Consider the following 260,862-nt stretch of genomic DNA (forward strand, 5'->3'; position numbering starts at 1 on the left):
ACACTATATAAAAGAATTGTAAAAGACGGAGAGAGAGATCTAGAGAGAGAGAGAGAGAGAGAGAGAGAGAGAGAATTGACAAGTACTGATGCTTATAGGATGGCATTTACTTATATATATATATATATATATATATATATGTATAAACACCACAGTGGTGGCGATGCGAGCTGGTTAGAAGCTGAGAATCTACTTGGTGGGTAGGCTTCAATATCATACATGGGTTCATCTCCGACAACAACTATAATATATATATACCATGCATGCATGCATCATGAATATCAATTATATATTGATCATGACAATTGTTGGATCACAAAGATTAAATTGTGTTCTTCGTGATTTGAGTTCATCATGCTAACGTTCCTTGTCATTTATCATTAAACGGTACTACTTAATTATGTTCTGATCATGATCATCATAAGTACTCATGTTAGTTGCATGCATGGGTACTCGCCGATCAGTTGTTGGAAATGACTTTCGTTTAGTAAAACTATCTCTATAAGTTGTTGCTTGCATGTATATTAAGTCTTGAAGAAAAAACGGTGGCTGTGCATATTGAGGTGCCCGTGCATGGACCGATCAAGGAATTACTCACTTGGATTAATTGCGACAGCACATGACCAAATTATATATGGGTGGTTATATGATCAAAAAGCAAATATTATAACTTGCAATATTAATTTAATGTATAATTTGTATCTATAGTGGTTGCCAAAACAAAACGCCATGGTCACGAATAGTCTTTCTTCTTCGTATTGTTGTTGTCAGATGATAGAATTTTGTGTTGAGGTCCGTAGAGGTGAGCCAAGTGATCCGAGATTTTTGACACCATAGAATTTCTTCATTTTCTCTTTGCTTGTGGAGTCTATGTTGCAAAAATCTTTCTTTTTCTTGGTTATATGGAGTCATCTAGTTGCTTTGTACTTCTAGAAGTTTCCTTTCAATTTGTTGGATGTTGTTCTAGATTCGCTCAAAATGATTTTTATTCCAAACTTTGAGTGCATCTTTGGTTGATCTGATTTTCTTGTAGAGTATGAAAGTCGGGTTGCCTTGATAGTGCTTGCTCCATGCTTCTTCTATTATTTGATGGCTTAAAGGTTCTCGAGTCTAGAATTCTTCGAACTTGAAAGATGGTGGATAACGATGCATTGCTGTAGTTTGCAACAAGAGAGGATGATGGTCTGATGCTGGTGATGCTAAGTGTTGAAGTGTGGCATCTGAGAATAGTAGTCTCCATTCTTGGTTTGCTATTACTCGATCTGATCTTTCTCTTATAAAGGCTTTTCCATGTCTGTTATTAGTCCATGTGAATTTTGGACCCATGTAACCAATATCGATGAGACCATTTCTATTCATAAGTGCTTTGAGGCCCTTATTTGGATTGTAAGAGATGGGTCGTCCGCCTTGCTTTTCAGTTTGACCAATGAGGTCGTTAAAATCTCTCATACATACCCAAGGCCCCTAGAAAGCTTGATGTACTGAGTCCAGGTGACTCCAGAAGTTTACTTTGTTGTTCCATTAAGCCGGTGCATATACATAGGTAATTAACCAAGGATGATGTGGAGGATCCAAGTAGACTAAAACTGATATTGCATTAATATTAATATGGATAGGTTCTATTTCTACACTCAAACGCCACAAAAGTAAAAGTCCCCCTTTTTTTACAATCAGCAGGATAATGAACAAAATGATGAAAACCTACGCTAATTACAATAGATAAGGTACGGTTGTCCGTCACCAAGGTTTCTGACAAAAAAACTACATCATGGTTATAAGTCCTAATATTAGTCCTTAGGTTTTTAATTGCCTTGGGTCGGGCTAGATCCCTGCAATTCTATACTAGTGTCTTCATTTAGCAGAAGGAGGCATTTTGAAACTTGTCTCACTTGCTTGTTTGGACTTTTCTGGAGATTGCTGTGATGGTCGACTATAGGGTGTCATCTTGGCTTTTCCCTTGAATTTTTTTTTCTTTTCCCACTGAGCCTGATTGCATTTCCAAAAGTGTAAGGGTCAATGCTAATTCCTCTGTTTGTGAAGCTTTGGTTTTGCACACTTTAGTTTCCATCTTTTCTATTTTACTAAGACGTTGTGATTTCCTCTTTTGATATTGTGGTAACTCTGCACTCTAATGTCTCTTAACTGGAAGAATATCATGGTACAATTGTAGAGTCTGAGAAATATGTACATTTGAGGCCTTATCAATTGACACGCATTCTGTCGAAGGTGAATCTGCTGGCTGGGAATCTGGAATTACATTGTAAACTTTTGTATTCTCATGAATTAATTTCGTCTAAGTGGCTATGGGATATTTTTCTTCTGTGGTCGATATATGCTTTGCTGACTCTGTCAAGATTGAAGGTGGTGGGCTCGGGACATGCATAGTACTACTCTGGGCCATTGCAATATGCTTGGGGCTGGGACATGATGTTTTCTTGGGCCAGCCGAGAGATGTTTGCAAGATAAGGCTTTTTAATAATTGAAGATGAAAGTTGAGTAGTGGGCTCACCTAGATGGGCCCAAGAAGACCCAATCCCATGTTTGATTTGCTGTGTTTTATAGCCTTGCAATTGCATGGCAGAGTAAATTTGTTTCCACTGAGACTTCCAACTTGGACATGTTTCCTGGCTGACACCAAAACAACCATTGATGTGAAATCTGATAAAAGTTTTTTCTGCTTCCATAATTCATTCGGTAGCCTTCAAGATCGGATTGGAAGTTATGAGGGAGATTTGGCTATTGATTGAGGTTAAGTGATTCGATATGGTTGTTGGCTTAACAGTGAATATATTGACTCTTACAGGTGGAGAATTGAATGAGTTTTGTTCACTATAGTTGTACAGTGTCTTGGAGCTGGAGGGCGTCGCACGCTTGGGGTTTACATCTTGTTGCTAGGAAATTGAGAAGGGTGGGAAGAATTCTAGGAGTTCCGGTTTTTCCACTGAAAATGGATTGAATTCTCTATCAGATTGTGGAAATCAAGTCACCTTTTTCATATACATTTGCAGCAGTTAAATACATATACGGGATAACAAACATTTTTTTGAGATCCTAAGTCCAAGGAACAACTATTTTGAATAAATCTAAATTAGAGAAACTGACGAGCTTGTTACAATCTGTACAACTGTTTTGAAATGAATTCAAAAAATAGATAACTCAGAGGCTGTTATAGTCCGTTGCAATCCTATGACTCATGATATGCCCCCTCAAGAAGGAGCTCGAGATAGAAGTCCAATCTTGGATTTGAGATCAAGAAAGCAGGCACGGTGAAGAGGCTTGGTGAGTGCATCGGCAAGTTGATCTGCTGAAGAAACATGAGCAACCCGAAGGACACCATTTTGTACTTGATCCCTGATGAAGTGAAAATCGATGGCAACATATTTCATTTTGGAGTGAAATACAAGATTGGAGCAGAGTTGGGTTGCACCAACATTGTCACAATATAGAACGGGACAACCAGGTAGTTGAATACCAAGGTCAGTTAGGAGATAACAAAGCCAGTTGAGCTCAGCAGTTGCATTAGCTACAGACCTGTATTCAGCTTCAGCGGAAGATCTTGCAATAGTTTTCTGCTTCTTAGAACTCCAGGAGACTGGATTGTGACCAAGATAGATGACATAAGCACTGGTGGATGAAAAATCATCCTTGTCACCTGCCCAATCTACGCCTGAATAGGGGTGTAAGTTGAGTGTTGAGTCATGATGAAGATGATATGAAAAAGGCATGTAGATTTAATAGTGACTGGCGATGTATTTGGATGCCTTCATTAATGGTTCCACATAGATAGCGTAATAAACGTTTAACAAAGCTCCAATGGTCGGTTGTTGGGGTGTGCATGTACTGCGAGAGCTTGTTAACTGCAAACGCAAGGTCTGGTCTTGTAATAAAGAGGTATTGAAGGCTGCCAACAACTGTTTTGTACTCTGTAGGATCAGATAGAGGAGAGCCCGATTTTAACACCAAAGGTGGGCTAGTTGGAATGGGAGTGAGCACTGGTTTCGCATCAGTCATATGAGTTCGAGCCAAAATATCCAGAATATAACGCCTTTAAGATAATAAAATACCTTACTGATTTGGGACTACCTCCACACACAATAAATAAGATAGTTGCTCAAGATCTTTAATTGAAAACCGATGAGCAAGAACATCAACAAAGGAGTCAATCATCTTAGTGTTGTCACCAGTGATTATTAAGTCATCCACATAGACAAGTAGATACATAATATGTCCAATAGTGGAGAGAACAAATAGTGAGGTATCTGCATGAGAATTCTTGAAGTCAGAGTGAAGAAGGAAAGTGTGAAGTTCATGATAACATGCTTTAGGTGCTTGTCTGAGGTCGTAGATTGCCTTTCGAAGTTTGCAAACATAGGATGGATGATCTTGATCAACAAAACCTGGTGGTTGTTGCATGTAGACATTTTCGGAGAGGTGACCTTGGAGAAAGGCGTTGTTGACATCAAGTTGGCGTAGGGACCAACCCCGAGATACAGCAAGGCTGAGGACAACACGAAATGTGGTTGGTTTTACAACAAGACTGAAAGTGTCCAGGTAATCGACTCCTAGTCTTTGATGAAATCCTTTTGCGACCAAACGTGCTTTGAACCTGTCAATAGAGCCATTAGAGTTACGTTTAATTCGGAAAATCCATTTACACCTAACTATATTTTGTGTAGAATCAGGTGGAACAAGTTCCCATGTTCCATTTCTAACTAAAGCATTACACTCATCAAACATGGCTTCACGCCACTTTGGATCTAGAAGGGCTTTAGTCACTGTTGTTGGTTCAAGGTCGTTGGATTTAGAGAGTTGGGTGTGAAGGTTCATTTTGGTTATTGGTTTATGAATGTGGTTCTTGGCTCGGGTGGTCATTGAGTGAGTTAGAAAGGGATTAGTTTCGGGTTGGTTAGGAGGAGATGACGTTGAAATATGTAGTGGTAGGGTTATATTGGTTGAGGATGTCAAGGAAGTTGAGGTGGGATGGGTGGTTTGGGTTGTGTTGGTGGATGGATTATGTACTGGAGGGTGTGTTGGAGCTGCACTTAGAGGTTGCTGAGGGATGATAACTTCAAATGGTATAGTGAGTGGCTGCTGGGAAGAGTTGGAGATAAATTTAATTGGTGTAGGAATCCAAGTGGCGATGGTGTTCGGAGTAGTAGTAGAGGACAGACCAATTAATGAGGAGTAGGGAAACTGAGATTCAACAAATTTGACATGTCTGGAGACATAGATTTTGGATGTTGAAGGGTCAAGGCAGTAGTATGCACTTTGAGTGAGAGAGTACCCAAGGAAAACACACGGCTTGGATCATGATTCAAGTTTGTGTGATGTGTAAGGTCTGAGCCAAGGGTAGCATAAGCAGCCAAAGACCCTTAATTTCGAGTAATTTGGTGCTGTTAGAAATATCTTGTGGTAGGGTGAGAACAGATTTAGAGTGGGAGTGGGCATTCTATTGATGAGGTAGACTGTTGTGGCAAAGGCATATGTCTAGTAGGAAAGGGGTAAAGAAGCATGAGTGAGGAAAGCAAGGCTTGTTTCGACTATGTGAAGGTGCCTTCTTTCAGAATAACCATTGTGTTCAGGTGTGTGAGGTGGAGTGGTGAGATGAGAGATACCATTGGTTGAAAGAAAGTTAGCTAGGGAGATGTACTCACCACCATTGTCAGAGTAGAGGGTTTTGATGGTTAAATTGAAGTGTTTTTCTACAACGGCTTTGAACCTTTTAAAGACTTCTTTGACATCAGGTTTGTGTTTGAGTGGGTAAAACCAGATATATTTAGTGAAGTGATCAATGAAGAGGACATAATATTTAAAGCCATTATGTGAGAAAATTGGAGAGGTCCTGACATCTGAAAATATGATTTCAAGAGGTTTAGTAGAGACAATTGTAGAATTGGAGAAAGACAATTTATGGCTTTTATTGCAAAGACAAGCATTACATGAGAAATCAGGAGATAAAGAGGAAGATAAGCCTAAATGATTGCTAGATACAATATGCTTGAGAATTGGAAAAGCAGGATGTCCTAATCTATGGTGCCAGTCAAAGGAAGTGGTCTTTATTGTGGATAAGGCAATTAAAGGGGAGGAGGTTGGCCACTCATAGACACCATCTTTAGTTTGTCCTTTCAGCAGTGTTGCCCTGGTTTGAAGGTCCTTCACAAGAAAAGTGGATGGTAAGAATTCTATGGAAACATTGTTAGAATGACAAAATTGTGATATAGAGATGAGGTTCTTTTTCATAGATGGAACACAGAGAACATTATTTAATGTAAAGGTATTGTGAGAAGTTTTGAGAGAGGTGAAACCAGTGTGGGTGATGGGAAGATTGGAGCCATCTCTGATCATGATATCATCAGTTCCAATGTATGGAGCATGCAGGGAGAGGTTGCTCAGATCATATGTAACATGGTGTGATGCACCGCTATCCAAAAGCCAGGATGGCGTGGTGGTGGGGTTGGTGGCAAGATGAGCTTGTGGTTGCCATGGTGTTCCTTGTTGAGAATAGCTGGATGTGGGGGAAGTTTGAACTGGTATGAGGCGAAATGAAGGACACCTTTTGGTAGTGTGACCCTGAATCCTGCAAATTTGGCAGTGACCAAGGTATGGTCTGGGAGGTGGACGTGGGCCCTATGATGAAGTGGGTCCTGTATTGGTTGCAGCAGGTGGGCGGTTGGTTGAGTTGAAGGATGGGCGCCAGTTGGAGGTGGTAGTGCCTTGTGGTGGAGAAGGACGCCAATGTTTATTATTGGTTCGGTATGTGGGATTTGTAGTAGCTGGAAAATGGTGTGGCTCGGGTGGGATTGTTTGAAGAGAGGCTTCAAAGTTGAGGAGTTTTTCATGAAGTTCTTCAAAGGTGATAGAGGTATCTCTTGCTTGGATAGCGCGGACTAATTCTTTGTAATCATCACCGAGACCATCTAGGATTTTGTCTGTTATTTCCTCTTCATCAATTGAGGTTCCAAGAAGAGCAAGATCATCTGCTCGAGTTTTGATGGTTTGCATAAATTCAGTGATGCTAAGGGTGCCTTTGGTGGTGTTTTTGAGTTGGTTTTTGATTTGTTTGATGCGGCCATGAGAGGGCTTAGCATAGGTGTTGGCTAGAATTGTCCAGGCTTGTCTAGAGGTTTTGGCTTGAGCTATGAAGGGAATAATGGTGGGTGAGATGGAGCCAATGACAACGTTGAGGATCAGCTGGTCCTGTCTGGTCCATAGAATGTAACTGAGATTGGGTTTGGTTGTATTGGATTGGGTCAAGGTGGTTGGCGGACATGGTTTGGAGCCATCAATATAGCCAAGAAGGTCATAGCCAATGAAGAGTGTTTGGAACTGCAGTTTCCAGGAGAGATAATTGGAAGAAGTGAGTTTGAGAGGAGCTTGAGCAGCAACGTTGATGCTGATAAGAGTTTGGTGTGGCTCATTGGTGTTGAGAATGGTTGCATGGTCAGATTCGATAGCCATGAGTGCCGAAGAGCAAGGTAAGAGAGAAAAAAAAAATTGGATCGGCTTATACTACTTGTGGTTTCTCTGATACCATATCAGATTGTGGAAATCAAGTCACCTTTTTCATATACATTTGCAGCAGTTAAATACACATACGGGATAACAAACATTTGTTTGAGATCCTAAGTCCAAGGAACAACTATTTTGAATGAATCTAAACTAGAGAAACTGACGGGCTTGTTACAATCTGTACAACTGTTGTGAAATGAATTCAAAAAATAGATAACTCAGAGGTTGTTACAATTTGTTGCAATCTTATGACTCATGATATTCTCTTCTGTTTGGTGTATGTTGTCCCATTAGAGTAATCTGATTCTCTTCCCCTCTTTTCTTTGCTGAAAATGATGCTCTTTTATTGTTGAAATTGTACATTGCTATAGTTGGAGGTTTGTGTTGATTTTTACAAATGATCTACCTCTGCATGTTGTCCTCCATCCATTTGTTGAAATGCATGAGTGTTACCTTGGTTGCTGTTATACTCTGCTCTAAGCCATGGACCGAAAGTAAGCTTTGCTGGGGTAGATTGCTGGTAGCTACAGAAAATCTGAGAATGTCCAAGTCTTAAACATGCATAGCAAAAATCATACATTCTTTCATATTTAATGGAGACCCATATTTCATGATTCCCAAGCCTTGGCATCTTGAAACCTTGTTGTAGTGGTTTCGTGACATCTATTTCCACTTTGATCCTTATGAACTTTCTGTAGGCTATCCTATAGATAGGGTCTTCTTCCACTTTGATCAGTTTTCCTAAAGCCTTCCCAATGTTGATTGCATTTTTTTGGTTCATATGATCAAGGGGTAACCTGTGCACTTGTACATTGAACATTGCATGGTTTAAGCAAATTTCTTGGAGAGTTGCACTAGGTGACCACGGCTTTAATATTAACAGATGTCCTTTAAAGTTCCACGGGGCTTGGTTTAGAACTCTAAGTTTATCTTGAGGGGACCGAAAAGTGAATATGAACTTGTTTGTGTCCATGTCTTCCGATAAGGAAATTCTGTATAAAATTCCAAGTTGCTTTGATATATACTAGAGTGAATGGCAAACTTGTTCAAGGGTCTGTCCGCTACTAACCTTCCTACCAAGACTTGGTCTGATGTTGCCTTTGCTGACTCTGGTGAAGGTTGAAGATTGAGATAATGCCATGACAAAGCTTCTGTTTTGGTGATGAGGGAGTCCATATCCATTGCTGATGTCGACTGCAGCTCCTTACAAGTTCTTGTTTTGTGTTGTAGCATAAGGAAAAAAACAAAAAACAAAACTGACTGGTTTATTTTGGTGGGAAGAGAAGAACCGTGGTGTGCGGAGAGCGAGCAGTTAAACAGATGGCCTCTCTCTAGATCCAAATCAAGTAGAAATTAAAATACCATTCCATAAATACTTCTCTTTTAGACGTGGCTATTTTACTTATTTTTCCAAGAAATCTAAGTGAATAATTAGCTAGGACTGGATATATGATCCAATAAGAAAAGTCATTCTCCTTTGAAGTTGTTCTTAATTAATCATGTGCCAGCTGATGATTCGGCCACTTTTGCGATAGAATAAGCGCCTACAGCTAATTAGACTGGGGACCAGTAGTACTAGTAGTAGTCATGAAGTCTTAGCTAGCTCGATCTAGATTCATAAAGCAAGAAATACAATTTATTCATACTCCTACCATGCATGCAATTACAATGAAACATTCATCAAAATCTAGATATGGTCCCCTCCCATTCTCATCGATCGATATATATTTATATATATATATATACACACAAGCTAGTAGTACTAAAACATTCCTTACGTTATACTCCGCCCTAAAACTGGTTGCATGGTTTTTTATTCTTCTTTCAAGGATCAAAAGGCCGTTCTCTAAGCCCGAAAACATCATCATGATCACCTATATATATATATATATAATTAAGTCACATTTTGGCCCTTGTCTTCATGTGGGACTGATGATCATCATTGCTTTCTTGTGCAACTAGCTAGCACCTCGATCATGCAATTGTGCTAATTAAAAGTAGTAGTACTGGAATCATCTAATTAATTTGTTTCATTTTTTTTTTCTTCTCACCAACTACTTATTGTATCTTTTTTAATTTCCTATATATATATATAAAATTTCCCTCGATTGTATGTGGCATTGCGTTCCACGTACAGGCCGGCCAGCATTATCAATGGTGAAATTAAGCATGCATCTTTTAATTTGTTTTGGGGGTATAAGAGTACTAGATCGATCAAGCACGCACTACTACTTATCATGATGACTGGCCTTTATGTTAAAAGCTAGCAGCTTATAATTGCTTGAAGCCATCATTAATAGTGCCCCAACCATCCCTGAAATTAGCAAAATACCATTATCGCGACGTCTAAACTTTTATCCCTCACATTAGCTCCTAATTAAAGCCCGACCCATCCCGAAAGCATTATTTTCATAATCATGTCAACAACATCCCATCTTATGATATATATTAATTCCATTCCATCAAACTAAAAGGACAATTATAAATTATATATATATATATATATATGTATCATGTTATCATTCAACGTCCATTAATTAATTTCCTATATATATATATATATATATATTATGATCATGATGAGAATTAAAGCGTCCCCGCGGCCAAAAGATGGCCACAGAAACCAGTTTTTTTTTTTATATATAACAGGTTGAGATCGATTAATATAGGTGTTTCTTTTCTTCTAGTAGTCCATCATGTGGTTGAGGGCCGGCCGTCTGATTACCGACTTTTTTTTTCTTCTCTTCGTATGTAACGCCCGGCCGGCCATGCAAAAGATTAAAAAAGTAGTTCATATGTACGTGCATGGGTGTATGAGTAGTACTGTAGGAACTAGCTAGAATGTAATTTTAAAAGTAAATTCAAAGCATTAATATTCCTTAATTTGTTCGCTTTTATCAGTTGAATATATAGCTAGCTCTTGTTTCGTTTCTATCTTTATTTTTTCAAGCAATTACTATTATAAACAATGTTAAAATTTAATTTACTTGTTTTGACCAGTTGTATGGTTTGCTTTGGCTATTGTAATAGTACACTTTGATTGGAATATCAAACAACTTGACCTCTCCAATATATATGGTACGTACACTGGAGGAGGAAGTATTGTATATATATATATATATATATATATTTATATCAATAATCATCCATAATATTATGTTTGCCGCCTTGATCGCAAGACATTGTATGAGCTTAAACAAACCTTAATTAGGACTCTGTTCACTCGATTATGTCAATGCGAGTACGTACACCCAAGTTGATATATATATAGTTCATTGTTGACAATTCATTACAATGATCACATTCGTATCATGTGTTTGTCTTAATCTGTGTTGATTATGCATGATAGATCTTCTAATCACACGGGTGTTTATGATTATATCACGTTATAAGATCACTGCTTATCTAAAAAACATGATTTAAGCTAGCTGAAGGGAAATATAGATTTAATTCTTTAAATTATATTCTAAGGTAAAATTCATATAAAGTAAGAAGTGGGAAAAAGTTAAAACTTCACTTGCTTCGAAGGACTTGGTCTATGACATTGTTAAAAAAAATTTAAAGACTTCGATCGATACAAATTTCAGATGATTGTATTACACTTCGATGTCATTGTAGCAAAGTTCTTGAATTTGCTAAAGGCCGCTTCTTCTGCGCCTGAGGTACCAAGGATGGTACGGCACATAAATGCTTGAAAGCAATTTTGTTTCTGCACAAAATAGCTCTTTTTTTGGTCAATCAGATGAGTCGTTTGAATACAAGAATTTTTCTATAAATGGATGTTATTGCTTGGGTGATGTACTCATCCATCGTTGACGAAGCTTCTGGTATAGTTTTGAGAAGAGTATTCTTGGAGGTGCAGAGAAATAGAAAAGTAACGGAGTTTCTTTTTTCTTTTTCTTTCCCTTGAACAGAACTTTTCTGCATGTTTTCACTTTCTTTTGTCCCTTATTTAACTTGTTGCATAGAAATTGGAGGGGAGTGCCATGTGGTGAGCTCAGATATGTGCACATGGCTTTCCCATTCCCAAGCTCTTAGACTGTGAATCAGTAGTGGGGAACCTGCTGTTTTGGGTTTTTCAAGAGAATCAGTTGCAAAGGAACCACCTGATTGGTTTTAGGAAACGAAAACCCAATATTTTAGGAGCAATGGTGCCTGGAGAACTGTGAGTATGAGATATGAGAACAAGCCCGTAACTTTTTCAGCGCAAGTGCAATTTTAAAGAAACCAAATAGAAGGACAGTGTTTTCTTGTGCATGCCAGTGCAGGTACATCTGTAGTTCAAATCTCTAAGAACAGTGCAGTTGGTTTCGTTCTGGTTTCTTCCTTATTCATTCCTTTTTCATCTGCCTATTAATATGATCTGCAGATTCTGTTTCAATCCCACGTACAAAATCTTTCCTTTTTAGCTATGTGTCGCTTCTACTAGTTGAGTAAGAAAAGCAGGGGAGCTTAAATCGTCATTCGATTATTGTTTCTACAAAAGCACGCTATTCTCACTTGCAGTACTGTAATTGCCTTTTCCACCGTACCTTATATACTACTAGATCCATCATCTAGTTTAATATATGGTATCTTTAGCTAGTATGCGTTTTCAACTGCTATTTCTCTTCTTCCCCATGCCCTTGATCCATATCATAGCTTGATCCTTTTAATGTCTCAGTAAAAGTTTTATCTTTTCCATCCATTTTTATCTTCCGTTGATCTCATCTACTGTTCTTCCAGTTCGATAAAAGGAAAAGTTATTTCCTTTTTTGTTGCATCATTACTTTTCTCGGGATAGCAGATTAGTAGGCTACGCTTTTTCTAATTCATGAACCTAAAAAACAAAGTTAAAGATCAAATGGCTTCTCCTTTATGTGTCTTTAGAAACCCACTACCATGGTTTGCTAGTACTCTTGCTCCATTGCTGATTTCTGCTGGTTTTTTGGGGTTTGGGTTCTCTTCTTTGCTCCTTATATCTACAGTATGGGTCCTACCTTTCGTTTACCTCACATTCTCAAAGCACAGACCAGTGGTGGAAGCTGAGAGCCAAGAAGAAGTTTTCGGGTCCGACCAAGCAAGCTCAACGCAAATGGAAGATGTTGTGTCGGAACTTGAGCCAGCTGAGAGTGAAACTCAAACACAAAAGAGAGAAGCCCATGAAAGTGCGAGTGAGATTTATGAACAGTACGCGCTATCAGAGAGTGAATGCCTCTATCACTTATCGACTAGTGAGGAATCGGAAGTTGAGTGGCCGTTCCGAGAAGATGTGGATCAGATCAGCTTAGATTACTCCGACGGTTCAATTTCTGACGAGGAAAGCCTCATTGAAATTGCTCTTCCAAGTGGGCAGTATGTTGGTCATAACGAAGAGAAGACAAAGGATAACAAGAAGCAGATCAAGGTGTCAGATTTCTCTCAGGAATCCATTTTTCAGCCACATACATATTGTCTGATGGAGCTCCTATCAGAGATAAATAATGAGATGAACGAGGAAGATAATATGATCGAGATCGACATATCCATGGGCTCCATAAAGTGTTCAAGGTTTGAGATTGAAGCTTGATGATGATCAGTAAGATCTTTTTGTTTTTGGGGGGGTTACCAAAATTAATAACTACACTGCTGAAGTTTTTGATCCTCTTGCGTGGATTTTGTTGGATTTAGGATGTCATACAGCTTGTATCTTCCTTTACTTCAATTTGTTATAATGTTGTCGTGACTGTGACTGTGACTGTGACTGTGAGAAGCTTGCTTGTGCTCCCTCCCAAACTTTGGATGCCCATCAATGCACTTGTACTATGGCCCTTTGTTTTATGTTAATGCATGCACATGAAAGTAATAAAAAAAAAAGTGGGAAGGCCATGGCCAATCGATGGAATAAATTAATTATTCCACTTGCTATCTCCTTTTTCACTCGTGATCCTTCTTTTTAAATTTGTTCATTTGGCATTATCCAATGTTTTAGAAATATTCTAATAAATTCACTCTTATGTATATATGTCTTTAGAAGCTAGCTAGCAAGCAAGCATAATGATCAATTACCAACGAATTTAATCATGTCGTAATTAAGGTCAGTTTTTAGTGATGGTAATTAGTTGTTAACTATGAAAATTTTGCTTTAATTTGCTTTCGGAAAGACCACCTTTGATCAGCTTCAGTTTCATAAACGCATAACGTCGTAAGAGTCTAAGGTGGCAGTATGTGACACAATTCTTGAATCTAATATGAACACGATACGCAATTAGTGAGTTTGTGTTTGATGTTAACGGATCAGGTCAAAACGGGTTGACCTGTTAAGACACGATTTATAAACAGGTCAATAACGGGTCAACTCGTTTAACACAAAATCAATCCGTTTTGACACGTTTAGAATTTATGTCAAAATTAAAATTTTATTATTGTTAAATTGTAATATTGGTATTTCTCAATATACTTATGTTTTCATTGTTTTATTGTTGGAATTGTAATTTTAAACCTATGCTCATATTTGTGGTTTGTAATATTGGTTTTATTATATGTTAAAATTTGAAAAGTATTTATATATATATTTTTTAAGATATTGTGGTTATTAATAAATATAAATTTTAACTTTTATGTAAAATTATGTTAATCAGATTATCTTTTAATTGGATTATCTTTTATTAGATTTGAAATTATGTTGATTGGATTAGCTAGGAGAAAATGTGAGCCTAAAGCTAAAGGTGGCCTTGGTTTTCAAAGATTTGAGATCTTTCAATCTAGCCTTACTTGCTAAATAGGGATGGAGAATTCTTAATGCTGAAAACTCATTGCTTTACAAAATCTATAAAGCTAGATACTTTCTTAAGGAAAATTTCTTTGACTCAAAATTGGAGGGCAAACCTTCATACACTTGGAGAGAAATTTGGCAAGCAAAATCTTGGCTGCTTGAAGGTTGTAGATGAAGAATTAGTGATGGGAAAACTGCTAAGCTTTGGACTGAGCCTTGAATTCCAAGTTTCAGTAATGTTGCTTTGGCCAATCCTGATAGAGTTGTAATAAATGTGATGGAAACAGTGGATAGTTTATTGGACAGTAATACTAATTGGTGGAATGTAGCAAAAGTGAGAACTCTATTCAATCTAAATGTTGCCTTTGAGATTCTGAAAATACAAATCTGCCCAGGTATTCAGCCAAATAGGTGGACCTGGATCCAAGAGAAGAATGACATGTTCAGTGTGAGAAATGCTTATAGGTTGATAAGGTAGGGGTCATAGAGAATCTCAAGTGAATGTTCGAATGCCAGCACACAACAGGCTCTGTGAAAGACTATTTGGCAGATGTAAGTTCCAAAAAAAATTAAGGTCTTTGCATGGAGAGCTTGTTACGATGGTTTACTAACACAAAATAATCTGAAAAGAAAAGAGATTATTAATAAGGAGGTTTGTTTTTGTAATGCTGGAAATAAAGACTTGACTCATGTTTTGCTTAATTGTCCATCCATAAAAGATCAGTGGGGTAATTTTCTACCTGTTATGCAAGAAGTGGAAAGAAATATCCCAATTTTGGAGGCTGTTATGCAAGTTAAAGCTTATGGTAAAACAAAGTCTTTGACTACTCTTTTCTTAATAGCTTGGGGATTTTGGTATAGGAAGAATAAGACGATGCATAAATAGGCGATACTTCAACCAAGGAAGGTTGTTGAACATGCTTTATCTCTTCATAGGATGTACATAAGGCCGAAGTCTCTTGCAGAGGTTAAGAAGTAATGTGGTTGGAAACCACCTCCTTCTAATTTTCTAAAGCTTAATGTGGATGGGGCTACGTTCAGAAATCAACACAAAGCAGGGATTGGAGCTATACTTAGAGATGCTAAAGGTGAAACTGTTTTGGCTGCTAGCAAAGCTGAATTTTAGGTTGCTGCTCCTGAGGATATAGAGCTCCTTGCTGTCTTCCGAGGTCTACAGTTATGTGCTCATAGGGGTATTAAAAAGCTAATAATAGAGAGTGATTTTCTACTGATTATAAGAGAATTCCAAGCTACAATAGATTCTTCTTCAACATTGGGGATCTTATTGCAAGAAACAAAGAAGTTATTGGCTATTTTTTAGGACTATTAGATTCAACATGTTACTAGGTTAGGAAATGAGGCTGCTCATGGACAGCCTCATTTCCTAACCTGATATGCTTGGTCTGTTGAGTCTATTGAGATGTGGTGGACTAGTTTTCCAGACTTTATCTCTCAAGCAATTTGGTTTGATAGTTTTCTATAATGTCTCTTTCATTAATATAATCAGGGGGAACCAAAAAATCTAGTTTGGGGGGGCCAAGTTAAGAAAAAATAATTTTGGGGTTTTATATAGTCTACTTTATAAAAGCACATTCTAAAACTTAATTTTTATCAAATTTTAAAGATTTTTGGGGGGGGGCGCCCTCCAAGCCTTAAGGTCATTCCGCTCCTGAATATAATGTTCTTGTTATCGAAAATAAAAAAAGTAAAAAAGACATTAGCTATGCTAATTGCATTCAATGTTCTTTCGACAAATAAATGTTATCGATTATATATCTAAAAAAATGTTAATCAGGTTAAATGAATTATGCGTTTTAGTTCAACCCATTTTACATGACAAAAAAGAGTTTACATGAGTCGTGTTGTATTAACATATTTCTAATTAATTATTAAACGGGTCAACATGGGTGACATGACAATGTTGTCAACATAGATGACAATGTAGTTCACCAAGGCATTTTATTCGAAAATGAGAGCTGAGAAATGATTGAAGAGCGGCAATGAAGTCCAAGTTAGAGCTAGCCACGACAATGTCGTCGACATAGACGAGAAGAGCCATGAAGGAGCCATTGTGCAGTTGAGTGAAAAGGCTGTGATCAGCCTTAGATTGCTGAAAACCGAATGTAAGTAAAGCAATAGAGAATTTGGAATACCATTGTCGCGGAGCTTGTTTCAAGCCATAAAGACTCTTGTGGAGGTGACAAACTTGAGTGGGAGACCCTTTTAAATATCCAAGAGGTTTGCACATGAAAACTTCCTCTTCTAAGTCACCGTGGAGGAAAGAATTTTGAACATCAAATTGCCTAAGAAATCAGCCTTTATGGAGGCAACTACCAATAGAGTGCGAACAATGACAAGTTTTGCCACAAGGGCAAAAGTCTCATTGTAGTCGAGGCCTTCTTGCTGTGTAAAACCTTTGGCGACAAGGCGTGCCTTGCAGCGCTCAATACTACCATTGGAATGATGCTTTATTTTGAAAACCCATTTAGAAACGATGGTATGTTTGCCAGGAGGTAAATCAACTAGAGACCAAGTGTTGTTGAGTTCAAGGGCTGATATTTCAAAATCCATAGCCTTGCACTAATGAGGATACTTAACAGCTTCACCATAAGAGATGGGTTCAAAAGAAGCAGACAAAGTGGAAACAAAGGCATGATAAGATGGAGAGAGTTTATGAAATGAACTAGATGCAGAGAGTGGAAAGGATTTACCTGATTTGCAGGGCCCTACCGTGGACAAGGATGAAGAAGGAGTAGCATTGGTACAGGTCTCCTGCAGGGGGCTGCATGGTTTGAGGAGGTGGAGGAACAAGTTGTGAAGGGCATATGTAGTCAGTTAAATTAGAAGGAGGTCGATGAGAGCGAGTGAACCTTCGAGCTAAAGGGGAAAAGGAGATTGGTGAGATGTCGATGGTAGGTGAGGGAGGTGGGTTTTCAGCTGAAGGTGATGGTGATGGTGATAGGTGTGAGGAGACAGGTAGAGAATCAGGGTCAAGTAACTGAAAATTAGGAGAAGGAGAAGGAATAGATGAAATGGGAAGTAAAGAGGGTGTGAAAATGAAAGAGTTTCTCATGAAAGATAACATCTCTTGAAAGAAAAATTTTATGAGTGTCAAGATCAAGTAAGCAATATCCTTTAACATCAAAATCATAACCAATGAATGCATAACTACGTAGATCAAATTTGTGGCAATATTAAGTAGTGGTGGAAGCAAAAGCAAGGCACTCAAAGACACGAAGATGAGAGTAGGAGGGAGGTTTATGAAAGAGGACTTCATATGGAGTTTTGTTGTGGAGAAGTGGGGTGGGTTTACGATTTATTAAGTAAGTGGCAGTAAGAATGCAAGCTGACCATAATTGTAATGGAATGCCCGATTGAAAACGTAAAGCTCTAGCAACATGAAGAAGATGTCTATGTTTCTGTTTACTAAACCATTTTGCTGGGGGGTTCTCAACACAAGATTTTTTATGAATTATGCTGTGTTCGGAATAGAATTCATTCATGAAAAATTCAAGACTATTGTCACTGCGTAAGATTTTAACATGAGTGTTGAACTGAGTTATTGCTAGATGGCAAAAAGATTTTAGACAAGCACGCGCATCAGATTTATTTTTCAGAATATAAACCCAAGTGTAGCTGGAGAAGTCGCCAACAATTGTAAGAAATAAATGTGAGCCATCGTGGGCTGGAATGGAGTGTGGCCCCCATAAATCACAATGCATGATCAAAGCAATTAATAGTAGAATGAGTGCTAGAAGAAAATGGAAGTCTCGTTTGTTTTGTTAGAAGACAAATAAGACAAGGTAAATTTTCATTAATATTCGTATGAGTAGTTACAAGAGGATCTTGTATGAGTAAAATGCGAGAATGGGAGGGATGAGAGGTTGTACAGAGGCTGAAATAAAATTCTGAGATGAGGTATCAACCAAAGCTTGAGGTGAGACATTGTCTGTGTGTAAATGGTAGAGGTCGTGCATCATGCTACCCTTCCCAATCGTTGTCCAAGGAGTAAGGCCCTGGATAAAACACAAGTCAGAGACAAATATAAGACAATAATTCATTCTTTGGCAAGCTTCCCAACAGATAAATTAAAAGTGAAAGTAGGAACACATAAAACATTATGAAGGAGAATAGTTGCTCTCACTTGCACAGTACCAATGTGAGTGACAGTAGCTAATTCTCCATTAGGAAGTTTGACAAAATAGGAAGCTGTGGAAGTGATTTTAGCGAAGAAGGAGCGGCTACAGATCATATGATCAGTAGCTCCTATGTCTATGATCCATGGGGTTGTAGTAGTGGAGGTAGATGACAAACAAAATGAGGTACCAACAGCGGAAGATGTATGAGGATGAGTGGAGAGAACGGTTTGAAGCTGATTTGTAAATAGAGAAGCAGTCGAGTTCTTATTGTGCAACAAGGCTATGAGCTCATGATATTGTTCTTTAGTCAACACAATGTTGAGCTTATTACTGATTTTGGATGTAGGAGTCTCTAGAGAAACAACATTGAGGTGTGGCTTGTGAAACTTGTGACCAGGAGGATACCCATGGAGCTTGTAACAACGTTCAACGGTGTGCCCAGTTATTTCACAGTGAGTACAAACAGGGGTTGTGGCATTTCTAGATTTGAAGCACTGAGCCAAAGTATGACCTGTGATTTTGCAATGGGAGCAATACTGCTTGTCGTGCTTGGGAGAGAAATTATATGGTGCAACTGAGGTGATGAGCTGATGAAGCTCTTGTTGTTGAATGTAAGAAAATACTTTGTTGATTGGTGGGAGGGGGTCAATTAACATAATTTGGTCACGCACATTTGTGAAGGAGTCATGAAGACCCATAAGGAATTGAATCACACAATCCCGTTGGTATCGGTCAGAGATGACCTTTGTTGAGGCACAAGAACAAACAGGTAGTCGGTCGTAAATGGAGAGTTCATCCCAAAGGAATTTGAGTTTACCATAATAGATGCTAACCGTATCATTTTCTTGAGACAAATTTGTAAGAGTTTTCTTTAATTCATAGATCCCAGGACCATTTTGAGGGGAGAACCTTTCCTGTAATTCAAGCCATAACTCACGAGCATCATCAACAAATGCAACGGAGGGATGAAGGGGGAACTGATTGAGTTTTGAAGCCAAGACACAAGCATATCATTGCATCGTTCCTAAAGAGCAAAAAGAGGGTCAGTGATAGAAGGAGGTCTGGAGAGGGTTCCAATGAGAAAGCCAAGTTTATTCTTAGCGCGAAGAGAGCGTTGGATTGATCTGAACCAGGTTGCGTAATTCTCGGTTGTAAAGAGGTCAATGATGAGCAGAGTGTCAAGGTTATCAGAGGTTTCTAGTTGGTAAGGATTGGTTGGTTTACTAAGATCAGTAAAATCGAGTTTGGGAGGCTCTGATGCCATGTAAGATTTGTTGAAGCTCTGGTTTGTTGGAATAAAAGAGAAGCAGAGTAACAAAGCAGAGCAATGAAGAAGATGAAGAAAAAGTTGCATTATAATATTCAATGTAATTCCAAAGAGTATTCTATACAGTAACTATTTATAAGAAGAATAAAAATAATCTATACTAAAGAATGAATATACTATATTGCCCCTAAACATCTATTCATAACAGAATATTGAGAACAAGTCTATTGTGCATTCGTTGGGCATGTAGTGGCGTTGTAAGAGCAGGTCTGCTGTGAATCCATTGGGCATGTAGTGGTGCTAGTAGTACGGATTTGCTCCTTATGTGTGGTAGCTGACTTATCATATGGTAATAACCGGACCACCCCCACACAGCCCAGCAATTTGGGTCCTCCTTCGTAACTATAACCACAGTGCCCATAAGACCATAATAGAAATAAACGATGATCGTAGTCGTCCATGTACGTGTGCCAGTGCTCCTCCTCCTTCTCTTACACTCTTATCAACCTCCAGCTTCCACAAACAAAACCATGAGCCATTTCACGTCTACCCATAGTCATGACCAACCCTCTTCCTATTGGTGAAGCTCCTACTCTTCCTATTCCTGTGACCGGGTAGTGAGTATGTGTTTTGTTTTGTAAGTACGTGAGAATGTGCTTAGGATAAAATAGAAAGGGTGCAAGTGATAAAAGGTCCATATAAAGTTTTATAGACATGTTGTGGGTGGAAGACTTAAGAATAAGTGGGGTTATATTTCATGGGTTAAGTGTTTTGGGTGTATGGTAAATAGTGGATTATGGGTTTGTTTTGAACCCTTGGTTGAATAAGTAAATTCGACGTTTTGGATGATTGGAAATTGAAGATTGGAAAGTGACGATTGGAAAGTGATGCAAGTTACGTGCTTATTTATAGGTGACAATTGATATTCGCTTGGTATTATTATGAGAAAATTTAGAGAAGTTAAAAAGTTCAGGTAAGCATAACTCCTATGCTAAATTTTGTATAAAAAGAAATTGACTAAGGTTGATTTTATAAAAAACATGCATATTTTGCTATGAAAAGAAACTTGAAAAAAACTTCGATCATTTTATCTACATTACTCATGAAATCTGTATAAAAATAGATAAATATTTTTTATCATAATTACTATAGACATGAGCTATTTTTTACATTATGTTCTCAGTTGTATAAAACGAGCGAATATGAAAACTTGTGTATGATTATATGAAGATGATCTGAATCTTTTGTGATATGAATCTATTTAGTACTCTGCTATGATATGATACAACATAAGATAATCTCTAGCATGACATTCTATTTCTGTTCTGTTTTGAACTTATCACGGATGTAAAATTATGATCTCTATTTAGATATTATTTTTATTTTGAGAGTGAAAAGAGTTGAATTATTTTGTATTTTTATCGAAATATTAAGAAATTATAATAATTAGGTAAAAAAATTAAAAATTAAAATTAAAATTTTTTATATTTGAGTGAGCTGAGAAAGAAATTAGTTGAGATAACTATAGACCTCGTAGCTACTGACTTTTCTCACTACGTGTAGTATCCACAACCGCACGTGTATTATCCACAACCAACAGATCGCACTAACCCCACTAGACAATCCAACGCTACTGAACCACCTGCGTGACCCAATTCTTATCGACAAATAGACGGTCCATAGAGATCCACGTGTTGCGCTCGATGCAATTATTACCCTAACGATCCAACGGACCCCAACACCTCTCCACCTCCAGCTCTGCAACTCCCACCAACATTCCCGGAGCTCCTCCTTTCCCGGCCGTTTTCCCTATCCTGTCATTCACCTTTCCAACCAATACGCTCCAAATCCCTCCCCCTCGAGCCGTATTATCCGATTCCGTGTATAAAAAACTTTTCCCTTCCATTTGGTCCAATTTCCTTCGAGTTTGTAATTCTTTTTCTTTGCTTTCTGTTATTAAATTTGTTGAGCCTCGAAAAATTGTTGACTTGGTTCTTTTCAGCTGAAAGTTTTTTTATTTTGGTCCATAATTTGTATACTTAAGTTGCATCTGCTCGGGCCTTAAATCTTTTTCAGAATTCAGTCTATATTTTCTAGGTTCGAAGTTTTGGATTTGGTCTATTTCGATTTTATAGAACTAGAGAGTTTATTACTGTAATTTGGGGAATTTTCAGTATATCCATATAATTTCACAGCTTGAAAAATTTTAGACGTGGATCATTTTTTTCCCTGAAACTTAGTTAGAACTATATGACTTTCTTGCTTAAAATCTGTTGAATTGGGTCTATTTCGTGTAAATTTATCAGAGATCCAATACTTGATGGCTGAAAGTTGGTGAATTTGATCCATTTTGTGGAGTTGCATCAGACCCAGAAAAGTTTCAAGCTCAAAGTTGTTGAATTGGGTCTAGTTTGTGAAGCTCAACCAGACATATACAAGGCGAAAAGGTCGATGGCTGATTCGGACAACGAATCAGGGGGGCACAACAACAGCAACAGCGCGAACGGCGACTTCGCTTCTCGAGAGCAAGACAGGTTCCTCCCAATCGCTAACGTGAGCAGAATCATGAAGAAGGCATTGCCCGCAAACGCCAAAATTTCAAAGGACGCTAAGGAAACCGTGCAGGAATGTGTGTCGGAGTTTATCAGCTTTATAACTGGCGAGGCCTCGGATAAATGTCAAAGGGAGAAGAGGAAGACGATCAATGGGGATGATTTGCTGTGGGCGATGACTACTCTGGGGTTTGAGGAGTATGTGGAGCCGCTGAAGATATATCTGCAGAAGTATAGGGAGATGGAGGGGGAGAAGAGCACGGTGGGGTCCCGACCAGGGGAAAAGGATGGTGGCGGTGGGTCCGGTGGTGGTGGAGCCGCCGCGGGAGGTGGAGGGAGTGGTGGGGCGGTGAACTCGGCGAGTAGTGGTGGTGCTGGTGGGTTTAATGGGGTTGGGGGAGTCTATGGTGGGATGTATGGGGGGGTCATGGGTGGTCATCATCATGGACACATGTACGGCTCTGGTGGGTTTCATCATGTGGGTGGTATTGGTGGTGGTGTTGTCGGGAAAGATGGTTCAGGCGGCGGCGGCGGTGTTGGAGGGTCCATCGTGAGATCAAGGTAGATGTGCTTTCATTGTTTAAAGAAGAAGGGTGGATATATAAAATGACTGCGTTGATTTAGGGGTATTTAGTTTGCTCTTAATTCCTACCGCTAATTATAGCCCAAAACCTTGTGAAGTTTAGAGATCAGATGATCTTATCTGGACCGGGGATGGACCCTATTGGGTTTTTCGTTAATTTTCTTTCTTTGGACTTTTTGGTGGGGATGTGGTACTTGTTTATGGAATTGTATGTGTAATATGGAGTAGTATATGTGTAATTGTGGATCAGAAGATACATGATATGATGCATGGTATTAAAAACTGTAACCTCTAATGATAAAGCAGTAGTTCTGAGGAAAGAGGAAGCTGCATGGAAAATACTTTGTTGTAGTATATGGATTCATTCACTTGTAGAGTTGTTTGTTGTCCGTGTTGTTCTTAAAAAGGGTTTGGATAAATGATTTGGAGGTTTCCTATGTTTATAGTTTCATGGCATATTGAAAATTTGGGAATGTTTTGAACTGACAGTTTTATTTTGAAGTTTCGACAGCTTCTTTCTTTCAGAAAGGGAGGGTTTGCATGCATGCATGCATGCATATTTCTTTTGGGGAACGCGGCATGTGTCCAGAGTTTCAGCCATTTGTCTCGATGGTTACGTGTCTACTAAATAGGGAGCTCTTTAGATTGGCTTCTATATGTCATGAAATCTGTCGTTGCTTACCATATATTTCTATTTTATGTTTTTCGTGCGGTGGGAGTACTGTAAGTTGGTTAGTACCGCTGTGATTCATTCATTGTCTTGCATGCTGATACATACATTTATGGAATGGAAGGATTTTGGGAAGTCAGATTTTGTGGTTCTAATCTTCTTCTGGTTTCTGAGCAATAATAGAGCTACTTACATGCATAGCTAGGAAACATATAAACAAAAAAAAAAAAAACAACAGGAATTTCGTATCTGGTTGGTATTGAAGGGATCATTGCAAAGTAAGCAAGATTTCAAGTCTTCTTCTTCCTGACTTCATCCATTAATTAGAGTCTCTCGGGTAGTGAAACAGGAGAAGCCTATATAGCTAGATTATCAACTTGTGAAAACTACCTTTAATTATCAATGTTCTGTAAAATTTATCAACTATATATGGCAGTTGATGCTTAGGAATGGAGAATAAGATTCAAAGAAAGGTACTGTAGGTTGAAATCCTTGATCTCAGAGCGTGTTCTGCCATTTTGAGACTGCTAATTTACAATGCATCATGTACGTATTTTTATATTCAAGATATATATATATATATAGATCCAATATCATCATGCATTCATATATATTCTCAGATGTAGAAAGTGGTGCGGTCTTTTGCTATCAATATCACGCAAGCACCTTTTCATCTTTTTCCTGTTAATTTGTATTATATGCCACTCAAAACTCTGGACGAAAGTGCGTAAAATGTCTCTCGCTCCTCCCTCTTGACATACTAGAAAAAATTGAAAGCTTCGGGCCTGGTCGATCGTTACGCGACTTTGGAGGGACTCCCATTCTGTACGTACAGTAACTACTACTCTTTAATAAGCAAACCATGCATGCACCTTTTCTTTTTTGTTGTTGTTGTTTACTCTTGGTCCACCGTGCATGAACTCTAATTCTTAAAAAAAAAATAATAAATATGAGATCTATATTAAAAAAATTATTATTTTTTAATAACAAATCTCATGGCCACCTGTACAACTTATGACTATATCTAAACATTACTTAAAAAATATATTATATGATATGTGTATGCATGACCGAAATATTTCATTCTTTGGTTGATCTGCATTAAAGATATATATAATTAATATATATATAGCATGCATGAAAGTTTCTTTTCTTTTCTGGCCGGGATGGGAAAATTAAAACACCAAATACCTTGAGTACTTCCAACTCTCCAAGGCTATTAACGTCTCGATCATTTTATTGGAAACATACATACATGAGTCACTCCCAGCTATATATATATATATATATAATATATATATAGGACACGTAATTAAATTACACACCGCACATAACCACCATGATACCCGGCCCCGGCCCCGGCACCACCATGATCGAAATAGTGAAATTATCCAGCCCATTACATATATATAATGATTACCATTTTTTCTTTAATCATGATCTCATGATGACTATCAAGGAGTGAAAAAGAAAAGGTCACCAAGCCTATCATTACTTGGTGAATTGCCACCATACACCAAAAGTCCCTCTTTTCCATCCCGGTGACCAGCTGCGAACGCACACCAACCGCGAGGTCCGGGATGATCACCCGATTCCGGTCCATCATCCCATCGTTTCCACACTAATGTCTCTGTGTCCAATGCATAAACCTCGCCAGCAAATTTACCGGCACCTAAGTGACCTTGGTCACTAGGATCTACTTCCCCACCATATATAAATACGTATTTTCCAATCCCAAGTGTAGAAAATACACTTCGAGCTGTAGGTTTTTCACCAGTTGTCTCGACTTGGGCCCATTCTCCACGGACTGGATCAAAGTAGTGTACGTCATCCATTTCCACTCCAGCAAAACCATACACAACCCATATTTTTCCTTGGGCCACTGCCAGCCCAGGCCCACCTCTCCCCTTGCATCCGTCTCCTGGGGCCGGATATTTGACCCACTTTTGATCAACAGTATTATAGGCCCATAGGTCATTTAGTCGACCAGCCACTCCACAGCCACCAAAGATGTATACATGTCGATCATCGGCCGTCGTAGAGTGGTAGCTTCGGTGAGTGGGGCCGATGTCTCCGCTAGAGAGTAGGGTCCACTTATTTGTGCATGTGTCAAAGGAGTAGAGCTCATTCAGCTCGTTATGTTCACTGTCCCTACCACCAAACACATAGATAGTTTTTCTAACAGCTGCCATTGTGACACCTACACGTGGTGGCGGGACATCCCCGGTGCCCTCTGCAACAGACCATGTTAGGGTTTCCAGATCAAAGACGTGGAGCTCGTTATCGACCGGGACACGTGGCTTGAATTCACCACCAAAAACATAGGCCTTTTGTCCAACTATGGCAGTGGCATGTGAGCTTCGGGCTCCAGGCGCAGTACCATGTTGATCAAGCTGGTAAAAAGTTAAACAAGTTTGATCGATTAAAATATAGATCATGATATATATATATACATATATGTTGCCAAGTGGGTATAACACAATCATTAAATTAAAAGCAAAAGCAAAAGAAAACAATCTTCCACTGAAAATGAAAATGACAAAGCGCATGAGGATACATGCATGTGACCGACATCCATCAGCAGTGACGACAACTGAGGCCCATTAGCGATAACAGATCTATAATTTACATTAATTTAATGTGGGGAGAAAGAACAATTAATAGATGTACCCAACCTGAAAAAACCGGCCGATGTAGGAACAAGACGATGTGAATTAATATGAAGAGAAGATCCAGATCATCAAAGAAACTATGTACATACATACATATATATATATATATATATATATAGATGTATACTAGAATTTAGATTAGACGGAAAAGTACTAGAGAGTCTAGGCATCGGGAATAAAGAAACATCAAACATGACCAAGAAAGATCGAAGTTGCGGAAATTAGAAACAACAAATTAACATCGGCATATATGCAACTGGCCTCTTTCTTCTAATTATTTCTCCAAAAATTCACACACGGGGGGAGAGAGAGTAGAATATATGGAAGATCGATGATGCACGTTTAGTATCGAATAGGAAATTTATAAGGTAGTGATCAGGCGGAACAAACCTTGAGCCATTTGCCTTGAGCCACGGCCATGGATGGATCGGAGAGAGTAGTATGCGATGGATGGAAGGAAGTAGTGCCTTCAACTTTTCAGGACTAGTCCGCTTTGAAACTGCAAACTGACTTTTGAGTTTTGGGTTGTGAATATTAATGCGTATGCATGCTTAAATATATATATATATATATAGAGAGAGAGAGAGAGAGAGAGAGAGAGAGAAGGCCTCATGCATGCATGGATAGTGCTGGGTTTTGCATGCATGCCTCGCCCATATATACCTATAGAGGTTTGGTTATAAATATATATGTTGAATATTGTACCCACCCGGCCAGTCCTTAACCCCCCCCCAGTCCTCTATGTTCTTAAACCCAAAACAATTCCGCGGGTGTCTTATTCTTTAATATCTATTACTTGTATAGATATTAGGATAAGATAACGACACACATGAAAAGAATCCAAATAATATTTAAAGCCAAAACTCGACGGATTCTAATTTCTATGGGCGGGATGGATGGATGTCATGATCTGATGTTATAATAATTAAAGGTACGTACGACGTAGGGGTATTCATGATATACTTTTATATTATTTCACAAGCAAATGGTAAGAGAATTAGGTAGTTGGTCGTGGTATATATTTATATTTATATATATATATATATATATCTATATTTATAAATCGTTTGGCTTAAATTGGTTTATTTAAGGAATTTGCTAGCTAGCTAGCTTTCCAAATTCAATAAAACTTACCACTCCATTAATTATTACAAAATTATAACAGTGAAACAGTAGCTAAAATAATTAAAAAAAAATGGGATTCTGAACATTCATTAAACCAAAAAAACAATGAAAACCACTTGTGTAATCCCCGATCCTAGATGGGATCGAAGAGTTACTCTCTGTCTGTGATATCTCATATGATAAAGATAATAGTAGGTAGTGTATGAGATCTCACATTGCTTGAAAATGAAAATCTTTTACTCTTTATAATACGGTTCTAATGGGAGTCCAATTGTATTATTGACTAGTCCTTTTAGAGTATAGGTCATGTGGTTTAGGTATTCTATTAAAGCGTTACACTGTCACTTAAACTCACATTCCAACAATATATTTATAGACTCCAAATTCTCAATGCCATATAAAAATTGCTTATTTCAAATTAATTACCTATATATAATCAACTTATCAAAATATCAAGTTATTAGGACACAACAAAATTACTAAATAGAATTCGCCAATACTCAAAGAAACCTTCTATACTTAATCTACATTACTTAAATCGTCTCACACATGCTCCATAATCTTGATCCTCAACTGAAACATTCAAATTATTTGAAAAATATTATGGAGATAAGGGGTGAGTTATCAATAATTTAGAAAGAACATGTACTAATATGTAAACACGAGCATTTACAGAATTCAGAATGCTTAACAAAATATTTACTTTCAGAATGTAAAATCAGAACATGTTATCAAAATATCAGAGTGAAACTTTAAAAAACATTATTATTCAAAAATCCTTTGGCATATCATAATCTGAGACATCAATTTCATATCATATCATATCATAGCATCACATCAAGACATAGATCATGTTTAACTCTTGTGGTAGGACTATAAACTACCATTATACCTGTGGCGAGGTTGTATGCCACTATTATACATGTGTCTGGGCCGTATACCATGTTTAACTCTCGTGATAAGGTTATAAACCACTATTATAATACCCATAGCAGGGCCGTATGCCATTATTATACCCGTGACGAGACCGTATACTATTATTATACCTGTGGAAGGGTCGTATACCACTATTATACCCGTGACAGGATTTTAACGAAACATAATAGAATTAGATACAGATATAAAAACAGAAAGTCATGCCAAATGTTTTCATATGCCCCATCATATCAAAACAAAGTAATGAACAGATTCAGATCATTTCATGTATTCAAAAACAGATTCAAAACATCTTCTCATCGCATACAAAAATTTTCATAAATTCTATATTCGCTCTTTTTGCATAGTTTAGAAACAGAATGCCAAAAATTTGCTTATATCTACACCATCATGACAAAAAAATACTCATATCTTTCATACAGATTTCATGAGTAATGCGGAACAAATAACTGAGGTTGTTTCAAATTTCTTTTCAAAACATATAATGCACATGTTCATAAAAATTCCATTTTATTTCATGACTAGAGGTGGCACGTACGATGGTTTCCGTGACTCTTCTTAGTGTTTCACGTTTGATCCGTCGTGGGTCTCGAGCCTGAACTAGCTGGGCGGCAGTGGATGAGTTTTCTCTGTTTCAGTAGTGTAAAAACAGAGGTTGTTTTCCTGGTTTTCCGTCAATTATTCTCATGGTGGTTCACGGTGGAATCGATGTGAAGGAGCAAGCGGTTGGAATGGGTGCGTGGTGGTGCAAGGCAGTGAATGGGTGGCTTGGGTGGAATTGTCGTGCATGGTGAGGAAGAGAAATCATGCTCTGTTTTAGGTGCTTGAAACGAGGGACGTGGAGGCTTGCTGGGCGGTTGGGACACGGCAACTGGGCTATTTTCATGGTGGTTCAAGGCTGGCTACAGAGGTTAGACATGAGGCTTCGCGGTGCACTTTCCTTGCAGTGCCATGGAGTGTTTGATTATCTCATGGTGTAGTGATTTTTCGTGGGAAGGGTTGGTGACGCATGGTGAGGCTTTGAGTTTTGATGATAGTGGTTGTTGCTGGGTGGGTTAACGGAGGCTAAGCGTAGTACTGCATAGGTCTCTCTCTCTATATGTATGTGTGTCTGCAATGGCTTGCAGTTTTGGGATTGAAGCGGAGGAGCTATTGTGTGTTCTATCCTGGAGGATGAAGCTCACGGTGTGGAGGATGGCAGTGGAGGAGTAGAGATTGAGGGCTATAAATGGTGTGAGCGATGTGCATGGTGGTTGACAGTAGAGACAAAAGGCAAATCACCAAAAGAGAAAATAAAAGAGAAAGTGGTGAGAGAAAGAGAAACTAGAGAATCTGAGGGGATATGTGTGAGTTTGGTCGTAGAAATGAGAGAGAGAGAGAGCAGTTGTAGAGGTTGAGAAAATTTGTGAGTAGGAAAAATGGGCAGAAAAAGTAACGAAGAGGGAGAGGGAATCGGGAGGGAGAGGGACGAGGAGGAGAGAGGAATTGAGAGAGGAATGACTCTCACAAATATGGTGTCGTTTACTTCAACAGGCTGGATTTTCTGCCACTTGAGCTTGGGTTGTGCTCGGGGGTTACAACTTAAATGATTGAGACCCAGTTTGGTTAGCCAATACAGATGAAAACATTTCATCTAGAGTTGTACCGTACAGTAATTTTGACTATCTAAACACAATATTTCATCCCTTAAGTTTAGAAAATATCAACTTAAATGAACGGCAACTAAACAGTATAAAACAATGAAAACTGATATAAACAATGTGTGAACAATTCCAAAACTAACGTAAACAGTATATGAATAGTACATAAACAGTACATGAACAGTATACAATTCGAGTACTCTATAAAATAGTAAGACCCACACATTTTTTAAATCTTAAAAATTAAAAATTATATCATTTCATTTCACTATTCAAATACACGTATATTTTTTTTACAAATTATTTCATCTTATCTTAACTAAAAAAATTTCATTATTATTTAAAATATTTTATCTCATCTCATATGAACTGTTTAACTAAACCGGTACTGAATAAATAACATTTTTTGCTTTATTCTGAATTTAATAGATATAAATTCCTATATATCCAAATTATTTCCGCCGCTATTTTTTCTTATTAAAATATTTCTGCCTTGGATTTTTCTTTTCTTATTCGGTGTGAAGTTTTTGCAGGTGCCCATGACTTCCAGGTACGTGACAGTACTATGAAATGGTACGTGTTCATTACAGGAAGAACGATCAGCCTTCCTGACGTTGCTGACTATCACAAGTCACCAGGTGTTTCAGATCCCTACTAAAGTACAGATAGCTTTTTTTGCCAGAAGCCGTAGTAGTAGACAGCGGAGAAAAACCAGCAACGTCATCATCATTCTCTGATTTTGCCATGCATATTTTGGCAACGTAATTGAACATCTCGTGTTCTCGGACAAAAGGCTGAGCTGCATAGTCCTCAAATGGCATCCACTAAAGAAGAGAAAATGAAAATGAAAATTAAATAATAATAATAATAATAATAATAATTAATGTTAGCAATGCTCAAGTTAAATTTTAGTCACAAATTCCATCATTTTCCATTTCTTCCGTAGTGATCAGTGATGTCCATAGCATACCAAAGATGGGGATTCAAGAGAGATAAGCCACTTTCTTTCAGCTATCCCAACAAGGGCATTAATAAAGCAGCAAGAATAGGCTTTTTTTTAAGTGATTTGCCACGACTTGCTCATGAAAAGTGGGTAAATTCCACTTTCAGGTTCTGCATGATTAGCTCCTGATGAGTTTTGAATTTAAATTTAAAAGGCATATTGTCACAAAGATACAACCATATGAGAGGATTTCAAAAATTGGAGATGCTAAGTACTTCGTGCTTGTCAGGGCCATAAATATGCAGAGTTCACCAGGTATCTTTGAATTCAGATTGAGCAGAATTGCAACAATTGTATATGCACTAAACATTAGCCACTGCTACTCATGGTTTAAAGGTCCAGTACGATTAGACTTACCATCCAGATCCTGATTACAGCTAATGCTGGAGAAGAAGAAAAAAAAAAATACTGAGGGGCTCTAATCCTGCCACCAGCTTTGGAGATCTTACTCATGACCTTTTCCTTAAATGAAAAGGTAATCTAAAGAGTACTAGCAGCTAGTATGATTGACAGAATTTTGAAGTATTTTACGCCTTTTTTTCCAGTGTGGCTTGTTCAACGACATTTTGATTATCAAATAATTCAACTTTACTGAAACTTCTAATCCAACTTGATGCAATTTTATTGAAATCCACACATTATTTGCAGTATTATTGTCATGAAAATTTACCTGTGCTGCTTCAATCTCCAAAGTCTGCTTCTGGATGTCAAAGGAGCGTGGTTGTAACATGCAGACAAAGAACAAGTCTGATTTTCTGAAGAATGATTTGTGGCTTTGCCTGTATTGAGGGAACATGCAACTTATATTAAAAGCTATGATCAATAGTATAACATAAGCTTTTACAGTAACAGACAGATATAAATTTGTAGAACGCAACACTAAAATTGAATTTATTGACACATCTAAAACTACTGTATCAGCAAATGCATGTTAAAATGGATCCTACCAGGCAATGTTCTTACCTGAATGCTAAGACATCCACGAATTCTGTCTCAATCTGAAACAAAATGAAAGCAATGGTCTTAGATTTACATCGGCATGTGTAAAACTACATGTATGTGAATGTCAGAATTATTCGAGCCCGCCAATGCACATTTATCACTTACCCCTGTCTCTTCTTTAACTTCCCTAATTGCAGCTGTACAAATATCCTCGCCCTGTGAATGGTAGAATTCAATCCAAGGTAAAAAGTTCTCCTAAGATTTTCAAAAGAATTTAATTAAGGAACTGCACTCATTTCATACTCACTTCCTCAACAACACCAGTGGGAAATTTCCACAGACCTTTTCCTTTGAATTTCCCATTTTTCTCCTGAACTACAAGCACCTGTCATATGATAGTCTCAATCGGCAATTCAATATATTAAGCTGTCACAGCAAGGTCATTCATTTGTTCCTCAACAAAGCAATTATTGAGAAACAAATAAAGAATAACCATTTTATTCCTAGAGCATTCCTTTTCAATACCATATAACATTATTCTTCTGATTCTTTGGACTAGAAGGCAGGGACAGAGCGAGGAATCAATCTTTGGGATGGAACAAAAATTATCACAATAAATACTTTTTGTAGTCTACGTATTTATGCTATAGATAGTATGAAAACTTAGTTCAATACTTATGAAAACTTTGGGAAATTTTAAGAAAATAAATAAATAAAACTTTGGTAAATACGGAAAGAAAAACAATAACACCCTAATCCTTTCTTCTCCTTGGATGTATGGTTAGTGAAAGCCATAAATCAATACAAAATAAATACCTCTCCTTGACTGTTCATGACAAAAGCACCAATTCCCACTCGATGTGAAGCATTTGCAGGAAGCATACCAGTAGTTTCAGGGATCCAATATACAAGCATTAAGTAATCTGGTTCAGCGTGGTGATACCTGAATCCTTCCTGGAAGATTTCCGGAACAACATTATGGAGCAGATTCAGAAAAACTATACACCAATAGCCATAATTTTACATTCAAAATTAAGCTTTTGAGAAGCTTATATCCCAATACATAGTTACCTTAACTGCAGCTTCAACAAGATTAGCATGTTGGATCGGCAATTTGATCCAAACACCCCTCTTCCCCTGCAAATTACATTCCATGAAAATTCGTAACATACTACATGGGAGAAAACCATCAACTTCCACATCGACTGTGTATAACTTTGAAAGCGTTAGCATATAGTGAGCTTTGCTCCTGTTCATCCATGCCATCTATCTCTTCCACAATAATGGAAACTTTCTTATCTTCCCAAATTCTAATAGTCTTTTCGTTTTTCTAACGCATGTATTTTGGTCTTTCAAACTCACGTCTCTTTGAGAATTTAAAAGAACTTGAGTAAAGTTTACGAGATTTCTCATCATTATATTAAAAACAGGAAGAGAATAGGACGGAAAAAGATGGAACCTGTTGCGTCCAGTGTGATATTGAAACTTTAAGCATTGGAGCAAAGACCATAGAATCCAGAGGCTGCTCCACGTTTACAATAACTCCTCCATGTAAATCATCAACTGAACTTAGTAAAACCTCCTCCTGTTGAACAGTATTTTCAGACGGGACAAATTCCTTCGCGCCTGAAGTACTTACTGAAATCGACACGTTTCTAATAAAGGCCGGAAATCTATCACCTGAACGATCAAGATCAAAGAAAAGCAACCATGCAAAAGAATTATATCACCTGAATGAATAAGAAAGAAAGCAATCACCCAGGTGTAACAAGTATTTTAAATAATCAAATGTCTGCCTAATATTCTGAAAACGAACACCATTGAAAATTTTACACAAATAATAAGTAGGCAATACTTGGTTACCACCCAATCCAACAAAACCACAAACATGCAACAGCTTAAAAAAGACATAATTTAGGAGGAGGGTGATAGAACATACAAAGACGAGGCCTCTTTGAAAGTGGAGGGACTGCAAATAAAGAAGCCAGAAGGGTCTTTTTACCCAAATGATACGGAGAGAGTCTGATGGCTGTGGCTCTTAACCTCTGCATTTTATACTAAAGAAGTTTTAAACGCACAGGCACAGGTCTTGAGTTATAAACCAAACCGATTTTTCTTATTTATATTGGCAAAGGAGGGAGGGCGCAACTTTTGTTACTCCGTCAGGACTCAGAATCAGAAACCCCAAGAACACTTTCCGTGTAGTCTTCGTTTGGGACTTTGAACGGGTCCTCCCGATTTTTGAGCATACGAATTTATTGAGGCTCTGCATACCAAATTTCGAAGAACGGTCCAAAAGTTCAGATTTTTATACACAGTCTGCAAAGTCAGAATGCTGAAGATTTCAGAAGAAGAAAAAAAAAAAGAAGGAAATAGGAATGATGAAAGTGGCAAGCAACCACGTGTTTTGCTGCTTGTATTCTTTTCAACCTTTTTATTCTATTATTTCAAGCAAAATTCCCATTTTTTTCTTTCAAGTTTCTCTGTAATTCCTTAAAACAAAGTTGATCCTGAAATCTCTCTGGAAATTGTGGCTATCAATGGAAAGATCAAATAAATTGTGTTGATGCCGACATATGGATCCAACCCCCAATAGTTGATCAAATGACGTAAAGATAATGCCAATGGAGAAGATACATAATCATAAACATAAATAAAAATGATTTTTATTTTTTTATTTTTTTACTGATTGATGGATATATGACCTATTTTGCAAGTTAAAGAATAAAAGTGGATTCCATGCCTAACAAAACGATGCAAGCCCAGGGTTGCTGTTGTAGAACCCATTATTCCGTCCTCAATTCATAGGCTTTTGTATTTCAGAAGTGTGACAAAAGCCCACAAATTCATTTTATTTTACAGATGAATAAGCAAGCCCTTTTCAAAGGAAAATTCATATTATCTGCTTCTGTCTAGGTAGGTAGGTGCACTCACCACTCTGTAACCACACCACTTTAACGCGGATTTGTGGCCGAACCTTCCTTGCCAATGCCATGGGAAACGCTGACTTTTACCATTTTATCGTGTTTCTGAGACGCCAAACTTCGGCCATGGGCCCATGAGTCATGACTGAAAGACAGAAACCAATAAGGAAAATCTCATATTACAGCTGACACGGACCAACTCAGAAAAATGTTTTTATTTTCTTATCCATAAAAAGATCATTTCCTTTTCTTTTTTTTTTTTCTTTTTTTCAATAGAAGGCAGCACCTCATTTTTGTTTATTAATCCTCACTTGGGACAGATCTTATAGAAAAGATAAAAGCTTTTTTTTTTCCTTTTTCGCCTACTTATCATAGATAGAAAATAAAATATTACAGACTACTTGAGACAGGGTCCTTCCCATTGTCAATATATAAAATACAAGTAGGTAACTTTTCTACGGGTATGCGGCAAAAAACAAAGTTAGTCGCTGCCCATTGCGTCATTGAGTGCGCATATCGATTTTGATATCCATCAATTTTTTTAACATTATAGCCTATTTGATTTTCCCGCATTCGAGCAATATCATAAAAAATGGAGCGTTGTTTCTTCTTGGTCTTCACATAATAAATAGCTGGTGGAAGGCAGACTTGGAATATAGCTCTTCAGCCAATTCCTTATTGGTAGTATATTCCAAATGATTTTCCATAGAAGGAGCTTGTGGTGATCATGGATCTTTAACTTCCAAATGTCCCCCATCAATCTGCTTAGGAAGTTTGGCAGTGAGAGATTTGTAGTTCCAGCTGTAATATGGTAGGCTATTTTCACAAAGAAATTTCCATTTTGGTCTTTTATCCAAGTTAGACAATCTGTTCGTTGACTAGATTGGGGCAATGAGATTTTTTGAATTTATTTTACGCTTTCTTTCTCAAAAAGGGTGTGCGATTTTTTTACATCCCATGTATGGGATATTTGGTTAATCAGATCAGAAACTTTTAGAGTGGGAGTGGCTTCTATATTTTGGTTCCGTGATTTTGGCCTGAAATTTTCTAGTGTTGGTATCCACAGATCTGACCAAACTTTGACTGTTCTTCCATTAAAATTTTGAAAGCGCGTACCTTTTTTCCAGTAGATCCCTTGTCTTAAGAATTCCTTTCCAAAAAATCGAGTCACAGATTTTTTGTTTAGCCTTCCAGAAGAAACTAGAGTTTAGGTACTTCTTCGATAGGAGTGAGTGCCACATACCTTGGTTCGCTTGGCTTATTTCCCATCTTGTTTTAGCCAAAAGAGCTACGTTCATATCCTTCATTAGTCTTAAGTCTAGACCTCCTGCTTTTTTTGGTTGGTATATCGACTTCCATGATTTAAGATACGGTATGTGCTTTTGGTAGAAGGTGTCTAGCGATTTGCAAACTGATTTTGGTAGAAGGTGTGTTGACATTTGATATAAGGGAATTGTGCTTTCCACTGTTCTGATGAGCATTGTTCTACCTACCTGTGATAGAAGTTTTGATTTCCAGCCTTTCTGTTTTTTGTTGATATTGTCCATTGGCTCTTTGTAATTTTCTTTCTTTGATCACCCAAATAATGTCGGTATTTCTAGATATTTCATTCTTAATATTGATTCTTTGTATTGCATCTGGGAGACTATCGTTGATCAGATGGCTTGGCAGGTGTTTCTTGTGATATAGATCGACGATTTTTCCTTGTTGACTCTCTAGCCTAACCACTCCTGATATTTTTCCAAGTTATGGCTAATGGTTTGGGCATTGCTCTCCTTTACTTTTCCAAAAATAATTAAATCATCTGCAAAAAGGAAATGAAAAATTGGGGAACAATTTCAACTTAACTTGATGCCTTCCATGATCTTGGTGCTTTTGGATCTGGTTGTTAATCTTGAGAGCACCTCTGTGCACATTATAAAGAGGAATGGTGAGATGGGGTCGCCTTATTTGAATCATCTTTCAACTTTAAAAAATCGTTGGGGAAAGCCATTGCTAAGGATTGAAAAGGATGTTGTTGTGACACATTCCTTGATTAAATTGATCCAAGTGCTACTGTATCTCAGTGCCTTCATCACCACAAACAAAAAATTTCATTCAATATAGTCGAAAGCTTTCTCCATGTCTATTTTGATTGCCATTTGACCAATTCTTCCCCCATTTTTCTTAAGTTTATGAAACAGCTCATGGGCAATTATGGTGTTTTCTTTGATATTACACCCCATAACAAAAGTTGTTTGGAATGGTGAGATGATATTGGGTAGTGTTTACTTAAGTCGATTTGCTAATATTTTTGTGATGATTTTGTAAATGACGTTTGTCAGGCTAATTGGGCGAAATGTTTTTTGGAGAGCATGGATTGGCTATTTTTGGAATGAGTGTAATATTGGTGTGGTTGATTTGTTTCAAAAGTTTCCCTCTTCGGAAGAAATTTTGGACTGCTGCTATAACTTCTTTTTTGATAATCAGCCAGTAGTGTTTGTAGAATAGAGTCTTCATTCCATCGGGTCCAGGTGCTTTGTGATTTAGTATCTGCTTTAATGCCCTATATATTTCTGCTTCATTTGGTAGAGTTGTTAAAGAGATGTTTTCCTCATCCGTGATCTGTTTTTCAAAAAATTCTCCAATTCTTCTGGAATGATTAGTCTGGTGGAAGTGAATATGGACCTGAAATGGTTAATGAAACATGATTCAATAACATCTGGATCCACTGACCAGTTACCTTAGCTTAATTTGATGGAGTCGATTGCGTTGCTCCTTCTTCGGATCGTTGTGGAAAGATGGTAGAATTTTGTGTTCAGGTCCAAAGTAGTGAGCCAGTTGATTCAGGATTTTTGGCGCCATTGAGTTTCTTCATTTTTTAGTTGGTCTTGTAGGTTCACTTGAAGTTGCCTCTCTCGTAATAAATTTTGTGGGTTCGGAGATTTACACTGTAGTTAGTTAAGCTCGTTTTCAATTTCTTGAATATTGGTATGGATTTGAACCGGACCACATTCACCCCACTGAAGAGTTTTGGACGATGGTGGGCGGCGGGCCGCTGTAAAACCATCCTAATGCAACCTGTGGTACATATTCCCCTCTGCATTCCTATAAACTCTTTTTAAGTCTTCATTGACTTGCTCGAACAACTAAATAATAAATATTGCAAAATTGACTAGCTCCTCTCCTCTTTCTGCTCCATGCCTGCTACCTTCCTCTCTTTTTCTCCCTCGGAAAAAAAACGGAGGAAAGACAATAGAAGAACACGAGGCAAAAAAACAAAGAGATATAGGGAGGTAAGGTAGAGATTTGGAGCAAATATGGCAGATGGTGCTGTAAACTTCCTACTTGATAAACTAACAACTATCCTACAGGAAAAGGTATCACTGCTAGGAGATGCTCATGATGAAATTGAAGAGATCAAGCTTGAATTAGAGAGCATGAGATCATTCTTAAGAGATGCAGAAAGAAGAATGGAGAGAAGTGAATCAGTGGGAACTTGGGTGAAGCAAGTAAGAGAAGTTGCGTATGAAGTTGAGGATATTATAGATGAGTTCATACATCTCAAAGAGAGGGACAAGCATAAAAGTGGTTTCAAGGGTATTGCGGAAGACATTGTCAACTTCCACAAGAACATCACTTCAAGATATCAGATTTCTTCAAAGCTTCCAAAGATCAAAGCTAAGGTGCAGGAGATCTCGGAGAGAAGCAAGAGGTATGATTTTGATAAGCTTGATGAATTAACGAGTAATAATATGGCCTGCGAAAACTGGCAGCACTATGGAGAATCTTCACTCTTTATTGATGAAGATGAGATAGTAGGAATGGAAGAAAACACAGGACAAATGCTAGGATGGTTACTGGAGGATGAAGAACGCCGGGCAATTATTTCAGTTGTGGGAATGGGAGGTCTAGGCAAGACCACTCTAGTTACAAGAATGTACAATGACCAAAGAATAAAGGGACACTTTGATTGCTGTGCATGGATATCTGTGTCCCAAACATATGGCATCAACGAGCTACTAAGAAGCATGGTCAGAGAATTTTTTGAGGCAAAGCAAGTACAGCTACCAAGTAACTTCGGATCGATGAACACAATGAATCTCATGGCAGTGCTCATTGACTACTTGCATCAGAAGAGATATGTTGTTGTTTTGGATGATGTATGGACCATAGATCTCTGGAGTATCATAAGAGGTGCTTTTCCAAACAATAAACTTGGTAGCAGAATTATCCTCACAACGAGAGATGAGAATGTAGCTACATCTGTAGGAGTCGGTTTCCGGGTTCATCGTCTTAAGCCCCTGGGAGAGAATGATGCTTGGACCCTCTTCTGTAAGAAGGCATTTTGGAATGAACCAGGTTGCTGCTGTCCCGCAGAACTGCAACCAATGGCTCAAGACATTATGAAGAAATGTGAAGGCTTGCCACTAGCTATAGTGGCGATTGGAGGACTTATGTGTTCAAGAAGCAAGACGGTTGGGGAATGGAAGAAAGTTAAAGAAAGTCTCAATTGGCAACTTAGCAACAATCCAGTGCTGGAAAAAGTGAAGCGAATCTTGTTATTGAGTTTCAAAGATTTACCCTTCTATCTAAAGCACTGTTTCTTGTATTGCTGCGTATTTCATTATGGTTACCAGATCAAGAGGAAGAAGCTGATTCGGCTCTGGGTAGCCGAAGGGTTCATCAAAGAAAGAAAAGGGATGACTATGGAGGAGGTAGCAGAGGAGTACCTAACTGATCTAATTTTTCGAAGCATGATTCAGGTCATAGAGACAAACGCTGCTGGGAGGGTGAAGACATGCCGAGTGCATGATGTTATGCGCGAACTGGCTATGGCGACATCGGAGAAACAGAATTTCTGTATAGCATATGATGGGCGTGAATCAAGACTAGAAGGAAAATTCCATCACTTATCAGTATATGATAGAGGTGAAAGCATCCGACTGAGCAGTAACATGTCACACCATCTTCGTTCTTTCTTTGTCTTTAAGACAGATATGTGCACCTCATTCTCTTTGGATGCAGTATCATCCAAATTCAAATTGCTAAGGGTCCTTGAACTGCAAGGAGTTCCGATTGAAACAATACCAGGCACATTGGTCTGGTTGTTCAATTTGAGGTACTTGAACTTGAGAGATACCAAGATTAGCGAGCTTCCCAAGTCAATGGAAAGGCTGCAGAATCTACAAACCTTGGATGTTCGGAATACTAATGTGAGAAGGCTCCCAAGTGGAATATCAAAGCTACTAAGATTGAGACATCTATACATGTGTTGCAACAATGGTCAGAATTCTGAAAAACCCAATCATCTTAACAGCAGACAGGGTCCAGCGGGAATATGGAATATTGAATGCCTACAAACTCTAGCATGCATTGAAGCAGAGGAAGAATTGATCCTGAAAGTTGGAAACTTGACTGAACTTAGAAGACTGGAGATCACAAGGCTTAGAACTGTCGATGGACCAAAGTTGTGCACTTCCATTCAAAAGATTAAGAGCCTCCTCCGTTTAAGTGTCGTGGCAAGTACTGAGGAAGAACTTCAGTTGGAAGCTTTATCTCTGCCACCCCCGTTTCTTCAGAAGTTGGAATTGGTTGGGAAGTTAAATAGGTTGCCCCACTGGATTAGGTCCTTAACAAACCTCACTCATCTGTATTTAAGTCTGTCTTGTCTCCAAGATGATATAATTTCTGATCTCCGTCTACTGTCTGCTCTAGTTTTTCTTGAACTCAAGAAGGCCTACAGAGGGAAGCTCTTGCACTTTAAGGTGGGATGGTTTCTTAAACTAAACAAACTAAGTTTTGTGGAGCTTGCACAATTAGATAGTCTAATACTGGAAGAGGGAGCATTGCCCACCATTCGAGAGTTAAAACTAATTTGTTGTCCAAAGCTAAAAACGTTGCCTCGGGGCATTGAATATCAGACCAGCCTCAAGAAGCTGCATTTGGAGGAAATGCCAGAAGAATTCATGCGGCTGTGGAGTGAATACGAACAAGATCAAGCAAAGGTACCACACATATTGCCTTTTATATTTAACAGGACAAAATCGAGTAGTTCAAGTTGAAACCGTTGGCTGGTCGAATGTGAGATATTCCAAATACCATTCATACCACTACCCTTCATTCTTGTTCCTAAGGTAATCAAATGAAGGAAGATTATCTTCATTCACATCGAGGCCAGGACAGGCAAATCGATCTGTATAGGATTCATATTGTAATCTTGGCAGGCACACGTCCTTGCCCTTATATACGATTCATATTCTGCCATCCTTACAATTTAGATCTGTGTATGGGAATGCTTAAAAGCTATTGGCCTGTTTTGTTGAGTTGCTGCCGCTTGGCCTATTTCCCATTAGTATTCCTTTGTCCAGAAGCTTCAGGTCAGGTTATACAAATTGGACTACTGCCACGCATCCGATGAATTGAAAGCATATGTGCTTTATCTAGCAGAAAATATCAAACATCCTGGTTTTCTGTATAAAATTGCCATTTCTGAAACTTGCAATTTAAGAACTGCTAATATATAATAAAAAAATGAGATGGACCATCTTTTTTAAAGCAAGGAGGTTTAAAAAAGCCAATATCTAGGAGCAGGCATTGCTATAATGGTCTTCTAGTGGTCCACAGAAGGCCTTCTTCCCTAACCATGTATCTACCCAAGTTAGCCTATCAATGCTCAGGGGAAAAAAACTAAGAAAAACCCGTTCCATTAAAATGACTGTTTGTTTCCTAAGCTGGCCACGATGTACTAAGAATGAGTGGCCTACGTTTTCACCAACTGGTGGTCCATAATTGAGTACAAAACCAAATTCAGATCGCTTTATATATGCGTGTATTTTGTTTAAATTTAGAGGAAAAGGGTCTTGTTTGTTTCCATGCGAACCTTGACAAAAATGCTACCTACTTATCCATTCAAAGAAACGTAAAATATTGTGCTTTGGCACAAAAGTCCAATATTTTCAGAGCTTGCTTGCTAATACACGTAATTCGACGACTACCTCCATCTCAACTGAAAAATAATATGAATCTAATTTCAATCTATACAATTTGTAAAAATTTCCAAATGATAAGTAATTATATCTATTATATGGTATTGAATAATTTTAGTTATACTTGGCTCGTTGTGAGGTTGTAATAGTAAGAGCATCTGCATCACTCGAGTCAAGCGGGAGGGACCAGGACAAACGACGAAAGTAGGGGAACCACTCAGAACAGAAGTGTCACCAAAGAGCTAAACTGCCGCAATCTGTCAGTGAGGGGGATACAATTACTTGCACCAATGTTTGAGTGCCCCAACAAGCATGGGAGGCAACTGATTAACGGTGTAAGTTTTTACTTTGAACATACCTTTCCACTGTTTTGTCGTTGAACTGAAGACTGAGCCACACGCCATTAGTTCCTTGTACGATTGGACTAGGGACTCCCCGGTAGTTACTCCTTGTTGCACCTTTTTCTGGCTTTAGACTATAGACCCCATTAAAGCCCTTCTTCCACCCAAAGTTGTTCACCACTCCTAAGTCAGATACAAGGTCTTACATTTACTTGTTTATTTGGTTGCAAGTGCTGAAGATTTGGTGCCGAATCCTACTAAGGGGGTGAGTTTTTCTATTTGGTCCATGTAAAAACTTATTAGAGATGACATGAATGAATGAAATAGAGAAAATTATATTTCAGTTTTCCTTTACTGTTGTGTTCTTTTCTGCTCTGTTCGTTTTCTGTTGAATCTGAAACAACACAGTGAGCGTCAGAGATCTTTGTTTGTTTGCTTGCAATTACTATGTACGATTGGTGGGATTTTACATGAATTATTAGGATTCAAATTGGGAATATATTTTCACAATTGACGTGGAAATTTAGTGCAGTGAACACCGCGGGCCCGAGTTGGGAGAAAGATATTATCATATGATTCGATTGTTTAAGATTTTATAATTGCTATCATCTTAAGATTGCAGTTGGGTCTTCAAGCTTCCAACTTTTGTACAAATAATCAAGTTTGGTTCCTTTTTGCTGATTTTTTGCTAGGCTTCGTAGCCATACTTGGATCTCTTACTGCGAAATTTCTCTATATAGCTTACCGCTTCTGCATTCAAATTATCCAACAGGTATCTGGTTCTTCTATGGCGGCAATATTGGCTTCAAATAGCTGTTATTGCCTCGATATGCAGTCAATAAATCAAGGACGGACCCTAGACAACCTTAGTTTCTCGAGCACGATTTCAGTTCATAAATTCTTGAAGTATGGAGGACCATCGAGGAATTCGCCTGGGACAGACAAGTTTCAAGTGGAAATGAAACAGACTGAATATCCCTCAAGATTAGTTAACAATGGACGAGCCGTTAAAATGGTACCAGCAAGCGAAGTAGTGAAAAGGAAAACCCCATCCAAAAATAAAGTAGACATTGTAAATGGTTCAAGGCAGATAGTAGAGGGAGCGAAAGTAGTCAGAAGACAACCTACAGCTGCCCTGGTGAAAACCCCAAAGGTTAGGAAATCTAAAGAACTTCCACCCGTGGAGGAGCTGAAGGTTTTGCCTTCGGATGAAGGTTTCAGTTGGGCCAATGAAAATTATAACTCCTTGCAAAGGACTATAGACGTCTGGTCTTTTGTTATCTCTCTGCGTTTTCGTGTTCTGTTCAGCAATGAAAAATGGGCATATTTGGGAGGCTTCACAGTTGATAAGCAGGTGGGTTGTGGCACAATACTGTGGCTGCCAATGGTTTCTACTTTGTTGAATCCTGATCCTGATTACATTGTGCAAAATGGTTTTTGTCCGCTAAATATCACATTCTGGACCTGGTCTCGATTTAGTTTCTTGGTTTATGGGCATTTTATTGTGTTTCACATCAGGTTTTTATAAATTCTCTCTAAATCAGAAAAACAGAAGGCAAAAAACAGCTTCATGGCTCCGGGAGTGTGTGTTGCAGCTTGGTCCAACATTTATTAAACTTGGGCAGTTGTCTTCAACAAGGTCAGATCTATTTCCGCGTGAATTTGTAGATGAGCTCGCAAAGTTGCAGGCAAGTTTTCTGTAGCACTAAATATAAATAAGCTATGTTGTCTCTCATATTTATGCCTTTAAACGCACAGAAAGTACTATTTTGTATTACTAAATGTATGTGATTCTTATGCATGATGATTCAGGACAGGGTCCCTGCCTTCTCACCAGAGAAAGCAAAAGGCTTCATTGAGAGTGAACTCGGAGCTCCTATAGATATAGTGTTTAAGGAGTTTGAGGACCGTCCAATTGCTGCTGCTAGTCTTGGTCAGGTGTTTGATCTATGTATTTTCTTCTACCTTATAAGTCAACCCTTGCAATTTGTTTGAAGTTTCTCAACAGTTTCACTTTACGTAGTTGGAAGTATAACATAATAAAATTATGAACCTTGTTTGCAAGAACATTAAGACCATCCTGACACAAATATGGAAGAATAAGACAATTTTAGTGAAGGCGGTAGAGAAAATGTTGATTGCAGCCGTATGCTTATGCCGATGGATGCTCATACCAATTTTTTGGGATCTTGATGCTTCTACTTCTATGCTCATATAGTTAAAAAAATTTGTGAAGTTACGATCTTCTACGATTTACTTTTGATAGGTTCTCCTTATTTTACTTAGTTCTTCTTTGATTTAAAAATATGAGAGTCCTGTGGTTTTAGGTCCACCGGGCTATCCTGCATAATGGGGAGAAAGTAGTGGTGAAAGTTCAGAGACCTGGTCTCAAGAAGCTTTTCGACATCGACTTACGTAAGTAATGTACATTTTTCCATTCATATCATGCTAATGTGAGTTACTTGTCCTTACAAAATGCTTGTGTTTTTGCTGGGGTTAACCAGTTCCCCTTTTCGTTTCTTCTCATGCTTCCATCAATCTTTTTTAAACTTATTCTTTGACACACAGCACGTAGACCAGTGATAGTTCATGTATATTCATTAAAGAAAGCATCTGTTCAGAATTGTATGTGAAAGTTCAATTATCACTTGTAGATTGTGAGATTTTATATTACGAGATTGAGGTGTGAATCCTTATTGAGACTAGACTGCATGGAGATAATTGTGATTAGAGTTACAGAAGGCGTGTCTTTTGACATGCATGAATAATGGGGTTATGTTTTTTGTTGACAATCTCTATTATTGTATATATAAACATTACACGATAGGAAACTCCTTTAGTACTTATCCATGATTAATCTAGTGAATAGTGTTCTACGAAAACTTCAATTGACTGGCTGCTTTATAGGTATTGTGAAATTATAGATCTGACCAAGTGATGTACTTTTTGTATTTGCTGCATGTAATTTTGGGTGCCTCATTGGAATTCAGCAGTCTTAAGGCTTTTCTCATAATCTTTGCTGCTTCCATTCAGGAAATCTAAAGCTAATTGCAGAGTATTTTCAGAGAAGTGAAACTTTTGGTGGTCCAACAAGAGATTGGATTGGCATATATGAAGAATGTGCCACGTAAGTAACAAGGCTTTACTAGTGTATATACTAATTTCTTGAAGTATATATTGTAGAATACTAAGTAATCATAACCATAGACATATGGACTTATCTCCACGTTATCATGCCTGAACGCCTGAGATTCATGTTCATGGTCAACACTTCCTGGTCTTAATGAATCTTATTTTAAAATAATACGTTGTGTTGGATTGGACCATTTGAACACATTTATAAACAAACGGGAAAGTTGCTTCGTTGCCTTTTAGTTTGAACTTTATTAGAACTGTAATGAAACATTTTCTCTCCCACTGTAAGGTTGGATGCTCACAATATGTTCTTGGGCTTGCGTTGCTTTCAGGATTTTGTATCAAGAAATTGATTATATTAATGAAGGGAAGAATGCAGATAGATTCCGCCGAGATTTTCGAAATATAAAATGGGTCCGAGTACCTGTATGTTTCTTGCATCATGATGACAAAACAACTAATGCATATTCATTTAGATTTTATATTTCCATCAGGCATGTATGAGTATATAACTTTAAAACGTTTTCAATTTGTAGAGATCATAAGTTTTTTGTTTAAAATATATTACTGATTCTTTGAGAACATTTTCCCCCTTCTAGCTGGTTTACTGGGATTATACAGCCTCAAAGGTGTTGACATTAGAGTATGTTCCAGGTTTGCATCTGAAGCTCATGTTTATTTTGGTTCAAGATGATAAATTATGTTCTACATTAAGCCACCTCATTGATTTTATGTTGGCTGTAAATGATCTTGTATTGTGACTCCTATGACAGGGATTAAGATAAATCGGTTGGATATGCTTGATTCACGGGGTTATAACAGGTCTCGAATATCATCACGTGCTATTGAGTCATACTTAATTCAGGTCCGGACTTTCTTCCAATTAGAACCAACTAAAATTATTTATTTACTCCTGATTTCAAGTACAATGTCTCGGTTGGTGCTTGAAGCAGTGTGTAAATTCCTCAGCGACTCTGTTTTAGTTGGACTACAATTGATGGATGATCAGTTGCCTGTCTCATATTAGTGTTTTAGTCATTTTCCTTCTCTCTTTTCAGATACTAAAAACTGGTTTCTTTCATGCCGATCCGCATCCTGGAAATCTTGCTATTGATGTTGATGAAACACTCATCTACTATGATTTTGGTATGATGGGAGAAATCAAATCTTTCACTCGGGAGAGATTGCTTGAACTTTTCTATGCTATTTATGAGCAAGATGCAAAGAAGGTATGCTTTCCATCTTTTAACATCATCATCTAAAGTAAACTGGATAATGTTCTTTTAATATAGGTTCACATGTAAATTTATGAAATATGCCCTGAACAAGCACTGCTTGATTTGTATTTCCTTTCAATTGCATTATGTCTTTCTGGGATTCAAAGACACTCAGGAATGCCTCAACCTGGATGGAGTGCCGTATTATGTATGCTGTACATGGAGAATGGCTAGGATTTTATATAGAAAAAATCTAGTATCATTCTTACATTATTTGAACGATTGGTTTTGCTTTCTGCAAGTATAAACCATGTAGAATATGTAGTTACTCTCAACCGGACATCTATAGGACATTTCATGGAATTTGACGCATAAAAATTGATATTTCAACTTGAAGTGTTTCATTTTGAAAGCTAATTTAAGCCTTTCTTACATAGGTCGTTTGTGCTCTAAAATTCTTCAAAAGCATGCAATAAATGTCATTAGAAGCACTTAATTACAACCTTTCAGGTCTCGCTGCATTGGCTTAAACTGACAGGCACCAACCGTGCAGGTTATTCAAAGCCTTGTAGATCTTGAAGCACTTCAGCCCACAGGAGACATGTCATCTGTAAGTGCCACATCATCCCTATAAACAATTAAAGTGTAATTGATTTAGCATATTGCTTCAAAGAAATTGTTATGATCCATCTTAGAATTTAACTTGTTTTTTCTATTCCTAGGTTAGGAGATCTGTGCAGTTTTTCTTGGATAATTCGTTAAGTCAGACACCAGATCAGCAGCAGACTTTGGCTACAATTGGGGAGGTAAGCAAGGATTTGATTACCGACTGTACAACCATATAACCCTTATCATCAGAGATAAGAATGGGATTATGGATGTCTTAATATGTTGCAACTAGTTTATTTTCATTCTGAGCAAGAAAATGTTCAGTTACAAAAAGGGGTAAAAAAAAAAAAACCAAAAACCTTGTACTCGGTTGAATAGAATGGTATTTGGTTGTGTAGATCATTAGGTTTAATGAAAAACTGTTTGGTTTTGAATTAATTCTAATTAATATTGCTCCAGTAGTGACTCGTTCTTTTCCATTGTCCTTGCAAATGACCCTTACATGTCCTACAGTTGAAGTATATGGATTTTTCTTTTTGTCTCACAGGATTTATTTGCCATAGCACAAGATCAGCCTTTCCGGTTTCCATCCACCTTTACCTTTGTCTTAAGAGCATTTTCAACCCTTGAAGGTGCTTCTCTCTCTCTCTCGCTTGCGTAAATGTTAATGCACATTCAGTTAGAATGAGGCTGGTGTAAGTGAAGCTCTCTCTGCTCAACCAAAACTTTATAATGCTTCTTTCAAGCAAAGAAATCTCACAACTAACTTGAGGTCTCTGCTCTTTCCTGATTATAAAAGACTTTGCTTACAGGTATAGGATACATCCTTGATCCAAAATTTTCCTTTGTAAAGATCGCTGCTCCTTATGCACAGGTTCCATACCTTTGGCAAACAAATATAGTTCACACCTTTATTCATATATAAAAGCCTTTTTTAGTCTTTTAGCCATGCATTTGAAGTATAGCACTGATGCGTCACACTACATGTACAGGAGCTTTTAGATCTAAAACAGAAGCAGCAGTCTGGGACACAACTTGTGCAGGAAATAAGGAAACAGGCTGATGATGTACTGTAACTTAAACGTTTCTCCCCTTCTTTCAGTTCCTTAATGTTCTTGTTGGTAGCAATAAAATAGATGCTAGTGCTTCTTTTCATTTCCAGACTATCAAGTGCAGCCATTTAAAAATATATTATACTGTTAAATGCTCTGATATATGGGTATCAAGAGCATCTACATATGTATTTTCAGGCCAGAACATCTACCATGTCCATGCCATCTAGAGTTCAGCGGATAGAAGAATTTGTGAAACAGCTCGAGTCAGGAGAATTGAAGCTTCGAGTCCGAGTGCTTGAGGTACCTCTTAAGATTTTGAGATGATTTTTGTTGGATACTAGTACTTTCTATAGTGGTAATCAATTCATCTAAATAGATCAAACTGCACTTCAGATTTTTTTTTGTTTTTTTTTTTTTGTCTTTCGTTCAATAGTTCCAATAATAATTTCTTTTTGAAATGACAAAAATGCATTTGGCAGTCAGAAAGAGCCGCTCGGAAAGCAACAATTATACAAATGGCAACTATGTATACAGTATTAGGAGGTACCCTGCTAAACCTTGGGGTCACGTTCAGCTCTCAAGGCAGTCAAGTGATTGCAAATGGATCGTTCATTGGTTCAGGTGAGCTTTTGTTTATACAGAAACTCCCAACATGAAAATTACTTTTCCTCTCTGCATCCATCATTTCTTGTGCTGAAAAGTCATTTATCTGTCAAAATGCAGGAATTTTTATGGCACTGTTTATTAGGTCCATGCAAAGGGTGAAGAAGCTTGATAAATTTGAGAAGATGATGTAAAATTTCTTTCGCAAGCAAGCATATCAATTCTTCCTCGCATGTTGGATAAATCTTGGTCTAAATTTTTCTGTCTAGTGTCTTTTTTTTTCTTTTTTTTTTTTTCCCAAAACACGGCAGTATTCTGTCTATATATAGAACGTGATTAAATGGGGACCGGAGTTGCCTCCCGAATTGTATAAAAGGTGCAATTCCTCAAGCAAAAAATAAGAAAAATTAGGAATTCAATTTGGTTAATTAACGTAAACCAGCAACTTTGTTTTTCTTGTTATATATCAACTTCTAACTGCACCTCTTGATCAGCAAACGTATCAAGTGGAACAATTTAACAGTGGCGGTTCTACAAGCATGAATGCAACTTGCTGCATTATTTGCTGAAATTATCGTACGTAGATTAAGGAGGTACAATTGGCAAGGCAATACTTGGGGGGCAAAAATGATCATCTGAAAATATGAACAAGAAGAAGCTTAGTAAGAATATGAAATCGAAATTTCCCATCCTATGTTTTTATTTTTCCATTTAGGAAAAAAACATTTGCCTGAAACATGGGCATTCTATGCAGTCACGATTCACACCTCCCCTCAACTGTACAAGACAGTAATGCAGGAAATAATTTCCCAATAACACCACATGCATATTTTCTTCAAAACAAGCAAGCGGTGCTGATTTTTACAAAGCAACTACTATCCAAACCAGGTAAAATTTGGGATAGGAGGAGCAGACCAAAAAAAAGATTGAGAAGGCAATTGATTTGTTTCTCATATATACATCACATACATTATTTATAAAACTACACACAAAATATAAAATTATTGTTTTGGTTGTGTTAATGTCGTGTTTCGCATGACTTTGGGCCAAGTTTCAATAGCTCAGGTCTTCCGAATTGGGCCTCAATCAGTGAGGTACGGAGCCCCCGGCAGTGGTCCGGTGCGGCTATACACTGTTAGTGCGTACATTCATAGCAGCGAGCAGTATTTAAATGCAGATAAAATAAGAAAAGTTGAACACACACACAGACTTACGTGGTTCGATACTAGGCCTACATCCATGAGGGTTTGGAGGGAGAGATTCCACTATAATATACTTGTTTATAGTCTCTCGTAACCTCTCATTTCTCACTATACAATGGGAGCTGAAAATCTATCTGCTGGATAAGATATTCTCTCTGGAACTCTCAGGTTGAAGAAGAAGTTGAAGAAGAACTAAAATTCAGAAATTCCCAGTCCCTAAAACCATAGGCTCCCTGCCGCTTTTATCTGACCCCTTCATGCGTGCCTCTCGATAGTTATGAGGGATGTCTGCTTTGCATGTCTGACCGTCTCTTCCTTTTCCACTTTCTCCTGCCACCTCCACTTTCTCTTAACACCCTCACCCCCATAGTCTCTTTTTGTCCCTCTCCTCCTCTCATATTTTGTCCCAGACGAGGAGGCTGAGCCACCTACTCACGTATCCTTTGTGGGGACGTAGGTTGTTCGGACAGTTTGTTCTGGACCCACTTTCGCTCGTTGACATCACAGGGAAGGGTAAGTTTAGGTCAGGCTGGCGCTGATCCCACACTTTGTCACAACGAAGGCCGGGGTAATTCATTCGGGTAGTTGCGGGCCGGTTCCGCTCACTGCTGCAAGAAGGATAAGACAACATTTAGGCCTGACTTTCCTTATGGTATCCCTTAGGGAGGTAAGTCGTTCAGGCAGTCTATTACTGGACACACTCCCACCTGTTGACACTTAACAAGGAAGGTAAGTTTTTGTATTCGGGTGGTCAAGGACCGACCCGTACTCCTTTGCGAGAGGAAAAATGCAACTTTTTAAGCCTACCTTTCACTTTTTGTCTCTCAGGGAGGTAAGTTGTTGATGGAGATTTCGCTGATGTAGAGTCTATTGGTGGAGATTCTGTCTTCGGGTGGCCAAAAGCCAACCTGCACTCCTCCGCTAGAGGGATAAGGCAACCTTTTAGGCCTACATTTCCCTTTTGCCTCATAGAAAGGTAAGTTGCTATAGGGATCAATCATGTTAGTGAAACAAAATCCACGTAAGTTTTGAAAGAGACAAACCGGAATATTTTGCTGCTATGACTAGTTTTTTCCTTCTTCTCTCTTTTTTTTTTCGCTGCTATTTGGCTGCTGCTTGACCGAAGTTTCTCGTTGTTGTTTTCCATTTCCTTTCTTCCTCGCTCCTCATTTTATTTTCATTTTTTTCGTTGTTGTTTTTCCTTTCTTCCTTGCTCCTTATTGATGTTTGTCATTTCTCTCTTCTTCTTCTTCTTCTTTTTTTCGCAACTCGTACAGATGAGGTTAGTCCGAGCAGATGAGGAGCAGGCGGTTGATGAGTTGTTGGTGACAAGTGTTCTGGTCGTGGGGTCTGGATGTCTTTTGTCGATGAGTTGTTGGCGACAAACACACGGGCCATGGAGTGTAGTGTACGTGGCCGCTGTCCGTGATGCACATGGTCGAGGAGTACATCCACTGGCCGTGGTGCACATGGTCGAGGAGAGGAGGTCGTGGAGTCATACCCATTGCTGCATGGTCGTGGGCGAAGAGGCCATGGAGTGCTTGGGTGCAATGCATGGCCGACGAGTGGAGGACGCGGAGCTCTGCCCACTGTGCATGACCATGGGCGAGGTGGCTATGGAGTCCTTGGCCGCAGTGCATGGCCGACGAGTGGAGGTCGTGGAGCTCTGCCTGCTGTGCATGACCGTGGGCGAGGTGGTCATGGAGTCCTTGGCCGCTATCCCTAGACCGTGGAGTCTAGTGTATGCTCCATGCATTGGTGCATGGCTTCAAGCCGCCGCTAGCCACCATGTGACGGGGCGCGAAGGAGGCATTCAGGCGGGGACAGAAAATACCGACAGTCCACTGGGTGGCTGCTTGTAGCTCTGCCGTGTCGTGGCGGGACTAGGCCGAGGAGAATATCTGCCCTTGCAGTCTCATGCACATGGTCACACGACAAGGTCTCCGTTGTGGGGCGGTTTGCTGCGGATCGTCTCTAAGGAGACAGCCAATGCTGATGATTCGCTTGGTGACCACCGGCGCAGCCCTCTGGCTTCACCATGGCGGGGTCGTGGCTCATCCGGGTGCATGCTTCCGTGCGCCTTCGTGCACGGCTTAGACACGAGGTATGGCCCGCAGGTGGGGGCCACTGGCGCCAGACAGAAATCGCGATCCACGTGGTGGTTGCCAGCGAATCAACAAGCCCCACAACGAGGTGGCGCAGAGCCTCTTAGGTACACAACGAAGTGCACTTGTGTGCACTGTGTGTACCATGCACAGTTTGAATACCCTTGTATGCTCCCAGTTTTTTCCAAATGTACTGTGTACTTAAAGTAGACGAAACAATGACATTTACAACTAAGTGATCGGGAAGTTTGGTTCTCAGCCCTACAAGCTAAATATATAAAAAGTGCAGTGCACTTTTAATCGCCCCTTTCCTTCAATAGTGCTTTTCATAAAAATAAAAGTGGAAATACTAAAGATACTTATTTAGAAGAGTTTCATCTGCTCCTTTGGAGATTATTTAACGCGCTGAGAAATCATTCTTCTTTCGCTTCCGATACAAAAACAATCTGGATCCCACGTTTTTACATTACTTTTCATATGCTCACTATTCTTGGGCATTGCTTCCTTGTCCTGCACTCATTGAAGCTTTTTGAGCTCCTTGTTTTCTTTGCGAAACGTTTGCACCTCGTCGGTCAGTTTCGTCACCTATTCCTCTATGGTTTTCAGCCTTGCTCCCATGGCTTCCTCTGTGTCTCTTCTGAACTGTCCAGAACGGGTTGTTGCAGGCAACGAAGTACACGTAAAATTTATAATGATCACACAGACGGTGCCACTGTTAACGTCCTGTTTCACATGCCTTTAGGCCAGGTTCCAGCAATTCAGGTCTTCTGAACTGGGTCTCGATTGATGAGGTACGAAGCCCCCGGTGCGTTGTGGTTCGTTGTGGCTGTACGGTGTCGATGCATACATTCATGGAAGTGAACAATATTTAAATGCGAAGAAAATAAGAAGAGACAAACACATAGATTTACGTGGTTCGGCACTAGACCTTCTTTCACTGGGGTTTGGAGGGAGAGATTCTACTATAATATGATTGTTTACAGTCTCTTGTCGCCTCTCATTTCTCACTGTACAATAGGAGCTAGAAATCTACCTGCTGAAAAAGATATTCTCTCTGGAACTCTCAAGTTGAAGAAGAAGTAAAAAAAGAACTGAAAATTCGAAAGTCCCCAGTCCTTGAAATTGTAGGCTTCATTCTTCTTTTATCTGACTCTCTTCATGCATGCCCCTCAATAATTGTGAGGGATATCTGTTTTGCACATCTGACCGTTTCTTCCTTTTTCATTTTTTCCTATCACCTTAATTTTCTCCTAACACTCTTACCCTGTAGTCCCTTTTTATCTCTCTCATTCTTTCATATTTTATCTTCAAGCGGTGTCCCTCTTGATAGGTTCGGCTTTAAAAACTATTTTGGGTCCGTTACATTTTACCCCTCCGCAGGGGGTATGAACAAATTGAAAAGAGAGAAAGAGCTCCTAGTCCTAGCTAGTATTGTAGGTAGCGTACTAGGACCGGCGATGCGTTAAAATCAGAAACCAGTCCCTCATTAACAATGAATGCAAGCCATTCTTTGGGAAATATATAGACACACAAAGTGTGGTTGGTAGTTGGTAGAAGTGAGAATTGGGCATTCCAAAGTCAGCCATATATCAACAGTACCATTTTACGTGCGTGCAGCTTGCATTTATTTTCTGCCTATCAGTCGTTACTCACCAATAAATTGCATCCACGCCACGGAGGTTTTGCAACTTTGATTCAAAATGGACGTTGATATATATATATATATGTATGGTTTATGTAGGCTGTTCACACTTGGGGATCGAGTTTCCATTCGTTTTTCAAAGTCATCAAAAGCTGTTTGATTAGTATATTGTATGTATTATGTATTAGTCAATGTGTGGTTCCTGACTTCATTTGCATTTACTTGTTAGTTTGAAACATCTCACTTACTGTTGGTGACTAATATTTATCATATTTAAAATTGAAACTTATATTGAAAAAGAGTCGTACTATACAGAAACTTCACACTCTACACATCACTTAAAAATATATAATTTTACTATTTTATCCTCATATTTCAGATTTCATGAAATCTGAAGATAAAATAATAAAATCATATATTTTTAAGTTGTATGCAGGAGTATGAGACTTATGTCTAAAATTTTTCATTAAAAAATACCCTTTTAAAGATGTGATGGGAAGAGAACATGTCCAATAGTTGTCACCTATCTTATATGGAACTTGTAATTTCTATATACATCATAGTTAGGATCGAATGGTCCTCATATTTGTCAGCATTATGTGACAAAGGATACTACCCTCTGTATTTAGTTCGTGAGATCCAATGTAATGATATTTTTGTTTCAATGCAACTATAATTACTAGCAATTGGGAGAGGAAAAGGACTTTCACGAGAAAGTAACGATAATGAGTGATAAACGGACAATTGAAGTCAACAAAGGCTCCCATAATTTGTTTTTAGTAAATCCAGTATTGTTAGCAAAATAATATCTTTGACTAATTAAGAGTTGGTGCAAAGTCCATTTCCTTTCCATTTCGGTAATATCTATGTGCATGTTAGGGATGAGTAATATTATATGCTACATTTTCGTCACATTGTATTAATACATACATACCATCAACAGTTAAAATAACATATAATTTTTTAAAACAATAAATTTAAAAAATTGATAAATAATGTCTCTTCAACACAATACAATAAAAATAATATTAATAATGAGACATAGAAAATCAACACCTCCAAATTATAATCATTTATATTTACAGTCTATCTTAATTTATCTAAACTTATCTCACTACTATTTACTATTATTCAGTAATTTTAATTCATAAATCTAACTATTATTTATAATTTATCTCATTAATATTTACAACTTATTTCAAATCATTTTTAAATCCAAACAACATCTTATCATAAAGTGGCGTGTGTGGGGTTGTATGTGTGAATCACATGAAAACTAATAGTCTAGTACAGCTCAAAGTTGTGTAGTTGGTTGGCCACTTCAACTTGCATGCCCTTGTTGACCAAAGAATTTTTATATATATATATATATAACCATCAATTTGAATTTTGATTGATAAGATTACGATCTTGTTTGAGTAGTAAAAATATTTTATTTTATATTATTTTATTATTATAATTTTTTTAAATTTTTATATAAAATATAATAAATTAATTAATTTTTTTAAAATTTAAAATAATAATAATATTTTATTCAACTTTTTAATTTTTTTCTAAAATCATCTCATATCACCTCATCTCACTATTTAATCCGTACATGCATGTGTAGTGTATTAAACTTCAACTATTGAATATTTTCACCACAATTATGATTGTTTGATGGCTTTGGTGAATTCAAATAAAACTTCAAACATTTTGCATTGAAATTAAGACCAAATCTCTATTAAGGAATATTTATTTCAAATAATAATAGGAAATAATAAGAAAGCCAAGTTCATTGGATCCGTTTGTATTTTCATTTTTCAACACACAACACTCCATTCTACCAAACTCCAAAAATTCGCATCTGTTTTGAATTTTGGACTCACAATTAATTTTCTTTTTTTTTCTCAAGGACACAATAGTCAATAAACTGGTCCTCACTGGCTTTTCAGTAAATCCATCACCCTGCTTGTCCCCTTCCGGCTCTACCTTAGTCTTATATATAAAACCAAACTCGGACACCATTTCTAGCTGACCACCTCTACTCTTCTTTGCGATCCTTCTTGTAAAACACCCTAACTCACAGGTATGGATCTCTCTCCTTCTGATTTTTCCTAATCTCTAAAAAGCTTAATTCTTTCACTGCTAATTTTCTTCCCTCACTTTCTCTCCGATTTTCCCGTCTTTTCTCTATATTTTTCTTTTGTCCCTTTGCGCTCTTATCTCCATCCTAATTCTTGACATTTTTTCTCATCTTTATGATTCATACTGTGTTATATAAGATCTGTTACTAATTAAGGAGACACAATTTATGTGGTATTGGACGCATGCATGTGCGATTGAAGTGGAATAATCGCTTTCCGTTTGGTTGCTGAGAAAACTGTTATGAGATAAAAAAGAGAAACTTTTTTTAAAAGCTTGGAATATTGTGTTTACTTTTGATTTGGTTCACATCTACCAAACGAATGAAAAAAAACAAACAAAAGAAGAAAGAAGCCAGAAGAGAGAGAAAAAAAAAAAAAGAGTCTAATTTCAAATTTACTCGGCAATATGTAAAAGACATCAGTTATCCCAACTACGAATTCTTTTTATCCCATCTGACGTTAAATGAGGAAATCGGGTGGTTGGATTTCGTATATTTGTAAGTTGAAAAATATGCATCCCAATATGAAGATAGGAGGAGAGTATAGAAGAATGTTTTGGCTTTGCGAAGTGATATGTTTTGCTCTTCTCTAAGTACGTTTAAGTTCAACACGATTTGTTATTTTCAGGACATGCCAAAATTTTGCAACTGAAGAATGGCGTTCAAAAAAAAAAACTCTCCTGTTTATCTATCATTTCCCCCTGAAATCAGCAACATAATTGAAAGCAATAAAATACGTTTCTAATTTGTTTACAAGAACTTCATGATTTGGCTATGCATTGAAGTGTTTAGTTTGGAGGCCATTCGTAAAGTTCACGCTTAATTTTTTTTTATGAGTTTGTGTATGCTGTTGTGTTCCGCCAATGCTAATTAAATCTGTGAATTTTCAGATTTTCTGTTTACATATATCAATGGCTCCAGCAGCATTGGCACCATCTTCGGATTCGATTAAGCCTAGAGGTCTTGTATCTACTCTATCCTATGTCTCTTTAAAACTTTAAGTTATTGGCTTGGTTTGTGCCTGATATGCACGCCATCATTGCTGTAGTAATGATACTATAATTACTTGAAAGCAAAAATTCAGTGATGTCTTTGTGCTTCATGTCTTTTTAATTATTTACTTTTACTTTTTTATATGTATGGAAATTGGAAATTTTGAACTTTCTTTTTACGAAGAGGGACGGTACCCGCAATTTTATTATTAATCATCTCTTATGGCGGAAGAATACCTTTTACAAGCAGTGTAAGAGCTTTGGGGGTTACATAAATCCCAAAAGCAAAGCTCTTGTAAAATCATGCATTCTAAGAAAAAAACTACCACTTACATTAACTGTTCCTAAGTATCTATTACAAAAACAGAAATTAAGCAAATACTCAAAAGTACCATCTCCATCTAAAATGTGGTAAACTAGATTTATCAATAACAAAAAGTCCGTACAAATGCCTAGGTAATTGAAAAATAGAGTAGAAAGACAAAGTAATACCTGAAGCTCCAAGATTAGCTAATTGTAATTAATTGAACTTAGCAGAAAACTTAAATTTCAGGTGCTTGCTGGTTCATTCAATCCGACTTTTTTCTTTTGTGCAGATGTATGCATTGTTGGTGTTGCACGTACGCCAATGGGTGCACTTCTTGGATCTCTTTCATCTTTATCTGCCACCAAGCTTGGCTCTATTGCTATTGAAGGTAAGAGTATAACCTTTGGTTCTGCTTCAATCTATGTTTTTAGCAATGTTTCTTGAATTACTTTTCATGTCTTTTGTAGCTGCTCTTAAAAGAGCAAACGTTGATCCATCAACTGTTCAAGAAGTTATCTTTGGCAATGTCCTTAGTGCAAATTTAGGGCAGGCTCCTGCCAGGCAAGCTGCACTAGGTGCAGGAATACCTAATTCAGTAGTCTGCACCACCGTTAACAAAGTTTGTGCATCAGGGATGAAAGGTGGACGCTCTATTGTCATGAAATTTTTATTTATTTATTTTTATTTAATGAAGTTTGATTGAAATTTCTTTTTATATAAGAAATGATAATTTTTTTTTTTAATATACTAGTCTAATCATTTTGGTAACTGCAGCAACAATGCTTGCCGCACAGAGTATCCAGCTGGGCATCAATGATGTTGTTGTGGCTGGTGGCATGGAAAGCATGTCCAATGCACCTAAGTATATTGCAGAAGCAAGGTTGGCATCCACTACCATTTATGTTTCTCTTAGCTTTGAACTCAATTGCAAATTCTCTGATCAGATACTAAAATACAGGAAGGGATCTCGCTTTGGACATGATTCTCTTGTTGATGGCATGCTGAAAGATGGTTTATGGGATGTCTATGGTGATTGTGCCATGGGATCATGTGCTGAACTATGTGCAGATAAACATACAATTACAAGGGAGGAGCAGGTGTTCTTCAGAACTGATGTTCTCATTACGTAAAGTTCTATTGAATTTTCCATAATAGAATTTCATGTTTCTTTGTGAGTCCTGCAGGATGCCTTTGCCATCCAGAGCTTTGAGCGAGGAATTGCTGCCAAAGACTCTGGTGCCTTTGCATGGGAAATTGTTCCGGTTGGTCATTTCTCAATAAGTTTGATAAAGTGAGTGTAGCATTTTGTTATATTTACCCCAATATGGTAACATGCAGGTTGAAGTTTCTGGTGGAAGGGGAAAGCCATCAACAATTGTTGACAAGGATGAAGGCCTAGGAAAGGTAAGGGAATTTATCCTTCTGAAACGATAGTTGTATGACTTATTCTTCTTGGCTGCTCTCTGGTAAGTAGATTTCCCTATTCATAGTAAGAATAGCTTTACAGAAGGGAAAGGGGGTGTAATCACAATTTTTCTTCAATAATTGACTACTCAGATCTTGTTTCCCATGGCTGCAAACATTTCATGTATTTTAACTCTTATCGTCAAAAAAAATTTCAATAACTGTTTGTTAACATATATATATCTGGTAGCAGAGAGAGTCTGCCACTTCCCTTTTTTGTTTTTGATAAGTAAAATTAACAGTCCGCGCCACTCCCCTGTTACAAATATCCTTAAATGTTTCTTTTTTGCAATGTCAGTTTGATGCTGCCAAATTAAGGAAGCTCCGTCCTAGTTTCAAGGAGAGCGGAGGTTCTGTTACTGCTGGCAATGCTTCAAGTATAAGGTTTATTGATTTATATTTGTTCTCTTCTGTTTTTACATGATCGTCTTCATCTACTTATTTGTTTGGGCCAGGGCATCACATCCTTATCAGGTGACTTTTACTGTTTTCACGTGGTGTTTGAATCACCAATCTTATGGTAAAATACTATATACTGAAAGTACTAGGTTGACCTCCAATTCGACAAGGAAAACTCAGGGATCACTCTACTAGAACCCAACTGCCAAGCGAGGAAAAAAAAAAAAAAAACTAGTATCTTCTTCGCACGTCGTCATGTTTTAAGCCACTGGTCAATGGCATTCATAGCGCTTGCTTCTATCTATGTATAGTGCTCCCTATAGTTTTACAGCCTTGCATTTTGTGTGCTTATGGGGTATTCGACTTTAGAATGCTGAAAGTGAATCAATAATTGGTTAAACACTCTATATGTTAATGAATGAAGCGTTATTCATTTTTTATTTATGCAATTCTTACAAAGACATGGGCAGAAGCTTTTCTCCATTGAAGGATGAATTGCTCCATTTCTGATGATGCAAGTCTTAAAAAGACATGAACTGAGAGCTTTTTCCTGAAAAGAGAAATTCTTCTCCTTGACAGTGATGGTGCTGCTGCTTTAGTTTTAGTGAGCGGAGAGACAGCAGTAAAACTTGGGCTGCAGGTGATTGCAAAGATCACAGGGTATGCTGATGCTGCACAGGTAAGACACAACTTTTAGTATCTGTTTGCTAGCTTTCAGAGCCGTTGAAAATATCAGTAGAGGACTCTAGCGTTTTGTTCTTAACATTATTCGTTGTTAATATCAAGTTTTGGGTGTCATGATTGATGTTAGTTTAAATTGACTGTGCAGGCGCCAGAGTTCTTTACTACTGCTCCAGCTCTTGCAATTCCTAAAGCTATATCAAATGCTGGTTTGGAGGCATCTCAAATTGATTTTTATGAAATAAATGAAGCCTTTGCTGTAAGCTGTTATACCACACTTTTAGCATATTAGCTTATCAGTCTTCGAGGTTACCCACCATATTATGTCATCTGTATAGGTTGTGGCTCTTGCGAATCAGAAACTGCTTGGACTTAATCCTGTGAGTCTCTCTCTCTCTCTCTCTCTCTCCCTCTCCCTCTCTCCCCCAGGCTTTACATTATTTATCATGTACCCTTCTTATTTTATTTGCAGGAAAAAGTGAATGTGCATGGTGGAGCTGTAGCCTTGGGACATCCTCTAGGTTGTAGTGGAGCACGCATCTTGGTCACACTGTTGGGGGTATAACTATGCCTGATTATCGTTTTGCTCTATAAGATTTTCTGGACAGATACTTTTTATGTCAAATTATTTTGAGTTGCTCTGAAAGGGTATTCTCTATCTGTTCTCTAAATTAAGTCATCATGGTGTTGTAGGTACTGAAGCAGAAAAATGGGAAATGCGGTGTTGGTGGTGTTTGCAACGGAGGAGGCGGTGCATCTGCCCTTGTTGTAGAGCTTGTATGAGTCTTTTCAGGTTGGGTAAGTCTTAACGGATGAGAATGTGAAAATTGTAATACTTCGTTTAATCTTTGCTTTAAATGTAATACTTCGATCAAGTTTGTGATTGTTAGCTTTATGTACTTCAGGCCTTTGATATGAAGTTGGGAGCTTCGCTTTGAAGATGAAAATCGGTTTTGAGGCATCTAAGCTCAATGTTTTGCAAAATTACCCATATTTCTACTTTTTACTAGAATAAACCATGAGTGTATTTAGCTTTTAAGAGGAATGTATTTATTAAAATAATGTTGTACACCCAAAATCTGTGTCTCTTTAATTTCCTCTATTTGTACTACCGAATTCATACTGTGTACTATTTTTTTTTTTTTTTAAACCAATGGAAAGAAGACGTGAAAATAGAAATAAAAAAGACTTGCTAGCAATGTTTTGGTGAAGCTGGTTGTAACTTGTGCACTGACTAGAGAGCCAGATTGTGAGTTGATTCTTGAATTCTAATTGCTCCAACATCAGGCCAATTACTCAGGTCCTATCTCTCTATTCAAGTCGCACGTAAATTGTAATGGAATAGAAACAGACCTGGGTTAGAAGAATTCCTCAACGTCTTCTAACCCATGCTTTACGTCGGGTTTCTAACCCAAGAGGCTGTAAATTCTCAAACAAGGATACTTGAGTGAAAATGAGGAAGTGGAAGCTGGGTGAGAGTTAGGATCAAAAGAATAAAGGTTGGGTTGATTTTCAGTGTCTAAGCGGTTGTATTAACAACTGAATCCATGCATCAATAGCGAGGATGTATTGAGTCAATTCTTAAAAGATCTGTGTCTAGAACAATAACAGAGATGTTTGAGGCTTGAGGCTTGAGGCTTGAGCGTCACACGTTACTCTTCTTAGTTGTATTTGTAGATTGGCAACATGTGAATGCCATAATAGGGGATCATGTGTTGATTCTCAGTGCGGTTGTACTGACAACTGAACCCATGGATCGATACATCTATACAATACATGTAAGTGTCGAATGCCATGAACAACAAAGATGTGCGACTGTGAGACTTAATAAGCGTAGCTTGGACGATACTTGAGCGTCACACGTTAGTCTGATTGCAACTCTACATAGTTATATTTATAGGTTGATGCCGTGGTAAGGCATGTGTTGACTCAAGAAGCCCGAAAAGAAAACTCTATGAACAAGAGCTGATTTAAAGCCGTGTGATGGGAAAGCAGAGAGATAGGGAGAGGGATGAGTCCAGTGGGCAGATTGGAAAGAGAGAAAAGATCACTGTTGAGAAAGGAGAAAAGCTTATAATTGTGTGTATCTATCTAACACATGGCCTCATCTAATCTCATGAGCTCAGTGTTGCCTGTTGGTGAGCTTCGCTGGAAGTACCAAACAGCGTCAGTGGTCCCCACCAACAATTGAACTCTCCCTACATGATATAGTAAGACACGTTGTCCGCTCCATTGGCGTGGCCCACACCTAGTCTCTCTCTCTCTCTCTCAGGAAAGGGGTAGGTAAAGGAAAAAGGAAAAGCAAAGGAATCATCCATCAAGCAAAAGACCAGGACGGTAGAAAGAGGAGGCCACAGAATTCTCTCCATCCCATTCATGGCGGTACGATCATCCAACAGACATATATACTTCAAGAATTATGTGTACATGACTACACTTCTACCATATAGCTATACGTCTTGTATGTCTGTTTGTCTCTTTATGTTTAATATGTTTCTGTTCTTGCAAATGACCTTTTTTTATCCCCCGTATGCTGTTTTCTTTCCTCTTCCATTTCAATTTCGTTTCGTTATATGTATGTTTGTCCAACGATTACTCTGTCACATGGTGCTGGTTGCAGTTTGCTGATTAAGGACAGAGAGAGGTATTCGCGATGTTACCTCTGATTCATGTTCATTGTTAAAATATGTTGGCATCTATCTGTTAAGTTGTTTCTATACGTATTGATATGTTGGTAGCCTTGGTCCTTGCGTTAATGGGGTTCTTGCGTGCCTCTTTTCATTCATGGTATTGCATCCTTATTATTAAGCTTTGAATTTGAACTTACAAGTTCATCGTTGGGTTTCAGTGCTAGAAGTTCATCCGCCCAGCGTTTGCTTGTGGTTTGATCACTCTGACACAACTATTCCATAAGATTTTTACGTTTTTTTCTTGATATGATTTCATGGATTTCCCCAGACCTGTGTGATACTAGCTTTCCGTCTCTGAGGCATGTTTGTCGTGTTAGTTTGCAAACCAACCCATATCAATATGTAGCAATTACCACATTATGCAATATCAAGGACCTGCATTCCGGGATTGGTATGAAAATTTTCGATCTTTTTACCAATGACAGACAATCTATTGATTTTATATGTTTATCTTACCTATCTCGTTTCATTCTTACAAATCTTTTTGGAATTGTTTCTGCATTGCCGTATGTTTTAAAGAATATGGTTAGCTTGATTAGAATTTGCGTTAAGACATGTGAAGCACCCATCTTCTGACATCTCAATCATATTGTTGGATTCATTTTGTCTTCCTTTATTTGATATGTAAGCAGCAACTGTCGTTTTCATTTTCTTAATAGAATTTAAGAAGCAAGAGTTGGTTGAGCGTTAAGCTGATTGCATTATTCACGCATATCATATGAAATCTTCAATTTCCACAGGAAAAGGATGGACCATTGCCAAAGTTTGGGGAATGGGATGTCAATGACCCAGCCTCGGCTGAGGGATTCACAGTAATCTTCAACAAGGCTCGAAATGAGAAAAAGACAGGTGGCAAGGTTGACTCACCACCAAAGGATGACTCAAAATATAAGCATGGAGCAGTTCTTGGGAAACCTCATTCCGTAAGTTGCAATCCTGAACATTCCTTCATTTTTTTAACTTTGAGCCTGCCCTTTCATGCAACCATTCCATTTCTTAGTTCCCAATAAAAGCGGGATAATTCTGTCAGGTTGGCAACTAAATATTCATTTGAACCTTCATTATCATATGATAAAGGCCAAGATATGCCATATATCTGTAAAATTTACTCCATATAAACCCCTAGGGGTTGCCTCAAGTGATAAGGGCCTTGATCTTGGTAGTATGCTCTCTCCAGGTCTAAGGTTCGACCCTTGGGTGCAAACAATTTCTATAAGCCACACCCCATTGGTGAAAAGCCAATGATTTATCTTATCCGTGTGACGAAGACACGTTACACTAGTCTGGTATTTAACCCTGTTGAAGACATGTTACGTTCGCACAATCTCTGAGATTCATTGTCATGAAAAAATTTACACCATATATTTCACTATTTCTTGGATCAAGGCCAAGATATAGTTGATATTTCTGAAAACATGTGTCGAATTATTGAAGAATGCTACTCACACATCACATCTAAGAATGACCTCTTTCTCTTCCAAATTCTTGTTAGAATGCTCAATATTAGGGTAGTTACATAACTAAACTTCAGAGTTTAGTGATTGTTTAAAACTAAGACCTAAAGTTTTAACTACATCAATATTAGACCTATGGTTTACTTCCTATGTACTTTGTGTAGCACCCTTCTGTTGTTTAATAAAATTTCAAGTACTAATAACTCTGTGTGTGTGTGTGTGTGTCTTAAATTTGTTGCAATCTGATCCCCTAGTGTGACTAAATACAATGGAAACCCTACAACATTCAATCAAGACATAACCGGGCACCATGAATTCCTCTGTCTGAATTAAAACCCACAAAATGAATTGCATATGCATAAAAGTTCAAACATATAGAAATACTTCTATGAGCATAACATCGTTTCTGGGTCTTTAGTATTCAGATAGCATTCTTGAGTTTTTCTTGCTTTTAATTAATGAGATACTTTAGTCACAAAGAGATTCCACAAAAGTAAACCCACAAACTGATAGGTTCCAGACTCCCAAGTTCACCATAATGATCCAATCAATCTTGGACTTTTATGTCAGTTTACTTTCAGTTTCCTATTGCTTTTTCATACATACAATTCAAATCCACCAGATTTTAGTGCAGTACTCGAAACATTTTTTTTTTTTTTATCAGTAATCAAGAAAGTTTATTCATAAGAATAGGCAAAGCCGAAATACAGGCAGTATACATGAGAAGTATCTAACTAGTGTGCAGTACTCAAAACATATAGACTGCTGCCACGTTTTATTGATAGTTATGTAGACTGCTGCCACGTTACTCTTACTTTTCGCATATGCTCTTTCTTCCTTCAAACACCATCATTTAGGTATGGTACTTGTTGCCAATTTACTAATGTCCCTGCTAATTGATTTTTATGGATTTCTTCCACGGCTGGTTATGAATGGCAATGATATATTCATGCATCTGAATGGATGTCAGAATGTATGGATGGTACTAGCATGTTGCCATATAATGACCTTATGGGTTAACATATTGCTTTCAATTTGATTTTTACAGCAGAAAAAATGGTGTTGCTGCATACAGTCCGCTCATGCAGAATCATGAGGCTGCTTTTACCTCATGATAGCTTGAACAGGAAAACATTGGCTTTGAATATCCGAGCTCATAATATGTTACAGAAAGAATGGAGCCGTATCATATACTATGATGGATCATTGTATCCTGGCTGGAATCTGTTTATCGTGTCTAAATTGGTGATAACGTACAATTAGAGAAGTTTAAAGAATAATGTTGTAGTATGTTCAGTATACTGGCCGGTTATTATTGGGTGCTACTTCTCTCCTTTACTGATATCCTATGAACTGACACTACTATTTGTTATTATATTCTTTGGAGTGGATTTGATTTACTTCTGGATAATTGCGGACTTATACCGAATGAGGCCGTCCTACTTCTCTTAAACAATATGATTGTTAATCATGGAATGAATGAATGTCTGTTCCCTTGGTCACCGCCCAAGCTCTCCCGAGTCGTCTGCTATATTCTATGCTACTCAATCAGCCGAGCGAAATTTTTTATTGGCTTTACAAAGAATTGATGATAGAACCTGTAAAATAATCAAGCAGATATTTTATTCATTATTTTATAAATGCAGACATTGGTTATCAGTGTCATTCATAATGCTCGAGAAAATATTATCAATGCCATTCATAATGTCATTCATCTTATCTAATTATTATAATTTTTTCAAATTTCAACACAAAATATAATAAATAATTTAACTTTTTTAAATTTCAAAACAATAATAATATTAAAAAATAATATTTTATTCAACTTTTAACTTTCATATAAACTCATCTTACTATCTAAACCTTCTCTTAGCCTATGATTGATTCGGAAGGTTTCCAAGCGTTTTACTGGTAGGGGCATGTTGTGTAGGACAAAGGAACCCAAAAACAATGGCAAAATGCTGTTGAACCGTGGAAGTGTTATGGAACCAAACCCAAACCGTGGAAGATTTTGGCGGCTGATAAGAGAAACGGAGTCCATAATCCCTGTACCGACCAGAAAGTGGTGATGCGCGCACGGGGTGTAATCATCCCTGTTCTGTCACAAGCAGCCAATTACGAGAATATATTGAAAACTTTGAAGGCTTGAAACAAACACGAGAGCTCAAAAAATAAATCATATATCAGGGGCAAATATCTTTAATTAAGCATAGACGAGTCATCTCCACAGTAGCTTCAGGGGTGCAGGGTAACTCAAGACTGATAAGCTACAAAACTATTAATGGGGTGTAACGGCAATTGATACATAAAGATCTCCATCCTCCAATAATACATTTCATTCAACAGAAACAAATCTAAACTCTGGATGTCCCAAGCTTCCGTTCAAACAAGCGTTGCAAAAGGTAGACTTGAAGGACGCTAGCTCCAATGAGTGCTGCTGATTCAAACATTGCCTTATGGACTGCTCTACGACTCATTCCATCATTCACTGAAATGTTGTAAGAAAAAATATTACGAGATTGATGGCACCCCAATTTATTCTCTACTTTATTATTAACATATAATTTACATAATAAAAATCTATCTCTCCCTATCAATTTAAGTTTTTTGGACAAGTGATAATTTTATATGTTATCAGAGCTAGGAGTCATGAACTCGAACCCTGACTTTATACTATGTTGGGAAACCTCTCCAAGGCAGAACTCTTTGGACCCATCCGAGTAAACCATGGTCCCGTGCACCACACCCTTAGAAGTTTCCCTATACGGAACTGGTTAAATCGCTGACTTTTCACCAGGAGGTGTGGCCCCAAAGGATTGTTTGCACCCATGAGGTGTTGAACCTTAGATCTTGAAAGGATTGATATTTCAAGACCAAGGCCTTCACCACTTGGGCCAACCCATTGGGGTTAAACCCTGACTTTATACTCCACGCATTTAACTAAAAATTTTACATGTTGGGCCCATTTATTAAGGAAAAGTCTGGCTCACATATGAAAGAGAATATTAAAATATAATTTAAATAATACTTGTCAAAAAATATATATATAATTTAAATAATAAAATCTAGCTTCCCTATTAGTTTAAACTTTTGAAATAAGTAGTAATTTCACCTTGAGACGAAAGGTAGTGGGGCAAAAGCAAAAAGAAAAAAAGTTGTGCCTATAAGATCAGCAATGTGCAGTCACTTTTACATACTCTTTGCGTACTCCACTAATGTGATTGATTGCGTCATTTTTTTTTAATATAAAATAATTGCTTCGGCCAATCACATTAGTAGAGTGCGTAAGGAGTATGCAAAAGTGATTGTATGTAGCAAAACTCTTCGAATATAGAAAAAGAAACCCAGTTCTTTAGATAGTACCTATTGCTTGGCGGTCCGTCTGAGCCTCTAACCAATGCTGTTCAAACTGGATGTTGTAAAGGGCTTCCTCCAACTTTGCTATCTGGTCCAACATGGGGTTGAAATGCTCTGCAGAGGTCAACGACAATTTCAGTAAATTATTCTTCACTGGAGTCTGATAAAAGATCAAATAAAATGGGAGAGAGGCCACGCAATAGAAAGTAACGTCACTGCTCACCATCTTTTGCATGCTGATCATAGTATGCAAAATGACCAACATGGACATCAAAGTCGAGAGTTTCATGGTAGGGAGACTTGTTGGTGAAACAGAACCGATAAAGCCCTTTTGTTTGAGCCACAAACTCAAATTTCCCGCTTACCTTCTCACGGAGATCTTGAATCTGCTCGCCAGTAGGCCCCTTCACCTGATTATATCCGAAAAGATAGTGAGACTACCATAGATTCAATGGAGCACAATGGAATAAGCAGAGAGAAGTTAAAGGTGAAGATAGTGCAAAAGATTCATTTAAATTTGAATTTCCCAAGTGACCAAGCAATATCCATTTTTGTCCATTCAAAAGGGTGCCAGCATATAGTACAACTCGATCGATCTATGTATGTATACACCTATATTCCTATATAGGTGTATACATACTAGTTGATTTAGTAATTAACAATTTCCCTCAAAGTTTTTCCATATTTCTGCTGACACAATGAATTGAACCAAGATAGAGAATACTGATGCAGTTAATCTGTGGAAAATTTGGTTCTCAGAATTTCAAAACTGACTTAGACCGATTTGGTTCCAAAGTATGTCCAAAATTGGACCAAACCAAACCAATTACACTCCTACCTTCAAGTACATCCAAAGAACGCATTGTGGTTCTACGTTATCTCAATGTAAACACATGCTTGTTAATGTAAAAGTTTGTTGACTAGGATTAGATAACTAGGACCTATTTGAATTATTTGATAAATGTAATTTGTCTTCGTCTTTATCTTTATCTATGAATATTTAAATTCAAAGATAAATAGATTAATAGATAAAGATTTGTCTTTATCTTTATCTATGAATATTTGAATTCTAAGATAAGTGGTTACATAGATAAAGTTTCAAAAGACTATAGATCAAGATTGAATGTTCAAAAAGATAGGAGATATCAAGTGATCTGGATAGAAGTTTCCAAAAGAATATATCAAGCAGAAAGAATTTCGAACTATCAAGAAGTTATCAAGAACAGAAGCTGAACAAAAATCAGTTACTGTAGAGAAAAGTTATCGCGACATGTCAACAATCCGTCAGGAGACGTCTTCGCGACAGATTCTATCCGTCAGCAGAATCCTACTGAAACTGGAACTCTTTCCAGATAGTTTATTTAAGAGATTCTACTAGTTAAGATTTTTAGAGATTCATATCTTTATATTTTCTAGAGTACTTTTCAAAGCATATTTTAGTGAGAAAATTCCTTAGAGAATTTTCATACTGTTTCTCTCAGAGAGTGGTACTTGAGTGTGAGAAAATAGTATTTTATCTCTCTTTTTTGAGTGCGTGCATACTCTATGTTAGAAAATTAATTAGCCGAGATTCAGCCACTGAAGTTCTAGAAGAAAAACCAATGTTTGAATATCGTCAGAGGTTCTACCTGCTATTGCGGTAGAAGACAAATGGGTCATTTGTCTGGTCAAGTAAAAGTGTCAATTGATAAAGGTTTTGTAATTGAGTTTTACTTGTAATTGATTTTCAAATAATAAAATTGACTTTTCTGAGTTTGGCTACTCCGTAAGGTTTTGCCTTTAAAGAGTTCTTTAAAGGGTTTCTCTTCGATACCAATCTTGGTGTTACGCACTTCGTTTATTTTATGTATTTGATTGTTTATCAATTAATTGCATACTTGACGACTAATCAATTTGTTAAGTGAATTGATAGATATTCTAGCTACGTTACAGGAGTACTTGGATAATTTCAATACTAATAGTCCAATGGCCACCAAGATTTGGTCAAACAAACTCCCAAGATTACACATCATTCGCCCCTAACTTGAAGTTGAAGTGGAAGCAAAAATAATGCCAAAGATTTTTTTTCCTTCTAATTCCAAGTCATAAAGCACACAATCAAGAAAATCTAAAGCATTCTTGTACAGAGAGCACCAAACTCTCCATTGCATCCCAAGCTCCTTTCTTAATGAGTGTGACGTAAGTAAAAAACATTAGGATCCTATCATTTTTTTCCACCAAGTACCCCAAGCTTTCGCATCCCTACCTATTCATCTCTGTTGTAGATTCCACTCCGCACCGAAACCCCTCTCAAACCCATCAATAATTTCGTCACTTCACCATGTGTCATGTCAAGCACAATCCTTAATTCCATGCAAATTAACTGGACTCGACATATATAACAAGGCAATGTTCATCTCCCTTTGGATAGGCCAATAATTCGCAGCAGCTGTTGACACTGACTAAAAAAGGTTGCAACTTCTCATATTTGATGAATAAAAAATTATTCTTTTTTCTTAATTTAGGTCGATATTTAATATCGCAGATAGTGCACACTTCAAAATGTCAACGAATGGATCACCCTAAGATCAGGCATAGAATGAAACAATGGTAACATTTTTTAGGAAAAAAAAGAAAAGAAACAATCAGCCATGACATGGAACTTGGCAGAAAAGGATGGAAAAAGAGAAGGCAAGAAAACATTTGGGTGAAGAAAAAAGAAGGAAAAGAAAGGGTGAAGAAGAAGAGAGAAGAAATACCACAAGATCGACGCCGTCGTCGAAGTAATGCCATTGAGAATCGGTCTTGATGACAACGAACGAGGCATGAACGGTGTCACCCTCATACTGTACATCGTGGGACAAGCACTCTTCTCTGTCTATCGAAAATCTTATCCCTTCCGTTTCTTTGGTTGCGAATAGTAAACACAGCGCCGCCACCACCACCGCAACCCTCAAATCCCAGTACAATTTCATCTTTCAAAATCGATAACCCTACGCAATAATATCAATCAGAACAGAAGCTTCGGAAAAAAAGTAGACCACTTTATATACCTCTACGAAGTTTTCTATTTTTGGGTCTGACAGTGACGGAGACAGAGAGACAGACACGGAGCCTCCGAACTCGCAACTTCGAACTCCAAACTCCAGATCGGTGGTCTTTCTGACCATGCTCGGAATCCGTCTCTTGTTTCTTAATCTGACGTCTCAGTTTTTGATTGGGTAAGCCGACAGCGTTTACCAATGGAAATCTCCCACGTGGAATTGGACACGTCATGTTAAGCACCTCCCGTTAAAAATTAAAAAAATTAAAAATTAAAAATTAAAATATTATTTTTTAATATTATTATTATTTTAAAATTTAAAAAAAATAATAATTTATTATATTTTATGTAAAAATTATAATAATAAAATTAGATGAATTAGATTCATAAATGAATTAAGATAATTTGTAAATAGTAGAGATGGGTTGAGATATTTGTGTAAAAATTTAAAAAAATTGTAATAATAAAATGAGATAAATTTTAAATGTAAACGAGAGAGCAACAGTACATATGCATCATTTGCCGTGTAAATTCTGATGGCCAATGAGGTTGGATGGCTGGCTGCTAAAGCATCATTTTTCCATGTTTGATGCCAAAAATCTTATAATTATGATGTCTTGGATCAATTTTCTACAATTAAGAAATAGATCGACACAATATCAATATGTGAACTCCAAACAGTTTGAACATTATATATTATTTTAAAAGAAAATATGGCATTTTTTAGAGCTACACAACATGTCAACAACACTACTTATTTTTCAGCTACTTAAAAGTCCACCGCAAATAAGAAAACTGCATGGGCATACGCCGGAAAACAAAGGGTGCAGAAACATATTTTTGTTAATAACATTGCAACCCCAGAATCTTCATGAGCATGAAATATCTTTGCCAAAAAGTCCGGTTATCCCCTTCCCAGGATCACTTTGTTTCACAATCGACTCTCCAACCAAAACCTGCAACCCAAGAATACGAGATTTTTCAGCTAATTTATTAAAATATTCCAGCATCAATGAGGCATATCACATTAAATTGGTGCATGAACAATGGCCTATCACATATAATCTGCGTGCAATGTGGTCGAACATGTACCATTTCACTTCTACTACGTCCCCTTTTTCTTTTTTTTTTTTATCAATTTCTCGGGTTGAAAAGCTTACCGCTCTAACACCAGCTTCTTGTACAAAAGCAATATCATCGGGAGTAAACAACCCAGATTCCCCAACTACCTGAATAATCCAAAAAACAAGAAGGGAAAAACATGTAAGATTCAATACAATAAATAAATAAAAGAAATACTTGACATAATAATTACAATTATGTCTTTTTCATGAATCCTTCGACCCCGCTCTCCTTCGAGAAGCTTCTTTGTGTTACTTATATCAACCTCAAATGTTTCTGCAGAAAAAAGGCAAAAGTGAAATTGTTGTCATAATCAGTTACATTTGGATGTTGCGGTGATCTTAGATGATGTGAATAGTAGTGAAAAAATAGTAAATAGTAGTAAAAAAGTAGTGAATAGTTTGTAAATAGTAGTGAATAGTAATGAGGTAATTTAAAGTGATCTCAGATCACCTCACTAACCAAATACAACTGAATGGCTGAACCTATAGAATATTAATCCTGTCCATGATTCCAGTCTGAACCCAAAACCAATTCCCCATGCTAATAGAGATATAGTGTGTATAGTGGCACAGCCCAAGGTAGTCAATGCAAATTACATTTTCGTTTTTTGGGTGTCAAGACACGTCGTGACTGCATTTGATGAACATACATGTTTCTGAAGCAAAGAAGAAAGAGATGTTGATACATAAAATGGGAATTGATCCAACTAAAAGTTCAGGTTCACGAGTTCGAAGGAAAGTTCCTCCAAAACTTTGAGAAGCTAAAATTCATACTAAAACTTCAAAGTAGTGGCAATGAATTGACTTCCATTAAAGAAGAGTTACATACTGATATATATATCAACAATCACACTACAAAGTTCGAAGATCAGAAGAAAAATGGGTTTAGATAATTTGCAAAGTTGGAAAAAATTTACCAAGATTGCGGTTGTTGATGCCAATAAGCTCAACCCCTTCTATTCCAAGAACTCGATCCATCTCTCTCTCATCATGCACCTAAGGATAAACAACAGAGGCAACAATAGCATATTTCAAAATCCAAATTGAGAGTAAACAAATAAACCTGTAATATAGCTAGGTAGGCAAAAAGATAAGAAAACTGAAGAACATTCAAACTCATAACATTTGTATTCAACACAACAGTGATAACGATAAAGACAATAATAACAACAATCACTGATAACAAAAGAGAATCTTTTGAATCCAGAACTATATTACTGTATAGAATTTAAATTGAGGGTGAAACCTATGCAATACTTCAGCAACTCTGGTTCATATGAAAACTTGTCTGGCATAGGTGTAAGTTTTCAAATCAAGCATTAGTCATAAAGTAACCTGGTAAGAACGAAGTTGTTGTGACTACATCCTTCTCATAAGTTAAAAAAAATGTACATAAATAAAACATTAATAGGATATATAAGCTCAAAATATTACGTAAACTAGTTGTAGACTTGTGAGATGTGCAGAAAAAACTTTATTGTATTAAATAAAAATTATTATGTTACTAAAGTTACATGGTTAAATCATTATTCAACAATAGAACTGATAAAAGAGTGTCAATGTTAGCACTTTGATTTCCAAGATTTGGTTGAGCACCTTGATCTTAGTCTCCTTTGGTTCGAAATTAAGAATGAAAATTACACGAACTTTGAAGGCATGACTGAGAAAACCAAATAGACGTGTTAGGAAAACTAAAAAACTAGACTAACTTCAAATGGAAATTAGTAACTTAATTAGATATATTATTTTTCATTAACTTTTACTTAATTGCATATGTTTTCTAATTTTCATGTAACAACATAACGGGGGAGTGGATCTCTACCTCAAACCATTTCAGTTACAAGAGAAACTTGTGGAAATATAACAAAGAAGCACTATCTGTACCTCGACAAGTGCTGCCAAACCAAGCATCTTGCAGATCTTAATCATGTATTTGATGTCAAGATCAGGCAAAACAGCAGCAATTAAAAGAATGGCATCTGCACCTTTTATTCGAGCATTGTAGATCTGCCATGCATCTATGACAAATTCTTTGCACAGTAGAGGGCACTGCATATTTTGCTAGCATTAGATGCATAACTCATACCTATCACAACATAGACTAAGTAACAATGCAATTCAAGGAGCCAGACCTTGACTCCAGCATTCTTTATCAACTGCAGATTTTCAAAGCTTCCCTGCGTTGGAATACACAAGCAACAATAAGCTTAATTTATTCCGATTACGAAGCTTCAACAACCCAAACGTACACCAAACTGAATTAAATCCAGCAACATTGAAGCCATAAGAATGCCCAGAAAGATTAAAACTGATTTATTTACCTTAAAATACTTCTCATCTGTCAAAACACTGAGACAAGCTGCTCCACCTCGCTCATAAGCTCTGCCAATTTCAACCTATCATGAGAAACCTTCAGACCGATTGACGTAAAATATACAATTTGAAAAAGAAATAAATACAACCTCAAATTCTGGAAATTCAGAAAAGGTCCCAAGTTTCAGAGAACTCATTCTGCCCTTATACTAATCATTTTATATAGGCTTGCAATTACAATCAAAGAGTAGAGGGGTGAGAATCAATAACGAGGAAAAATGCATGTAACTATATTCCTTTAAAATTTCATTCATTTCCTGTAAAATCCACACAAAAAAACTGAGCTTTAGCAGCACTTGTGTCATTTCAAACAACTTGAGCCGAAGCAGATGATAGTGCCAACCATAAGAATATGTATGAACAAGAAATAGGGACTCATATTCTTGTAAACATGACATATTATTAATAAAGCTGTAACAGATACAACCAAGGACATCAGATGTAATACCCCAGACTGAGTATGGAAAGATGGTGAATGGAATCTCATATTACCTAGAAAGGAGAAATTCTTGACTTTTATAATAATTCGAAGGGGCTCCAATTGTAATGTTGACTAGTCTTTTGGGACTATAGGCCCAGATTAAGTATGAGAAAGTGAATGGGATCCCACATTTCAAACGGCTCCAATAGTAATATTGACTTGTCTTTTTGAGATATGGGCCAAATGTGGCCTGAGCCTTCCTTGGGTCGTTACATAACAGACAACTAATTGGGAATCAATTTAGCCTAGCAATAAAATTTGAGGAAAAAAATTTGAAGGAAGTAGACTCACTGGATCAAAATCCTCTCTCAGAACTCCTCTACTTGGAGAAGCCTTTTTCACTTCAGCAATCAATCCGGGAAGTCCAGTTCGTATATTTGCTGCCTTAAGAGCTCCAATAAAGTCCCTAGTGGGAGAAGCATTGTCGAGGTATTTCTTCAGTGACGAAAGAGGCCTTCTCTCTTTAGACTGACAATATTAAAAATTAGAATTAAAGGAAAATAATTAAAATAATAGAACATACAAAAAAAAAATGCTGCTTAGTTTATAAACCAAGTCAAATAGATTACTTGTGAGACTTCCTTGTCCTTGTTCCAAATGATTTCCTCTAAAATATTCCGAGGAGTATTGCCCTCATTCTGCAACCGAAACTCAAAAGGTCCCACATAGTGCAAAGGAGGTCCAGTCGGAGGCCTCCTCCTAATTTTTATACCCTGGCTAGCAGCTACCTCATTGTGGAACATTCCCACTTCCCACTCCTTGATTTTGAGAGCATTTTCTGCGGATACAGCTGCTTGTGAAACTGTAGCAGAGCCATCCTTGGACTCTAGCTAAACAAAATCCAGAACATAATTCAGTCCCATAGCAATTGTAGACTCAAAGACTTGCAGACTCAGAGCCATCTTATCAGTTACAAACTTAATGCACAAAAAATTGTAACTCTAAGACATTGTCCATCGAAACAGATAAATGCTAACATATTCTATAGAAACCAGCATATTGTATAATCCGGGCACAGTCTAAAGAGCATAAATATTCTACATTATTGTCGTGAAAAACCAATTCATTTTTTCTTGAACACGGAAATAGATAAAACCCCACCATAAAGATTGTAAGTTTAGAGAACCATTAATGAAAACTAAATGGCCCAAATGCAAATACGCATATATTCCAAGTGCCTCTGAGTATAAATATGTAATTACTCTGCAACCCATAAAAAAGAAGCTCGGAATTGGGCGAAAACATAAAGATAACGATAAAAGGCATAAATATTACAGAGTTAAGCAAAATATGACAGAAAGATAGCGCAAAATGAGTATCATTTTGAAAAACCTGTTGAGCTCTGATTGATGAAGAAGCAAAAGGACCGGAATTTCTTATATGGAAGTCCATCGGAGTTCCTGGAATGGACCTCCTCCTAGAGAATTGGTTGGGTCTGTGAGTGAGAGATGGAAGCGCGGGTCGCAGAAAAACCAAACCCTCCATTTTGTCGATGGAATTATGCAGGTTGATAGACACTCTCAAAGGGGTGATTTTTTTGTTGGAGGGAGAAAGGTAGTGGGTAATCGTGTGGTGCTATCAGATGTAGGATAGCAAAGATAAGTTTTCCTAATAGTCAAAATATTGATCTAATAAAAAACATTTATTAAAAAAATAAATGAAATTTAAGTAATTTAATTATATGGGTCAGATTATAAAATTCTTTTTGATATAAATTGTCATAATATTAAACCCAATCCGTGTATTATTATTATTATTATTATTATTATTATTTGTATAAAATTTATTTACAAATCCAGCCTTTCTCATGGCATCATCATCACATTAATATTATGACAATGTCCATAACGTGAAGTTAAAATACACAGATATTGAAAAATATCAATTTACAACTTTATTATCATATAAAATAAAATGAATAGCAGTTTTATAAAATTAAAACTTATTTCAATAAAATTGCATGATTTCATTAGATTATTTTAAAATGAATTGTAAAATAAAATATCATTTTCATCATAACCATTACAAACCAATCAATGATTGGATCTTGGTTAGGTGAGTCAATATTTCTTTATGCTATATTGGATTAAAGGAAATGAATACTGCTACTGCCTAAAATCTGCAACCCACATGTTTTTGTTTCTTCTAGACAAATGCTACCCACGTGTTTCATATTGTTATTAAAGAAATAATAGTAATAGTTGTGAGTATACAAATATTCTATAATTATTTTTAAAAAAATAAATATATATAAAATTCACATGAAAAAAAAAAATTAATTTTTTAATAAGAAAACTCACTTTTTTTCAAACCAATTATACGATATTTGCATATTATACGACTACATATAACATTAGCATGATGCACATTTACTGATTCTTCGGTCAAAAGGGACGAATCTTCTTGATTTATAATTTAGTCTTATTTTTATTTTTTATTTTTAATAAATATATAATATAGGACTGTCGAATAGAATTATTCATTTATTCATAAGTCTTTCCTAAAAAATAATTTATGTCATTTGTACTTTTTTTTTTAATATTGTTTCCACTTTCCAAACAAATGTAACATGCACTGTCTTCGCTCAGCAACTCCAACAACGTCAAACACACACCAAGCTCGATGCTCCATGAGATCAACTTTGAACAATGGAAGTTGTTTATGCAACATCAAATACCACGAGAAATTGACTTAAATAGTTTTGGGGGGGTGTATTTTTTAAGCAGTAGGTATTAATAACATGACAACATCTAAACTTAAACTGGGCAAAAAAACTCCTGGAGAGTCGCAGCCAGCCACCCTGAAGCTCCATTCTCTTGCTTGAGGTCGCATAAGATGATAAGAATCCCACCATTTTCACTAGTAATATAGTCTAGGTATATTCATCTGAACACCCAACTACACACTGCATTCAGAGATACCCTCAATTGAATAGCTTCCTCAACCCATCAAAGAGTCTCAGAGCTCTCAATTCACCGCTCCTTATATCCCTCAATCTCCTTCTCAGTATCTGGAATAAGCCATATATGTCAAACAGAAATTTCAGACAAGTGATACACCAAATATTGAATTATTTTGCATCGTACCTATACTCGTATGAAATCACATCAATTTACTCCGGGATTTTGTCCCTTTTTTTGGCAAAGGTGTTACACAACATGCAAATGCACATCATCCAACCTATCAAAAGACTCTAGTGCTTACAAACAACAACCCTAAAATGGACAGTGCGGGTGAAGTGCCTATAAATTCACACCTTTTTGTTGAGACGTAGTGGCGTTATAATCATAGTTCAGACACAAGTGAGCATTAATAAGCAAGTAAAATATGTATTGAGAGAGCTTCAAATCAGCATCATGAGTAACTGAGTATTGAACAAAGATCTTTAGGTTCGATTGTTGGAATTGTAGTGAAAGAAGAAACTCAACGGTATAAGTTAAAGGAGATTTTCACTTACGTATTGTGTACGGAATAGAATTCTCCGTTCACTAGTACACAAGTCTACTGCTAGCTGTTTCAGAAACAGTCTTCGATTCAGTTGCTTTGGCGATGTCACATCCAAATCCATTGATCCACTTGACTGTCAGGATAATATATTAAGGCTGGTTTCATGAGAAATAAAAACAAATTTCACTAAGCCTATCAAAGATTTTGCAGACCAAAAATTTGCTCACTTGCAAGAATTTGTTGTACTTTGATAGGCTAGATTCGCAAGCATCCAATATGAATTGCAGTGCTTGTTCCTCTATTTCAGGGTATCTTAAATCCTTCTTGGTGGTATTTTTATTTGATGCCGCAGCAGACATCTGAAATAAAGATGAATGAGAAATGTTATAGACTATCAAAACATTGATTCATAATTTAAAAGGTTAAACTGTCGAACCTCTTTAAACTGTCTGCTCATGCTTGGAGGGCTGACTGCTAAATAAGCGTATGCCATTAACTCCACTGGCCAACCAGTGATTTGTATGGGAAAACACTGAGATCTGCTAAAACATTGACGCCTTGGTACTTGATAAACATGTCTTTTGTTGATTGAAGTAAGAATAGTAACACAACATAAAAGGAGGAGGCAAAATATTTATAATAATGCCCAAGGAATAACAGCTGAATATCATGAATTTTCAGTTGTAAGCAAAGAATGCCAAAACAATGCTCCCCCTGGAACCGAGGGAGCAAGGCCCAGAACTGTCTGAGAAACCTAGTACTTCAGCCTACAATAATATATCATTTTCAATAGTTGCCTCAAAATGCAACGATATCTATAATTGATGGATATAACAAAAGCTTAATAACAAACGAAAAAAGAAATAAAAGAAAAGATCAATGAGGTACATACGTCGACAATTCGTACTTCCTCAGAGCTTCCAACTTCTCCTTATAACATTTGTCAGATTTCTTAAGTGACAGTGACAACTCAACTGAATCGCTAGGGTTGGTACCCTCTTTCGGAACAAATCCATATGACAGCAATAGCTCTCCATTAGACTTTTTGCCATAAGAAATGTAAACCTGAAGAAAGTGAGAGAAGGAATCTGGCATGAGAATCCTGATTTAATTGGGATACTGTCAAGTATGTTACACACATATTCAATATGTCTTGAATCCATAACTTCACACTCCATCCCCAATCAAGCAAATTGGGGATAGCAAAAATTAGTGCCGACACTAACTCAATCAAATTGTAGTGTCGAATAGAAAAAATTAGAAAAAAATTGTGAAACTTTCACCAAGTCCATAAAGATCTAAACCAAAAAACATTTGGGATTTTTTCCTTTAACCTCTCACCATAGATTTTTTTTAGTAAATTTATTGATACGAATGAAATAGGCATAGCCCGTGTACACATGAAGTATACAAAAGAACAAAGACTCTCACCATAGATATAATTATTTTAGAGAAAATGCTTAACTTATATAACTATATTTGAATTTTTTTTTTTTCAATGATGAGATTAATGAAACCTGGTTTACCTGCTCACCTGGCTCATATGGTCGGTCTGTGGTAAAGACTACTCCCTTTGATGGCCTATCATAATCCAAAAAAGTATCCACCTAGACAAGTCAATAATAGATGTGCCTAATTAGATACTGATTCATAAAGATTTTATTTCTAACCACATTGTATAACAGAGTTTAGTCAACATACCTCACAACTGTGATTCATCATGTCAGCCCACGGAACCAAGGCAACTCTTCCATCCATCGAGGGTAATCGAACCTGTGCTTGATAGAGTAGTGGAGTCATAAGTAATTCACTTTTATAAACCTATGTGCTTTTAAAGATTGATAAGGATCAGTATTCAATCTTACGAAATCTATTTATCATGACTAAATAAAGATGTGACGTATGGTTAGAAGGCATTTAGAAAACACTTGCAAAAGGTTGAAATTTTCGGCTTTATATGCCCATTTATTTTTCTCAACAGTAACCCAGTTTGAGAATTGTAGACCCATTGCTTGTTAGTCTTGGTATGGTTAAATTCTTGAGTAATGATCAAGGACAAGGGTTAAGCATTGGTAGATATAGAAGCAAGGAAAGAAATAGATAAATTCATAGAATGTCCATCTATAATTCCTTTTTTTTTTCAGAAATCATATTGGCCACATCTTCATAGTACATTACAAATCTGTGTACTGTAATGCTATGAACAGCCAAATTATTTTCAGCAGAAAACACCTTACTATATTTAGACTGCTTTTGAGTTGTACGCAGTGTTGTTAACTAAATTTCTTTTTATGTGGATTAGGCAGCAAATCTCATCAATATTGTTAACTAAATTTCCTTACCAAGCGTGAGAAAAGAATGCCGAATGACCATTTGAAGGTTTCAATATTGAATACCTGTAAATCATTCATTGTTCAAAGTTAAACAATTGTACATTATGCAAAGTCGGATAAGGCACAGAATTATTATCCGACAATAACAATAACTATGCACGTAAGGAATTCCAGATCTATCTTGTACTCAGGTATGTTCATATCTTCAATGCCCAACGCAGCACTATAATCAAATTCCAAATTGAAGTTTAAGTAAACTAAGGCATCATAGGAGCTGTAAGAAAGCCAAGGCAGCATAGAGTCCAAAGATGAATAATCTTCCGGCAGATAACCAAATCATCAGGTCATTAAAATCACCATCCTATTCCACATAAAGAATAGCACTTGAGAAAGCTTGAACCAATACCTCTTCAGGGAATAAATGAGGATAATTGGAAAATATCCTGAGCCGTAAGTCATTGTATCTGCACAAGAAATGGAAATAAATATTCAATTTCCTTAAGAAAAAATTTATATCCTAAGAAAAATATAAACACTAGACTGGGAATGTACGGCAACAAAGGCCATTCGAAACAATGAACCATGCTTCAAAGAAAGACAACATTGCAAAAGCATCATACGTTCCAATAACATCAGTAATCCTCTCAATTGCACGCTCTCTTATCTGTGATGCTTCCAAATACCGATCAAGTTCTGCTCGCGTCCTGAAATGATACAGAGAGGCTATAGTGGAAAAAACTGAGAGTAGTCCATATAAAAAGAAAGACTCGTAAAGAGTCCACATTTAGAACAAGTAATTAAGAATAAGAACTTGCCAGTACAGTAGTGAATAGGGCTGTCGAGGTAAGGCTGAAATATAATTTCTCCACCTTGAAGATTTCATTTGACTTGCTTCACTAATCAGGTAAGTTGCAAGTAGTGGCCAGTCTGGTACAGAATTCTGTTTTAACACTTTGCCAGCCTCCGCACAGCTCCACTCCTAACATCGACAACACATATATCCATTAAAAAATTATTGCAGCTCCATAAACTAAGTACAACATTTAAATCAACGTAAAGATTTTATATTAAGAAAGAATTACATAAGGTCTCACAGAAGAACAAGAATATTGACACTGTACAAGTGGCATTCCAAATACTGCAATCTACAATGGCACAGAAAGCATTTAGTAAATTATTTTTATCTTTATTAACTTTTTGTGATATTTGTAAGCCTGGAGTATCTTTTGGGACTATACTTGAGATTCTTTCTCCCGGTAGTAATCAACGAATTCTATTCACTCACCCAACCTTTAAAGGTGGATTGGAGCGTCAGTAACTTTTTGTGGCCTTATATGATGAAGCACACATTTTGATAATCAGAAAAATGTAGCACGTACAGTCGTATTCATATCAATGACTATATGTTCCAACTAAAACTTAAAATTCTGCAAGCAGTCTTTTCACTCGACTTACTACAATACGCGTTGAAAATTACGCTTATACAACCCAAAAAAACTTATAGAACGCTTGGCAACCTTCCACAAACTTCGTCAAGAAAATCTTACTGAGTCTGCGGTGATAACTAGTGATGGAGGCACAAAGAGCAACTTCTCGCCTTTCCTTATATTCTTCGAAGCAACAAGTCCTCTTTCTCCCACTTCCACTCTTTCTATGGCCATTTTCTGGGGCGGAAGACCCGACTCTGACAACCATTTCTGCAATGCCGAAGCGTTTTCCAAGGAATCAATATCACAACCCCAGGGGACAGTCTGGGTCGCTGTGGATTTGGCGGTGTCACTTGTGGAGAGTGAGCAATGAATCGGGCGCTTACGAAAGATTATTGGTTGAGACTGAGACTGAGACTGAAAGTGTGAGAAAGGTATAGTTTTGTTGAGTGAATTGAAACATGGAGTGAGTGTAGCGCTAAAGAGTCCCGAAGCTTCAGCCATGGATGTGCGCTCAGAGAGAGAGAGAGAGAGAGAGAGAGAGGTACCTTATCTGATGTATTTCTAAGGTTATGGATGGGTCTTTGTCGTTGTCGAAGGCTTGGTTACTTTTCTTTTGTCTTGGGGGTGGAAAGGCCTTTTGTCAAAGTGCCTTTGAGGCTAATAAACGACTTCGTATTTATAGCCCACTCTAACAGCTACAACCAGTCCGTTGAGTGGAATATCAATGAAAATCAGCATGTTTGCTAATTCCAACATTATCTCCTGCAACTCCGCTGCCTTTCCATCTCTTAATTTCCATGACCCCAAACTCAAAACCTCACTTCAAAGCCAACAGCTTAGACCTGGAATCTCATCTCGCAAAACAGGCTCAAATTTCTCTGCTTTTTGCCAACCCCATAACCATACAAGTTCAATCTTAGCATCTCAGAAAAAAGGTCTAACTCAGATTTGTCATTGTACCTTAACCAGTCAGAACTCAGAGGATGCAGTAGTGGAAAAAAGAGATTCCTCGGATGGAGGGCTTGGCGGGGGTGGAAATGACGGAGAGGGGAGGGACTGGACAACCTCGATTTTGCTCTTGGTGTTTTGGGGAGCACTCATGTATTATGTTTTCAATCTTACTCCGAACCAGACTCCGGTATTATAGAACCACGATTTTTGTCATATTTATGTAGAGCATTTTTTTTTTTTTTTTGGCTATTTACATCCTTATTGCAATTTGGTTTGCCTTATTTTAATATCTTTGTTGCTTGTGGAACAAGAGGCTTCATTGATTTAAATTTTAGATTTATGTTAATAGTTCTCGTCTTCTACATGGTGTTGAAGACGGTGCCTCAAATGCTTTTTTTTTTTTTGGACTAATTAAGTGTAAATGTAAATGCACACATGTAACAAGTGTATCAATCATATCTTCTCTTTCTAGAGAAGACAAAGAAAAACAGGTTAAAGAGATGGGAATCTAATTTGGGGGAAGGCTCATTTCAACTGCAGCAGAGCGAACTCCTTGTTTTTTTTTTATCTATCAGTCCTTGAACAATTTTCTTCAAAATTCTATTTATTTATATTGATTGTATAAGTTAAGTAGCCATTTTTGTTTTTCGCTGTCATTTCAATTGTTACGACATTGTCTTTTAACTTTTCAGTCAAGGGACATGTATTTCTTGAAAAAGCTCCTGAATTTGAAGGGAGATGATGGTTTCACGATGAATGAAGTGCTTGTGTCTTTGTGGTACATAATGGGTTTGTGGCCCCTGGTGTATAGCATGCTGCTGCTCCCAACAGGTAGAAGGTACCTTTCTTATCCCTTAGCTTGGTTATCAATGATTATACATGCCTCTTCTCCAGCACCTTTTCTTGTGCCATTGTTGTGTATTAATGGAAACACTAAGGTCTGATAGAATGGGTCAATTTCTGGGCATGCAATTTCTAGGTTATTGGAAAAATAAGAAATCAAGGTATGCCGGCTCTCTCTCATGAGCCAAGAAGTCCATCAATGCTTAATTCCCAAACCGATATTGCTTATTCTTCACTAGAATAAAGTTTCCAACTGTAGAACAGGGTGACTCATAAGTCATAGCGATTCATTTTGGTTGCTTTCAGTCATATGTTTTTTATTGGGCAAATAATGTAATGAAATGGAGTAATAGAAGTTCAAACACTGAGTATTTTCTCCCTGAAAGTCTCTAGTTATAATACATATGATTAACCCCAAGGGGTTGGCCCAAGTGGTGAAGGCATTGGTCTTGGGATATCACTCCCTTCAAGTTCAAAGTTCAACACCTCTTGGTGCAAACAATCCTTTAGGGCCACACCCCCTAGTGAAAAGCCTGCGATTTAACCAGTTCCGTGTAGGAAAACTTCCGAGGGTGCGGTGCACGAGAAGGACTCTGCCTTGGAGAGGTTCCATGACATAAAATAAAATAAAACAAAAAAATTATAATACATCTGATGACATATGTAAGCTACCTTTTAGGTGGCCTGAATGCTAGTCTCTGTTTCATCTGCACAGAAGGGGTCGAGATGAAGGGAGATCTCAAGTATCTTGCAGCATTCTTAAATTCCTTACCTATTAGTGTTTTGGAGCTGAATAAATCTGGTTTATTCTTTTTCTGCATCCACAGCTCAAAAAGCAACATTCCTGTCTGGCCCTTCATAATATCTTCATTTTTTGGCGGTGCATATGCTCTTCTTCCCTATTTTGTACTTTGGAGACCCCCACCACCTCCTGTTGAAGAAACTGAAATCAGAAGATGGCCTCTGAATTTTCTGGAATCAAAATTAACAGCTGCGGTGAGAATTGTTTGTCTGTACAAACTCTATTGCTCTTGATTAAGTATGTCACAATGTTCATATACTCTTCAGTGAAATTTGGAAATAGTTTATAAGTAGCTAACAGGAGGACTCCAAATGATGTATATTAGACACATAACGATGCACATGATTCATCAAAACCACAGCCCTGTTATCTACAACATGATAGAAAAATTTTTAACACTCGAGTAACCAAAAAAGCAGTGGATGGTGCGTCAAACCTGTACATTACCTTATCATTATCAGTACTATTTGACTAGGATTAGCCATAGATATTTACCTTTATGCAGATTGAGAAACAATTGAGCCATTATGCAGGTTGAAAGAAAAACAGTGTCGAATTTAAATATACTGTCATTTCATTATAATGTTTAAGTAGGAACGGCATTCCTTCTATTCAGTTTTGTGAAATCTTGCCCTTGCCCCCCCCGCCCCGTCCTCTCCACACATGCGCCCATGCGGAGAGAATAGAAGTTGAAATCATTGCAAATGCATTAATTTCTTTGTTTATATTGGAATTGCAAGTTAACTCCATTACACATCAGATATCACTTGCTGCAGGACTAGGGATACTTGTTTATGCAGGTTTGGCTAATTGGGAAACCTGGAAGGAATTTTACCAGTACTTCAGAGAAAGCAAATTTGTAAGTGTTGTGAACTATTCATTTACATATGTTATAGATTTTTCTCCAATAGTCCATTATACACCTGAAAGAATGGCAAACATTATTTAGCCATTTGGTAATAGTACACAAACTCATATTGACAATGAGTTACAACCTCTTTTTGTCTGATGACACATTTTAGCAAAACTTTCGAACCTTCATTAGCAGTCCCAAAATTTAGAATCATATAGTTTTACCCATTTGGAAATTTATTCAGTTGTGGGATGCAAGTCTGATCTCATGTGGGCTTTATGAACGATATATTAGGTCAATTATCTATTTCTTTTTTCTTTTATTTTTTTGTCATTTCTTCATTGGTAATTTAGTATGGTTGTATAGATCATTTTCAATTGCAGAATAAAAAACATACTAATAGCATTGGACCTTGATGCTGCAGATCCATATCACATGTCTTGATTTTACTCTGCTATCTGCGTTTGCACCCTTTTGGGTTTACAACGATATGACTGCCAGAAAGTGGTGAGTTTTTGGAAATCTCTGGAGTGCCTTCTTATTATAAAGTTTAGATTCCACTGTTTAAGAGAGTTTATGTAGCATAACATTCAGGTGCTTATCCCAGGTTTGACAAAGGTTCTTGGCTGCTTCCCCTATCCCTGGTGCCATTCTTGGGTCCTGCTTTGTACATTGTCCTACGGCCATCGCTATCATCGCTGTCCATATCACTCGGTCCTACTACATCAGAGCCCAAATGAAAATTCACAATTTTTATTTTTTGTGCTGATATCATCTGAATGGGGGGGATTTTATCACTTTATGGTAAAGAAGCATAGCCAGTACGGCTAGCTAGGATGGATAAAATAAACATGTTGCAGCCTGCTAGATGTGATAATGAATGAATGTCACTAAAAACAAAAGCTTGCTGAATGATATTCTCCTAAAATGTATTTCCTGTTCTCTATCTTTGTATTTTGCATTGCTCGATTGGTTTCATGAGCAAAATAAATGTCTGTACCTATGTTTTGGCCATGACAATGCTATGCATAAGAAGGTACATTGCGATAATTAGATGTTCTGGGAGACTACAGCAAACTTTTGACTAATTCTATAACGTTAATTATGCTTTAAGAGACCAGATACCTATACATCTGGCTCCCTTGAATTTTTTCCTAGGTTCTTTTAGTTTGGGTAAGAAAGTTCTAGTTCAAAAAACTCCTCAAACGCATTGCCAAAGCTAGGGCTGATATCGGTCCGGTCCGGTCCGGTCTTGGGCCATAATGTGGACCGGACCGGACCTATTCGGTCTACATTTTCTCCACCCTGGACCGGACCGACTCACATATAGGTCCGGTCCGGTCCGGTCCATTTCGGTCCGGTCCGGTCCAGGGTCGGTCCAGTCGGTCTGGACATGCCTAAAATGGGCCATTCAGCCCATCTAAATGTGATTTTTTTTTTTGTCCAATTTCAATTATTTTCGGCCCATTTCAAATTTGGTATATTTTTTTAACTAAAACTATTTAAAAAACTTGATTTTGAAAAATACAATGATAAAAAAAAAGTTAAAAGTTAAAACTAATCTATATAAAATAAAAAAAACCCAAAAAAAAAAAAAATAATAATACAGATTTTGCCAAGGATTGCTACCCACTGATTTTGTATGTTAATATATATGGAGTATCAACAAAAAATAATAATAATACAGATTTTGCCAAGGATTACTATACTAATACTATATATTATATAATAATACATTAGTAATTTAGTACTAGACTATTAGTATATTTTTTTCTAATACCATATTAGAGTCTATTACTATACTAATACTATATATTATATAATAATACATTAGTAATTTAGTACTAGACTATTAGTATATTTTTTTCTAATACCATATTAGAGTCTATTACTATACTAATACTATATATTATATAATAATACATTAGTAATTTAGTACTAGACTATTAGTATATTTTTTTCTAATACCATATTAGAGTCTATTACTATACTAATACTATTATATATATATATATAATACATTAGTAATTTAGTACTAGACTATTAGTATATTTTTTTCTAATACCATATTAGAGTCTATTACTATACTAATACTATATATTATATAATAATACATTAATACTATAAACTTATAGTGATTAGTTATTATCAATCATGATCAATATAAGTTATAACTTATAACTATATAATAGATTAATAGTATTAGTATTGGACTATTAGTAATATAGTATAGGCTATAGCTATATGTTAGTAATATACTAATATTAGTTATAGTGATTTAGTATAAGTTATAACTATATTACTATAACTATAAGTCTATAAGTCTATAACTATTAACTATTGTCTTAGACTCTTACTCTATGTTAGACTATTACTAATTTACTAATATACTATTAGTATATATTTTTATTAATACCATATTAGACTTTAGAGTCTAGAAGTAGACTCTAGACTATTAATATAATACTTGTATTAGTATAAATATTAATAATTTAGTATTACTATAAAATTATAAATATTACTATTAGTATAAACTTATAAATGTGTATTAGTTAATAATTACTTAATGATGAATTAGTGATAGGATTAGGTTAATTAGTCAAATGAAAATTATATACTTAATATATATAAATTATTAAATTATATATATATATTTAATTCGGTCCGGTCCGGTCCGGTCCGGTCCGAAAACCAGCCGGACCGTGGACCGGACCGAATTAATTCGGTCCTCTTATTTTTGGACCGGACCGGACCGGAACAACTCTCGGTCCGGTCCGGTCCGGACCGAACTGGCCGGTCCGGTCGGTTTTCTCGGTCCGGACCGCCCGATTATCACCCCTAGCCAAAGCCCCTTTCAGTCTATAAACTGGCAGGCACGCATGCATAGCTCAATGAAAACCAATGATACAGCATGAGTCGCGTGAACCAAATTATAGTTCTCCAAGCATCACAGTCCCGACCCCCATGTCAACTTCACAATAAATCAACCAGGATAACAAATATGTTGCCGCAACTATCTAGGGCATGTTTGATTTGGCAGAGCAACATGGCCTGCTTTGTTTTTTTTTTTTTTTTTTTTTTCTAATATGTCCTGCTTTTTGCCAGGTAGAGCACATAGATTTAAATTTTAACCAAAGCAACCGGCATTAACTCAAAAAGTCCGAAACCATGATAATAATAACTTGTTAAGAGTATATCATCACACTGGAAATTTAGAAAATAAGGTATAGAAATATGACTGCATTCGTGGAAAAACTCGGAGGAAAACATAAACCAATACATATTTCACTCGTATAATTTTTTAAGCTCGTCCTTAAACTTGGCCTTCAGTTGTTCCCTCTTGATTTTGAGAGCAGCAGTAACTAATCCAGACTCGGGGGTCCATGCTTCGGGCAGCAATTTAATCTTTGCAGGAATTTCAAACTTGTCCAATTTTGCAGTTTTCGCTACCTGTAGACATTAAGAAAAAAATCTCTGATTTCTGCATTGAGTTTTTTAGATTTAAAAAAAAAATAAACAAAGCAAAGCAAAAGTGCTTTTGCCATTGAACTTTCAGCATACTCAGAGTTCATCACATTATGAACAAAATTAAAACACGCTCCCGAGTAGAATGGAAGCAAATTCACAGAGATCTGTGGTTTGATGGTCAACATAGTTTCAAACAAGTCTACACAAGAAAAGCAAAACCCACACAAACCTTCGTAAGGGATTGCTGAACCTCGCTGGCAATTTCAGCTTTATCACACAGCTCAGAAAAATCTTTATAGTTGATGCCAGCTTGTTGGGCCCACTTTTCGAGGACCTGACGTGAAGGAACAACCAGTGCTACACAATAGTTGTGGAAGGGATCTGCATATAACATGATATTATCCACATAACTACTTGACATAAGAGCCGCCTCAACCTGCAACAAGATGGTACTAATTCGATGAGCACCTCAGAGACATTCTCTGCAAATAAATATGAGGTAACAATAACATTTTAGATGCACCTTGCCAAGGGAGATATATTCTCCATGTTGAAGTTTCACAATATCCTTCTTCCTATCAATAATTTCAAGGCATCCATCAGGGTGAAATTGTCCAATGTCACCAGTATAAAACCAGCGCATGCCCCTATCATCAACCTGTAGCATGCAACTGATCATGAGTACATGTCCATACAGGCTACAAGATCAAAACAATAGAGTGAAATAGATGACAGCACGGAAATTACTACCTTGTAGACCTCATTAGTTTTTTCTTGGTTTTTAAAGTAACCAGCAGTTACACTGAACCCCCCTACGACAATCTCTCCTCGAGGCATTGGTTTGTCTGTGGTCATATACCTACCTTCTTCCCAGGAAACAAGCTACAATTTCAAATTAAAGAAGTTAAGTCCCGATTAGAAGTATGCTACCCAGTACAACTCAAAGGCCTACACTAATGAAATCTGAATGAAATGTCCAAGGCATTTCTTGTGCAATGAACTAGCAAATATCTGTAATTCCAAAGAAAAACGAAATTTTGATGGTTATTGTCACTTAAAAGAGCTAACCAGATACACTAGAATGAGTTCAAATATGCCAATTGCAGTGTGATTTACATAACCCTCTTCACAAATAACAAGTATAGTCTCTGATCAGATTCTAATAAATGTTATCATTAACAAATAGAGGAAATACCTTAAGGTAGCAGCAAGGGAGAGGTGGCCCAACACGTCCCACTGTTAAGTCATCCCAGTCAGAAAAAGAAGCTCCAGCAAATGTTTCAGTCAAGCCATATGCTTGACCAATAGGAGCCCTGACAAAGGCAATACATTCAGAAGATCATCTTAGATGTAAATACACACAGGAAAGAAAATTCTACATGCAATTTACAGACATAGACCAATTGTAAGCGGTGGAGCATAATCTAGCCTGGAATTTTTTTTGAGCTTCTTAGGTGGCTTATACAACATTGACCTACCAATTTCGAAATTTAAAGAGGCCAGTAATTTATTATTCGAAATCCAATTACCCCATGCAGATGTTGATAAACCGCTGTGAATCCCCAGATAAAGGAGCTCCACCACAGAGCACAAATCGGAGTTTTCCTCCAAGTATAGTGCGTATTCTTTTAAAGACAATGATATCCCACAAGAGTCCCTCCAGCCCCCAAGCCCCAAGCCAGCTTCCTTCTATGGCAGCTAGTCGTCGCTTATATCCAATGTTAAATAGATGTTTCACTAACCCTTCATTCTCTCCAACCTAGATTTCATCAAAATAGATAGTGAAGAAGAGATTTGACTATAAACCTGAATATGCTCACCATATAGATGAGCACCATAAAATTTTGTGCACAGAGACAAGTGAATAGCTTAAATCCAATTCTGACCTTTTTCAGAACTCCATCTCGAACTCGATCTAAAATAGCTGGAACTGCTGTCAAGACGGTTGGCTTTAACACAGAAGCATCTCCCTTGGTTCCTTTCTTAATTTTACTAGAAGTGTCTGTCAAAGTCAAGGCTGAACCATAACCCATTGCACAACCTGCAGCCAACATTACAGACTGGACAACCACAATGATACAAGATCATCTCAACCATTTAATGTTGAAACTAAGAATACAAAAAAGAAGGTACCTCAGCTGCCAGTTCAAAAACGTGAGCTAGGGGCAAGTATGCCAAGTATACATCATTTCTACCAAGTCTTGGGATTACTTTCATAACAGCTGCAGTAGTGGCTACCATGTTGCCATGAGTAATCATGACTCCCTACATTGTTACAGACTACACTGTGTTAAATAAAAGAAATCTACTTTGGGTGAAATCTACTTTGGGTGCAAGTATACTAAGCTTTCAACAAAACCAGACAAATAAGGGATAAACATAAATGTGCTTATCAGGATTTGAGCATTTAGACACAAAATCTCTGGGTTCTGGAGTACGACTTGTCTCAGGAGGAACTTTCAAAGATAACTTAATGTCATGGAACAAAGTTATATATAAAGACACAGGACACAGGTTTCTGACCACATCCAAATTGAGCATCTGTAACCTAGAAAGCGAAACTAAAAAGGAATACCTTCCAGGTGATGGGCAATTGGCTAAGATATACTAAGCATGATTCTGGAGCCACCCTCTTCCTTGCACATGCAGCAAAGAACAAGTGCACAACATAAGGAACTAAAATCAGGAACAAACCTTTGGTAGACCTGTACTGCCACTAGTATACATGACGACAGCAATACTATTTTTGGAAGGCAGGCTTGCATCCACAGGACTTTTGCTCCCTAGTTTCTCGACTTCAGAAAAAGATGTGATTGTCCACTTGCTCATACTTTCAGGAATAGTTTCATTTTCAGTTCCATCATCTTCAAATAATATAACATTTTCAATACAATCTAGGCTTGAGCTTACTGCAGCCAACTTCTTCAACTGCTTGGAATCGCAAATAAGAGTTGATATTTGGGTCTGTTCAAATTTTAAAGCTCCAAGTTAGGACGGTTCACAAGTATCTTATTATCTATAAAATATTGTAAGGATTTGCATATCATTAGTCATCCATATCTAAAGACCACCAATTTCCTGACCTCATTAAGCGAGTGGATTAGGGCATCCTCGCCTAGAGAGGCATAAACAGTAACAACAGTGATACTTTGCCGAAAGCATCCCTGGAATGAAAAAAGGGAAACTCTTTTAGCATCACCTGCATTCATAAATCTAAACCAAAGGGAAAGAACAAGATAAGAATAAAAAGAAACAAAAAAAATGATATCAACAAAATTGAGTATGAGGACGAGGCTACCTGAAGGGCAATGAACCATTCTGCTCGGGTTTCAGAAAAAATCGCAGCACGGCTGTCCAAATTATGACCCAATCTGACAAGCCCGGATGCAAAGTTGCGAGCACGATCAAATATCTCTCCATAAGTTTGCCACTCATAATCCCCTAAATGTACCTTGTCAAACTTCCTACCATCAGTAGCTGTGACAACTTCTTTGCTAATTAGCTTTCTTGATCCAAGAAAGCGATTCTGTGAATTCTTTTTACAAGATTGCTCAAATAGAGCTGCCATGGTTGTGGCTCCTTTCCAAGGAACTTCAACCAATTCAGTTACTCGAGTATTTTGAACTGCATAACCAGCCTCACCACCAACTTGTACCGGAAACCCTCTTTGTTTTCCCCTTTTCTTTCCCATGAACACAGTGGACAGAAACATAGGTACGAGTATACCAATAATAATAGCACCCACAATTCCATATGTCCCATAGCTTTTCCAAACTGACAAGTAGTCACCGGTGCCCAAATTTTTCAGCAATTGTGATTGCGCCCAACCTCCATCTGAATCCACCATTTTTATTGCAGAAGTTCCTTTCCAGAACAGATTAAGCGGTTACCTATTATGTATGCAAGTATTAGTGACAAAATCAACTTTTCAAATTATAATGAACTAACAACTAACTGTCAACCATGATCTATCTGACGAAATGAAGAGGGTATAATAAGTCTAATAAATACGATTACAGCCGAAATATTAGGATCGGACACGGTAGTGTGGCTCCCCTTCATAACTAATCGATCATCCAAATATTTTAAGGGAAAAACTAATTCAAAACCAAAACGCAGATGCAAATAGATTTGGTATATTATCAAACGCCGACTGCATAAAACTGACGACAAAGGTAACTATCGAAGAAAGATTAGGAACAGAACTCTGTAATATGAAACCGAGAACACGAGAGATAATCACAGTCCAAAAATCTGAAAACAAAGCCCACTAAATTTTATACCATAAAGTAAGAACATATAAAAGCCACAATAAAGCGGATTTTGATAAGAATTAAACCTTAAAGAAGAAAAAATCAGAAAAAAGGAAATAACTACAGGAAAAGAGCGAGATATAAATAGAGGAAAGAGAAAAAGAACATGGGGAAAAGTAAGAAAAGTTACGATGACCTTGTGAATTTGGGATGAAGCTGAAGCAAAACACTCGAGAGGTTTTTGCTATTCATCGATCACTATATACCGACAGATTTTTTTTTTTTTATTATTAACCGACATTTTTTTTTTTCATATAAGATATGGAATGTGAGTAGTAAATAATGAACGATTAATTCTATATATATATATATATAATATTAAAATCCTGAAAAAGACTTCTTGGATTTTAACGTACTTGGGAAAGGCGGCCGAAGTCGTGCTGCTGGTAGTTTCGACCGACGTGACAAGTGGCAAAAGATTTGATAAGTGACGTAACTCACAAGGAAGAATAATTTTATTTTAGAAATAATTGTTACGACGAATTAGTTATTCAACATTCTACACAACCTCCACCACACTTTACATTCTACACTTTTTTAAATTTTTTAAATTTTTAATATTTTTTTTAAAGGTTTTTTGTTAATTATTTGTATATAAAATAACTGTTTCATTTATCTATGATTGTATGAGAGAGAAGATCCAAGGAAAGGTCGTATGCTGATCTGGCATAACTCACTCACTCCCAATATAACACGTAGCGTACTCGTTGACGTAGTATTGGGGGGAGGGGGGGGGGACCGGGGTGTGACTTCCTGCGGTGTCGTTTTTTGTACTACAAGTACGAGAAAATCTACTCAGCCTCCTTTTATCCCTTCAACACCGCACGAATACACGTGTCATTTTTTTCTTCTTTTTAGACTTCCGTGCTGTCCCCTCTCTTTTTCAATTTTCTTTTGCCACCCACCCCCTTTCAATCTGCTCTCTCTCTCTCTCTCTCTCAAATCTCTCTTACGATGTACTCTCTCCCCTTTCGATCTGCTGTTTCCCATCTCCTCTTTTCCCTCCTCTCCCTACCAATGATTCTTCCTTCAAAGTCGGTAAGCATGCTTCCATTCGGTATCTTATTTTTACTCTCATTTTTATTTTACTATTTTTTTAGGCAGTGGTAGCACGATTTGTCTGGAGTCATTCCTGATTTTTGTGTGTCATTTGAACACTGATTTTGTAATTTGATATGAAAATTAGTATCTGGCAGCGCATTATTTTTTGGATTTTTTTTTAATATTATGATCTGTAAAATTTATGTGGTTTGTGATTTATTGGGGTTAAGTGTTTGGACAAATAAACAACTAGGATTTTTTCTTGAAAATAATTTTTTCTTGAGTTTAGGGCGACAAACAGCAAACCATTGGACTAGTTTCTTTTGAAAAAAATCTTCAAGTAATCTTGGGTGATGGATGAATTGGTACGCATTTTAACACAAAATGTCATAACATATGTCTAACAAGGTGCTGTAATTTGTGCTTGTTACTTGCTATCTGACGAAGTGCTGTAATTTTACATGTTAAAACAAATGAGTTCACTTTAAGTAGGCAAAATATTTTTTGGGCAAGTGAGCAAGTGAACCCATTTTGTAACCATTCGACTTCTGATATAAAAAAACTTATTTATATACTTGGTCCCAGTTTCAGTTGTTTTAACCTTACCAACTTATGCCTAAGGATTATTTGGGTCCATGCTTTTGCACCTGTGATTCATTAGGCTATAAGGGTGTTTTAAAAGGGCATGGCAATGGAATACAAAATTTTGATTTCTCTACTGTGTTCAAATGGCCATTAAAATTCTCTATAAATTTCAGAAAAAGCTAAGGGAGTTACATAGGTCCTTATCTCTTTTACCTAAATTGCCTCAGTTTGTTGTGATCTTTTGACATGTAACGAGGCCAAATCAGTTTGCAATGCTAATCACAACCTTCAATATTTGCCACAGATATTATAGTGCTGGAATTTAACCATTACACCCCTGGTTCGCGGTGGAGACCTACAATTATCAACAGGAAAGACTACAGGGAAGAGGGGAATGAGGTAGATGGGCTTTATGGAGGAATCAGAAAGCTTAAGAATGAGAATGAGATTTTCACATGGAAGCAACTTTGGCTAGCTGAAGTCTTGGAATAGCATGCATTGTATGAAAAAAGGGGCTTTGTAAAATGGTCTCCCCATTTATGCCAAATTAATGTACAAAAGTTACCCCAACAATATGTAATTAGCAGAAAATCTCTTCAGGTTTTGGTTGATATTATGTTAGAAGAATGATAGCTTTCAAGTCATACGACATCCAATCCATTTCTTCAGATTTCAGATTATCTATTTTTTGCCTGTCTTATTGACAATCAAATGGACATGAAATTTCGAAGTCAGAGATGTAGACCTTTCAGACAAGTTTCTTCTACATAGATGAATTTAATTTAAGTATCTTTTGAAAGAGAGATAAGAGAATATCAAAATATCACAAACAAGTGATAGAACTTTAAAACTGGTGACATCCAATCATGCCCAATTTCAACGCCCACAATAGATAAGCATAATTTGAAAGCCATCAAATCTGAAAAGGGATTAAAAGGAGGACATAAACTATGCACTAACAAATTATACAAAGTTCAGTCCCTTCCATTCACAACAAAAAATCATCTACACAATATGGAGTTTGAGGCTTTTTTTTTTCCCACAACACTCCAAATATTCACAACCAAACCATCATCTACACAATGGTACCAACTCCCCCAGAAATGCACAACCAAAACATTGGTACAAACTTCCCAACAAAAAAATACTCAAAAACCAGTACATCCTCCATGTAATGACACATCAAACTTGCATTCATATCTTCGGTTATACATGATCAGTACCAGCACATTTCTGTAAACAACACAATATAATCATCAATTAATAACACAATATAATAGCACCCCAAGGGGATCAATATTATAACTAGATCTTTTTATTTAAATAAAGAACAAATAGTTGACTTTTGTTATGATTCATGTTAAATAGACAAAGAAGAAATCCAAGGGGATTAATATTATAACCAAATTGTTAGATTTATCTAATATTCCAATTTGTCCTGTTATTCTAATTTTTAAGGATATTTCAACATGTTCTTTTATTTTAGATTTTTTTTTTTTAAAGATGACTATAATTCCAATCTAATCAAGTCCAAATTAAGTAATTATACTTCTTCCTTTGTGAATTATATGTATATGCTCCATAATTGCACAAATTTGCAAGTATACTCGTGCTTGCATATTTAAAAGCTCTAGTACAGCGACTGCCATTACAATATATGTATGAATTAAACTTAAGAATAAGATCATTGTGTTAGGTAAGAATAGGATCTTACCTCCTCATTGCCCGATGGTGTTGGCTGTATGACATCACTATATTGGGTTCCAACAACAAAATTGTCTACAATAGCAACTCCTGCAGATTCTAGGCCCGCATGCAATTGTTCTCCGTCATTGAATATTTTCCTGCATGTCTAAATTTCATGACAAAAACATAAACAACAATTACAAAAGTGGCATCTCATACCAGTCCAATAAGCATAATATTAATACAAAAAAAAAAAAAACTATTAATGCAAAAAACTTACTACTTGTTTCTTCTTTCTCTTCATAATAGCGTTCTCCACAGCCCCTACCTTTCTCTTCATTGGGGGTCTCCCTTTCCCTCTGACAACATGGGGGCTTAATACTTTCTTACCCTTTTCTGGGATCATGTTCTTTCTCAACTTGGTTAAACCGTCGTCGGTTGTTAAGCCTGTACATTGCAACTCAAACTCATCTAACAACCGCAAAAATGCATTTACATGCTCATCACTGGGGGATACACGCGTGGCAAATTTCAAACATCTCTTAACCACGAGCTCATACCTCTGTGCGTCTGCATTGTTCCGCAAGTCATCATAACTACTTTTGACCAGTGTATATCTTCTCTTTAAGTCCTTTCGCCATCGATCCAAGACATACTTGTCAGGCAACACATTAATATTTTTTGTTTGACAGACTTTAAATACATGCCTACAAATAATCCCCCTCATCTCAAACAAGGCACACGTGCATTTAACGTCGCATTCTTCATCATTATAATAAACTGAGTACGTCACTTTTTTTACATAGTCATCCGTGGAAATTTCGTCGAAAACATCGAAGTTAGAAATGCAACCTTGTGTGCTAACAAGTATGCAATTACATAAAATCATTCCCAACACCTCTCTTTGGACTTCCTTAAACTTAGCATTTGTATACAATGCTTGAAACTGCTTTTCAATGCGGAGTGGTGATACGCATGGGATTATTTGGTTGCAGGAATTGAAATCAGCAGTCGCTTCGACCTCCACCTTCTTCTTCAGAGCATTATCAAATTGATCTACAAACTCCTTCAAAGTAGTACCAGAATGTACAAACCCGTCAAAAAATGCATTCATGCTTTCAGACCGTTGTGTAGTGCTCATACCTGCCCAAAATACACCCTTCAAATATACTGGTACCCAGAACTCTCTCTCATTGTACAACCCTTGCAACCATGCATTCTCCCCAAGGTCATACTTTTGAAGTAATTTCCCCCACTTGTCCTCAAATTCTGTGCAACTCTGTGAATCATATAAAGCACTCTGAATGGCAGACTTCAACCCTGCATTGAATTGGGAGTGAGATCCCAATTTCTCTGGCAATTTCCGCATGATATGCCAGAGACAATATCTATGGCGACTGTCTGGGAATACAATCGCAATAGCACTCTTCATTGCTCGGTCTTGGTCTGTTATAATTGCTTTGGGAGCCTGACCATTCATGCACTTCAACCATGCTCGGAACAACCAAACAAAAGTATTTGTGTCTTCATTGGAAATCAAGCCAGCCCCTAACAATATGGACTGCCCATGATGGTTTACACCAACAAAGGGAGCGAAAGGCATATTGTACCTATTTGTTAAATACGTCGTATCAAATGTGATAACATCTCCGAAGTACTCATATGCCGCTCGACTTCGTGTGTCAGCCCAGAACACATTTCTGACTCTGAACTCGTCATCCAAGTCCATGACTGAAACAAAGCCATCATTCATCATACTCATTCTCTCAAAATAGTCACTAAGTGCTTCACCCCCTCCTTTACCTAACCTTAAGTGTCTGGCTTTATTAATAAAATTCCGAGCATCTTTCTCTTGAAATTCAAGGTTCTCAAAACCACCGGCATCAACAACAAGTGCTTGGAAATTTTTGTTCATTCTAATACCTGCTCTGTCATTCAAGTCAAGCATCCTCTGACTGTATTCATCTAAACACTTATGAGATCTAAAAAATCTGGATTTCTGTGGGCTGACAGTATTATGATTGTGAGTAATCTGAATCGTCGTCAAAACCCATACCCCATTCACCAATTTCGCATTTACCTTCGCTTTACAATTCGTTTTGGTTGTTGGTCGTGGTCTCGAGACATTACTATGGCTAGGATGGTAGGTGCCGCCACGTGCACACCCAATGGTCAAATACTTTGCACTCCCATCTGCCTCTCTCTTCGTCCTAAACGTCTTTACACCAAAACCCGACTGTTTCGCATATCGTTTGTAATAGGCGAGAAGGTCTTTCTCAGTGGCAAACTCCATACCAGATTTCGGCTCTTCAACTCGTTCATCATCATCATCCGATACTTCATTAGTCCCCTTCGCCTCTAATACTTCATTAGTCTCATCTGCGTTCGATACTTCATTACTCCCTTCCACCTCCAAAGCATTCATGTGTGATATACTTGCAACATTCTTTTCACTTTCATCAGGCACAATTGATGATTGAACTGGGTGTTGGGGGGTCTCTTGGAATCGCTCTGGATTACTAGACGGAGGGTAGGACATAGTTGGAGGATGCTGCAATTAAGTACAACGTTAGAAAAAATGAATTTCACATACAGGAAAGACTTTTTGAATGAATCGAAAATGTATGTACCTGGATAGTCTCTTGAAATCGTCTAAAGTCTTCCGGATTACTCAACGGAGGGTAGGGAATAGTTGGCAGATGCTGCAATAAGGCACGACGTTAGGAAAAAAAAAAATTGTACGTACAGGAAAGAGTTTTACAAAAATAAAACGCATCTACCTGGCTACCCCAATGATATGAATATTGATTTGGATACGTATTTGGAGGCATCATATACACCGGGTGGTATGGATTTTCGGGACTAACATATCCCTATCATAAACAAATAAACAATATATTAAGTACTTGGAAATATTGATCACAATGACAGACACAACAATATATCCAAATGACGAACGTTTATCATACTTGGATGGGTGAAATCACTGTAGATGGCCTGGGCGAAATTCTATCTTCCTCTGTGCCTTCCATCTTGTAATATTCTTCTCTAACCTTACAATATTTACAACTAACCAATGCCATAGCACCATTGCTCAGAAGTGAATCAATGACATCCACATAGAGAAAATTTGATATCAAAATAGCATGGCCAAACATTTAAGAAAGAGAAAAGCCCAAGGCAATGAACAACTATCAAGTGGCTTACCATATTTGCCATCATCAAGAGCATAAAAGTACAGGACGTTGGCCCTTTATCTTTATCTCTCTACACAAGTCACTTCTACCTAAAAGATAGATTTTACATCATCAAATTATGGGCTAGTGAATTGTTTAGTGTTGTTATTGCCTTCTAGCTATATAGCAAAGCTTCAAACATGTGATTCAACCATAATGAATTTGATAGGGATGAGAACGCATTCTATATAGGATATTGCAGTCACTAGACATATTAGTACTCAAACACTCTTGTTTCTTGTGGTTGATGTCTTCTATAAACAGCACCACATTTTCAAGCTTAAAAGGTTTCTATTAGGATTTTTTTGACAAATGTGGGCAGTGAACAAAATACTACTTTCTAATTAAAACTGAACAAAAAGTTGTTGAAAATTACTACTTAATTGCAAAGCCACTAAATCTTCTTCTACTTTGTTTTTTTTAATCTTTTAAAACATCTTTTTTCCCTTTTCCTTTAGAAGAAATGAAATAAATTAAGGAAAAAAAAAAGAGAAGCTTAAAAAGAAAGAAAGGAGAAGCTTAAAAGCCAATAACTGGAAAGGCAACAACTTGTTGAGCCATAAATTCAGACATGCATAGAAAATGTGTTATTAAATTAAGCACAATACATCAAACTTACCGGTGGGGGAGGAGCTCGCACGGACTAGTATAAGCGAGAGCTTCCGACTGAATGCAGGGGAGGGGGAAAATGAGAGGGAGAAGGTATGGGCTTCCGTCTGATGCAGGGGAGGGGGCCTTCTGTACGACGCAGGGGATGGGAGAAATGACAAGGTGGGACGATGGGTTAGGGACGTGGGGGGCTGGGAGGGAACGGGGGAGAGGGAAAATGAGTGGGGTGGGAAATGTAAACTTCGAATAGGACTAAGAAATATTAAAATAAAAAAAAGTCAGAAATTCGTGCGGTGTAGTTAAAATGAGGAGGCTGTATAGTACTCCTCCTACAAGTACAACCGGTCCTTTCTTTGAACTTTACACTCTGAGTCCTCTCTTGCGGCTCTGAGATATAAATAATTTAAGGAAGCGTTAGCAATATTACGGTTACGGTTGTAGGACATGACATCTTTATCATCAGAAGTGGCTCTTCGTGACTTGGTTTGATGTACAGAAGGCACTAAATGCCTATGGTTTGTCTTTATGGGCTGGATTTAGGTACACTACCATTTTCCAATGTACTCATCTCATTCAAACACAAAGGTGTTTCTAGACAATTATCAGACAAGATCCCGGGAAAACTTCTGTGCATTGTCCAGCATTCAGCCTCCTTCATTTTAGTCCACCTGAGATATTAGCATAGCATTTGATGTCACCAACCACAAATTTAAAACAATTTGACGTATAAGGGGGAATTTTGTTGATATTTTTCAGCTTATAATTTTATGTCATTAAATCCATCTGCTCTTGGACCACAATCAGCCTAGTAAAACATTATATGCTTGGATTGGAAACTCAACTCATCTCATCTCATCATTACAATTTTCTCAAATTTTCACATAAAATATAATAAATAATTCAACTTTTTCAAATCTCCAAAAAATAATAATATTAAAAAATAATATTTTAACAGTATTTTATTCAACTCATCTAAAACTAACTCAACTCATCTCTAAATCTAAACGGAACTGCATTGTAATCAAAGGCAAAAAAAAAAAAAATCCCTCAATCTACAGTCCTCAACTAGCCAAAAACGACAATCAACTTATAGAAGGGGTCCAAACACATGGCACCATCTAAGGGTGTTACCCGCATGGTACGAGACGGGAGCACCCCTCCCCACCCCCAGTCCCGCACCATACGAGACTTCAGTAAGTCTCACATTACTTAAGAATGACTATTATATTGTTTTGACTTCCTACATAAATGTTGGCCTAGGAGGCCAAGGCAATTCATTAACTTGAATTTTAAGTTTTTAACAAATTGTATATATATATATATATATACAATATATATTTATATAAATTATTTATATATAAATATAAAAAATAATATTTTTTTATTATAAATTTGGAAGGGTGCAGTGCAAGGCCTTGTTGGGGTCAGCATGCCCCCCACCCCTGCAAGGGGTCCTTCATGCGAGGCGGGGGCGGGGGCGGGCCCCCGCTGCCCACCCTTAGCACCATCTTTCAAGATGCTGAGTGATTTGAGAGAGTCACAATCTCCTTGAAGTTGGAAGTCATTTTCATTCCAGCATTCTTAATTTTCAAATTGTAGCACTTAAGTCTCTCTTTATCAGACCACAACTGTGAAAATTAACAGCAAAATAGTCATAAATCACCGACACAACCGATGGTCTTTCTGACGTTGACTATACAGGAGTTGGCTCCCCAATCAGTCATATATAAGCTACATTTTTTCAGCCATTTTCCTAATGATAGGTTAATGGAGGTGGACAGAGTATAACTTCTAGAAGCCCCAATAAGTTTTTCTAAAAGATTAAAGAAAAATAAAAATCCCAGACCTTGATGTTTTCCAAAATAATCCATAGTTGTTATTACGAATTTACGTGGGCAATCAAAAAAATAGTTCTAGATCATTGTAACTACAATCTATTAATGGTAGTTACATCTTAGTAACTAGCATACCAAACTAAAAAGTAATAAGATAAGCATGGGAAGTAGTCTGTCGAATAAGCATCCAGTATACTTACCTATAATGCATTCTCAACTCCACATTGATTCTAACCAATTAATATCTCATAACAAGGACGAAAGTCTAACTCAACAAATTGGCAACAGCAGATATAGACCACAAGCTAGATGCCTATCTATAATCACATTTCAATCATTGGCAGAAAGCTCTAGATATGCCAATCTAACTTCACTTGTCTAAGCCAAAGCATGAACACGAACAAACTAGTTGTTCATCTAATCTTATAGATGGTGGCTCTTGCAGTAAGTGCCTTGTGTCTATGAAATCACAAAAAAGCATTTGCTGAAGATAAGGAAACCTGCAAGCAACTCCTATTTAAGCAAGATCTACCTTGCATAAGGATGGTAACGACTACTGCCACCATAACTTGCCCTACCACCATACAAGCCTCCTGATCCTCCATAACCAGGAACAGGGGAGCCTGAACCACCATAGCTGCCACAGCCCCCACCTCCACGTCCATATGCACCTAACTCACTCCCAGCATACCCCCCACCAAGGGCTCCCATATAGGAACCAAAGTGACTAGAATAGCCATATGATGACTCTCCTCGATAACCAACAAAACCACCATTGCCAAAACCCCCATAACCGCCACCATAATCATTGCCGCCACCATATCCACCATAATCACCAAATCTACCACCAAAACTGCCAAGTGACCTATAAGAAGCAAGGGCAAAACCACCACTTCCAAAACCACTATAGGAGTTGCCAAATCCACCAAAATCGTCATTGAATGAATGAACCCTAGATTCACTACCAAAAGCAGGAACAGGAGCTGGGTTTGAGGCTTTCTTTGGTTCAGCCTTCTTGATCTCAACCTACAATAAAGAAGTGAGTTAACCTACCTTTTCCACCATCAAGTTATTTTTGAGAGCCCGTCTTGAGAGAAACAAAAAAACCTGTAACGAACTCCACTTAAATCGGAAGACAAAAAAATATTACACCCTAAAGCTTGAAAGAAAATGCATAATATCAGAGAGTGATAACTGATAAGAGGAACCAACTGATAGTTATTTCTACTGAGAACCTTTTAAAAGTGCAACATGGTGTGGCTGTTTTATAAATGACAAAAATATGATTGTTTATATCAGATATCACAGAGAACCATTGCACAAAACTCACCGTTGTACCCGCCATATCAATCATATTGCCACTTGCCAGCAAATTATCAACAACTTTTTCACCGTCAAATACAATAAATCCAAATCCTCAAGAGCGTTTAGTCACATGATCACATATAATCTCATATTCCACCACATTTTCGTACTTTGAGAAGAAATTCTTGAACTCATCTAATGTAAGAAAAAATAGGACACAAAAAGAAGAAACGAGAAAATGACTGTCTCAGTATGGTTACAACAACAATAACAAGTTAATCCAAATTTTAAGTTCAAACATCAGACCTTCAGTGACCGTAGTTGGAATCCCGCCAACAAAAATTTTCTTTGTTTAAAATCATGAACTTCTGCAGAACCTTTAGGAATGGTTCTCTTTATCTCGACCTGGTCGAAATTCATAAGGCATATCATAATCATACACCTCAAGACATTATCCTTGAAACGAAAAAATAACAAACAAAAAAAACCAAGCAACAACACCGCACAACTGTACTTTAAAGATGCAATGAAAAAACCACGATGGATCAAAGTATCTAAGAGAATAAGAAACAGGTGCACACATGTATACAGTTGGGTAGAAAGAAGAAAACGAGTTACATTGAACTATTTCAGAGAAAAAAGAGTAACGTGCTTGCCATTGATTATATGATCATCTTGGATAACCTGGTCGACAATAGAAGGATCATCATAGGTTATGAAACCGAATCCCCTGGGTCGATGTGTGTGCCGGTCTTTCATGATCACTGAGTCGGTTATTGTCCCATACTTTTCAAAGTAGCTCACAAAGGTTTCTGAACTCAGGCACACAATAAAAATAACAACATCAACACCATTCATTCATACCCATCACCAGCAACACCCAGAATCATAAGTTATCACTCACTAACCCATTCAAACACGAGCACACACATCTAAACTGAATCACACGATAAGAATAGCTACCACTATTACAAGATTCTTTTTTTCTTAAAAGAACAAAAAAAATTCCGATGCATATCACATATTTAAAAATACCCATCATTGCATCAAGAGAACATTGGTTAACTCATCCGAAAAACGACGAGAAAGAAGAGAAAAAACTTGCGTATAGACACAGAGAGACTCGTAGATGATGATAACTGATAAGTTATGTTAAATGCAAAGAGATCATCAAAAGCCATCTCTTACCTTAGCTAGTGTCCTTGGCTAGGCCTCCAATGAAGATTTTACTGCATCAAAAGAGACAAAAAAAATGAGAGAAATCACACTAAAGTTCTAAACCACAAACCCTAGAAAAAACCCGATGAATCATGTACGAAAGATGGTGAGAGAGAGAGAGAGAGAGAGAGGACGGACCCAGGGTTGGCACCGTCACCGTAGTCGATCCTCTTGGAGCCCATGGGAGTGTTGGAAGTAGATTCAGAAATCTATCAGCGAAAGATTTGGTCCTAACAATCATTTGCGTGAGGGAGGAACCGTGAAATCGGAAAGCAATATGCGAAATCGGGTTAAATTGTTTAATTCGGGCAGATTCCAGACTATCTCACGTATCTTTACAATTTTTTTAAATTTTAATATAAAATATAATAAATAATTTAATTTTTTCAAATCTTAAAATAATAATAATATTAAAAAAAATTCTAATAATATTTTATTAACTTTAATCTTTCATCTCAACTCAATTCAACTCAATTCAATTACACATCTAATGTAACTAAAACTTCCATAAGCTAGAAGTACTAAGTTTCTAGACTCTTTTTTTTTTTTTCTTTTTTAAATTTTGACACAAATCAAAATAAGCTCGGCCCAAGCTTAGCCAAAGAATGAGAGGCTTAGATAACGAGATGAAATAAAAATTGAATAAAATATTATTAGAATATTAATTTTTTAATATTATTATTATTTTGATATTTAAAAAAGTTAAATTATTTATTGTATTTTGTGTGAAAATTTTTAAAAATTTATAATAATTAGATGAGATGAAATAAGATGAGTTTAAAAGTTTTTTTTGTATCCAAGATTCCAAACCTTATTTTTCTCGTTTACCAACATTTAGTTTTGGGCCAACTTAGCCCCATTGATTCTTTTAGAGCACTTTCAATAGCTTTTTCATCTTATCTTTTAAAGTATATCATCAAAATCTAATTTTTTTATTTTACATGCTGGCTTTTACAATATATCATACATCAGCTTATCTATTTTTTCTTTATATCATTTAAAAATTATATTTTATAATATTTTTTATTCATTTCCAATATTTTTGCTAACTATCAATAATATACTCATATCTTTTAATATTTACAATATCTCTTCATATTTATTTATCTTCCTCCTAACTTCTCTCTCCAAAAATCAGAAATCACTACCTCCTAAACAAAAGCTAAAAAAATATAGAACTCAACATCAACTAGCTTCCAATTTGAACCCAACCCCACCACTTCACATTCCTCCAATCCACCAAAATCACATTCAAATTCATACCCAATCCAACTCACCAAACACCATCACCCACTCTGTTTCCAACCAAAGCAAACCCCACCCTCATCTCACACTCCAAAATGCATAAAAACCAGTTGCATTGCAAACCCATTTCCAACAATTCCTCAACTTCACAAACCCTTCATTTTGCGCCTCATAAGTGAACTTTGGATGCGGAGGAAAGATTACCCAGATGCTAGAACCCACTCAGACAAGGAAGAGCAACTGGACTTGCAAATTTGAACTGGACGACGGGATTCTTGAACTGAAATTTGAAGCAAACTGAATGCGTGATTGTTGGAATCGACGAGAACTGATGAAGGAAAGATGGCACCAAACACACAGAGGGGCTTTTGTGAAATAAGATGAACTTTGATATAGATGAAAGAGTACAAGAAGACAGAGAAATTAATTAAAAAATGTTTACATTCGTGAATAGTGTCACGCTACATGTAGCAGTAACACAGTACCAGACTATAAAATAGGAATGAAGCAGAGAATCGGTTGGATGTGCATTTTAAGCTAAATCCTTTAAATTTTACAGATAGATGGATTTTACATAATCCATTAGGAGTGTTTTTAACCTAGTTGATCAAAGAGGAACATTATAAACATTTCATGTGAAAGGCTCTTAATAATTTACTACCTACTCAAACTAGTTTATCTAGGAGGAACATATTGCATAATTTCATCTGTTCAATATGCAATTCAGCTGAGGAAACAACTATGCATCTCATATGGGAATGTCCATCATCTTCATTTGTTTAGAGTGTTTTATAGAGATATTTACAGAAGTATTTCATTGTTGGAGGAAGTTTTTCTCTTCTGTCAAGGAAGCTTAGTAAGACAAGTCTGGATCTAATATCAATTATAGCAAGATTTTATTTGGCTCTATAGGAGGGGCGAAGAAACTCGATCAACTACTAGAGATGGGCAAGGGCCAAGGACGCACTTGATGAGCAGATAAGTGGTATGAGTCGACAAATAGTAGTTATGGTTCAGTGGAAGTAAAGACTATGTCTATAATAATTTATGAAGGCAAGTTCCAACATCCTAATAATTTGGTCACAACAACAAAGATATCATTAAAGGAATTTCATGATTCTATAGGTGAAGATTAGCACAACATTGGTCATAGACCAACTTTCATCTATACTTGGCAATTTCCAAAAGATTTTTCAGTCAAAACCAATTGGGATATAGCTTTAGATCTGTCTAAACAGATGATGGGTATTGCAATTATTATAAGGGATTATAGAGGTCAAGTTCTTGCATCAAGAATGTTACTGAGGTTTTTCTATCCTTTGCCTAAAATAGCATAAGCTTGGGGGCCATATATCCAACAATATGTTTTACTTTGGAGTTGGGCTTCTGTGACATGGAATTGGAAGGTGGTGCTAAGCAAATAATAGATGCTCTGAAGGATGTATCAAGAGAACTAAGTAATTGGGTTCAGCTGATGAAAGACATTAGAAAATTTTTGTCATCTATGCTAGCTTGGAAAGTGAGTCACGTATAGAGAGAAGGAAACCAGGTTGCTCACTACCTTGCAAAGGAAGCTCTAAGTCTAAGCATTGATACTATCCTTATTGACGAAGTCCTTGAATTTATTTGGCCACTTGTAGATGTTAATTGTAATTTTGGTTGATTAATGAAAGTTTCTATTTACAAAAAATGCATTTATCTTATTATTATTTTACTCTTAAGATTTAATTGTTGTTAGAAAATATGTATGAAAGTATTAGGGTTATTAAAAATGATCACGTGAGATAATTATGGGGATGGTTATATAGTTTTTATCATCACTCTTACAAAATGTATCAAATTTACTAACTTTTAGCTGGTTTTTGAAAAAAAAGTTAAAGTTATATTTACAAGTTGGTGTATATAATACACCATCCACATTATTTACATGAAAATAATAAAATTCAACAATTTCAATCAGTCCGATAGATTGCTCCACCTGAAACTATGTGGAGAATATACGATTTTGTCATTAATGAAATGTATCCAGCAGTATATAACTTGCATTTACATCTTGAGGATCAACACCAAGTGGTTTTTCGAGCATATGAAAGCTTAATCAATGTTCTCAGCTCTGATCTATCTGCAAAATTGATGTTAACAATTTTTTGCAACAAATCAAGTGGATGAGAATGCCAGAATATTGTTATACAAAGAACTTCCAGAATTTTATATTTGAAGCCAACAATACAAAATGTGGATTCCTAAGGAAAAAAAAATTGTTATAGGTCGAATTGTTACAACAAGTCCCTTTGAAGGTAAGAGGTATTATTTGCGTATGTTGCTAAATCATGTAAGAGGCCCTTTGTCGTTTGAAGATCTAAGGACAGCTGATAATGTTGTGGCTCCAACATTTCGTGAAGTAACGACTATGCATGGTTTGTTAGAAAGAGATAGTAGCTTAGAAGCTTGTTTATACGAAGCATCCTCTCTATCAAATGTCATTCAACTTGAGACAGTTATTTACAACTATATTGGTTTATTGTAATCCAACAAATCCAATAGAGCTTTGAGAATATTTTGAACAAGATATGTCAGTTGATTTTAAGTCAACTAAAGATTCTTCAATGGATGTAAGAATGCAAGTTTTACGCTCTATCTCTTCTATACTTGAATCAATAGAAAAAGACATTAATTCGTTCCATCTTGTTGATCATGACATTTCTTTTAATGAAGACCGATTTCATTCTAGGGAGATTGATGATGAATTGACTTTTCAAATTCCAGAAGAAGATATTGCTACATCACAAGCTCTATATAGTGAATATTGACATGTCTATGATTCGGTGTTAAAAAAGGTTTTTTCAAATGAAACTGCTACATTTTTTGTTGATGGCCCTGGTAGGACAGGGAAGATATTTTTGTATAAGGCGCTTCTCGCTACTGTAAGATCAAAAAAATTAATTGCACTTGCAATTGTTTCGTCTGGTGTTACTGCATCTATTCTGCCTAGAGGTCAAACAGCACACTCGTGTTTTAAAATTCTATTAGATACTGACAAAAATAGCACATGTTGTGTCAATAAACAAAGTGTCATTGTAAAGCTACTACGTGTAACATGGTTAATTATATGGGATGAAACTCCTATGTCAAGAAACGAAGCCAAATCATTAAATAAAACGCTTCGAGACATCAATGATTCAGAATTAACATTCGGTGGAAAAGTTAGTTTTTGTGGAGATTTTCGCCTGATTTTACCTGTGATTCGTAAAGGGATAAGATAAAAACAAATTGATCTCAATTTGGTATCTTCCTACTTATGGCCTACATTGATCAATGTTCGTTTGACTGAAAATATGTGAGCAAGATTAGATCCAGTTTTTTCAGAGTATGTGTTAGACTTAGGCAACGAGATAGTACCAATCATAGTTGATGAAACTATAAAAATCCTTAGTGGCATGCTTATTCCCTATGAAGATGACTATACTTCTTTGGATTATTTAATAGATGTTGTTTTTCATGATATTCATGATTATTCAATAAATATTTCAGCTATAATGAATCGAGCTATATTAACACGAAAGAACAGTTATGTTAATGCAATAAATGCATTACTAATTCAGTGATTTCCTGGTGAGTTTAGGCGATATTATAATTTTGATGAAACAATATATGCATATAAACAAGTAGTTATGAAAGATTTTTTAAATATTTAAAACTCAAATGAACTTCCTCCTCATGAATTGTTACTCAAGAAAAACTGTATCATCATGCTGCTTAGAAACATTGATCTTTCAGAAGGGCTATGCAACAGAACACATTTAATATGTCGGAGTTTTGATCGAAATGTCATTGATGCCAAAATTGCAGTTGGACACCATAGTGAAAAAATGGTTTTTATTCCAAAGATCTAATTCTTACCAAATGTTGATGAAAGTAGTAGCTTTCCATTCAAGCGAACTCAAATTAAGCTTTGCAATGAGTATAAATAAATCATAAGGGCAAACATTGGATTTTGTTAGGATATATTTGCTCAACCTATTTTTTCGTATCGTCAATTATATGTGATTTTATCAAGAGCCAAGACTTCATCTACAGTAAAGATTTTAATACAGCCAATATTGATTGAACGATAAAAGAACTCCACAAAAAATATTATATATAGAGAATTATTAAGATTAGCATGTTCAAATTAATGTTATACAGGTAACTAGATTTAATTTTATAATTTGAATTTAATTACTTAACCACAATTGCATATTTAGTTTAATTCTCTTTTATGTATGTTTAATATTGTATTCTTTAATTTCTTGTATTATTTAATTGTCTTTGCAATTCTTTACTTTAGCTAGAAGATTTATTATACTTATACATTTAATGTCTTTGTATATGAGCAACTTTAAATATGCAGATAGTTTATACATCAATAAAATATATCACTCCAAGTACAAGGAATTTGAAAATGAAAATGATTGTGACAAACAAATCAACCAAACGAACAGACCAATGCTCACCAATGAAGTACCAAAGTCTAATATTGATTGATCCAGAGGTATAATATTTATTTGTATCTATTATCTTTTTTTTTTTTTTTTAGTTTCTCATAAACTGGGAAGGAATTGAGTTAGGGCAGGTTTGAGAGGTGAGATGAGAATTTTGTGTTTTGTTTTGAAGTTTAAAATATTATGTTTTAATATTATTATTATTTTGGGATTTGAAAAAATTGAATTGTTTATTATATTTTGTATGAAGATTTGAAAAATGTGTAATGATGGGATGAGATGAGATGAGAATTTTGTGTTTTATTTTGGTTACCAAACCTGCCCTTATTCTTTTAATACCTAAAAATAATTTAAAATAAACAAAATTATTATAGTAAATTATTCATTACAATTTTTAATAGTAAATTATTTGTTACAATTTTTTATACTATACAGGGAAATCGACTTGCAAACTATGATGTTTGATAAAATATTGACTCGCGAGATGACACTTTACACATTTTTCGATCATATTATATTAGCAATGCATATGTGAGGCGATTCGATCCGAAGCACAAAATTGAAACACATCAATATTAATGGATCTTAAATTTTAGAATGATAATTGAGGAAGTTCCAGACGATGAAAAACAATTGTAGCCACCAAAGTACCACCTCATCCCGTTCAATGAGTTAGAAGCTTACAAAGACTCAATTGCAGAAATAGGTAATTTACTCTTTATTTTGCAATCTTTAATTATCAATACATTAAAATTTTAAATCTTATTTATCAGATTTTTTAGCTGATGCAATCCATATCAAACCATGTAAAGAGATAACCTCAGTATATGGATCAACAACTATTCAAGAAATATATGTTATTAATCAAAGGTAAAATATTTTTGGGGTTCTTGGCTCTTTTACAATTGCGTTTCAAGTTTCAACCTTAATTTCTTGCATATTCTATTAATTCTTTTTTCTCCCAATTTTGTAGCTTAAATTCCATATGTTTAGCTATATGGGGTCGATTTGTGTGCAAGATGAATGCCAAAAAAAATCTCGAAAATAATTACGGCTAAGCCAATCATACTTGGAACAAGGATAAAAGTTGGTTCTTATAATGGTATTTTTAATAATTAACAATCTTATATATATTTTTTTTGTATCATATATGCTTGCATTAATCGTAATCTATATTTCCAATGAAGGATTATCTCTTTCATCACGTTCAACAAGTGTATTTACGATCAATCCTCTTGTTCCTGAGACAACTTCATTACAAGAGTGGTAATTCTCGCAAATCAATCATTATTTCTTGATTCATTTATATTATATATATACTTCAAATGTAGGTTTTGTACTGCTTGCATATTGACATCTCCATATTTTTCTTTCTTATTTTGCATTTTCTTTATGAATTTTAATGGCGGTGATTAATGATTCATTACCTGAAAATATTATTGCAAAATGTTGAAATCTCCATCTACATCTTTATCTTCTGTTGGTATTCGAGAAATAATCAAGAATTGCGATGTTGGTGAGTTGATCAAAAGTTTGTAACCCATGGCAGTAAAATCTTATTCTTAGTAACAAATTAAGATATTTATACAATCATTTTATCTAAAATATTATTTCTAATATAATGTAGAAAACAAAATTTTAGATAATTGTGATTAACTTGCGCCAGTTATTTTTTTACATGTTATGTATTGGTTATAACAAATGAACTGAGTATGAATACAATGAAACATTCATTTGTTACTATTGCAAAAACCAAAACATTTCTCAACTACGGTATGTATCTTTCAAATTTTTTGTTTGATAATTTATATCACAAATTTAATGTATTATTCTTATTAATTCTAACAAATTTTTAACTTTATAAATATGTTTATTTAGCGTTTTCTCTCTTATTTTCCAAAACCCAATATAATATTTTAACTCAAACCATTTAGCTATTATTTACATAATTCTCGCTCTAAATTGAATATATGAATGTGGTGAATATGATCCTATATTTATTGAAATGGAGGTTTTTTCTTTTATGAATGATCGATTTTATTTGGGCTCTAACCACTTCATGTCCTTTTGAAGTATGGATTCAATTATATATGATTTGAACTTCTTATATATACAAATATTATAAGAGGCAGCGCCCCAAATATATTATATAAATGTAGGACTTGAGTCCACCTATAATAAAATGATTATAATATATATATATATATATATGCTTGAAATGATTGATCTAAGGGACAACTGTAACATTAACTAGTTATATTAATATTGGAGTATATATATATATATATATATATATATAAATATATAGGCTGCATGCATGGCTTTGGATATTCTAATTGAATCATTACATGATATATATATATATATATATATATAGCGACCTAGGGAAAAATGCATAAGCTATAACCTATGGGGGGAAATGAAGACTAGCCAATCCCCCATAATCATTTTCAAAAGGCTAATAATTAATTTGTAGCCAATGTGGGTCTTAACATGACCCGGCACGACTACCTTCTTAACCTATCCAGTACTCTACGTGGGTTACACGCCAAGCTAGCCTTCCTTATTATGCATGTGGCTCTGACATCATGTGAATTAGTTCAAGTTGACTAGGTTAAAAGTAGCTAGCAGGCCAATATATATATTAATTATTAGCACCCATGAGTACAATCTTTATAACTTACGTACCCATGATTTGCATATACATATAAATATCGACTCAACGTGCGAGCATGGGACTAATTAATTAGATGTTACATTGGATATATACGCACGTACGTACGCCATTTGAGATGAGATTATCACTAGATCAGTATATATACTGGCTAGCTAGCTAATTTGCGACCTGATCATGAATCGATCGGCTCCACTAGACTAGTACATACGCAACTTGCATTGGCTACCTAGCTAGGAAATGTTTTAAGTTCAGAGATCAATCCATAACATGATGAGTATGATCACAGATGCAGCAAGCATATATGCATGCACCCTGATAAGAACGGTCAAACAGGCGCGCGCTAGCTAGCTATATATCAGCTTTAAACTTACAAAATTAGGAGTTGGCGTAGTTTCAGAGTTTTGTACGTTCGCGCGTATAAGATCATTATAAATTGTAAGTTACGTACTTATATAATTAAGCTCCCATTAAAACATGATGAGCTACGGATTATTGTTAATCACGTACAGATCGAACAACGAATTCATGTCAATTATAAATTAGAAGTACTACTTGATCGATCACGTACGTACGTTCCCCTAATATTGTTTAGTTTAGTAGAGATCATGATCGTCATGATCATAACATATAATATTTCATTAATTAACAAATTCCAATGAGTCTTACAATTAATTAACGATTATGAAAGGCCAGACGGCTCATGATGATCAGTGTCGAGTCATAAACCAATATAATTAAGCAGGCGGCTGGGTCAAACCAAATTAAGATCGATCATATCTATCTCTATCCAACACATATATAATATATGATCAATACTTACTGCAAGTTTTTCTATAAGATCACATATATTTATATATATATATATATGTAGTTATTAATATATATATATATAAGTTGCATATATATATATATATAAGTTATGCTTGTGGCGCTCTCAAAACCTATGTGTGATTTGGAGAGAGTCACGACGCCAAGGCGTGGATCACATAGATCACACATCCCAAGTGCAATGTGAAAGTAAGTGTGTGCAAGCATACAACTTAAAAGTATACATGTATAGACATAGCAGAGAAGTAAAAAGGAGCAGTTGGAACTGCTAAAACTACCAGAATTTCAAATTTACAAACTCCAACAAAAATAATCCATAAACTAATACAGTCATCCGACTAAATAAGAAAATGCAACAACACAGTAACAACATAAGGAAGAAGTCTCCAGGTCTTTACTCCTCTAGTGGGGTCGGTCCCTCCTGTTCATACCCATCCTCTGCATCAAAATCTACAGTTTCAGAAACGGAACCGTAGGTAGGAAAACCACAATGAGATTTTGCAATCTCAATAAGTAATCAACTTGCAATAACTAAGAGTTTAAAACATGCACTTATACAACCAACAAAGTAAGACAACCATACAAACCAAAGACCACAAATCCATTTCTTCCACATTTTTCCAAAAATATCACATTTAAACAGAACACTCAAGCCAAAAACCTATTTGGCCAAAAACCCAACCATTTATTACGCATGCACCATGGTCTCCCCTATGGACCATGCACACACCCCTTGGCTCTCTTCGTCACACCACGGGTAATGACCGTGCATGTGACTTCGTAATGAGTGATGCCCAGCTCCGCGCCCAACGCATACGTGACTAGGCATCCTCTAGCCCTCGCCAGTAGAGAGGTCACGGAGTCGGCATGAGAGCGTTACCATCTCGTCCGAGCCCGTTGTCGCCCAATGACAACTCATGTGACGTCACTCAGTTTATTATGCTCCCGAGTGACCAGAGGAGCTCTACCAAGATAATAACCCATCTCGACTTGGGGTCACGATCCACATAAAGTTCATACAATCATTTTGGTTACGCATGCACCATGGTCTCCCTTAGGGATCATCTGCACATCCTGGCTCTCTTCGTCACACCACGGGTAACAACCGTGCGTATGACTTTGTAACAAGCGATGCCCAGCTCCGCGCCCGGAGCGTACGTGACCAAACATCCTCTAGCCCTTGCCAGCAAAGAGGTCACGAAGTCGGCATGAGAGCGTTACCATCTCGTCCGAGCCCGTTGTTGCCTGACGACAACTCATGGGACGTCACTCAGTTTATTACGCTCCTATGTGACCAGTGGAGCTCCACCGAGATAATGTCTCATCTCGGCTTAGGGTCATGATCCACATAAAAGTCCATACAATCATTTTAGTTACGCATGCACCATGGTCTCCCCTAGGGATCATCTGCACACCCTGGCTCCCTTCGTCACACCACAAGTAACAATAGTGCGTATGACTTCGTAACGAGCAATGTCCAGCTCTGTGCCCAGTGTATACGTGACAAAGCATCCTCTAGCTCCTGCCAGCAGAGAAGCCATGAAGTTAGCATGAGAGCGTTACCGTCTTGTTCGAGCCCGTTGTCGCTTGGCGACAACTAAGGGGACGTCACTCAGTTTATTACGCTCCCAAGTGACCAAATGAGCTCCATCAAGATAATTCCCCATCTCGACTTTGGAGTCGCGATACGCATGAACCCACACTATATCACCAGTACACCAAAATCCAATTTTCAATTCACACAATATGACATAACACAACACAGTTAAATAATCATAACAAATAGTAATTACGATAAAGATGTAGATGCATGACAGACACTATATTAGATGACATGGTATAACACACATCAGACAAGTGATTCTGGCTACACTCTGCTACTGAAGAATATGATTCTCTTAATATTACTATTGGCTGTAAAGATTCTTGCTACAAAACTATTAATGTTCTCACTAAAGTTCGGTTTGGATTAGAAATTCATCTCATCTCATTATTACAACTTTATCATATTCTCACATAAAATATAATAAACAATTCAACTTTTTTAAATCTCAAAATAATAATAATATTAAAAAATAATATTTTAACAATATTTTATTCAACTCATCTAAAATCATCTCAACTCATCTATGAATCCAAACGGGACCTAAGGGTGAATAACAAGAGAATCATTTGATTACTTTGATTAGCCAAATTACCAACCCTAAGCTTAAGGAAGAATAACTCTAAAAGCACAAGAAAACCATGGTGAAAGAGCACCATGAGAAAACTGCTAAACCCAAAATTAGCCTTAATGAAACTTTAGAAAGATTCAACAAGAAGAAATCCAAAGAAATTTCTATAAATGATCTAGTACAATATTGTTTTTATTAAAAAAGAAATTGTTGAACTCAAGACTGAGTTGAACAATATCAAAGTTGATAATAACTCTCTTAAACAAGAGTTATTACTTTTAAAAATTGAAAAACAGTTTGATCAACAAAATGCTTTCAATACTGATGAGCAACAAGATGATGGTGATGACCCTAGTCATCAAGAACCTCTTTCTAATACTAATAAAGTACGTTTAATTGACCGTTTTAGTCATATAAAATGGTTTTTCAAAGTAAAGATTATTGTTTGCCATGAATTTGAGTTCAAAGTTGTTGCTTTGATTGATTCAAGAGCTTATATGAATTGTATCCAAGATGATAAAATTCACAGCAAATACTATGAAAAGTGTACTAAAAAATTATTTTATGCCAATGGTAGGGGTGGGTAGCGGGCCTCGCCCCCGCTTTCGCTCTGCCCCCGTTCAAAGGGGAAGAGCACCTCGTCCGTCAGATGCAGGGGGCGGGTGGCCCTGCCCTCATTCGACCTCTAAGGCGGGGGCGAGGGCAGGATAGGGGCGACCCCCGCCCCGTATTATAAATATATATAAGTATATATATATATATATATATATATATATATATATATATATAACCCATGCATGAAACGACGTCGTTTCATGCTTGGGGTTTTTTTTTAAATATACCCATAATGAAACTACGTTGTTTCGTCAATGGCAAAACATTGTCATTTCATTTTTTGTTTAGGATCCCCCCTGGTGAGATCACTCTCTCACTCACCTAGAATCTCTCTCTCTCTCTGTGTGTCTCGCTCCGTCACTCGCCGGAGAGAGACACAAAGTCGGCCTTTAGCACCGGAGGGCGTGTATTAGATTCATTTCAGAGTTCATTAGCTCCTACCACTGTGGATGCTTTGATTTGCATGAAGAATTGGATCAAGGGAACTCCAATTCATGTTCCGGATGTTCTTGAGTATGAGGAGACCGACGTCGAGGAGGAGGGTGGTGATCAGCCTGGATCTAATATTTATTTGAATTTTATTTTCTAATTTCTTATTAATTAATTTATTTTCATTTAATTGATATTCATTAATTTCATTTCAAATTTTATTATTATAGTGATACATGAGACGGCGTCTACGGCTACCTCCGATGCAGTATAACTTTGTATTAGACCCACCATTGCCATAGTTTGCACAATTTGTCATTTATTTGTTTTTTGCATTTATAACTTTATATCATATTTTAGTATCTAATTATTTTGCTTGTATGTATTTTAGTTTTTATATTCTCAATATACATATGCCAAATCCTAATGACCGATCTATGCTCATCTGCCTCATCTTCATCTTAAATTCCAATTGCCCAACCCCAATCTCATCTTGGTTAGTACTTTTAATATTTTGTATTTTAATTTTTTAAATTTTGGTTTCATTTTATAACTTTATAATTCTAATTTGTTTTCTTTTTAACTTATTAATATTTCAGGTTTTATAACTTATTAACGTTTATGATCTTGATTTTAAGTCTCATAGCAGTAGACACAACTCACCACTCAGTGAACTCACTACCACAGTGCGCACCCCAAACTGATCAAATTGAAAAGTTATGAGTTATAATTGTTAATTTACAATTAAGTGTAACGTTGATATAATAGTTAATAGTACAATTTGTAATATTTAATATTTTTAGAGGAGTTTGTAATATTGTAATAGTTTAAGTTTATTAGTTTTCTTAGAGTCTTAATTTGTATAATTGTAAATTGTAATTTGTAATAACTTAGTGCCTTAGTGATGATTATTACTTAATTAGTTAATAGTTGAAATTTAGTATATAATTAATAGTTTTATCTATATATATGTATATATTTTTTCAATTTTTAAATATAATTATGTTTTAGTTAAATTGTGGGCCCAAAAATGGATTATGGGCCCAAAGTGGTCCAAAATAAATTTTCGGCCATTTAGGGTCCAGAAAAATGAGATGGGCTGAAGGCCCAATAGGGGGCGGACGGATGGGGTCCACCCTCGCACCTCGGCGAATGGATGGGGTATGGGAAAAATTTTGACACCCACGCCCATGTAGGGGCGGGGGTGGGTGGAGCACCCGTAGCCAATGGTTCTCAAATGAAGATTAAATATGAATTGAATAATGCGCATGTTTGCCAAAACAATGTTTGTTTTAAAATTCCTTAATTTCTTGTTAAAAATATGACTGAAAAGGTGATTCTAGGTATGCTTGTTATATCGTTTTTATATCATTTTCTTACTGAACGTGATGGCATTACTACTGACCCTTTTGGGTAGAAAGTAAAGTTCGACTTTGCTTCAAAATTTGATATCGATACTAATAAAGGTTTGAATGCTTTGATTTATGCTAAGACTAAACATTTAAATTTCCTACAACAGAAAATTAGATACAAAAAAAAATTGCTGAATAATTATGTGGTAAATTGTTACAGTAAAAAATTGATAGTTTTAATAGCAAAAAACTTCTTGTTGATGTTTGTTCTGACTTTCCTACTGTTTCTGGCATAAAAAGAAACATATTGTTGATTTACGTTATGTTAAAGATTTTTTTTTAAAAGAATATTCCTACTAAAGCTAAACTTATTCAAATGAATAATGAAAATTTAGAATTTTGTAAAAATGAAATCCATGACTTGATTCCTAAGAAAATCATTAGGCATAGTAAGTCACCATGGTCATATGCTACTTTCTATGTACAGAAAAAAAATACTTAAAATAAAATCAAAACAAATTTATATGAGATAAAAAAAAAATAACAAAAATAGATAGATGATATGAGATAAAACATTTTCACTATTCAAACAAGGCCACCCCTGCACTTGCATCTTCGATGACTAGGTGATCATGTAACCAAATCATAGTATTTTAAAAAAAATACTTAAAATAAAATCAAAACAAAAAGAATAAAAAATTTATAACTAACGGTATGTCCGTCAGTAAACGCGGGGTGGCCCACTAGCATAACCCACATATATATATATATCTTATATTATAAAAGCCGCTATAGGTAAATGAACAGGAATGAACAGTGTCTTTGTTGGACACTTCCTTCTTCCACTTCTATCCCTTTATGTCCGGTCGTATTACAGTTTTGCCTTCTGTTTTGTTTGTTTTCCCTTTTTATTCCTCGATTTGTAACTGCTAGGTTGATTTTTGTCCCATTTTATCCCCATATTTTTGGCACATTTTCCATTTTCTCCCCATGTTGTGACCCATGGTTTCTTTTTCTTTTTAGGTTTGATTTGGGATCATGAGTCTCAGTTACATTTTTACTCTTTTGTGGTTCGCTGGTTGGTTTGTTCGGTTCATTAATGGCCTTTGCATGATTGTTTTTTGTGTATAGTGATTTTGTGTATTTTTTATGAGCGTGAGGAGATGTTTAATTGGTTGATGGGAGCGTTGGAGGCCAAAACTCTCGGTTGTTGTTCTTGGCTATCATATTTTGGAGGTGAGATGCAAAATAAGAATTTCAGACCACACACACACACACACACAAATCCTTTCTCACATTCTCGGCTCCCTTTCCCTCCCAAGTTCTTTTTCTCAACTCAGACATCCTCTTTTTTTTGTCTCCTTGCCTCACGTCCCTTGCCGTCGTCAGCAGCTGTGGAGCAAGCCGGACAACATCCCTCCTTTAAGCAACAATAGCTCTCTCTCTCAATCTCTCATACGTTTCCCTCTCGTAGCCGTCACCATTGAGCTGCCAACCACCATCTGCAGCAAATCCAGCCTCCGGTTCAGCCTCGGACCACCATAGACAGTGCCGGCGTCACCCACACAGCAAGCTCCACCATGAGATCCAACCTTCAACGCCTTTCTCTCTCCTTCTTTGTTTCTCCGTTCTCCCATCTCTCGGCCGCCACCCATGCCCCCAGCCACCAATGACAGTCCAAACCTTATTGCCAGCCACCAACTGATAGTCATGGGACTACCTTGAACCACCTAGGGCTTCTTAATTGGTTTTTAATCGAGAGCAAGAGTGAGAGAATCTGCAACAATGGCGACGTAAAGGAACCCTACCAGAAGCTATAGCCCTCGTCAGCAGAGCAGAACCCCGCCACTCGGTCGCAAGTGATACGAAGATGAGCATCGCGAAGGCAGGTCTTTCAGAGATTGTCGCTCCCCTGTTCCTTTTGGTTTGCTGGTCCGCAATCTCTCCCTTGACACAAGGTCTCTTCCTTGCTTTGTCAAGTCTTTTTCTTAAGAGAAAATCTTGTATTATTATCCCTGTTTGTGTTGTCTGATTATCGTAATATTATTTCTCTTTAAATCTTCACTTTAATTATTTTTTAAACTGTTAATATAATCAGTAAATGCTCTCCTGTTAAGGAATGAAATGTTTGAGATCTTGGACTACGATGTGCAGGATAGAAGACCTTAGGATTCCATTTGAGTGATATGGTCCAGTGAAAGATGTTTATCTGCCAAAGAACTACTATACCATGTATGTTTTTCATTTGTAATATATTTGTGCTGGCTATTGGTTGCTTATTGTGTGTATTGTATTGGTTGCTTTGATTTTTTTCTTTATAAGTGATAAATGGTCAATTATGTTGTATTAATACTCTTAAATATCTTGAGTTAAAAGAGTTTTATGTGTTAAAATAAGAATATTAATCAGATAATGTGAATTAACTTTGTTTGGCAATTGAAATAATATTTTACATCTAATTAACTTTCATTTCCTATAGAACCACTTATCATATCTCCAAAATATTGCAGAACATTTCAGAAAATGAGTGGATCATCCACCTTGGTGCAGAAGTAGATCAACTTCGACAACAACATCATAAGAGATTCCCACCAAACTACGCAGCTTCTATTTAAATAACTTAATGAAACATTGGCATGACATCTATTGTTGGCTAAAAAAACTGTAATATAAATTTTCATGCGTTGCTTATTCACTAAATTTGCATGAATTTATGATATGTTTTAACTTTGTACTATTTCACTTGGTACTTTATGAACATATTCTAATTACTTTTGTATGTCTACTTTGCCATCCTATGTACTTTATCCGATTTATGCATCCACATATTTCTCACCTCTCGATGAATTTGAATGAATGCCTACCAATATCAAGATTTATGTTTCTGTCCATTGCATAGTCAATCAGTCAGTTTATGTCTATTTCTAGCTAAGAAAATGATTTACACACAATGTTTTTCACAACACTTTACACAATTGTATTTTAAATGAATAGTATTTTTGTAAAACATATTATAAAAGTAACATCATTTTACAAAAATTCTCTCATTTTATAATATCATCATGCAATGTGTTGTGCAATGTATTGTATGTATATCATTACTCTTCCAGCTATAATTTGTTTTTACAAGAAAGTTTTATTTTAAGGAAGAACTTTCCTATTCTTCCAACTCGTTTACCCCTTACTAGTATATATATATATACGTGCGTGTGTGTGGGCATTTGGAATATGAAAGTAGAACCTTGAAATATATAATTTATTATTTTTTTCCTTTTGCCCTTTTAAATCATATTACATTAACAAGTAGACCATGCTAGCTAGTAAGAAGAAACTCCTAATTTAGACCTACACAATTTGCTTAACTTTGATGAAAAATCATGTATTAATTAATAGAGTTATAAATTGAAATTATCATGCTAAATAGTAATCGTATATAGTAAAAAGTTGATCTCCAATGTATCATAATCAGACTATTGCTCATTTCATGGACTTGTCACAACTCTTTCTATGCCGACAATCTTAAACATTTCCTCAATAAACTAACGAAAGAATTTAAGGATAAACTCAACTAACAAAAAAGCTACAAGAACTTAGGCAACAAGTCGAATGAAAAGAGAAAATAAAAGAAGAACAAAAAGAAAGGTTAAGAAAAAAATAAATAAATAAAAAAAAGAAAGAAGAACGAAAGGAATGAAAAAGCCCTACACTCCAAAAACACTCTTCATTTTGCTCCCCTCTTCCCCCCACCCCCTCTCTCTTTCTTTTTCTTCCTCTTATATTCTCACATAGATCATCAAATTCAAAAACCCACAAAATTATTCTCTATTCTTCCAAATTTCTCCTTACTCGCTCTTCTCCAAGTACCACCTACAACAATCCCTTCATTTTCCCCTTCTCTGCTGTTCTCTGGTTTTCTCTGTTTCTCGTGCTCCAATTGTACCAATACAGACTCATAATATAGCACATATAGATATTCATATATTCTCTGCGGGTTTTTTTTTTTTTTTGTTTGTTCTCTGAGGTTGCCAAGATGAGCGGTGGTGGGTCCAATGTTCCAATCCCAAGCAGTGTGAGGAAAATGATCCTGAACATCAAGGAGATCACGGACAATCACAGTGAGGAGGAGATTCACGCAATGCTCAGAGAATGTTCTATGGATCCCAACGAGACAGCTCAGAAGCTCCTTCTTCAGGGTACGATTGCTTCTATTTTCAGCTTGCATGGATTTTTGATCCTGGTCGTGTTTTGATGTTTCTTTTGCGATCCATGTGTGGGGGCTCCGTGTTTTCTCTTCTGGGTTGTGTTGGTTTAGTGTTGTTTTGTAGTGGGTTCGATTTGATTCTGGGCTTGATTAAGGTTTGGTTGTGGATGAAGTGGGAATCTTTTGGGTTTGCTCTGATGGGTTTTCACTGTTCGTTTACTTTTTGTAAGGCTAAGTTGGAGATTCTGATATCGTCTTTATGTTTTCGACACCTTTCTATATCAGGAAGGAAAACACTTTTTTTGTTTCGTTGGATGTAGAAATCATATTTTGGACTTTTTAAGGGTTTATATCGATAGTTTGATTGGTGTGTTTGATTTTTATAAAGCAAGGACTAAGTTATGAAATGGCGTTTTATTTTACAGTCATTGTTGGGTTTCTGATGAATTGCTTCCAAATACATGTTCTTCTAGAAACACGTTATTGCTAGAAATCATGTAAGTAAATTTACATGCTTTTGCTCAGAATCCCAAGGAAGAAAGTAAAACAAATCTAAAAACTTCGTAATCTATTGTTCTAGTGAAGTGGTGATTTCAGCCTAACCAGTTCACTGAAGATGAAAAATCTATGTTCAATGTTTTACCAAATAAACTCATGATCATTTTCTAGCAACCAAATTGATTGTTGTCATGATGACTGAATTTTTGTTAGAAGCCACACTGAATTGCAGTCTTTAGTGTTCTTAGTGATACATGTCATGGTTCTGGTTGCGAAACATATCTAGTTCAAAAGAATTCTTTTTTATTGGTGGCTTTTCAGTTTTTATCAATCAGTATATTGATTGCTTTATTTATTTTTATAAGTAATAATTATTTATCAAAAAGGCAAAATGCGCAATCCAAGCACACAGGCCAATTACACAAGAAGTATAAAAGGGAGAGAATATATTGATTACTTCGCGCAAGATTCTGTATTGTAGTTATTCAGAGAAAGCACTTTTTTGATGGTTGATTTAAACATTCCATTGGAGACTGCTAGTTTTACATGTGGTTTGTGTTGTATATAATTACGAAGTGGTCCACCATTAAGTTTTCAATTTGTTGCGGGTTTGTTATAGTGATATATCAAGACCCATTATTTTTTTTATAAGTATCAAGATCCATTTTTGTATTAGTAACTTACTAAAATTGTTTTCATCTGGTAAAAACATTTGTTAATCTCTTATGGATTCTTAATTCAAGCGAGCATTTGGCAGATTATGGTTTCTTGTTTGCGTCACTTTATGTTTACCTAATTTTCATCTGATATGCCCTTCATAATTTGAATGGTTAATAAATTATGTTTACAGTGTTGGCCATATAACATGTTCTTTTTTCTTGCTTTTTTTTATTTTCTTTTCCTTCTTGACCAAGTTGGGACGTGTATGTGATGTCCCTCCCATTTGGCCAAGTGTACCAAACAGGAGGAGAGACAAGATTGGATAGATTCCTTATCTCTCCTTTGTGGGAAGCCCACTATCCGGAAGTAAGCCAGAAATGGTTAGCTCGAGTCAGCTCATATCACTTCCTTATTCTTTTAGATTGTGGGGGTATTCACATGGGTCGCCGGTATTTCAAGTTCAAAAACATGTGGCTATCAGCGGATGAGTTTGTAGAGATGGTGAGTGCTTGGTGGTCATTATATCAGTTCATTGGTACTCCAAGTTTCATTCTTGCAGGCAAGGTAAAGGCGTTGAAACAAGACTTGAAGAAGTGGAACTTGGAAGTTTTTGGTCACATTGACAATCAGAAGTCTACACTGTTGGAGGAATTGCAAGAGATAGAGGGGCAAAGAATTATTGGGAGATATCTCGGAGGAGGTGGTTTTGAGGAAGGGCATGATTATGGCAAACTTAGAAAGAGTTCTGTTGTTAGAGGAGACTTCATGGCGTCAAAAATCCAGGGCCTTTTGGTTGAAAGAAGTTGATAGGTGCATTAAGTTCTTTCACAAAGTGGCTAATTCACATCGGCGTAACAATGCTATTGAATCGCTTCAATTAGGCTCTCAGGTGATTTCTTCTCCTCTCGAGCTAGAAAACCATATAGTACACTATTATGAGACCCTTCTCACAGAATCGGCTTCTTGGAGGCCGAAGCTTGATGCCTTGGCTTTTGAGGCAATTGACTAGTAGAGTGTGAGTGTTCTAGAGAGACTTTTTACTGAAGAAGAGATTTACAAGGTCATCTCTGGTATGGCTAAGGATAAAGCACCGGGTCCGGATGGTTTTTAATGGGTTTCTTTCAAACTTGTTGGGACATTGTGAAAGGTGATGTAATGCAGGTTTTTAGTGAATTTCACTCTTTCCAAAAGTTTGAAAAATCCCTTAATGCAACATTCATTGCTCTCATTCCTAAGAAACACGGGGCTTCGACTATTGAGGACTTTCATCCAGTAAGTCTGGTTAGTAGTGTGTATAAGATTATTGCGAAGGTCCTTGCCAACTGGCTTAGCCCGGTGTTGGAGCATATTATTTCCAAGTCTCAAAACGCATTTATTCGGGGGAGACAAATTCTTGATTCGGTACTCATTGCAAATGAGTGCTTGGACCACAGACTTCGGGAGGGAGGCACATGTGTTCTTTGCAAGCTTGACATGGAGAAAGTGTATGATCATGTGAGCTGGGAATTGCCCTTATACTTGCTTGAAAGGTGTGGCTTTGGGGTTAGATGGATTTCATGGATGTGTCATTATATTTCACGGGGATTGCGGCAGGGAGATCCTCTATCTCCATTTTTATCTGTTATAGTTATGGAGGCTCTAAGTAGGATGGTGCAGGCTGCTGTTGGGGGAGGGTTTTTAGCTGGTTTTCAGGTGGGCAATGGCTTTGGGGGCCCTACTATCATCTCACATCTTTTTGTAGATGATACTTTAGTCTTTTGCGAAGCGGATAATAGCCAAATCTAAACTCTACGAGCATTGTTACTTTACTTTGAAGCAGTGTCAGGGCTCAAGGTGAACCTTGGCAAGTCTGAGATGGTTCTTGTGGGTGCGGTCCCTAATATCTTCAGTTTAGCAAGCCTTCTGGAATGTAAGGTGTTTTCTTTTCCAATGAAATATTTGGGCCTTCCGTTGGGAGCAACTTTTAAGAATAAAGCTATTTGGGATGGGGTGGTGGAGAAGATAGATAAAATGTTGGTTGGTTGGAAACGAGTGTATTTATCAAAAGGGGGCTGTCTCACTCTTATTAAGAGTACTCTCTCTAACCTCCCCACATACTTTTTATCTTTGTTTCCTATGCCTGCAGGGGTGGTGAACAGGATGGAGAAACTATTTAGGGCATTCTTATGGGGAGGCATGGGGGAGGAGAATAAACTTCATCTGGTTAGATGGAAAACAATTTGTGCCTCAGTTATGAATGGGGGATTGAGAGTGTGTAACTTGAGAACTTTTAATAAAGCTCTATTGGAAAAATGGCTTTGGAGATATCACTTGGAGGAGGGATTATTGTTGAAGGAAATTATTGACATTAGATATGGTGTCGCTAGGAGTGGTTGGTGTTCCAATGAAGTGAGAGGGGAGGTATGGTGTGGGTTTATGGAAGTTTATAAGGAAGGGGTGGCTATGCTTTGCAAATCAAATCCGTTTTGTAGTTGGCGAGGACAATCAAATAAGTTTTTGCCGGGACATGTGTGGAGATCAAGCTTTGGAAAGGGCTTTTCCGGCCCTACATCTTATTGCAATTAACAGGGAGGCGTCAGTGGCGGATGTGTAATTATTTTCTCATGGCTCGTATCAGTGAAACATTCTCTTTAGTAGGGACTTTCATGACTGGGAATTATCTACCGTTGCAGAATTTTTCAGCTCACTATATTCTATGGGGACTCCTATAGCACAGCGAGATAGATTGAAGTGGAGGTCTAATACTCACAAGTTATGCACAATGAAGGTGCATTATAACATCTTGACAACACAAGATCATTCTCCGTTTCCCTGGAAGAATATTTGGAGGTCTCGTGTGCCTTCTAAAGTAGTATTTTTTGTTTGGAGTGCCACCCTTGGGAAGATCTTGACCATGGACAACTTGAGGAAGAGAGGATGTGTAGTCATGGATTGGTGCTATATGTGTGAAAACTGAAAAGAATGGAGAATCGGTGGACCATCTCTTACTACACTGTGAGGTAACAAGGGTGTTGTGGGATGAGATCTTTCAAAGGGTTGATGTTGCTTGGGTTATGCCTACGAGGGTGGTGGATCTGTTGGGTTGTTGGAGGAAAGATGCAAGGTTGTCATCAAGTGGCAGCAGTATGGAAGATGATTCCGTTGTGCATCATGTGGTGTATTTGGATGGAAAGGAATGCGTGCTACCTTGAAGATAAGGAACACACATTGGCTGAGTTGAAGAATTTTTTGTTCCACACTTTATTGTCTTGGCTTTCCGCTATTGTATTGCAGGGGGGCAATGTTCATGATTTTTTGTCTTTAATTTATCGCATGTAGAATGTATTTAGGTGTTCTTCTGTATACTTCTTGTGTATATGGGCTATGCATATTTCATTCATTTATATAATATTTATCTCTTACTTATCAAAAAAGTATATGATGTCCCACAGATACATTTCATGAGGTCAAACGGAAACGTGACAGGAGAAAAGAGGTAAGAGATTTCTATTGTAAGTTCACAATGGAACAAGGTACTTTTGAGTTTGCATATTTGAAGGTTTGGTTTTATAGGTTTGTGACATGGGCTATCAAACCTACCTGAGTTATCACTTTTATCAGATTGGTGCAAACATATGTTGGCCATTAACCTTTGATTGAAAATGCCCATCCACTTTATCTAATGATAGTGCCTGTAATAAAAAACAATGGCTCGCCAACCAACCCCACAGACAAGCAGACACAGCAGAATTCTGTGGATTTAATTGCATGCCCTTGTACCCAGTTGTTGTGATCTATACCATGCATCACTTTAGTGGAATACTGGTGGAAGTACTTGTTAAACGTTAGTTAATAAAAGTTGTGATCAGATTTTATTTTATTTTTTATTTGGTAAACAAAATTGTTATTAATACTCGGAGTAGGCTAGAGCCCAAGTACCCAGGACGTATACAAGGGAAACAATAAAGTCATGAAAGTTCATGCATTTAGGTGCCGTTTGGATAATGAGATGAGATGAAATGGTTTTAGATGAGTTGAATAAAATATTGTTAGAATATTCTTTTTTGATATTATTATTGTTTTGAGATTTGAAAAAGTTGAATTGTTTATTATATTTTGTGTGGGGATTTGAGAAAGTTGTAATGATGAGATGAGTTGAGATCACTCTGCAATCCAAATGGGGCCTTATTGATAATCTAGTGATACAAAAAATTTATGAAAGTTCATGCCGTTAAAATCAGTTACAATCAACCAATGGAGTAAAGTATTAAAAAAGAAAGTACCATAACAATTGATCAGAAAAATTAAAAGTGTAATCTATACAGGTGGAATATCTATGCAATGAAAAGGGCTACAAAGAAGTTTGTGCATGATTTGATTTTTTTGTTTTTTATATCCAATTCATTTTGTTTTACCCGGTAAGGGTATCTGAAGAGAAGGTGATGAAAAGTGTTGTCTTCCAACATAGTTGTGGATTTAGTTTTTTGGGAAAAGAGAAGTGAGCAGGAACTTTTTTTCCTTTTAGGTTCTATAATTTTGTGACTAAAAGCAGCTGCTTGTATATTTCTTTTTTTTTTTTTATAAGTAGCTGCTTGTATATTTCTATGATATTGTTTGCTTACAAGTGCTTGGATAGTGATGAGTATTTGTTATGTTTTTCTTCAGATACTAGCTCTAACTAAGGTTTCTACTTTCAATCTTATATTTTGGCAGAATCCATACAACAAAGAGTCTGCAGAATCACGATGGAAGCCAGACATGCAGGGGCGAGGGGGTAGGAGTGGTCGAGTGAATGTTGCACCTCGTCACGTGTCACATGGTGAAAATTCTTTCAAACCAAGACTGACTTTAGGATTATTGGGTGGAATACTTATTGGCTTACTCCTTTTTAATAAGTTCGGGTTTACTTTGTTGCAATTAGCTGTCTTTGTTTGTTAAGTATCTCTTTTACTTACTTTTTGGGTGCTCGGGCTGTACCTTTTGAATTATCTTTAACATAACCTCTGATTACTTTAAAAAAAGTATCTACAAATATACTCTTCCTTTGAGTATTACTAGCTTACTTTTGTGCGAAAGATATTTCTGTGCTATTGGCCTCACTGTGGGGCTGAGGAGTTTGCCTCCCTGCTGGTTCAGATTATTGTATCATTGGGTTCAGTCATATGTCAGAACAGCTAAGCTAACTTGCTTCTTTCTGCCTCTTTCCAGATACTGGTGATGGTAGGAATTCTGGTCCTGGAAAGGAGAATGGAATCAATCAAGCTGCAGAGAAGGCTGCCATTCAATCTTTACCAACTTCTCAGGACTCAAAAACTAAAGATAAAAGTCTGGTAACAAGGTGGTTACGGTTTACGAAGTCCAGCTCTCTTTATTCTTGTTAGGTTAACGGCATTGTAGTTTATAGTTCATGTTAAATATCCCTTGCAGCTCTGCACCTGTGATTGCCAATGGCCCCTCTGGTGGTACTGAAGAAGGCTTATCTTCTGTTCCTATTACTAATTTGGGGACTGCACTGCCTCCTGCTTATGCAAACAAAAACTCTACCATTACCTTTGCAACCGGGGACTCGCACGGGCAGCCCTCACCAAGTTCCAGTAACTGCTCAGTGTCAACAACACCATCCTCTTCATCTGCAATCTGTTTCTCATCCTTGGACCCTGTACTGGTTCCATCTAATGATTCACGGCTCCCAGGTGCTGCGGGTGCAATTAAACGTGAAGTAGGCAGCAATCGACCTCCTGGTGAACCAAATGAAATTATCCTTGCTGAGAACAAGTTAAATGCTGGTCAGGACTCTGAAAAAAATTGTACTCAATGCAATATTTTGATTTCTTAAGGATTAGATTAACACCATTAGGTTTTGTTAATGACTGACATAGCAGCCTCTGAGTCCGAGATTGGTAGCTCTTCCATACAAGGTAAGGTGCTGAGCAAGTCCCGAGGAGCAGCGAAAAATCAGCTTGCCGAGTCTTCACAACCTTCATCTACATTAAATTATAGCAGCTCATTGGTTACTCGACCTTCATCTAATTACAACAGCCGGTCACATCAAATAATTGGCCCTCAGAAAGGTATATAATTTGGAAACTTTCTTTTGTCTCAATCTTTCTATGAGATTTCTAAGGATTTTAGTTTAAAACCAGAACCCTTCAACCCCAAAAAAAAAAAAAATGTAAGGATTAATGAAAACAAGTGTATTTTACTATTGCATGTGTTCTGTGTTAAAAGGGTTTGTTTGTATCAAAGCTTAGTTGTGATGAGAATAATAACGGATGTTCTTTCTTGATTGCCTAGAAAGAACATCTGTTATTTTGTCATCTGTTTTCTGTCTCATTGTCTAGATCTTTTGAATGAATTGATTCCATTTCTTAGGAATATGCTTATCAATTTTCTCAGCTATAAATTAGGAAGTTAGATATGTTTCAATCTTTGGGCTAATTACTCTTTCCATATTCAATACTATTTAATTATCAGTCCGAATTTTTTGTAATGTGATTTGACTTTCTCAAGACTTTATGATTTCTGTCTTCAACAGTTGGTTCTAATAAGGAATGGAAGCCAAAGCCAACAAATTTTAATGTTGTTCAAGGTTCCGGAACAGCTGGTGCAGCTGCTGCATCTGAGGCTCCTATTGTTTCCGTTGAAGCTACTGATCAGACACTGCCTGAAACTTGTGTCCTTGATGTGGAAGAAGCAACTTCAAAGCTGCAGAAGAATCTGAAGGAGTTACATCTTCCACAGCGTCAACTTGTTATACTTCCAAATCATATCCATGTCCCTGAATCTGAAAGGACCAAGTTGAATTTTGGAAGTTTTGGTAGCTTTGGAGTAACTACAAGTTATGTCAGTGGTCCTGAGACTGACAAGAGCTCTACATCTCTTTCTGAAGCTTCAGAGGATGTTGGAGAAACTGTGGAGGAACAGGCCTCAAGGTTTGAATTTAAATACTTTGTTTTAATGTACTCCTTAGCAGTTCAGATTTCCTTGGGATAAGCTTTGACTTGTTTTCTCATTGATATAACCATCTTAGAAGTGGCTGTAGTAGTGAGGTACTGTAGTAGTTTGATTATTCAGTATTTTAATGAATCCATTGATAATTTGTTAATAAGGACCTAAGGTTTTCTGGGTTATGGATGAATGCGGGCATGCGTGAGAAATAATAATACTAACTTTTAATAGTTGCATCTTCTAGCTTTTAAAAGTTTTGGGAGTTTTTGAGTTTTTTTTTTTTCCTTCTGTTTTAAAAGTCGGGGGTAGATTTTGTTAAGGTATTTAGAAGAAAAAACAAGATACCTTTTGTTATTCTTTTTTCAGATTTTTGTAGATACCCAAGTATTTAGATTGATGGAGTCATTTTTTTTTTGTAAGTAATTTTAGATAGATAGAGTTAGAAGACGCTTTTCACATTTTTGAGGAAGATCAAGAATTTTTTTTCAAATATTTTAGGAGGGCCGAAGATATTTTTTTTTTCCAATTTTTCTTTGAAGCCATGTGGTGGAGTTTATTTTTTAGGGGTCTTGTGGTTGCATCCTTAGCACTTTTTAGGATTTTGTAATGAAGGGAAATTATAAAGAGCCCAATTTACTCTGCATTTGAATAGTGTACCATTTGTAACTGAGAGAACCAAACTCACTTTTGGTCCTTGCATTTCGACCTCTAATGTACTCTGCATGCATATTCTGCTATATTGAGTTTCATCTTTCACGTTTTACTTAATTATGTCACTGGATCCAGCAATCAAAATGCCTTGGCAACTGCTGAGGAGGGAGATTATCCTGATCACCCGCAATCACCTACAAATGTACGAGAAAGTTTATCACCTGGTAATGATGTCTCATCCAATGCAATCCAGGAGTATGATGAATCCAAGCAGAAGACTGCATTGCCGCCTGAAGGCCATCAATACCCAGGGGTTCATACTTCCCCAAACTACAGTTTTGGTTTTGTGCCTCCAATGTTAGGGACTCAGCTTGCACCGTTCGAAAACTCTGAGTCTCAAGCACGTGATGTTCCCCGTCTTCCAAGCTTTGTTGTGAGTCCTCAAACCTCTGTTCACCTTTGTTATATGATCATCTAGCCATACAAAGTTTACATTCAAATTTTTTTCTAGCCACATTTAAATTCCCAGTAAGCTCAAAATTGAACATGTTGATAAATGTGCCACATATTCTGATTTATTTGGCTTATCATTTAAACTTGATGCAATGATGGTCATTTTAATACTGATTTCACCTATAAGAAAAGTGTTAGCACTGTTTTCCGAAGTTCTGTACTACTTTGGTTGACCCTAGGTTAGGCTCTAAAAGTAATTACCAGTGGTTATAGTTGCCTTTCTTTTTTTTTGATAAGTAATTTTATTTTTTATTTTTTTGATGAGTACCTTTCTGTCTATTGGTCCTACAACTGTTTGATCTGATCTATTTTGCGCAATCTTATTGCTTCGGGTGTTGGTAGTGATGGTCATCTTTCTCCTTTCCCTTCTCCTGGGGTTGCCACCAAGTACACCGGGGATGTTGTAGTATTGCCTCTGCCAAGTTCGAGTCTCCTCAATAAGTTTACATTGATAAAGCACCTTAGTTTATAATTTACATTGAAAAAACTACTGATTTTTATCAGTATCTTGCTGGAGAATATCAATTTGTTGAGTTTGCATAAAGCTTTGCATCTCGATTTAGTTATTTATGATTTCTGTGTGTATTACGTACTTCCAAGAATATATTTCTATGCTCCTTTTAATCAGTTTTTACTTTCGATGATAGAATAAGGCATGGTATATATATTCATAAACGAAAAGGCATGATATACTTGATTATGGTTTAATAGCACCATAATCATAGGATTGGCGATTAGCGCAAGTTTGCTGCTCAATTCTTCAAGAGACCATAGATAGGCCCAATCAATAATATTTAGGAACGATCTCAGCCAATTTGATCATAGCAAATAGCACCTTGAAGTCACGGCAAAAGGAAAAATTATCTACATCGGTGTGGTTTATGTAAGCCCTTTATGTGGTGGAGACAACCACCTTCAATGATAACAGAAATGCATGCCTTGAACAAGTTGTGGCAATGTACGCATGACATTCCCTTGCACCTACAGGTGTGATTGTGATAACGGTACTGGGATCAACCGCAACCTTTCCTTTAAGAACATTATTGTATTGCTGAAAATAATGCTGATCGCTAATATTACTGGAAATAAATTTTGAACTGGAATAACCATTCAAATTCTTTTTTTTTTTTTATCGGTGAATAACCATTCAAATTCTTGATGTTTTGAGGAAGAGATTTGCTTCAAAACATGCACTGGAACATATTTTGATATTTGTGTACCTTTAAATATTTTTTTCTATTGTATTTTTATTTGCAGGGCGGTGTCTTATCTACAGCAAGTCCAACACCGCTGGTTACTCAGGCTGCGGGGCTCATGCAAAGCTCAATGGCTGTGACTCAGCAGCCAGTTCCCGTCTTTCGACCACCTGCTGGGGTTCATATATCCCATTATCCTCCAAACTATATTCCATATACCCACTATTTTTCTCCATTCTATGGTCCACCACAAGCCATCCACCAATATTTGGGCAATGGCGCATTTCCTCAGCAGCCTCCTGCTGGCAGTGTATATCCAGCTCCACCAGCTGCAGCTGCCACCGGGATCAAATATTCACTTCCACAATACAAACCGGGACCTAACACGGGAAATCCAGCACACATTGGAATGCCAAGTGGTTATGGCCCTTATGGCTCCTCCCCAGCGGGCTATAATCCCAATTCTGCTGCAACTGCTGGAAACTCGACCAGTAATGAGGATCTTACTGCGTCCCAGTTCAAGGAGAGTAATGTATACATTAGTGGGCAGCAGGTTAGCTTTTATTTCCTGTTTCTTTTTTGTTCTTGTCACTCATCGATTATGTTTTTTTTTTCTACATAAATAGGTATTTTAGAATACCTAATGCTATTTAAACACTCATTTATCATGTTACATTTTAATACGCTTAGTGTTTGGGGGCAGTTTTCCCGACACATCATAGATGGGGTGGGAGATGGGTCCAAGATAAAGTTTTGGCATGATGTGTGGTGTGGAGAAAGTCATCTTAACATTGCTTGGGTTAAGAATGTATCGTGTTATAGCTATGGTTCTCTTTGGGAAGTGGAGTTTAGAGTGGCACAAGGCTGAGAGTTGGACCTTTTCAATTCTTTTTAGGCTCAGTTGCATACCACTTGTTGGCGTATCATTTTTGTATACTTCCTAGGTAGTTGGGTTGTGCCCCTCTGCAGTTCTAATTAAATTTCTGCATTATTTATTTAACAAAGTTGCATTCCGCTTGTTTGAGATAGGGGGTGAAGACAAGATGCATTGTGCCTTTTCAAAAAGAGATGTGTTTGAAGTTAAAGTGTTCTATGGTGCATTGATCCCTCATAACAATATTACCTATCCATGAAAGCCCATCTGGAGGAGTAAGGCCCCCTTGAGAGCGGCTTTCTTTATATGGATGGCTCACTAGGGAATATACTAACCTTGGAAAATTAAAGGAGACGTTGTGGTAATGGAATGGTGCTGCAAGTGCAAGAGGAACGGGAAATTACTCACACTGCTAGATATCTAGCACTTTGTGGCAAGTTGTTTTTGGTTTATTTGGGTTAGAATGGGTGATGCCTAAGCATGTGCTAGGCCTTTTAGTGTGCGGAAAAGGACAATTCGATAGTCACCATAGTGAAACCTTATGAAAAATGATTCCAATCTGTTTAATGTGATGCATATGGGAGAGCTTGAAGATAGCTTAAGGAAAATAGAGAACCTCAATGCTTACATTTTTAGTACACTTTATTCCTGGATGGCTGCTCACCTATGTTTCTCTAGCTTTATATTTCATCATTGTCTTGATCTCTTACTTTTTCTACTTAGTGGTATCTGATGTATACTCCCTTTTTACCTGGATAGTGCCATTTTCTAATTAATAAAGCTTAGCTTATCTTATAAAAAAGGGCTTAGTTTCATTAGAAAAAATTGTTTTAAAATGAGAAAGTAATATGATAGTGGAAGCAATATCGGAAAGCTGGACCTCCTTGCACCTTTATATGTCAAATTAAAATTTAAAAAATAATGGCAAATGCTCACGAACTCTGTGTTGATGCTGAAATGAGGAGTTGGTAGCAGCACTTGAGATTGGGGCACTGTGATGTGGAGTGGTAACCATGAACAGTTGATATGGAAATGGTTGAAATGTAAAGTTGAGAAAAACACAGGAATTTGAAAAAGAAGTTAGCTTAAATTCCGTCTGCACACATGTTTTTATACTAGGGTAGCTGCAACATAATTACAAAAATACCCTTAAGCTATAAGAGTAACAAGTCCTTGTTCAAAATATGACAACTCTAATGGTGGTCATGTTAAAATTGTGTTTTGGGGTGGGGGAGTTTTACATGGTGCATAGATGTGGCGGTTGCTGTGGTAGTGTTGGATTCTATTTTTGGGTGACAGTTTAGATCAAACATGCAAGTGTATGATCCATGCTTAATATAAAAAGTTAAAATGCATAAAATCTTTGTTCATTTATGAGAGTTTGTAGCGAGAATGTAGTGCCCAAGTATGCTCATTGATGTCTTGTGGTGGTCTGTTGGTTTGCCAGTGCTATGGTTATGCAGGATTAATATCCGATTTTTTTTTTGTTTTCTTTTTTCATTACAACACAAATGTATTTTTTGTTTTTTTCAGAGTGAAGGCTCGGCTGTATGGGTTTCTGCACCCGGACGAGACATGTCCAGCATACCTACCAGTTCATTTTACAACCTTCCACCTCAGGGACAGCATGTGACTTTCACCCCAACACAGGCTGGCCATGGCACCTTTCCTGGTGTCTATCACCCAGCTCAAGCAGTAACGGCAGCAATGGTTCACCCACTTCTGCAACAGTCCCAGTCCATGGCTGGAGCTGTTGATATGGCGGGACCCGGCGGTAGTGTTTATCAGCAGCCTCAACAAGCACAGATCAATTGGCCAAGTAACTACTGAAACATGGGCCAAGTTTTCTTTTTCTTTTTTATAAACATAAAAAACAAGAAATTCAAGTCCAATCTTAGGATTTTATGGGGGAAATCCAACAAGTTTGGATGGAGGGACACATCCAGAAGATACGATGTTGACTGGATTTGAGTATGAAATCCAGTAAAGGAGGCTGCAAAGTTATAGCAGTAGTATCTTCTGATTGCTTGGGTTGAGGACATAAAGGTGCTGTCCACATGTAACCGATATTGACTATTTTTAAGTTAGTCAAGTTAGTCATGTGTAGGTCTTCTCTTCTAGCTGCTGCTATATGGTTTCACCGTTTCCCCATATTGAATAGTTCCTTTTCCCCTCATGTTTTAAGTTTTCAAGTCTTTCAACTATAGAGTTTACTGTTGAGTGGTGGGAATCTCTTTCATTCTTTCTCTCTTTGATGTTTGAGGTTTTAAAAGGTTCTTGGAAGGTAAGATACAGGTTGTTGGAGAAACTTTTCCATTCCTTTCTTTTGTCCTTTGCTGTCGTATCTGTAAAAGTGAATTTTGATGGCAAGCAAAGGATTTATGATGACTGTTGTATTGTTGAAAGCGAAAGCTAACAAGTCAATTGTTTTACTTGATTGATATATCATGGATGCTTGCTTAATATATATATAGGATTTTGAGAGAAAGTGTAGAAGCGCAAAACTTGACAATCAAGTGCTTTCTGGCCCATTTGTATTTGAATTGCTCTCTCTCAAAGGTGTTATTTTGGTTTTTATTATTACTCTGAAAACGTGCTAAGCTTCTCTCAAGGACAAAAGTGCGAGAGATAGTGCGAGTTCTTTTGCAAATTATGTCTGAGGAATTTGATTACTTAAAAAAGCATATAAAATTGCAATAGATTGGACATGAAGCTGTAAATGTTTGGATCCTGACGATCGCACAAAGTATATGTTGTTTGGTTGGCAACTAATCATTGAGGGATGACTTGTGCTGTGCCTTCCGTTGTGGGTATTGAAAGTATTGGCTGCCAGACTCCCCCTTTTAGCTTTAGCTTTAATCTTCTAATGATATCTCAGCTGAAACAATATCCCCACACGGGTATTGGAAGTAGCACCTCTATTAATAGTACTGCTAATAGGAGGAGAAGTTCACGTAAAAAGCTGCATGTGTCGTTCACTGGCATTGATCCCTCTGTGGTAGAAAAAAAAAGTTAAGGAAGCTGGGGACAGCTCTAGGAAGAGTTGGAATCCCAAGTCTAATGGAGGGAAGAGGAGAGTACGGAAAGATGTGGCATGGCAACCATCGCTTACGGTTATCAGTGAGAGAGTCTGATCAGGAACGATGACTGATGGAGATGTTCCTTTCTTTTTTTTCTTTGAACAAATTAACATGAACATTATTTCTCTTAAGTCTCAAATAAAGATACAGTCTGTTTGGGGGTGGCGGCCTTTAGATTTGGTAGCTTCTTGGGAAGTCATTGTGGTTGTTTATCGATCGGTACGTAGCCAGGCAAGGCATCCTCCTTTTTGTTTTTATTATTTGATACAAAAAATGCCACATGTTTGCCGTTATCCATCGATCTCTTGTATTACTATTATATATAATTAATTAATAAATAAATAAATCGTTTTGTATTGCTTCGTGTGCGTTTCTTTCATTAGTGTAGGTGAGGATATATATCATGTCATGTCTACATCCATGCATGAGTTTAGAAGAAGAAAGCACGCCTGTGAAAATCCTTGTTGTTTCCGTTGAAGATTAATGAACGGTCAACGACCTTAAGCTGTCTGTCAGACTGTCAGTGATGCTAATGGTTGCAGTACTACTACTACCTACCTTGTAAAAACAAAGAAAATAAACCCTAGCTGGTGAGTTTGTTTTTGGGTCTTCACAGAAACCATATTTATCAAAGTGTGTGCAGAGGAATATAGTGGTTAAACCCTAAAAGCCAAATGGGACGAGTTCATTTTTTTTTTTGTTGGTTTTCTTGACCTTTAGTGCTTGGAGTTTGGCTTCCCCACCCATTCATCATTTTTTTTTTTGATAGGGCCCAACTTTTGAGTAGTCCTTCTCATGACCTCTAGTTATACAAACGACAACAAGAAAGAAAAAAGCATCCTTATTCCTTATTGTGGTCGATGTTAACTGCGATTTATTTTGCAATTTCTAATTGTTAAAAAGAAACAAATTTGCCGAGGTAACCAATTGATAACGTCTTAATTTTTCGTCAAGAGAATCAAGAATCGAATCCCATTTTTCATATATATATATATATATTAATATATAATATATATATAGTTGGAAGAAAATAAAAATCAATTAGTTATAATAAGATGCATAGTCATTGAAGTTATAAATGTGGAGATGGGTGACGGTGCAAAATTAAGTTGCAGTACATAAAACCATTCATCAAAATTAATGTTTTTGGTAAACAAGAATTCGGTAAAGATTTCATGTCCATATACGGTGTTGAAAGGGCAAATTTTTATTTTGATAGTATCAGTTATTTTACAAGGCAAAAAACAGCATCACTGGAAGATCCGATAGTTAAGAACCCTGTTTTTGAGTAACATTATGATAATAATAATGGTGTCGGAAAAAAATAAAAATCAAAAGAAGAAGAAAACCGATAGCTGATAAAAGAACCCAACCCCAAAGGATATAACGGAGAGAAAATACTCAGTTCCAATCTTTCGCGAGAGAGAGAGAGAGAGAGAGAGAAAGAAGGCGACCGTGCGAATGGAACTGGAAGACACTGTAGCAGTAGAAGTGAGAAAGCAAGAGGAGGTGGTGGAGACATGGAACCAGAGAAAGCAAACCCAGATAATGCAACTCTCCGAGAAGCTCATCCATGGGGATCTTGATTCCCAGATAGAAGCAGCAAGAGATATCAGAAAGCTGGTCAGAAAATCTTCTTCGTCGTCTTCGTCTTCTTCGATGAAAACCCGCTCAAAGTTGGCAGCGGCGGGCGTGATTCAGCCCCTAGTTTTAATGCTTGTCTCTCCCAGTCTGGATGCCCGGGAAGCCTCTCTCCTCGCTCTCCTCAACCTCGCTGTACGCAACGAACGGTAACGTCTCTCAACCTCTCTCTCTCTCTCTTCTTCTTCTTCTCTATCTATTTCTATTGGTATTTCCTGAAAGCTTTAAACTTGACATGTGGGTTTTGGTGTTTATCCTTGGGTGTGCGTATTTTTGGGTGTTGCCGAGGAATGGTTAAGAATGAAAAAATTACGGAAACTTGGTATTTTTTAGGGGTTTCAATTTGGCAGGATTCCGAATGTTTTATAATGTGACATGTTGGAAGTCGAATCGGCATGCTATATGGAGGGTTCGTTGGTATATGCTGGAATTCGTTGAAAATGTTTGTGGATGCTTATTGGATCTTAGGAATTGAATTTTTAGGGTGAGCGTCCGTTTGAGGCATTTCTTTCTTAAGATTTCTGAGAAATGGTAAGAAAGAAAAAGAGTGTGGAATTTTGTGTTACATAGGGTGTTTTCTTATTATAGCTGTAGACTCAGAAATTTGGGTTCGATTCCCTTTAGGAGTTTCTCTAGATTATCTGATATATGATTCTGGTAGATGGAGTCGTTTAGCTGGGCTTTACTTCCCACGGGTGGAATCCGAAGGACCTTGTCTTAGTGGGGTTCCGTGTAATCAAAAAGAAGATTTGAGTTTCTGTTTAACTTGGAAATCAACGTGTAGATGGGTTTTTTCATTTTTGTATTCTGATGTTTTTTCTATTTAATCTTCGGTCGAGAGCAACAGTTATGGTGATGTCTTACTCATATTGGGTGTCCCAGCTGAAGCCTCTAAATTGAATTTATTTATGTGTGTTCACATTTGGTATAATAATTTGTTTATATCTCACTTCATGAGAGCTTCATGAGAATCTGGACAATCTTGAATTCTTTGTCTGGTTGGTTGCTGATAAAATTGAGAAAAGAGGGTTAAGAAGGAAATTTCTATGTACGTGATTTCGATTTTTTACGGGGTTCGGACATTAAGAAAATCTATTCAATCAATCTACTTATTTGTGTTTGGCTGAGTTTGGGGGAACACCATGCTTCTTTTTCACATAAATGCCGAAAATACTAATACTCAGTCTCATTTGGTTTTGCATGAAAAATGAACAGACGGAAAGAAAAATTCTTGAACGTTGAAAGCTGAGCTGATTTCCTATCATTTTGTCAGAAGCCAAAAGGCTTTATAGGGTTTTATGAACTTTTTTTTTGAAGGCCATAGTTCAATGCTGAGAATTTGGATGGAGAAATTTGCAGTTGATTGATTCTTTGTGTGAGACTAAACAACTTTGTGGGATTACTCTCTTTGTCGGCATTGTGTTGGAAGTATGCAGTTGGGGATTTTTAATATCATAATGAATGGTTATATGATAATTTTGATTCAGGAAATAGGTTTAAAATGTTTTTGTTAGTTTCAAGGGGCCGAAGTGGGGCCAAATGCGGACTTGTTTGTGGTGTTCAAATATACAGCCTTGTCTTTGCTGACCTTGTTTTGTATTCTTTACCACCGTCTAGTATAGCCCCACCACCATCAAGAAAGCAACCTTTCTCATCCTTTTTCCGGGAGTGGATCCTTTTCAGTTGTAGAAAAATAGATTTTGCCTGATGAATGTTTCACCACAGTGATGCATTCTCATTATCAGAAGTGTATCTGCTTGAAAGAAATCCTTTGCTACATTTTATTTTCAATTTTCTGAATGTCGGATAATATTTATTTGTTTGTTTGAATTTGTTGATTGTTTGATATGCTGTTGATTTTTGGTATAGGGTCATTTATATTTTTGTATTTATCAGAAACAAGGTCAAGATAGTCACAGCAGGCGCTGTCCCTCCTCTAGTGGAGCTCCTCAAGTTCCAAAACGGCAGTCTGAGGGAATTAGCCACTGCAGCAATCTTAACACTCTCAGCTGCAGCACCAAACAAGCCCGCTATTGTAGCTGCTGGAGCTACACCACTCTTGGTCCAGATCCTCTGTTCTGGAAGCGTTCAAGGAAAAGTTGATTCTGTTACGGCTCTACACAATCTCTCCACTAGCACAGAGAATTCTGCAATTCTTGATGCAAAAGCAGCTCTCCCTCTCATTAACCTCCTTAAAGAATGCAAGAAGTATTCCAAATTTGCTGAAAAAACTACAGCCCTACTTGAAATCCTTTCCAACTCCGAAGAAGGACGAATTGCGATTTCAAAATCTGATGGCGGGATTTTAACCCTTGTGGAGACGGTTGAAGATGGATCTCTAGTCAGCACAGAACATGCAGTTGGAGCTTTGCTCTCTTTGTGCCAGAGCTGCAGAGATAAGTACCGGGAACTCATTCTTAATGAAGGTGCAATCCCAGGCCTTTTGCGACTGACCGTAGAGGGCACAGCTGAAGGTCGGGAGAGAGCTCGTACACTTTTGGATTTGCTTAGAGATTCTCCTCGAGAAAAGAGACTAGCCTCCTCAGTTTTGGAGAGAATTGTTTATGACATTGCTGCCCGGGTTGATGGAGCAGATAAAGCTGCTGAAACTGCCAAGAGGTTACTGCAAGACATGGTTCAAAGAAGTATGGAGCATAGCTTGAGTCGCATCCAGCATAGTGCTGCATCTTGTACACCCTCGGATATTCGATCTACATAATTTAACCCAATCTATTATTATTATTTTTTTTTTTGTGTGCTTAAGAAGGTAGTTGACTAGAAAGTGGGTTAAGAGTTTTAATCTGAATCTCTTTTGTTTGGCAAAGCTCCTGTACTTGGCTAGTTTTAGTTTATTATTGAAGGTGGAAATAGCTAAAGCAAAAACGAATCAGATTTTAGTGGAGGGTGGTGCAATGTAACCTCTTGGGTATGTTGTATATCTTGATTTTGGTCCTGTATATAGATTTATATGTGCCGTACTGGACATATATAGCTTTGAATCACGAACGTAGGCGATGGATGGTGCATCACCATGAGACTCTAGTCGGGTTTGTTCAAAATTGTGTGGATGGAATTACTTTGGTTCTCCCTTGTCATGGTAGAAACGATGGATCCCCCCATACTTGTTTTTATTTCTCACTTGTGGTGGCGAGGAAGAAAACAGTGAGTATAAAACTTTAAGTAGCTTGAAACATTCAAGGTGCACCTAACCTATATATCCTTTACACCTTCTTCTTCTTCTTTCTTCTATATATATAAATATATATATATATATATATATATATTTCTTTCAAACTATGAGATCTTCATTAAAAAAATTGTAAATTGAGTTCAGTTACAGGAAAATAATCTAGACTTTTACAACTATTCAAAGCAAAATCAGAAAATTAAACTTAGACTATTACAGAAGTTGCTGGTGGGTCTTTCCCACTATGAAAGTCCAGCATGCACTTTGGCAACTTGATGAGGGGTATATCTCCAAAAATAGCATTTGAAGAAATCCATTGTGCCATTATATGCGCACATTGGTTTTGAGCCCAATATGTTTTAACAGTATTTCAACTCTCAAATTTGTTTAGCATTAATCTGGTATCCCTTATCCAACCTTCAATAAGCCAATCAGAGTTTTGATGAAGATGGTGTAGAGTAGAAATTATTACATGTGAATCACCTTCCAAAATGATATTTTTCTATTGATTTCTTATTGCCATTTTGACGCCTATGAAAGCTGCTAGTGCTTCTCCACAATTTGGATTATAGCTAGATGATCTCTTCCTACTGTTGAGGCTGTGCTACCTACCTGTCTTACCTCTACATCGAAGGTTACTGAAATCTTTCTTATTTCAGGGGGGTTGCCATGTATGGGTTTAAAAGTCCAAGCCTTCCTATGCTTCTGGTATAGCTTTGAGACTTGCACTACAAATTCTTCTTCTATAAATATATATATATATATATCGTCTGTGTAAGCTCAAAGACTAAAGACATACATTGATATTCATTTACTTGTGTCTCGGTAGATCGCAAAGGGACGTGGGATCTCCTAACTCAGGCCAAATGAAATTTCCAACTGTTTTTATCTTTTGTTTTTCAAAAAATGATTAATTAATAAGTCAAATGGGTTTCTTTTACCTATATATAATATATATAGATAGGTGATCAATCAAATAACTGCAAATGGGATATTATTATGCAGCATGTACTGTGCTTTTTTAAGAAATTAATAATCTTTCAAGGATATTAATTTATTTACAAATCTATTTATTAACACACACTAAACATACAATTAAATTAAACCATTTTAGATTAAGAGGTTCATCTTAACTCATCTCAATATTATTTATTATTATTTATAAATCTCTTTATTATTTATAAATAGTATTAACACATCTCATTTCATCTTCAGCTTCATCAAATTTTATAAAAAGTATTTGCCTTTTTTAATTATTTTATACAATTATGACGAGTCGATCTGATCTGAAGGTAATTACATATTTTGCCACTGTCGGTGTGACCGTAATTAAACTCTGTGATGCAGCTGTAGGCTTCCTCCTTCCTTCCACGTGATCAAAGTAAAAAATTTAATTAATTTATGAAAAATAAAATAAAAAAACAGTTAAAAGTTTTTAAAAAATGAAAAATAATAAAAATAAATATAGTGAATAGTATGTAAAAATAAGAAATAATAAAATTAAAAAATTTATAATATCCTCGTCTCTCTTCTCGCTCTCTCTCATCTCTCATCTCTCATCTCTTTTTTTTTTTTTTCTTACTGGTTTAATAAATCATTGCCCCCCACACTTTTGTAGAAATCTTAGCAATAGCTCTCACTCCTCACCTGCTCTCGCACGCACAGTCCTTGACTTTGTAGACACCCCAGAGAGTAGAGAGGAGAGAATTATCGTGCTGTATTTGCTTCATCTTCAGCTAGGAAAGGTAAGATATCCAAATACCCTTTATATTTCATTGTCTCTTCAAAGACTAATATTTTTCTATTATCTTCCCGCATTCAGTCGTAGATCTCCTATATTTATATCATTACCATCTTCCACGCATTACTTTCAAGATCTGATATTTCACCATCCCCAATATTTCTAAACTAAATTTTATTTCTCAATTACTTCATTCTTCCACTGTTGCTCGTATTTTTAGTTTTCTGGTGTTCTTGTTTCTTTGTTTTGTAGGAGATTTGGACGATCCTAGAAGCTTCTGGTGTTGAAATTTTAGCTGGGTATTTTATGTTTGCCGTTATATAGTAGATTGGGCGATTGCAGAAGTAGCTTCTGATCCTTAGAAATGCTGGATCGGTACTCGGCATCGAGGTACGGAGGCTTCCGGCCGGAGAATCTGGGCCAGAATGCCCTGGGAATGATTGGTAATCTTTGCTTCACCATGTTTGTGCTTGGTGTCTTAATCTTTACAATTATTGCCGCCACTTATGAACCCGAAGACCCTTTGTTTCACCCATCAACCAAAATCACCACATTTCTCACATCCACCTCCAATGCCACTTTTAAATCTGATAACACCGTTGTCAAGACCGGTGAGGATTTCATGGCCTCGAACCAAACCGCATTCGCCGCGTTTATTAACATAACAGATGTCGACAATATGAGTCTGCCCCTAGTTTCAGACCATGGTACTAGTAGTACCCTTGAAGAAACCCATTGCGAGGGCAGTATGGATACCCCAATTGATTGTAGGGATCCTGAAGTATTCCATATGATGATGAGGGCTGCTATAGAACGGTTTAAGGATATCCACTTTTACCGGTTTGGGAAACCGGTTCCTGGGTCTAATGATAGCACCTGTGATATGGCATGGCGATTTAGGCCCAAGGAAGGGAAGACAGCCTCCTTTTATAAGGATTACAGGAGGTTTGTGATTTCAAGGTCTATTAATTGTACCCTTAGTGTGGTTGAGATTGGTGATTACCACACAGGGGTGAATGCGAGGAAGAGGAAGAAGAATCAGAAACCTGGGTTTGAGAAGAAACCAGAGAAGCAAGACCAGGTTACTACGTTGCCTGTTGTTGGGGAGGTTGTGAATGATACCCTTCCCGTGGTTGAGTCTGAAGGTTCATTTGGCCGAGGGAAATACTTGATTTACGAAGGTGGTGGTGATAGATGCAAGAGCATGAACCATTACTTGTGGAGTTTCTTGTGTGCTTTAGGTGAAGCTCAGTACTTGAACCGAACATTGGTTATGGATCTGCGTATGTGTTTGTCTTCAATTTACAGTTCATCGAATCAGGATGAGGAAGGCAAAGATTTCAGGTTTTATTTTGACTTTGAGCATTTAAAAGATGCAGCATCTGTGTTGGACCATGGTCAGTTTTGGTCAGATTGGAATAAATGGCAGAAGAAAGATGGGTTGAGTCTCTATCTCGTGGAGGATTTTAGGGTCACGCCAATGAAACTTGCCGAAGTGAAGGATGCTTTGATTATGAGAAAATTTGGGTCTGTGGAGCCAGACAATTACTGGTACAGGGTCTGTGAAGGGGAGACAGAGTCTGTAATTCAACGACCATGGCATCTGATATGGAAATCAAGACGGTTGCTGGAAATAGTGTCAGCGATTGCATCAAGGTTGAATTGGGATTATGACTCTGTCCATATTGTGAGAGGGGAGAAGGCAAGGAACAGGGAGCTCTGGCCTAATCTTGATACAGATACTTCACCTGATTCACTTCTATCAACCTTGAGGGACAAGGTTGAAGATGGGAGGAGCCTGTATATTGCAACAAATGAACCTCATACATCGTTCTTTGACCCTTTGAAGGATAAGTATTCTACTCATTTCCTTGACGAGTACAAGGATCTTTGGGATGAGAAAAGTGAGTGGTACTCAGAGATGACAAATCTGAACCAGGGGAATCCAGTTGAATTTGACGGTTACATGAGGGTATCAGTGGATACAGAAGTGTTCTTGAGAGGGAAAAAGCAGATTGAAACCTTCAATGATCTCACGAACGATTGCAAGGATGGCATTAACACCTGCACTGCTTCGGCCAGCTAATTACCACGTATGAGGTTCCAAAAGTTGGTTCTTCCCCACGTTTGGGAATATCCAGGTGTACCTTTTAGTTATTCTGTGTTGCATCTGAGAACTTGTAAGCTTTTTTAAATCTATTGTTTTAATGAGTTTTGTACCTGTAAACCCAATTATGGATGTTTCAATACTAGTTTTCTTTTGAGATCCTAATTGAACTTATGTTTCTTGAATTTAATTTCTGAATCCAGTCGTATGGAAATGCTTCTTAGATTGTGTCTAAAAGATTATTTTTCTGTTGATGGTCATATGAATATATACAACTCAATGCTTTTCATTTTTGCACTGAGGTATTTTATGCACGAAATCGATCAGGGCTCATCTTTAGGGTGACAAACAGTACCTCAGTTATGGCTGTGAAAAGGGAGTCATTTCAAGATGCTTCAGAGACTGTAGAGCAGAACCAAATCATCCTATTCCTATTAAGGGCATACATTTATCTTGATCCTACAATGTTGTTCATTATGAATATCATTCGTGCTCTTACTATATAGTTTACTTTAATTTTTTAAAAGCTTGGGGCCATTGTATTGCATGTTTATCTCTGTGTAGTATAAACTTCACTTCTTTCTTTCATTCTTTCTGTTAATTTTTTTTCTCTGTTTATTTATTAATTTATTTTCCTCTGGGGTTCCTCTGCCAACACTTTTTCTTCTCGGGAGATTAAGGTTGTATTTGGTTGTTGAATAAAACTCAACTCATCTCAAATCAATTATTGATGAGATTCACTACTTTTTCAACTTCTCATAAAAATGTTAAACTCATTTCAATTTACTTCATACATTTCAACCTAAAAAGTTAAATTCATCTCAACTTAAAAAAGTTAAATTCATCTCAATTGAATTCACAAAATATTACTATTCACAACTTAACTTAACTCGTCTCAATATCTAAACGCAATATCTAAACGGCTGCAGGGTTTTGGAATTATTATATTTCTAGTGGACACACACACATATAAGTTGCGAATATGTGACAAAAAGGATAAAAAAAGAAATTTAGAAAGAGATTCATTTATTATCATCTTCCTTATGAAAATCAAGTAAAATAACCATGAAACCCATTTTTATGAACACTATTTTCTGCAAATGTCATCAAGTAACGAGTTATTCATGTTTCCATACTCTTTCTCATATTCAATTATCTCCCATATATTCTTTTAAAATTCAGTAAGATTCCTGAATCATTTGGCTACAGAATTAAAAATGCACAAGCTGATAAATAAATCATGAAAATTAAAAGGCTGCTAATTTTGAATAAAAATTAGTAATTAACTAAATATGTTATTTTCGTTTAGTCAGTTTAGTTTTAGACAATAATGAGACATTTAATAGTAAGTCAATGAAGAGTAGAGAATGTATTTTTATAGGAATAGCCTTCATTTACTAAATAATATAAAAGAATAATATTAGTTAACCCACTCAAATATACTGCTCAAAGTTACTGCTAGTACATTTGTTTATTATTATTATTATTAAGAAAATTACCACTAATACATTTACATATTTTTTATAACACTTAAAAAAAACCACACAAAAAACCAAATTGAAGTAGTGAGGGAACTGAGTATAAGCACCTCATATAAAAACATTGTTGATGATGTGATGTTAGGGGACAAAACTCCAACTTCAAAAATTATATAACATACAGATTTTATCTTTTTGAGCACGCTATCAAATTAGCTACTCAAGTATCAAAGTTTGTGTTTCTCATTTTGAGTAAACCAGTGAAATTATCCATTCGCTAGCGTGAGTAAACCAATTAGGCTATATTTGGTTGTTTAATCAAATTCAACTCATCTCAAATCAATAATTGATAGACCCATTACTTTTTCAATTTCTCATAAAAAAAAAAAATTAAACTCATTTCAGTCTACTTCGTACATTTTAACCTAAAAAGTAAAACTCATCTCAACTTAAAAAAAGTTAAACCCATCTTAATGAGATCCACAAAATACTACTATTCATAACATAATTCAACTCAATTCAACTCAACTCAACATCCAAACGCAGCCTAAGTCAGTTTTAGTTAGCCAACTAGGAAAAATGTGGCAAATAACTTCTTGAATTGCTAATTGAAGCCACCATTGATCACTTGAAACATTCTGCTCTCAAGAACAAAACTCCTCAGCCTAGCAATATTGCATTATGAATGTTCCCAATTTTGAAAGTGGGTGGGCACTGTCGGCCCAAACAAATTACAGAAATGAAAATCATCCTTGTCCCTCCTAATTTCGCAACAAAATGATAATATTATGCCTATTTGTATAGATAACAGCAAGTGAATCCGGTAAAATTTCATTTCCGACCGGTCTTCCATCTTTTGACCGGAATGAGGGTCACCTTTTTCCCAGAGCTGTTAGTTGTAATCTCTGTTGGTCGTAACATGGAAATGGCGGCTTGATGCCGATTCTTGTTTTCCTTTTCATCTGTTAGAGGTTTCACTTCAAATGCACCCCTGGTCAAACCTCTAGCAACCTGACAGATTAGAGCTTTGTTAATTAATTATTAGCATTGCAGATTATAAACATGAATCGATTTATCTAAAGAACAGCTGTTGAGCAACTCCCCACTCTCATTTCTCCCGATGTTGTTCTCGTAGCATTAACAAAGAGAACGAGGGATGGTTAACTCATCAGGGTGTTTTACAAAAATCATGCCTACCCTTCCAGTAATGAACTTGATGCTAACCACTGTCATGATATGGAATTTCCAGGATCTAAATGGAAAAATAAACTCGCTAATCAAGCATACCTTTAGGAGAATCCAAACTTTGAGTGAGCTACTTAAGATGGCAAGCCTAGTCCTTTTCCCGGAAGTTAAATAGTTGCACATGTGGTGGTCAACCCTCAAAATAAATTTTGGCCAGGACTTTGGTTTCTCGGAATCTGCTTTATGGTCCATCATTGCCTGAAAAAGGAATAGATAAAACCAAACAGGTATAGTGATAACGGCACAGTATGTCAGTGGAACCCTAACGTTATTATTTGTAGAGGTGCATCAGAGATATATAGACCAAATTATGACGAATTCACAAGTTAATGAAGATTATAAAGCCCACTTTATACAAAACTTTAACTAGAAAACTAACTGCCTTCTAATTTCTCGTTTCATCATTATTTTTTTTAGTACTTCTAGAAGGAAATTCATGGTAGGAATGTGTTGTTTTATCCCCACTAGCATGTTGCAAATCTTCACAAGTTTTCTGGTGTTTCACCTTTTAAAGTAGATAAAGTAGAAAACTAAAACACTTTGACACTGTAAAACTTACTAGCAACCGACAAATTTCTTGTTCAATTTTTGAAAAGGAGGTCTCTAAAGCTTCAACTCTCCCGGTAGCATGACAGCATGTGCATGGCTCACTAATCATAAATGTCACACTAGGCCGAACCTGTCAAACATTGTGCCACAATTCATTAGATGAAAAAAAAATAGTTGAACTCCTCTATTACCATGTCAAACTTATGAAATGAATATTCTTCCTGCAAATTAGATCATGATAATGTATTTTCATTCCATTTTATGATTAAGCCAATCTCAATAGTTGGGACGAGGCCATGTTGGTTTTGGAAGATTCCTGGAAATTGAAAGAAAATAAAATAGTGAATTTAAAATCAAGGAACATACCCTCTTTCTTGTTATTTCCATAAGTCCATGCCTAGATAATTCAGATACTTTCACCATTGACCTGTCTCTCTCCACAGCCTTCTTAACCTCTTCATAGACCAATCTCTTATTTGCTGAAAAGTAAGATAATGGATGATAATTGAATAAGAATAAGTCATACCCTTTTAATGATAATCACAGAAACCTAGTACGTCTTTTGCAAGTGCTGATTCTTAAATAAAAAATGATAATTACTTCATATGATCGTTAACTACAAAAGTTCTCCCAATTCTTAACATATCAAGCTCTCCCTCACGCATTGCTGTAATATGATTTTAATACAAAACGTTCTCTATTTATGTTGGCAAAACCTTTCTTTTTTTTTATAAGTAAGAAAAACTTTATTTAATGAAACTAGGCAAAGCACATGTACACAGGAAGTATACAAAAGAAGCACCTAATTACATTCTAGAAACTTGAAAAAAAACAAAAACTCGTGAGCTTTTCCTCCCTTAAGGACAATAGCCGCGAACCACTGCAGCAAAGAAGACAAACAATTTCCAAATATCCTCAACAGTTTGCTCTTTGCTGTTGAGGCACCGCTTATTCCTTTCTATCCATAAACACCACATAATACACAAAGGAATTATCCTCCATGCTGCTGCCAACTGAGTGCTTCAGTGCCGCCTATTCTAGCATGCTAGTAAATCCACCACTCTCATTGGCATAAACCAGCTCTATTAAGAGACCCCAACCCATAACTCCCTAGCCACCTCACAATGTAAGAGTGAATGATCAATCGATTTATCATTTTTCTTACACATGAAACACCACTCCACAACAACCATGCCATGTTTCCTTAAATTGTCAATCGTTAAAATCTTCCCAAGTGCAGCTGTCCAAGTGAAAAAAGCAACTTCAGACGGCACAAATGCCCTCCAAATACTCTTCCACGGAAAAGGGAATTGCTGCTGGCCATACAACACCTTATAATAAGATTTATCAGAGATTGTTTGCTCCCCGTGTGTTTCCATAACATTCGATCTCTCTTATTTCCTCCTAAATTCAGAGAATACAAGAAACTGAAAAAATCTGCAATCTCATTAAGCTCCTAATCCTGTACATTTTTAATGAAAGTAACATTCCACTGCACAAACCCATTAGCACGGCGCAACAACTCTGAAACAGCGGCTTGCTGATTTCCAGCCAAGCTGAAAACAACCGGGAAATTAGAATGAAGGGCTCTCTCACCACACCATCCATCAAACCAAAATCGAATTCATGCACCCTCTCCAACCTCAAACTTAGTATGTTTTACAAAACAGTCCCACCCCTTTCTAATATATTTCCATAAACACACACCATAAGATCCCCTACCTCCTTAGAGCACCATCCCCCCAATCACCGCCGTAATTTCGATCAATAACCTCTCTCCACAATGAGTCCCCTTCCATTTGATATCTCCATAGCCACTTCCCTAACAGTGCCTTATTAAAATTACTTAAGTTTCGCACCCCCAGGCCTCCATTCACAATTGGGCAGCACACCCTATGCCAACTCACAAGGTGGAATTTATTCCCCTCTCCCATGCCACCCCATAAGAATGCTCTAAACAACTTCTCAATCCGGTTTGCCACTCCAATCGGTAAAAGGAATAAGGAAAAATAATAAGTGGGAAGGTTGGAAATGGTGCTTTTAATGAGGGTTAGTCTTCCTCTTTTTGATAAATATAGACGCTTCCAACCTGATAGTCTTTTCTCAACCTTTTCTACAACACAATCCCATATATTCTTTACTTTGAACGATGCCCCCAACGGAAGCCCAAGATATTTCATTGGAAGAGAAGCAACTTTGCAGCCCAACAAATCCACTAAAAGGTTAATATTCCTCACATCTCCCACCGATACCAATTCCGACTTGCCCAAATTCACCTTGAGGCCCAAGACAGCTTCAATGCACAATAAAATAGCCCTTAAAGCTTGAATTTGTCCATTGTCAGCATCACAAAAAATGAAAGGATCATCCGCAAATAACAAATAAGAGACTGAAGTAGTACCGTTGTTAATATTACCCACCGAAAAACCTGAGAGAACCCCCTACAGCAGCCTCCACCATACGACTCAATGCTTCCATCACTAAAAAAAAAAGGAAAAGGGATAACATATCCCCTTGTCTCAGACCCCTCGAACTCTGAAAAAAACCACAAGAGTTGTCATTAACTAATACAGAGAACCGAGCAGTCGAAACACAATGTCTAACCCATCCACATCACCTATCCCCAAAACCACATCTTCTTAGCATATAAAAGAGAAAACCCCAGCACACGTGGTCGTATGCCTTTTCCATATCAAGCTTGCAAAGAAACCCCGGAATACCAATCCTTATACGGCTGTCCAAACACGCATTAGCAATAAGAACTGAGTCCAAAATTTGACGTCCCTTAACGAAAGCGTTTCAAGGTTTAGAAATGATTTATCCATCACCATACTCATACGATTAGCTAACACCTTCGATATAATTTTATAGATCCCACCTATTAAACTAATAGGACAGAAATCCTTCAACTCACGAGCACCGGCTATCTTAGGGATGAGTGCAATGAATGTAGCCTTTAGGGACTTCTCAAACTTCTGACAAGAATGGAAATCTTGGAATACTCACATAACTTCTACTTTCACTATATCCCAACACTTTTGAAAAAAAGCCATGGATAGGACTGTAAATGAACCAGTCTGTTTGATAGTCCGCTCGGTACTCGCTCGGTTAAGCTCGAATCGAACTTAGCTCGTAAAAAAAAAAGCATGTTTGTGAAAGCACATACCCGCTCGATTTGTAAATGACACATCCGACAAAACTCAACTCGACTCAGCTAAGACTCGTTAAGACCCGCTCGTTTATACTCGAGTCGACTCGTTAGCTTGACTCGATTAAAACTTATACATATATATGTATTAGCTAATAATATAAGCATACCACTTTTATAATTAAATATATAATATGTAATCTAATTAGTTATGTCAATATAGTGAATATACTTCATAGGTATATTTTATAATTTGTATAATAATTAGTCGATAAAATTTGATAATTTCATATACTAGTATGTGGAAACCATATATGAAATAGATATATGCTATTATATTATGTGTATGTATTAATAATATATGTAGGCATATAATATATTGTTATTTTGGATAAATATCAAATAGTTAGATATTAATTATTTATAATTTTTTTAAAATTTTATAATTCAATAGAGGTTCTACTTGTTAGTTGTATAAATTCAATATTAGATTATTTATTTATTTATTTATTTAATTTATTAATTATTAAATCTTATTCAAAAAATAAAAAAATAAACAATTCGAGTTCGAGCTCGGCTCGACTTGAACTCGTTTGTGAGACGAGCTCGAGCTCGAGCTTGAGTTGAGAGTTAAGCTTATCGAATCGAGCTCGAACAAAGAATAAAAAAAAATCTCGAGCTCGGGTTCTAGTATTTTGAGTTGAGCCGAGCTCGGTAAACCAAAGCCCGGCTCGGCTCGATTATAGCCCTAGCCATGGAGAAGCCATCCGGGCGCGGAGCTTTATCTTTACAAATTCCACTCACCACCTGATGCACCTCATTTTCTTCCAAAGGCCTCTCCAACCAGCTAACTGCGCAGAAATCCAACTGGTCAAAATTTAGACCATCCAACTTAGGACGCCACTCCTCTGTCTCGGTTAGAAGATCTTCATAATACTGCACAATGTGATCTTGAATCTCGTCAGGGGTGTGAAGCACATTGGTACCGTAAGGAAGTACCTCAATAGCGTTATTACGCATATGTGAATTAGTCATCTTGTGAAAAAACTTTGTACAACTATCCCCCTCTTTCCACCAAAGCACCCTTGATTTTTGCCTCCAAAAAACTTCTTCCATCAACAAAACCTTCTCAATTTCAGTCACTACCTCATTCTTCCTTCCTTGACAATGACTCCTCATTTACCTCCCTCTCCTCCAAAGCATGCAACTCATCCCAATGCAGATTTTTCTGCACTTCAGTGTGCCTAAAGACTTCATTATTCCACAACTTTAAATCAAACTTTAGAGATTTAAGTTTACCTGCTAAAATAAAGCTAGGCATTCCAGAAAAAGGAGTAAGATACCCACCAATTCCTAACCTTCTCCACAAATCCATCAACTGCAAGCCACATATTCTCGAATTTAAAATAACGCCTACCCCCAAGTAAGGCACCGCAATCAAGCAAAATGGAATAATGATCAAAACAAACACGGGGCAACCTCTTCTGACATAAATCCGGATAGTGAACTCCCAAGAAGGAGAGACTAGAAATCTATCCAACCTTGACCCCCCTACTGTTAGACCAAGTATAAACCCCCCTGCCAATGGAAGATCCACGAGATTCAGATAAAAAATCAGATTTGAAAACTCTTCCATAGCCACAGATAAAGTAGTTGCACCCACCCTCTCACTGGGAAACCAAACAATATTAAAGTCTCCACACAAACACCAAGGCACATCCCACAAGTAAAACAAACCCACCAACTCCTCCAAAAACCTTCTCTCCCTATCCACATTAGGCCCATACACACCCACAAAAGCCCATCGCCACCCATCCTCAATGGTTTTAAAAGAACCAGCCATAGAATAATTTCCAATCCAATCCTCTACTAACTCGACCACCCTCTTATCCCACATCAACAACATACCTCCTGAAGAACCCAATGAAGCAAGATAATTCCACCCGACAAAAGCACAACACCACAAACTACGAATGATGCTTCTATCAATAAAACTCAGCTTAGTTTCTTGAAGACGTACAATATTAATTTTCCAGCTACGGAGGAGGGATCTAATATGAAGACACTTGTTGACATCATTAATCCCCCTTACATTCCAAGAGAGGATTTTAGGCTTCATTTGATGGCAAAACCTTTATAAAGAAGGAATGTGGTGCAAACCCAAATTGATATGAGGTATCAATTATTTTCCCCCAAATCACTTCAGAATAATATCAGTTATTTTACCCCAAATCATATATATTTACAATATTAGTTATTTTTCCCCAAATCATATATTTATGCTCATTCTTGCCGTATTAGTAAATATTTAGTTTCAAGTTTGGAGGTGATTCTGATTTCGATTTTGACCAAATTTTTTGTAGGATTCTTGTTTATTTATGTATTTCTTTCTCATACAATCATTTAGATTTTTTCATTTTTGGAAAAATCTTTATAATTTCGAATTTTGCAACTATTTAAGTCTAGCTTGTGGGCTTCATAAAATAATTTCGAATTTTACTACTTATAAAAAAAAAAAATCAAAGTTTTCTCTATGTTTTGGGCGAATCTTGTCTTCTCTGTGTTGATCATCTGTTGAAACTAGCCATTAGAATTAATCTAAATTCTATCCGGCATCTGTTGGCATAAGAGCTTAAGCATCTTTCCTGGGGTTATATCTCATCAGTTTTCATGGCTGGTGGTCGTAGTCATGGTCGTTGTGGGCAGGTTCCATACGAGGAAGTCCCGCACCGTGACCGTAGCGTTCAAGATGTGATGATTGAGGATTTGCAGAGACAGGTTGCAGAGTTAACCCAGCGTCTAATGGCACAAGATATCAGTGATCGTGAGATGGAAGATCACGATTCCAATTCCAGTTTTGAGAACCTGTATCACAATTGTGCTTTATTCTAGGAGCACCGTGGTTGGGAGGCGTCATGGGGACCTCGGTTTTAGATTTGATTTACTAGAATTTCCTGGTACTCTTCAAGCTGAAGGTTTCGTTGATTTATTGCATGAGGGTGAGTGGATTTACTACTGAGAAAGAGGAATTTGAGGATGGACACTCTTCCATAGGGTGGAACTCTATACCTATCTACGATACCTATCCTGATGAAGATAACCTAGTAGACGAGGTAACTATATTTACTAAAAACATAAAAAAATAATGGTGGTGAGGTTTTGAAGTTTGAAGATCATGAAACAACTTTTGAGACAATTAACTATGTTGATTTTATTGGAGTTGAGGATTTTTTTCCAAATTCTCCTATACAAAATATTTTTTTTGGATTTGAGATGTGAGAAAGAAACTTAATTTTGGAGTATATGATGTTCAATATTATTTTATTTCGAGCAGATCAAATCAATTTTAATTTTTCCATGATCATCGGGACGATACAACAAAAGGAAAAAAATATTGGTCTAATTGGACATCCAAAAGATCGAAGTAAGAAAGTTTAGAATTCGAGGGTGACTTCTCTCCAACCCGGTGAGAATGGTGCAAACTCAAATTGATATGGGGTATCAATTATTTTCCCCCAAATCACTTCAGAATAATATCAGTTATTTTCCCCCAAATATATATATATATATATATATATATACGATATTAGTTATTTTCTCCCAAATTATATATTTATGCTCATTCTTGCATTGTTAGTAAATATTTGGTTTCAAGTTTGGAGATGATTCTGATTTCGATTTTGACCAAAGTTTTGGTAGGATTCTTGTTTATTTATGTATTTATTTCTCATACAATAATTTAGATTTTTCCATTTTTGGAAAAATCTTCATAATTTCGAATGTGTAGCTATTTAAGTCTACCTTGTGGGCTTCATAAAATAATTTCGAATCTCGTCTTTGTGTTTTGGGCGAATCTCTTGTCAGAATTAATCTAAATTCTGTCTGGCGTCAGAATGTACGGCCACATAACAAGTCTTAGGGTGAGTTTGGTTACCAAACTCATCTCAACTCATAATTACAACTTTTTCAAATTCCAATACAAAATATAATAAACAATTCAACTTTTTCAAATCCCAAAATAATAATAATATTAAAAAATAATATTTTAACAATATTTTATCATCTCAACTCAACTCAGCTCAACTCACTTTAACATCCAAACACAACCTTAAGTTTGCTACAAAGGTGGTTAGGCAAGTGAACCTCTCCTTTGTTCCTATGTCTACTTAGAAAGAAGCTCCTAGAACACACGTGGTGCAGGTGCCAAGCTCGAGCGAATCCTTCACTGCATATCTGAGTTAAAATCCCAACAAATTTACTAGCACACAACATGGTCCATTGATTGGATATCCTTAGTTTTTGATACAGCCGAAGGTTAACTCAGTTTACGAAGCATGACATATAAAGATTATACAGTTAGAAGGTGGTAATTTTCTTCTCTCTCCTAAAAATTTTCTCTCCGTACACTCTTTTCTTTTCTTGGTTTTCTTGTGTATTGCTGCTGTGTTGGTATTTTCTTGTGGTGATTAACATGTAGCCCAGTGGTGATTAGCATGTAGTCTAGTGTAGAATTTAGATTGGTATCATCTGGAAAAAGGCATATCATCTGGAGAAAAGTATGGGAAGTTTTTGGGAACTTGTCATTGAAGCAAAAATCTTCTCCATCATGAGAGAAGGAGGTCTCATACATATCACTGAGAGAGGTAGGAGGTTTAAACAGGAGGTATTGATGGGCTTGAGCACTGCACAGTGGCTTGAGAGAGTTTTGGAGGAGAGTGAGACGGGTGTTAAAAAGGATTATTATTCATCAACAAGGGAGGGGTACCGGAGTTTCATAGCGCAGAGATGTTCCAATAAACGTGGCAGATTCTTGGAGATTGCTGTGTATGCTGAAGGGGGTCGCCGTAGTCTCATTTTGATTCCTGAAGAAGAGGGAGGAAGGGGATGGAGAAGATTGAGGGAGGTGCTAAGGAAGGCCACTCTGCTGGGTAGAAAGTCCGCTGGGTATGGTGATGATATTCAGAGGAGGCAGTGGGGGAAGGAGACTCAATTTAAATCATATAAAGAAGCTTTAACATCGACAGAGACATGCGTTGAGCCAAGGAAAGGGGCTGGCGGAGGAGAAGGGTCTCGAGGTCACCAGGGCTACTTTCGGGAAGGAGATTACGAGAGAGACATGCGGGAGGTACACTGCATGGTGAGGGACGTGCAGTGGCAGATGAGGAACTTGCAGAAGGAAGTCGAAAATGTGTTGCGTGTTGTCGGGGATGGAATGGGTCTTGTTGAAACGGGGCGTTTAAGGGATGATAAGGGGAAGGGGCAGACAACGGGAGGGCCATCTCATATGGGCCCTTATGGGCCAAAACAGGCCCGAGACCCGCGCGGAAGATGGAGGCCCATCTTCAAGACCCGAAACCTCTGGAGGCCTAGGGCAACTTCTGCGAAGGGAGGAGAGCAGCCGTCATCGATGTCGCAGCGCCATAAACAGGCTGAAGACTTGCCGGAATCATCGTCGCGACGAACTCAGAAGTCGCCGACGAAGACACTGATCCAGCAGGAAGGTGAGAAGCACACGTCGGCGATAGAAACAAACCGAGAAGTGGTTCTTCCACCACCACCGAGCGTAGTTCTTCCTCCTCCGAGTGCACAGAACGTGCCGATGGGGAGTGGGGGAGGTACTGAAGGTGCACAGAACGTGCCGATGGGGAGTGGGGGGGTGATGAAGGTCCGACGTGCACTTCTGAGCCATACAATGAAGACGTATTAAGGAGGGACAGTGAAATGGGAGATTCGGCAAGTGAAGATTTATTCCTTTCGGATGAGGAAAATTCCCAGAGGCTTATTCAGGTGTCAAATAACTCTATGGATGAAGTAGGTCTGGAGGAACTACAGGAATTTCAAATTCAAAATCCTTTCCCGTTGAGTTGTCTCTTCCCAGATCAGTCGAATGCTTCAGATTGGGTTTTTAAAACAGTAAAAGATATTCAGGAAATTGTGGGATTGAAATGTGAAGGGTATGAGGAGCAATTCATGGCACTCCTCACGGCCATTGAAGCAGGCCATCAACAACAAAAGAAAATAGGATCCAAAAAACAGCACGAGCTTAGGAGGTTGACATGGTCAATGAACTCTAAAGGTAGTTCTAGTAGGGAAAGGACTAAAGGAAAGGGGCTGGCCCTTCCCAAATGAAACCAAAAATAGTTTCATGGAATGTCCGTGGCCTAAATGTGTTGAGTAAGAGACTTCAAGTGAGAAACTTGTTGAGAGAATGGAAGGCGGACATTGTTTGTTTACAGGAGACGAAGTTGAAAGCTATCACCACAAGTATTGTAAGAAGTGTATGGAGCTGCACACATGTGGAGTGGGTATACTTGGCAGCTAATGGGGCCTCAGGAGGTGTTTTGGTGATGTGGGATCATAGGGTAGTGGAGAAAAAGGAGGAGTTTATTGGGGCTTTTACGGTAGCATGCTCGTTTATGAGCGTCTCGGATGGATTTTTGTGGGCATTTGCAGGGGTTTATGGTCCAAATTCAGACATGGATCGTAGACTTTTGTGGGATGAATTAGCTGGAGTATACAGTTGGTGGGATCTTCCATGGTGTATTGGAGGAGATTTTAACGTAACAAGATTCCCTAGTGAGAGCTTTGGTAATAGAAGACTACGGCCAGCTATGACTGATTTTTCGGAATGTATTTTTGAGTTGAATCTTGTGGATCTACCTATGGCGGGAGGCTTAGGTACGTGGGCTAATAATCAGACGTGGTCTCGAATAGATAGATTCTTAATTTCCCCTGAGTGGGAAAGTCATTTCCCTGAGGTTTGGCAAAAAAGAATGCCTAGATTATGTCGGATCATTGGCCAATTATGTTGGATTCTGGTGGGATTCAAAGAAGACGTAGGTATTTTAAGTTTGAAAATATGTGGCTGGAAACAGAAGGTTTTGTTGATAGGGTCAAACAGTGGTGGTCATCTTATCATTTTCAGGGCACTCCAAGTTTTATTCTGGCGGGGAAATTGAAAGCTTTAAAACAAGATTTAAAATTATGGAATAGACAGTCTTTTGGAGACATTGGGGAACAAAAGAAAACCAAGACAAGGGAGATCGCTGAAATGGACAGGATTCAAGAGTCCAGGTCTTTATCACAGGACGAAATGATTAAAAAATTAGAGCTGGTTGCAGATCTTGAGAGGATCATTCTACTAGAAGAGATTTCGTGGCGGCAAAAGTCGAGAGCACTATGGTTGAAGGAAGGTGATAGATGCACTAAGTTTTTCCATAGGGTGGCCAATTCTCACAGAAGATCTAATAATATTGAGATGCTGAAGATAGATGGGGCAGAGTGCAAGGATGAACAGAGAATTAATGATCATGTAGTTGGGTTCTTTGAACAACTACTTACTGAACAGGAGGTTTGGCGACCAAAGCTTGATGGATTAGCTTTCGACTCTATTGGGCCTAGGGATGGTATTCACTTGGAGAGGCCGTTTGAGGAGGGTGAGGTTTTCGAAGTGGTGAGGAAGATGGCCAAAGACAAGGCTCCGGGTCCTGACGGGTTTTCTATGGGTTTTTTTCAAACTTGCTGGGAAATACTAAAAGATGATCTCATGTTGGTGTTCCAGGAGTTTCATGAAGCTGGACATTTCGAGAAAAGCCTAAATGCCACATTTCTTGTTTTGATTCCAAAGAGAGTTGGGGCTGAAGAAATCAGGGAGTTCCGACCCATTAGCCTAATAAATGGGGTTTACAAGATCATTTCTAAGGTTCTTGCAAAACGCCTTAGTGAGGTAGTGGGAAAGATAATTTCAAAGTCTCAAAATGCTTTTGTCAAGGATAGACAGATCCTAGATGCTGTCCTTATCGCAAATGAATGTTTGGATAGCAGACTAAAAGATGGTAGTAATGGGGTCTTATGCAAACTAGACATGGAAAAAGCATATGATCATGTAAATTGAGAATTTTTACTAGACCTTCTAAAGAGATGTGGATTTGGAGAAAGATGGAGATCTTGGATCCGTTGGTGTATATCTACAACAAAATTTTCAGTGCTGATAAATGAAAGTCCAACAGATTTTTTTAATAGTACACGAGGCCTTAGACAAGGAGATCCGTTGTCACCATTACTTTTTGTCATTGTAATGGAGGCTTTGAGCAGAATGATTTCATCTCTGGTTGCAAATGGGTGTCTGAATGGGTATTCAATAGGATCCCCGGGGGGAGGATCAATTAATATTTCACATTTATTGTTTGCAGATGATACTCTTATTTTTTGCGAGGCAGACAACAATCAGATTCGTGTCTTAAAGGCCCTTCTCCTTTGTTTTGAAGCAGCTTCAGGGTTGAAAGTGAACTTGGATAAATCAGAGATGGTGCTTATTGGAGGTGTGCAACGGATAAGACAGTTGGCTAATACTCTGGGGTGTAAGATTGCTTCACTCCCTATGACATACCTTGGTCTTCCATTGGGGTCTGTCTCACGAGCGATTCCTATATGGGATATAGTGATTGAGAAAGTAGAGCGTCGATTAGCAGGATGGAAGAGAATGCATTTGTCAAAAGGCGGTAGGATTACCTTGATAAAGAGTACGTTATCTAACTTACCGACATATTTTCTATCCTTGTTCCCTATCCCAGCAAGTGTGGCAGTTCGCATTGAGAAACTACATCGAGATTTCCTATGGGGAGGAATGGGGGAAGAATTTAAATTTCACCTAGTCAGGTGGGAAAATGTTTGTAGACCTATCTCTTCTGGCGGGTTGGTTGAGAATCTTTAATCGGGCATTACTTGGGAAATGGTTGTGGAGATACCATAAAGAACCTGAGGCATTATGGAAACTGGTGATCGAGAGTAAATATGGAGAATTATGGGGGGGATGGTGTACCAATGAAATGAGTGGGACATATGGTGTGAGTTTGTGGAAACATATAAGAAGAGGTTGGGGGGTCTTTTCCAGGCACATAAGATTTTGTCTTGGAAATGGGACTAGGATCAAATTTTGGTATGATAATTGGAGTGGTAATGGAGTTTTAAAGGATCTATTTCCTATTCTTTTTAGGGTGGCAAGTGATAATGATGTATCCGTGGCGGAAGTTATGGTAATAGTGGGGGAACAAATTCAATGGAACATTAATTTTAGCCGGGCAGCACATGATTGGGAAGTTGATATTTTTGCAGCCTTCTTCAGCCTCTTATATTCTCTCAAACGCAGCAATCATCAAGCTGATAGGTTGTGGTGGTTACACACGGGGAAAGGCTTATTCTCGGTTCGCTCGTATTATAAATCTTTATCACAAGAACAGCCAACCCAATTCCCTTGGAAAAGGATTTGGAGACACAAGGCGCCCCTCAAAGCAGCGTTTTTTGTGTGGACTGCTTCTTTGGGTAAGATACTCACAACAGATAATTTGAGAAGACGAGGAGTGATCATCGTTGATTGGTGCTGCATGTGCAAGAACGAGGGTCAATCGGTGGATCATCTTCTACTACATTGTGATATAGCTAGAGGGATATAGAATGAAGTATTCAGAAGATTAGGCTTGGGATGGGTTATGCCCGAGTCCGTGGTGGAGATGTTGGCTAGTTGGACAGATTTAAGAGGTAACAAACAGATCAAGGCTATATGGAAGATGGTGCCTATTTGTGTCATGTGGTGTATATGGCAGGAGCGTAACGAACGGACTTTTGAAGACAAAGAAAGATCAATAGAGGAACAAAAGGCTTTCTTGTTTAGAACCCTTTGTACTTGGGCTAATTCCGTTAACTTTAATGGCCAAGATTTCCATGCTTTCCTTATTTCCAATGTTCCTACTTAGCTAGGACATTCTTTGTACTGAACATGGCTTTTGCCTATTCTTTTATTAATATACTTACAATTATAAAAAAAAAAAGATTATACAGTTGGGTTTGGGTAACAGAAAAATGATATAGAGATAGATGACAGGAATGATGCAAACTACAGATATTGTTGAACCTCTCCTCCATTCTAAATCCATTCTAAAAGAAAAGCAAGTAGTAGTCTCTCTTTGAATCTGGGAAATCCCCTAATAAATAGACGAAAATCTCAGTGACTCTGGCCTTATTATGATACTGTGATGGCAGAGAACAAAGGAAGAATTATTCTCAAGTAATTGCTGCTAATCTGTAGAAACTTTAAGGGACAAGATCAAACCTGATTTGTTGATCCTGTAACTTTCTACAAATAAATATTTGTAAATCAACCAACAAGGACTCCCAAGGAAGACATGCACAGGAGGGGGAGAGATTTTGTAACTTACAGTCATCTGTCATATCAATGAAATCTACAACTATAATGCCACCAATATCTCTCAGCCGTAACTCCCTCGCAATCTGAAAAACATGTTATTTTCTTTCAAACAAAAAAATTCGTGTAAAGCTCTGGTGGGTTAGATGGCATAATCACATACTCCATTAAAAACTTCCAATTTATGAACATAATATTTTTATATCAATCGAACATTTTATTAACAATTGTAGAAGGCATACCAAGTAAATAGGTTATACAAGAGGAACACCTAATTATAAATAGGAAAAGAGACAAGAAAGCATAGAAACTTGGCCCATTACTATATATAAAAGCTACCCAAAGGAACATAGGATGAAGAAATCAAGTTTAAACTCCTCTAGCATCCACTTGCAATTCTCAAAAAGTCTATCATTCACTTGTCTCCAAATCCTCCACACTAGACAAATAGGGACCATCCTCTATACTTTTGCAATTTGTGGGCTACCACATAACCCTCTCCGATTGCAAAGAGATCTATTACGTTTCTGAGCATAACCCAAGTCAACCCAACTTGGTGGAAAATGGCATTCCACAATGTACTAGTCGTCTCACCATGGGGCAAAAGAGGGTCTATAGACCCTTTTGCATATGTAGCACCGATCTAAAGAATGAAGCTATAATGATGTACTACTCTTACGCAAACATGACCAAGACTACAACATGGCAAATACAGCAGAAAGGAGTCCTTGCTTTTCAAATTCAAATCTTACAGTTAGCTGTGGTTTTGCCATTGTATTTCCCATTTCTTATAATTATTAACCGCAAAATTCACTTTTATAAACTAATTATCGAGTTGCTTGATTGGGTGTGTATCAGGGTAATTAACATAAGAATTACAAGAAGTCTAGAGTTATAGCAAAGTGACAAGCTATAACCACTATGGAAAAAGCAACGGCCAAGATAGTTGGAATTTATAAACTTATTACAAGTTAGAATGGAAGAAAAATACAGAAGTATAAGGGATTCATGTACTCTCTAGCTAGCTGGAAACATAAACTTTAGGATCCAAGATCCAGTGGCTCATTTGGCAAGTGGAATAATGCCATTGAACTTGGCTCACTAACTACATGGTGTGCATACAAAGTGTTAATAAGAGTTAAGCATCAAACATACTTGTTTTGCAGCTGCAAGATTGACATCTAGAATGGCTTTCTCTTGTGAGGTCCCTCGACCAAAAACGCCATGTCCCCCATTAACATCAATAGAGACCAATGCCTCAGTTTGTTCAATAATGAGTGAGCCTCCATTAGCAAGGGGAACCCTAACATCCAAAAAATTATATGAACACAAAATATGAAAACAATTCCAACGTTAAAGTTCATCAGCAACAATTGGCATTGCAAACATAAATATCCAAGAAAAAAGTAAAAATTTCAAGAAACATTTTATAGTTTGAGGGTAAAAGTGAGTACATTAATTCAAAAGAGCCATGACTAGTTGATGTTCTCTTTGGTGATATAAATATGTCAGATGCCATGTTTTATTAGAAAAGTGCTAAGGGTGCAACCCAAGTACACTGGGAGTATACAAAGGGGATGCCAATTTTAGGGAATGGTAGTGTCACGTATCCCTTAAATTTTATGCTGATTCTTCAACCATGCTTCCAAACACTAAGGAGCTAGTGTTAAAATTAAATACCAACCCTTTCTTAGTTTAACCAACATATTCATCATCGGATGTGCCAACATCACGTGTGAAACAAACTGAAAAATCAGTTAATTAGATTGTCTTTTGTTCGGCAGGAATACCCCAAGTGTGGCATTCCCTTGCCCTTGACCGCTAAAGATTGGTTCTGTCTTAAGCCTCTCTTCAAAATGCTTTATTCTGTGCTTGGAGGCTTTATCTTGATGATTGATGCATGTTAAAAATTCATTTAAAAAACCCAAGTCAATTCAGCATAAACTTGTATCGAGAGTAGGAGATGGTATTTTTTTGTTTTTTATAGATATGAGATGGTATTTGCATGATCAACATTGTTGGCCCACTTCCTAAACAGCTTAAGATTTTGAATTGATGGTTCACCAATATAGCAAACACATACATTAATGAATAAACAGCTTCATATGCCGCTTCAGTGCTAGATAATGCAAAAACTGACAACCTAAGCAATATAAACTGACCCTCACCTTTTACTTAGGATATTATTGATCTCTTCTTCAATGTTAAATTCACTGAAAAGAGGAATTCTTTTATTGTATAACTCAACTCGATCACAAAGATCAGGAGCAATTTCCTGAAGGTAATTGGTAACCTGAAAAATGACATGGCAAGGTTGACCTAGTTACGCTTCATATTGAAGAAGTAAAGACAAGATGAACAGAATTGCAAATTAGATCTGCATAAACCCATGGACCATACCACAGCAGTTACAAATTACTCTATGTATGACTAATTGTTTTACTGAATAAACATGTCTAATAACCTGCAGCAGTCATACACCAATATATGATCGTCATAAATATATAGTTGTAAGGACCCAAGGCCCAAGCCATATCTAGGCTTATACATCATAAGGACTCAATATTACAATTGAAGTCCCTTGGAATCATTATAAATCGCATGAACTTCTCTCTTTCAGGCAATGTAAGATCTCATTCATTACCCTCATACTAAATCCGAGGTGTTACAACCTCCCTCCTACATCCCCAATATCCTCATTAGGCTATTCCATTATAAGCGGCATGGCTGAAGTCTCAAACTTTTGTCTAGTATTCAGTAGGCTCTAATACTATTTGTAAGACTTAGGAAAAGCTCAAGCCACATCTAGACTTACTCTTCAAAGGACTAGTCAATGTTACAATTAGACTCTTGAAATTATTATCAATCACAAGAACTTCTTCCTTTCAGATAAATCCGAGGTATTATGATGGTTAAATTGATTAATTCTATGGTACATAGTAGTTCATTTTTCCGACAAGTCTATTAATCACTAAAAGCAACACCACCACTCCTCACTCAATACTTCCTGGATAGGAAAAAAATAAAAAAAACTAAAAGTTGAACACAGATGCACATCATGACTCCTGATCCAGAAACATAGCCCTCTCTGGTATTCAACTGATGCCATACCTCATGATATGTCCTTGGTGAGTCAACGACCATTCTTTTAACCTGAATGTAAGTCATAATTAAAAAAGAAAATTAGGGAATGGGATTGTGAGATTGTTTAGTTCACACGAAGCATTCAAAATAGCATAGATAAGGGGATAATCGAAAGTTAGGTCATGATAAGTAAAGACAAGTAGCCACCTTATCATTAAAATAATCCTGAACAACTGAGAGTGTTTGGCCCATTGCCCGATGGAGAATAATGGGAATGGCCCCTTCAACACCTTCATCCGCAGCCAAAGCTGCAGATTTTGCATGCTCTATTATATCTTTCCAAGTTGAAAGCAAACCGTCCAAGTCCTTCTGCAATTCCTCTAAAGAATGACCAGCAGCAACAGTCCTTACTGTCAGACCAAAACCCTGAGGCTGCAAAGTTTTTGCAATAACTTTCAAGCGTGTGCGCTCAACACCAGCAATTTTTTTTGAAACTCCGATTCTACTGCAACGAGTGATCAGTATCTGCAAGCGGCAATATAGTGAGAAACCAAAAACTAACAGTTGAATAAACCACAAAGATACAGATTTAGAGAGAATCATACCCAGAATCTGCTTCTTAATTTAGGATAAGCAGTTAGAGTGGGACCTTTTGTACCCAACCCCTCTTTAACAACTTGTACAACAATTTTTGTTCCTTTCCAAACATGGGACCATTTGTTTTCATTGCTGAGCATATGCCTAGAGTCCTTCACATGTTGGGAATGAGACATTTGAGAATCATTTGAGCCATTTACGCCTACAGGAAGGGAACTGTTAATGGTTTCACCTTCTAGATGATGTTCAATTCGATCTAAGTGGTCCTCAAAATCAGCTTCTGCTTCATCAAAATCAACTATAGTACCATTTACATTCTCGTTAAGAACTTCTGAAACATCAAGATCATCCTCAACTTCATCTTCCTGGTAGTCATTGTGCATAGGTTGTACGAAGTCATCTTGAGAGTTGACCTCGGTATTATCATAATTTAACACAATATCATGAAATGTACATGCATTATCATGTGCATCTGGATGCTCTTCCAGGGCTCCAATAACAGAACCATTGACTTCTTGTTTCTTTGTCCTACGACGAAATGGAGGAAATATAAATGGTTCCCTGTTCTGCTTGATGTCCATAAGAGAGTGTCTAGAATTTCCAATATTTACAAAAGCACCTCCCATATGTGGAACAAGTTTCATGATCACCCCTAGATACACACTATCACACTGAACGTTAGTTTTAACCGGTTCCAGTAATAACTCGACCAATTTCCCACATTCTAGTACAGCAATCCTTTGCATGGTACATATTGAAGAATTAATCAGAATAACAGTAGATATGGGTTCCTCTGATGTAAGATTGCTCCCTTCTTCAGGTAACAACTTACCTGTATCTTCCATCTTGGTTGCCTCATCTTCCACACAGACAGTACTTTTGGACTCATCATACCCCATCTTATCCTTAACAATGGGAAAAAGGAGTGCTGACCAGAATAACCAGGGTTCCTCAACAGGCTGATCTCTTTCGGTGAAAACTCTCTCAGAACCATTATCTGCAGCCCTAATGGTATCCTCACTTTTAAAGTACAATATATCATTGACCATGTCATCATTTAATAGGGGCCTTGGCTCTGTTGAATCAATTTCAAGGCTATTCACTATCTCATATTCATCTGTCAAACCACTGGAAGCATTTGAGTGTTCAGAAACATTTTAGGGGAAGAAGTTGCATATACAATCGTATACAGATGGATACTTTACCTCTGGCTGGAGCCGGTATTAAAGATTGTATGGGAAGATATGTCTCCTCTATCCAGGAATCCCATACTTGTGCAGAAGGCCTTTTGGCATCAAGCCTCATCCATGAGTCTCTCACTATAATTTTTTTGTCTTTCTCTATATGTAGAGGTACTGATATAGAAAATTCAGGTCCAGGTCTCCAAATGATGTCATGTGAAAGCCATGTTTCTCCCTTTATGAAATAATTATACTTGAAATTTACACCACAAGCCATCTGCCAAGCACAAAAGGGTGACTAGGGGAATTTGTAATACATATAATTCTGTAATGTAACCAGGAGCCAATAAGTTCATTCAAGTGCCTTCCATTAGTTCATGTGAAGGGTAATATTTAGTATTCAACGACTTATTCTTCATAATATTAAGGTTCTGGCACAATGTATGGCATGGAGATTAGTCTCTTTAGTAACTTTCCCAGAATAATACAGCATTGTGTGGCCAAGGATGCTTGCATAGCAGAGCACCTTGGTTTGCTAATGACTTCTGACTGGTGGGATGGAGAATTTATTTAAGCTGCACAAGATTGAGAGGTGGAACTTTTTGACTAAGTTTCAACCAATTGTATGCTATCTATTTGAGATGGGGTGGTGAAGACAAGCAACGTTGGTTCCCCTCCAAGAGAGGGATGTTTGAAGTTAGATTATTCTTAATGCTTCATTTACCCATATTGGCTCTTATTTTCCATGGAAGATTATATGCCAAACTAAAGCTCCTTTGAGAGTGGTTTCCTTGTGTGGACGGCTGCCTTAGTGAAGATCTTCACTCAAGACAAATTAAGAAAACGATATGTAATTGTGGATGCTGTATTTGTAAGATGAATGGGGACTTGGTCAATCATCATTTGCTCTATTGTGAAGTAATTAGTGCCCTTAAAAATTTTACTGTCGGTCTTTTCAGACTACTTTTGGTCATTCTCGTAGTGCGATGGAAACCTTCAAGTGTTGGAACGAGTGGTTTACAGTCGTCAAAGTGAAACTTTGTGGAAAATCATTTTGTTATGCTTGATAGTTGTGCATTTAGGGAGGAAGAAACTATTGTAACTTTGAATCTTTTGCGAAGACTTTGGTAGACCTTAAGGCTTTCTTCTTTAGTACTCTTTATGCTCAGATGGCTACTCACTCTTGTATTCCCAGTCTTAGTTTTCAGATCTTTATGGATCTTTTCAAGTTTGATAGTTAAGTGTATCTCTTGTACACTTCTTGTGTACTAGGGTATCATCCTTTTCACATATTAATAATTCTCTAACTAAACAAAAAAAAAAAAATTGTCCTTTTAAGGCAATTCTCTGTAGAAACAAAAAGAAAATAATTTGCAGATTACATTGTTCTTTCTCATTTCAACGGAAACTAATAGAAAAATTTACCAATCCCAGATAGCACCATGGAGAGAAAGAGAGATATAGAGAGAGATATGAGTAAAAGGGTGTTAAACTGATGGCACATTAACAGAGCTCTCCTAGATCTGTAAATGTAAATTTAAATTCCTTGCTGTATTTAAACTGGTTGAATCAAAAGTGACAACAACTGTCAGAAACAACCAATCAAGCAGATATTACAGTACCAATCTCTCGTTATGATATGTATTTACCAACAAAAATTGCAACCAATCATCGCAGCTAGGTGAAATTACCTTGACTTCAGCCTTCCATAAGTTCGCATGTTCAGTCGGAGACAGTAGTACTGCCATCTCCGGTTTCCAGCAGCCTAATACAACAGGATCCCCAGTTAAGTACAGAAGCTGACCAGCTGTCACATCGGCTTCTATAGTCCAAACCACATTGCATGATCCTTTCAGATTAGTGTTTGAATTTCCTGAGAAATCAGAATGTGTGAGATCCATCAGCCATTCAAAACTATGGGAAAGTACTTCCTGAAAGTGTGATCCGAAACATTAATACCTGTTAAGAAAAACATATCTTCCTGTCAAAATCAAGTAAGAGGAGATACAGAGAGAAGGCTTTCTCTCATAATGGGTAAACTATACTTCAAAAGTTACAAGACTGAGCAATGATGCTCTGCTGATGAGAATTCCATTCAGACCTCTGACACATCACAACAAAATGGGGGAACTAATGGCTTTGATCTTTTTGGGCACAGAATAAATTATATGTTCACCACATTTTCCTTGCCCCATGTGATTATAGGCAACCCTTTTTTAGTCAGTACATAGAAGCAACAATACTAAGTTCATATTATCAAACATATAAAAGCCCTCCATTTGAAACACCAACACAAAAAAAAGCTACAGTCAGCAGATTTTTCTTGATCAGTAAATAAGAATCTTATTTAAATAGGTGAAGCCACGTACACCGTACATACAGTCAACAAATACCAGTAATCAAAATGTACATGAAATCTACTTTTGCAAGACTTAATTCATATACGAAAAGTTAAATAATCACAGAACACTAAATAGAACAGTTAGATAACTTGAAATAATAGGCTGAATACAATGAGACAGCTAAGACTGAAGTCGCAATCGAAAAACAAGATATCACTGAAATAAGTTTAGGTCTCCACCATAAAAGAGTGGCAGCAAACAGATAACACAAATATTGCACAAAGTATTCAGAGTCTCACCAGCAAGAGGTTCAGAATGGGAATCTTAATTTACATTTCTTAATTGCCATTGAAGGAGATCTTCCGAAAGAATTACAATTTGCTACACAAAGGGCGAATCTGACCATGTTTATGGTCTCTACCATAAAAGAGTGGCAGAAAACAGATAACACCCAATACCGCCCAAAGTATTCAGAGTCTCACCAGCAAGAGGTTCAGAAAGGGAATTTTAATTTACCTTTCTTAATCGCCATTGTAGGAGATCTTCTGAAAGAATTACAACTCGCTACACAAAGAGCGAATCTGACCATGTTTCCAAAGGGTATGTGATGGCATATATACCTGATTGAAACTAGAATGTATTAGTCATTTTGAGAGAGCAACTCTAGTCAAGGCCTTAAGTTGATATGAAGAAAAATAACAGTTTAGTTCAGTTACATGCTTGAACTGTGCGCCAGCAGTGATTAACAAGATTGTGACATGAGATGCGAATTTGAAGATGATTTAGAGTGAGAACAGGAGTATAAAGACCATAGCTCGTTATATTATCATAAATATCACATCTTTCTGGTCAAAAACCAGGGCTAATAGCCTAACACTATTTGTTATAAGATTTGAGGACTAGATTTAATTGTCTATGTGCCACAAGTTTCATATAAATTGTTGACTTCTCTATGGAACAATAAAAAGATTATTTCATGAATTTGAATGTAAGGATAATAAATCACACCCAAGCGAAGGCACTATTAATGCCAATCTGTTGCTTCTAAGACTGCAATACGTTTTCCTTCATTGGGTGGGTGAAGTTGAGGATTTCTGGAAAGATAAATGAGCAACCCTAGAAAATAATGATTTGAACACCAGTGAACTAATATGCCGATCCAAAGACTCAATCGCTTATGAGTGCTTTCCCTCATTTCCCCACGTAGAGGCAGCATTGCTTTTAACATGCAATAACAGCCATAGTCTGCCATATAGTCGAATGCTTGGTCTCTGATGCAGATTATAGATTACCAACATCCCAATAAAATGGGAAATATTTGGTATAAGCAATGTCAATTATATATGATAAAAAATATCCGGTTGAATCTAGCAAACCGCCACCAGAAAGCCTACACAGCAAATACCGCTTTGACATTGCAATATAACAGAAGGATTGAAAAAAAAGGAAACTGCTCACCGAAAGATAAAAATTATATATTTTGTTGGAATATATGGAAGACTTTACTACCCGTACATAAATTAGGGTAAAGTGATGAGAGGCCTTTTGGGTTTTATAAACTCAGACCAACGATAAAACCATGCACACTCTGTCTTTGGGCGCGCATTGCAATTGACACCGAATTGAAATCAGACTAAGTAAAAGCAAATCCAAGAAAGGCCATACATACATACTACACAAACTTACACACATAAGCATACATGGAGTGCAATATGCTATACATGCATATATGATGAATATATAAAGACGGGGAGAGTGTGAACTCACGGAGATAGAGAACGTTCGGAGCGGAGAATCGAAGAAGAGAAGGGAGCGGTAACGGTGCGCCTATGGAGGTGATGGAGGTCCATGAACCTGAAACACTCGGCAGGAACTTGAACTTCAGTGGAGGAGTAGGGACAGATAGCCATGAGAGCCGGCTCTTGGCTGGTAAATTAGGACCGGTTGCAGGTTTAATTTCGTCATTTGAGGTCAGCTTGAACCTGGTGACTCACTACAAAGGGAGTGGATAGCTTAGGCAAGTGGAGATGGAGATAAAATAGGATGAGCTTGGCGCCTTGTATGGCATTCGCACGTGTGGATAATTTCCACGTGTAAACATTTTTTCTCAGCCCAAAAAAAAGAATAATTCTACTTTTAAGCCCTTAAAAGTCTTCAACACCACACACTAGTGAGCTGGGCTATTTTATTTTATTTTCTATAGTAAAATGATTTGTTTTCTCTACTCCCCATGTTTTTCACATTTTCACCAAATCACTGATTCGAATTTCTCCTTCCTATTTCTCCCTCCACGATTCGCCCCTTCGCCCATGTTGCAATACGTTTGCCATAGCCTTTGACCGCCGACAACTCCGATCGACCAAAGAAACTCAGATTCAACAGGTTGTTATGTTGCTCTAGTATAAATGTTCTCTTCTATACCCAACTTCTCTCTCTATGGCAATCTCTCTCTCTCTAATTTTTTTTTTGTAAAATACAATAAACACCCACATTTCTCTACAATCTGAGTCAAAGAAAGTTGATGCTTGAGTCTCATCAACACAAATACACACATGCAAATGCAATGCACAGGAGCAGTGCAATGCAGCGCAGAACTTGATAAGTGAAAAAAGGATAATGGAGATGATGGGTTAGGTAGCCACTACTAACTCTTAAAAAAGAGTTTCGATGATAGTGTTGCTAAAAAAAATAGAGAAAAGCTTTCGCTGAGGCAACTTCAATAGAGAGAAATCGACATTTTTGACTTGATATTGCTTGTTTACTGAAATTTGTTGCTTTTTGATATTGCAGTCTTGTGCAGTGTCTCCAAGATCCAAGTTTTTTTGTTGTTATCATTTACTTTAAAGTTTTAAGTCTATGAGAAATTGAGAATGTTACCATGCAGAGGGAGGGGGGAGAAGAAGGATTCGGTAGGGAGGGGGAGAGCAAAGGAGGGAGGGGGGAGGGCAGAGAGGGAACTTGATTCTCAAGCATTAGACTGTTTTCCAATAAACTGATTTGTCACATCATCATTAGTGTGTGGTGTATGCATCTAGACCGACCTAAGAGTAGAATTACTCCAAAAAAAAAAAGGCATGGCACTTCTAATTTGATATTTTTGAAATTAAGGGAATAAAAAGTTTAATTGAAAAATATGGACAGTAATTTAATTTCAAGATGACTAATTTAGAATTTACAAAAAAAAAAATTATTTAGAATCATGTACGCAATGTATTTCTTCTATTTTCTCAATTTTGCTATGATAAGGTTCTTGTTAAAGTTGTATTTCGTATGTATTTGGGCCAGGTTTCAGTAACTCAGATATTCAAAACTTAAGCCTGCAAAAATAGAGAATAATGCAATTGAGAGAGGGCGGCCTTAGGGTCATGGAGTCTTCAATGCCAAAATCAGTAAATTATCTTAGAAATTTGTAAATAAGTGAAAGAGTCTATGAATCAAATAATATTTCTAGTACTTGGGAGTTGCTATTTATACCAGGGTCTAGGAAGAGGCAGATCGTGTCTGTCACAATGGAGTCTGTGTCATTCGTGTTGTTCCTTTTATCAGAGTCATTTAATGCGGCGTGACTCTACGACGGCGTCATTAATATGGTATGTAGCTCAGGTAGTGGCGCAATTAATGTAGCGTGGTTCCCTGACCTTGATTTATCTTTGATAGTCCATTGATGTTCCCATGTCAGAGGATCGAGGGCTCTCCGTATTTCCCACTCTGCCCTGTACAAGTTCCCATACCCAGAGTGTGGCCAAGCGATGTCAGGCATATCTGTTCCATCAGCCATTTGATTACTTTTCCTTGTAGGCATCTTCCTTCATGGGTGATCTTGAACCCTGGGGCCGGGTATTGGGCCAAGGCCAAGTGGGCTTGTAAAGTGGGAAAAATCCCTTTACAGTTACCCCACCAATTCCTCTCAGACGGGTTTGAAAGGAATTCTTCATTTGCTCCCCTGATTAACTAGCTTTTGCACTCAAGACTACGAGGTATTTTCTTTCCTAGGGTGGGGTTTGCGGACCTCTTGGCACTCGCATGTTGCCTTCCTGTTCCCCAGCTATGTCCGAGTAGCCTTTTTGTCTTTACTCTATACTTTGCAACGGTTCATTTTCAACTTTCATGGCTATATTTTGACGGTTATATTCTGCATTAAATGGCGCCCCTTCAGTCCATTCATCATTACTTTGCGTCAGGCGGTGTCGCATCATTGGATACACTTTGTTGGAATCACAACGATCCTAGGATTCTGGTGCCCAGTGGGGCCCACGAGCTTCTATTGCCTCAGGAGATCAACCGTCAATCTTGCCTATATAAAGCCATTTTCCCTCTCAGCAATAGGTTACTTTGCTCATTCCCTCTTCTACTGGTGTTCTATGTTCTTTTTTTGCTTTCCAATTCCTCTCTCTGCACCGTTCCCCTCTAATTTTTCTTCTTTCTCTCAAATTACCAATGGCTCTCAAGAAATCCTCACATCCTTCTAGATTGGTTGGAGCTTTTGACACTGCACATGTCGCCGATGGTCAGGATGGCACCGTTCCCCGATTTCTCGTGGCGTTCGAGGGTGACTTTCGCTAAACTTGAGTCGTTGAAGAAGACCTATAGGGTTCCTCAAACGGTGGAATTCATAGTGCCTCCTCCTACCGAAGGAGCGGTAGATTCTGAGGGTTACGCCAGCAAGGTTGCGGTGTACCCTACCATGTTCTCATGTGGCCTTAGGCTGCCCTTTTGTCGACTAGTTTGAGAAGTGTTGGGCTTCTTCAAGTTGGCTCTTGCTCAGCTCCCTCCTAGCGCGTGGAGGATTCTTGTGTCGTGCTGCGTCATCTGGCGTGGCGGGTTGGAGGAGGCCGATTTTGACTACACAGATCTTACAGCGCACGAGTTTTTCCTCACCCACAATATTCTAAGGAAGGGTCGTCACATCTACGACTTCCAACCAGTCCAGACGTTGGCTCAGCCGGAGTCGCAGTATACTATTGTGAAGGGGTGGAATCGTTAGTTCTTCTAACGACCTCCCCATTCCTTCCGGGGGTCCTTCTGTGGTGGAGCTCGTTATCCAGCCTGGGCCGTTGTCGCCCAAAAAGATGACAACGATAGCGAACTTTCCTCACTCCATACTGTTGGCTCGAAGAATTGTCATCGACGCTCAACCTGAGCCGCCGTTCCTCGAGCATGCTGCTAAAATTGTTCCCGCGGTCGAGGTTGTCTCAACTGGTGACGAAGTTCGGGTCGAGGAGGAGATGGGGGGCACTCCTTTGCCAGAAGTAGCCACAGCGCATGCGGCCCCTGAAGAGGACGAGGAGGTTGTCAATGAGGTCCTAATGGACTTTCAGCCGACGGCTTCGGCGAGTCGTGCATACCGCATCTGCAAGATGGACAGTAGGCTCAAGAGGCTATTCGCTGGGGTAAGATCTTCACTTGCAAACTCACCGGACTTCTTGTTTATTGTAGATGGCCGAGAGGAGTTGGCGAGTGAAAACAAAGCGCTCCGTTTGTAGAAGCCGAGTGGGCCTTCGTTGACTTGTCGAGGTTTGCACACTTCGCCTAAAGGTTGTGCTTGCTTCCGATGCGAGGGAGGTGCTACATAAGTCTTTGACAACTGTCAGCAAGAGTTTGAGCAGCTGCAGGCTAAGATCCGGGAACTGCATAGGTGGTAGGAGTCTAACAATCGGACGAAAAAGTTTATAACGGAGCGATTCGATGAGGTTTCCAAGTCTCTTTTGGACAAGAGAAAGGCCCTGAAGGAGGAAAGGAAGCGGAGGAAGGGTTTGGAGGCCAACCAAGTTGAGGCAAGGCGTGTTTTGGAAGCTCATGATGCTACCATCCGAGGTCAGCGGGAGGAGTTATCATATGTTGGTGGTGTTCGCGATGATGCCTGGTACCTCGGTTATACCGATAGCTTGGAGCAGATGAAGACTCACGTCCTCTAGAATCCTTAATGAGACCTGAAAGCTCTGTGTGTGCGGGAGCTTTCTCCGCATAAGGTGTCCGTGGAGCTGGTTGCTCTCCTCGAGAAGGATTTAATCCCGAGGGCCCTTAGTGGTAGCTTTGATGGGAATGATCCCACCCACTGAAGGCTGACTCTCCTCGACAGCACACCATGCGACTCCTCTAACATGTCTTCTTGCTCTTATCTGCTGTTGTGGCTTCAAACCTCCCCTTCCAAAGCTCACCCTCTCCTTGCTCATACATAAATTCATTCTCTCTCTTCATATCCTGCATTTGAGCTCGTTTTCAAGGTGATTCTTGTCGTGCTTCCCAACTTGCCTCCACCTCCTCCGAAAGTTCCTCATGCCTCTCCTCGGTAAACGAGCAGTTCCTAGCAGCATTTTGGCTGTTGTTGTCATCGTATGACTCGATTAATTGTCTCATTACATCCTTGTTGATTTTTTTAGAGATAATCTCGGGCGTTATTTGCACGTCATAGTGAATGAGATCTCTATCTGCCACTTCTACTTAAATATGATCAGATCAAGCTTTGGTCCGCTGCGCCTTACAACTTTCTGTCGTACTTAGCTGCCTTTTGTTGTATGCTATTGTAATTAGCCGCTTTACGTCGTAACTTGTTTTTTGTAACTTTAGGGCTTCATGTTACCACTTGTCCTTTGTAACTCTACAGCTTCATATTGTAACTTGCTCTTCGTAACTCTGCAGTTTCATGTTGTAACTTGTTTTTTGTAACTTTGCGACTTCATGTTGTAACTTGTGATGAATAATGATATTATCTTATATTTTGTTGTGTTTGGCTATTTGTTTTTATGCGTTTTTCTTTGTTGTTTCCTTCTTCCTTTTCTTTTTATGGCCGGCTTGGGGGTTTTGTCATTGGAAATTGTGGGCTCGGCGTTAGGCGGAGGGTGTTGTGGGCTCTTTGTAACTCTGAAGTTGATTTTCTGTTAAATTTGGTTACTTTTCTGTAGCTACTATTTTGTTGAACTAGCTACTATTCTGTTGAATTTTGTTCTTGAAGTTGAATGTTGCTTATTGTGCGTCTGATGGTGTTATGGACATGTGGTTGACATGAAAATTATAATTTTTGAGTCAATTTGTAGTTTTTAAGTCACTTTTAGGTCGACTAGATTTTTTTACTCACTTTCAGGTCGACTAGATTGTAAGAACATTGGCAATGACCTAGTCAAATGCTAATGCAAGTCTAAATTTTAGCTATATGTGAGAAAAACCTCCACATTGGACTAGCCAAAGGTCTAAACGTCAACACTTGAGTTACAATAATTCTTGGGTACTCTCCAAACCTAGCAAGTTACTGTTCACACCGGAAATGTATATTTTATTATTTCATCTACCTCCCGCTCTCTCTTTCCTCTCGTTCTTTTATCTTTCTTCATCCCGAAGTTGCCCATTTCCCTCTTCTTTCCTTTCTTCATCCCGAAAGCTCCCCAGCACAATATACCCCACAGGCTTTTCTTCAACCCGCAAGCCCCTTCTCTCCACCGATCGTCCATGTTGTCGTCCTCTTCCAGCCCAAACGGTTATCTTTCTTCCTCGTTCTTCTCTCCCTCTTCTCTGTGTAGGATTTCCTCTCCTTCTTCTCTTTCTATTTTCTCCCATTTTATATTTTCTCTCAATTTACTCTATGAGTCACACAGAGACTACAAAGCCAATCAACAAATATATCTTCATCTCTGTCTCTCTTCCTTTCTCCGTCTCATTTGGCCAATTTTTTTAGGGGGGGCCAACATGTCATTCCTCATATGCTTATCCCTAATCTAATTCGAATCACAGTTTCTTGATCTAAGAATCCCATATTTCAACCTCAGATCATAGTTTTTGCAGTTCAAAATCCTCATTATTCTCAGCTGTTCTTCGTGGAAATCCATTAGAAGATGAAAACCCATCTGTGTTTTGCTCTCTTTTAAGCTTATTTGGGTGCTTTAACAGATTCAAACTATTTGTTTTAATGTTGAAGATGCAAATAATCTGTTTTTCATATCTGGTTAGTATCATTTTCTCTCTCTATCCATTGATTTTTTTATTGTTACATATATTGCTTTTATTCTTGGTATTTCTGGGCTATGAAAGTTGAAACTCGTTGTATTATGTTTGAATTGTTTTAGTTCTATCAAGTTCATGCTTTGTTTTAAATCTTAATTTTCTATTCTTGGAGATTGTGCTTTTTATAAAAGCTAAATTTCTGTTGCTTTGATATTCAAGATTTGATAATCTCATGAGTTCATTTTACCCTTTATGTTGATTGAGGTTTATGTGGATGTTACTTTCTAAATATTTTAGTTTCAAAATTTCTGTGGCGCTTTGATGTATTGAGAGTAACTAATACAAATTTTTTTAGTTAGTGGCTAAAGTAGAAGTTTGGTTAGTTGTTCATCTTCTAATTGACTCTTGTAAAGCAAATCTTCTGTAAGTTGTTGCTTGTTTGTTTGAAAATACAGATGAAAAACAAGTTAAAATTGATTGTCAAATATTGAATTTTCAATTTTGTCCTAAGGTTTGCTTTCACCTTTGTATATTATTGGTGGACTGTATATTATCTTTTGTACTAGAAACTGAACTAAAACTTTTAGTTTTATGGAATGTGTTGGTATCTTGTGGTAATTTGTGGACTGTGTTAGTATTTTTATGAATTATGTTGGTATTTATATGGACTGTTTTGGTAATTTGTGGACTGTTATCGCACTTTTATGTACAAAAGCATGAATAAAACATGCATGAAACTAATATAGAATTATAGGAAAATTAACTTATCCTGCCAAAAAGAAAAAAGATTGGAAAAAAAAAACAAGGTAAGAATGTCACTCTCTGTTTCTTTTAGTTATTTTAGTTGATTTATTTTCACTTCATCACAATCTTTAGCAGCTCTATTTTCCTTTGTTTGGAGATGCTGCTAATCTTTTAATGAGTTGGGTTCAACTTATCATGCTTAATTATCTGGTTATTTTCAATGTTCAGAAAACAAGGAATTATAAGAAAGAGTGAATAGCCATGAGCAGTTGGTCTCATTCACAGGTTATAAATCATCAATGTCTTCATAACAATATGTATCTAGAGAATATATTGATTAATTGAAAAAGAAAATTCAGTCTCAATTGATCATTTGGACTATTTTAGATCAGATTGATGTATAGTCTGGAACCTTTTAATTATCCTGCTACAATTGAAGTCACATTAATGTATAGTTTTTTTTTTTTCTATCTACATATTTGCAAGGGCTTACATTTATAGAATTCATCCTGCCTTTATTTGTCTGGATAGGAAATTGAGAATGAGAAACTTCAACTGGAACAGGCCTTTGCATTTGTAGAATTCATTTCGCCTTTATAGCAAGCTTGCAGAATGGTGTTATTTGTCTAAACTCACTAATATTCCAATGTCCTATTTCTAAACTGTCATTTTGAATGAACTATGCAGTGACTAAGGTGGAGAAGAATGCATATTGTAATGGGATTGTGGCAAGGGTGGTTGTGTCTGTAGAGTCTATTTCCAGTGGCAATGGTTGTTGTTCTGATTCATATACCAAAGAGTATATGTTGTTCTATTTCATATATAAAAAATGTTTAGAATTTGAACAAAAGAAGAAGAAGTTGGAAGATGTGCATTTTATGTATGATCTAGTGCTCGGACTCTTAATTTTTCATTATTATGTATAGGGTTTCATTCGCTCAAATGAAAGTTATTGTGCATGAAGTACTACTGCATTTAGATTATAAAGTTGTAATATGTAGGAAAAATGAGTAAGGAGATAATTATTATACGTTTTTTTTTTTTGGTTTTGATTTATATTCATTATATTTATTAATCAATATATGAAGTGTATTTATAAAATATAAAAAAAATGTAAAATATATATTATTATATTATTATTTTGACTTTAATATAGCTAGTCCAATGTGGATTCACCTAGCCAAAGTTTAATCCTATAGCCAAAACTTGAAATTCTAGCCAGACTTTGGATTGCCAATACTTTAAGAGTATTGGCATTAGACTAGCCAAATGTCAATGCAAGTTCAAAATTTGGCTATATATGAAAAAAAACATCTATATTGGACTAGCCAATACTCTATAGCTTAAGATTTGAGCTACAGTAAAATAAGGGGACTAGCTAACATTGGCGAGTTACTGTTCACAGACCAAAGGATTATTTTAATTATTTTAGTCCAACTCTCCCGCTTTCTTTCCGTTGCATTTCTCTTCCTTCCGTTAGAGTTTGTTAGTCCCTTCCTTCTATGGTTATCGATTGTCTGCGACCCAAAAAGCTCTCTCTACCTTTGTATTCCGCGGGCCAGTGATCGTAGAGTTTCGATCGTCTCTTCAAACATGCTTCAAACAGGTATCAATTCCATTCAACCTAGCAAGCTCAAGATGCTTGTGAGGGGAGGCCCACCCCAGAAGGGCCTGAGCCTAGGAAAGCCCAACCGCGAAGCCAGGGCTAGAGTAGGGGAGCTAAAAATCCAGGGCCACAAGATCGAAAACCAAGTGCACAACACCGTGCAGAAGGACCGAGATATGAAATTATACCTCGGAGGGAATGGGGAACCCAGGGCAAGAGGATCGGGAAGTAAGTGCAGACCCGGTCAAGATTGGCCTGTCGACTCAAGGCCCGGGAGGATTGAGAGGAATGCTTCGGGGGTCTACAAATTAGCAAGTCTAATCACCAGGCCGGACGAGCACGCCATCAACATGCACCCAGTCCCAGAGTCACGGATCCAAGGCAGGAGCCAACCCAGGCCAATGTGTTAGGGACCCCGGTCAAGTCCCTAAACACTAAGACCTCCATGCCTAGGATCTCCTTGTGATGACCGAGGACATGTTCCTCTCTTTCTTGGTTCGAATCAAAGGTTACCAAGGTGGCAATTCTGGTAGAGTGAGGTTAGGTGTTTAGGCTTGGCTGGGCGTGTGAGGATTGCAATGGGTGATGGAGGCACACGGCAATAGATGAAACTAGGGTTGGTGCCACTTAGGGTTTAGGATTAGGGTTGGAAGAATGAAGATGGAATTAGGGTTGTCGAACTCTCTAGGGAAAATTAGGGTTGGCGCTAATGTGCATGGAGGCTAGGGTTTCGGATGGCTAAGGAAACTAGGGTTGCCGAAAATGGTGTTGTGAAGGGATTATGGAAAGATTCCTAAGGGATAGGAATCTTGGAGGATTCGGTGGAGCTAGTTGGGATAGTCAAAGTTGACTTGAGTGATTTAAGGGAGTTGATTGGGGTGGACAAGATTCCTAAAAGGAAAGTGTTTCCTTTTGGAGGATGGAGGGTCTCGGCTAAGGCAACTTGTGATGGAAGAAGGGCAATTAGGAAATGCCGAACATGGGAGTAAGAATATGGCTAGGGTTTTGTGGGAGTGGTGGCAAGACTATTTATGGAAGTTGGATTAGGGCAAACACTATAGTTGGGCGGCACCAAGTGTTTGCATGGATCAAATGAGGCAATTGATGGATTTTGGCAATGAACAATTCGAAGAACACAAAGTACTCTAAAAAATAATTCAAAGAACAAACAATGAACAATGCACATAAATTGATTGTATCAATGGAGAAATAATGAAAAACAAAAGAGTGAATGTAAATTACTCATAAGATTGATAGATTGAATCACACTTCTTCACGAATTGCAAAGTGTGATTCTCTCCTTAAGGATTCATGAATTGCACCCCAAAGAGCCCAAGTGCTAAGCACCGAAATATATGATCTCAAGAACAAAGCAGTCCAAAAGGAATTTTGTCAAAAGATGTAAAAGAAAATACTAAGGGTCATATTTATAAGAGTTACAACTTGGAAACCCCCAATAGGTTCCTTGCAAATAAATAATAATTAAATAAAATAAGAAAGAAATAAGATAATGACATGGACCTATCTTGGCCGTGACATGCATGGCCTATGGTGGGCTAGAATGGTGCATGGTGGTTTTCGGGTTAGACCATGGTTAGGTGGCACAACATGGCTTGCTGATGGTCATGGCATAGTGCCATGCACGGGCTTGCTGATGGGCATGGTCTGGTGCCATGCAAGTCTTGATGATGATGAACCATGTGTGAGTGGTGCATGGCTCAGGCTGGTGGCCTGGGCGCTGGACTGCAAGGCATGGGCTGGAGCAATGCGCTTGATGGCATGCCCACCATGGCCTGCTCCGCAAGGCACGGGCTGGAGTCGTGCGCTGGATGGCATGCCGTGAGGCATGCCACTAGCCTTGCTGGTGTGCGGTGTGGGGCGCACGCAAGAGCTTGCGTGTGGCTGCGCGCAGGCGTGCGTAGTGGGGCACACAGGCTCATGCGCATGGGGGCGCGTAGTGCCGTGCACATGTGCGTGCACTGGGGCGCGCGCGGGGTCCTGGGATTGTGCGAGGGCATGCGCAGGGGCGTGCGCTGGTGCGTGCGCATGGGCGTGCGGCCATTAACCTTGCTGGCTTGCATGCTGGGCACCCCATGCGTGTCAACATGCGGGCCAAGGCATGCAGGCATGCTGGGTGCCCCTTGTGTGTCACGGCACGGGCCAAGGCATGCGTGTAGGCTAGCCGTGGTGCTGTCCTTGCTTTCCAATGGCAGTGTCGAGGCTTGTCCCAAGGCCATTTTCCTAGGGTTTTAACACAGTGTCAGGGAATCCAGTGCACGACGGAGCGTCCCACAAACCAAGGATGGCTTGTCCGTGATATGACACCTCCTGGCATGACAGAGAAGTGGCAGCCAGACAGACGTAATACAACATGCACGGTGCGATCTCCCGCTAGACCACAAACTAACACCCATTAAGGCGATAGAAAATGAGTGGTGGCAGGCCTGACGGCTGAGACGCCACAATCTCCCTCAACTGAAGGACCTGAATCAGGTATAAATAAGGGATAACCCTCCTACGGGAGACTCTCGATTCAACCTGCATAACTATTTTACTTTGCTCTGCATTTCTTTCTCTGTCACCAGGGAACTATCCACTAACTTAGGCATCAGAGTGACCTCGGAGGAGGCCACGGGAGCCTCTCTTTCTTCTTAGTTGCAGGCACCAAGGAGCTTGGGCTTTATGGAACTGTTCGGGCTGCGAAACACGACATCAACAATGCTAATCAGCTATGTCGACAACCTCCCCACTGGGTAACAAAAAAAAAACTACTTTCTATTCATTTCAAAGTTAAATTGATTCGATTATTTTGGGCTCTTCAATTCGTTATTGCTTTGTGTTGATCGTGATTGCTAGTTACTGTGAGTCACTGTATTTTAGGTCAGATTTCGAAGGTTAAAAATGGTTTTTCTAGATAAGATTTTGAAGGGTTAAAAATGATCTTGATTGAAGAAATGATATTTTAGGCTAGGTTGTTAGAAATGATTTTTTTGTGGCTTTTTTTTACGAGTGTATGTTTAATTGTTTATTTGGTAGGAGTTTGTTATGATCCTTGTTACGAGTCACTGTATTGTACTATGGAAGTGAATGAAAATGGAATGATGGATATGGCTGTGAAAACAGAGAATGCAACTGAAGTGTTTGTGAAAATGCAAAGGATAACCACAAGTTTTTATTGACCACGGGAATGCTTGATAAACTTCCAGATGTTCCCTTTCTTCCTTATTTTTTCCTGTGTTGCAAACTTGCAACAGTACTCTTGCATTGTCCAATGTGTTTTCTATGGTTTTGAAGAGCTGCCAGAAAAAAAAAAAAAAAAGTTAGATTTTTCTTGAAGGCAATGACATTTCCATCAGCATGGACACAAACAGTACGTTGCATTCCTAATTAATAAACTTGAGTATGCACGTGAAATTAATTGACTTCTATTTTAAGGGGTGAGAATATTGATGAATAAATTGCATTCATTCTACAAAGGCAAATGCAAATCATGCAGGTCTAGGAAATATATGAAAGAGAGAGTTTATGGCAAAATGTCTTTGTTGAATAATTAGGTTGAGGAAAAAAATAGTTAAAAAATGATATTTTAAGTAAAAATAACATTATTAATTAATATATAAAGTGTATTCGTAAAATGTAAAAAAACAAATTTGTAAAAAATTATTAAAATATAAAATATTATATTATTATTTTAACTTTAAAATGATTAGTTCAATATAAATTTATCTAGTCAAAATTTAATGCTATAATCAAAAGTTGAAATTCTAACAACTTGGCTAGGCATGTAGGTTCCGAGTAGTTTATCCCGTGTAGTAAAAACGTGTTTTGATCATTGACATTTGGCTAGTGCCTAATCAAATTTTGATTAATTTTTACTAAGGTGGTATGTATTGGAATGGTGATCCATTTTTAAATTACAGTAAAGTCAAACAATTTTTCAAATTTATCCAATTACTATTCATTTCTAAAATAATATTTTACGTTAAAAATATTTCCAACAATATTTTCTTCATTCCCTCTTTTTTCAGTTCTCTTCCTTCCTCTCTCGCCAAAAGATTTCTCGCACCCGTTGCCCCCATTTTCATCTTCCTTCTCTCCTTCGTCGCACCCTCTCCTTTCTCCCTCCCCTTCTCTTTATCTCCCTTTCTCTTTTCCCTTGCCCCCGCCCACTAATTCATCGTTATTGCCAGACTCCTCATCGAATGGTATATCTACCGGGGTTGTGGTGGGGATAGCGATCGGTGGCGTGGTGATTCTGGTCGTGCTGAGTATATTGTGTGTGTTGCACCAAGAAGAAGAGGAGGCGCCGTGACAAGGAGGCCTACTATCTGCCTCCACCTCCTGGACCCAAAAGTAAAAGTTCTTTTTTTTTTTTTTTAAACCTAGAATAATATTTCTTGTTAATTGCATATTTGAAAATGAGATCTGATTTCATTCTTGGTTTTCTGAGTTTTGACTGAACTCCATCAATTCTAAGTTTTTGTGTATATGTTTTCTCGTTGTTCCGGTAGGTAAGGGTGTTTTTTCAGTTCGCTCATTCTATAAGTCCTTTACTAAGCTTCCAAACACGCATTTTCCTTGGAAAGGTTTGTGGAGGAATAAGGCACCTCCAAAAGCACTATTTTTCACTTGGACAACGGCTCTGGGTAAGATTTTGACCACTGATAATCTGTGGAAGCGCCGAGTTATTATTCTAGAATGGTGTTGTATGTGCAAGAAAGCTGGCGAGACAGTGGATCATCTTATGCTACATTGCGAGACAGCTAGAGCACTGTGGAGCAATGTGTTCATTCGAATAGGTCTGATTTGGGTCATGCCTGCTACAGTGGTAGAGTTATTGGCTTGTTGGGTAATGCCAGGTGGTGCTCCACAAATCAAAGCTGTGTGGAAGATGGTTCCTATTTGTATTATGTGGTGCATATGGCGGGAGCGTAATGAGCGGACATTTGATGATAAGGAGCGGACAATAGAGGATCTTAGAATTTTATTTTACCGCACCTTAGTTCTGTGGACTAGTGCTGTAGATTTTAATGGCCTAAATGTACATGATTTTCTTTTTTTTTTTTAGCAACTAGATAGGTCCTATCTCTTGTATTCCACCTTGTATACCTGGGCTTGGCCTATTCTTATTTATAATACCGTTTACTTATAAAATATATATATATATATATATATGTTTTCTCGTTATGATTTCGTTGGGTAGTCGGAGAAAGGATTTTTTTGCTGTGAATTGTTTTAGTTTTGACCAAGTATTCTTGATTTCTTCTGCGATTCGAGTTTATAGGTTTTCACCTCACATTTAAGTTTTTTTTGGTAAATTATTAGGTTTTTGTTTATTTTTTAGTTTTTGTTGACTGTGAGATATTGGATCTGGCCACGTGCCTGGAAAATGTTTTTATTGAAAAATAAGAGGATCTAATTTAGTGTGTTTTTCCATTCCAGGTAGTCATAGGTTGGCGTGCATAAGTGTTATTAATGTTGGTTTGGATAAAGATCTGTTAATGTTTGTTTGTTGTCTAGTTGATCATTTTTCAGCAATGACATTCCAAACTGTTTTATTATGTTTCTCATCCAAATGATAGCTTCTAATCGATCGCGTAGCAAAATGATTTTGCGTTGTTGCATTTCTTGTTGTCATTTTTCAGTTTTTTATTTTATTTTTGTTTATTGCTTTCCATGACAATAGCTAACTATTTGAAGCAATACCAAATTACCAATGTCTTTCTGCTACTGTTGTTTTCTATTGCCATATCTCAGTTGTGGAGCTTCTGGAAATGGAAATGGCAAAAGATCTTCAATAATGCTTCACTTCATTCATATTATAGGCTGAAAACAGTAATCATTTACTCTTTATCTTGCTGGCATGTCACATGTGATATATTCTCGTTCATTTCAAGGTAAATTATCACTAATTAGCACTCGATAGGCTATGTTTGTACTTGATAGGCATACCAAGTCCTTTCCTTTTTAGCATAAAGCTAGCCATGTTGCATATTGATGGATTCTTTAGACTTGTTAGAAGCTTTATCAAAGCATATTACTGCGTACCAATAGGAACACTGCAGAACTTTTACCTTCTTCTTTTTTGTCGATTATGTTTCTTTATGTGTGTGTTCTGATTGGCACGACAATAAATGGATACTTAAAAATCTGTTTTTCTTTATAATCTATGTGTTTGCATAATCTGTGAGTTTGCAAAATGTTTGTGTGCTAGCATATTTGAAATAGCCTTTTTAATTGCTATCTTTCACTGTGGTTGCATAGCTACTCCAATTGTTCATAGATTATGAAATATGTTCATGGCTGGCTGGACATATTATTTTTGTGGTTGCCCAGTCACATGTAGGCTAGAGAAACATGTGGCAGGGTAGCAACTAAGGTGTCATATTTTTATTGATGAGATCTCTGGTATATGCACGGTTGAAGTGACTTGTTTTTCTTTTGCTATATGAGACATGGACAGTTTATTTTGGTTGAAATGGATAATTTGGTTTTTGTGTTTGACATGGATGATACACAACTTATAAATGGATGAATAGGTTGTGGTTGCTTATGTTGTAAATTTTTGTGGACTGGTGGGTTTGACTGCATTGCTGAAATTATTTGTATTTTGATTCAGCAAAGTGTAGGTGTTGGTATAGACTGCATTGCTGAAAGTGTTGTTATTTTGAAATTATTGACAATGGATATATATCTTTCTTACTGTGTGTGTTATAGACTGTGTTTTTATCTTGGACAGATTACTCCACAATAGAAGTCATGGCTTTATTCAATTCTTTTTAAAACTTTCATTAGTAAACAAAATTATATCATGTCCAGATTTTTCGGGAAATGTTTTTTGTGGAAACAAGGCTATGTTATGTCCATTAGTAAACAATGCTACATTAATAATAAACAAGGCTATGCATAATATAGTACTTTTAATCCGATTTTTCAGACTAATGTGAATTTCAGATACATTAATATCATAGCAAATCATAGAAGTACTACAAGTTACCACATTTAAATAATAGAAGTATTACAAATTATCACATTTAAATAAATCATAGAAAAGTTGGCAAAAATGTGTTTGTTGATGCAAAAATTGTATACGTGATTGTGGGGTGTGAGATGGGTTGACAAAATGTGTTTGTTGGATAATTAGGTTGACGAAAAAAATATTTGTAAAATAATAATTTTAAGTAAAAATTAAATTATTTATTAATATATAGTGTATTTGCAAAATATTAAAAAAATTTAAAAAAATTATTATTAAAAAATATAATATTATTTTATTATTTTGACTTTAGGATAGATAGTCCAATGTTGTTTAATATATTCAATGGCTTTGGCTTTAGCCAAAACTTCAAATTTTAGCCAAACTTTGGACTTGACAATGACTACTGCAAACGCATTAGCTTGATCACTCAGTCTACTGCAAATGCATTAGCTTGAGAAGTCTCAGAACAAATGATATATTTATTTGTAGCCGATATTTATTTTTGCAAACCTTACCTATGCAAATATTAACATTGGCATTTGCATTTTAGTTTTACAAATAGAATTTCTAAATGCCTATTTTAGGCGTGTAATAAAAAATTTGTGAAAGATGTACTCTTGAGTATCTTGTATAGGATAAAAAAGAGGTCATGGCTTGGGGATCAATTAATCCTCAAACTTTTAGGAACTATTTGGATAGTGAGATGAGATGAGATGATATTAGATGAAAGTTGAAAGTTGAATAAATTAGAATATTATTTTTTAATATTATTATTATTTTGGGATTTAAAAAAGTTGAATTATTTATTATATTTTGTGCGAGAATTTGAAAAAATTATAATGATGAGATGAGATGGATTGAGAGTGTTTCTCAACTCCTTAGTTTCTTCCCATTCTTTCGATCTACCTGACCTTTAATATGCCAATCTACTTTTCATTTCTCTAAATGCCGGTTGCGATTAAGGTCCACATCAACCAAGCCATCTCCGGATGCTTTTGTATGTTCTTTGTTTACTTTTGCCACTCCAGGAAACTGTAGCAAGTATTGTATACCTTCTTCTTCGTTAGCAAACCTTGCTGCAGTATTTCAGCAAGTTGCTTAATGCAAATCATTGCTCCACTAGATGATTTCTGTACATTTAGGGAGCACAACTCAACCAAGGAGTTTCTCAGAAACTGAAAATGTATTAAGCAGGACTGAATCCAAAAATTGACAGTGACCAATAAATACTTTGTATGTTTTAACCAAAAGAGTGTCAAAGCAACTGGAGCTAAATGCATAAGCCACATCTTTATTTTTTCGATAAGTTAAGCCACATCTTTTATGATGAGAAAGGAGTGTGAGGAGAGAACATCCACTAGTTGCCCATAGATGAACTGAGATCGACATCAATTTTCGAAAAAGATAGTGAGTGAAACTTTACCATAGTATGAGACGTGCAAATAACAAAGAAAGCATAAACCAATAATACAGTAACATGGATAACACTACCCATCGTATAGACATTCGGATTTGAAGGACCCCATAAGTTCAAGGTATAGTTTAATTTTCTCTGTGTGACCCCCTGTAGTATATTCAAACAATGTAAAGCAATATAATTGTCACAATAATTTAAGAGAAATTCTATTTACAATCCTCAAGTGAGAACTGCTTGTGCAAACTCATTGATATATTTTATTAAATGGAAATTATTGTAATTTGAAAAAAATATTATTGTTATTTTAAAAAGTTTTTAAAGATAAAATTATCCAGGTTTGTATGTGCAGTCTCCAAATAGGGACTATACGTAGGATTACTCATAATTTAATAGTCATCCCATCATAATGTCCACTGATAAATATTCATATTTATGTTATGTAACACACATCCCCACACCCCATGGGTTTTAAGTAATAACAATAGCTTATCAGTTAAACTAAAGTACCTTAACCGATCTGTGTAGTAAAAAAGGAAAAGTAGCAAAATATATCATCGATACTATAGATCTAGGAAAGAAGTATAGTATTTGATATCTTTCAGATCTCGGAAAGAAGTAAAGTATTTCACTTTATCCATTATTTCAAAGAGTATTTCATGAAGAATGAAAGAAGTAAAATCATGGGCTTCTGGAAAAGTGAAACTCATAGAGTCTCTTTAGGTTACGTTTAGATGTTAAACTAAGTTGAGTTGAATTGAGATGATAAAATATTGTTAGAATATTATTTTTTAATATTATTATTATTTTAGAATTTGAAAAAGTTGAATTGTTTATTATATTTTGTATTGAAATTTGAAAAATTTGTAATGATGAATTGAGATGAGTTTAGATGGGTTTAGGAAGCAAACGAAGTACTTAATCATGGGCTTTGGAAGGTTCGGGAGGGCAATGTCAACTTTTGGTTTGAACCTTGGCTTCCATCTGGTGTCCTAACTAGTCGGGCTCAAGCGATGTCCCATTTTCTACAAATTTGTGATTTATTATCTCTAGTCGGTTGGGATATTCCTCGTCTTTCTACTTTGGTTGGGGCTGATTTATGCAATGAAATCCTACAATCTAATATTCGACTGAAACAAGGTTCATATATTTTCATATGAGTTCCTTCATCAAATGGTAAATTTTTGAGTAAAGGGGCATGAAATATTTTCTGACTTCATTCAGACCCTCCCCATTGGGCAAAATGCACCTGACTTAGAGGTATTCTAAGAAAAATCTCTTATATTGCTTGGAAATTCTGGAATCATGCGCTGCCTGTTGATGCAAATGTTAAAAAATTTGGTATTCATTAACCATCCCGCTGCCATTGTTGTGTGGATAAAGGTGCTATTGAAACGGAAGAACATTTGTTTGGGATGGTTTTCTAGCTGAAAAAATATTGGAATTCTTCACCAAGAGGTTAGAGGTGAGATATAGGAGAGGTCAAAGTATTTTTGATCAAGTTTTTTTTTTTGTGGTTGAAAGCCAAATGCTCTTCTCAGCTGGGGATAATGCGTGGTCTTATTCCAACTATAATTATTTGGGGACTTTGGTTTTTTCTGTTGTAAGATTCGTATGGAGGTAAATTCACCTGGGAGCATATTGTGTCGGCTATTCTTTTACGGATTCAAAATGTGTTTGTCGTGTCTATGAAGTTCATGTCTTGTTCTACTCGAGACCAAGAGATATTGCGGAGCATTAAATGTCCTATCATTGTGCCGCGGGTTACTGTAGCTAAAGCTTTTGCTTGGCAACCTTTTGATTGTGGTTATTGGAAATTAAATATAAATAGTTGTTCGCTTGGTAACCCCGGCTTATCTGGCGGTTGTGGTGTGATTTGTGATCATAGATGAGATTTATTTGCAAGTTTTTCTCGCCACTATCAAACTCAGAATAATATTGTAGTTGAATTTTGGGCTTTGAAAGATGGCCTTAGACTTTATAAAGATATGAGATTATCGGATATAATAGTTGAGACAGATTCTATAATGGTGCTTTTATGGATTCATCGTGGTGAATGTTCCCACTGGTACTTATGAAATTTTTGGGAAGAGGTGATTTGAGCTTATTTGGTCTCTTAATTGTTGCATTTGTCATGTTTTTTGTGAACGCAATATGTTGGCTAATTTTTTTGCTAAAGGAGCCCGTAAATTTTGTATAGATCTTCGTGCTCATAGTCTTATCTCTAGAAGACTTAAAGTTTTGTTGCGCCTTGATAAATGCTCTTTACCTTTTTTAAGATTGAAGTTTGCTTAGTGCAAGTTGCAGGGGTCTGGGTCTGGTTCTGTGATTCTTCACTTCCTCGTTTTGTCTTCTTGTTATTATTCTTTGTTGAAGCTATTTGGCAAGACCAAATTTGGATTATGCAATTTCTGTGCAAGTTTTTATGCAGGTTTTTTAGTACTTTATTCGGTTTTATGCAGATTTAGTTGGTTTAAATTGATTCATTAAGATTTGAGTTTTGTCTGTTTATATTGAATAATTGTATAGAGTTTGAGTTAGTCTATATATTTTTTTGATGCCTAGGTTTGGATTCTAGAATTATATATAACCCCTAGTTATCTGATTGTAACCACGGTATTTCTCCGCCATAAGTGAGGGCTATCAATAAAATTAGGGTACCGTCCACTTCTATTAAAAAAAAAAAAGTAAAATCATTGCTTCATGATAAATTGTTTAACTATGAAAGAAGTATTTCACAAAGGAAATAAGTATAAAGAAGTTTTCACAAAGAAGGAAAGAAGTAAAATACTTGAACTATGATAGTTAAACAGTTAAACATAGTTCATCATAGGTTCAAGTATTTAAACATGGATTTTCGTAGTTCAAGTATGTCACTAGTTCAAGCAGCACTTCCATCAAAGCAACATTTCATCACAGAGGATCTCACTAGTTCAAGTATTTCACAATGTCAGATTTGCACAATCTACACATACAAATTTTCAATTAAAAAATTGCAAAAGCCATAAATTTAGGGGTAACGTCAAATATGTCGCACAATCCATACATACATACAGATTTCAAGTTCGCACAGTCCATACATACAAATCTCATATTCGCACAATCCATTCATTTCGATTTTAAATTCGCGGATTGGATTTTCTTAGAAGTTGTAAACAAAATTTACTCATGAATTTATTGAGAAATCATAAATTTCCTTATTGGAGGCGATGGAGGCATATGGAGGTATGTCGATTTCAGTTCCAATAGGTGGCGACGAGAAAGGGGAAGCAGACCGACGGGGTTGAGGCGTATGGAGGTGTGGCGACCTCGGTTCCGGCAGGTGGCGATGGGGAAGTTGAAGCAGACCTTCAACAACAGTCTCACGGGGCTTAGGAAAATCGAAATGAAGAAAGCGATTTAGGGCGTGTTTTGATTTGGGGGTGAAACGTACCGTTTGGATAATGAGATGAGATAATATGATTTTATATGAAAGTTGAATAAAATATTATTAGAATATTATTTTTTAATATTATTATTGATTTGAGATATTTAAAAAAATTGAATTGTTAATTATATTTTATGTGAAAATTTAAAAAAGTTATAATTATGAGATGAGATAAAACCATTTCTATATGCAAACGGGAGTTAAATTCTCCCCACTCTTACACCAGTGTTATAAGTTGCTCTCCCGCCCAAAATGTTCCAAATTTTTTTCTTTTATTTATGATAAATCTTGATTTAATAGAGAAGTTTAAAATTAACATTTTTTACTAATCAAATTTTTTACACACGGAATAGAACAACTTAAAAAAAACGTACAGGCCAACGGCTTGCCGCAGATGGCACAAGACTATCTCCAAAAAAATAGAGATTATGGGTTTGACCCTCTCTTCCAATATATTCCAAAAAAAAAAAAAAAAAAATACACAATGTTTTTGGTAAGAGCCTTTATTTATTAAGAACCGTGCTACAGCCCCCGCTCCCTCTCCCGCTCTCAGTCCCGCTCAGTGTAAAATGTAATGTTTTTTTATTTTACTTTTTTATACATGTATTTTTTTAACACTATAAAATATTTTTTAAAAAAATAAAAAAATTATAATATCATTAAAAAACACTTACTTAATCATTAAGTAAAAAAAAATATATTAAAAAAATAAAAAAAAATGTAGCGGGACCGGGAGCGGGACCGGGACCGGGACCGGGAGTGGTGAGAGTAGCATTATTCATTTATTAATGTTTTACTTCTTAATTATTTTTTTTCTTTTGCTCTTTAAATTTGGACTAAAAATCTTAAAATATAATCTTCTTGCATAATCTAAAAAAAAAAAATTCAATCAATCAAAAATCTATAATTTAATTTTATATTTAATTCAAATTCAAATTCAAATTCAAATAACAAAACCAACCAAACAATCCCTTTGAATCATTACCCTTTCGATAAACCCTAATTCTATTTCCTTGGAGCACATCTGCATCAAACAGTTCCTGACTTAAATTATCTCATTATTATTTACAAATTATTTTATTATTATTTATAAAAATAACATATATTTATAACAGTAAATTATATAACTACTGCATAATTATTTTTAAAAAAATATATAAAATTCACATGAAAAAAATTAACTTTTTAATAATAAATTTTACTCTTTTTTAAAATAATTATACAATATTTACAAACTTCATAATTATATAAAGAATTACTCAATCACAAAATTCTCCTTTCTATCTCACTCTTCAAACTTTTCGGTTGTGTTTGGATGTTGAAGTGAGTTAAGTTAAGTTGAATTGAGATGATAAAATATTATTAGAATATTATTATTATTTTAAGATTTGAATTATTTATTATATTTTATATTAAAATTTAAAAAAATTATAATGATGAGTTGAGATGAGTCGAGAGTAGTTAACTAACCAGACGAAACCTTCCTCTCGTTATCCTATGCGTCAGGTAACCCTAACCATACTTCATACACTAACATCGATATTTCCCATAGTGAAAAGGCCCGCTTTTTCTGTTGCCCGGAGTTGGTGGTATAGGCTACATCTCTTTGATTAACTCCGAGAAATTTAGAGTGCCAACTGGTCGAAAAATCAGTGAGTTGGAACATGGCTGAGAGAATCCATGTGGCAGAACCAGCAAAGGTCCAGAAGAAGAGAAAGTTAGGGAAGAAGGACTCTAAGGCTAAGAAAAACACAAAGAAAGCAATGTTACAGGGCATTGGACAAAGCAAGGTTAAGAAGATTGACATAAAAATGAAAAAATTGTTCCGCAAGCGGGCGCGAGAATACAATTCAGATGACGATGAAGGGGATCATGACAGCAGCTCTATGGCTGTGATCAGAGATGAGGAATTTTCCGAGGAAGAAAAAATGGAAGTGGATGCGGAGCTGGATAATATACTTCCTGATGATGAAGAAAATGGTGAAATTCTTCCCGGAATTACCAAGTTTGCTGAAGGTTGTAGAGCATTCAGGTTGGCATTCAGGAGCATTATCAAGAAGAACGTGCTTGATGATTCACTCGTAAGCTAGCCTTTCTGCTTGGTTGTTTTTTAATACCGTAGGATTTCTATAAAGTCTGTTTTGCTCTGCAGGGTCCAGTGTTGTCGGCGCACAAGAAGCTCATTGCAGAAAAGCTCGCGGAAGAGGAGGCTGAGAGGAAGGTCAAGGTGGAGGTCAAGAAGGAAAAACATTTGGTAGTTCAATATTTTTTTTTTTGTTTTTTTAAAAAAAATCAGTTATTTGACAAGCATATACATTTTTCCCCTATTTGATCTGGTTGGTTGCTTATTATATTTATGTTTTCCATATAATACAGATTGGAGAAAAGGGGCACGTGAAACCTGCTAATTATTTTGATTCGCATGAAAAGTTTCTAACAGGCGTTGCTACAAAAGGAGGTACTGTGTTTATGTTTGTGGACAGAGATTTATGCAATGAGGGCCTTTTGAAATTGATTTGCCTACTTCATAACTTTAACTAAATCCATATTTACCATTTGTTGCTGGAGTTTCAGTGGTCAAGTTGTTTAATGCTGTAAGTTCTCCATGAAGATTTTCCATTGTCTATTTTTTTTTAGATTGATTTTTTTTTCAATTTTGTTTTGTAAGGTTGTTTCTATTGCAGTGATGTTTAGCTCTAATTTCTGTGCTGGGTATCTTGTGCAGGTCAACAAGGCACAACATGCTCAGAAAGGTTTGAATCTTATGAGGTCTAAAGATGCAAAAGGTATGCTGATAGACGATGCATCTACAATTTGAGATCCCTTTAGTCTATTTCTTTTTTTTCAGTAGAGATCCCCTTATCTATGCACTATTATATCTTGTAGTCCATCTATGTAACGCCCCAAATTTCAAATGCACATAGTTCTGTCTGAAATATGGGCATTTCCGCTATTTACTAATTTTAAAATAAAATACCAATTACTTTCCAAGTCATAAACATAGATTTGAATTTCAACCTCAATTGTTTGGTAAGAGCACTGCAAATCCATTCACTACTTGTAAACCAGTCTTAATACAATTTATTGAAGGTAAAACCACGTCAAAAATTAAACTCGTCAACTATTTTTCTCCAAGAAGTTAGCCTTTGTATCTACACCTCCAAACCTTGCTAACTGTAACCTGAAGTAGATGGATCCTAAGCTAAGTCTGAAATGATGGAGAAATAAAAGAGTGAGCTAACACCCGCACAGTAAATAGCAAATTAATGTGGGTGGGGGAAATGGCCATTTTAATTATGAATAACACCAAAAGTTCTGAGCAATGAACATCTCAAATCAATATACATATAAATATAAAGCATCATCCAAGGCCACATTTTAAGGAAAATCACCAATGGTCACAGACCTCCAGGCCTCAATATACCATGGGGGGTGTTCACCATGTCACAAAGACATCGACATTACAGACTCAGAGGATGATTTTTACATATTATCCCATGTCACAAGGACATCGACATTACAGACTCAAAGGATGATTTTTATATATTATCCCACAAAATGAGTTTCAATAATTCAATGAACACCCCTTGTAGTATATTGAGGCCTATTCATATCACATTGTACAAAAAGAATATAAAAAATCATATCACATTGATATTGTACAAAAGAATTACATATTTTCTGTGCACACCTATTCGTCCATTAGATATTCAAGAATATTTATTTTGCAAAAACCCATTATAGGGCTACATATCTTGTCCCACTAATCCAACAACCAAACGCTGTTCAAGAGTATGAGTAGTTATTCTGAACCTAACCAGAACAAGTATCAAAAGATTATCATCCCTCTAGAATTGAATTCTATTAGGCCCCATTTAGTTGTTGAGCTGAGTTAAAATGAGTCGAGTTTTTTTTAAATAGTGGTGAGTTGAGATGGTGGAGTGAGTTTTGTGGGGCCCACCTAAGATGAGTTTAAATGTGTTTGAATGTTTAGATGTATTTATGGAAATTTGAAAAATGTTGTGGGTCCTGCGTGTAAAGAGGTGTTGAGTTGAAAAAGATTGTGTGTTCCATGTGTAAAGAGGTTTTGAGTTGAGTGATGTTTAGTGATTTGAGAGTTGAGTGTTTGGATGTTAGACTTAACTTAAAATTAGATTGAACTAAGTTGATCTCAGTATCTTCCAAGTTCCAAATGGGCCCTTAATCTCCTACAAAAAGGCATCCCTTAATAAGGGAGTTTACACCTCACTTAGCCCCACAATAAAATCCACCGACTTTGCTTCCGAAATAAATCTGGAGAGCCATTAAGAATATGGTATATTGGTTTACTAAGGCCTTCAATTAGAAATTCAATGGCTTCTTATTCTACCAAATCTGGACAGCTTTTATTTAGGCTGCGTTTAGATGCTGAGATAATATCAGATGATCTGAGTTGATCTATGAATAGTAGTATTTTGTGGGTCTCATTAAGATGTGTTTAAATGTAAATAGGTTGAGATATGTTTGTAAATGTATGAAGTGGGTTGAGATGGATTTAACTTTTTTATGGGAAGTTGAAAAAGTAGTGGGTTCCATCAATGACTGATTTGAGATTGATTGGTTTGAGATGTGTTGAGGTGAGTTTGTGTTCCAAACATAGCCTTAAGGTCTCAACTCTCAAGTTCTCCAATTCTATTTAAGCTTCTATTGCGGGAAACTCCTTGCCGAGGACCTGTGCACCCCACAGATTAGTCGGAACTTTGTTCCAGACACCTGGTGCAATCAAAGAAAACTTGGGGATTCTTAATGCAGTTTGTCAAATATTACTCGGCCTCATATCTTGAATACATATGCATATACTCGTGTCAAGTTATACCAATATGTTCAAGGTTGATTTTATGTTGCAACTAACACTTTTATTGTATTTGTTCAATGTTTCTCATTGAATTTCTAGACAAAAGATTTAACCTTTTGCCTGAAATTTCTATTTTCTTGTCTCTTGACTGCCCGCAAAAGCCTTGATGTGAACTACTAATCTGGCGGGTGGGCACAAACTCCCCATTAGCATAATCTCCAAAATCTTAATCTATTCAAGTTTTGTTGACCCTGCACAAACATCTAATTTAACACCTACGCTTGATCTGCTTTGATCATTGTGCCCAAGTGTAATACTTGACCGGACATCTTTCTTTTTTTGTTGTTAATGAGTAAGATTAGATTGAAATGTAACTTCTTTACCGATGAAAAAGAAAAGAGTAAGATAAGATTTTATTAATGATGAAAGAGGATGATAACCCCGTACACTGGACATATACATGAAGTCCATTTAACCTTCAAAAAGAAAGAGTGCTAAATCCTGAAAGTTGGAACTAGGGAAGGTAACGTCATGTTGGGTCATTAACTGATGATGCAAGGTGTTAAGAACAAAAGATCTGAGCTCCGACACCGACTTTTCGCAATCCTTAAGACTACTCTGTTTTTTTTTTAATTTAAAATGTCCATTTGTTGTCTGTTTATATGGGAAATGTTATGCTTACCAAACTTGCTTCTCTTACATAAAGTTTTCTTGTTTACGAATAGAAAGAAAGAAAGCAAAAAAAACCTTGGTTGCACTTAACAAAGTAAAAAGAAAAACCTTGGTTATAGAGGTTCATGTTTGATCATTACAATTTTTGGACAACCAGCTGAATTTTTATCATTGCAAGAGCCATGTTTTGCTTTTGTTGATTGCCTTTTTTTTTAACTGCAGATGATTTAAATACTAGCCTTAATCTGTGTTCCAATGTTTACACCTCACTATGTTGTCATTGACATTAGCCATGCTTGTCTTTAGTAGATGCTTCCTTCAAGTGAGTCTAAGTGAATATCTTTGAATATTGCCAGCAATAAGGAAGCGGAGGAAAGAAACCTTCTTCTCAGAATTGGGCAAGACATCAAAGCCAGCAGCCAATACTCTCACCAAGGTAAGTCTATTTCCTTTCTTCTTCAATTTCCTTTATTCTTTTTGGATCATTTTTGATAATCCGGTTAATCTGTGGCTTTCACGGACTTGAACAACCTTTTTCTATTCTTGGGTGGCATTGCGATATGCAGGGCCATGCATCTCCTGACCAGAGGGATGGAGAAGGGCCTGCCTGGGCTCCCTTGCGTGATAATTACATGTTAACGAATCCTAAGTTGAAGGACTGGGATAAGATTCCTGTAAGAATTGTCATATATCTTGTGAAATCGTGCTCTAGAGCTCGCTCTCTCTCTCTCTCTCTCTCGGGGCGGGTGTAGATGAATTTGTAGTTATTTTATATTTCCAACTAACATATACTGTAACATGCTGCAGGAAGCAACTGTAGCAGATGAGTTCAGAAGGATGTCGGAACAACCATGTTCTGATGATGATTAAGGTTTAGGACTCAAATAGGCTTGGGGAAATTGAAATTATCCTCGTGTTTACCTTGTTTGGGTGCCGTTTTTGTGTTCCTATTGCATAGGAAGTTATGATGCTTTGCAATAGCTCGTGTGGTAACACAACTATTCTAAAGTATTCTCCTATATTATCAGATATTTTCTTTTTAAATGTCACTTAAATACAAAATATATTTTAATTTCAATTTTTTTATCTAATCATTTGTTAATCTCTTCACAAATTCCCAAAAAATAAAATAAAATAAAATAAAACTACTTTCTCAAATTTAAAAATAAAAATTATATTCAAATAATTTTTTAATGTTTTTATTCAATTTATTCAATTTTTTAAAATTCAATAAAACGTCTTATTTAAAATTATTTTATTATTATTTACAAATATATTGAGATATTCTAACTATTCAAAAGATCTTTATTTATCAATGATATGGCATACATGTTCACTCTCTCATTACTTTCCTCTCGTCCCAAAATTTCTTTTTACCACGGTGGGTTGGCAACGGCGATCTGGTGATAAGCTCTGGGTTTTAGCGAGCAGTAAACAATCAACCCTTTCGGCTTTTATTGGATGGGATATACGGCCTACCATTTGTGCAGCCATTTTCATAGCTTGTGATGAAAACCGTCTTCGATGCATATTTACTTGAATACAGGTAACAGGGCCCATATAGAGGTCAGCACCAAACCAGCCGACAGAGTTTAATAACAAGCATTTCTGAATAAAACATACCAACCACTTTAAACACGTATTAGTAGCAAATAAGAAGGCCGTATCGCCATAATGCAACAACAAAATGGAGAGTTATTTGTTCGTACACTGATGTAAAACCACAAGAGTATTCCCTCAAAAACATATATATAATTCCCTGCTATACCTGTTTCATGAAATGGAGGAGAAATGTACAAGGAGAGGGTATTTGTCTGACCACGGGATTGTTAACCAGACAAACTCTCTTTTAAGTCATATAAATCCTGTGCTATACATGTCAATTTAAAAGGAAACGAGAACAGTAGAGAAGTGCTAGCTAGTTTCTTGGTTGATCTGGCAGATGTGAGTACAGCCACCCGCCATGCCATGAAAACTGAATTTGTAGAAGTGACCAGACCGTGGAATACAATAAACAATAGTTATTGAGGTGTTAGGGCTGGGGAGAACCCATAAGGTTCTTTCACTAGAGAACTGCGTACAGACAGACAACAATCCATAACTTGAATCGAGGGTGCCATGCGGTCTGTTCGGATGGTGTCACAACCCACCAATCCTTTATAGTGATGGATGATCGACATTCTGCTCCTCCACTTATTGGCGAAGCATTGGAAAACAGCATTTTATATCCACCACTCTCCTGATGAAAACCAAGGCCCCTGAGATATAATCATACAGTTTGTCATTGCACAGGGAAATAGTGCATTAGTTCCATCCACTGTTTAGGTAATTATAACAAGAAGACATCATGCGATGCTTTCCTTTTATAAAGCATGGTTAAAAAGTGTACTCTCAGTAGCTTCTGGTTTGTGTCAACGGATCATAATCATAAGCATCACCAGCTTTGACAAAGCGTCCCTTAACACGTCTTCTAACATCGGCCCTTGCTTTGCGAGAGGCATACCTCACTCTTTTCTCGAACCTAGAAAAAAATCAAATAGAAGTTGAGAAATAAAAGGTTGGCCAGAAGAACATCATGCCAAAAGGTTTAGAAATTAAATAAGCATAAAGTGAAAATGCCATCATATCAGCATGGGTAAAGTAATAGTATTTGTGAGCCCGATATAGCATTATGATTGAGTGGTATATTATGCCAAGGTACATACAAAGAAATGCATATTGACAAACATATCCATGGATTGTTATGACTTGTAGCCCAATCTAGACAACCAGCTCGACATTTAGTAACAGAAAACTTCATACCCACGTTGATTAGGTGAGGAAAAAGAAATGGAACCACAGAATTGTGTTAAGAAATGCATATATTTATATCAAAGTAACTAGCAATGCTGGGAAAAAATTTAGAAAACCAAACTAGATGACTCTATTCCCAAGAAGCTGCAGTACCAAGAGTTAATGATTACTATCAAATAAAGATGCCACAAATCAATATTCCAATATACATAGTTCATTCATTATTTATTTATTGGGCCAAACTTACTTGCGTGCTTTCTTCTTTTCCTTATAACGCATAACAGCATCATTACGATTAGCAGATTGGAAGGAACTCTCAGGACATGGAGGACACCATGGAGGCTCTCCCATGAGAAGCATTGCAGAAGCCCCACAATCTTGATAATCCCCAGGACTACTCTCTCCAGTAAGACCAGAAAACGAAATACTTGAATGTGCTTGTCTTGTTGTCAAACAAAGTACTGGTTCAGTTTTAGTACTCATCATAGAATCTGCAGACACTGCATTGCTGCACGCTGGCTGCATTGCATTAACCAGTCCCACTGAGGACCCCTGGAGAAGAACATGGAGATCAGATCATGAGTACATTTTTCCAAACAATATTACAAAGGCTAAACATGGAAGTGAATTCTATCTCCTGCAACTACCATGCGAGACAGAACAATTTTTAATGACATCATGCATATCCATTCATTCCACACATGTTTGAAAGTTCAACATGTTTGGGAGCACTGATCAACATTATACTTTATTTTATAAGTATTAATATAAGAATTGATGAAAAGGTACTTAAGAAATTACCGTTGGGTGCATCTAAGTTATATAAAGGCAAAATGCCATGTCATCATATGATTTCAAAATTCATGCATCTTATGGTAAAAGATCCAAAATTATGCATGCCTCCGAGAAAATAAATATAAGGATCACTGCTAGTTGGTTATTTTTTTTTACTAGTAAAATATTTTCTTGAAGGTAATTGTCCTTTAGTTATTACCAAAAAAAAAAAGAAATTAGTAAAGTTCAGTATCTTCAAGACAATGAGAGGCAGACAAACTTCAGAACTAGGCATGGCAGACTAATTAACACAACAGAAGCATAAGTATTACACGTGGAGCCTATGTGTCAAGGAGGATATGAGATGAGTACCTCAGCAGCAACTGCATCCTGACAACTGGAATCAGCAGCAGACATGTCCTTTGTCCCAAACAAGCTATCAATGCCACCATTTTCAAAAAGCTCTTCAGAATGGCTAAGCGCTACACCAAAGAGTTCTTCATAGTTCTCAAGATTCAAATCCACTTCATCCATTTCAAAGTCCTCATATAGATCATCTTCTTGACAGAGACCAGAACCTTTAGCTCCAGGACAGCATATCTGCATATTAATAATGTGAAACTTGTATAAGTCCTAGATGAAGAAGCTATAACACTTCCACCATATACCGATTTAAACACAAAGCTAGAATATGGCCACTCCCCATCAAGTAAATTAGATATAATTCGTAAAATCTGACCAAGCATGCAACTTCGCTTAATTCTGAATGCCACAAAGACTACATAAGAAACTTTGACATAGATACCAATCATCTCAATCTAAATCATCAAATCGTAATGCTTAAAATTAAAATCTGTCAATCATCACGACCATCAAAAAGGGGATGGCCTGAGAGTCATATAACTGATCTCGCACTAAGAAAGCCAAGACAAGTGCCCAAAAATGAATGATATGGAAAGGGAAATATATAACACTCAAGCAGAGAGAGAACGGGAGCCTGTAATTCAAGCAAGAAGACTACTGGTGGATCCGCAAAAAATTGAAGCACAAAAATTACATGTCTACTTTATCACACTCCAAAACTAGTTTACCTTCAGCAGTTGGGTTTTGCCATGTTTACAGAATTTGGAGTCTTGTAGTCAATCTGACTCATTTGCCCAATACAGAGTTGAACATTTAGATGAATGGTAGATAAATTATAACTGGTGGAACCCCTAAAATAAAATCCGTTTATAGCTTTGCAGCATATTGTTTCTCCAGTTATATACACAGTAAATGAGTTTAGCGAGGGGCCTTTGAGTGGTAGATAAAACAGGTTTACCTCATACATGTAAGAAATGAGTTTTGATTTTTTTGTAACCACGATTTTCCTCCGTCACAAGTGAGGATTTTTCAATGAAGTTATGGGGCTGTGACCTCTTAAAACAAATACTGTTTCCACCAGTTAATTAATCGCATCTGCCATAGGTAACATTCATGCAGACTAGTCTATCACAAAATGAATTTATGCGAACCCAGGATATCCAAGTCTACAGCTCATCTCAATACCTCATTTTGACCACCAGGCTGCAACCTGATGGGTTCAAGCGAACGATACATCACATCACTAATCAGAAAATACGCAAATTTTTTTTTTTTTTTTTGATAAGTAAAACAAGATTTAGAAAATACGCAAATTTTAAAAACACAAAGTCAAAGAAACCAATTGAAAGAAAACCCGCCATGACGGCAATATCCAACCACTGTATTGTGGTAGATTTATCCATTGAACCGTTAAGATTTTCTACTGCAAGTAAATGACACCATTGACAAATACCTTGGGCAAAGATGTATTTGCGGATCCAGCCGGCTGGTCTAGAATGTGAGGCCCAGAATGAACTCCAGGCACTGAAGAGGACCCAACCCAACCGCTGGACTTCTCGACGTTGCGTACGCCATTCAATTCAACTGAACTATATAAATCTTGGCTCATGTTGTTTTCTGCAGAGCCCCAAGCAGTTTTTTCACTGTTCTCTGTTATACTCATCAAACCTAATTCCTGCTCACAAGTGGATTCACCCACAGAAGGGGAATCTAAAACAAATGACCAGATTGAAGAAAGTTCTGCAGCTGATGGGCATCCAGAATAACAATTGATTGTCTGTCTCTTGTGTGTTGAAGCTGAGGTAGAAGTGCCATGACCCATCCAATCACAGTTCTGACAAAGAGAGACCCTCTCTTGGGCACATCTTACTAGTGCAGGTTGTGAATTGCATCTTTCACATAATAGTGTTCTCGAGTGGCGTTTGGATAGGGCATTAGCAGAATGGACATTTCTGTCACATGACAAGCATAAGCATGCAGCATCTGAGCGGCAATACACCATGGACCTTTGTTCCCCGCAAAAATCACATAAATAACCCATCTTCAGATTTATACTTCTCCAATTACCAAACCTCTACCCAAGTTATATATCAGCCTACCAAAAGTAGCTCCTTACACGAATCACAATCCTTCCCAGCGTCGTTACAACCTTCAAGTATACAGAAACAAATGCAATAAATCAGTAAGCCCTGTTTGGATTTAGAGTTGATCTCAACTCAACTCATCTAATCATTATAATTTTTTCAAATTTTCACACAAAATATAATAAACAATTCAACTTTTTCAAATCTCAAAACAATAATAATATTAAAAATAATATTTTATTCAACTTTCAATTTTCATCTCAACTCACTATCCAAACCTGGGATTACAACTCTTAAGCTACATCGGTATGTTTAGATCTCTTTTGATTTTTCTCTGTATAATAAGTAAAAGGTCAACTTCAGAAGAAATTTACCTTCATCTAGGAGTTCAATCAAAAAAAGAAAAGGAAAAACGAGTATTGTTGTGATATCAACCCGAGGAGTGAGGCAACTCCTGTACTCGTTGAGCTCACATAAACTAAAGACACGCAAAAAAGGAAAAAAACTCTGGAGCACGAGTAGCAATTAAAGGATTAAGCTTACATCAACTACAAGATGATCCAAAAGAACCTTAAATTGTATCAAACGAAATAGAATCACATCTTTCACTCCAGCTAATAAGCAAAATACTCATTTTGTAAAAGAAAATTATTTATCTATCTTAATCAAAACCACCAATAAGCAAAAACAAGATATTAACACTACAAGGGAGCAAGAAAAATATTTTTTTTATACTACCAGATGAAATATGGAAAAATGGATAAAATCTTCTTGGTGATTTGAAGGGAAAAAAATATATAAAATACACATAAAAACATATAAACAAACGAAAAGTCCACCTAAATACAAACTAAATTAGAAATCCGGAATTATTGGGAAAAAAACCATAAAACCAAGTGAAGAATTGTGTAAAATAAAGGGTACTCCAATTATTTTTTTTGTCAGCACGTTTCAAATCTAGCTAGGAAATTTTTTTTCCTAAATTTTATTTACACCACTCACCAGGGGATTTAGACCAAGAAGAGGAGGAGGAGGAGGAGGAGGAAGAAGAAATCAAGGAAAATAACAACAACAAAACAGAGAATCGGAGAGCACAAATAAAGTAAAAAAATTACCGTTCAGAAAAGAGGTGGACAAGATCGGTAAAGAACTGAATTTCTAATTAATTATTGTAAGAAGTAGACAAAACTAAGCAACCCTAAGAACAGGATCTTTCCAGAAAATATCTCTCTCTCTCTCTCTCTGTCTCGCGCGCGGATTGCTGTGGAAGATAGGAAGATAGAAATGGGGTGGGTGAGAGAGAAAGTATGTGTATAATATGAGTGTACGTATGCATAGGTGTATGGCAGATGTGAGATCACAATTAATTCATTATCTAATCTAAGATGATAAAAAGTGCATATGAGAGAGAGAGAGAGTGCTCAGAGTGGTAAGGAAAGTGGGCGAGCCGACACTTTTGGTAGTGAAAGGCGTAGAAAATAAAATCCTTTTCTGGGTCCCCACCGTTCTTAAATAATACCCTTTTTCATATCTCTCTCTCTCCGTTTCTTTTCAGTATTAATTAATTAATAATAATTTTCAGGTCCAAAGATATGTATGCTACCAAAACTTGTTCCCATACTCTCTGCGGTGGACGAATTGTAGCTCAGTTGCTTCCCACTTGCTGTTCGTACATATATCTCTCCTTTTTTCCTTTTTTATATGTTTTACTTTGCTCTTCGGCTTTGTTCGGTTAGGAAGCTGTCCCGTTTCACTCTCTGCCCTCATTTACAAGGGCTTTTGGACTCCCAACTGCACACCAAAAGTGGGAATTTATGAAATTCATGCATTTAGATTATTGTCTTTTTTTTTTTTTTTTTAAGTAATAGATCTAATACATCAAAACAGATTTTTTTTTTCTTTTTTTAGAGATTCAAAGTTTCAAACTTCAAATACTGATTACAACATGCTCAATAATTCCTACCCTTTATGGCACCCATTAGGGTGTGTATACCAATGGTTTTAATGTCAGTTTCGGCACCAAACTGAAATCCCACCGACGTCTGCCATGACAGCTCAGCATCGACAGGAACCTCTCGATTGGAGAGAAAAAATCGATATTATCAATCTTGATGCGATACTGTTCAATTCGATTCTTCAATCTGCCGTTAGCGTCTCTGTGACGGAAGAAGGATGCTGCATCCATTGTCGAGTGAGAGTAGAAGACTTAGGGTTTAGGGTTGCAAAGGAAGAAGAAGATGAGGAGGAAGAAAAACACGCGAAAAGAAGAAGAGGAGGGGGGGTTAATGAAACCTAATTCAAAACAGCGTCGTTTGGTTTAAAGCCAAACAACGCCGTTCTATATGGTTTTTTTTTAACTTCCACTTAGAAAAACGACGTCATTTCACTCATTTAAGTGAAACAGCACCACTTTATATACATATATTTGAAAAAAAAGAAAGGATCGGCCGATTCAACGATTTTCCTAAGGTTCAAATTGGCGCCGAATCGTCGACATCGATTTTCCTTCAAATCCTCTTGCCCACTGACTGGTTCTTCACCGGTTTCAACCGGTTCCTGTACAGCCCTAGCACCCATATATCCCACCTAGGAGTGTAACCGGTCCGGTCCTGTCCAGTTTTGGACAAAAATTAAGACCAAATCGATATGTACCGATTTTTTATTTTTCAAAATCGATTACACTCCAATTACCTTCCTAAACCGGTACATCCGGTTTTATCGATTTCGGACCGGACCGGATCAACCCGATCTGATCCGATTTTTCGATTTAAATTTACACCCCTAATCCCACCTAATACCGGCCAATCTTGCTACATAGCGAGCTTCTTGTTTTAACTCCCACACTTGGATTGTTGGTCAACTGATGTCATTTTGGTAAATAACATTTTGACAAAATAAAATAAAACAAATATATATAATTCTAATAAATATATTATTATGTATTTAAAAAAGCTGTACTTAAAGATTAAAAATACAAGAAAGATAATTTTAATCTCACAATATTTTAATCTTGAATATCCCCCTAGTTACGCCTTTACAGTTATCAATAAGGATTTCGTATTTACTATTTAGTAAATAAATATTATTGATTATTATAGTCAACATTTTAGAATTTGAGAAAAAAAAGTGTAGAAATTGAAATTCTCATCATTCATAATAATTATAATAGAAGACAAAAAAAATAAAAAACCAATGGAAAGCACATCGTTTATCGTTATTTTATAAGTTTATTAAAATAATAACGGAGAGCGATAGTTCCAAAGAGGGCGTTAGAAAAGTTATATAACTTGTTAAAAGAGGAAGCTACGAGAAGTGGCAAGAATGGGGAGCGAGTACAGAGCTTGCACTCGAGAACATGGGGAAGAAGGAAAGGGCGTTTTATGATTGAATAAACGGAGAAATGGACACGTGGGGTTCAACCCCACTTTCTCCACAAAAGCGTTACCCTTTTCACTTAGTTATTTTACCCAACTACCCTTGTCTCTCTCTCTCTCTCTCTCGCACCAATTGACAAATTGCCTCCCTCGTGCCACGTGACTCAACAAACATATCCTCATTGTCAATGGGACCATTATTTTCTGTTTTTCCTACCATGTAGCCCCCACTAAAAGGACACTTGGTATCTTCCCAAGTATACATACCTATATATGTTTATGTACTGTTTGTATGCATGTACATGCATACGTAGTAGATACAGATGCTAGGCAAATCTGGCAGAGAAAGATGGGTACATGCATACGTAGATGTAGTTCTATGTTTTTTTATCTAAAGTTCGATATATTATTTATTTAGTATCATTAATAACCTTCGAACGTCATAGTTTTCATTTCATCGTGTGGAGGCCTTAGAATCAACATTATATATAATGCAAACTTCTGAACTCAAGCCATGGCATCACCTAGGGCTAGATGTGCCATATCTTGTTTTGCCACACCATTCCAATCGCCCATTACGTAGGACAAAACATTTGATCCCTGACTACCATTCCGGCCCAAACCTAAGAACGAGAATAATCCCCCCCATTTACAAACCTGAAACATGACAGCATGATAGCAGCAGCAATCCACTTGCCCCACCCACCCACCCACCCACAACGCACATCTACTTTAGAATATGCCAAATCAAAATTCGACTCCATCCTACGAGGAACACACATTACAAGTCTGTCAATCTCCACCCAACCAAAATACATAACAAATCACTTGTACCGTGCAATCTACCAGAAAAAAAAAAAGGGAACATTAGTATTACCCTGGTATGCATTCTAGACGCATTAAAGAAATTCAGTGACACTTCTGACCTTCCCTTGGCAATACTGTTCATCTTCCTGAAGCTTGCACCACCTGAGAAACGCACCTGCAGAGCCTCATTATCCTTGAATATCCAGTCCTGAGATTTTCGGCTGCAGTTTTTATTTCAACCATGAGTGACTGCGACCATGACTTATCTGATCCGGCATTAGGAGCTCGGATTTCATTCGGAAGAACCTCTGAAGGATAAACACCACTGCCCAGAAACCAAGCAATCAGACTAGTCAGCAATCTTTTGACATAAAATAATGAAATATATATAATATATGGCTTATGAAGCTCATCTGCGGTAAGAATAGCAAATAAAAGTGCCATAACATATAATTTTGAACTGAACTCATCAAGGTAAGAACAATCTTCATCAATGAGTGGACGTATTATCTAAGCATTCTAAAAATCGAATTATGAGACGAGTATCATTTCTATCTGGATAACAGATTGTTACGGGCAACACACTTCTCTGATCATAATGACCGCCGAATGAGTTGTGCATAGTGCATCTGAGGGTAAAAGAAAATATGTCCATGAATGGAAATCACTTGCAGGAAGAGCAATACCCTGCAGAAAGAGAACACACACGCACAGCCCCCACCGACACACCCCACTGGATGAATTGTGTATGGCGCATCTGAGGGGTCAAATTTACCGGAGTTACCCGAACAGCTCCATAGATGCTAATGTCGATCCTAAATATGTCCATGAATGTAAATCACTTGCAGAAAGAGAACTACTATTGAACTCAAAGATTCCATAATCAGTGGCCTTATGCATGTGATTCATATATCTACCATAGTTTTCAGACCATGGACCTCTTATATCGCATCATTTCAAAAACTTCAACTATAACTAAAAGCCTTACCCACCCGTGGCTAGCCCAAGTGGCAAGGGTGAAGTTGTGTGCATGAGCCCCATGTCACAGGTTTGATACCCCCTGGGATCAAATTGTGATTTAAGTGGGAGGCCATGACGGTGAGTTGCTGTGCTAGTCTCCCTGGGGGTTTAGGTTCCATTGGTGAGTTCTAAGGGCTCTACCATTGGGCGGTTCCCCCATCATCAAAAAAAAAAAAAAAAAGCAAAAAACTAACAGCCTTATGGCATAGTGATTTCCTAAAGGGAAGTACGTCTACAAAGTGTTTCTACAAAAGTGACTCTACAAAGTGACGTGCTGGCATCTTATAAAAAATTCAGAACTTTTTTATTGTTTGCAGCCCGCTTTATTTTCTTCCTTCTCCTCCCCCTGTTTTCATTTAAAATCTGCATGGTTTTTTCTCTTCCTCTCCCCTCACCCAGCTCCCTCTCCTCACCATTTTCGGTCCCTCACGAGTCACAGCCTACGCTGGACACCACCACATGATGTTACCCCATCAACACGCTACAGTTGAACAACATAATTTTGAGAAAAATTATAAAACAAGTTATTCCTCTTCCTTTTAGCTGTGGTGTGCTACATGCCAAAATCAAATACCTTTAAAATAACCTCAAATTCCTATTTTATACAAGCAGTCAGCGTCAAGAATACTCGGATATATAGATTCTGGTCAAGAATCCTTCCAGGAAAATGCATCCAATTATATATGATAGTTCTGAACTTCTGGTCAAGCACTTCATTTTTTGCTAGAAGTTTTGAAATCTTGTAAGTGACATGTCACTTTGCAGAGCCACTTTTGTAGAATCACTTGGTAGAAGTAACATTTCCCTTCCCTAAAACTTATGATATGGCACTATTTGGTCAACTAACATGTAAGAAAAATGTTTCGTGATTAAGATAGAGAACAGAATTGTAAAGGATTTTACCGATTCAAACACGTCAAATCAAGAGTCAGCATCACTTTCCAACCACTATAAAAATCAATGAAACATAGCTGCAAATTAAGCTGGTCACCTGTAAATAAAAAACACCAAATTCACTAAATCAGTTCTAGAACATAACTGAAATCAGAATTAATTGAGTACGATTATAATTATACAGAAAAATTTGTGATCATACTAGAAAATTTAGAGGAAACTGAACTAAACAATATTTCCTATCAAGAAAAGTTGGTAACATCATTTTGCCCTTCCACGTGACTTCTTTATCTTGACATGAGGGATTCATCAAACAATTATGGGATACTACTTCACACGAGTGCCTGACTTGACAGGCCTAAAAGTATGTCATGTGGTTAATTTTGTAAAAGTTAGTGTTTAGAAAGAGCTAATGGCTATAGGGTAAATATTGGGCAGTTAAAAAATCAAGCCCTACCCTCTTACTATTGCATCATATATACACTAACTTACATATAGTTATACCCTTATGGGGCATACACAATATAACAAGCACTCCTAGTTTTTCTTAATAAGTGCCAATAATCTTTCTGGCCTAAGATGGGCTACTTAAAACGCTTGTTAATTGAAACCAAGGTTTTTGTATTATCGTTGGAGGGGGGAAGTTACTTCAATACTGAAAGAAGCAGGAAGGTCATGAAGGAGTTCGTTTTCAGCCAAGCCAGTGCTCGGTGGTTGGCAAACACGGTGGAAGAGTGCCCTCTTTCAGAGGGCAAGAAGGATTTTTTCAAGACTTATCGAATTGGGTCTTTGCTGTTGGTGGCTCATCGGCGTTCCAACGCCTACGGACATTATTTAGAAGTCATTGAGTATGGTGACAATGGGCGACGAGGTTTGCTTGTGTTCCCAGAAGGGTAGAAGGTAGGGGGTGGAAATCCTCTCCAAGGAGATGAAGCATGCTCTGTCTCACCCTTACAAGGTTCCAGTGGTGGTTTGGGGTGATGGGAAAGGGAAAGAATTGGGTAGGCATACTAGGATGTATGTTGCAGCTGCGATGGGGTAGGGTAGGCAGTAGGGTGGTACAGGCCATTCTTTGATGTCACAAAATGGAGAAAAGGACAAAAGAATTGGGTAGCAGAGAGGGTTGGTTGAAACTCTATACCTGAAAAAGATAGTGGTAATTTGTCCAATATCTGCACATTGGAAAGTGAGGGGCAGAGAGTCCTGTTTGGGTTGAAGGAGGAGCTTGTTGGCATGAAGGAGGAGCTGCGTTGTCTGAAGAAGTCTGTTGAAGACTTGCTGGGCAGAGTGGACTGGGATTTTAATCCCAGTCAGAGCTTGGGCCTAGGCCAAGATAACTTTGGGTTGGGGTCAAGGCAACAAACGAGGCTTGAAAAAGATTAAAAAAAGAAAAAAAGGCAAAGCAAAGATGGGCTTGGGCTTGGGCCAGACAGGCCCAACTTGTCCCAAAATGGGTTGGCGTCTGAAATGAAATGGGCTTACGCCCATTCAGGCCCAGAGGAATACCTAGTTCGAAATGGGTTCGACGTCTTCCTCTAGGGTCATGGCTACGCTGCCACAACAGCCAGGGGTGCCATCGCCCCTTTCTCTGGCATCATCTGGGGTAGTTCCTGGTGACACCATATGAAAAAGATGGGCAATCAAGGGTGACATCTTCTAGCAGGCTGATGCTCTGCAAGAGGATACAGACTAGTGCACCAGCGTCATCTGAGCTGCTTCCTAGCACCGTGGAGGTAAGGGTGATGTCTTTGATGCTGACAACAGAGCTTATGCATTAGAGTTTGGGTTTGGGAGGTTAGGAGCGAGGGGGGTTAACACAAATTTTCGCAAGAGACATCTGGGCAAGAGCTTGACCTCAATGCAATGCAGAGGAATATTTTGGCGCCATAAAAAGTTATAACATTTGAGGAAAATCTTCCTAATGTGTCTGAGAGTGTTGCATCTATGGGTGATAATGTGCACATGGCAGGGGAGGTAGCAGTGGAAGGAACTATGGTCCTTATATCCCCATCTTGGGAGATGCATTTTCCAGATGCATGCCAAAAACGACTACCACATATAAGTTAAGACCACGTCCCTATACTATTGGATTGTGGAGGCATACAAGAGGGACGAAGGTATTTTAAATTTGAGAATATGTGATTAAAAATTGAAGGGTTTGTGGATTTGGTTAGGCAATGGTGGAGTTTATATCAGCTACAAGGTACTCCAAGCTTTTTCTTGGCAGGTAAGTTGAAAGCTTTGAAGAAGGACTTGAAGTCTTGGAATGAACAGATATTTGGCAATGTAGAATCTAAAAAAAAGACCTTACTACAAGAACTACAATATTTGGAAGGTGTAGAAGTTGAGAACACTCGTAAAAGCCAAGTTACCTCAGAATTAGAAAGGGTGATACTAATGGAGAAGATTTCTTGGAGGATAAATGCACGAAGTTTTTTCACTGGGTTGCCAACTCACACAAGAGGAACCATGCCATTGAGACCCTGTCCATAGATGGCTTTGCTTCGTCAAACCAACCAGTGATCAAGGATCATTTAGCTGGACATTTCGAAGAGCTACTCTCGGAACCTTTTGATCGGTGACCTAGATTAAATGTTCTAGATTTTGAGTCAATTGACCAAACTAGTATAGTTTGACACGAGAGACCTTTTGAAAAGGAGGAGATACAACAAGTAGTTAGAAAAATAAATAGAGACAGCTCCAAGTTCGGATGGTTTTACCATGGCATTTTTTCAGACTTGCTGGGAGGTGGTGAAAGAGGATGTCATGCAGGTTTTTCAAGAATTTTTCACTATTGGAAAATTTGAGAAGTTTTTAAATGCTACATTCAGTGCTCTTGTCCCCAAAAAGGTTGGTGCAATGGAGGTGAAAGATTTCTGCCCTATTAGTCATGTGGGCAGTATGTATTACGATACTTTCAAAAGTTCTTGCTAATAGGATGAGCATGGTCATGGACAAAATCATCTCTAAATCTCAAAATGCATTTGTTAGGGGAAGAAAATTTTTGGATTCAGTCCTTATTGCTAATGAATGCTTGGACAACAGGATAAAATCAGGCACTTCGGGTATTTTATGCAAATTAGACATGGAGAAGACTTACAACCATGTTAATTGGAATTCCTTTTTTATTTGTCAAGGATATGTGGTTTTGGGGAGAAATGGAGATCATGGATGAGGCATTGTGTGTCAAGGTTCAATTTTCGATTTTGGTGAATGGTGACCCAGTGGGATTCTTCAACAGTTCGCGAGGGTTTTCAGTTCGCGGGGGTTGTGCCAAGGCGATCCATTATCTCCTCTTATTTGTTACTGTCATGGAGGCTCCAAGCAGAATGTTGTCGGTATCAGTGGAGGGTGGATTCTTCTCAGGATACTTGGTAGGGGATACTAACCAAGGCTCTACCATTATTTCACATCTTTTGTTTGCAGATGACACGTTATTTTGTGAGGCAGATCAAGGTCATATTCAATCTCTGAACACTATCTTGCTTTGTTTTGAAGCAGTATCCAGTCTAAAAGTAAATCTTACAAAATCTGAGTTGGTTGCCGTGGATAACATTTGCAATGTCAGGGGGCTGGCCAGCATATTGGGCTGTGGCGTTTCATCGTTGCCTGTGAAGTATCTTAGCCTTCTGCTGGGAGCATCATTCAGAGCCAAGACTAGAAGACAAAGGGTACCCTTGTTGCAAACCTTATGAGCTGCTAAACTAGCTAAAAGGTGATACATCAATCAAAACTAAAAGACACACCAAGAATATGCAATAGGAAATCCCCCTGCAACATATCTCTATAATAAATACAACAATACTCCCAAATGATTGCAAGTGTTCTCTAAATCCAGCTTGCATACTATCAAGTTAAATGGAGTATACTATCAAGGCTCTCATTGACGATGAGAACTGGGTACAAGATTTGCCTCACCCTAATGAAGGCATTTTGAGTTCTAGATATGACCTTTCCAAAGCTATGTGCATCCTGTTAACAAGGACTCTAGAGATAATTTTATACACATCTCCAACTGGGCTAATAGGGGAAAAGCCTTGATTTCCATTGCCTATGCTTTTTAGGGTATAAAAGCAATGAAGGTAGCATTGACGCCCTTTTCAAACTCTCCCCAATAATGGAGTTCCACAAATACATACATCAAATCAACTTTGAGGACCCACCAAAGTCTGAAAAAAGCCAACGAGAGAACCCATTAGGTCACGAACCCTTGTCGTCATGCACAACCTTTAACACTTCAAAGACTTCATTCTCTTCAAACTCCCTTTACATCCACTCAGCCTCTTCAATGCCTATAGAATTAAACTAGAAAACAAGCACTTTGGAGCTTAGTCTTGAATTAGCATTGGTTTTGGGGTTACCAACATTTACTGAATATCCCTCATAGTGCCACCATCGCAGGTGGGAGAAATTTCTCCTTGAATTAGCATTGGTTTTGGGGTTACCAACATTTACTGAATATCCCTCATAGTGCCACCACCGCAGGTGGGAGAAATTTCTCCCCTTTGTGATGAGCCAGTTTCTCCCCATTGAATGGCTTGGCCTCTACAATTTGGGCGGCCCTTGTCTCCAACAAGTCTTTCTATCACAAGTGTTGTGCATGGTGCATTTGGCGTAGAGGACAACTTCATTTTTATGGGGTGATCGAACATGAATAATGGGTCTACTAACCTAGGGCTGTTGTAGAAAATGTATAACCCAGCCCAACCTAAAAGCCCTCCAACCCAGAGAGCCAATTAGAAGTTGCATTATACAGTTTCTAAACATTTCAACAAATCCCAATTCAGTTTTTAAACAAGTCAAACTGACCCAACTTGTATGCCCCTCTTGCGTAACATTCCCAAATGAAATTTTAAAAACTCCTCTACCATTGCTACTTTAATTGCCCGTCTCTTCTATTGGTTACCTACACGACTACACCAAGGCAATCCTCTTGAGAACCACTGAATAGAATTTTCCACCGTCATGCCTTGAATTTCACCATACATCTCACGTTGATATGCCCCATTAAACGATGTAGGAGTTGAACATGACTGAATAGGTCGAAGATCCATTGAGATCAATTCAAATTGGACATACAAAATCCATAATTTAAAGACTCATTACCGTCAAAAGAGAGAACAACATAAGCTTCTCTAAGTTCTTTGGCAAGGCTACTGCACTGATTCTCATATCTCCCATCTAGAATTACTAAGCCCTACGATCGTTGCCGCCATTTTCCGAAATAGCCAAATATCTTCCATGAAAATTGGAGCATCTTTGCACCATATATGTTGTTTCTAACACGAGACTTTGTCAAAAAATGCAACCTCCCTGCCTTAAAAACACATCTTCCACGTTGGCTAACAACTAGTTGAAGGAGATTGTTCTAGCTATGCCCTTACTTCTCACGGTTATTCTTAGTAATGAAATCTCCCCCACTGCCAACAATGCAATCAGCTAAGAATTGATCACGAACCGTGAGGAAAAACACATACTTGATACCAGTACCCAAAAACAAAAAATGAGATTGCATAGATAAGTAGATAAGAGATTCACTAATAGGAAGCATTTGGGAAAACCCATGTGGGGGTGGGGGGGGGGGACAGAGAGAGAGATCATAAGAGCCAACAAATGAGACCTCCAAACTTGAATTGGACAACTGATACTGCACCTTTATCAGCCCAACTATACATAATTTTTTATGTTTCTGTCATAAGATTTTCCACTCCACTCATAGTTGGGCTGATAAAGGTTCACTCATCAATATCAACATCAACATGCATGCTAGATTATATAATTAGATATTAACTTCTAATTAACCTTCCCTTTGGGTAGCTGACTTTTGATGAACCAATTTGGATGAATATTACAGGACTGAAAGTCAGAAACATGAAATGTGGAAGCACAAAGGGAAGAAAACACGCCCCGGGGGGGGGATGGGGTGGAAGAGAGAAATTACCAGATGGTGAATGAAAACATGTATGGATCAAATTTGTGACCTCTATCTGGGTTAACTGAACTTCCTCAACCACATCAAGCAGATTGCATAGAAGTATACTGGAGATCTGCATAACATACAAGAGTGAAAGCAACAACCTATAATACAGTAGACCGTATATTCTGATACAACAAAAATTGTAGCTTGCTATATCAAACGGATTCTATCTCCCATTTAAAAAACAAATAACTGCAAACGCAAGGTTCTAATGGTTGCAAATGTTTTCAGAGAAATTGCCTCAAAATGACAATTAAAAGCAAGTTCTTGCAGGTGATGTCCTTTTTCTTTTATTGGCACCTAGTGTCTGAGAACAAAGTCTCAACTAATCCCAGGGGTGCACAGGCCCTCGGTAAAGAATTTTCTGCAAGTGCACCTCGGGCAATTCAAGGGAAAGTTCTCCCAAGTTTGATGGCCCCTAGAAATTATTTGCACCCAACAGAATTCAAACTTTAGATTTGGAGGGAACATACCACCAAGACCAAGTTCATAATTGTATTTAAATCATTGATTTTAGCACTGGAGAAGAAGAAAGGAGAAAAAAATGTAAGGAAAATGGCCTAGCAAAGATTATATAAAGCTAAGGAGTAGTATACCTGCGTCTCTTGTGCCAAACATCTTGATCCAACATACTTCCTAGTAGTCTCAGCATTTAGCACAAATGCAAATCCAGTGCAAGCATCAATGTTTGGAAAGTTCTAGTCAACAAGAAACACAAGGTTAAAAAAAATAAAAATAAAAAATAAAAACAAAGAATTCCATGTTCATACCTTTAAGATGTTGGTATCACTCAATTTGCTTGAGACGATCACACTTGATATTGGACCAGCATTTACTGTGAATCTGTATATATTAGAAAAAAAAAAAAAAAGACGTTTTATCACCTTGAAAAAAAAACTTTTAGCTCTAAGTAAATAAACAAAGGAACCCCAGAAAGAAGAAACCTTTGGTTGATGTAGCCCTTATAGTTGAGGAGAATGCTATAACGACCATTCCCACTCTCAAAACCACCAACTTCCCATAGCTGACAAAAGTAACAGAAAGGATAATGTCCCTCAGTGGCATAAGGCACTCTATTCTATGCATTGATAAGAATTTCAGCAAGAGTAGAAAGACCTGCAAATCCTGGCGTATATAGCTGCAACACATTTTTTTTGTCAGCTGATCATGAACTAATGCAATAGTGTTGGCACAGCTTGATTCTCCTTTCATCTTGCAGATAGAGTGAAAGAATTTGACCAAGCTCTCTATTTTTCTATCTAAAAATTCAGATTTCTGCTTCATTGTGGTCACTTTGTCATAAGAAACCTGGTGCAGTACATGTACATTATTAAGAATCTGAAAAAATGTAACGACACGATAGTATGGATAATTTTATTGGGCCTAAACTAAGTTAAATGAATTATTTTGGATTAATCCACAAGCTATAATTTTTTAGCTTAGCTGGGAATTTTAATTAGGCTCGAGAGCCCAAATGTATATTTTCCACATATCCACTCAGAGGAAGGTCTTTTCGTAATGGATGACCCTCGAAATTATAATCTGTTGATATACAGTGTAGATCCGGATGATTGATGAAAGAAACACCAAACATATCCCAAACTTCTTGCTCCCACCGGTCGGCTGATGGAAATAGACTGATTACCAGAGATATTCGTGTTACTTCGTTGGAGGGGAAGATCTGTTTATGATATAGTTCAAGAAAAAGTCGTCTCATTTCCTTACTTCTTCGTTCTTTCTAATTCATTCACTTCAAGGCTGGTTCTGAACACTACTGGAGGGGGGCCCGAGTGAGATCCTCATTAAATGCTCTTTCAAGTGGGAGTGAGTGACCGAATGACCCAATGTGTCTTGCCTTAAGGACTTATATGAAAGACTCCTTCTATTAAGGCCCATTAAGGGTTTAGTGGATGATTTTGGAATTATATTAATATATTTTTGGGAAGCCCAATTGAGATTTATTGGATTATTTTGATTAGACCACGTGCCCAGAATTTATTTAAATGGATTATGGAATTTTTATTGGGCTCACTAATTGAATTAAAGCCCATTTAATATATATGGACCAAGTGGGCCCCCACTTAATTGGTATTAAGCTCAAGAACTATTTTATAAGCCCAAAAATAATTGTCAGACAAGTTGGACTCATTTTGAAATTTAAGATCGACTCATTAGGGTTGTTAAGCGACTTAGCTTGCCAAAATTATAGGCAAGCCCTAGAATCTAATTAGACCTATTAAATGAGCCAACACTTGAAGTAAAACTCTAGGACCCATGACCTTCACCCAACCTGTCTTCAAGACCCAGCACCTGACTACCTTCTATAAATTCATAGATCCATGCACGTATGTCCATCTTCCTTGTCACAAATTAGGGTTGCCGCAAATCCTTCCTTTCCTTTCTACCTAGCTGTTGCACCCAATGTTTTTAATACCGTACCGGACGCTGTACCGGTCAAGGCATTGGAACGAAATATTTCTGTACCGGTAGCGTTTCGGAATAACATTTCGGGATAGTCGATATATAAATAAATTATATTTCAAAATTATATTCTAAAATAATAGTCTATATATAAATAAATTATATATAAATACATATATATATAAATTATAAATAGTCTAATCTGAATTGGGGGTCAAAAAATAAGCTTGTAGTTTGAAAAAATTAAAAAAAAGAAAATGAAGGCTGAAATATCGGCCGGTACAGGCCGAAACACAGGCCGGTACAGGCCGAAATACAGGCCGAAACGGCCGGTACAAAATACAAGTAGTACCTGTACCGGCCCAGTGGCTAGTACGGCAAATACCGGCCGTATCGGCCGGTACGAAACGATTTTCAAAACATTGGTTGCACCCCTCTAATCCCAAACCTCAATTCCTCTCTCAAGATCCTATTCCCTGTCATGGCAACACCCTTGACCAGCTTGGTGCCTCCAAAACATGATGCTCCTTCACGCCAACCCAAGCCGCAAACCACTACACATATGTGTGTCCATTCGTTGCACAGCCAGCCGTGAAGCACCCGCATTGCCTCTCTGTCGAATAGACAAACCAGGTGGCCGCTACAACCTTTGCTCAACCACAACTAGTTGCAACCGAAACCGAGAGAACCAAGCCACCGGCAACCAACAAAAGGCCCCTATTTTAGCCACCCAAAAAGAGCACCTAAAACCAGCCACTGCACTTCCGCTGTCAACAATGGGAGCTCCACCACCTTGCCAAAGCAAACCACTGCAAGCGATGCATTGCCACCAAGAACCATCCTTCACTACCTAGCATCTTGTCGAAGTACCTAGCCTCCTTGTAGCCACGACCAAACGCAAAGCTCCTCCCCATAGCCACCTTCCACACTAGCAACAACCACCAATCTAAGCCCCTATTTTATAAGGCAGAAACGAGCACTCAATTCTCTCTCACAAGACTCACTGTAAGCTCTCTCTCCCTCATGTTAATCTCTCTCTCACAAAGTACCTCTCACTCTTTTAGCTAGAACCCGAAGCCACCACAGAGGGCACTAGGGCGCTGCATGGTCCACTTAAGTTAAGTCCAACCACGCCTGAGCACCGCCGTAGCTCATTGGCTCTCATCGGTTCACCCTTGGCCAGCTCCCACCGTAACTTATAGTTAGTATGTATAAGATTAATATGAGCATGCATGGGTTACGGGCTGGGAAGTAAATATGTGGCGTTTATACGCATGTCAACATGGGCTTGGACTTATGTTTTATGGGTTTAATGGGGAATATCGATTTGTGAGAGTTTGGGCCCATGAAAGGTTAGACTAATTTTAGGGTTTTGAGGATTTTAGGTTTATGGAAATATAGGTTATTTAATGTATTTAGGGTTTTAGTTACGATGTATGTGTTTAATTAGAAACTGACGTAAGTTACATAACTAATTCTATAGGTGATTACGTGCCGGAAATATTAGATTAATGCTATGAGGTAAGTAGCATGATCATACCCTAAAACGTTTGTTCGGTAAACAACATACCCTTTTTATGTACCCAAGTCATGATAAATTTATAAATGCCGTGATTTTTTGCATAAGTTTCATGTTAGTTGCATGACATATGCATCAAGATATTTTATGAAAATCCATGATTTTATGTGAAGATTTATGCATTAAAATATTTATGAAAAGTCATGATTTTATGTGAGAGTTATGCATCAAAATACTTATGATAAGTCATAATTTTATGTGAGTACCTATAAAAAAAATGATTTTATGTAAGACTGAGGGTAGATTTGGGGGGTGAGATGAGAATTTTGTGTTTTGTTTTGAAGTTTAAAATATTAAGTTTTAATATTATTATTGTTTTGGGATTTGAAAAATGTGTATTGGGATTTGAAAAAGTTGAATTGTTTATTATATTTTGTATGAGGATTTGAAAAAGGTGTAATGATGAGATGAGATGAGATGAGAATTTTGTATTTTGTTTTTGGCCCCAAACCTGCCCTGAGAGTAACGCATTAAAATGTTTATGAAAAACCATAATTTCTTGTGAAGAGTTGTTCATCAAAAGATTTATGAAAGATCATATTTTATTGAGGAAACATGTATCATGACATTTTATGAAAGATTACGATTTCATTTGAAATTTATGATATGCCAAAGCACAATTTCACTTAAAATCTACGATATGATAAGACAAGATATAGCAAGAAAATATGCATGTATGATTATGATGAAGTATGAATATTAAGATACGTAACGGCCTATGTTATGATATAAAGACGATATCATATGTTATGGGCATATTGTATTGCCAAGTTGTACATGCTAGTAGTGCACCCAATGTGTCTTCCTTATATATGAATTTCACAACCCGCAGCCATGAGCAGAATCAGAATCTACTTACGCTGCGTTTGGTTCCCAAACTCAACTGAGTTCAGTTTAATTTTAAGCTGAGTCTAACATCCAAACACTCAACTCTCAAATTACTAAACTCATCCCAACTCAAAACCTTCTTACACATGGGACCTATAATTTTTTTTAACTTAAGACATCTTTATACATAGGACCCACAACCTTTTTAATTTTCCATAAAAAGTACTAAACTCATCTTAACATCCAAACACACTTTAAACTCAGTTTAGATGAGCCCCACCTAACTCTTTTCATTACTCAACTCACTATTATTCATAAAGAAATTAGTTTAACTCAGCTCAACATCTATAGCCTTAGATTCGTTAATCCTAACTCACGGGGGTCAACAGTGAGTACCGACCTATGACAAGTAAAAGACAAGTTAGTGCATTTCATGCACAGATCAAGTTCATGTCCGTATTATTTACGTATGTAATTATGAGCATTGCATGTTTTCCAAGAACTCTTATATTTTTATTATGCTTACTGTATGATGTATGCTTATTGAGTGCTTGACTTATTTTTGTATGTTTTAATGTTGTAACCACCTTAAATGAGGATCTTTATGAGGATGGAGTTGCATATCAAGACTTGGCCCAAGGAGATGAAGTAGAGGCCTAGACAGTTCATGACATAATCAGTTTATGATTTTTAGTTTAATAAGTTATTTTTATAAGCACATAAGATTTTATTGATTTTAATAAGTGCTTCCACAGACTCCTTATCACAAAAAAAAAAAAAAAAAGCGCTTCCACAGACTCTTTTGAATTTAAGGTATTTAATAACGATTGACTTTATTTATTTATTTTTGGGACCTTTTGTGTCTAGCACTTTGTTAAGAAGAATTTTTATTTTTATTTATTTATTTATTTTTTAATGACGGGGGAACCACCCCATGGCATAGCCCTTAGGACTCATCCATGGAACCTAAACCCCCAAGGAGACTAGCGCAACAACCCACCGCCATGACCTCCCACTTAAATCGCAGTTTGATCCCACGGGAAATCGAACATGTGACATGGGACACATGTACACAAGTTTGCCCTTACCACTTGGGCTACCCACGGGTTGGTTAAGAAGAAATTTTAGTATAACTAAAAATGTATTAATATCAATAGACGTAACCAAGTACACTGGATATATACAAGAGAAAACACCTAGCTCATAATAGAGAGTCCCTAATGAACATCGCCCAAGAGGGAGAAATTAAAAACATATCCAATATACACCAAGCCCTATTGGGACAAAACACGCATCCCCAAAGCAAAGCAAGTCACTGTAACTACCCCAACCCTTTGTTTCCCATAAGACTAATACTCTACCCGAATGATCCTACGAGGACGGAGGAAGGCTTTATGCCCTCCCTCAACTTGTACTACCTCCCTTTGCGTCATGGTTGATTACCCAAGTAAGACGCTTTAACTCTCTGCTCTTCTTAAATATTGATTTTGTTTCAAGCAAGTGACTCACCTCAATTAACCTTATGTTGTAGTGCTGTGAATTGGTCGTCAAATCCTCCACATGTAATCCCCACACACTGTTGTATCTTATTAACCTTTTGCAAAACCCAATCCGATGATGATCCAGCTATGTTGTTTATCGAAGGAAGAGATAACATGGGGAACACATCTTTCCTAGACATAGCTCCCAACTGTACACCAAATCCTAAACATTCATCCTCGCAAGGCACCAACAACAAACCCATATTCCCCCCCCAACCATCTCCTTCATTCAAATCCCGTACCTCCTCAACAGCTCCATTGGTTCTCTTTGTCATGAGTGGTGAGGTCAGGTCACCATTAGAGGTTTTGGGTTGGCGGCAAGTCTCAGTAGTACATCAAGTTCCTTCACCTCCAATAGACCCTACATCTCCCTCAGACCTCGTCATTACACAATTTTCCTTCAACTCCGGTGTGGGTGCCATAGTTTTTTCAGGAAAAACACTGACCAAGGGTGTAACACCGACTATTGGCCTTTCCTATTTCACCTGTGGCAGAGGGCATTCCGTTTCAAATGTCTCTACGCCGATACCCAACATAGAACCCACTTTGAATGACCCGGTTTTCCTTTTGACCCGTCACTCTCTTGGATCTAATTATAGGGACTGGGCCGAAAACAATTTTTCGTTTTCCTTTATCTGATTTTAAAGGATTCGGGCCTATCTTGGGCTCGTTTCTTAGAGCCCTGTTGCCTCTAGTTGAAAGCAAGTCCATTTTCGTAGACAAGAAAGCGACCACTATCTTCAACTCAACAAGCTGGGGTTCCATCTCCTTTAATGTACCGTGCACACCAACTAACCCATATTAATCTCAAACCTTCGATTTCAGATGCCGAAGCTTCCCAAGCTTCATTCCTCTCGAATGTTTATGCAAAATATGCGAGCACAAGCCTACGGTGCAAATCTGAAGCAGATCTAAAGAATAGTTGTGGAAAACCGAGAGGAACATGACTAAAGAAGAAGGATCTGCATGGTTTATCAGTAAAAATGGAGCCCAACTGGACCTCAGTGGCTCAAGAGTGTATGTTTGGCAATTTCTATGTGAGGTGGCGATGGAGCTGGAATAATTTCCAACGACACGAAGAACAGAGCCTTCTCTCCTCCGTCACCGGAGAAGATCTCAATGCCGGAGTACTCCTAGAAGAGTTTTTGGCCGCCATCGACTCTATCTCTGTCGACAACACGACCAACCAAGCTGTCAATGTCAGGGCTGCGCCACCTCACACTTAGGGCTCACGAGATAGACACACTCTCTCTCTCTCTCAAAAATAAAAAACAGGAAAGAAAAAATGGAAAGAAAATGGAAACACGGAAAGAAACAGAAGAAAAAGGTTAGAAAAATTTCCGATGAGAAGCACTGGAAATGGAAAGACGATGGGAGGACATGCGAGGGAGAGAGAGAGTTCTGTCAACCAGCACTGACTCAACAATCTTGTAATAGTTAAGAAGAAAAATTTTAAGTCAAGGTTAGTAGCACACCGGTTCCTGGAGATTTCTAAAAATGACTTTGTTCATAACCCTGGGGGAACAAGGTGTTACAAAAAATCACCTTGTATTGCTGCTTTAAGTTCATAAAATTTACAAGCCAAAATACACATCAAGAAAAAAAAAAAAAAAAACAATGTAGAAATTGGGCACATTAAATAACTCCGGATATTGATGCCACCACCAAAATGTTTTAGCACCCACATTTTGATTTGTTAATGTGTGTTTTTTCCTCCTTAAATTTCTATCAAATTTTGGTGACTAGAAATCAGGAACGAGATAAATCTAAAACATGATTGTTGAAGTGAGTTTTGCATATAGAACAACATACTAGATGCATCGACATATTTAAAGACACATATTTACCTCATGTATGCTCTCAGAATCAATTGAAGAAGATTGATGAAGACATTTGTGAATTTGAGCATCCCCTGCACCACATTCAGATATATGTTCGATTTTCAACTTCAACATTTGACACTCCTGAATTCCAAAGCTCAATAGCCGTCCTTTTTCCTGCATGCAAATGTGAGAGCAGATGACAAACTGTATGCATATATAAAGAAAGGAAACACACAAGAAAATCAAAATACCAGCAATATGTCGCGCTTCAGACCCATTAATTGTAATTTGGCCTTTTCATATACAATTTTATGAAGCAACAATCTTGTTTCAGCAGCTCTGCAACAGATGCACTAACCAATATCAAAACTTGTTACACTAAACCAGTTTTCTGAACATTTATAAGAACTGATGTCATCTACATCCATGATACTGTCTTAATGAGAAACCACCTTTTACTCCTAATGCTACTGAAGTGGTCAGCTTTTGTCTGTAAAGGGCAAAAACAAGATGAGGGTCAGCAGAAAAATTATTAGACTAGATCAGATTTTTAGTGGACAAAGAAGCAATGTACTTGTAAAGTTGTCATATGATAAAATACAATATGATTGTTTGTTTCTTCAGCAGACCTGAGACTTGATTTCAGAAGAAAGCATCTCATATTTTTTAACCTTCAATAGGTGAACCACCACATCTTCCAGCATACAAATCTATATATAGAAAAAAAATATATGACAAAAGAGAAAGAAGAGGACAAAACTAGATGTAACTCAACAGTCATGGTTATCTAATTTCACATCCTATATCTTTCTTTGTTTTTGTTGGTGATTTCGCATCCTATATCTAAATTAAGTTATAATGAACACAAAATGGAAGGGAACGTACCGATTTCAAATTTAGCTTATCAATATGCTCAGAAAGCAGTTGTTTTGCATCCCCTGAGAATTTCACTAAAATCTGACAATATGAACTCCAAAGTCAAAGAAATCCCAGAGGCCTATAAATTCTACAAGCTGTCAGCAAAAATGCAATACAGTTGATCAATATACAAAAAGATAGTAAACTTACATCAGCCCAATGCATCCAAGCTGTATCACCTCCAATCTTGTCTCCTTCATTGTCAGATCCATTAGCATGTTCTATCGGGAACTCTAAATCGCAACCCCCACTTTTATGACCTTTTGGACTTCTTTGAATCCTGGCCAACTTGTCAATATGATCCCCATCCACGAAAGCAGTTTGTACATTTCTTCTTTTCCGTCCAGAATAGTTATCAATATCTTGTAATCTGGACCTGGGAAATAGGGCAACTTTCCGAACAAAAGGTGGCATCATGTCATTGTGTGATGCACTTGATGGGTCGTGGCTGGAGGGGCTCAGAATTGACACTTGGCTGGTGGGACTTGCAGTCGACTTTTTCCTGTAGGAGTTCTGAGATGACTCTTTCAAGGTAAGACTCTGGGCTGGATCTTTCTTGGACGAGTTCTAAGCACCAGACCCAATGTCAAATTTTGCAAGTATTTATTTATTTGGGGAAGGGGTGTTATGGGTGCAACAATAACACCACTAACAATTAAAAAACAGGCAAGTGATTTAACCAGACTAATGAACAGGCAGCTGTGGAATGCAAGTGTAAAATTTGAGTACATCTTAGTCCAAAAGCCTAAGAAGGTCAGAGTTAAGATACCAAAACTTCAAAGGACCAGCCCATGTGAAAAGCTGCATGCAGAGACAATTTACAGCCTAAATATATATGTGTGTGCCAAGGGGCATATCTGAAAATGCACGAGTAATTAAAGAGAGACCTTTTCAAAGGATGGCTCATTTTTACTTCTATGGAAAAATAATTTGTGTGGCTCTGCTCCAGCTTGAAGGTTCTTATCTGCACGTTCCAACTGAAAATCCATAATGTCACTGTCCCTCGAAGGGCTTCGGATGTCCATAAAGCTTTCAGGTTCATTTTGAAGATGAGTTCGGTTATTTTCAAAGACCCTTTCTACTTGAGCAAACTCTTTGACATAGTCAGTCTTCAAGAAGGGTGAGGCAGACTCCGCTCTATTTTCAGAAAGCAAGGAATCCAGTTTGCCGCCTACCTGACTAGAATAGTTATCACCAATACCATTTTCAGTTGAATCTCCATATTGCCCCAAACCAACATGTTTATTAGACTGATCCAGCTGTTTCAACTGAGGGGAGACACTGCATTGGTATTCTGAAGATGCTGATAAGGTTTGTGATAAATTTTTCATTGGGGATGAAACAAGTTTAGTGTACTGATCCAGTGGTCTCAGCTGAGGGGAGACACCGCCTTGATATTCCATGGATGTTGACAAGGTCTGACCTATTACTGAAGATGAAACAAATTTATCAGCTGTACCAGTCACTTTCCCATCTTTCCTGTAATCAAGTGTGAACTCCACTAATGAGGAATCAGTTCCAGTAGCCAGTGTCCCTTCTATCGGATTTCCATTCATAAAGAAATTCTGAACCACTTTCCCCCCCGACCGAGTGGACTGAGATGGTGAAGCCACTGCTGTCATTAGCTTTTTAGGTTTATCCTTGGAAATAAGGCCGAAAGACGTGTGACATGGAGATTCTTCATGTTGTGCAAGACCCAAGATCTCTTCATTTTGGTTAGACTTACAAATGCTTTTCGAGGTCTCAATTCCATCATCTATGTTGATCAAGTTTTTATCTTCTCCATTCTTCACATCAGCAGTACACAAGTGCTCCTCTAAATGAGTAATGGGGGTATCCACATTTCTGTATTTAAGATCTTCGCTACTTCTAGTCATAACAGCATTAAAGGGAGAAAGCATGGAAGAGTAATTTGATAATCTACACTTCAATTTATGGATTCCCTCTTTGAGACTAGAGGAACAAGGAGAAGGCTCGGGAATTTTAAACTTGGAAATGCTTTTCTGAATGGAAGACAGAATGTTACCATGACTAATGCTTTCACTACTTGAATACAAACCTGGCAGTTTTGAGGAAGGAATCACAACCTCCATATGTTTGGCTGAATAAGGAGTACTTACAAATGAATTCAGCCGTTTAGAAGATAACAAAGATAAGGATCCCTCCAAAGGAGATGCCCATAGATGCTCAGGTTTCTGGTTGATATCAGAGTCATTAATTTGAGGTTCAGAAGAATTTCCTTTTACCCTTCCTTCACTCAAAGGGCAATATGCTGGTTCGTACTGTAAAAAAGAAGCATCTGTTAGCCTTAACAGTTTATTAACTAGTAACTAAAGAAACCAGCGTGCTTGATAATATATAAGCAGATTCAACAAGAGCAACAACACATTTCCTATCAGCACAAAGAATGCATTGCCTTTATTATCTAATCAGTCGCATCATTAAACCCATACAAGCACTCATGCACAGAAGAAGTTAATTGCAACCATGCTATGAGGACATAAAAATAAAATGAAATAATTGAAGTGCATGATACGATGTCTTCATTAGTGTAAAGGGTAGAGGATTTTGCAGAAACTAGAACGAGAATAAGGCAGTTAGAATACCAACGCCCAGAACAATCTCCAACCAAACTGAGTGGAAGCACTCTAGGTAATCATTATGGAGTTGCCAAGAAAATAGCACTTAACGCGAAATATCAAATATGAAGGAACCAAAACAGCTGGGCGACACTTCGGTCAAAATCACTAGAACTAAAAAACAAATCGCCCTAACTTACTCCGGTTAAGTGCTTGGGAGTTCGGGCGGGGCTGTCTGAAGAACCACCATTCGCCTCGCTCATCTTTGTACCAATCGGAGACACCATATCATGGGCATCCTCATTCCTCATTAATGACCTTGAGTCAATAGGTACTGCATGTAAATCCTTGCTGCCTTCTGCCAGAAGTGCATCTAATCTGGGAGATAGCCTCCCGTAATCATAACTACGTGGGTTTTCACCTACAATACTCATCTCGTTTGAATCTTTGCCACCACCGCCACTGCTTACTTGATCGACAGAGAGCTTCTTCGTTTTAGTCAGGACCATAAAACTTGCATAAGAATCCGTCCGTGACGGGGTAGCATTGTCTTCAAAGGCAAGTAGACGATGTGCTGTGGTTGGGGTCTTGAGTTCTCCTCCTCCAGAATCTGATCTGGCAAGACTACGGAAATGCATGGAAAACGCGGTGGAATCCATGGTGATATCATCCGATGCAGCAGAGTCGGAGAGCCTTTCGGGTCTAATGAAATTCGCTGACACAGGCCCAAAGAAATTGTCTTCTGCGAAACAACAACACAAGTTAAAGGGTAAAATAGAAGCAAAACTGATTGAAATAACGTATGCGTTAAGAAATTTTCCTTTTCCGTTTTCCTAAGAACCATACGGAAGGGTAAGAAAGAAAATTAGGTGGGAACTTGCCATCGTCATTTGAAGTGGCTGAGACCGAACCAACAGTGCTGCTTCCCGGAGAGGGAGAGCCGATGGGGCGTAAAAAGGAGTTGCTCTCCTGCTCGTCGCAGGGAGAGGACTCGTCGCCGTCGGCGAGGTCCCTGAAAAACCCTAGGACGTCTTGCTCAGAATGAGGGGCGTTAGGGGTGGCGGGATGGTCCTCAGAGAAGTCTTCGTCGCGGTTGAAAATGTGGACGGAGGTGATCTCGACGTCTGCGAAGCTCACGCGCCGGTTGGCACGCTTTTTCTTGAGGGCGATGGTCTCGTCTTCGGTCTCCGTGTTGCAGGGTTCTTCTGAAGCCATTTTTGGTCCAAAGTTTTGCACGTTGCACCCACCCTACGCTGCACTGAATCTAAACAGGGTTTTCTTTTACCTTTACCCTCTCTGGAATTCGGATTCACTGTTGGGATAGCACAGCATGTCAGCACGGAGTGTGAGGGAAAGAGGGTGTGTAATTTTTTTGGGGGGGGGGTGTGTTTTGCGGGAAATGCTCGGTGCATGTTATTTCAAATTTGTTTGGAGTTGTTATTAAGGGCTGCGCAAAAGAACCGAAAAACCGATGGGCCGATTAAAATCATCCGACCCGACCCGAATTTCTTGGGTTGCTATCTCATCGGGTCTCCAATCCGACTAAGAATGAATTTTTATCTTGGATGTCAGCCCATCCGTATAAATACAAACTTCTCCTCAAGCTCAAACCCTTACCGCCCAAATATTCTACAAATTTCTGCTCAGTTTGTAATACTCTGCAAATTTCTTACCTCCACTTGCCTTTATCAATGTAGAATAAAGCAAATTTCATTTCACTACAACCATCATTGCAGCAAATTTCTCACTACCAATGCATCCATTTCCTCAGCCTGGAGTGGTTGCTTCAGCTTACTCAACAACAAAGCAAAATAAAGCAGAGTAGGTTGAAGCTCTTCATCTTCGTTCATCATGGCTACGACGTCATCGAAGTCCATCTCTTTGAGCAAATGTGGGGTTCTTTTACAGAACATAAGAAACCTTAATGATCGAAGGCGTCTGTCTCGTAAGATGAGCTTGGTCGTGGCAACGTCCGTCGAACAAGACGAAGGAGATGAAGGAGATCGAATGTTGTGTGACACTTCACTACTACAGGTTGGGAATTAAAAGGAGGTGTCTCACTTCAGACTAGACTTCTTCATCCCTTTCGTCTTGTTCCTTCACGAGCCCTCCAAGATTCTGCCTTTCTTACCACTCAAACCGCTGACTATAACATGTTGGAACCCTAGATCTAGGAACAGAAGACTCAAGTTGAAGATGAAGGGGAGAAGGCAACTGGGCTGAGGTCGTGGGCTTTGTTGCAGCATTTGTTGAAGGGTTGGGCTGGGAACTGTGGGTTTATATGGTAAATGTCGGGTCATACGGGTTCAACCCGATTTCATTTTCCCATGTCGGGTCGGATCGGGTTGGCGCCTTAGATAAATGCTTTCGGGTCAAGTCGGGCACAAACCCGGTTGTTTCAAGCCCGGTTGCAGGCCTACTGTTATCTCATTTAATCTCATCTAAACATTTAAATATTACTTAAATATAAATATTTTTCAATTTTTCTTTTATATTTTTTTATTTAATCATCACAACTTTCTCAAACTTTCATATAAAACTTAAAAAAAAACATTTCTAACCTTTTCAAATTTTAAAATAAAAATTATATTATAAAAATATTTTAACTTTATTATATTTTTATTCAACATTTTCTCTCTCATTTTTCAAAACCAATAAAAATCTTAACTCAAACTATTTTACTACTAGTTATGAAGCATCTCACTACTATTTATGAACCATCTCACAACTATTTACAAATTTCCTGGACAAAGAGTATGCCTTTGATTGAGTAGTCAGATATTCTTAAAATTTCCCATAATTTTCTTCTTAAACATCACTCAAATATAATATTTTTTTAATTTTAAATTTTTAACTTTTTTATCTAATTATTATCCAAATACAAAATTCAATACAATTTTACAAACGTTCAAAACAAAACACAAAAAACAAGACAAATTTTTCAAATTTTTTTAAAAAATATATTCAAATAATTTTTTTAATTTTATAATATTTTTATTCAAAATTTTCTCATTCATTTCCATAAATCTAATATAATATCTTAACTCAAATTATTTCACTATTATTCATATAATTCTCTATAACACGAGTTTTTAAAATCAAAATTTGAAATGAAACCAACAAATGAGTGGCAATCAATGGAATGCTATCAATAATATTATTGGAAGCGGCCTATTTTAAAATATTGTGCCCAGCATAGTTGATATTTTTATGGATTTTTTTAGCTAATCATGCTTCCCATTTATTGAGAATCATTATGGCATCCTTAATTATAGGAGCAATCTTCCAAATGGTATCATGATTTTATAAATAAGTTATAAAAAAAAAAGTCTACTAATCAGCCAGTCCCCCAACGCACACCCTACGTGGGGATCGGGTTCACTAATTGCCCATGAACCAGGAGAAGCCAGCGAGAGAGCCCCTCAGTTCCCTGATTCAGAAGCCAGCGAGAGAGCCCCTCAGTTCCCTGATTCAGTGCCCCCACCCCCCTCCCCCCTCGCTCGCGTGGTTAGCTTGTCCCCAAGCGAGAAAGCCCTTAGTTCCCCAACCCCCGATGCAAAGCACGACTTCGTCTTCAATCTCAAGCCCGATGGAAGCCCTCAGTCCCCAAGCGTGCGAAGCTTCCAGTTTGCCCTTCCGACCCCAAGCATAGCAGCCGTCCTCGATGGAAGCCCTCAGTCCCCAAGCAGTGAAGCTTCCAATCCGCCCCCTACCCCAAGCATGTTGTCTCTGTGATTTCTTGGTTTTGTGTGAAGTCCCGTCCTTTTCTTTGTGATTTCTTCCCACTGATTTCTTGGTTTTTTTATTTGAATGTTCTGTGATTTGCCCCAAATTGATAATAATCTAGGGTTTTTGTTTGTGATTTGCCCCACCCCACCCCTCGACTTCCCTGTGATTTCTTCATACTGATTTCTTAGTTTTTGTAATTTGCCCCAAATTGATAACAATCTAGGGTTTTTGTCTATGATTTGAATTTGGTGATGGTATAGCATTAGTGGAAAGGTGGGATGCAGATATGTTGGAGGGTTGAATATTTATTATTACTGGATGATGTGCGGAGTATATGTCATTCGTGACATAAATCTCACAGGGAGTGGTAGCGCTGGGCAGCCGAGTGGCGTCGCAAGGGAGGAGGGTGGGTTTCGCGGGATGCATGCAAAATCTGAATGGGAAGAGGAGAAAAACCAACGATGATGAAAACACACGTTTTGCTTGAAAAATAAAAATCCGCGTAAGGTGTGCAATGGCTGATGTGTGAACAATGGCTGATCTGTAGTTTAACTCTAAGTTAGAACTCTCCATTTTTATTTGGGTCCACTTAACTTTATCAACTCCTGGAGCTTGAAGAACATGGACCCTTAGGATTGACTCCACTCTCTCACTCTCAAATGTCTATCTAATCTTTGCTTCATTCTATCGTCTTGGATAACTAAGCATATAGTCCACCACCTTTTCTCTTTGGTCCTGATTAAAGAAAATGGATGCAAGGTGTTCGATGAGAGTCCTCAATCATCATGAGAGTACTGACAATCCTCTTATTGATATTTATAATGTGCATTACATTAATACAAGATGTATTCTATCATTTGAGGTTTGTGCAATACAAGGTAATTGTTGATACAGAGAGATATACAGTTGGCTCATATAGATTACTAGTCATTGCATGATATCGATTTCCCATATGAGTGATTGGGAAAGTCTCCTTCCAGTGGTTGTGCAGTAGTCGTTAGGTGCATGGATGTTTCCATAAGAGGTGAATCTTCATTTGGTAAGTGATCCGAGACTCTAGTTGTAGCCGTTGATGGGTGATTTGTATTATTATGCCCCTGTAAACTATGCGAAGGTACAAGGCCAAGTTTGGTACTAAGATCAGAAGGTGCAGGAAGACCAAGTGGTGTGGTAAAAAGATCAATAAGTTGAAGAGAGGCCGGGACATGCTGAGTATGAAGTAGATTAAGGGCCATATATTCATGTGCGTAGTAGTAATCAATCTCGATGTACTTGCTTCGTGCATGAAAAACAAGATTAATTGTCATGTAAAGAACACTGAGATTATTGCAAAGTAAGAGAATAAAGGTTGATAGCTGGACACCCAGATCACAAAGTAGGAACGAGATCCAAGTTAGCTCAGCAGTAGTTTGAGTCATCGCTTTGTACTTGGCTTTAGAGCTTGAGCGGGAGACGATATGTTGTTTTTTAACTAACCAGGAAATGCAGTTACTACCAAGAAATACACAATGCCCTATGGTATAACGTCTGGTAAGGGAGCATCCTGCTTAATTTGCGTATGAAAAGACATAAAGATCAAGTGTAGAATTGGAGCTAAAATGAAGACCAAGTTCACCAGTACCTTTTAAATATCTATGGCCTCACTTGGATGTTGAAATAAGATGAAAAATCTGTGAATAATAGTGAAATTATTTGAGTTAAAATGTTTTATGAGATTTTGAGAAATGAGAGAGAAAAAATTTAATAAAAATATTATAAAGTTAAAATAATATTAAATATAATTTTTGTTTTGAGATTTGAAAAAGTTGAATTATTTTTTGTGTTTTGTTTAGAAATTTAAGAAAATTGTAATAATTATATGGAAAAGTTGAAATTTTGAAATTGAAAAGTATTTGTACTTGAGTGATATGTGGATGATGAGATTTCTCATCTTATTTCAACATCCAAACTAACCCAGTTTAGGAGATGCTTGGGGAATGAGATGAGATGAGAAATCTGTGAATAATAGTGAAAATGTTTGTGAATAGTATTAAAATAGTTTGAATTATGATATTTTATGGGATTTTGAAAAATGAGAGAAAATATTGAATACAAATATTATAAAATTAAGATATTGTTAGAATATAATTTTTTAATATTATATTTATTTTATGATTTGAAAAAATTGAATTATTTTTTATATTTTGTTTGAAAGTTTGAAAAATTTATAATAATTAGTTTGAAAAATTTGTAATGATTAGTTTGAAAATGTTTGTGTTTGAGGAATGTTTGAGAATAAAATTAGATGAGATGAGATGAGATAAAAATTTTTACCAAACATTCCCTTAGATATTAGAGAGCACAAACAATACTGCGATAGTGGGCTGGGTAAGGAAAAGGTATTGCAGAGGTAAGGCCTTTGGTCTTGGGTATCATGTGAGTGTCCCTGAGCTTATAGTCATGCATTTGAGCACATTCTAAAATATCTAGGTAGGGGTGTAACTGGTCTGGTTCAGTCCGATTTTGGACATATTTTAGAAGTAAACCGGTATATACCAATTTTGAGACTTGAATAACCGATACCGTACCAGCTACACCCCTAAACTGGTATTTTTTATTTTACTGGTCCCAGTTCGGTTCGATCCGATTTTTATGATTTGTTCGGTATATTATATAATATATATAATATAGTATATATTATAGTATATTATAATATATAGTGATATATTATTAGTATAACTATTAATACAATAGACTATAGTGATAATATATAGTTATTTATATAAAATTTTAAATTTTAAAATTATATTAATTAGTAATTTATCATATAATACAAAATTATTTTATATATAATTATATATAATATAAAAAATATTTTATACAACATAGAAAATTAAAATATATATATGAACCGGTCCGGTCTAGTGTTAGAAAAAAGAAAACCAGAACCAGACTGATATTGACCGGTTTTGAGAAAAACAAAATCGGTACCAAACTGAACTGAACCCGATACCAGACTAAACTCACCAGTTCGGACCGGTTTACCGGTTCACTGGATTTTTCTCACCCCTATATCTAGGGCATATTTGGTTTGGGAAAAGGCATGCCTAGAAGAAGTCGAGGTGATTTGAATACCTAGAAAATAGTGGAGGGGACAAGGTCTTTCATGGAAAATTGACTTCGAATAGTCAAAATGAACTCGTGAAGATAATCAATAGATGAAAAAGTTGATAAAATATAATCAAGATACAGTAGTAAAATAAGAGAACCACGAGAAAATGTCAAATAAATAGAGAGGAATCAGCAATGCTGCAAATAAAGCCATAAGACGTAAGAAAGTTGAAACTACTAACTTGTCAAACAACACAAGTGGCGGTTGTTTTAAACAATAGAGAGCGTTATTTAACTTGGAAACATAGGGAGAGTGAGTTTTGATGGATAAAATCTAGAGGTTGTTTCATAAATATAGATTCGTGGAGATCACCATGGAGGAAAACGTTCTTAACTTCTAACTGATGAATATTCCATCGGTTGATTAGAGCAAGATTACTGACAATCCAGATCGCACTCAATTTGATAACCGGATAAAACATTTCATGGTAGTTTAAGTCATCTACCCGATAAAAATCTTTAGCAGTTAAACGAACCTTCAGATGATCAAAATTGCCATCAACTTTAAGTTTAATTTTAAAAAGTCATTTGCAACTAATGACAGACATGGTATGATCATGAGTAACAATAGTCCATGTATTATTTTCATACAAGGTAGGGGTGGCAAATTGTATTTTTGGGTCGTATTCGTATTGTGTCAATTCATGAACATTCAACTATATTGGTCAACCCGAGCCTGACCTGTTAAGCTAATCGTGTAAAAATTTTAAATCCTAACCCAATCTATTTAGATAATGGATTGTGTCGTGTCACCCACTTTGATCCGTTTAATAATTAATAAGAAATAGATTAATACAATACGACTCATTTAAACCTATTTCATGTAAATGAATTGAACTGACACGCATAACTCATTTGACCTGATTAACATAATTTCACATAAAAGTTAAAAATTTATATTTATTAGTTGCTACAATATCTTAAAATATATCAATATTTTTTAAATTTTAACATACAATCAAACCAATATTACAAACCATACAATAACAAATATGAGCATATGTCTAAAATTACAATTCCAACAATAAAAACAATAATAATACAAACATACTGAGAAATACCAATATTACAACTTAACAATAATAAAATTTTAATTTTGAAATAAAATCTAAACGGGTCAAAACGAGTTGATTCCGTGTTAACCGGGTTGACCCATTAATAAATTGTGTCTTAACAGATCAATCTATTTTGACCTAAACCTGTTAACATCAAACTCATTTCGTGTTGTGTTCGTGTTGGGTTCACATGTCGTGTCACATATTACCACCCTTAATACAAGACTTGTAATTCATCATGCGTTGCTTGGTACCCAACCAGGATGATTGAGGCTAGAGCGGACTGTTTTGGGCCATTTGGGTATAGTAGTGAGATCATGAAGGCAAGCATATTTAGGGTTGGGTTTGTGATTCCAGTCTTGGAGCGTTTAATCATGGTGTGTTTAGAGGGCACTAAAGAAGTTGTGGGGAGGACAATAATTGGTAGGGAAGCAGTGGTTGGTAGATCAGAGTTGGGTAAGGCACTAAAAGAGGAGTCACTTGTAGGGGTGGTAGGGGAAAAAATGTGAGGAGATGGATAGAGGTGGCAGCAGGATAAGGAGATCATTGACAGGAGTGGGGACAGAGACATGGGTATGATGGTAACGGGTATGGTTGAAGTGGATGAGGGGATAATCCACATCTCAAAAGTCGAGAGAATCAACTCGGTGGGCAGAGGCCTGTGAAGGTTCCCATACTGTTTATAGGAAAAAGTAAGTTCATAAAAAATAATGTGGTGTGAAATGAAAGTGCAACAAGATGGAGGGTGGTAGCATTTGTATCCACGATGCTTATCGTTGCAACCCATAATGACACGGTAAGATTTTGGGGTCAGATTTATTTTGTTTAGTATCCCAAGTATAAGGATAACATTTGGATCCAAAATATACGCAAGGAACGATAGTCGTGGTAAGTCCCATAGAGTATGGAGAAAGGTGATTATAAATAAAGGGTTGTAGATGGGAGTTAGTTAATAAAAACAAGTAGTAGTAGCAAAGGTTTCAACCCATAATCATTTTGGACCACCATTGTACAAAAGCATCTTCATACCGAGTTCACATTCGATGACAACGTTCTACTGTGTCATTCTATTCAAGGGTATGAGGATAGGAAAATTGGTGAAGAGTACATTGTTATTGTAAATGGAAAGTAAATTGGGAGTTAGCAAATTCTCCTCCAGCATCGTTTTGAAAAAATTTGATTTTTTTTAATTGACATTCAACATTTTTTTCAAATAGTAAAAAGCAAAGAAGAAATCATTTTTTTTTCATAGGAGAATAATAAAAAGCATAAACTAAATAGACATAATAATGAAATTTACTGACAAAGATAAAAGGGAAAGGACCCCACAAGTCACAATAAACTTTATAAAAAACAGCATGACTAAAGAAATGTACGAAAAAAATAGAGTTTTCTAAGTTTGCCTAACTGACAACTTTCACGAATGGAAGAAGTTTTTTTAGAACCTGTAGTTTGAATAAGTCCTTTAGATTTCAGGACTTGGAGGGCAAAAGCCAAAAGATGTCCCAAATGTTGGTGCCACACTTCTTTAGAGGCCGTCCAGAAATAGGTGGAGAAGTGAGTTTCGTAAGGGAAAACAAAGTGTAGAGGTTACCTTTTCGTCACTCAGTCATCAGGATGTGATTGGTATCTCGTTCCTTAACAACAAAACCAACACGATAAAATTCACAGGGATAGTCATTGGTAAATTGCCTGATAGGTAAAAGATGTTTTGCTAGGGCAAGGACTAAACGAACATCTTGCAATTTAATTCTAGTAGCACCATTGTCAATATAAGTATCACCAACATGTGTAATAACATGAGAACTACCATTGCTTATAATGACAACATCATTACCAAAATAGTGACAAAGGATTTTTGAGCATACTTGGGTTATATGTCATATGGGTAGACACCCCAATGTTTGCAACCTATTTGGTATCATAATTCTTAAGAGTCAGAGCAACTAATGCTTGAGGGATATTATTAGGTTGGTAAGCATGATTGAATCAGTTCCAACATTTAAGAGCAACATCGCCCTTCTTGCCACATATTTAATAGGTGTCAACATGAGAGGGATCACATGCTTTATTTGTTTGATTGGACTGATCAGTGGGCTTACACTTGTTTAAGGACCAGAGGTTTGGTTAGTCTTGGCCGAGTGGCTATCAGGCTGAAACCCATGACCTCGTGAAGAGAAGGACTCCGGCTATGAACAATGGTTGTTGTTTTGACCCTTGGAGGCTAGGGCATTATTGTTTTGTAGATAAAATGCAAAAGGAGAGTTAAACGATAAATCATGGAGAGAGGTTTGAATCTCAAACCCTTGGAGAAGAGGGATGAGCTCGGCATAGGACGATATCGGTGGCTTCAACATCTATGTGGTGAAGGGTATTTGGCTCCGAGACAATTCAACAATGAGAACACCTTCATCTTGTCTTGCACAGGAAGTCCAATGGTGGCCAAGTGGTCACACTGTAACGCCCCGTACCCGAGGGTCCGGAGAGTTAACTCATGTCACTAACAAACCCGTCTCTCCAAGCACTTAAAACTCCAAGGACTTCAAGATTAGCACACAATTCATATTTTTCCAAATAACCATAATAAAACTCCATAAGTTATCATTACAAAACATAAACCAAAAGGGGTCCACAATCTCCCAATAACCTCAAAAATATAATAATACATCTTTAGGTCTCAATAGGTCCAAACAACGTAAAGTACTTCAAATACTCAAGTTAAATCCATCTACTAACAATGGTACTCTAAAGTACCCAATCCTTCCATCCATATCTAGCCAGCTTCAATTCTATTCCTGACCCCCAGCTGGGAAATCAATATCATCTGAAAATATATGAAGATAAGGGGGGTGAGTTATCAACAACTCAGTAAGCAGAGAACATATACTAGCATGTAAACATGAGCCCTTTTCAGAAAGTTCAATATTGAGAAACAAAACATTTTATTTTTATATGCAGATCTCAGAAAACGTGTTATCAGAAAATCAGAGCGACTTTTCAAACATTTCATACTCAAGTCAACAATTCATATTTGAGGATCCATTTCATATTCAAAAACACTTTGGCATAACATAACTGAACATATTCATCTTATCATATCATATCATATACCATGTTTAACCCCCGTGGTAGGGTTGTGCTATCCCCGGTGGCCAAACCAGGCAGTATCATGTGGTGAACTTCCCCTTTTTCAATCTCGGAGCCCCGAGTGTGCACACAGGAAAGAACACGTAAAAAGACCACTTTGTTTCCAAAGTGGGTGCACTCATATCATATCATGGTGGTACCAACCATATCACGTGAACAGTATCATCATATCAGAACCATATTCAGAACAGATAAGTATGCCAAAGTTTTATCATATCCATATCATATCAAAACACGTGCGAAACATATTCATATCATTTCTATTTGATCAAAAACAGATCCAAATCATTTCATATCACATGCATAAAAATTTCAATGATATCATATTCGCTCTTTTGCATATTTCAGAAACATGTCAAATATTGCTCATGTCTACACATTTCATGTCAAAAATATTTCTTTTCTCTTTCACATGTATCTCATGGGGGAATGCAAAACATATACTGAGGTTGTTTTTCACTTTTTCTTTTTAAAACAACATGCACATTTTTTTACAAACCAACCTCAGTTCATTTCTTTTTATGCAAATCTAGCATAGGAACCCCGCTTACCTGGACTTCTTAACTTTTCGAAAATTTCCTCAATAATGTCGAACCAAAATTAATCGTCGCCTATAAGATAATCACGTAAATTTTTATAAGTCTCCAATCAATCTCATATTTTGATATTCAAGCCTACACTTATAAAATAGTCCATTTTTAATTCCTCAATCTCAAAATTCTCATTATTTTCAACATCACTTTCTAAACTCATCAATATCCGACTTCGACTAAACATTTAATTCTAACTTACTTACAATTGAAGTGTAACTTTAAAATTCCTACTATATAATATAATTATATAAAAAAAATCAAATTCGAGTCTAACTACCCATATCTATAACAGTGAAATTTTAGCTTGCTAAAAACAAAAATCTCCGTCAAATAAAATTATTAAAACAGTTTATCAAACATAATAAATCATGTCTAATAAAATTAGACGGGTTTACCAAAATGACGTATAACTATTTAATCTCAAGTCTTACTCGCTAAAAAAAAATAATTCACTAGGTTTAAACACTAATCAATAAAATTAAGTCTATAGATATAAATCTTGTAGTTCATTGAAAGCCCCTCCAGAAATTAAAGTATGCCTTTAATAATAGGGGTAGAAAGGTCAAAGCCGAAACACACCATTCTACCTACTGTATCCTCCGATATATATATACTAAATGTTTCTATTTTAAGCACTAATCACAACTACCGAACACAACCTGCAAGGCTCAAGTGGGAGTTGCGACAGAACTCACCCACGACCAAACAAGGCAGTGACACCATGGGAGTGCAACGAAGGCTGGGCTGAGTCGGTGATGATGTCCTCGACAGCGTTGCACGGGGAGAGAGAGAGAGAGACCTGAAACCAAGAGAGGGAGTGGGACAGTGAGAGAACGGGGGAGAGACCGAAAGGGAAGGACCTCAACCGGAAGTGCACGAGCTTACCGAGGGAAAACTGAGGCAGGGTGCGGTGGACCAGTGTGATGGGGAGTCCTCGCCGGCAGTATCTGTGGGGCACGGCGCGGAGGAGCTCACGAAGGAGTGCGACAGCAGCGGTTTGGACGCTGCTCTGTTTTAGACAACTAAAATAGAGGATTTTCGGGGCTAGCAATGGAGGCTATGGCGGCGTTGGGAGGCGGCTACAGGCTGAGCTTCCGCGTGGGCTAGGTCCGGGGAAGGTGGCGATTCGTTGGCTGGGCTGGTGCTCTGCCTTTCGGTGGTGCAACTGAGGTAAGGTTTACATGGAGAGGGTGGTGGTGCACGGCTTGAGAAGTGTTTATCCGTGTGACTGTGGAGGTGATAGCCGAACTGCTTGGGAGGCTGCGGTGTGAAAAGAACAAAGGGAGAGCAATTAGGGTTGAGAAAGACTTACTCTATATATTGGCTATAAATGGAAAACAGACTTCTTAAAACAAAGTGCAGGAAACGTGCATGAAGAAAAAAAAGAAAGATGGTGTTATAAGTGTGACGGAAACTTAGAGGCGTTAAGTACGTACGTGAGTGAAGCAAAGAGCCGGGTTTTACACACACAGTCCTTTGAACACCTGTAAGTGATTTGCCAACAATGTGGTTGGTTCCTTCCGTAGGTAAGTCACTTGTCGTGTGAGGTGAAGCTCTCATTCTTAAGAGTCATGGGCGTACATTGCCTTGAGTGCAACCCATACATGATATGTAGAGTCCAGTTTGACAACAAGACTGAGTGCTTCTTCTAAGAGGGTTCCAATAATCCATCCAAACAACAATTGATTTGATTTGCGCCACTGGAGGAAGGTTGGGGTAGGATCTGGTTTACTAGAACTAGAAGCACCATCAATGGAATTCTCAAATTCTGGGGGTGCCAATGTCTTACTAAGGAGCAATTCAACAAGTTCTTGGTTCTCAGCCAAGGCCAAAATTTGTTCACGCCAAAGGGGGTATTTGGTGCTATTGAGGCACAAGGTAACAAAGTTGCCAACATTCAGAGTAATGGTGTCCACGTGAGGAAGACTCTCTATCTCATACAGGCTTTGGTATCATAAAAAAATGGATGAAAGTCCCCAGTCATTGTGAGAGGATTGAGAGTCTTCTTATTGATATTTATAGTGTGCATTACACCGATACAAGATGTATTCTATTGTTTGAGCTTTGTGCTATACACAATAATTGTTGATACAAAAAGATACATACTTGGCTCATATAGAGTACTAGCCATTGCATGATATTAGGTTCCCATATGAGTGATCTGGAAAGTCTCCTTCTAGTGATTGTGCAATAGTTGTTGGGTGTGTGGATGTTTCATAGGAGATGAGTCTTCATTTGGTAAGCGATATGAGATTGTGGTTGTAGTTGTTTATGGGTGATCTGTGTTATTACTGGTCAATTTGGTTCAAGGTTTGACAAGAGTTAAAATTAGTCATACTTGGAATCTAGGGCTCTTTCCATACTCTCATTGAGGTTCCATTTGTTATGCTATAGGAGATTACTTTTTTAGCAATATCATTGCATTTTACTATACTCCATATCCATGAGGCTACGTTGGCTCTTGTCGCATTTGGGTAAGTGGTTCCTTTCAAGTACTTGTGCTTCATGACTTGTACCCACAATAGATTGGATTAATTTAGCAGGTTCCACATTAGTCTTGCACTATAGACTCTATTCACATCTTGCATTCTCTTTATACCCAACCTTTCATTCTCCTTTGGTAAGCAAGTCGAGTCCCATGATTTGGGGCTATAATTGCTTTTCTTTGTAAAATGATACCAAATAGGGGTGGGCAGTGGGGGCCTACACCTCGCTCCCCTGCCCTGTCCGCCAGATGGGGGTGGCTGGGCCCAACCCTGGCTTGCAGTTCCCCCGCCCCTCCCCCCGCCCCCCGCATATATAGATATATATATATATACATATTTCTAAATATATGTTAGTAGTTTTACTATATATAAATATATTAATATGTATTACGTATATTTTTTACTTAATACTTTGTGCAAGTTGTAGTGTAGTAGATGTGATCTTTATATAGGAGGCCAAGACAATACACGTGTCTCGTTTAAGTAATTTGAGACTATTGTATTGCCTGACACAAAATATGCACTAGCAAATTTTAAAATTATGTTATTAGTTTTTAAATTATGGTCATATTTACAAGTTTAAATTTATAATTTGGGTAAAAAAAGAAGTATTTTTGTCACTTTTGGATCCAAGAATAATTTTTTGGCCTAGTGGGCCATAGACATTATTGGAGTGGGTGGGGGATAGGGCAGATGAGGGTTCTGCCCCTGCCCCCCACATCCCAAGGGTAGGGTGTGGGGGTGAAAAAAAGTTCTTAAACATTATTAAAAAACATTTCCTTAATCACTAAATAAAAAAAAAAAAAATTGTATTGGGACCCATCCTCGGGACCCAATTCTCGGGACAACTAGTAATAGCATTTCCCTTCCTACTAAAGTTCACATTTGATTTTGAGATATTGATTTTTTGTTCATAACATATACTATAAGTGCCAAGAAACTCTGTACTACTCTAGCTTCTTCCTGAGTTGTTTTTCCGAAATTATCAAGTTGTTTGTAAAGCGTAGTTGGGAGATAACAAAGACCAACCTACTTGCTTTTATGCCTTTCTAATACCATTTGCATTCATTTTTAATAGAATTTGAGACAAGACCTCGGAGCTGATAATGATGAGGAGGTGAAATGGGATTCCTTGTCTTAGGCCTCGAGATGGGATGATGAACTCAAAAGGACTTACATTGAGAAGGACATAATAGGTAGGTGTCTTAATGCATTGCTTTACCAATTTGATCACGGTATCACTAAACCCAAAAGTCTCGAGCACGATCAAGATAAAAGCTCCATTCCATTTGGTCATAGATCTTCTGCATATCCATTTGATGGCCATTAGGCTGCCTTTCTTGTGGTTTATAGTTTAAAAAAGTTTGTGAGCCAATAAGGAGTTATTTTAGATATGTCTTCCATGAATAAATGTTAATTGGTTTGGTGATGTCAATTTATGGATGACCACCTGCAGTCTATTGGCGAGGATATTTGAGATGACTTTGTAGATGACATTGTAAAGGCTAATGGGCCAGTAGTGCACTCTGGGTTTTTGGGAATAAAGCAATGGTAATGTGATTTAATTCCCTGAGGATATCCCACTCCAAAAAAAGGTTTGGATTGCTGATACTATCTCCTCCTTGACAATCAACTAGTAGTGCATGTAGAGTAGCACAATCATGCGACTCATGTCATCTGGGCTTGGAGCTTTGGTCTACCCTTTTTGGAAAATAGTCCCTTTGAGCTCTTCCTTATTAGGAATACGACATAGAAGCTCATTTTCTTCATATGAAATTACCTCTGGGATAAGACCATTGAAGTTTTTGAGTCTTTCTAGGGATAATGGTGAAAATAATGAGGAGACATTATTGATCAAGTATTAATCAATCTCATCAATATCTGAGAACCACATACCATCCTCTCTTTCTATGTACTCAATGTTAAGATAAGCCATACTTTTTCTCATTATGATCTATTAGCTCATTGCAATGCAACTTCAAACAAACCTCTTCCAGACTTGGTTAAAGAGTCAGAGTCCATCCCAACAATAGAAGATGGTGAAGGTGTAGGAGTCCAACACATCAAAAATAGATAGTTTAAGATATATCACATATAGATAGGTGTCGATTATGTGTTTATCACAAGTTGTAAACTCTATCATTTAGTTGTGTACTTATCACGTGCAAATTGTTTTCTATAAATACAAGAACCAAGCATGATCAATTTTATCCTTGCCTTCATTCAACTTACTTTTCTTTCTTGGAATCAGAACTACCAGGTTAACACAATGATTATGGCTGGACCAAATAACTCCACCTCCACTGCATCCCTTTCTTTCACTATTCCAACCATCTCCCATAACCCATCCTTAGAACCAATGGACTTCTGGGCACTATAGATGGCTCAGAATCATCTCCACCTTAGTTCCTTCAAGACCCTTCTACTAAGGAGTCTATGAAGCTGAACCCAGACTATGTGATTTGGGAAAAGGACCAATATGTTTTAAGTTGTTTCATTGCCACGCTGTCAGATTGGGTAGTCGCCTATGCTTCACGTTAATCGAAGGACCATGAGTAGAATTATCCTACTCATGACTTGGAGCTAACTGCCATGGTATATGCTCTGGAGATTTGGAGACATTACTTGTATGGCGAAATGTGTGAAGTCTTTACAGATGAAAAAAGTCTCAAGTATCTTTTCGAGTAGAAGAACCTGAATATAAGGCAAAGGAGATAGTTGGAGTTGATTAGTGACTACTAGTGTGATATAAAGTACCACCCTAGGAAGGCCAATGTGATAGCAGATGCACTAAGCGCAAGAGCAGCTGAAGACTCATCCGCTTTATCATCAAAAGTGAGATCTCTTTTAAACAGTATGAGGAAACTGTTGATTAGAGGACATAGTCAAGAAGCCATCTTGACCTAAGTCCAGGAGTTCATCTTGTTGGATTGGGAAGAACTAAAGAACCATCAGAGAGAAGACAACAAGCTTATGGAGGTCATCATAAAAGTTGAAGTCTGAAGGGCCAAAAGACTTCAGTGCCAAAGAAGACAGAACTTTGCATTACAAGGATTTAAGAGTGATTCCTGTCGACCAAGAGTTGAACGATAGGATTTTAAGGGAGACTCACAACACCCTCTATATAGCTCATACTAGTAGTACGTAGATGTATTAGGATATGAAGCATCACTTCTGGTGGGAAGGAATGAAAAAGGATGTGGCATAATTTGTGAACTAGTGTTATGTTTGTAGACTTGTTAAAGTAGAACATCATAAGCCGGCAAGTGTGTTGCAACCACTGCCAATCCTAGAATGGAAGTGAGAAGATCTCTCGATGGATTTTGTGATGAGTTTTTCAAGAACTGCTGCTGGAAATAACACTATCTAGGTGATAGTTGATCATTTAACTAAGAGTGCCCACTTTATGTGTCAGAAATCGTCAGATTGCATGGAGCACCTAGGATGGTCGTGTTAGACAGATACCCTCATTTCACGTCTCGATTTTGGCAGAGTTTTTCAAGTTTGATGGGCACTAGTCTGAATTTCAGTAGTACCTACCATCTTCAAACAAATTGATAGGTTAAGAGGACGATTCAAACTCTAGAAGACATGCTTAGAGCCTACATCTTGGAACATAAGGAAATTGAGAGAAGAATGTTGTAGGAGGCGACTCATCAAGCTTGATAGGTAGACCGCTGTCTATTGGCAGGCGATGGACCAACTAGAGCATCATCGCACCCATATGATGGACATAGATAAGAATGGGATAAGCTATGAGAGGAAGGCTTGCCTTATGAGGAGAATTATCCGTCCCTTCGACTGTCCACCTGGATGGATCAAGATCACTTTACGGTGAGGATGTCATGCGACAAAATTGAGTTTAGCCATGTAGCTGAGGAGCCAACATAGCCACTACCATGCCCATGATGACAAGGAGGTCAAACAGCACATCGACTGTGAACATTTCGACAACATGATTTATGATTTTGACGATGACACACTATATTATATGCTGCAACATAACATGTCAGTGGATTTCGACTCACCCCCACCCACATCGACTAGCGACTATATGTCCAGTGATGGACAATAGACTTGGTGAGTATCATCCTCTCTTTTGTTGTGATAATAGTTATATCATGCACATGTGTAGATTTCGAGGACGAAATTTTTTTTAGGAGGGAAGGATATAACAGCCCACCATAAATTTAGTGGATGAATTTCTGTAGACCTTAGAGTGTCGTGAAATCCCAGAAAGATTTCACAAATTTAGTGACTGCTTAAGTTTTAGTTTTTTCAACATAATTGGTTTCCTACTCGCTATGTTGAGAAGAATGTCTTTTAAATTATTTGAATATTTATGATTTTACAGTGCAATGAGAAGTTTTTATTTTTTGGATGGAAAGTGATCCGAAATGCCTTTTATATTTAGGATACTTAGGAGTCAAATTTTGTGAAACAAATTGCACCACTAGATTTATATGATTATTTAGGATTTTAAGGTGTAATGCTTATTTTTCACAATTTTTGGAGTTAATAGTAACACTCGAGATAGTGCCATGTGGCACCTAGTTCAGTTGATTGTTAAATCATTGTGTGAATGTCCAAAATCAGTCTTGAGGAATTTTAGTGGACACTTGACAAGATCTTAACCACACTTGGCATTAAGAAGAACCATGAGGTGGAAATGTAAAGGAAATGAAGGAAAATCAAAGCATTTTGATCATGCCACCTAAGCCAAATACTATTCCATCCAACCAAATACTTTGTGGCCAACCAATAGAGTATTTCAACCCTAGTCGAACCCCAAACCTTTGAGATCCAATTGAAACTCCAAAACCATGGTGGAAGCCCCAAACCCTAAAAGGTTTTCCCAAATCCCAAATGGTTGCCCCAAATGCTATTTTGCTAGTTTGGGATTAAGTGATTAATCACTTGGTTAAATAACTTTAATATGTGATTAACCACTCAAATTCCATGTCATTACACTGTCTTTTATTATTTTATATATTGATAATTTCATTGGACAAAAAAAAAAAAAAAGGATTTGAGCTTGATAGAAACCGAAACCCCAAATCAAACCCTCTTTATACCCTAAAGTGTAGCCATTCGGTCAAGGCTCATTTAGGCCCAAATCTTCTTAAGGAAGTTTCCCCCCATTGCCCTAGGTGTCCTATGACTGCCAATATCAATCCAAATAGTGGTTGATGGGAGGCCAAATCACCACCCAAAATCACCATGTCTCTTGATAGCTTTAAGCTGAATACCATGGGTTGTGTTGCCCACGATTTTATCCCTAGTTTTCGCTGACAAAACCTCCATGAAAGGGTCATTATATCATCTCCATCAACCCTCTAATCCAAGATAATTCATCCCAACCTCTTCATGCTTTTATCACTTTTGTTTTACTTACTTGAAGAGAACTCGAGTAAAAGTTTCTAGTAGTGTTTGTGGATGATCTTTCTTGAATTTTTCTAAGCCTTTGTAGGTCGATTCTCACAAAACTTCCTTCATATGAATTGTTTTAAGGTTTTGATGATTTTTGGTTCTTGAACCCTAGTCCAATGGATATGAAATTCTTATATGATATTCTTAAGACTTTCATTTAGATGTTAAGTCTTTTTTCTAAGAGTGTTGGATTAAATCACTAATTGGAAGTATGTTATGCATGAAAAGATTCAGTTTAGGCATGAATTAAAGCTCTCGGGTATGCTTGATATTTTGTGAAGTTTTTGCCATATGATTTTTAGGTTTAATGCTAGGATCATATTTAGAACTTGAATATCAATCATATGGATTTATTCTTTAAGGTTTACTTGATAAAGTTTCAGATTTAGTGTTTTTGGTCAAAAGAAACTGATGCACGGTTTTGAACTTAGTGAGCATGCCGAGTGGCTTGATGATGATTTTTGTGATTTTGAATATTGTTCAATCATGATTATCACTTAGGCTGGATTCATAAACATGTTAAGAGTAAGTTTATAACCTTTTGGAGTCCTTTGAGTTTATTGGAAAGGTTATATACCAAGTTCATTATTCTAATTGCTTAAGATTTGGTGTTTTGGCAATTTTCTTGACATGAAGAATTTAGATTTTTGAGATATGATTATTTTGATGTCTTGGTATGACTTTAGAACCTAGGATATGATTGTTAAATGCTGCATAAATCGGTTTGAGTATATGGTTTGAAGTAAAAAAAAATTGCAACAAAAATCAAGATTTTTGCCTTAAGTATATTTCGGTCATTGCTTGGTTTGTATAGTTGTGTATTGTTTTAAAATTTTCTGATTATATATTTGGATTTAGGATAAAAATTCCATAAGGAATGTAGATTTTGGTAGAATTTGAAGTTAGTATGCAAAACCCTTAATTAAGGAGCAAAATGATCATTTCCCACAAGTAGAGGGGTAAAAGGGCAATTTTGTCAAAGTTGGTGGGTTTTGTGTTTCTAAGTGCTTAGTGGGATATTCTAACCCTTTGAATTATCTCATTTCACTCCACGCTATTTCACACATTTTTACATACATTATGCTACAATCAAGTAAGTTAGCCTCTAACTTAACTCTCATTGTATTTTTGGATGTACGATGATAAGCTGTAATTTTCATATTCTTGCCACTTATGATTATTACATACGTTCTAATATGCCATGCCATGTTAAGTTATTTCAAGTACATGTTCATTTGTTACATGCCATGTTATGCCATGCCATTTGTCACACGTTCATTGTTACTTGTTGTGCCATGTTCCATGTATATAGTATGTCACAAAAAATAGTATTTTCAAGTTAGTGGAATCTTTTATTTTTATCATGACCCCAAGTATTAGAATGGGGTGGTATCCTAGTGGAACTTCATTGTTCACATTAAAGTGTTTAAACTGGTGTGAAATTCTTTAGGTTGATAAGGTAAAGATCAACAAGCTTCAAATGAGACCTAAATAACTAGTTTTCCAGAGCAAAGTCAAGCACAAACGCCAGTGGTGCCAACCTTAATTTTATTTTAGTATATTGACGTACTCCCAGTTGGTGCAGATACCTGTGCAGTACCGGCCGGAGCACACTGCTCAAGGGGACTTGTGTTGCCTCCACATTTTAGTTTTAATTAACCAATTTATTGTTAAACAAGATTCCAAATTAATGTTCAGTTCATGTCAGTTCAATTCATGTTAGTTCAATTGATGTAAGCTTTCTGCCCTTGTTAACTTTTAACTTATGTCAGCACATGTTATGTTATTTGCCAAGTATGGTCATGCATATTCATGTATCTATCATGAAACATTCATGCCATTTTACTGTCATGCATACATCTATATACTGCTAGTCAAGTTGGTAGTTGACTTGTTGAGATTTGTAAGCAAATCTCACTTGGTAGTCCTAACTATCATTCTCTCTAGAATTGTAGATCATGTGTTAAGACCTAAAGAGCTAGCTGAGGTCCGATTGTATGAGGTTGATTAGGCCCCGATGCGATGACGAGGAGCATGTGACTTCAGCCCTCCAGTTTTTAAATAGGATTCTGGCTATCTTAGTTGAGTTTCGCGAATGGCCCAACGAGTTAGTTTAGTTGTTATGCTTTTCGGTACTATACATATGGAGTACTGTCTCCAGTACCCGTTTATGTTATAGTCATGACAGACAAGTTTTGTAAACATTACAGTTATCAATTTGTTATGAAGTTATGTAGTATGTTATGTTTTGGGATATAGTTTCTGGTACAATGTTATTTAGAAAAAAATTATTCGTTGCATATATTGCATACTATTAGATGCATGCTAGTTGCATTGTATCTTTATTTGTCATGAACAAGAGCAAGTAAGCTTGTGTTGCATGTCCTGACACTTCAGAATCCGTCCTATCCCAAGCGGAATCTGGGGTCGTCACAAAACTTTCCTTAGAAAAAGGGTTGCTTTCCAAATGGAAACAACAACCAAGGTAAGACTCAGTCCACCCAATTCAATTCTAATAGAGCTCCATGTCAAATTTATGGCAGAAACAATCATAAAGCCTTGGATTGTTTCCATTGAATGGACTTTGCATACCATTGAAGACATCCTCAAAGTAAAATGGTTGCCTTGGTTTCTCAATCAAATGTCCTGCAAGAAGATGAAGCTTGATTACCTAATAGTGGAGCCATAAATCATATCACTTCAGACCTGAATAACCTTGCATTGCAATAACCTTATCAAGGCACATACACAGTAGCTGTAGGAAATGGTAATGTCTTAACATTGCATGCACTGGCTCTACATCATTTCATACACCTACCTCTGAAATTAACCTGACATTGTCCAAATGCATCAAATAATCTTATTTCCAGACAATGACTTTTTCATGACGACAATTACTTTTTTGAACTAATTGAATCCTTTTTTTTTTTGTTAAGGACAACGTGACAGGGGAAATCCTCCTCTAGAGACCTAGTGAATGAGGTCTCTATCTTGTGCATTTGAACAAATTGGTCAAGAACAAAGGACCATATATCGCCTTGATTAGAGGCAAACCTTCCTCTGATATCTGGCACAAGAGACTAGGCACCCAAATGCACAAATCCTACATTGGGTTCTTAGGACTTACCAATTACCAGTATCATCTAGCAAGTCCTAGTTGAGTCTATGTATGCCTTTCGAATTAAGAAAAAGTAAAAACCTTTCATTTGTTAAGTCGTGTCGAGTTTCATCTAGGCCCTTAGAGTTAATTCACAGGGACGTGTGGACATCACTCATTACTTCAATAAGTGGATGTAACTACTATTTAGTTTTTACTGATGATTTTTCAAGATATTCATAGTTGTTTCCTCTTAAATTCAAGTCTGAAGTGTTTGAGTGTTTTGTTAAATTTAAATGAACTACTGAGAACTTTTATCTCATAAAATTGGCCAACTTCAAATTGATGGTAGAGATGAGTGCATCTCTCATACTTTCACTAAGTTCCTTAACAAAAATGTCATATTCTATCGTGTTACATGTCCACATACCTCCAAACAAAATGGCATTTCAAAAGGATGCACAGGCACATAGTTGAGACAAGTCTCATCTTATTGGCCCAATCCTCTGTCTCCTAAGTATTGTGTTGAGGCTTTCCATACTGTGGTCTATTCCATTAACATGTTACCCTCACCAGTTATTCAATATGAATACCTCTCTTTAAGCTTTTTAAAAAAACAGATTACTCTTTCATGAAAACTTTTAAGTGTTGCTATTATCCTTTATTAAGACCCTATACCAAACACAAGTTGAAATTTAGAAGCAAACAATATGTTTTCATAGGCTATGGATCCAATCACAAAGGCTACAAATGCCTTAACTTGGCTACCAACAAAGTCTACATATCTTGACATGTAGTATTTGATGGACAATTGTCCCTGCACAAGTTAGAGACTCTTCGTCCTACCTTGTGCGAGGCCACTTGCCCTCTTTAGGTACAATTCTTCTCCCTTCTCATTTTACTCCATTTATAACCTTGAAAACTTAGTACAACACTTTCATGTTTCACTTAAAACTATGCCTCCACTTGATCTTCCTACTAGAACTTCCCCTATTGTACCCTCTCCAACCTTGCCAACTGCTGCTGGTAAAAGTCATGAAACCATCTTGGTTTCAGAGAGAACCCACAGTGTAACGCCCCAAACCCGGGTGGCTTGGAGATTTACTACTTTACACTCATAAACATGTCTCCCAACACATCCAAAGAAAAATTCTCCAAAAACTTTATAAATGAAATCAATCTCAAATCTTCTCAATAATCTCATTACAAACTCCACACAAACTTTAATGCAATAATAATAGATCAAAGGGGTCCATAACCTCCCGGTAGTAACATACCAAACTGAAAACACCATAGGTCCTACTAAACCCAAACAAATAATTAAAACTTAAAGGCAATAAAAACTAAGAACATCAAGAGTCCTTATTCCAACTACATCTCCTCAGCTTAACCATGTTCACCAATCTAATCCAGGTCCTCATTTGGACTCTCCACATCATCTGAAAAATATTATCATGATAGGGGGTGAGTTATCACAACTCAGTAAGCAGAAATCATATGCTAGCGTGCAAACATGAGCATTTATAAAATAGAATATGCAGAATAAAATATTTTCCAGAGTTATCATGCAGAACAGAACATATTTTCAAAATAACAGAGCGATGGTTTTAAAACAAGTAAAACCCATGGTACTTTGGCATAACATAAACTGAGTATCATCATCAGATCAAAACAGAGCATCAAACAGAGCAGAGACCATGTTTCACCCCCGTGGTAGGGTTGTGCTAACCCCGGTGGCCAAACCAGGCAGAGACAGAGGTGAAATCTTTCCTTTATTCTTCTCGGAGCCCCGAGTGTGCACACAGGAAAGACCACAATAAAACCACTTTGTTTCCAAAGTGGGTGCACTCAGAGACAGAGAAGTTGGTACCAACCCAAACAGAGCAGAGCATAACAGAGCAGAGCAGAGCAAAGCAGAGACAGAGTCAGATACGAAAACCAGTACACCATGCCAAAGGTTTTCAGATGTTATATCAAAATAATACAGAGTACCAAAATAGAATCAGAACAGTTTGCACACGCTGAACACAAAAGTCAGAACAAATAAATGCACAACTTTTCATATTCTCAATATCGCTCTTTTCCAGATTTCAGAAATCACATGACAGAATTTAGCTCATGTCTACACAATGCATGTCAGAATATATTTTCTTTTTCACACAGATTTCATGAATAATGCAGATAAGAGACCGAGGTTGATCTTTGTTTTCACAAGTTTCCAACACAACACAAATTATGCAAGTTTTCATAAAATCAACCACAGTCTTATTAACTTGTACAAAAACCCAGCATAGGAACCCCGCTTACCTGACTCCTGCAGCGTATTATCTAAACCTTGAAAATGATCTCTATCAATCTCGTCACCTAATCATGAAAATAATATAGATACACTGATTATTAAACGACCACTGGCATAACTTCCATCTAATAATTAAAACATATAATCCCAAACCATATTATAGCAAAAACAACACACTAAGACAACCATATAGTAAATTGGACAGCCCCCATTTCAACCCAAAGAACCATATACTAATCTTTGATATATTCCTAAACGCTCACCAAAGTCAACATCAAACACAAAAATAAAATATCAATCCCACTTCAAAGGCCCTTAACTCCAAGCAATCACTTACAAAATAATTTAATCCTCCACTCCAACAGTCGTATAAAAACCCGAACAGTACAAAAGCAACACCCATTCAACTCCGACTATCCATTTGGTTTACTGCACATCCAAACCAAATACTTCAAAATAAACCACAAATCACACTCAATTCCGCAGCTATAACTCCCAACAACCAACACAATTTAACTACAACAACATTACACCGTTTCCAAGCTCCTTCCGCACCACCTCGCCAACACCCAAAATCACCAACAGCAAACCAAGCCCAACCATAGACTATAAGACGTAGAAAAATTTTCCAAGAATCATAACATCACAAGCCACAAATCACTCGGTTTCCTTACCTCTTAACCGTTGGACAGAGAATCGGTGCCAACACTGCGGTAAGGAGAAGACGCAGCAACACCACCTACAAACATCCCACACGGCAGCACAAAGAAACAGGGGCCGAAGGAAGAAGAAAAACAGCAAAAAAAATAAATAACTAAATAAACTGCAAAAACACTGAAAGGCGTCGACTAGAGAGGAAAAGAAGATACCTGAAGATGAAAGCGCAGCGCGAGTGGAAGAGAAGAGCGAGTTTGAAGTGAGGGATGCCGACTGCAACAACAGTGGGGCGCGAGGGAGAGGAAGAGGAAGTGCAGTAATCGGTAACCCACTGAAACAAATGCAGCGCATGAGAGAAAGTCTAAGCCATGTGATTCAAAATCACGAAATCAACCAAAAGCAAACAAGGAGAGATGATCGGCGAAAATGATTTACCTGATGGAGAGTCTGACTGCACGAGAGAAACCCAGAAAAAACCAGAAGGAAAAGAAACGAAACAGAAACCGCAACAATGAGGAAATATTCGGAACCTCCAATCAATGCCAACAAATGGAAATGAAGAAGAAACCGAGAGAAAAAAAAAAGAAGGAAACGTGGGAGAGAAGGAGAGGTCTGGACGTGAGAAAGAAAAAATAAAATCAGAAACTGAAAGAGAGAAAGAGGGAGAAAGAAACGGGAGGGAAAACAGGAAGGAAAACCAAAACTTACCTAAACGATGCCGTTCAGACTAAACACGAAAATGGCTGGGCCATTTTCACGCACGGACCGGGCCACTGAAGAAGAAACTGGGCCTTACATCCTCCTCCCCTTACAAGAATTCTGTCCTCGGAATTCGCTACAAGCTATAAGAATTCTCTTCGAACAAGTGAGGATACTTGACTCGCATCTCTTCCTCGAATTCCCAAGATGCTTCATTGATAGCATGATTATTCCACAATACTTTAACCAAAGAAATAGTTCGATTCCGCAACACTTGCTCTTTCCTGTCCAGAATCCGCAATGGTTCCTCGATGTAGGTCAGGTCCTCTTGAATCTGCAAGGGTTCATGATTTATGATGTGAGTGGGGTCATGTATATACTTCCTCAACATGGACACATGGAACACATTATGCACTCCCGAGAATGCCGGTGGTAGAGCCACCCCGTATGCCACTGGTCCAATCCGATCAAGAATCTCAAACGGTCCAATGTATCTAGGGCTCAATTTACCTTTCTTTCCGAATCTCATAACTCCTTTCATTGGTGAAATTCTCAAGAATACCTTATCTCCCATCGTAAACTCTAACTGACGGCGGCGTTTATCTGCATAGCTCTTCTGTCGGCTTTGAGCTGCTTTCATTCTAGCCCGAATGATATCTATCTTTTCTGTGGTCTGCTGAATAATGTCCGGCCCAAGAAGTTTTCTTTCACCTACTTCATCCCAATACAATGGAGATCTACATCTCCTGCCATACAAAACCTCGTAAGGTGCCATCCCAATGCTAGCCTGGAAACTATTGTTATATGCAAACTCAACCAATGGTAAATGTTGCATCCAAGATCCCTTGAAGTCCATCAAGCATGCCCTCAACATGTCTTCTAAAATCTGAATAGTTCTTTCTGATTGTCCATCTGTCTGAGGGTGAAAAGCAGTACTGAAATTTAACTGAGTACCCATTGCCTCTTGTAAGCTTCGCCAGAACTTAGAGGTAAAACGAGGATCTCTATCCGACACAATGGATACCGGCACTCCATGCAACCTCACTATCTCCCGCACATACAGTTCAACTAGCTTCTCTAGTTTATAAGAAACTTTAATGGGCACAAAATGGGCGGTCTTCGTTAAGCGATCCACGATCACCCATATAGCATCTTGCCCGCTTACGGTCCTTGGTAGACCTGTCACGAAATCCATGGAGATATGTTCCCATTTCCACTCTGGAATCTGAAGTGGCTGTAATAATCCTGCAGGTCTCTGATGTTCCGCCTTCACTTGTTGGCAAGTCAGGCATTGTTCTACAAATTTAGCAATTTCTCTTTTCATGCCATTCCACCAAAATGACTCTCTCAAATCCCGATACATCTTGGTACTCCCTGGGTGAACAGTGTACAAAGAACGGTGTGCCTCTTCAAGAATTAACCTTTTTAGTTCATCATCAGCAGGTACGCATACTCTACCCCTAAACCTCAAAACTCCATCCTTGGAAATACAAAAATCAGGTTTGTCCCCGTTTCCAATCCCTTCTATTAACTTCACCAACCCTGAGTCCACTTTCTGAGCAGCTTTGATTCTATCTATCAAATCAGGTTGAACCACTAAACTGGCCATGAAAGCATTTGTATCACTAGCAATGACTTCAATACCGGCTCTTTCTAAATCTATCAACAACCTATGCTGAGTGGTAATAGCTGCAACTGTCGATCCCACTGACTTCCTACTTAGAGCGTCGGCTACAACATTAGCTTTGCCTGGGTGATAATTAATGGTGCAATCATAATCCTTGATCAACTCAAGCCACCTCCTTTGCCTCATGTTTAATTCTTTTTGGGTAAAGAAATACTTCAAACTCTTGTGATCCGTATAAATTTCGCACTTTTCCCCATACAAGTAATGTCTCCAAAGCTTAAGTGCAAAAATAACTGCCGCGAGTTCTAGATCATGAGTGGGATAATTCTGTTCATACACTTTCAATTGGCGTGAGGCATAAGCTATAACCTTCCCATGTTGCATCAGTACACACCCCAAACCAAGCCTAGAAGCATCGCTATAAACAACAAATCCGCCTCTAGCTGTGGGAACTGTTAACACTGGAGCTGTCACTAATCTCTGTTTCAACTCTTGGAAGCTTTCTTCACACTTTGCTGTCCATTCAAACTTATTATTTTTCCTGGTGAGTGCAGTGAGAGGAACTGCTATCTTGGAAAACCCATCAATGAATCGACGGTAATACCCCGCCAATCCCAAGAAGCTTCTAACCTCATGAACATTCTTCGGTGCCGACCAATTAACCACTGCTTCCACTTTTCCTGGGTCTACTGAAATACCATCCTTCGAAACTACATGCCCCAGAAACGTGATTGAATCAAGCCAAAATTCACACTTCTTCAACTTAGCAAACAGCTGCTTGTCTCTGAGTGTCCCAAGTACCAACTTCAAATGTTCTTCATGCTCGGTCTCGCTTTTGGAGTAAATCAGTATATCATCAATAAAGACAACCACAAACTTATCCAAAAACTCATGGAACACCCTATTCATCAAGTCCATAAATACTGCTGGGGCGTTAGTCAAGCCAAAAGGCATGACCAAAAACTCATAATGGCCATAACGGGTCCTGAACGCCGTCTTAGCCACGTCTTCAGCTCTGATCTTCAACTGGTGGTAACCCGATCGAAGATCAATCTTCGAAAATACTTGAGCACCCTGAAGCTGATCAAACAAATCTTCTATACGGGGTAGCGGGTACTTATTCTTTATGGTCACCCGATTAAGTTCCCTATAATCGATACACATTCTCATCGATCCATCCTTCTTCTTCACAAAAAGAACTGGAGCTCCCCAAGGTGAAACACTGGGCCTGATGAAACCCTTGTCTAACAAATCTTGCAACTGCTCTTTGAGTTCCGCTAATTCAGACGGTGCCATGCGATAAGGTGCTTTCGAAAGAGGTGCCGTGCCTGGAATTAACTCAATAGCAAACTCTACCTCCCGCTCGGGTGGAAGTCCCGATAAGTCTTCAGGGAAGACCTCTGGATAATCTCTCACAATAGGTATCTGTTCCAACTTCAACTCTTCTGTTGGTGCTTCAACCACACAGGCTAAGAATCCCTGACAACCATCACGCAACAGTTTTCCTACCTGAATGGCAGAAATGATGGGTGGAGCCAACCTCACTTTCGACCCTGTGAACCGAAATTCACCTTCATTAGGGGGCCTGAACACCACTTCCTTTTTAGCACAATCAATACTGGCGTGGTAGGAAGCCAGCCAATCCATACCCAAAATCACATCAAACCCAACCATGTGGAAAACTATTAAATCTGCTGGCATCAGTCTTCCCTCTATAGAAAGAGGGCATCCAGGTAACATCTCACTACAGACTACAGAATTCCCTGTTGGGGTCGCAACCACTAACTTGTTCCTCAACCTTTCAGCATCTAAAGTGCAAAATTTAGAGTACGCCGTGGAAACAAAAGAATGTGTCGCTCCCGAGTCAAATAACACAATAGCATTATTAGAAAACAAAGAAAGAGTACCTGTGATCACATTCAAACTCATTCATGAACCAAGAATATTCAAAGTCTTAACCAGAACCAATCAAAGAAAAAGAAAATAATAGAAATTATAAATCCTTAAAGCAAAACAAAAGAGTCGTACCAGTGATCACGTCATTCCTACCCTCAACCTCTCCAGGTGTCAGTGCAAAAACTCGAGCAGGCGCAGTAGGACGTTGATTGCTGCCCCGGGCTGATACTTCATTCCTCTGAGGTGGCGGTATGAATGTCTGGTTGCTCCTATTTTGCATTGGGCAATCCCTGATGTAGTGTCCTGATTTGCCACAACGAAAACACAATCCCGCCCCTTTTCTGCACTCTCCGGAGTGCACTTGGTTGCATGTCCTACACTGGTAGGGCTGTTGATTACTCTGAACCGGCCTTTTTCCTGAACTGCTACCTTCACTCCTCCTTTTCCGTGGTCCCTGGTCCATGCCAGACTGGTACCCAGTAGGAGTAGTCCTCTTCCTCTGCTCATGCAACGCAACACTTCTTTGAAGGGTTCTTTCAAAAACTGTTGCTTTGTTCACCAACTCTGAGAAGTTCCGAATCTGGAAACCCACCACACGCACATACAGTTTCTCATTCAGTCCTTGCTCAAATTTGCGTGCCTTCTTTTCCTCATCGGGAATCAAATAAGTGGCAAAATGGGATAACTCAGTAAACCTAGCAGCATACTGATGTACCGTCATAGTTCCCTGAACCAAGGTGGCAAATTCCATAGCCTTGTCCTCACGGAAAGAGCTAGGGAAGAAGCGCTCTAAAAATATCTGCTTGAAGTGCAGCCAACTGATTATCTCTGTCCCCTCTGCTTCTCTGATGGTCCTTTCAGAGATCCACCACCTCTTCGCTTCCCCAGTAAGCTTGAATGTGGCGTATGCCACCTTTTGCTCCTCAGTACAGGTTAGGACTCGCAAAATCTCCTCAATGTCCTGAATCCAATCCTCCGCCAAAGTTGGATCGCCTCTCCCATCAAATAAAGGAGGGTGCATTCGATTGAATTGCTCAACAGTACAACCCCCTTCATTGAAATTACGCTGGCGACCCGCGGGATTCTGCACAAGGTCATCAATTAATTGATGTGCAGCTGCTCGTAAAACGTCGGAAGCACTCTGGTTTGCTTCCCTTTCGTTCTCGTTCGCATTCAGATCCGACATGCTTCGTTCTCTACGACGAGGTGGCATCCTGACAAAATAACTTGAATTTTTAATCAACGCTTCAAAATAGAGTTTATAAGAACATAGAAAATTTAGTGGTATTTGTAAAAACAAAACATATATATTATAATTCAAAACTATAAGAATACTTATAACGGAGAATAGAAAAGTACATATAACCGTAGTAATAGTCAATTTCCAAAAACTAATACTTAAACCCATTTAACTACTTCAGAAGGCTCCGTTATTAAACTAAACCTTAATCAACATGAACTTAGTTCATAGACCTCTGAAATACCACACCTCATGGCTATTCCTAAAGCCTGCGAATTCTAAGACTTTCCACATCAACAATATTCAATCCTATAGTTCGCTTTACTATCATAATAAATCTGAAAATGACTTCTTAATCACTATCTATACTCTAAAATCTTTACCTCCTATGAACCCACAGAAATCTAAACCTCCAAGGTTTATAGTATGCAGAATTCAAACCTGGCTCTGATACCAAATGTAACGCCCCAAACCCGGGTGGCTTGGAGAATTACTACTTGTCACTCTTAAACATGTCTCCTAACACATCCAAAGAAAAATTCTCCAAAAACTTTATAAATGAAATCAATCTAAAATCTTCTCAAATATCTCATTACAAACTCCACATAAACTTTAATGCAATAATAATAAATCAAAGGGGTCCATAACCTCCCGGTAATAGTAACATACCAAACTGAAAACACCATAGGTCCTACTAAACCCAAACCTATAATTAAAACTCAAAGGCATTAAAAACTAAGAACATCAAGAGTCCTCATTCCAACTACATCCCCTCAGCTTAACCATGATCACCAAACTAATCCAGGTCCTCATTTGGACTCTCCACATCATCTGAAAAATATTATCATGATAGGGGGTGAGTTATCACAACTCAGTAAGCAGAAATCATATGCTAGCGTGCAAACATGAGCATTTATAAAGTAGAGTATGCAGAATAAAATATTTTCCAGAGTTATCATGCAGAACAGAACATATTTTCAAAATAACAGAGCGATGGTTTTAAAACCAGTAAAACCCATGGTACTTTGGCATAACATAAACTGAGTATCATCATCAGATCAAAACAGAGCATCAAACAGAGCAGAGACCATGTTTCACCCCCGTGGTAGGGTTGTGCTAACCCCGGTGGCCAAACCAGGCAGAGACAGAGGTGAAATCTTTCCTTTATTCTTCTCGGAGCCCCGAGTGTGCACACAGGAAAGACCACAATAAAACCACTTTGTTTTCAAAGTGGGTGCACTCAGAGACAGAGAAGTTGGTACCAACCCAAACAGAGCAGAGCATAACAGAGCAGAGCAGAGCAAAGCAGAGACAGAGTCAGATACGAAAACCAGTACACCATGCCAAAGGTTTTCAGATGTTCTATCAAAATAATACAGAGTACCAAAAATAGAATCAGAACAGTTTGCACACGCTGAACACAAAAGTCAGAACAAATAAATGCACAACTTTTCATATTCTCAATATCGCTCTTTTCCATATTTCAGAAATCACATGACAGAATTTAGCTCATGTCTACACAATGCATGTCAGAATATATTTTCTTTTTTTTTCACACAGATTTCATGAATAATGCAGATAAGAGACCGAGGTTGATCTTTGTTTTCACAAGTTTCCAACACAACACAAATTATGCAAGTTTTCATAAAATCAACCACAGTCTTATTAACTTGTACAAAAACCCAGCATAGGAACCCCGCTTACCTGACTCCTGCAGCGTATTATCTAAACCTTGAAAATGATCTCTATCAATCTCGTCACCTAATCATGAAAATAATATAGATACACTGATTATTAAACGACCACTGGCATAACTTCCATCTAATAATTAAAACATATAATCCCAAACCATATTATAGCAAAAACAACACACTAAGACAACCATATAGTAAATTGGACAGCCCCCATTTCAACCCAAAGAACCATATACTAATCTTTGATATATTCCTAAACGCTCACCAAAGTCAACATCAAACACAAAAATAAAATATCAATCCCACTTCAATGGCCCTTAACTCCAAGCAATCACTTACAAATAATTTAATCCTCCACTCCAACAGTCGTATAAAAACCCGAACAGTACAAAAGCAACACCCATTCAACTCCGACTATCCATTTGGTTTACTGCACATCCAAACCAAATACTTCAAAATAAACCACAAATCACACTCAATTCCGCAGCTATAACTCCCAACAACCAACACAATTTAACTACAACAACATTACACCATTTCCAAGCTCCTTCCGCACCACCTCGCCAACACCCAAAATCACCAACAGCAAACCAAGCCCAACCATAGATTATAAGACGTAGAAAAATTTTCCAAGAATCATAACATCACAAGCCACAAATCACTCGGTTTCCTTACCTCTTAACCGTTGGACAGAGAATCGGTGCCAACACTGCGGTAAGGAGAAGACGCAGCAACACCACCTACAAACATCCCACACGGCAGCACAAAGAAACAGGGGCCGAAGGAAGAAGAAAAACAGCAAAAAAAAAAAAAAATAACTAAATAAACTGCAAAAACACTGAAAGGCGTCGACTAGAGAGGAAAAGAAGATACCTGAAGATGAAAGCGCAGCGCGAGTGGAAGAGAAGAGCGAGTTTGAAGTGAGGGATGCCGACTGCAACAACAGTGGGGCGCGAGGGAGAGGAAGAGGAAGTGCAGTAATCGGTAACCCACTGAAACAGATGCAGCGCATGAGAGAAAGTCTAAGCCATGTGATTCAAAATCACGAAATCAACCCAAAGCAAACAAGGAGAGATGATCGGCGAAAATGATTTACCTGTTGGAGAGTCTGACTGCACGAGAGAAACCCAGAAAAACCAGAAGGAAAAGAAACGAAACAGAAACCGCAACAATGAGGAAATATTCGGAACCTCCAATCAATGCCAACAAATGGAAATGAAGAAGAAACCGAGAGAAAAAAAAAAGAAGGAAACGTGGGAGAGAAGGAGAGGTCTGGACGTGAGAAAGAAAAATAAAATCAGAAACTGAAAGAGAGAAAGAGGGAGAAAGAAACGGGAGGGAAAACAGAAAGGAAAACCAAAACTTACCTAAACGATGCCGTTCAGACTAAACACGAAAATGGCTGGGCCATTATCACGCACGGACCGGGCCACTGATGAAGAAACTGGGCCTTACACTCTCAAACACACAAATTTTCAAATTTTATATTCGCTTTTTTTGCACACTTTAGAAATAGAATGCCGAAATTTTGCTCATATCTACACCAGTCATGGTAAAAAAATATTTTTCTCTTTCATACAAATTTCATGAGTAATGCAGAACAAATAACTGAGGTTGTTTCAAATTTCATTTGGTAACAAACATGCATATTTTCCAAAATCAACCTATATTCATTTCTTTTATGCAAAGTTTAGTATAGGAACTCCGCTTACTTGGATTTTTTAACTTCTCTGCATTTCCTCCCAATAGTGCCAAACAAAAAATCAATCATCACCTATA

General features: G+C 37.4%; 20 protein-coding genes and 2 pseudogenes across 41 annotated transcripts; 11 read left to right on the forward strand and 11 right to left on the reverse strand.

Moving 5' to 3' along the window:
• The first annotated feature begins 12,352 nt into the window (after window positions 1-12,352).
• Window positions 12,353-13,057, forward strand: LOC108982089. Its single transcript, XM_018953372.2, has one exon. It carries the CDS (start codon window positions 12,353-12,355, stop codon window positions 13,055-13,057), a length of 705 nt encoding a protein of 234 aa, XP_018808917.2.
• Window positions 13,058-21,359: 8,302 nt separating this feature from the next.
• LOC108982084 (nuclear transcription factor Y subunit B-3-like) lies at window positions 21,360-23,594 on the forward strand. 3 transcript variants are annotated; one of them, XM_018953361.2, is made up of 3 exons: window positions 21,360-21,577; window positions 21,955-22,761; window positions 23,286-23,594. In XM_018953361.2, exons 2-3 carry the CDS (start codon window positions 22,100-22,102, stop codon window positions 23,413-23,415), a joined length of 792 nt encoding a protein of 263 aa, XP_018808906.2. In that variant the 5' UTR covers window positions 21,360-21,577; window positions 21,955-22,099; the 3' UTR covers window positions 23,416-23,594. The 3 variants fall into 3 exon arrangements, with proteins under 3 accessions (XP_018808906.2, XP_018808907.2, XP_035549206.1); XM_018953362.2 differs by having other exon boundaries at window positions 21,360-21,530; XM_035693313.1 differs by having other exon boundaries at window positions 21,360-22,761.
• A 1,059-nt stretch (window positions 23,595-24,653) lies between these two features.
• On the reverse strand, window positions 24,654-26,705 carry LOC109010966 (nitrile-specifier protein 5). The gene is made up of 2 exons (XM_035685713.1): window positions 26,516-26,705; window positions 24,654-25,846 (listed from the first exon to the last, which is right to left on the reverse strand). Exons 1-2 carry the CDS (start codon window positions 26,543-26,545, stop codon window positions 24,908-24,910), a joined length of 969 nt encoding a protein of 322 aa, XP_035541606.1. The 5' UTR covers window positions 26,546-26,705; the 3' UTR covers window positions 24,654-24,907.
• Window positions 26,706-30,165: 3,460 nt separating this feature from the next.
• On the reverse strand, window positions 30,166-34,074 carry LOC109010965 (nudix hydrolase 2-like). Its single transcript, XM_018991946.2, has 9 exons — window positions 33,711-34,074; window positions 33,231-33,451; window positions 32,843-32,908; window positions 32,588-32,725; window positions 32,079-32,156; window positions 31,937-31,987; window positions 31,793-31,827; window positions 31,500-31,608; window positions 30,166-30,650 (listed from the first exon to the last, which is right to left on the reverse strand). The coding sequence occupies exons 1-9, from the start codon at window positions 33,820-33,822 to the stop codon at window positions 30,426-30,428; spliced, it is 1,035 nt and encodes a 344-aa protein (XP_018847491.2). The 5' UTR covers window positions 33,823-34,074; the 3' UTR covers window positions 30,166-30,425.
• A 3,748-nt stretch (window positions 34,075-37,822) lies between these two features.
• On the forward strand, window positions 37,823-41,000 carry LOC109010963 (annotated as a pseudogene).
• An 832-nt stretch (window positions 41,001-41,832) lies between these two features.
• LOC109010964 (protein ACTIVITY OF BC1 COMPLEX KINASE 7, chloroplastic) lies at window positions 41,833-49,078 on the forward strand. Of its 2 annotated transcripts, none has more exons than XM_018991944.2 (18): window positions 41,833-41,998; window positions 42,777-43,358; window positions 43,549-43,692; window positions 43,817-43,942; window positions 44,332-44,419; window positions 45,038-45,131; window positions 45,472-45,565; window positions 45,739-45,793; window positions 45,913-46,004; window positions 46,198-46,368; window positions 46,910-46,966; window positions 47,079-47,162; window positions 47,513-47,597; window positions 47,778-47,839; window positions 47,958-48,032; window positions 48,216-48,320; window positions 48,500-48,641; window positions 48,744-49,061. In XM_018991944.2, the coding sequence occupies exons 1-18, from the start codon at window positions 41,954-41,956 to the stop codon at window positions 48,815-48,817; spliced, it is 2,175 nt and encodes a 724-aa protein (XP_018847489.2). In that variant the 5' UTR covers window positions 41,833-41,953; the 3' UTR covers window positions 48,818-49,061. The 2 variants fall into 2 exon arrangements, with proteins under 2 accessions (XP_018847489.2, XP_018847490.2); XM_018991945.2 differs by lacking the exon at window positions 41,833-41,998 and adding an exon at window positions 42,005-42,269 and having other exon boundaries at window positions 48,744-49,078.
• A 6,500-nt stretch (window positions 49,079-55,578) lies between these two features.
• On the forward strand, window positions 55,579-60,700 carry LOC109011858 (acetyl-CoA acetyltransferase, cytosolic 1). Of its 4 annotated transcripts, none has more exons than XM_035691572.1 (15): window positions 55,579-55,640; window positions 56,588-56,657; window positions 57,286-57,384; window positions 57,464-57,637; window positions 57,771-57,876; window positions 57,955-58,093; window positions 58,181-58,258; window positions 58,335-58,400; window positions 58,759-58,844; window positions 59,439-59,538; window positions 59,689-59,799; window positions 59,879-59,920; window positions 60,013-60,099; window positions 60,234-60,333; window positions 60,446-60,700. In XM_035691572.1, exons 2-14 carry the CDS (start codon window positions 56,609-56,611, stop codon window positions 60,321-60,323), a joined length of 1,227 nt encoding a protein of 408 aa, XP_035547465.1. In that variant the 5' UTR covers window positions 55,579-55,640; window positions 56,588-56,608; the 3' UTR covers window positions 60,324-60,333; window positions 60,446-60,700. The 4 variants fall into 4 exon arrangements, with proteins under 4 accessions (XP_035547465.1, XP_018848751.1, XP_018848747.1 ...); XM_018993206.2 differs by having other exon boundaries at window positions 55,581-55,640; window positions 60,234-60,338; XM_018993202.2 differs by having other exon boundaries at window positions 55,581-55,640; window positions 57,771-58,093; window positions 60,234-60,338.
• An 833-nt stretch (window positions 60,701-61,533) lies between these two features.
• On the forward strand, window positions 61,534-65,113 carry LOC109011859 (protein NOI4-like). The gene is made up of 3 exons (XM_018993207.2): window positions 61,534-61,922; window positions 62,971-63,153; window positions 64,733-65,113. The coding sequence occupies exons 1-3, from the start codon at window positions 61,917-61,919 to the stop codon at window positions 64,778-64,780; spliced, it is 237 nt and encodes a 78-aa protein (XP_018848752.1). The 5' UTR covers window positions 61,534-61,916; the 3' UTR covers window positions 64,781-65,113.
• A 730-nt stretch (window positions 65,114-65,843) lies between these two features.
• Window positions 65,844-70,211, reverse strand: LOC109011863 (transmembrane emp24 domain-containing protein p24beta2). The gene is made up of 5 exons (XM_018993214.2): window positions 70,074-70,211; window positions 69,780-70,013; window positions 67,265-67,451; window positions 67,048-67,155; window positions 65,844-66,172 (listed from the first exon to the last, which is right to left on the reverse strand). The coding sequence occupies exons 2-5, from the start codon at window positions 69,993-69,995 to the stop codon at window positions 66,039-66,041; spliced, it is 645 nt and encodes a 214-aa protein (XP_018848759.1). The 5' UTR covers window positions 69,996-70,013; window positions 70,074-70,211; the 3' UTR covers window positions 65,844-66,038.
• A 502-nt stretch (window positions 70,212-70,713) lies between these two features.
• LOC109011861 (indole-3-glycerol phosphate synthase, chloroplastic-like) lies at window positions 70,714-75,645 on the reverse strand. The gene is made up of 10 exons (XM_018993210.2): window positions 75,374-75,645; window positions 74,611-74,871; window positions 74,333-74,509; window positions 73,509-73,583; window positions 73,320-73,364; window positions 73,072-73,236; window positions 72,105-72,183; window positions 71,379-71,461; window positions 71,224-71,292; window positions 70,714-71,019 (listed from the first exon to the last, which is right to left on the reverse strand). Exons 1-10 carry the CDS (start codon window positions 75,524-75,526, stop codon window positions 70,933-70,935), a joined length of 1,194 nt encoding a protein of 397 aa, XP_018848755.1. The 5' UTR covers window positions 75,527-75,645; the 3' UTR covers window positions 70,714-70,932.
• Window positions 75,646-76,643: 998 nt separating this feature from the next.
• LOC109011860 (ribulose-1,5 bisphosphate carboxylase/oxygenase large subunit N-methyltransferase, chloroplastic) lies at window positions 76,644-81,868 on the reverse strand. Of its 2 annotated transcripts, none has more exons than XM_018993209.2 (12): window positions 81,369-81,868; window positions 80,637-80,800; window positions 80,442-80,525; window positions 80,228-80,285; window positions 79,831-79,884; window positions 79,190-79,261; window positions 79,015-79,095; window positions 78,381-78,553; window positions 77,925-78,027; window positions 77,716-77,847; window positions 77,499-77,621; window positions 76,644-77,051 (listed from the first exon to the last, which is right to left on the reverse strand). In XM_018993209.2, exons 1-12 carry the CDS (start codon window positions 81,750-81,752, stop codon window positions 76,965-76,967), a joined length of 1,515 nt encoding a protein of 504 aa, XP_018848754.2. In that variant the 5' UTR covers window positions 81,753-81,868; the 3' UTR covers window positions 76,644-76,964. The 2 variants fall into 2 exon arrangements, with proteins under 2 accessions (XP_018848754.2, XP_018848753.2); XM_018993208.2 differs by having other exon boundaries at window positions 77,925-78,030.
• Window positions 81,869-81,910: 42 nt separating this feature from the next.
• Window positions 81,911-85,747, forward strand: LOC109011862. The gene is made up of 6 exons (XM_018993211.2): window positions 81,911-82,389; window positions 82,895-83,040; window positions 83,873-84,041; window positions 84,608-84,706; window positions 85,125-85,207; window positions 85,308-85,747. Exons 1-6 carry the CDS (start codon window positions 81,976-81,978, stop codon window positions 85,438-85,440), a joined length of 1,044 nt encoding a protein of 347 aa, XP_018848756.1. The 5' UTR covers window positions 81,911-81,975; the 3' UTR covers window positions 85,441-85,747.
• A 2,099-nt stretch (window positions 85,748-87,846) lies between these two features.
• On the reverse strand, window positions 87,847-92,755 carry LOC109011864 (long chain acyl-CoA synthetase 8). 5 transcript variants are annotated; one of them, XM_018993217.2, is made up of 12 exons: window positions 92,618-92,755; window positions 91,467-92,058; window positions 91,252-91,332; window positions 90,863-91,132; window positions 90,302-90,433; window positions 90,055-90,228; window positions 89,698-89,927; window positions 89,364-89,481; window positions 88,919-89,050; window positions 88,692-88,826; window positions 88,398-88,604; window positions 87,847-88,150 (listed from the first exon to the last, which is right to left on the reverse strand). In XM_018993217.2, the coding sequence occupies exons 2-12, from the start codon at window positions 92,013-92,015 to the stop codon at window positions 87,986-87,988; spliced, it is 2,193 nt and encodes a 730-aa protein (XP_018848762.1). In that variant the 5' UTR covers window positions 92,016-92,058; window positions 92,618-92,755; the 3' UTR covers window positions 87,847-87,985. The 5 variants fall into 5 exon arrangements, with proteins under 5 accessions (XP_018848762.1, XP_035550553.1, XP_035550558.1 ...); XM_035694660.1 differs by lacking the exon at window positions 92,618-92,755 and adding an exon at window positions 92,508-92,600; XM_035694665.1 differs by lacking the exon at window positions 92,618-92,755 and adding an exon at window positions 92,452-92,491.
• Window positions 92,756-94,993: 2,238 nt separating this feature from the next.
• On the reverse strand, window positions 94,994-99,872 carry LOC118349572 (protein FAR1-RELATED SEQUENCE 4-like). The gene is made up of 7 exons (XM_035694651.1): window positions 99,649-99,872; window positions 98,763-98,862; window positions 98,574-98,666; window positions 98,424-98,495; window positions 96,074-98,344; window positions 95,822-95,959; window positions 94,994-95,340 (listed from the first exon to the last, which is right to left on the reverse strand). Exons 2-7 carry the CDS (start codon window positions 98,823-98,825, stop codon window positions 95,314-95,316), a joined length of 2,664 nt encoding a protein of 887 aa, XP_035550544.1. The 5' UTR covers window positions 98,826-98,862; window positions 99,649-99,872; the 3' UTR covers window positions 94,994-95,313.
• A 1,248-nt stretch (window positions 99,873-101,120) lies between these two features.
• LOC109011865 lies at window positions 101,121-104,309 on the reverse strand (annotated as a pseudogene).
• Window positions 104,310-121,518: 17,209 nt separating this feature from the next.
• Window positions 121,519-135,493, forward strand: LOC109000754 (GBF-interacting protein 1-like). Its single transcript, XM_018977744.2, has 10 exons — window positions 121,519-121,990; window positions 126,588-126,631; window positions 127,849-127,954; window positions 128,344-128,473; window positions 128,563-128,921; window positions 129,018-129,206; window positions 129,671-130,067; window positions 130,870-131,167; window positions 132,505-132,996; window positions 134,851-135,493. Exons 1-10 carry the CDS (start codon window positions 121,828-121,830, stop codon window positions 135,145-135,147), a joined length of 2,475 nt encoding a protein of 824 aa, XP_018833289.1. The 5' UTR covers window positions 121,519-121,827; the 3' UTR covers window positions 135,148-135,493.
• Window positions 135,494-137,715: 2,222 nt separating this feature from the next.
• On the forward strand, window positions 137,716-141,128 carry LOC109000755 (U-box domain-containing protein 2). Of its 2 annotated transcripts, none has more exons than XM_018977745.2 (2): window positions 137,716-138,187; window positions 139,908-141,128. In XM_018977745.2, the coding sequence occupies exons 1-2, from the start codon at window positions 137,859-137,861 to the stop codon at window positions 140,755-140,757; spliced, it is 1,179 nt and encodes a 392-aa protein (XP_018833290.2). In that variant the 5' UTR covers window positions 137,716-137,858; the 3' UTR covers window positions 140,758-141,128. The 2 variants fall into 2 exon arrangements, with proteins under 2 accessions (XP_018833290.2, XP_018833291.2); XM_018977746.2 differs by having other exon boundaries at window positions 137,720-138,187; window positions 139,935-141,128.
• Window positions 141,129-142,763: 1,635 nt separating this feature from the next.
• Window positions 142,764-145,287, forward strand: LOC109000757. The gene is made up of 2 exons (XM_018977747.2): window positions 142,764-142,970; window positions 143,219-145,287. Exon 2 carries the CDS (start codon window positions 143,331-143,333, stop codon window positions 145,050-145,052), a length of 1,722 nt encoding a protein of 573 aa, XP_018833292.2. The 5' UTR covers window positions 142,764-142,970; window positions 143,219-143,330; the 3' UTR covers window positions 145,053-145,287.
• A 1,806-nt stretch (window positions 145,288-147,093) lies between these two features.
• On the reverse strand, window positions 147,094-170,903 carry LOC109000758 (ribonuclease E/G-like protein, chloroplastic). Of its 4 annotated transcripts, XM_018977748.2 has the most exons (14): window positions 170,666-170,903; window positions 169,415-169,518; window positions 168,248-168,429; window positions 166,581-166,833; window positions 165,384-166,492; window positions 164,986-165,303; window positions 164,806-164,847; window positions 163,863-163,987; window positions 162,850-162,997; window positions 161,708-161,780; window positions 148,712-148,824; window positions 148,356-148,475; window positions 147,839-147,994; window positions 147,094-147,562 (listed from the first exon to the last, which is right to left on the reverse strand). In XM_018977748.2, exons 1-14 carry the CDS (start codon window positions 170,806-170,808, stop codon window positions 147,383-147,385), a joined length of 3,066 nt encoding a protein of 1,021 aa, XP_018833293.1. In that variant the 5' UTR covers window positions 170,809-170,903; the 3' UTR covers window positions 147,094-147,382. The 4 variants fall into 4 exon arrangements, 3 of the variants coding, with proteins under 3 accessions (XP_018833293.1, XP_035544323.1, XP_018833294.1); XM_035688430.1 differs by lacking the exon at window positions 170,666-170,903 and having other exon boundaries at window positions 168,248-168,515; window positions 169,415-169,499; XR_004801140.1 differs by lacking the exon at window positions 161,708-161,780 and having other exon boundaries at window positions 147,386-147,562.
• A 21,641-nt stretch (window positions 170,904-192,544) lies between these two features.
• Window positions 192,545-197,555, forward strand: LOC109000760 (RRP15-like protein). Its single transcript, XM_018977752.2, has 8 exons — window positions 192,545-193,084; window positions 193,156-193,257; window positions 193,380-193,461; window positions 193,578-193,597; window positions 193,729-193,789; window positions 196,866-196,945; window positions 197,076-197,183; window positions 197,317-197,555. The coding sequence occupies exons 1-8, from the start codon at window positions 192,668-192,670 to the stop codon at window positions 197,377-197,379; spliced, it is 933 nt and encodes a 310-aa protein (XP_018833297.1). The 5' UTR covers window positions 192,545-192,667; the 3' UTR covers window positions 197,380-197,555.
• A 596-nt stretch (window positions 197,556-198,151) lies between these two features.
• Window positions 198,152-203,862, reverse strand: LOC109000761 (zinc finger protein CONSTANS-LIKE 9-like). Of its 3 annotated transcripts, XM_018977758.2 has the most exons (6): window positions 203,639-203,839; window positions 201,893-202,588; window positions 200,449-200,676; window positions 199,550-199,854; window positions 198,899-199,030; window positions 198,152-198,767 (listed from the first exon to the last, which is right to left on the reverse strand). In XM_018977758.2, the coding sequence occupies exons 2-5, from the start codon at window positions 202,478-202,480 to the stop codon at window positions 198,901-198,903; spliced, it is 1,251 nt and encodes a 416-aa protein (XP_018833303.1). In that variant the 5' UTR covers window positions 202,481-202,588; window positions 203,639-203,839; the 3' UTR covers window positions 198,152-198,767; window positions 198,899-198,900. The 3 variants fall into 3 exon arrangements, with proteins under 3 accessions (XP_018833303.1, XP_018833298.1, XP_018833299.1); XM_018977753.2 differs by having other exon boundaries at window positions 198,152-199,030; window positions 203,639-203,862; XM_018977754.2 differs by lacking the exon at window positions 203,639-203,839 and adding an exon at window positions 203,526-203,593 and having other exon boundaries at window positions 198,152-199,030.
• A 2,731-nt stretch (window positions 203,863-206,593) lies between these two features.
• LOC109000762 lies at window positions 206,594-227,653 on the reverse strand. Of its 5 annotated transcripts, none has more exons than XR_001997768.2 (17): window positions 227,166-227,653; window positions 226,485-227,026; window positions 224,593-225,987; window positions 223,856-224,272; window positions 223,673-223,744; window positions 223,417-223,497; window positions 223,240-223,277; window positions 223,039-223,126; window positions 222,812-222,961; window positions 215,712-215,903; window positions 215,540-215,619; window positions 215,366-215,438; window positions 215,192-215,293; window positions 214,560-214,665; window positions 208,628-208,715; window positions 206,775-207,029; window positions 206,594-206,662 (listed from the first exon to the last, which is right to left on the reverse strand). XR_001997768.2 is itself a non-coding variant. In XM_018977760.2 (17 exons), the coding sequence occupies exons 1-16, from the start codon at window positions 227,497-227,499 to the stop codon at window positions 206,843-206,845; spliced, it is 3,945 nt and encodes a 1,314-aa protein (XP_018833305.1). In that variant the 5' UTR covers window positions 227,500-227,653; the 3' UTR covers window positions 206,616-206,739; window positions 206,824-206,842. The 5 variants fall into 5 exon arrangements, 4 of the variants coding, with proteins under 4 accessions (XP_018833305.1, XP_035539701.1, XP_018833304.1 ...); XM_018977760.2 differs by having other exon boundaries at window positions 206,616-206,739; window positions 206,824-207,029; XM_035683808.1 differs by having other exon boundaries at window positions 206,616-207,029; window positions 226,485-227,023.
• Window positions 227,654-260,862: the final 33,209 nt, after the last annotated feature.

The sequence above is a fragment of the Juglans regia genome, chromosome 1, assembly GCF_001411555.2.
Source record: "Juglans regia cultivar Chandler chromosome 1, Walnut 2.0, whole genome shotgun sequence".
In the NCBI taxonomy this organism is placed as follows: Eukaryota; Viridiplantae; Streptophyta; class Magnoliopsida; order Fagales; family Juglandaceae; genus Juglans; species Juglans regia.

Bases quoted from the DNA above. Each gene is read 5' to 3' on its own strand.
- LOC108982089 (XM_018953372.2), top strand. From the start codon at position 12,353: ATGGCTTCTCCTTTATGTGTCTTTAGAAACCCACTACCATGGTTTGCT.
- LOC108982084 (XM_035693313.1), top strand. From the start codon at position 22,100: ATGGCTGATTCGGACAACGAATCAGGGGGGCACAACAACAGCAACAGC. The intron at 22,762-23,285 runs GTAGATGTGCTT...TTTATTTTGAAG, and splicing joins GGGTCCATCGTGAGATCAAG to TTTCGACAGCTTCTTTCTTT.
- LOC109010966 (XM_035685713.1), bottom strand. From the start codon at position 26,545: ATGGCCGTGGCTCAAGGCAAATGGCTCAAG. The intron at 25,847-26,515 runs GTTTGTTCCGCC...ACTTTTTACCAG, and splicing joins CTCAAGGCAAATGGCTCAAG to CTTGATCAACATGGTACTGC.
- LOC109010965 (XM_018991946.2), bottom strand. From the start codon at position 33,822: ATGCAGAGGTTAAGAGCCACAGCCATCAGACTCTCTCCGTATCATTTG. The intron at 32,909-33,230 runs GTTCCATCTTTT...TGTAATTTGCAG, and splicing joins TATCACACTGGACGCAACAG to GGGAAGAGGGGTGTTTGGAT. The intron at 32,726-32,842 runs GTAACTATGTAT...GAAATCTTCCAG, and splicing joins TTGTTGAAGCTGCAGTTAAG to GAAGGATTCAGGTATCACCA.
- LOC109010964 (XM_018991944.2), top strand. From the start codon at position 41,954: ATGTTTGAGTGCCCCAACAAGCATGGGAGGCAACTGATTAACGGT. The intron at 45,566-45,738 runs GTATGTTTCTTG...TCCCCCTTCTAG, and splicing joins TAAAATGGGTCCGAGTACCT to CTGGTTTACTGGGATTATAC. The intron at 45,794-45,912 runs GTTTGCATCTGA...CTCCTATGACAG, and splicing joins GACATTAGAGTATGTTCCAG to GGATTAAGATAAATCGGTTG.
- LOC109011858 (XM_018993202.2), top strand. From the start codon at position 56,609: ATGGCTCCAGCAGCATTGGCACCATCTTCGGATTCGATTAAGCCTAGA. The intron at 57,638-57,770 runs GTGGACGCTCTA...TGGTAACTGCAG, and splicing joins TTGTGCATCAGGGATGAAAG to CAACAATGCTTGCCGCACAG. The intron at 59,800-59,878 runs GTAAGCTGTTAT...TCATCTGTATAG, and splicing joins AAATAAATGAAGCCTTTGCT to GTTGTGGCTCTTGCGAATCA.
- LOC109011859 (XM_018993207.2), top strand. The intron at 63,154-64,732 runs GTAAGTTGCAAT...TGATTTTTACAG, and splicing joins TTCTTGGGAAACCTCATTCC to CAGAAAAAATGGTGTTGCTG.
- LOC109011863 (XM_018993214.2), bottom strand. From the start codon at position 69,995: ATGAAATTGTACTGGGATTTGAGGGTTGCGGTGGTGGTGGCGGCGCTG. The intron at 67,452-69,779 runs GTATTTCTTCTC...GGATATAATCAG, and splicing joins ACGACGGCGTCGATCTTGTG to GTGAAGGGGCCTACTGGCGA. The intron at 67,156-67,264 runs GTGAGCAGTGAC...TGACCTCTGCAG, and splicing joins TGATCAGCATGCAAAAGATG to AGCATTTCAACCCCATGTTG.
- LOC109011861 (XM_018993210.2), bottom strand. From the start codon at position 75,526: ATGGAGGGTTTGGTTTTTCTGCGACCCGCGCTTCCATCTCTCACTCAC. The intron at 73,365-73,508 runs GTAAATAAATCA...ATTCCAACGCAG, and splicing joins CAGATGAGAAGTATTTTAAG to GGAAGCTTTGAAAATCTGCA. The intron at 71,293-71,378 runs GTAATTATTATG...TGGATTATTCAG, and splicing joins TTCATGAAAAAGACATAATT to GTAGTTGGGGAATCTGGGTT.
- LOC109011860 (XM_018993208.2), bottom strand. From the start codon at position 81,752: ATGGCTGAAGCTTCGGGACTCTTTAGCGCTACACTCACTCCATGTTTC. The intron at 80,801-81,368 runs GTAAGATTTTCT...TGTCGATGTTAG, and splicing joins TAGTTATCACCGCAGACTCA to GAGTGGAGCTGTGCGGAGGC. The intron at 80,286-80,441 runs GTATGATGCTTT...TTTCTTGTGCAG, and splicing joins ATTACTGATGTTATTGGAAC to ATACAATGACTTACGGCTCA.
- LOC109011862 (XM_018993211.2), top strand. From the start codon at position 81,976: ATGAAAATCAGCATGTTTGCTAATTCCAACATTATCTCCTGCAACTCC. The intron at 82,390-82,894 runs GTATTATAGAAC...TTAACTTTTCAG, and splicing joins TTACTCCGAACCAGACTCCG to TCAAGGGACATGTATTTCTT. The intron at 83,041-83,872 runs GTACCTTTCTTA...CTGCATCCACAG, and splicing joins CTGCTCCCAACAGGTAGAAG to CTCAAAAAGCAACATTCCTG.
- LOC109011864 (XM_018993217.2), bottom strand. From the start codon at position 92,015: ATGGTGGATTCAGATGGAGGTTGGGCGCAATCACAATTGCTGAAAAAT. The intron at 90,229-90,301 runs GTACCTTCTTTT...GTGGTTGTCCAG, and splicing joins TTTTTGAACTGGCAGCTGAG to TCTGTAATGTTGGCTGCAGG. The intron at 88,827-88,918 runs GTAGTAATTTCC...TGCATGCTACAG, and splicing joins AAACTAATGAGGTCTACAAG to GTTGATGATAGGGGCATGCG.
- LOC118349572 (XM_035694651.1), bottom strand. From the start codon at position 98,825: ATGGAAGGCACAGAGGAAGATAGAATTTCGCCCAGGCCATCTACAGTG. The intron at 98,667-98,762 runs GTATGATAAACG...TGTTTATGATAG, and splicing joins CAGTGATTTCACCCATCCAA to GGATATGTTAGTCCCGAAAA. The intron at 98,345-98,423 runs GTACATACATTT...ACTTAATTGCAG, and splicing joins GATTTCAAGAGACTATCCAG to CATCCTCCAACTATGTCCTA.
- LOC109000754 (XM_018977744.2), top strand. From the start codon at position 121,828: ATGAGCGGTGGTGGGTCCAATGTTCCAATCCCAAGCAGTGTGAGGAAA. The intron at 128,474-128,562 runs GTGGTTACGGTT...TATCCCTTGCAG, and splicing joins GATAAAAGTCTGGTAACAAG to CTCTGCACCTGTGATTGCCA. The intron at 132,997-134,850 runs GTTAGCTTTTAT...TGTTTTTTTCAG, and splicing joins TATACATTAGTGGGCAGCAG to AGTGAAGGCTCGGCTGTATG.
- LOC109000755 (XM_018977745.2), top strand. From the start codon at position 137,859: ATGGAACTGGAAGACACTGTAGCAGTAGAAGTGAGAAAGCAAGAGGAG. The intron at 138,188-139,907 runs GTAACGTCTCTC...TTTTTGGTATAG, and splicing joins CTCGCTGTACGCAACGAACG to GGTCATTTATATTTTTGTAT.
- LOC109000757 (XM_018977747.2), top strand. From the start codon at position 143,331: ATGCTGGATCGGTACTCGGCATCGAGGTACGGAGGCTTCCGGCCGGAG.
- LOC109000758 (XM_018977748.2), bottom strand. From the start codon at position 170,808: ATGGCTATCTGTCCCTACTCCTCCACTGAAGTTCAAGTTCCTGCCGAG. The intron at 168,430-169,414 runs GTAAATTAAAAT...CTGATTTCTCAG, and splicing joins TACAATGGCGATTAAGAAAG to GAAATTCAAACACTAATCTG. The intron at 148,476-148,711 runs GTATGTTCCTTG...AATGTTTGACAG, and splicing joins TGGAAATAACAAGAAAGAGG to GTTCGGCCTAGTGTGACATT.
- LOC109000760 (XM_018977752.2), top strand. From the start codon at position 192,668: ATGGCTGAGAGAATCCATGTGGCAGAACCAGCAAAGGTCCAGAAGAAG. The intron at 193,462-193,577 runs GTACTGTGTTTA...CTGGAGTTTCAG, and splicing joins AGGCGTTGCTACAAAAGGAG to TGGTCAAGTTGTTTAATGCT. The intron at 196,946-197,075 runs GTAAGTCTATTT...TGCGATATGCAG, and splicing joins CAGCCAATACTCTCACCAAG to GGCCATGCATCTCCTGACCA.
- LOC109000761 (XM_018977753.2), bottom strand. From the start codon at position 202,480: ATGGGTTATTTATGTGATTTTTGCGGGGAACAAAGGTCCATGGTGTAT. The intron at 200,677-201,892 runs GTATTTGTCAAT...ATTAATATGCAG, and splicing joins CAAATACATCTTTGCCCAAG to ATATGCTGTCCTGGAGCTAA. The intron at 199,855-200,448 runs GTACTCATCTCA...GTTCTTCTCCAG, and splicing joins AGGATGCAGTTGCTGCTGAG to GGGTCCTCAGTGGGACTGGT.
- LOC109000762 (XM_018977760.2), bottom strand. From the start codon at position 227,499: ATGGCTTCAGAAGAACCCTGCAACACGGAGACCGAAGACGAGACCATC. The intron at 227,027-227,165 runs GCAAGTTCCCAC...GTTGTTTCGCAG, and splicing joins AGCCACTTCAAATGACGATG to AAGACAATTTCTTTGGGCCT. The intron at 215,904-222,811 runs GTAAATATGTGT...GTACTGCACCAG, and splicing joins ATTCTGAGAGCATACATGAG to GTTTCTTATGACAAAGTGAC.